Source organism: Stegodyphus dumicola, chromosome X2, assembly GCF_044657685.1.
Source record: "Stegodyphus dumicola isolate Sdum_Otavi_A_Nest chromosome X2, ASM4465768v1".
Taxonomy (NCBI): Eukaryota; Metazoa; Arthropoda; class Arachnida; order Araneae; family Eresidae; genus Stegodyphus; species Stegodyphus dumicola.
Window position 1 is genome coordinate 22,289,569 of NC_140781.1, and position 244,902 is coordinate 22,534,470.

The following is a 244,902-nucleotide window of genomic DNA, read 5'->3' on the forward strand; positions in this document are numbered from 1 at the left end:
AGTGTATAATAAATTGTTTTTCAGCCAAAAAAAGAGAAGGGGGAAAATAAATACAGTTTGATTCACTTAATTTTTAGTACGCGACTCAACATTGTTATTGTAAACTATACATTAGCCATACTTTAATAGTTGTCATCTCTGTATTTTTAGAACTTCGAAATTAGAATGTCAATTTTATCTGCCATTGTTATGGAGCTGTAGGATATCTAATGTTATTTCTTCAATGATAAAAAGAAATGAAATTTTTAATACCACATCTCATTCATATAACTTATTAACATAATTGAAAAACACTTTAATTCATTTCGTGTTATATCTGAAAATTAAAATTTGTAATACATTGACTAAAGATTCTTACAGGTCTTATTCCCATTTTCCTCCAGGAAAAAGATAATTGCTGTGTAAAATGCATAAATATTTTCACGAGACTTATAATAGTGGTATTAGAATTATTATAATGTTTATGTCATATAATGGATCTGTGAATTTCTTTTAAATAATTTTTATAATCACAAAATTTTATAAAATTAAGAAAGTAGTAAATTTTACAATTAAAATACGAATCCCACACTGCAGAAATACATACAAGAATAAAAACACTGTAATATTTGAAATGCATGATTTATTTTTTTAATAAATTAATAATTATATTTTGATTTTCTATGACAGCAGACTGATTTGCAACTGATTGCTTATACAAGTCACATATTTCACACAGTACATTAATATATTCTTCTGCGTTTTAATTATTTCCTTTTCTGCAGCTGTAATATCATCTCTCTTCCTTTTTTCTCTTCGGTCTCCTGCTTCGAATAGTTGAGCTTCTATCTGAGGGAAAATTTTAAAATATTCATTCAAATTCAAATATTCTTAATTTTTATATTTCATAATGTAAAACACTTTTTATAATTAATTAAACAATGAAACTTCTCTAAAAAGGAACAATTCATAATACTGATTTCTTTAACTTTCAATTTTTTTCCCTTTATAATTTTTAAGACTGTTTATAGATCAAGAGGATTTAATGATTATTATTTTAAATTCTTAAAATCTTGTTGTTAATAAAAGACACACTCTGTATATAATGTTCGCAATAAAGAATTGAAATAACTCTTTTGTATGAGAAATATTAATTTACATCTGTTATAATTAATTTATACCAGCGGTTCTCAGCCGGTGGTATGCAAAGAAACAAAATATTTTTAACTATGAAATTCAAAAATCTCATAAAGAAAAGAATAGTTAATAGAAATTTCCTTTGATCGAAATTGACTTGAAGATTTGGAAAATGACACACTTGTTGACTTTTGGCTGAACCGAAAAAAAGAATTTAAAGGCATTTCAAATAAAGCTATCAAATTTGTATTGTCTTTTCGCACAACCTGTTTGTGCGAAAAATGATTTTTTCCATGTTAAATTTGAAATATAAATACTCATCAAAATAAAAAGTGGATCCTAATTTACCATTAAATGAAATAAGAGCAGACATAAAGAAATTAAATATTAAAGTATTATAACTGAAATTTTGATAATCAAGTGAATAATTAATTTAATTAAATTTAATTTTGATAATTAAGTAATCTCAGTTTTTAATTTAATAGTTCTTTATGTGTACATATTTAATATAAAGAGTGTGCAAATGGCAATATATATATATATATATATATATATATTTGTTTTTAATATTTCTATTGAGGAATTGAAAAATAATCATTGTAAAATTAGTGGTAGTCTTAATGTTTTTCAGTTTTTGCTTAGATGGTACACTACAGTCAAAAGGTTGAAAACCGCGGATTTATACCATTAAAGTTTTTCTGTTGGGAGGAAAAGGAAAAGAAGAATGCAGAAAACATTAGATTTTATCTAATAGATACAAACTTGTCATTCCTAAATGCCATTGCAGATTTCCTCGTGATAAAGGTGTGGAATTTTCTAATGTAAAAAAGAAAAAAGCATAAAATAAGCACAATTTACTCAACAATCTTGACTGAAATATACATGCTTTCAGAGATAGCATAAAGCAAGAAAAGTTTACTCAACAATCTTGATTGAAATATACATGCTTTCAGAAATAATATACAAAGCATACTGCATAATCAAAGTTATGAGTTTATATACTATGAGATACTATACATGTTTATAATATACCACGTTCCTGTACACCTAACACCTCATCCACAATTTTCTATACAATTCATTAAAGATAGTTCCTGAAACATAACTGACTTAAGAGAAACATGCATACTTCTAATTTATGCACAACAATTTGACAAACATTAATTTCAGATAAAGAGCTACATGTATTATATCAAAGAAAGAATGAATAAGTGTAATTTGCCTTTATCCTACAAATACTTAAAAACATTTACATTAAAAAAATGAATTATACATAATGGTAGCAAATTTTTAATGAAAAATAAAACAACAGTTGAAAACTTAATGGAGTTTTTGTCAATATTTTACTCTCTTAAAATTTATATAAATGTATAGAAACTTGAAATGCATACCGCATTTGGCTGGAAAACTTGTGGTATTGTACTGCACTCTAGGGAAAGGGAAAAAGTATACAATGAAGCAATCATAAGAATAAAAGATATTTGCATATTATTGAAACCAGCTTAATAAAAGTTACCAAATTTTCAAAAATGTGCCAAACTCTGACAACGATTATGTATCAAAATTTTTCAGGTAGCATGCTCATGACAATTTTTCATTCAAGCAATGTCACCATTTTCATATGTGTTTCTTATGTTGTATTTCAAGTTCCAATGGATTTTAGATACAATGGATAGATTTAGTTGTTTTAGATTAATTTCAGATTTAAAATACTGCTTGTGGAGCTTACCATCAAAAGACGAAGCTGTGTTAAAAGTTCTGCAGGAATAGAACATTTTAGTACAAAAATTTCTAATGGGAACAACTATGAGATGAATTTGGTACATAGACAAGGCATGCAGTATCAAGTTTATGTAATTCTCTGATTTTTTTTTTTTTTAAGTGAAAACAGATCACTTGGCACAAGTGCTAAAAAATTATACAAAAAATTTGTGGAAAATGTATTTTTTTTAAAGTATCATATAATTTTTATTTAATAATTCAAATTAGTATTTTAAAATTTGTTAAATGTTTTTTCCTTTGATATGTTGATAACATTTTGCCAACTTAGATAAATATTGATAGTTTGGTTATGCTAAAAGCAAGCTGCAAAAACAACGTACTTCTCCTGATAAGTATTTTTCTCTTTTCATTTATAAAGACCACCAAACTGATCCAGGTGTTTGTGTTAATACGTTAAGTACCAAAAAATATTGAAGAATGCACGATGAAAGATGGCAACCAGTATGGTAAAAGATATAATTAATACATGCAATGAAAGAAATCTTATTAAAAGACGACTTTCATTATCAGCAGAGAAGCATGACACAGTTACAGTAAAGAAATTAAGCTTTTGTTTCTGCACTTGTAGCTTTTAATAGCCAAAAATTGTTTTTTGAAATTTTATGAAATAAATAAATCTGAGCATAACTGATATCAAATGAGAGTGGGTCCAAACTTTCACTTAAGAAGCAGAAAGTGTACTGTAAATGCACAATATAATGAGCAGAACACAAAGCATAATTTATAAATTAACTTTTACTCTGGATGTATATATTACATTAATATCACATTAGAATTATCAGGGTTTCATATAATTTTTTATTTATTGTATTACATTGAAATACCTTTAATTTCATTTTTATATTTTCCCAACGATGTACAATATAAATCTAAAAATTGCTCTTAACTGTTTCATCACATAATGAATGTCTAAGGGAAGGAATGCCTGAGTGGAAGACTAAGGAAAACTTAGTATTCATGTTATACATTGAAAAAATGAAGAAAACACTCATGCAGCCAGCTTTTTCATCTGGATTTAAAGAGAGACTGGGATAGCGGTGTTCAGCAGGCTTATCTGCTTGTAGATAGATGGGCTTATTAATTACTATATAATTCAAGAACTAGTTAATTTTCATATGGCAAACATGCCTACTGTCACTGAAGAATCATGCATCTGCATTAAACAATAAAAATATAACACAAATTTGAATTTTAAATTAAACTTACTATTAGAAGAATCAAAACCAAATGCTGTAATTTGAAAATGGGAAAAAAATCTGGTTTATATTTGAAAAAGCAAGGATTTTTGTATGAAAAGTAAAATATATTTTACACACACCTGTTGCTGTAGTTTACTTTCGAGGGAATTTTCTATAGGATAAAGTAAATAAAGTTGTACACATTAAATACATGTTGTACACATTAAAAGAAATATATTTCTTTCGTTTTCAGGACTGGAACAATTCGTTACACCACACTACAACGCAGTAAACACTTGACCATAAGCTCAGAGAAATCATGGGAACTGATGTTTTTTTGTTTACATCGACACGCAGTCTCATTGGATATTGATGTAGTTTATCGGACAAGCTCTCCTGGCACGAGAGCAAACCAGCTCCCCATTGCAATTTTGACGTCATCAGTTACCAGAGCGGTAAAGCGTTGCACTTGAATTCGATTTTAGCAGACGATAGCAGGAACGCCTCTTGCGAGCTAACATTTGCAATTTATCAGAGCGTTGCACTTGAATTCGCCCCATAGAGCTACTATAGAGATACCTATAGTATACATATAGCCTTACATAGGGGCTCAAGAGTTTTGGTTACTCCACTTTCTCAGGCCCCAGCATTCATGTAAATGACAGCATGCAGCTTATGATCCAGCTCTCATTACATCAAGCAATAATGTTCCCTCTGAATTAATGAAAAGGTTTTTTTATTAGATTCTTTGAAAATAAGTTTAAATATTTAACATATAAATTGGATTTCTAAAGTTTTAATTCACATGATTCAGTTGAAATTTAGTTTCTGAAACTCTCTCTATCTTAAATGTGCAGAGCCGCCTGAAAAAGCACTTCCGCCTACTTGCGGTTAAGAGACATACTCGCGAGAATAACATGTTTACAGTGAAATTGTGGTTATGTTTGAATTATGTGTTGGAAAGTAACAATTCTGGCTAATATTGTTATTTGTATGTGAGCGTTAATGAAAAGAATTGTATATTGTTGTTGGGCGAATCTTCTAGTAACATACGTTACCTTACATAGTCATTAAATAATTTATTTGTGTAGTTTTTAGAGTTCTTCAGAATATTATACGACGTAGATCTTTCGATATGCGAGCCAAGCAATAACCATTATTTTGAGCAAGTTCCTTGTATTGGATTGTTTTGGAGAATGTATAACCAAAGTTATTTTAAATGTAATCTGAAAAGTAATTTTTTTTATTCTTATACATTTTTTTCTTTTCAGAAAAAAAAATGACGAAAGCCAAGGTTTTTGAAAAGTTTTTTCGATTATTAAAATCTGAATTTTTGATCTTGGAAATTTTACTTTTTTTTTATATTTTAGTTTTCGGTTCCAGGACAGCATGCGCCAAATATAATTTTCGAGAAAGATATAAGCGCCAGTTTATACTTACAGAGATCAAATATATTTTGGCGCGCAACTCATTTCGAATGTAGTAAATTATTTCGAAACACAAGAAATATCTCTCTTAGGTTGTTTATTTCACTAAACAAAGAAAGAAATAGTAAGACTTCCTTTAAAAATACCTTTTTATTGACAGTGAAGATTTTTGATCACTAATGGAAAAATATGTTTAGGTGTAGCTGATTGCTCATTAAAAGAACTCCTGAAGATGGAATATTTTTTCCTGCAAATTATGTGTATGCTATGTATGTGAGTTCAAGTATTCAGATTGGGATTGCTGTAGACAACACACAACGGCATTTGAGGAATATTACCGAACAGCCATGTGTCAATATTGAGCATCTGTATGAATTTTATGGGTAAAAGTTTACAATTGGGTGCCCCTTGTTTTTTGATGATTCTTATTTGATGCCAAGATCGGAGCCAGGAAGGCACAATTTCAAGATGGCCACTACACAAAACCAAATTAAGAAGTCAAAGAATTGCACAAACTCTGTCTCCATGTAGACATCGACCTAATTTTACTTAAAAAAAATCAGGGAATTGCACAAACTAAACTGTGCACTGCCTTGTCCATGTACACATCAATCTGTTTTCATTTAGAAAAAATTAGGAATATAAAACAAAGTTAAAACTGTCATGGTAACCAGAAATGAGGTTTCATTGCTAAAATTTAACAGAATTTGTCGCTAATCGAAGGGGAACCCAACTGTACACTAGAGGATGTCCTGTATGTATTTGAAAAATAAGTAATTTGAAAGTGGCTCATTGTAAAAAACAGATTATCTTTAACCTTCCAGTCAGTCAAGGCTATGTCTAAAGGGTTAAAGTGAATTTCTGAGATGTGCTATCCAGTGATGTAATAAGGATATGCAAGGAATGACGTCGCGTATGAGCTCATGAATATCCTTCTGAACTTCATTTACTTTTTAAACGTAAAACATAGATTCTAATACACACACATATAATGAAGTCCATTTTCTTTTAAGTTTTTAATGGAACTTATCTTTAAAATGCAGATAGGTGACCCTTGGAAGCTCATGAAACAGATGAATTCAATGTTGCTTGCATCCAAACATCAACTGAAAGATAAACAAAAAAAGTTGCATGCTTTCGTTTTGATTCCTCTCTAGAGGACAGATTTCAAGTTATTAGTGATCACAAGTGCCAAGGTATTGCTCACCTATTTTGAGATTAAGTTCAGAATTTCTTAAGGTGAGTATATGCAATGATGCAGTGCAAGGTGTAAACGAGCTACGTAAATATTTTGAAATTCTTCAAAAATTTACATGTATTTCAGAGAAAGTTTTGAAAGATCGAGTTTACTTTCTTCAGGAGCCTCTACTGTCCAAAAAACTAAATCCTACAAGGTGAGCTGGGCTGTTATCATCTTAAAATAAGATAATTGGATATCTTGAAAGCATTAAATTAAATTATATTATATTGAATATTTTGAATTTTTATTCTTAACAATTTTTATGGAAAAAGTTTTATCTTATACTAATGTAGCATTTGAAGTATTAAAAAAAAAAATCAACTTAAATGAAGCTCATCAACATCTAAAAGATGTTTCTATCAGTATGTAAGATGTGAGAAACAAGATGAAGATATTTTGAAAGAAGCTGAGTTTATTGCAAATAAATGGGCACAGAAACTAAATTTGAAAACGAAAGAAAAATAAAGAAAAAATGATTTATGTAAGGATAACAGGTTTGAAAATTCCGAAATACCTTTTAAAGTAATTTTATTTATTTATTTATTTATTTATTTATTTTTTGCTTCTTTCGATATTTTAAATACTCAGTTAAAATATAGAATAACTGGATTGATAAAAATTGCAATGATGTTTTCCTTTTTGGAACATAAAACTCTGTCATCATTAACAAATATGGAAATTATTAATGTTTCAAAAATACAGAAAACATATAAAGAGAACTTTATTAATGTACTGGAAATACAATTGCTGTTATTTATAAATACTAAAAGAACAGAAATCTAAAATTTGAAATCCATTAAGGATTTAGTTAATTTAGCAATGGTAAATAAAATATTATGACATGGCAAGCAGTTAGTTGGAAGCCTGCAATTTATTTATATTATATTTATCATTACCTGTAACCACAGCCACGAGTGAGAGATCATTTTCAAAACTCAAAGTAATGAAAACGTACTTGAGAAACGCTATGACACTAGATCGGTTGTCGAACCAATCATTATTGAGCGCTGAAGCTGAGATGGCTGAGAAAAATATCAGGTATTGATAAATGATTTTGTGGAAACGAAGGTTAGGAGGCACACATTTTAATAAAGAACTTTTTTCTTTATGATGAATTTTGGCCACTAGTATTATATTTACACTTAATTATGAAAAGACGTTACAAAAGAAGAGCAGCATAGACTGAAAAAAAATTGAAAACGAAGGAAACATTTTACCATATGTATTTTTTATAAAAAATCATGTATTCAAGTAGTTTAGTGTACCAAATTTTTTTTAAAAAAGAGGAGGGGAAACGTTACCATACATATTTTCTACAAAAATGTATGTTTAAATAGTTTTCTTTATGAAATTTATGATAAATATGTTTTATATTTTAAAAATGTATCATTTACATTGTAAAATTCTTATTTATTATTTGTATTTTGCATAAGTCATGTTCATAAGCTGAGTAAATTACAGAGCACTATATATTAGTGTAATTTCTTTTTTGCACGTTTACCTGTCATGTTTCTGTCAGTTTATAAAATAACCAGTTATTTATTAGTTTGCTAAATTAAACGAAAAAATCTTGGATTGGCGCAGATTTTATATAAAAACTCAAAATATATTTGCATGTAAAACCTATTGGATTTTATTTAAAAATCTCCCCAAATCTAGACTTCCCACCCCCTATTTTTTAAGCATAGTAAATTTCAAATATTTACTTTTTTGATAGTTATGTACTATTTTGTTGGCTGTGAAACTGTCACCAAGTACCAAGACCTAGTGCCAGTTGTGGGTGGATAAATATGATCTCACAGCACCGTCATAATATTTTTGGGTTCATTTGATATAACCATGAATAAATAAGGGCAGTGTAACATGAAAAATTGTGACAAGAGACTATTTTTTTGAAAAGGGACAGGGTTTGAGGGCTGCAGAATCACATTTGTGACTGCAGTCTGGTGCATTTATAGCTGGTCAAGGGAATTACCAATTGTTCAGTGGGGAAAAGAACAGTAGTAGATTGGAACAGTTATTTACATGAAGTTTGTACTCATAGCTTTCTAAGTAAAGTTTCAGTTAAATCAAAAGCATAACAAAAGTCGATGAAAGCCTTTTTATGAGGTGCAAAATGAAGATAGTCAAATAAGTATTTGACCTCTTCATTTTGCCCACAGCGGTAGCAATTTGGTGGATTTTAGAGACTCTTGAATGTTTTATCATAAAATAATGCAGATAGACATATGGCTTATGAATCCCGTAGAAAGGAACGGTGCAACTTTACCGAAATCTCCGCCAACTTTCATGATCAGTGAGATAATACATAAGTATTTTTTTAACAGCTGAAATCTTTGAAGTAAAATTATTTAATTCAGATCATGTCTGATTCAAATTAAAAAATCAAGCCCAAAAATAAGAAATGAAAGTTCATAGTTTATACATGGCAACATATTATTTCATATGTAACATTGTTACAAATAATTTATTTCATTCTTAATGACTAAAAAAATATAACCTGAAATAAATGGGGATACTAAATGGAAGACATAAATTTACAAATATCTACTAGTAGGGCAGAAAGCAGTTTTACTTTTGGGTTGTGTGACACAGCATAAATTCTGCTTGATCAATTTATTAAAGGGGAGTGCATCTTTGACACTTGTTCTGCAATTTAGCACTATCCTAAAAATAATCAATAGAGTGGGTATAGCCATTTATGGGGTGAATTTATTGGGTGAATAAAATTAAATAAGTGATTCATGATTCATTGTGAAGTGATCGTATCTCGCAGCTTTCAACTGGGATGATTTGTAACATTTACAGCAGTCCAAGAATATTGCCATTTCATTTCGTGTATTATTCTCTGTCGTATCCATTTAATTCTGAGCAGTGTTATCTGAAATAGCTAATATGAAGTGTTCTCCCATTTCTTGACGAAGATCTCTGAAAGCTCCCTGTGGAAGTAATGTGTGACCTGCATTAAGTTTCCTTTTTTTGAACAAACTTCTGTCAATTTCTATAATTTTCTTAGTATCACCACCTTAGTTTTGGGAAGAGACATCAAAGGATTGCAGTTGTGATTTAATTGAAGCTGCCATTCACAGGAATCGGTTTAAGTCAGCACTTTGAACTACAAATAAATGAATCGTAGATTGGTAAGAAACATAATTCGTGAGTTTTTAAAGCACATTCCTTTTCAGATGCCTTTCTCGTTGCTGCATGACCAAACATAGCAGAATTATTTCGGTTTTGGCAAATGTTTGAATTTCATCGAAAGCTTATTTGAACAGTCTTTCTTTTTTATGAGACCTTTATCTTGAAAGAATGTAATTGTCGCTTGTTCGTTGCTCAGTGTATCCTAAATCCTCAAACTCATCGCAGTAAAATGCAAGAAATGAACACCTTAAACTAACGAACTTGAAAGAAATAGATTGTAGGGAAAAAGTAAATTGATAATTGGTTTTGTTCCAAGATGACACTATCATTTGGGCTTTGCATATGTTTGGCTTCTCTTTCACTCGCATCGAAAAGTGTGGCAGGTGCATAACAAAAAAAAAAAAAAAAAGCACTAACCTGAGATTTCACCATCAGAGTAGATCTGTTTACTATATTTCTTTATGCGAGCTTTTCCTCTGTCCACAAAAGCTTGAATAGAATTAAATAAACTGAATTTAAGTATGTGAATTGAGTCTTCAGTCTTTGATTACGACATTAATTTGCTAAATAGTTGGAAAATTTTGTTGTTAATAACAAGTTTGGTAAGCTATTTGTATAATAAAATTTGTGAAATTTGGAATGAATGTCACAAAATGATAGTAATAGGTAAATGCAGTGCAAAAGAGATTTTAAAGATATTTCCATAAAAAAATTAACTGTGGTTATGGAGAAATTATAAGTAGCTGAATTCAAATTTTAAGATTTTAATGTGTATAGAGATTGCAGTCTTTCTGAATTCCTGTTTTTCTCCCTTTCTGCTAAATTTTTGTGAATAGACTAAAAAGTAATACAGTATGAAGTCTGAAATCTGGATGTCAAATGTCCAGATCGATATAAAATCCTAAACTTCGGATCACTAGCAACCTCTTTTTGTTTTCAGAATTTTTTATGTGCTGTTACGCATGTGCTGTTGATATTTTTTTCCATAATAAAACATGTTGAGAATCCCCATTATTAATTTTACTCCAGCACTAAGTAAAATACTGTTGAAGAAACAATCAATTTAGTCACATAAATCTTTATGAGCAATAATTTGGGCTGTAGCCTTCTTTTTTTTTGTGTCATTCATCTCAAACCGAAACCTGAAAATCATCAGTCAGCTAATGGACAGCCAAATTCATAGTGTGATCCTAAATCCAGAAAATATTGCTACTGCTACTGAAGATAGTGGCAAAGAGGTTGTTGAGAATGAAAAAATTTAAATTTCCAATTTAGTGAGAAGTCTTGACTTTGAACAGTGAAATTTTTAACTCTTTTTTTTTTTTTTTTTTTTTTTTTTTTTTGTAATTTTCAGATCCCATAAGGTCATAAATCCTTCATTATTTTGTATACTATTTCATATTTTTTATTTTATAATTTCTACATGTCATCTTACTATATTTAAACTGATGATTTAATATCCAAAACAGTACCAAGTCTGGAATCACCAAAATTTTGATGATTCCAGATTTCAAACTTTGCACTGTAGATGTTTCTGCAATGATGGTGTGTTGTGACTTGTATGTCACAAAGGATTCATTGGCATGTCTAAGAGACTTAAAATGATGACACCATTATCCTTAAAAATAAGTGCAAGAACATCGGTTAAGGTGCATTCATGTTCAAAGTGCTGATACCATTTAAGCATGACAATATTGCATTTGCATTGTAAATTGCCAAACTATAATGATGAATGCAAATTAATTTGAGGTGCTTTGCTAGTTAAAACCATGCTGGGTTAGTCTATATTTTAGGGTCCCCCTTGGATTATCACCAAGTTGGTGTTTCATTTACTGCCAAGTTTTTGTTTCATTTATGGTAACCTGAGTAATTGAATGTTATGGAAACCCTGTTATGATGTGATTGGTTGCGTGATTGCGGTGAATTTATCTGATTTGAAAATATTTGTAAGAGCATATTTATGTGTTGGATGTTGGTTAGAAAGTATGTTGCTTATTTTGTGCTTTACAGTGTAAAATGTCTGCTGGTGGTATGATTAACCTGAAGTTTCTGTACACTTTAGAATGATTCAGAAAGAAAACATTGATTGACTGGTGTGTAAATGGAGATTTAAATGGCTTTGTTCACCTCTTAGTAAATTACGCAGTGATGTTTAAGGGTTTGAAAACTGGAGCTGATATCAACACTGTGGAAGGTATGTGGGATGTAATGAAAAGTGATTTTTTTTAAAGAAATGCCATTGACAATGAGGCAGTACGGAGAATATTTTTCATTTTTACTTTTGTGAATTTATGTGATGACAGCAGTACACAGATTCTAGTTTAGATAATTTTAAATAGTTTTTGGATGCTGTTAAGGAATTCTGTGTTTCTCACATACCAAAGAAATAGAAATTTTTAAATAATATTTCTTTTTTGCATTGAGTAGATTATATAACATGTATTTCCATTCTTATGTTATTTCCTTGTTTGATTTAAAATGCAGTTTATTGAGATTATGTATCTTTTAGTTTTAATTATTTTTTATTGCAATATGTTTTGGATGCCATTTTACTGGGGAGGGTGTTGGACATAAAACTCTTTTTTTCAATGCATGAGCTATTTGTAACACATTTCTGAGTTCCGGAGAAAGATGTATTGGAAGAATATATTTCAGGATACCCCTTGGTTAAAAATTGGCAAATTTTTGGCACCATTCCTGTTTACGTGCAACAACCGCCCAAGTAAACTGGCATCCAAAACATAATGCAATAAAACATAATTAAAACATAAAAAAATTATAATCTCGATAAATTGCATTTTAAATCAAAGTAAAACAAGGAAATAACTTAAAAATGGAAATACATGTTACCTAATCTGCGTAGTACAAAAAGGAAATATTGTCTTGCCTTATTTAGAAATTTCTGTGTCTTTGGTATGTGGCACACAGAATTCCTTAACAGGATCCAAAATTTGTTTAAAATTATCTGAACTAGAATTTGTTAACAAAAGTAAGAATAAAAAATATCCCCCGTAGTGCAGGACTGTCGGTGGCATTTCTTTCAAAAATCCCTTTTTATTACATCCCACGTACCTTCCATAGTATTCACATGAGCTCTAGTTTCCGAATCCTTAAATATCACTGCATAATTTACTTAAAGGTGAACCAAGCCATTTAAACCTTCATTTACACACCAGTTGATCCTATCATTTCAAATTGTACAGGAACTTAAGGTTAATATTACCATTGGCAACCATTTTATGGTATAAAGTACAAAATAAGCAACGCACTTCCTAATCGACATCCAACACAGAAACCCTAGAAATATTCTCACAAATATTCAAAATCAGCACAATCATGCATTACAACCAATCACATCATAATAGGGTTTCCAAAACATACATCATAAAATACTCAGATTACCATAAATGAAACAACAAATTGGCGATTATCCAAGCGGTGCCCGAAAATATACAGTACCCGCTATATCTTGGGTTTTCAATCTTTTCTGTGCACTAGTATTGTTGATCTAGAAACTGTGCATATAGGAATATCTTCTCCTCCCAGATGCTTGTTATATTATCATTGTAAATATAAGCATTGATTATTAAACATTTGAAGAAGCGGTGAAATTCAGCTGACAGAATTGCTTCCTTAAATATATTTTGCTAGCAAAAGTGATTAAAACTGAATTGTAATATTTATTTAGGCATTTTTTTTGTAATTAATATTGCCACTTATTTAGATAGCAAAGTAATTCTTATTCCCACCATTCATTTGAAGCATATTGTATGAACCATGGTTAAGATATTTGAATTATCTAATAGGTGGTATTACTTGGTTTTACAAACATTATTCTTGTTTATATATGTGATTATATGTTATATAATAATAAAAACAGTTGTTGATTTGGTTAAGGTTTTTTTGTTTAAGTACTCTGCAGTACGACTCTAGTACAGATTTTTTCCCCAATGCTTATAATAGCAAATTTAGTATTGCCTCACAATATAACAGTTGCATTATCATGCTAGGAATTTCTGTTTGTTCGTGCTTCTCATGGACCTAAAAGATGTGAATATCTGATGTAAGTGTGAACAATGCGGGCAATATATAGTCTGACCACTAGAGTCATGATCATGAATGCAAACATGTATGTGCCGTTCAGACCAATTTATTCACAAAATAGAGTGGGATAGACATGAATCCTGTAGTATGTATTTTTTCCCTGTTTATTTCCACAGTGTTCAAAGGACACAGATTTAAGGATGCTAAAAATTACTTTTAAATAATCTCAGCTGGTATTGTGATCATCATTTGTAATTAACTTTTTGATTACATTATGTTTAGTTTACGTTTATTTATTTAAAAAAAATGGTGTTTTTTCAAAATTTTGTTGTGCATAGACAATTTTATCATAAAGGTGTAATGAATAACTGTTGCATTATCATTGTTATTATAATTATTTAATTACAGTCAAAAGTCGTTAATTCGGACACCCATAATCCGGACCTCAAAGCTACAAATTTTCTGCGCATGCGTCAACTAGATATAAGACCTTTACCACTGCGAATTTGCGTGTGCGCGTGCGCAAAATACATTTACGAATGCGCGTTTAATGTATAACAGACGGGATAAGCTAAGCTAAAATTATTTAATTATCTATTTCAGTTAATGTTGCAGATTGCGTTGTTCCTTAATTTTCGAATTGGATCCGGATTATTACTTTTTGCAGACTGTTAGAGCAATTTTATAAAAGTAAGCTTAAACTTTCGATCATGTCAAATAGAATTTCCAATATATATTTACTAATATGTAAAGGATATACAAAGCGAAAGTATCTTTCGGAGTCCATTAAACAAAAAGTGGAATTGCTGCAAAAAATGGATAAAGGCATATCCTTTGTTTATCTAAACTTTAACGTTTGTTTATCTTTAACGCCGTGGCGGCTTGAATGAATTGGAAGTTGATCTGTCAGCACTATCCTTATCTTAAGGGCAGATGTTTTTATTTTATTTGGCTTATAATTGCTTACTCAATGTAGTATTTCATCTCGATGTACTTCGTCTTTGATATTATTTAAATCAAATGCCTTGTCAGTATAATTCACTTCCGATAGCGGAGAAAGTGACAGAGGTTATTGAAAATGAAAAAATTTCGATTGACAAATTAGTCGGTATTCTCGACACAGCAATTATAGGACTTAAACTGCGGAACTTTGTAACTGAACAAGAAATTATGTCTGTTTATAGAATTAAAGAGAATGTATTATCACATAAAAAATGAAGCAACTTAAACAACTTACATTGAAAGAAATGTTTAATAAAGTAAACAAATAAATATTAAGCTTTTTTTTGTAAATTTTGATACCCTTTAGATCATAATTGTTCTTTATTTCGTAAATTACGGTTTCATATTTTTAATTTTATAATTTTTGCATGCCATTTTACCAGATTTAAACTGATGATCTATAATCCGGAAAAGTCGATAATCCGGAATCGCCGAAGTCCCGACGAGGCCGGATTAACGACTTTTGACTGTATTATCTTTTATTGTGTAATTTTCATATTATATTGTCAATGCAATGAATTCTGAGTATATAAAAATAATTAATTATAATAATTACATGAATTATTTCTTTGCATTTTAACGTATTTACACATGTATTCCCCCACTTTTTATTAATTTATTAAAAAATTGAATTATTGAGAATTATGTGAGTATTTTAATTTTGAAAGGTTGCTGCTGCAGTAAGAACATGACAAATGAAAAGTATTCTGAATAAATTATTGGGGGTACTTCTTTGTTATAGCAGCCCCCGAGATTGAATTGTCAATCAACTGAGATATCTTGTCAAAATTTGGCTCTGTGTTCCTATTCTTTGCCACGTATCGTATATTAGCACCTTGTTGCATTTTTGCTGTTGCTGCATGTTCTTATTTTATTCATTTTTGATGAGGTTTTTGAATTTGCATTGTTTATTTAAAAATATATTCATTGCTTTTTTTATGAATATGATGTTTACAATTTTTGCCAAATAATTCGGTGGATGATCATATCGTTTTTACAAGAAAGAGGTCTTTTACCTGAGAAACGAATATGCGAAAATGGCCACAAGATGAAACTTTATGATGAAAACAGGGTTCGTACAGTCCTTAAGACTCCTTAAAAGTCCTTAGATTTTTTGGAATCTATTTTTGGTCCTTAAAAGTCTTTAATTTTAATCATCTGAAATTTCTATCTGTTTTTACGACTGCTATTTTGAGTGTGATTTTGCATTATTGAGGAATATTTTTGGCCATTCACCAACATATATGGTTATCTTTTGATTGCGTTCATGGGTTATAATTTGTTTCTATTTCTAATATAAATGATGGGATACTCGAGTTTCCAAGCAAGAAGTGAAACATAAGCATAGCGAAATTAATTTTTTCTAATAAAGAGCTCTTAAACAACTTTTCGCTTTTGGGGATATGAATTCTTTTAATAAACAGTTCTAAATTTGACGAATTATCAACATTGGCGATTTTAAGATCAGTTTCTATAGAAAAATTTTAATTTCGAGATCTGAGAATTTTTCGACAATTTTTTGAAAACATTGTAACATTGATAAATATCATTAAAATAATGGTAATATATTGAAATTATATTTAAAAATAACATTGGAATAAAACATTTTTATTTTTCGCTGTCATATTTTAAAGTTTAATTTTGGCAACTTATTATACAATATTTTGAATCTGAAAAATAAGCAAGGTATAATGCTATAAAGCACAATTTACGAAACAGCTCTTAGCAAAACAAAATTAGCAATTTAATTAATTAAAAATATCCTCTTTTTAATTTTTTCATAGTAAAAGTTTTTCCCGTGTAATTGTCACAGAATATACATCAGTTTTTCTCTATAAAATTAATTTTACGCTTTTTCCATCCCCCCTTTTTTCAAAAATATTTATGGCCTTTTGCTGTTACAGAATTGGTAGGGATAATTTTTCTTTAGGATTTTAGACATTGCAGCTTGGATAGTTTAGAAGGATTGTAATGGATGTATTTTACAGAAAGTTTGCAATGAATTTCTTACTTTTTGGAGAATGTCTGGAAGAACAATGAAAACATAATATTTGAATCTTTTACTTCTGATACTAGAATATTAACATGTTTATCTTCCCTTTATTTTCTCTACTTTTCACTAGAAACAAGCATGGAAAATATCAAAAACACTTCTAAACTTATCACATGAGCAGGCATTATACAAATGAATTTTTTTTATTAATAAAGAAATTGAAAACGTACAATTTAAAAGATTGCTCTAATATGTTTTAATGCACCACACACATAACTGGCACTAGGCATTTTCCCGCTTAATTCTGTGGATCCTGAATTCTGTTGCGTAGTGCCTTTCTAAATGCTCCCAATGCCAGCTCTAAATTCTAAAAGTTTTGCCATTTTTATATTTTATTGTTCGGTGTGTCATTAAATTCTAAAAATTCTGCCACATCAGCTCTGTAACCGGCCTTTACCATATATATTTCATATTTCTTCTGAATGTTCATATTACTAAAGAAATAAAAATTAGCCGCTTTTTCTGTGCATTCTAAATGCATTTAGTGTTTTTTTAGAATAACAGAAATCTAAAAAATTTTTACAAAAGTCTAAAGGGATAAGGAAATGTGTTGAAGAAAGAAACTGAATACATAAAGAAAATTATTCTTCAAAGTGCAGTTATTATTGAGTTATTCAAAGTGCAGTTATTATGTGCATTTATTATTATGTAAATTACCTAATTATTTATGATTTCAGCCTTTACTGTAATTTCCCATTTCTATTTCCTCATATGATAGAGTTACTGAGCCAGATTAAATTTTAATTAAATTGTATAATCTTTGACCACTAGTCCACATTTTTAGTTTGAATTTGACTGTTCTTGTTTAATTACATCACCATGAGCTGTAATTGCTTTTGTTAGCATCAGAACATGCCTTTATATGTTTCAAGTTCTTTTTGAATAAACCTTTGTCTGATATTGTAGTTACTTTGAGACATAACCATAATCTGCTTAACGTCTGTGGGGGGGGGGAGGTTGGAGTACTTAACTTTTACCAGATCAAGTAAACCTTCATAGGTACATCGTGGAGAGGTTAACAAGTTAGGAGATACAGCACACAGAAAGTAGCAAGAGCATTAGTTTGCATATTGAGACAAATCTCTAATTGTTAGAAAAGATGCTTAAGGAGAAGGAAAATCGTATAAACTAGCCAAAATGTCTGGGAAGGCTTCAAATTAAAATGAGAGATAAAATTTTGTTGAGTGGTAGTGTTTCAAAACATAAATTTTTGTAGCTTTTAATCTGTCATTATCCTAAAAGAATCAATGTCATAAATTACATGTATTTTAAACTGTGAAATTTTATTAGATTTTGATTTTAATAGGGCTTTTTTAACAAATAATGTTAAAAAATAAAATTTAATAGCGGTCATGTAAATCCATAATGACTAAGGTTATTAAACTACCTAATTTAATTATTGATAACTAACTGTTTACCCTTAAAAATTATCTCTACATAAAGCGAGGTATTGCCTTTCATTAATACTTACTGTGGTCACAAGATAAAATACAGAAATGTAAAAATTCAAGTAAAACTTGTTGTTTGCATCTAATGAGACTTAAAATAGTACAAAACAACTTATCACCACTGGTGCTTTAATGGCTTATTGGAACCTTAAAGTATATTAACTGGGTTACTACCTCTGGAACTCTACACGAAACTACGACACTAACTGCATCAAACAGAGCCTGACTGACTTTCAACACTTGCCAACCGTGCCAACATCAAGCCTTTCCGGTTTGTTCGAATCGGCAGGTTTCTCTTTAGACAAGCAGCAGCAGTGACAACATTCAGTCTTTTGTTATGAATCATGCTGATTATGATCCTACTTCTTATTTTAACTTATGCAGTTTGACATAAAATCTACCTGCTATTTACTAAACCTCTAGACTGACCAAGTATGTGACAAAATGAGACATAAAAAAAAATCAACACAAAGCTAACTGTTAGTAAAACGTAAATGTCCCTTATCTTCTTTCAAATATGTACAACTATTATAAATGTAAAATATTTAATGCTATTTGATCAATTGCATAAAGTTTATTCTCAAACTTATTAATAATTATGTTAATTAATTCATGTTTAGTAATAATGCATACTACGTAGGGATCTATTTTATTTTTAGGATGGTATTACAAAAGTGAAATTCAGGCATAGATAATATTTTTAATTGAATTTATTCAGTTCCCATTTGCTCATAGGTCCTTAATTTTGTTTCATTAATGGTCCTTAAAAGTACTTAATTTCCGTGTGCAGAAACATGTACGAACCCTGGAAAACATTTAGAGATGCACTGTTAAAAATTGCAAAACGAAAGCCCTTCGTAGTGGAAATTGGTCCAGCGGTTCCAGAATATCGTTCGTCCCTGCTATTAGATTTATGTATTCTTGAGCAGAGGAGTTGTTAGCAATGAAATAGTTAACAAACAGCTTAAAATGTGTGAAAGTGCAGCAGTTGATTGGAACATTTCCATGCTATAAAATAATAATGATAAGGATAAAGATTGTTAAAAATATTCTAAGAAAATGGCATGTGAGTATTGTTATTATTATTATTATATAGTATGTTTTTTATTTTTAAATTTGTGTTTTACGAGCTTGTTGAAATTATACCTGAGATCTTGGCACAAATCTAAAATCACCAAATATAGTTGGGGGCCACTATAACAAAGAAGTATCATTATTGGCAACTGTGTAATATTATTTATTTAAAAGGAACTGAAATTCTAATAAAATAAATAGTATTGTTAACATTTCAGTATCTGATAAGATATTTTCATTTCTGTTTCCCTGTATGTTGAATCTTGCCTACTGTTTTTGCTGTCCTCTGTTGCTACCGAGCCTTCTTATAATTTAGTGCTGCTGGAAATGCTACCTGTATCACCTGCTACAGCCAGCATACAATTGTTTCATCTGCTATAGTTAATGGAAGTTATTGCAGTCACTGTCTTCATCACTATTCAGTCTGCCTTTCTATGTGCAGTGATCTTCAAATCCATCATAAGCATTAGAAAACTCCATTTTCTTGAAGAGCTTCACTATTATTTCTTTACCAATCAGAGCTCATGTATCCAGAATCTATGAGTAAGACAAAAATAGTAGTTGCATGTACAAATCCATTTTAAAATTTAAGGAAGTTTTCTTTCTAAATGCTCAGAAATGTTCTCTTTCTAAATGCTCAGAAGAAGGAGAAAATTATGTGAATATGTGTATAATTGCTACACCATGAAGGCATTATGCAACAAGCGTCAAATTTGCGTGAAAGGTTTTGTGTAATGGGATATGTAAATGATTAGCTTTCCAGCGCATATGCACAAAGCAGTTGTGAATTATACTATCTACATTGTGTATAAATAGGAAGATAGCATAATTTCCTTCTTCATATACAGATCGCATTTGAATGTTAGTTGTTTGTGTAAGTGTCTTGACCATCACTTGTTGGAATTGGAAGGCTACGATTCTGCCTTGGTCCAATTCCTGTGGTTTATTGTTTCCTAACATTGCTGCAAGTTTTGGTCTGGATCACATAACTGTAAAGGAAATATGAAATTCAAAGGATGTAAGAATGCCATACTGAACACCATGCAGGATCTCATTAGTCCCAAGTCACTAACAGCAGAGAGGACTGACTGGTTGTCCTTTTGACTTTTCAGGATCATACCTGGTTCAGAAACTTGGTTCGTGTACAGGAGAAAAAGTTGCTGCATGGATAGTGCGATAATGTCTGCAGTGCCATGGACTGTCAGTATGGCAACCATTATTCCCTTGACTCTGCATGTAGAGAGATAGGTGTGCCTACAGTAGTGCAACTCATGGCATACTGGAGCAGCACTTCATCCTTCAAGAAGAATCCTGGTTCTGCATGCAACTTCACGATGGTTATATTTGTGTGTAGAGGCTCTGAGAAGAGCGAGCCTTGGCAGCTTGGATTCGTCATTCTTGTAAGGGCTCAACACGTAATGTGTGCTGGTTGGGGGTGTCATTGGGGCCACATCCCAACCTCTGTGCCAGTAATGTTCACAACTGTCTTTATATTTCTGAGGTGTTAAGGCCCATGGCTATGCCTTATCTTCGAGGCCTGCATAAAATCATCTTTCAACAAGATAATGGGCCCGCCAGCGGCTGAGCGGTAAAGACACTGAACACTGGTAGTTCGGTCCGAGGTTCTAATCCCGCAAATGGGCTGGCTGCATGGGCGTTTTCATGGTTTTCCCCATATGTAACATCAATCACGCTTAATCCATTCCAAAGAGCCAGTTTCCCTTAGAAAGTCCTCCACGAAGGCATCCTTCCCTTCAGGCAGATAGCCCTCATGTGTTTTGCCATAAATGAATAATCAATTCAACAAGATAATGAACAATGATATGGTGTCCATGCTGACCTGTCCTTTCTCATAAGAGATGGTATTTGACTATTGCCCTGGCCAGCGCATTCCTTAGCCAGCCGCTAAGAGAATGATGAACTCTGAATTAGAATTGAGGCCCCTTGGAATGCAATGTACCTATATGTATGATCCAAACTCAATCTGGCTTGATTATAGCCAGATTACAACCATTATTGTGGCCAGATGTAGCTGCTCTGTGTACTGAATTCTGCATGCTGTGTATCCTAAACCTGCAAATCTAATCATTTCTTCTTCCCATTATACTGTATGTGCATAACAAATAAGATACTGCTACAGTGGAACCTCACTTAATGACCATAATTTGTTTCCATTTTTACTTTTAATGCAAAAAACTTGTTAAATGAAACAATTTTTTTCCATAGGAAAGAATGTAAAATAGGATAATGCATTCTATTCTGAAAAATTACTCAAACTTATGATAATATAATTTATTTATAATATATTCTTCTGTACAAGAACGTTGTCTAAAGATATTTGTTTTTGCCTACTCTGAAGGCAAAGTGAGACACAGCATTGTCTTTAAATAAATTTGTAACTTGCGTATCTGCTGCCTTATTAAGGTCATGCTTCTCAATATATGGTGGAACAGTTTTTAGTGCTTTCAGCATCTCTGTTATGTCATTGGAAGGTTGTTGCTTTACTAAGGCTGTTACCTCCTCCTCCCCGGATTAAATCTCCTGTATTGTCTTTTGCTGTGATGCAGAATGTAGCCCCATAACCTCTTTGTTGGTGAGCTCCTGGTTATGTTCTTTCACTAGCTCATCGATGTCATTGCTGTCCACCTCTAACCCCATAATCTTAGCCAGAGATACAATCTCATCATTGATTACAGGCTCCATAGGCACTATTTAAAACCCCTTGGATTTCTTATCAACAGTATTGTCCAACTAAATCATCTCTCGTGCAAAAATAATGATTCTTTTGGTGACCATCTTCCATACCTTGTCAATTGTCCTGAGGCAAACAAAGATTTGAAATTGTTATTTCCAAAACTCTCTGAGCAGGAGATTGATTACTTCAATTTCCTCAAAACAATGCTTGAAGAACACTTTAGCATAGAACTTCTAAAAATTTAAAATGACATGTTGGTTCATGGGCTGCAGTGAAGGAGTGGTGTTGGGAGGTAGGAACTTGATTTTGCGAAATTCAGGGTCATCTTTTAGGTGTGGAGCAGGAGCTTTGTCCATAACAAGCAAGATATGGAATGGCAAATTCATCTCAGGCAGATATTCTTACAGACAGACCGAGCACTTCATTGATCCAAAAAGTTATATGTCACCCAAGCCTTTTTGCTGGACCCTCACGTAACATTTAGCTTGCTCTTCTGGATTTTACTTCTTGAAGGCTTACAGGTTGTCCATATGGTAAATGAGCAGTAGTTTAGTTTTCAAATCGCCTCTTGCATTTGCACAAAACAACAATACGATATAGTCTTTCTTTGGCTTGTGGCTCAGCAATACTTTCTGCTCTGCTAATATGTAAGTTCACTTTTGGCATCTTTTCCCAGAAGAGCTCTGTCTCATCTCAATTAAAAACCTGTACAAACTTCTTGAATATGTAGATGCAGTTACAGGGTGACAATTAGTAAACTATATGAAATAAAACTGTCATAACTTCTGAATGGTTTGCATGCTGAAGTTCTGACTTTCTGGTTAGCCTCAGGGCATGGTGGGAACTAGTATGCACATGAGCATGCAACTTATTATTGTCAGTCATTTTCAAGTGAAAATGTCACGGTACAGCGTTCCTGAATGTATAGTGCTTGTGAGGGCCTATTATGCAAGCAATAACAGCCCGATTGCTGCTCAAAGGAAATTTGTGACCAAGTACAAGTTCAAGATAACTGCAGAGTTGCCAACTCTCCCGATTCAGGCGGGAGACTCTCGATTTTCGACCGCTCTCCCGCCAACCCGATTTACAATATATTTCTCCCGACTTTTTCTTATTCTTAAAATTCCTCACGATTGTTATGGAACTAGGCTTAATATTTTGTTATATTATAAGGTATTTCTCCCGCTTTCTTAGCATCGCTCATGGTGTAGTGGTTCTGCATACTGGGCTGGTATTCCAGAGGTCCGTGGTTCGATTTCCAGCAAAGGCGTTTGCTATTTTTCATCTTGTCTGTTTTCAAAAAAATACCTAATGACTCTACAAGTGGCGCCTAAACTAAAAGGGTTGTGGATGATGATTCTCTGCACCCAGGATTTGGCAACTAGATCCCTTAAAAACCCTAGTCGCCCTTTAAAAAAGGGAGTATATAAGGTATTTCTCCCGCTTTCCTAGCGTACTTTGTGGTGTAGTGGTTCTGCACACTGGGCCGGTATTCCAGAGGTCCGTGGTTTGATTCCCGGCGAAGGCGATTGCTATTTTTCATCTTGTCTGCTTTCAAAAAAATACCTAATGACTCTACAATATGAACCAAAAAAAAAAAAGTAATTTTGGACATCTGAAAGCAATTGAATTTTCTCTAGATTATATCTAAAACAAAACCTTGCAAATCAGATAACTTCTGTTTTGTGAGTGAGAGCATATACATATCCAGAAACATCGTTCTCCAATTCTCCAATGGGTATTGAGCTCCACTGCGTGTCATGTGGCATATATTAGCCAATGAGGACAAAGCAAGTTGTTATTTGGATGTTCTTTAGTTATTTCGTTCATTTCGCCCTGAGTTGTGTGAGTACATGTGCCTTCGGGAAATAGTTTTAGAAATTATCATCTTTTGTTATGTCTGCGAGAAAGGTGAAATACCCGTGTACGTTTCAAAAATCGCACACAGTTAACTTTCCTTCCATTATTTCCTGAAGGAAATGTAATAAATTTGCGATGTGTACTGCCTGTTGTTTCGATTTTTCAATTTCGCATCGAGAAAGGGCGGATGTTCTCAAACATGTGCGTACACAAAAACACAAGGACAACATGAGTTGTTTTGAAAAGAAAATGAAAAATTAAATTTTTCTTCGGAAACAGAGGACCAAAAAGTTAATGCAGAATGTCTGTTCTCTGCTTTTTTACTGGAGCACAACCTGCCACTGAATGATCACACTGCAGCTTTATTTAGAAAAATGTTTCCTGATAGTGAAATCGCTAAGAAATACTCAAGTGCAAGAACCAAAACAGGTGCAATTGTTAAAGAAATGGGTTTGAAAAATAAATCTTCAGTTATCGATTGTATTAAAACAGCAATCGTTCTGCCTCTCTACGGATGGAAGCAATAATACCGATTCAAAACTGTATCCAATTGTTGCTTTTTTTTTTTTAATCCAGAGTCTTCAGAAATTGAGTGCAGGTTATTTTCTGTCTCCACTTTAGAAGAACATTTGACAGGCTTTAATATAGCACAGCTAATTATTAAAACTTTAAAAGAAAATGCAGTCCCTCTGGATAATTGCTTAGCACTTGGTGCCGATAATGCACCAGTATTGGTAGGCTGGGAAGACTGGTGCTGCAGGCATATTAAGAAAGGAAAATTTAGATTTGCAGACAGCTTCTTCACCAATAAATGTGAATGAACACATTGTTGATATTTATTATTATCTTGAAAGGAGTTCTAAAAGGAAAGAAAAATTGAAACAGTTCCAACAACTGCATAACAGCAGTTTACAATTAGAGAATTTGGATGAAGTTATAAAATCATCAACAGTTGCATAATAGGATTGACACCCAGTGGAGTTTAATTGGAAAAATTAAAGCTGCTGATGGAATTTTAAAACATGGTGAACTGTCTAGAATTATGTTGGCCATCTTGACAGTTCCACATAGTAATGCAGAGTGTGAGAGGGTTTTCAGTGTTGTTGCGAAAACGAGGACTAAATTTAGATCTAATATTAGCGATGACACATTATAAAAACTTTTATTAGCGAAAGCAGGCCTACATGGCAATTGCTATGAACAAAATTATGAAGTTTCTTTCTTAAAGAAAGCAAAATCTGCCACTGTTTATAACATTTGTACGAAAGCTGATTAAAGTATCTTTTTTTTTTTTTTTTTTTTTTTCCTTCTTTTCTTTTCTTTTCTTTTCTTTTTTTTTTTTTCTTTCTTAAACAATGCAAGTAATAAAAATGTTGTTTATGTATAAGATATTTTTGTTTTGCTTGCATTTAAGAATTAGTTACTATTTTAAGTTAATTCATTATTAAAAACTATATTTTTATCATTTAAAAAGTCTTTTTAACGTTGTGAAAAATCTCCTGATTTCTTAAAAAAATCTGATTTTTGAATGTCAAGGGTTGGCAAGTATTAAGAACAATGTATTAACTGGTTTAAGAATAACTAACAATGAAGAATTTTATTTGCAAGTTTAAAAGAACTGGTAGTATTTGTGATGACAGTGTTGGCAATCAGTGAGACAAGTGTAAAAAACGCTTAAAAACATCAAAAAGACGTGCTGTGTTTGAAACCAGCCCAATGAAATCGATCAGATGAGCTGCACAACAGGTGGTAATCAACTGGGAAACCCTGCGACAAATTGTTGTTGAAGCCCTGCTTCTCTTCCGATATAAAATTCAAACCCATCAGCCATTAAGGCCCATGGCCATGGAACAGCGATTGTGTTTGGCCAATACTATTGTCAAGATTTACATGAGTAAATACAGTAATTATTATTTTTTTAATTTCCTTGCACTTAAATTTATAATTATTGTAGTTTTCTAATTAAATATACTGTTATAAATAATTATTACATCTCTTTTTGATTCTTGATCTCAGCAGCCTTCTCTTTTTGAAAATCTATATGCATTTATGCATATAAAATTTCTTAGCAGCACTGAAAAGTGCTTTGTTTGATCAGTTAAACACATTTTAACTTAATGTTAAAAACAAGCTACAGTGAAACCTCATTTAATGAGTGATTTATATAAAGAACGAAACAAAATGTAAAAAATGATACCCTTAATGAGCAGACTTTCCCAGAATGAGTGATATGAGAACATGATGTCACATGCAGGAGCTGGCCTGCATCAAGGCCATCAGTCTGTGTTTAGCACTTGTTCAGCTAGCATCTTACTTACTTTATAAAGCAAACAATGAAATATGTTTTGTTCATTTATAAAATTCATACCTTGTGAAAAAATTTAATATTCTTGGTTTCCATATTGCAAATTAATACAGTCAAAAGTCGTTAATCTGAACCTCAAAGCTACAAACTTTCTGCGCATGCGTCAATGCACAATGCGTTCACGCATGCGCATAGGCGTTTTACGCATGCACATATGCGTGTGCACATGCGCATAATACGTTCACGCATGCACGTATAATGTAGAACGGGCAGTATAAGCTAAGCTAAAATTATCTAATTGTCTATTTCAGTTAATTTTGCAGATTGCATTGTTCTTTAATCTTCGAATTGGATCTGGCTTATTATTTTTTGCAGACTGTTAGAGCAATTTTATAAAAGTAAGCTTGAACTTTCTATTATATCAAATAGAATTTCCGATATATATTTACTAATATGTAAAGGATCTACAAAGCGAAAGTATGTTTCGATGTCCATCAAACAAAAAGTGGAATTGCTGCAAAAAATGTATAAAGGCATATCCTTTGTTTCTCTAATCATTCCGAAATCTGTTTATCATTTTCACGCTGCTCTGCGGGGGGGGGGGGGGCGTTGTGGCGCGCAATGAACTGGAAGTTGATCTGTCAGCGCTATCCATATCTTCAGGGCAGATGTTTTTATTTTATTCAGCTTATAATTCATTACTAAATGTAGTATTTCATCTCAATGTATTCCGTCTTTGATATGATTTAAATCAAATTCCTCGTCATTATAAATATCACGAGTATATATCAAATAGTTTTCTGGTTGCAATTTTCTAATTTCTACTATGTGTAATGTATGCTTTACGCATGCACACGTTGAAAGAAATGTATAATAAAGTAAACAAATATTAAGCTTTTTTTTTTGTAAATTTTGATACCCTTTAGATCATAATTGCTCTTTATTTCATAAATTATGGTTTCATATTTTTAATTTTATAATTTCTGCATGCCATCTTACCAGATTTAAACTGATGATCTATAATCCGGAAAAACCGATAATCCGGAATCGCCAAAGTCCCGACGAGTCCGGATTAAAGACTTTTGACTGTATCAGTCTTGATATTTATTTTTGCAAATATGAATCAAGGCATGAAATACAGTAGAATCTCACAAACTCAACCTATTATGGACTGAGTATGTGATGAGTTACCAAAAATTTCAAGTTAATGGAGTAAGGGATGGGTTTTTCACAACGCATTATATTTTATATAGCACTTAAAACCCATGACAATTTTGTTAATACAATTCTCTTTGTCCAGTCTCTTTAGCCATCCACTTTCATCTTCATTGTCATGTGAATTTGTTTTCTTTTCTTCTCATTTGACATTTTCTCTTGCACTGAGAAAACAAAACCTGTAAGCCTCATATAAACTGCAACACTCTACCTAGAATGAAATAACTATTTAATTTAGTAAAGGAAACAGCTGTGAACCTTCAGGCAATCCTGCTGCTGGCTAGCAACAGAAAGCAGTATAAGCAATAATCACATTGTAGTACCCTCTATGTTTCCTGTTCATCTTATCTTTATTTTTGTATGTTTTAATTTTTCATAAGGTGGCAACACGAAAAGACTGTTCGAAAGATAAACATTCTTTGAAATTTCATTTTTAAAAGGCCACTTGATATCCGTTCATATCCTGTTTTCTCAATAATAAAATTGTTTAAAGAAGTTTATTATTTATAGCATATTAATAATACAGTCAAAAGTCATTAATCCGGACTCGTCAGGACTTCGGCGATTCCGGATTATTGATTTTTCCGTATTATAGATCATCAGTTTAAATCTCGTAAAATGGCATGCAGAAATTATAAAATTAAAAATATGAAACCGTAATTTACGAAATAAAGAACAATTATGATCTAAAGGGTATCAAAATTTACAAAAAAAAAAAGCTTAATATTTATTTGTTTACTTTATTAAACATTTCTTTCAATGTAAGTTGTTTAAGTTGCTTCGTTTTTTATGTAATAATACATTCTCTTTAATTCTATAAACAGACATAATTTCTTGTTCAGTTACAAAGTTCCGCTGTTCAAGTCTTATAATTGCTGTGTCGAGAATACCGACTAATTTGTCAATCGAAATTTTTTCGTTTTCAATAACCTCTGTCACTTTCTTCGCTATCGGAAGTGAATTATAATGACGAGGCATTTGATTTAAATCATATCAAAGATGGAGTACATCGAAATGAAATACTACATTGAGTAAGCAATTATAAGCCAAATAAAATAAAAACATCTGCCCTTAAGATAAGGATAGTGCTGACAGATCAACTTCCAATTCATTGCACGCCACCGCGGCATTAAAGATAAACAAACCTTAAAGTTTAGATAAACAAAGGATATGCCTTTATCCATTTTTTGCAGCAATTCCACTTTTTGTTTAATGGACTCCGAAAGATACTTTCGCTTTGTATATCCTTTACATATTGGTAAATATATATCGGAAATTCTATTTGACATGATCGAAAGTTCAAACTTACTTTTATAAAATTGCTCTAACAGTCTGCAGAAAATAATAATCTGGATCCAATTCGAAGATTAAGGAACAACGTAATCTGCAACATTAACTGAAATAGATAATTAGATAATTTTAGCTTAGCTTATCCCGTCCGTTATACATTAAACGCGAATTCGTAAATGTATTTTGTGCATGCGGCAACGCGACGCATGCACAAATACATTTACGACTTTTGACTGTACTTCAGATCTTCTACAATGCACTTCACTGCTGACTGCCGGACATGTTAGTCAAGAATCGAGAACGAAAAACGAAGGCAAGAGTTAAGTTACAGAATGGTTAAATATTTTGAACTTGTAACTGAAATGTAAATATGAAAAAATTAAGCAAAATATGAGAAAATTTTCAAAGTTATGTTAATTATTTCAAAGTTAGATATTAGACTTCTCCTGATGTTGTTTAAAGAACGATATCTAACTCACTATATCAGCCAATTTTAATCATAGACAGATGTTCGTAATATGTGTGACACATTTTTAATCACATCTAATGTTTATTGTGGTAATCTCTTTATTCCCTCTAATTTTTATAAGTTTCTACTTGTTCTAAAAAAAAAAAAAAAAAAAAATGTAATGAAATATGATACAGCTGCTTTGCTTGTGTTAAAGTAAAAATACTCTCTGGATGTGGCATTCTTAATTTAAAAAAATGGCAAACGAAGGCAAAAACAAAAGCGACACTTCGCCAAGGTCGCATTAAAAAGCTAAAGTTTGCATTAAAGTCCCAGCGTTTTGGAAACCGGATATAAAGATATAGTTTCTCTGATTGGAAGCTCAATTACGACAGATAAAACGAAATATGATTATGTCGTTCCACTGACACTGAAATATTATCAGAAGTTTCAGACATTCTGATCAAACCCCCAAGACATGACAAGTGCAGAGCTATTAAAGACAGATTAATTTCCATATTTGCCGAAACCAAATGCAAAAGACTAAAAAATTATTAAATGAGGTAGAATTGGGTGATAGAAAACATTTTGCAGATGCCCTCTCCAGAATTAATATCATCTTCAATCGATTATGCAACTATTGCAGAATTTCAAGATGATGTAGAGTTCACAATTTAAAAAGAAAAACCTCCCAAGGCTGAGAATGGTTCAGATTCTCATTCCAGGCACCGACAAATCGATTTATTGTGAAGTCTCCACCAGCAGTAACCGTCCATTCATCCCCTCAAACGTAACGCAGTAACCCCTCAAATGTTCTCTGACAGATATTTTCTTCTGTTCATACCGTATCCCATCCAGTGATTAGAAGCACAAGAAAATTAATCACTATAAGATTCATATGGCCAAATATCAATAAAGATTGTCAGTTACAGTGTAGGGAATGCATGGTATGCCAACGATCTAAGGTTCAAATACATACAAAGTCAGCTCTTATAGACTTCAAGGTTTCATCTGAACGTTTCCAACTTCTTCACATTGATATTGTTGGACCCTTTCCTTCATGTCAAGGTTTCTGATACTAAAGATGATTGATCGTTTTTCAAGATGGGTTGAAGCTCTTCCTATGGTGGATCAGTCAGCATAAACAGTTGCAAAGGGGATGATCTCAACCTGGATTTCTCATTTTGGAATACCAATGGTGTATTGCATCTGATTAAGGACGTCAGTTTGAAAGTCAACTATTCTCATCTCTGAGCAAATAGTTCGGTTTTCAAAAATGCAGAACGGCAGCATACCATCCGCAATCGAACGGATTGATTGAGCGACAGCACACGATTAAGGCAAGCATGAAATATCATTTACAACAAAGAAAATCTGTTGTAGAGGCTTTACCTTTGGTTCTTCTCGAATTACGCTCTGAACTGAAAGAAGATATAAAATACTCTTCAGCTGAGCTTCTTTACGGATGTCCCCTCTGTTTACCTGGAGAATTCATCACTACGATGCACATACTCAGAGTTCGTGCAAAGGCTACAAAGTGTTGTCCGTAACATGAAACCTTCTGCAACTACTACCCATGGCAGTACAACCATATTCGTTTCCAAAGACCTTTTGAATTGCTCACATGTTTTCGTCTACAATAACGCGACCACTTCATCTTTGCAACCAGTTTATCTTGGGCCTTATATTGTCAAACACCCAGCACCAAAGTATTTTGACATTGAAATTAATGGAACTGTCAAAAGACAATGATGCACAGCCTCTTGAAACCCACAGGCACATGGGTTATCCAGATCTGCACACACAGTGCGAACATCGGGAACATTTCACAGCAGGTCTATTAGAACCATACCACACGCAGTGAAAGGACCGTCAGGTGTCTACCCCATTTAATGGATTATATCACCTAATAATTTTCATTGGGGAGTGTGTAACGCCCTCTATGTTTCCTCTTCATCTTATCTTTAATTTCTGTATGTTTTAATTTTTCGTAAAATGGCAACACGAAAAGACTGTTCGAAAGATAAACATTCATTGGAATTTCGTTTTAAAAAGGCCACTTGATATTCGTTCCTATCCTGTTTTCTCGTTGATAAAATTGTTTAAAGAAGTTTGTTCTTTATAGCATATTAATAACACTTCTGATCTTATGCAATGCACTTCACATAGACTACCGGCTACAGATTCTTTATAGTTTCTGTGAAAAATCCTTAAATGGTCTGAGCTAAGGAAAATATTGCGAAAGTTGTGGATTTTACAGAAAGGAGGTGAGGGAAATGGATGCAAAATGAAACCATCTTATTCATCCAGTAATTGGTTAAATGTTTGCGACATCATGTATCATGTGTTAAGTTGGTGGTCTCACTGGTTTTGAAGAGTAGCCGATTATAGATCTGTGAGTTCCAACTATTGATTTTTCCAATCAAGCACCCTGTAGTGAAGGGCCTATTTATTGTCCTTCAGTACAGGGTGATAAAGGATCCTGTTTGATTATAGGAAAACAGCACGTCCTTATTTACTGTCACTAGTGAACATTTAAAGCAAGTGTGAAGAAGATAACTCAGCTATATCCATATTCCAAGCTAGCTAGTTTCAACCAGGTGTCAGAATCAGATTTATTTTAATTGCCAGACTTGTATAAGCTTGTTGCATGAACAAAACTTGTTCATGAATTAGAAAAATTAATGGTACCTTCTGATTATCTGTTGCCCCTCCAGAGACATGGTTTCATTGGTGGCTTTGAAGAGCATTTATAAACTCACTGCTGACTTCGGAGAGAAATACTTGTGTTTCTGTGCATCTATTTCAATGATTGATCTATTGCCACCTATTTATTTATTATTTTTTTATAATCTTCTTTTCCCATATAACACACACTTCTTGGAGGTAATTACACCAATTGATAGTTGTGTTTGGCGCTAATCTCATTTCATTTTTGCAGAATTTTACTGATGTATGTTCCTTTGTCCAATAATAGATAAAGAAAACGGCTGTTTTCAAATTAGTTTGCAATCTGTGGTGTAAGACTTGCTTGCAGTTTTTCATTTTGCATTTCATAAAATTTGGTCTTTAAAAAAGTAAAACTTTATAGAATGTGGATTTGTCATTCTTTGTTGTTGAGTCCATTTGACTCACATTGAAGAAATGCAATGCTTTCCTTTTTTGTCAGCTGATAAACTCTGCAGTCTCATTAGAGTTCATTGCAATGAAAGCAACAGTGCTCAGTGCAAAAAAGAAATACCAATGATTAAAATAATCGTTGAATTTCAAAAGTGCAAATCCATATGTTCTCTAACACATGGCTGCCACACACATACCAGGGTTCAGGGCTGCTACATAAATAGGTATGTCGGCACAGTGCATTGCTTCATCAGAACTTTTTTGTGACTTTTCAGTAGAGCTGTGGATAATGGGAAAGAACCAAATCAACATGCAAGTTAATTTTTGGAAATTTTGAACAGTTTGGCCTTGACATTTTAAAGCATGTACATGCTTCATTAGTTTTATTGGCCATTATTTCTTGTGATACAATTGAGTGCATTACATACAACAGGACTTAAATTTACAAACCACTAATGTATGATTATAAAGCAAATAGGGCAATGCATTATGCCTCTTTTCCTTTTACAATAATTTTTAATTATTGGAAAAGTCAAACAACAAGAATCAGTGTAATATTTGTAAATTTTGCAGGACTAGTTTCGATGGTTTAACTACAGAATCATCGAAACTAGTCCTGCAAAATTTAAAAATATTATGCGGATTCTTGTTGATTGACTTCTCCAATAATCATTATTCAGCAGGTTATTTTAACCTAAATTACTTTCTAGTTATCTGCAAATCTTGAAACGAATTCATCAGCTAATGTGCTGTGTCATTGAGATGGGCAATCCTTAATGCTTCATAAAGGTATTTGTGTGGCAGACCAGGTATTCACATAAGTGCAGATTTTGACTTTTCAAACTTGAGTGTAATTTTCTGCTCAGTGTCCGTTCTGACAAATTTTTGACATGTTTGTATATCTTTCTCTTGGAAAGAATCATAATGGGACTAACGAATGTTAGCCAGCTGATGAAAAACATCACATTGTTTCAGAAGTATGGCATTTTGCCTTGCAGCAGATAATGCAGGAATTTGCATTTCATGAAGCTGTACTTTATAAATTATTAAATTTTTTCTCAGATGACACAGTTTGTGCAGTTCTTTGATTTTTTTAAAGCAAAAACTGATAATTGTATACATAGGAAAACAACAGTGTGTGTAATGCCAAATTTCTGCTTGTCTTCGGTAGTATATGCAGTGCCAAGTTTGTGCAATTTTCTGATGTATTGTAAATCGAAAATAATTATATTTTATATATTTTCACTTAAAATTACCATCACAGAATTGCACAAATTTGGCATCCATAAACTTCGGTGCTACACACCGTCCAAGCATGCATATCTGGTTTGCCCATGAACATTTTTTTGTGACATTGTGGGTTGCTACAGCTATTTCGATGACATACTATGGCTACAGCTCGATGGCTACAGCTATTTCGATGAATAAATTATCAAATTTTTTCTCAGATGTCACAGTTTGTGCAGTTCTGTGATTTTTTTAAAGCAAAAACTGAGAATTGTATACATGGGAAAACAACAGTATGTATAATGCCAAATTTCTGCTTGTCTTTGGTAGTATATGAAGTGCCAAGTTTGTGCAATTTTCTGATGTTTTCTAAATCTAAAATAGATCGCTGTGTACATAGGGAGAAGAGCACAAGGGGAAAAAAAGCATTTTATTATAAATGTTTCTTGCATTTTAATTTTTTTTAAAACTTGATTGTTATTTTATGTAATTTTTAGTATACTGTCATTTTTCAAGATGGCTGTTGTATTTTATGTCTCAGGTTGGCAAAAAAATTTTCACCAGCGATTGGTGATTTTTCAGGGTTGGCTGGATAGTCAAAAAGTACCTCTTTTACATTCATTGTCTGTTAAAAAATCACATGAAAACTCACTCTTTCATGTCTGTAATTAGGTTTGATTTCTAGGATTTTGATCTTGAATTACTGAATCTAAAAATCATTAACTGACATCAGGTTAGTTGGATTGATTTAGTTACTTAAACTGAATTCCATGGAAGGGTGTAAAGCATATAAAAAAGCCCTGGTACAGTGAGTTTTTAAGCAGCAGGTCAAGTGTTACTGGTAGGTCCCCCCAACAATTGAGAAAAATGTCAGCCATGCTGACTTTGGAAATTTAATTTGAACCCAGAAACTTACTTGCTATGCTTAAATTGTGAGACTAAACTTGTGCTCGTGATTCCAAAACAAGATGGGGATTTGTATTCTGCATTTAGTGAGCAGCACTATAGTAGACATTGCCTACATCACTAAGAAAGTATCCATCACATCTATTGTAACTCCTGATTCTAAATACGGTGCAGTTACCAAACTGATTGCCTTAAATTATTTTTAAAATTTTTTTTCAGTTTCCATATCATAAAATTTTGAATTCATTTCGTAGTACTTGGAATGTGTCATAACAACTTAGAGCATAATCTGTGCTGCTACAGCCATAAAAGGTGGCAAACAAATTTTTTTAGTAACATTTATATCTTCTTAATTGTTCTTTATTTTGAAATTCTTAATTTATAGCTTTGCTTTTTGGATATCACTGTTTCAAGTCAGTATTATCCTGACCAATTATGGAGCAATATTTTTTTTCTAATATGAAAGGAAGTTTATTATTAGATTATCAGATATTTGTACAGAACAGACCTTCACATCTGACTATGAGGTTTTTGAGGAGAATCTGGTGATACGACTTAGTTTTGGCATGATTGGTTATCTTTATACATGAAACACTGCAATATTTTGTTATAGGTCTACCTGAAGGTACCTTGTAGGTACTTTCTGATCATCTGCATCAATGAAAAGTATTCATAAGGGAAAGCTATATGTCATCAAAATAGTTGTAGCAACCCGCAATGTCACAAAAAATTTTTCGTGGCCAACCCAGGTATGCATGCTTGGACGGTGTGTAGCACCGAAGTTTATGGATGCCAAATTTGTGCAATTCTGTGATGGTATTTTTAAGTGAAAACAGATAGCTGAGTTCCTGGGGAGGAAAAATAGAAAAAAAAAAAAAAAAAAGAATTTATAAAAAATGTATTTGATTACTAGTGTTTCTTGCTTTTTTAAAATTTTATTTATTGATTGCTGTTTTATGTCGTCATTTTGAAAATGACTGTTGCTTTTCGTACATTAGCTTGGCAAAAACATACCTGCCAACAAATTCACGAATTTTCAGTGGGGATGCAATAAACAAAAATTATTGTTTCATATACACATCACTGATGACTATAAATGCTGAAGGAATGGTATCCTATGTCATGCATCAATGATCCCTACAGAAATCCTACCTTATACTTATTAATGATATCTTGTCCTCTTTATCCATCTTAGTGTTAAATAAGGTTTATTGTCATAGTCAGCAATTATAAGAAAGGTTACAGCTGAAGTACCATCTAATGGATGTAATTGCAATTAAAAATTTGCATAAAAAGTTATTAAAAATGAGCCATTTATGTTATGTGTTTATGTGCTAATTGTATTAGTACTTTTTTTTAAAGTCTTTGGAAATGTTTTTTGGCTTTTGAATCACCTCATGTATATTATATCAGTTTGATGATAGTAAAATGATAAACCATATAAGTGCCATGTAAGTGTTAATGTTCTAAAAATTTCCAGAATTTGTAAATTTGATGCATTTTATAAATATGAAAGAGGAATTTAATTTTTGTATTTGTTTTTTAGATGACTAGAGCAAAGGAATATTTTTGCCTTTGAAAGTTTCAGATATGTTCTCCATCATGCAGTTGACAACAAAAGACATTTCTTTAACAGCTTTCTCAAAATTATGCATCCTCATTCCAAATTTAAAAGTAGCTGTACTGCAGTGTCATTTGTTCTTTCCTTCCTGATATTTCATAATTCCATCTCTGTTCAATATAAATACTACACAAATATTAAGTGAGTACCTTTTTAATGTGTATATGTTTCTATTTACAAATAGTAAAATTTTAGTAATATTTATTTCAGTTGTGACATTGTTTACATTTTTGTAAAATCAGTCAAAAGTTAATCTGAAAGTTATGATACTTTATGTCTTAAGTTCAGTTGTTATTCTGATGCTTAAGTTTTAGCACAGCCATCTTGATGTGGTTTGGTGATTCTTTACTGAATTAAAAGAATGAGAAATTATGATTATTATGTATATGCCAGGGGTGGCGAAGCTCCTTGATAGTCCGAGCCGTTTTTCAAAATTTGAAATTTTTCGCGAGCCGCTATTAAATACGTATTTAAAGGGTATTAAAATTATTTTTTACAGAAATTATATTTACTTCTTATTATACCTTTTTGTAGATTCCATACTAACATTGTATATGCATATCAGTTTTTGGATCAATAAAGTTGTGTGTATGATTGATTGTTTCATGCATAAATCCAGTTTCATCTAGTTATTCAATTTTAAACTTGGACCATTAGCCACAATAGGTGATATTTGCTAATTTTTTCCCCTGCATTAATCTAGTTGCTGTTGTATTAAGGAAATTCATTTTGTTTCAAGGGAGATTATTTCCTGAATATATTGTGATGGTAAACAAAGTCCGGCAGTGTTCTTTCAGTTTTTAAACTGAATTTCATTTGTTTCAATGATTCGATTTTTTACTGCCATTTTCTTTCTTTAGTTTCTTTATTCAGAATGAAGATATTTTATATATCATTTATTTGATCTATTATTATCTTACTCTTTTTAGGTTAATTTAATGCTGATCAGATCGTTGCTACAGGGATACGTAAATCTAATTGTTATAGTGAAAGGCATACAACTATTGTCAAACCAATTACTGTCTCAAATCCAGATATATGAATTATAATTTTTCACATTGCATTTATGAAAAGTTTGTTTCTTGAAATATAAGTTCATCAAACATGAATTTAAACGTTGAGAATTTTGCTCCAAAATCCAAAATACCATATTCATGCAGATATTTCACCTTATTTTCTTTCATTTCAGGAAAATTTTGGAAGCATATAGTGTAAAATTTAATGTAAGCATTTAGAATTTATTGCAAACTATCATATTCCTGCAGGAATTTTACCTTTCTCCCCCTCCCATAGTTCAGGCAAATTTCACAAGCATCTATTTTGAAATTTAGTTTAACTAAAAAAATATTGTGATTTGTTTGCAACAACTATTAGAATGGAATGCAACAAAATGGTAACTTAACATATTAAAAATGAAAAATTGCTTATTAAATCGAAGTTATATAAAAATGTCATTTGGTGAAATAAAATAAAATATTTCAACACAAAATTTAGCTTGTTAATTTAGATAATCAGGTAATTTTGATGTATCTTGATTAATCATCTAATGACCAGGCGACGTCTTAAAATAAATCCTTTGCTGATATTTTTGTCAGGTATATAATTCAAAATTCCTCTTATCGCTTCCATAGTTTTATCTAAACATTTCATTTATTTGTCCAAATTACCTAAGGATTTGCAAAAGTGACTGCTAGCAGGCAACACCATAAAAAAATAACTGCTGTGTATTTGAAGGTGAAGCTCTGATGAATTAAGATTTTAAAACTGTTTTATTAAATATGCAGACTGCCTTTTTGTTCAGACCACTAATGCGTATGGCAGTCATCTTAAGCCTTATGACTTTTTTATGAAACTGTTTTTCCCCAAAACCTTCTCTATAGAAAAGAATAGTTAATGTTTTCTTTCTTTTACAGTTGGAGACTACTCTAAAAGCTATCGTAAGTAATTTATTTGTTTGTGTACCCACATTTCATCCATATACAGGGACATTTTTCAGAATTAGTAATATATTTCATGACTACCATTCTCCTAGATTTTTAGCACACCTTGTGGTCTCCAGGAAGAACTGAATCTCATGCTTTTTAATTTTTAGCCTTTACTACAAAAAGTGTTTTTCATCAATAAAATTAAAGTATGCAAATAAAATTACAGTTTAAGTTTCATTATTGATTTAATGAAATTTAAGTTGTGCAAATTTCATTCTCCCATTCCCCACGAACTTCAGCATAATATTTTTTATTAAATTTTACTTCGACAGAATATTCGTGATCTACTATAGACATTTATAGAACTTTATATGAAGATTATGTTTAATCAGTAATATTTGTATTTAATTTTTTTAATCAATATGTAGTGTCATTAAGTGTGTTTAGGAATAGGAAACTTGAAAAATATTCATTGCCTTCACTGGGATCTGAACTCTGGACCTCCTGATTGCTAGCAGGGTGTGTTTTCAGTTACACCACAAACGCAAAGGATGCTTTGAACCTAGTTGCCAGATCCTAGTGGTGACAGGTAGGAGGGAGAAAGTATCTTACAAATAATATGATGCATTACTAAGTTTATCCACACAAGAGTATGTGCTATAATTAATAATTTTATTTTTACTGTGTTTAAAAGTACTTACAAGTATAAACTGAAGCTTTTCTTTCCTTCTCAGTATTAAAGTTAAAGAAACAAAACAAAATTAGCCAAGAACATAAAAATTAAACTATGCAATAAACATATTTTACATGACAACCACAGTATAAATACTTGAATGAACTGAATCATGCATTATAAAATGAATTGAAATCAATTTTGAGCTCTTTTGAGATCATGCCACCACACAGCATGAAAATCTTCCAGAAACTCCCAGCTTTTGGCAGGTGAACCTCCCGGTTTTTCATTTACCGAGTTTCATAATCACCTGATTTGTTATCATATATGACAATTTGATATTCATGCATGTGAACTTCAAATACACTATTAAGGCATAAAAAAGTAATTCTCCAGCAGTTTCAAGGAATCGCAAGTCATAATAAAAATGATTTCTTTATATAAGTGGTGTGGTGTTTTTAATTATGGCAAAGCACACTAGGGCTATCTGCCTAAGGGGAGGGATGCCTTTCGTGGAGGACTTTCTAAGGGAAACTGGCTCGTATACACGTTACACATGGGGAAAACCACGAAAACACCCATGCAGCCAGCCCGTTCGCGGGATTCGAACCTCGGACCGATTTCTTTATATAAGAAGAAAGAAACATGCTTTAGTAGAACAAAAATAGTTTGAAAAAATCAGAAATGCTTAAAATGAATGAATAAGCTAAATGTTTAAAAGACAAAGTTTTTAATTCAGTCCTTTCAAACATAACTTTAGTTCTACCTTCTAGCTGTGCTTGCTACAGGAACATTTTGGAAGACAGATTAGTAGAACGGCAGGATGGCTCACAGGTGTCATATGCTGAAATCATCTCTCACTAATTTTATGCCATTTGGCAAATGTTTGATTAAGTTTTAGCACTCTGTTGTCCAAAAATACTATATTCTTCTTATAATGCTGCTGTTTGTCTAGTGAAACTTAAATTAATTGAAACTGATTCCTGCAAAACTGAAGTTTTGCTTTAGGAATTCATTTAGTCATGATATCCACAACCACAACCTGTTGAAAAATGGGAAATGTTCTTTGGTACTTATGTATTAGTCTGTAAACCATGAAACTGTTGCTTAGCGAAACAGTTTAGCACCAGTTATGAATAAGTGTGAAATTTGCATTTTCATTTTGTAACATTTTATTCATAACATTTGCACTTTTGACTGATTCTCGATAAACCACTTTTTGTTTTTCTAAACAAGGGTATAAATTATCTGTCATATCCCTATATTTTTCTTCTTGCATGAAAATGAGTTTGAGGGCTGAAGAGGCCAAAGAATGAGAACATGAAGGCTGAAGAATGAGGACATATGTTGAATGGTGAATAGAACAACTGAATATGGCTAACAAAGTAATGATAGATTGGAACAATCACGTGAGAGAAGTTAACTCACAGTATTCTAAACAGAGCTTCCAGAAGGTTTAATAAATTAATAGAAATCAACAAAACTGCTGGCACTAGTATTTGTTAATAAGTCTTTATGAAGTGCAGAAATGAAGTGTGTAGAATACTTCCGCAGTTAGTAGCTGTTTGGTACACTGTATCAAAAAACTGACAAATATTTTATTGTTGAAGTTGCAGTTAGACCAGCTCAGTATTCTGCAGGAACAATTGCTTCAACTTTAGCGGGATCTCTGAAAACTTTCGTTCTCCAGTGGTAGCCAACTTTTACGGCTGGTGGGATAATACTTCAGTACCTGCTCTTGTTATACAGACATATATAAAATTTTGTGTCTGTGTATTTTATATATGAACTGCACTTTTCAAATTCAGCAAATTTTATTGTTGATGTATTATCTTCAGAAATTTTCTCGGTAGAAGTTGAAGGTAGATAAAACCTTCCATTAGTTTTAATATCCTTAATAACTCTTCCATAGTTTGCAAAAGGCCAACGTATTCGGCTACTACTGAGGATAAAGAGAGAATTTTGTTTTAAACCATGAAAATCAATTGCTATGTAATAAAGTTACAGTCCCTGATATAGATTTTCTGTCTTAAATGTTTTGCTCCCAGTAAGCATCTGAGTAGATTATAAGACTTGGTTCTACACTTGAAGAAATATGCAGAGAAAGATTTTTTTTGGAGGGGGGGAGGTGTTTAAATACCTAATGATTCTTTTTGTAGTATCCCAGTCTTTTTGCTGGGGATTGTTACATCTTCAAGATGTGATTTGAATCTGCAATGCGTGATGTTACGATAGACAATATGTACAAAAGAATTTCATTGCAAAATTTATCATTTAAAGCAAGAAAATTTTGTTTGTTTTCTAAACTAGAAGGTTTTCTGAAGTCTACTAATAGGTTTTTGTGCTTCAAATTGAAATTGCTTGACAAGTTGGTTTATTTTTTATTTATTTAGCTAAGAGATAACTTTCATCTTTGTTTTGATTTATTTTCATGCCTAAGACTACATTCAGATGGTGTGATAAAGGGCATAGAGGCATAGTCATAAGGTCATAAAATATGGGAGTTCCGTTTACACCTGCGAGTTGGGGTCTAGGCTGTGGCCAATGAGAGAAGCTAAATTTGCACTTGCGTGTATGTGTGCATGCGCGCTGTTTTCCCACTCGATTGTTCTCCCGCGTTCACTCTGCTTGTTTTCATTATTTTGTATCGTGGCTTTTTCATCTCATCACAAAGTTTTATTTGCTCAACAGAATGCCCTTTTATCTGCCCTTCTTATTAGCCAATAGGCAACGGAAGAAGGTAAAAAATCAAAAAGAACAAAATGGTCTAGAGATATTTTTTTGGAAAGACCAATACTTGGTTGGCACATACTTCTGTTCAAAGTAGTATGGAATATTTCTGCATTGCAGTGTAGTACTCTCTATACTATAAACATGCACATGCATATTTATATATATAAAGCCTTCTTCAATTTTTATATGTAATTTCTCTTAGGAGAAGTATGATATTCTAAATATGCCTAATAAAAAAAAATTTGAGAATAAGTGACAGATAGCCTGTATATAATATTTTTCCATTTTTCAGGTGTGAAAGCAGTTAAGCGGAAAACAGTGCTTACCATCCATTATTTATTTTTTTTTTTTTAAATTTTCAATCAAAAGGAACATGTTTCTGTGTCTAGCACTCCTTATTCACTGTCACTGTCGATCACTACAGTAGTTGGCTGCACTACCAGTATCAATTATTACTAGTACTAGTATCCCACAACTGGTCACCATGACCAGCAACTATAACTAAACTTGTACAATACTATGAAACATTCACCCAACAATGTATTTTATGCTCAGTCATTAAATACATTTTGCTGTGTTGCCAGCTGTTTGTATGCATCTATTTCTAATCATTTGCATGTATAAGCCGCACCCCTGAATTTCATATGCTTTTTCTGAAAAAAAAAAGGGAGGGTTTACACTCGAGAGAATACAGTACAAAGTAAACACTAGATTTCAGGAATTTTTTCGGATAATTCTGCAAAGTGATTTGTTTATATCACAGGAGTAATTCAAATTAAACTCTGCTCTGCTTTGAGATGACATAGATGTAAGTTTCATCCACATCTGTTGTCAAAAGTAATTACTTTTAATTATTTTTCATTTGCTGACAGATTATGACAATTCTTTACTCTGGCAGACATGCATATTAAAGCAACAAAACGAGTTTAATTTCAACATATGCTGTCATTTCTATTTACGACCATTATCTCAAATTTACGAGAGAAATAGCATGAATTTAATGATCAAAATTCCATTCAAATGATATTAATAAAAGTGGATAGTAATAACAAATACTATTCATTAAATATGTGTGTTATTCAGTTTCATTAAAAGTAAATTCCTTTCATGAGAACGTAATTAAAAAACAGAACAGAACATCAACAGGAAACAAAACTCTCTAGACTGTTGACTGTCGTTTTAAAGATATTTCACTATATTTTTTCCTTTTTGGACTTTGTAAGAGCATTTTCTCAAAAGATTATTTTTTTATTACTTATACAAAGCTTGCACCATTCAATTGACTATTGTGACTATTCTTGAATAAGTGAAAATATATTTTTCTTTTTTTTTTTTTAAGAAATATTATTACTGTTCCCCCTTCCACCCCAAAACAGCAGATTCTTGATATTGATTTGATGTTTTTAGTAAAATTAATTCATGAAGTTTGTTTGGAAAGAAAATCAGCATTTGAAGCAAATAGCAATACAATATTTCCAGCTTTTTCAATAAATTTATTCTTAAATACAAAAATAATTAACAGGAAGAAAATGATAGTAATAATTTCTGCAAAAATAATAAACAGAAAGAAAGTAATAATAATGAATTACATGGAAAAAATAAAATTTTTGCAGGCATGCATTTTTTAAAGAATTTTCATAATAAAATGAAGAATAATGGATGGGTTCAATTATCTACAGAATCATACACAGCGTGCACGATCCTGAGCTGAATTTTCGCTTTACGACTTTCATCCATATTTCTCAATTTATTGTGCAAACTCATTAACAAATGCTGCCATCATCGTAGATTTCTTGTGAGATCAACTCATTATTTTGTTCGGGTACAATGTGCTCCATATTAAAAGTCGCCTTCGATGTGACAGCGAAATCGTGTGCAGAAAGCTGCTTCGTTTTAGCTTCGCTCTGATTGGTCAATGCTTATCCGAAACTCAGCGTAAAGTTGAAAACTTGGAACCTTACCCTACAAGCCCTAAACCATATTTTGTGACGTAGCACAGACTGGTTGTCTTGGCAATGGAGCTCGGCTTCAACCACTTATGCCCTTTATGCCTTAAGCAAAAAGTGGCACTTGGACTAGATGGATACATTTGAATGTGCTCCTCAAAACAGAATAATTACACTGCTTGAAAAAAAAAAATACATATTATTTAAAGGAAGGAGTGGAAAAATTGTTGTACTTTGCATTGTTAGATGTATGTTTATTTTACTGTAACTGCTTCATTTATTTTTCAGCAAATAATCTAAATTCACATTAAAAATTTTAAGTATTTTAATCATAAAATGAAACATTTCCTTTTGCTCTAATCATAGCAGATATTTCATTCATAAAAGAGTAGAGCATTGTTTGCATAAAAACTGTGGTAATAGGTGAGGGAGATAAACAAAATTGTTTGGAAACTTAATGCTTGAAATTTTGAATACTAGGTTTAGAGACCAGATTAACAGTAACACTGCTGATTATAAGAAAGTATTCATCCCATCATTAAGACTTAAAACTCTAGGGTAAGTGGGTTAACACAACGGGCTGCACAATTTGCAGAGGTGGGCAGGACAATGCAATGCAGGGAAATTTACTATATTAAATTACAATGGAACATTTTCCAGACCAGTTTTTCATTTGACCTCTTATCATCGCAGACAGAAATTTGTTTCATTGAGCTACTAGGTAGTGGGTTAGAAATTTGTTCTGTTCAAAAAAAAAAAAAAAAAAAAAAAAAGTTTATCTGGAAAAATAATTTAATAATTTAGAGCCATTAAATGACACTATAGGGTTTTTGGAGATGTATTTTGTACCTAAATGATAAAGTTCAACTGAATCACTATTAAGCCATTTACTTAAGTTTAACCTCTTAATGCAGTCAATCAAATTACCAAATTAACACAGGTATATCAAACTAAATTATTTTGGTTTACTTAGGTAAATACATTCAGGATTTGTTTTTCCAAATATGAATACAACAGAATTATCTGCTACAGTTTTTAATTAAAGAAAAGTTTGACTTAAAATAAAGAGTAAAAAAAAATTCCAGAAAAAAGTGTGTGTGATTATGGCAAAGCCTCGAGGGCTATCTGCCTAAGGGGAGGGATGCCTTCGTGGAGGACTTTCTAAGGGAAACTGGCTCGTATACACATTACACATGGGGAAAACCACGAAAACGCCCATGCAGCCAGCCCGTTCGCGGGATTCGAACCTCAGACCGAACTACCAGTGTTCAGCGACTTTATCGCTCGGCCGCTGGTGGGCCCAGAAAAAAGACCACTATCTGAATTTATATTGGTACATTAAGGGATTAAGGTGAAGTCTAACTTAAATGATGCCAAAAGTTTTATAATTGCATTCATTACTTTTACAGGATACTTTCCCTCCTTAGCATAGATTTCGTGTGTTTAAAAGTCTTGCTCATTGTTATATTATATGCACAGGTTATTGTTGTGACTCATATGACTCATATTGCATCATGGACAGCGATATTCATTCAGACAGCAGCTCAAGTTTAGATGACTCTGGAGACAGTGCTGATGAAAATGATCTTGGTGAAGCGTGCTCTTTTAAGAGAAGGGTTCTTCAACTGCCTGAATGCTTTTGTGCTGAAGTAGGATATTTTTTGTCTCTAAATTTTCAGTTGTTTGGAATGGTTTTTCTAAGGGGGGGGAGAATGCGGAAATTCATATAACTAACATTTTTTATCATGTAGCATTTTTGTATGTATATTTTTAAATAGCACCATACTTTTTTAACATGGTTGGGGGTTCTTCATAAATAATAGTAAAAAGAAGCATTTTCTAAGGAAAAAAATTGTATGAATAAAAGTTATAGGGCCGATATTTACTTTTTGACAGCCAGTGTACTAAAAATGGTAAACAAAAATGTACTTAAGCATAAAAAAATGATCAGTATGTTAATCCACATACTCATATGCAGGGCTTAATTGCTGTCACATATATGCTTGAAAATACACCAATACACTGCAGTTCTTTTGAATGTTAAAAACTGGGGCTGTAGATAATTAAAAAGTACCAAAATTCAAAGTATTAAAAAAGCTGTTAGAAGTATTAGGGGGATTAAAATAATGAAAAGCTATGAAACCCTTTCAGCAGAGCAATGAAATATATCTTATGATATTTCATGTTTAATAGTCCTCTTCAAAGTGCAGTTCAGTTGGTCATCTATTGTTGTCATCAAAGAAAGGAGAGCTTTCTTTGTGTTACGGGAGAACAATCAACAAACAATTCTGCATGGAAAGATATATGCACCAGTATTTCTGTTTGCGACTATTAACTTGTATTATTCTTGTCTTTTAATAGTATTCTTGTTTTAAGAGTATTATCTATAAAAAATTTTAAAGTGTGTCATTCTGTTTCATTCATTGCTGATTGAAATAACTAATCTGCAATTGTATATTTCTTATCTTTTAAAATTTTTTACTGCATTCTAAATAAGTTGCTGAAGAAAGTGCACTTTTTTCCTTTCTCTTTCCTCTGGGATGTAGCAAGTTTGTGCATCTAACTGTCTAAAGAAAATTGCTTGGTATGTGTGGAGAGATTTAAAAATAAAATCTTATGAAGTATTGAAATAAAAATTTTAGAAACCTTATCCCTGCTTCTATAATGCAATAAATGCAGACTTTGTCTTGGGGCAAGAATAAAAGAGAAAACTTATGTTTATATATATTGATAAAAATTTTAAGATGTAATGGCTATTGAAATGAAATGCTAAAAAGAACATACTTATAAAATTTCACAAGAATGGCATGTTTGATTTCGTTGCAAATAGCTCTTTGTAGCGAGAGAGAAAATAAAATTATTAAAAAGAGATTAATACTGAATTACAAATCTCAATGGGGGAGAAAGTAATGTTTCTTATAGTTGCTTATGGTAATGTTTCTTATAGTTCAAGTAGTGTGATATACAATAAAGAGAAATTCAGCTTCTAGTATCAAATTGGATTAATAATAATATAAAATTTGATAAGAAGTGGGCAGAGATTTTTGAAATGTTTTAAACAAAAATCTTACATTGCCAGTGTTTAAAAAAGTTACTGATTTGTTTTAAAACAATTTTTATTCAGATCAAAATTTTCTTTCTAGTAATATTTTGGCCATTTTATGTTTAAGAAACAAATACACAGACATAACTTTTGAAAGCTCAATTCATTTCTGAAAAATAGTGCTACTAACCATAGAAAATTAGACCTGATTAAACAACTTGAAAGTAAATGTTGATGAGATTTATGTTGACCTATATCATAGGTTCAACCTACTTCGTATTATTACTACTGAGTTTTTCCAGGCATTCCAAAGATTTCTTTGCACTCTGTCAAGTATGTCATTTAATTTGTCTTAGTACATTCCAAGCCATTGATTAGTGAATTAAAACCAAAGGCTTAAGTTTTGTATTTTCTGATCATTTAGTAAACGGATGCAAATAGAAGAACTGTGTTTGTAAGCTCACTATGATAATTCCTCATAGTTATTTATTATAAAAATAATAAATGGAAAGTTTCTCCATGCATTTAATTAATTCTCCTGTAGGAAGCTTTAGGAGAATGCTTCCTAGCAGCAATATGACCAGTCTCAGTTGTTAGTATCTATATTTCATCAACTGTGTGAATTTAAGAAAACTGGATAATTTCTAAACATTTGAGAATTCAATAGCATCAACTTAAGTGATATAATAGGGAAGGTTTCATGTGGCAGTTAAATATTAAGTGGCTATAATTGTTTATTAATGGTAATTTATTAAAATTGTTGGCTGTAGGTTTATTGTGTTATCATAGAGGCAATAAAGGAAAGTTTTTTGTTTTTAGAGAATTATGTTATTGTTTATCATATTTTATATGTTTGAAGTGTTGACTTCATTTTCAGATTTTGCCTCTCAATATTTTTTTTTTTTTTTTTTAATTTATTGGTATATTATATAGAACTTGTATAATTCCAGGAAGATGTTTTCAAGGAAGTTTTAAATCCAGCTACCTGGAAGAGTGTTTTGAATAGTAAACATGGTGAAAGATTAAAGGTATAAAATTATTCTTTTTTATTAATTAAGCAGATCTGAAGCATTAATTTCCCCCCTTGAGCAATGATGGTATTTTTATCAATCAGTAATTGCTCAGAATGACATATACAAACATGCATAGATTTTTATAATGGAAGGTTGTCTTAATTGACTTGAAATATTAAAAGCAGCACAAAAGGTCTTTTTAAAAGCTTTAATTTATTAGAAGTGTTAAATATTGATTATGTTAATTGTGGTTGTTTTAGTTTTAAAAATCTGTTAGCCAGTGTGATTACTTGAAATTTGGGTTATGTAGTCTGTTTTGTCATTTTTCCCCTTGTTTTGTCATTTTTCCCTTCTTATGTCATTTTTCCCTTCTTAAGGGTCATTTTAAGGGAAATCAGCTCGTATTCACATTGCATGTGGGAATGACCCCAAAAGTGCCAGTGCAGTTAGCCCATTTGCTAGGATGGTCCAAACTACATGTATTCATCATTTTTATCCATGCAACCACTGCTGTAGCTGTCCTTGAAGTGATGTGTTTTTTATTACAGACAGCAGTTAGATATATTTAATTTTCTTTCTTATGTCATTCACAACATTGACTAATAAAAGACTAGAGCTTTTGTCTCATGAGCGGACACAAAGACCCTACTGCAAGTTATCAATCATGTTTTGGAAGTGTAAGGAGGTTTGATCTGTTGGCAGTCATTTGCAGGGAAGAAACCAATTAGAATCTCTGTCTTCTTGTCTGCATGGAAATCTGCATGAATGAATACATGTGAAATAAATTTTAAAACGAAATCTTTGCTGACCAGTGTTATCACTTTATTTTCAGTTAATATTTATTTATTATTACAGTGAAGCACCATTTACCTGTTTGTCATTTATACATCTTTTTTACATTTATACATCATTTCATCTTACTTTTGATTCAGTCTTATTTATTTTAATAGTAAAACATTTCTTTTATATGTCACAGACTGCTATAGGAGTTAAAAAAAAAAAAAAAGTTCATGAGTAGAGGAGATTACAAAATGTCACAAAAGCAAAAAGCACTGTGGTTAAAATGCATAATTCAAATCTTAAAACAATCTGATGCGACTGCTGGTTTGAGAAAATCTAAATTTGCAAAGAACTGATATTCCTATGACAACACTAAAAATGGTTGTTTATGATAGGAAAAAAGTTGAAGAAAAAGCAGAAATTTGTGGACAGTCAGCTTCAAAGAAATTGTGTGTTCAACATGGAAAGTTTCCTGAGATTGAAACCATTTTGCTAAAATATTTCATTTAGTGTCATGCATTCAATATTCCAGTGAATGGCCCCATGGTAATGGAGACATTAAAAGAAGTAGGAATTCAACTGAATGTGAAGGAAGCTTGCTTTTTAACTGGATGGCTGCATAAATTTAATTTGCAGCATGGAATCTCATGTCATATAATAAATGAATTAATCGAAAATCATGCTTGCTGAGTTTTTTTAAGAGTCGTTCAAGACCTTCTGCACCAAAATAGATAGTTATGAATAAAAAGACATTAAATGTTGGTGAAACTGCTCTTTTCTGTAATCTCATGCCTGCAAAAACCTTAGTTTTTAAATGTAACCAATATCATGGAGCTAAGCATAGCAAAGGTCTCACCGTTTTGCTTTGTGCAAGTGCCAATGGTATGGAAAAAGCTACTCCTTTAGCTGTAGGAAAGTCACAAATAACCAGGTGCTTAAATTAACACATTAAAATTATGCCGTTAGAATATAAAGCAATGGATGACCACAGATATTTTTTACAAAATTGCTCAAATAGACAAAACTATGAGGAGATGAAACTGCAAAATTTTACTTTTTCTGGATCATTGTACTGTTCATCCTCAAGAGACACATTTCTTGCAAAATGTGAAAGTTGCTTTCTTCCTAGCAAATTGCACCAGTATAGTACAAACGTTGATATATAGTACAAACTAAAAGATTTCCATTAAGAATTTGAAAATGTTTTATAGATAAAGCTTGATTCAAATAGCCCTTCAAAATATAACTACAGAAAATACACAGAAAAATTTAAATATGGAGGCAATGAATATGTTTTCAATTGCTTGGACTCAAACCAAAAGCAATTAAAAATTCCGTCATTAAATAGGGATTTTCAAACCCAAACTCGAGTAAAAGTGTTGAGTATAACAATGATTAAACTGATTTTGAATCAAGAAGATTGGTTTGGTTTATGTGATTCTGGCAACTCCTTGAGGGCCTAAGGGCAAGGATGCCTTCGTGGAGGACATTCTATGTAAAAATGATTCATATACATGTTACACATTGGAAAAACCACAAAAAATACCCAAGAAGCCAGACATTTCAAAAAATGAATTCGATTCATAATGCTTTGCTTTAGATTCAGAATCAAAAGCCATGTCAGAGCTGCCGCTAGACTTTTAGCTGCCCCATGCAAACACTGCGAATCCAAAATTATCCTTCGCGATTCCTTCGTAAATTCTAACAATTCTGCTGCACTGAATGTACATGCTCTGGCGCCAGCCTTGCGTGTCAGACAACAGTTAAAGACTTTTCCATTAAAAGTTACATTTTTCTTTCAAATGCTCCTTACTCAAGATGGTAATTCAGATAAAGATATGACCCTTTTTTTCCCAGTGTTACATAACTACGTGCAGAAATTTGTTTCTTACGTTTTAAAAAATAAATCATTGATCAATTCATTAATATCATTATTAAAATATTAATTATATTGTTTAAAATATTAATATCAATTCAATATTTATTTAAAATAATTATTTTAAGTTTGTTTGAACATAGCTAATATCTAAAAAAATTTAAAGTATACTAAGAAAATTCTGCAGCTAATATATGTATATATATATATATTTACGAAAAAAATATTGATTATATTGTCTCCTAATATAAATTTAGTAGAATTTATCAAAAAAGAGTGAACCCATATGTAGGAAGTTTAATTCCGTAATAAAGTAACCTGAATGTAAATCATGAAAAAAAAAAAAAAAAAAAAAAAAGCTTTAAGGGGACTTGAATTTAAATCATGAATAACAAAATTTCAAACTTTGAAAAAGGAATTAAAAGTTAAAAGCAAGTAATTATTGATCGGATATTAGTTGACTTTTCCAGGGAACCAAACCAACTCCCGTTCAATGAACAATAATTAATAAATGCGAAGGTGTTTCGGCGTTTACTCAAATAAGAATGAGGATGCCAAACTGGCAAATTAAGTTGGGCCAAAATTGCAGTTCTATGAGGTGATGGGATTTATAACCAAAGTAGAGTACCAAAGAACTCACTCTGAATGAAGCATTTTCTCTAATACAAGATTCTTTAGAAATTTTGAGTGAAAAGCTAATTTATGTAGTAAAATTTACAAAATACTTGAGTAAATGAAGTACTTGAGTACTTCACTTTTATGCATGTTAATTCAAGACTATTTTTATAAAAATAAACATAATAAACAGTAGTAATCTTAATATGAATTATGGAAATTGAATTAAATATGAGAAAAATAAGAAACATACCAATGCTATCTTTGTAAAAACCAATCGATACTATTCGGTTTTGAGGGCTGTAAAAAATCGCCAAACTATTTTTGATGCCAGTGCTGCCAAAATAATTGCGGCAACCCTAACGCAAGAAAGGAAGTAGTAATAGTAAATAACTATCTAAGATTGATGTTTTAATTTAGATGAAAAGTTAATTTCATATAATACTTTTTTATTATTATAAAAAAAAGGCTAAACATGACTGAATGGAAGCATAAGAGCAAATAACTATTTCAGATCATTATTATAATTTATATAAAAATTGCTAAACATAACTAAATGGATGCCTGCATCGCTATTTCATTAATAAGTTATCGCTAAAGCATAATTTCATTTCGTTGGTTGTTCAAACATAATTTTCTATAATGAATGGTGCCCTTTCTTTGAAAATATTCCTAGTAAAGTGCAGATTTTCTTTTACTTATGAAGTGAAGATAGGTCGATGTGTACTTGGATTTCGAGTATGTGCAATTCTTAAAAATGCATCAAGCAGTGGGTGATTCTATATTTTACCCAAAATTTTATTGCAGACTTTTTGTCATGGGCAATTCCTAAATTGTTAAATCCATAGGATAACAAAAAGGGATTTAAAATCAAAAAAGGATTTAAAAATTAAACTAGTATTTCAATGCCATCTTAAGAAATATAGAACTGTATAAACTTACGCAATCTGAAATCAACGTGTACGCTAGATTTGGAGCGCTGTTAAATGGACGCTTTTGCACATACATTTTCGCTGCAATTTTTTTACGATCCTCAAAATGGAATAATACCAACAAATCAAATAAACGTTGAAAAATTTAAATATATAATAAATAAGAATAAATATTTCTTATTTATATATATAATAAATAAGAATAAATATTTCTATTAAATAAGAATTCTTATTTAAATAAATAAGAATGTGAAATGTACATGAAGATATAAAGGCCAGAAAATGCATTAATTAACTTACTTTCTTTTTAGTGGGATGTCGGTAAAGTGTTCTCTTCTGTGTCTTACTCAGAAGGGGTGTGTGTCCGAAATTCTGTCATACTTTGAATTATTACAGGCAGTGAAACTTTTGAGAAGCTATTTTTGGGACATGGGAAGGAGTAGGAATGTTTGAGGGGCATTTGTTGTGGAGTTCTTATGTAAGTGAAAACGCCTGTGGAAATTTTGAATGTACTAACTAGTAAATGGAAATTAATTAATTTCTTGCTAATTGTCATGTCAGAACGAGGAAAAAAAGAAGAAAGAGAAAAAGAGTAATTTTCACTGTCAACAAGCTATTTGACAGACTAAAGAGTATGAAATAGGCTCATTTTTTTAGTAACAGTCAGAAAACAATTATTTTTTACATTATATACAATTTTGTAATTACACTATGTACAAATCCTCCAACTGATAGTCATCCAACTTATACCGCCTTCTCAGGTTTAGGAACAAATTATTATATCCCTATCAGTTAAATGATTTAGAGTGAGTATTTAACGCCTGCCCTTTTAAGACAATGGTTAATAAATCGATTAGGTATTAGATTATTTTTGAGAATTTTAATAAGGAGCAAAATTTCACGTTGTAGATTTATCGTATCTGTGCAAATATTTTTAATATGTTGTATTTGATTTAATATTGTATTACTAATAACTTTTTGGACATGTTGGAAGTCCAATTTATTAATTTGTTAGTATTGAAATTGAAGTTTTTTATTTTGTCAAACAGTAAAATTTTTTGGTAGTTAACTATTTGAAGATCGAGATAATCGATGTTATTTTGCGAATGATTGTTTTTATTAAGTGTAAGGCATTCTGGATAAATTTCAGAGTATTCAATCTTATTAAAGTTATTAAATGTAATAAGATCATCTATATATCTGTAAGTGTGCATGTAGTAATTTTATTCTTGCTGTTGTAATTTTTTTTGGAAGGTAAATTCTTTGATAAATAAAAAGAGATTACAGATCGAAGTACTGGAATGTGTGCCCATTGGAAGTCCTCTGACTTGTTTAACCCTTCGAGCGTTACGGGTTTAGCCCTGATATTTTCTATATTTATATATAAAGTTGCTCAAAATGTCATGAACAAGTGGTATTTGTTAGAAATAAACTTTATTTTATTTTTATGGTGTTGTATCTGCTAAAGCAATGCTATAAAAATGCTATAAATATGTTCCTTAATATTCATGTGTAGCACTTTTTTTTTTTTTTTTTTTGCTGAATGACAATAGTTAGTCAAGTAAATAAACATGTAACGTACATTTTTGGTTTGCTTATTTTTTCTACTATATTTCAAAAATATATCTGCCATTTAAGTTATTTCTATCACGTTATCAGCACGATATGCTCTACAGAAGTTTGTTTGGCAGAAAGGAAGAAGAAATTTTGATTTCTCTTAAAGAAAAAGAAGCAACATCCACAGCGCCGGCAAAGCTAAGCCTAACACATTGAAAGCGAACCATCCGACGGAAGAAATTAAGATTCAGAAACTCAACGGAGATAATTACAACGTTTGGAAAATCCGAGAACGAGCTGTTTTAGTTAAAAAAAATTGGGAAGCAATTGATCCAGGTTATGGTGTTGAATTAAAGAATGACGAAAAGAAAATTAATGAGAAAGCCTTAAACTTACTGTTCTTAGTGGTTGAAGACCAGTTCTTAGATGACATCGCTGACTGTGAAAGAAACGTGGTATACTTTAAAAGACACCCATACAAAATTAGGACTCTTGCATTATCTCTCTTTTAAAGAAATTTTGTAATGTAACTTTAAAACCTGGAAAAATTGTCAGTTTTTATCCAAGTCGATTGATGGATCTTCACCGAAAGGTATCGTCTTGCGCACAGAGAAGTTGCCCTCGTTATGTTAATGGGTTTGCCCAAGGAATATGAAGGCCTTATCCATAATTTAGAACGTGAAGAAGATATGTTGTTAACCCAAATCGTAAAATCGCATCTCGTTGTTGAAGAGAAAAAATTACTATGCTACACAGAAGTGAAAGCAGAAGTTGCTACCAGTGAGGTCATAGAAGAAAAAGCCCTCAAAACTTGAGATAAGTACAGAACTAAAACTATGCAGCCATTAGAGAAACAGCATAAAAATACTGACAGAAAAACCCGTTGCTTTTCTTGTGGGGAGTGGGGTCATATTGCCAAAAATTGCTCTGCTGCTGAAACCCCACATGCAAAAATGGTATCTAATGAAGTATATCAAGCGCTGTTTGCTGATTCTTGCGGTGGGAAATCTGTTGTGATTTGTACCTCAGTAGCGGAGCCACTGAACATATGTGTTCTCAAGAGCAGAAATTTATGAATTTAGCTTCAGTGAAATCACAAGTTGAGATAGCCAGTTCTGAAAAAATTGAAGTTTCTGTCATGGGAGACATTGTTTTGAATCCTGTCAGAGAATGTGGGAAAAATGCTATTCTAGCAAATGATCTGTATGTCCCTAAGCTTAATGGTAACCTTCTTTCAGTGGGATAAAAGATACAAGGCAACAAGATAAGGTAATTCTCATTGCACATAGGTATGGAAGATTATACAAAATTGAAGATAAGCAAATGCACAAAATATACCTTTCCAGACATGAAGAAATTATGCATCGAAGATTAGGACATTTCCACCATGATGCAGTTATGAAAAGGTATGATTCGAATATGACGTGTGAAGAAATCCAAGAAAAGTGATCTGTTTGTTCGGTATGTGTTTTGGGGAAAATGAAGACTCCATTTCCCAAGGAAAAAGCCGAACCTTCAACTAGATTACTTCAGTTGATACATACTGATGTAATTGGACCTATCACACCCACATCAGAAGGTGGATCAAAATATGTTGTTATCTTTGTTGATGACTGCTCAAGGTATGCTGTGGTTAAAACTATGAAATCTAAAGTTCAAGGTCCTTGAAAAATTCATGGAATATCAAACAAATGTTGAAAATTTCCATGGACTCAAAATTACTACTCTACAAAGTGACAATGGAGATGAATATCTCAACAATGAATTTGATGATTTCCTTACTAAAAGTGGAAAAACAAGACAACTCACAGTTACCTGGACACCACAATGAAATGGAGTTGCAGAGAAAAGGAACCATACTCTATTTGATACTATGACTAGATGTTTTCTCCTAGATTCCAACATCCCACAAGAATTGTGGGTAGATGCTGTGACTACTGCCTGTTATTTGCGCAACAAGTGTCCATCAAAAGCTACCAAAGGACACATACCTGATGAACTCTGGACCAAGAAGCCTATGCGAACTAGTCACCTGAGAATATTTGGCTCTTGAGCTTTTGCTCAAATTGATAAAACTACAGAAAGGAAAGCTAGGGAAGTGTGCTCAAGAATGTGTCTTTATAGGATATCCCAAAAGCGTGAAAGGATACAAACTATGGAATGCAGAGGAAGATAAGTTTTTAGTGAGAAAGAATGTTAAATTTGATGAGACTGTTTTTCCATTGAGGAGGCACCAGACAGCTACTCAAGCAAAGAAAGAAAATGAAGTGACCTTTAACTTAAATCATGAGTACAATTCTGACAGTGAAGTAAATGTTGTTCCATTAGAAGTACCCTTCAGTTGCACCAATACAGGAGTCGAAGATGTTGAAACCCCATTAAATGACACAGCAGAAGAAATTGAAGACACAGAATCAGCATTCCTGGAAGATTCTGATAGTAGTAAGGAAGACCCTATTGGAATCAGGAAAAGCACTAGAGAAAGGAGACCTAAGACTTACTATGGAGATCCAGTGTTATAGAAAGCTGTTTGTGAAGAACAATCTGCCATCAAAATCTGTAAGAACCCAACAAATGTAAAAGAAGCCATGAAGGAAGAATTGTCTAATTTGTACGAAAACCAGACATGGGAATTGGTTCCAAAGCTAGCTGGCATCAAACCCATAGGATGCAAGTAGGTATTCAAAGAAAAACAAAATGAAGAAGGAGAAATAATCAAATTTAAAGCTTAATTAGTAGCTAAAGGCTACTCGCAAGTCCCTGGTAGAGATTTTTCAGATACTTTCTTCGCTGTTGTAAAGATAAAATCTATAAGAATCCTTGTAGCCCTTGCTGTCGAGTTACAAATGGAAATTCATCAAATGGACATTACTGCTGCCTATATAAATGGCTTACTCAAGAAAGACATATATATGGCACAACCTGAAGGATCTCAAGAGCAAGGTAAAGAGCATCTAGTGTGCCATTTAAAGAAAAACTTGTATGACTTAAAGCAATCAGGAAGACAATGGAATGAATGCTTTGATACTTTCTTGAAGAATTGTGAAGTGTCACGCTCAAATTGTGATCCAGACATTTATTACCATCTAAAGAAAGCATTAAATCTTGTTATCTATGTAGATGACATATTAATTGTTTGGACCCTAGAAGAAATAACTACATTTAAGCATAAGTTGTGCAAAGATTCAAAGCAAGAGACCTTGGTGAAGCAAATGAAATACTATTTATGAGGATCCAGAAGCATACTGATAGCACCTTAACATTAGATCAAACAGCTTACATAGAAGAAATTCTGGAAGAGTTCAAATTAGAATCAATCAGGGAAGCATGATAACCCATGGATCCCACTGTAAAACACCAAAAGCTAGATGACGAAGAGCGGAGAGGTATAAAAGCAGAAAGTGACCAAATTCCATACAGGCAAGCCATAGGTAGCCTATTATATCTTGCTTGCGGAACACATCCTGATATTGCATTTAGTGCAACCTATATGAGCCAGTTTAATGAGGGGCCATCTGAATTTCACTGGAGAAATGTTAAACATCTTTTCTGCTATTTTAAAGAGACCAAACATCTATCTCTTACATTCAGAAAGACAGGAAGAGCCCTTCAAACATTCTCTTATGCTGACTGGGGTGCTGACAAGGTCGACAGAAAGTCCTTCACTGGATATGTTCTGATCTTAGGTGGAGCTGCAATATCTTGGTGCAGTAAGGAGCAGTCTACTGTTGCCCTATCGTCGGCTGAAGCCGAATATGTGGCTGCTGGCCTTGCTACAAAGGAAGTTTTGTGGATAAGGGGGCTGTTGAAGGAACTGAGGATGTTGAAGTTTATCCCATTGCCCTCAGTTATAAAAGTAGACAACCAGGCAGCTATGTTCATCGCACACAACCAAACTACATCTGAATGCAGTAAGCACATGGACGTCAAGCATCACTTCATCTGTGACTATACTGAACAAGGTGTGATTAAATTGAAATATGTAAATTCTAAGGAAAACATAACATTGTTCAGTAATGAAGGGTTACTGCAAGCTTCTTTTTTAAATTCCTCATTTTTGAAGGTTGTATCTAATCAATTTATGTGAAAAAAATTTTTAAGGCATACTTTGCCAATGAGGAGATTTAGAAATAAACTTTATTTTATTTTTATGATGTATCTGCCAAAGCAATGCTATAAATATACACTCTATCTTCCTTAATATTCATGTGTAGCTCTTTTCGTTTTTTGCTGAATGGCAACAGTTCGTTAGTCAAGCAAATAAACATTTAACATACATTTGTGGTTTGCTTATTTCTTTCTACTATATTTCAAAAATATATCTTCCATTTAAGTGATTTCTATCAGTATTTTCTTGATTTAATTAAAAAATGACTCTCTCATCTTGTACCTTGATTCCTTCTCTTCCAATATACATCCAAACTGAAATCAGATACATTAAAAGCTAACAGAGATTTTCATGTATCATGAATATAAATGTCAGCCTTCTATACGGAATTTTCTGGCCTTAACGCTGAGAGAGTTAAAAAGTTGATTTTGAAATTTAATGTAGTTATGAAAAAGGTGCATTTTAGGTAAGTTTTCCATTTACTAATGTTCATAATCGTGAGCATAGCAGGGAAGAATTTAGGCAGATCTAGTAGACTAATATAGATTTCTTCTAAAGGAAGTGAAGTATACAAGTTTTCAAAGTCATAGCAGTTAATCTTTTGTATGTCGATTGTTTGAATGGCATTAATGACAGGAGTGTTATTATGAATGATCCAGCAATAGTTATGATTAATGTTACAATCGTTGAAAATAATTAAAAAATTTTTTTAAGCTGAATTGCAAAATGATAGTCTACATTTTTCTTGTAGTTATTAGTTCCATTTGCTATAACTCTGAATTTTAATGGTGTTTTATGGAATTGGGGAAGTGCATATAGGTTAGTAAATGTGTTGTATTTTGGATTTAAAGAGATATTTATTTTTTTAGGAAAAGTTTTAATTTTGTTAATTGTAGATGTTTGATGGTTTGCTAATTGATAAGTAGTTGTGTTGAAAAGTTCTTTATTAATAGTTGCTGCGTAGAATTATTTTCATATAATGCTTAAGTTATTATTTGCTTTATCTATTTTTGTAATAGTAAAAGGTTTTTTCATATCAGACAGTAGTTGTGACCAATTTAATGTACTTTGAAACTTGAGGTGATTAAATGTGATGAAGTATTTCATCTTTACATTTTAAAAAGGTATCTATAGGTAAATTCAGTTGATAGCTTGCTTTAACTATAAATTCGTTAATGCTGTTTTTGAAAGTCTTGTAACAGGAATTTTCACAGGTTTTGTCTCCCACCTTCTCGGTAGAAAATTTCTCTATAATGGAATCATCGTTGGAAACTTCAAGTGGGTACAATCTTTTGAATTGGTTTTATCAATTGTGCATTAGTTGTCGAGCATTCAGAATCCAAAATCTCTCTCGTAGAATATTTATCATAATTTCAGTACCAGTGTGTGCACTTTTCTCTTAATAATACTGCACTAATCTCTTGACAACCTCATGATTGGATGGAGGAATATTTGGCATTTTAAATTCTTCTGTATCCTCATGAAAGGTAAGTTTAGTTTTCAGTCTAAGGATTCCACTTACATCCTTGAATATTCATAAAGTTTTTAATTTCTCATCCTTTTCATTCACAAAACAGTCTTGAACCATTTTGATCAGTAACTTTTCAGCCTTAAATATTTCATCAAAATCAAAGTTTCCATGTTTCGTGTCAGTTTCTTCAGATCAACAATTCTAAGCGAGTCTTAGGATCCAGGCAATTAGATAAAACTATCTCTTTGTACTTGGAAAAATATCTGTAATACCAATCTCTCTTAGCAACCAAGCATGTAGAAACTAAACGTTTTGTTACAGATGAAACTATGCTATTTTTCTTTTCTCTAGCAATCTCCCTCTTATCTAAATTTAAGTCATCTTTTGGCCAATTTTCAGGCAAGTAAAGCCAACTTAGACTTAGCCACCAGTTAAATTTCAATAAACTTAGTGCTGAATAACCTCTGCTCGAGAGATCAGCCGGTTTCATGCATCCAGGAATATGTTTCCTCGAATTCTTATTTGTTAGTCTTCTTATTTCTTTCACTCTATTCTGGACAAAGACGTTCCAGGCTTCTTCTTTTGCTATCCATGCTAAAACAGTGGAAGAAACAGTCCAGAAGTAAATTCTTCACTCAATATCACAGATAAAATTAAGGACAAAATTTGTGATGCTATAGTAGCTGCAAGTAATTCCAATCTTGCGATAGTTTCTTCTTTTGCAATTGGTGCAACTCTACTCCTGGCTTGTATCAGTTGTACTTAAACAGAATCAAAAGTTTTTATTCAGATGAAGGTGACCACGGCATAAGCATACTTACTGGCATCACAGAAAATATGTACTGAAGTAGTGTCACTTGTAGTCCTTGAACCAAAATGGCTGGGAAAATGGATTTTTTCTAGATAGTCAATATCTTTCAGCCATTTTAAAAATGCTGTTTTCTTGTGCAGGTATCAACTCCTTCTTCCTATGTTATCTTCTGCTTTCACATTTCTTGAAGCAATAATTTAGGAATAAGGATAACAGGAGAACATATACCAAGATGATCAAACAGTCTATCAGCTGTAGATAAGATTAACCACTTAATTACTTTTCCAAAACTCTTAACTCTTTTATACTACCAGTACTTATTCGTAGAGTCTCAGATTGTTTATTCTATATTAAACCTAGCACATTCTTATCAGCAGAAGCATGATCATTAATGTCATTGAACTCCCACCCTCTAAGCTTAGGTTTTCTCTTAACACCACTTCAGTTGATACATTCATAAAAAGATTGAGTTCGTTTTCATTTTTGATACAACTGGCACAGTAGTCAACATTGAAACCATGCATAAGTTTTTGAATGATACTTTTGGGATATGAAGATTCACCAGTTTTTATTTTCTCTAAAACAGTTTGTAAGTGAAGCTGTATAGTAAAGTTTAGAATAAAAGGACTGCTTGCTACACCAAAAACTACACGACAGTGCCTGTACTCTCAGCTTAGCATCACTGTCAAGCCATAAGAACCTCAAAAAATCTCGATCAATGGGTGAAACACTTATTTGTAGAAAGGCTCTTTGTATATCAGCAGTAACACCTATCTCTTCTTTTTGAAATTATGTTAAAATACTCGGAATCTACTGTATTAGATTTGGACCTTTTTCTAAACAGTCATTAAGACTAGGAACCCCTTTACTTTGGCCAAAGCATCAAACACCAGTCTCTTTGCTAACTTCTCGATGAGGAAGGTGAAGAACTTTACCTTGATAGTTTTTAGCAACCTCTTCTAGCCATTCCTTAAAATCATTTTCATAAGCTTCATAATTGGACTCGGTTTTAAGACATTAAGCAGTTTTGTTCAGTCTCGTCTTGGCTAAATCAAAATAATCTGGCAGTGGTAGATGATTTTTTAACCAGGACAAATCAACCTCAAAACGATCTACTACAGACTGTATTACTTTACTTTGAATATTTGAAGCATTACGTCGGGAGTAGAAGATAAGTTGGAAAGTTTGATCCACTTCTGCACTAATCTCAGTTTTCTTTTCAACTTCGGGTGATTCTTCTTTTTTGGGCACAGTTATTTGGTGCATTTCTCTACATAAAAAAATATGGTGTTTTTTACCACAACACAAGCAACCAGCTTTCAAGTTACTGTCCTTCACTGAATGTCCAGATTTTGAGCATAAAAAAACACTTGTGAGATTGTTGAACAAGTGACTGAAACTGACTTAAAGGTATTTTTCTTGCTTTTAGACAATCTTCAGAATAATTTGTTTTAGAACAGAATACACAGTGTTTTGACACTTGAGATGAAGTTAGAAGATCTGTCTCACTAGGTACATTTGAAAACTTTCCTCTCTTAAATTTGTTATGTGTCACTTTTTTCTCATTGGGAAAATTACTATATTTTACTTCCACTTTTGACTTTGAAGTATTGATCTCTCAAAAGAGGCTAAAAAATGCATTCTTCAGCTTCAACTTCATCTTGTAAAAATTCTAAAATACATTCTAAATCACTTTTCTCAATTATAGTTTTACTTTGAATTGAATCATCTGGAATCACTTCTCGAACTCTACAATGTGCAGATCTATAGCGGTCCCAAGCAACAAGAGTTTCTTCAGGTAACAATGATTCAACTAGAGGAAATAACATGGCAGCATATTTTTCCCTAGTAACCCCTAATAGTTCAAATGAATGGAGTTTACTATCAAGTTAATCAATTTTCTTAATGAATTTTTAATTCTGTTTTTGAAGAACTAATGGTAATAAATCTCTGACTTATACTTAAATCAATATAAATTCTCTGCCAAAATGCATTTTTAGCTGTTTTAAAGCTTTTTCATAACTATCACCACCTGGGAGGGGGAACTTAATTTTTCGGCAGGACTATTGCTTTTTCCATTGCTTAAGATAAATGCGAAAATTTATCATAAAAATCAACATTAACCCTTTAACTGCCAAGTTATTTTGGAGATTTGAAAAACAGTCAATTTTTTTTGTTGCAAAAATCAAATTTTAGTACAAAACAGAATATACTTAGTAGTTAAAAATTGATATTTCAAATTGCATGCATAAAAATTTTAAGTTTTTGTAGCCACTGCATATTCGGTTGAGGCGGCTGCCACTCAGTGTGGTAATGGTAAAGTTTGCTTCTGTTGGGGCATTATTTTCTAAAAATTAAAAGAAATTAATTTAAAATAAATAAATAAATGAAAATAATAGCTGGAAACACTTTTCCAAGCACAATCCAACTCCACAATCAGGACACCAGAATCATGTTTCCTTCCATATCCTTTTCCCAGTTTCATCCTTTTTTGAACAACAAACTTTGCATTGTCTTGTAGGCTCACATTTCACAGGAGTAGGAGGAATATGGGATATAAAGTGTCGTTCAGTAAGATGGGCAGGGTTATCTATTGTAGGTGGTCTGCCAAGATTCTTTTGTCCAGAAGCTGCATGATCATATTTATGTAAAAGGTTTTCTACAAGTTGGATTCAAAATTCTAGAAATATATGTTTCCCAACTACATTTTATAGAGCAAAAATGAGTTCCAGATAGCCTTGTCTAATAAATGTAGAAATATCTTTTTATAATATTTTTTCTGACCTCTTTTTTTATTGTCGGATGAAAGGATATTTCTTGATCACAACGATCTACACCACCCATAGTTAGATTGTAGTCAGGAACAATCTTTGGCTTGAGTATATCTTCATTTTTATTTATTTATTATTTTTTTTTATTATTTTTGAGGCTGATCATGGAAGTATCATGAATACTGCTCATCAAGCACACATTCTTCTTATTTTTTCACCTTATATCTGAAATCTTACCTCTATGAAAAGCTATGATTTGACCTTTTTGTGACTTTCTTTTAGCAAATTCTGTAGGTAAATCTCATCGGTTTATCCTTACTGTGGCATAAATATCTGTTTTTTGAGCTATAAGTAAATCTGCAAGTTCGGGTGACATGTAATAGTTATCTACAATCAAACAATAACCATTTCCAAGAAAGCAATTCAATAGTGCATGACGACTTTTGTGGAAAGGACATAATTTGTATACCATAATTTGTTTACCAAGACAGTACTATTTCCTGTATAGATAATGAAGTCACAAATATACCCTATTTTAGCCTCACAAAGCATAAAAATTTAATTCCAAATCATGCACATTTGATTTGAGTATATTGTTACCAAGATAATCTTCCTTTATAAGGCATCAAGCTTTCATCTACAGGTACATCTCTTTCTGGTATATAAAATTTACAGCAAAACTTTTGCTGTAAATTTTGCATCACATTATGCAGCTTGCAAAGTTTTGGATTTAGAAAATCTTTTTCTTCAGCTTCAATATTGAAAAAGCAAAATAAAACGATTTACAGGGATTACTTTTGAGTAAACTGGAGTGTGCAAAACCCTTCGATGAGACCAGTACATAGCCTTATTTGGTTTCCATACAATACCTTGAAGAATTATTAGCCGAAAGAATAGCTTCATTTCTCCGTCATTTGTAGGGATCCATTTTATACTGTGGGAGCACCTTAATATCTTTGCTTCATTTGCTCTTCTTTCTTATTCTGCATAGTTGTTCGTTTCTTTGACAATTATATCCATTAGATTTGAATCCAGAAACATTTCTAATATATCTAGAAGAGTGTAGTTTATGTTTATAGGAAAAGTTACACTTGGAGTACCTGTAAAACCTGTAAAGGGAACCGAGGAGGCCCTCGGTTCCCTTTTACAGGTACACTTCTCACATTTCCTATATCATTATCATCATCACTATCGGCTGATTCACTCCTACATTCAATGTCACTCTCCTCAGTTTCACTCGCATCACTAGTTTTAATGCCTTCAAAATCTTCATCATCAATTGAAGAATTTAAATCATCTATATAACGTTTCAAAGAACTAAGTGCCAATTTGCAACAAAAAAATGCTGTACATTTTGAACATAAACCTCTATCCTTTGAAACCTTCAGTAAAGTGCTACCGTCTATTGAATTGAAGAAGTAAACTCCTCGCGATATTTATTCGAGCATAACAATAAGATGCACCCAAAAAAATACTCAGGCGTGACATTTTGGAACACCAGTACTGTGCCCGAGATTATTTCGGGCATAACAGTTAAAAGGTTAATATCTTCATCATTTTTTTCAAACTGCCCCCAAAAGTACAGCTAATTTCTTACATTACCGTCAAAAGAAGTTTTTTTTGGGGGGGGGGATAATGCAATAAAGTGTTCAGCTACGAAATAACATTTAAACTTCCATTCATAGAAGTTAATAATTTACCCACTAGTGTTTCTAGCTTCTGTTTTAAAGATCTCCAATAATCAATATATGTTTCCGACTCATCTACCACTTTCTCTATTTTGGTATCGGAAGTATTTTCAGAATATAACAGTTGTTTATATTTCTCTTCACATGCTATCATTACTAAAGCTTTTTCTTCATGTAGGTTTAATTTATTAATTTTTTTAACATAATTCAATTCAATTTCTTCCTTATTAAAAGAAATTACATGCTCAAGTAAACAACCTTCTAAGTTGTTTTCTATCTTTCAATACAGTTTCCATAATGAATAAAGAATAAAAAACAAAATATAAAAATATTTTTCACTCACTCGTAAAAACGTAGTCATATCCTATCCTCGGGTGCCATAATGTCACGTTTTGCCTTCGAACATCAGAAGTAGTAATGGAAATGAGTGTAATCAGTTATTCAATGAAACATCTCATTACAACACAGTTTATTTACAAATCTAATAAGTGACAACTGTAGTTTCAGCATCTCAAACAACACTCAAAATGTATAAATGGTGCAAGATAAATACTCATTAGTTATCAAAATACATGTGAAATGCAACTCGAAGCGATTTTTCTCTCTTTCTCATAAGAAGAACAAGCTCAAAACGTAAATATAAAAAATCTCCACTGTTGCCATATGTAATTCTCCAAATTACATAAACAGAGATAATATTAGGTAGAGGTTCAGCTTGACACAAGCAGTGGTATATCCACTGGCTGGGAAATTTGTATTTCCCAGCCAGTGGTGGGGCATATTTTAAGAAGCGAAAGTATGCACCCCTACCAAATTCAAAAAGTGCAATCTTTGGGACACAGATGTTTATCTCTGCCAGCCAGTCTTTGTGCAATGGATGCTTGGAATGAATAATAACGATCCACGATTTCCTGCATTAATATGATATAGTGATGTGGCAACATTCTGCAGAGAAGGCATTTTCAACGTCCACAATCAGGATGTTTGCTCTGACAACAATCCCCAATGCACTACCCCTCATAAACACCAGCAGAAATTTTCCATGAACGTCAGGTGCAGGTATCCTAGGTGATTACCTTGTAGGCCCTTGCATCATGCCTGACTGTTTGACCGGTGCAACATACCATATCTTCTTCGAACAAGTGTTTCCCAGTTTATTGCAGGTTGTTCCGCTCCCCATCCAAAGAGACATATAGTTTATGCACAATGGAGCCACAGCACATTATTCTGTCATGGTCCGTAACTTTTCGTATGCCACAGATCCTGCATAATGGATTGGACATGGCAGACTTGTGGCTTGGCCTTCTTGCTCACCAGACCTTAACCCACTGGACCACTCAACCACTAGTGATGATTTTATATGCATGGAAATAAAGACTGGAAATTCTTCAAGTTCGTGTTTTGTTATCTTCATCTGTAAGTCTCCAGCATAAGCCACAACGAGTTGATTCCTCTTCTATGCTTCAAAAATATTACATATATATATGTTTCACATCATAATTAAAATGTTGTTTATATGCCTTTCTCATTTATACATTGTTTATGAATGGCTCGTTGAAAGACATATAAATAGTGCTCCACTGTATTTTTACTTAAGATTTTTGATTTCAACTTATATTTTTTTTGCAATTGTCTTTGCAGAGTCTGTTGCCAGTATTTCCCGATGATGATGAAAAAGAAAAAAGTGATACTTTGAGGTGAGATTAATTTTTGTGAAATTATTTGAGAATTCTTTTAACATTATGTTTTGAAAATTTTTTCTTTATGAAAAAAATTATTACATTTTTTGCTGTAAGGTATTTGTAAAATTTCATGATATGTAATCATGATTGCTGTAAAGCATTTGGATTTTAAAATGAAAATTTAAATTTTGTTGGATTGATGCTAAAACTGTTTTGATTTATTTAATTTTTGGATCATGTACCTCAATTTTTCTGTTACTTTCTGTCCTGGTTATATGCATTTGTGTGAGCATATGTGATGTGTAGAGAAAATTCAAAGAAAAGTCTGTGTGCTTCCTTTTTGACGTGGAAGTAAATAATCCCAGATAACAGGCATTTAGATTGCTCCATCGAATAGAAACGATTGCTGCAATCCCTAGTGGAAAAGTTTTGAAAGTTATCAAACTCAGCTCTGTAGTGATGTGGTTTAGAACAAAGTAACTAATAATAAAGTTATAGTCTACCATTTAATTACTCTGATTTTGTCCATAAACATAGTAAACCTCATACACATTATTAGAAACCAGATTTTTGCCACCTCAGTGTTAACAAGGAAACTCAGTTTTTTAACTTTATGAAGACCAGCTGTGGTGACATTTGGTAGTACTGATGCAGTACATCAGTTTCCAAAAATGAGACTGAAATTAGCATAAAAAATAATAACAATAAAAAAGGATGATATTCAGATGATTTAATTTTCCAGAAATCATTAGATTTTTTTGAATATTGATTTCCAGATGTGACTAAAATTAAATGCAGAATAACCAATACACCTGGAGTGTGAACATTTATTCAGATTAATTAAAGCATTAGGAAAAAGAGGTAAACATTGAAGAGTATTGACAATTATCACTAATTAATAAAAGTATTTGTCATACAAAATGTAATGATGGTATGTATTTACTTGGATCATGTGCAGCTGCTTTGGCAGTTCAGAATTCTTAGCTCTCATGTGAAAAATGAAATAACCCTCACATAACTAAAATGGCATAATTTATGCTAAAAAAAGGATGATATTGCTAAAAACATTAACCGAAAATTTTTCGATATTATGTGATATTCCTGTAGCAATGTAATTTTGAACATGTTAAAAAGTTTGAAGTTACATGTTAAAAAGTTCTAGAATTCAGATAAATATATTGTATAGAGAAAATTGCTGTGAAAGAGCTATAGTGGTGTGTACAAACAGGTTTATATTTGTAAAAATAGAAGACGTTAGATGTTATTACTTCTATTAATGGATTTTTAGGAAAGAACAACTGATGGGATTGTCTAATAAAAACAAAAATTTTAAGTATAAATGCCCTAAAAACGTGATAGATATTTTATTAAAAAGTATTGTAATGGAGAGTAAATTTTGACAAAATTGCATGCATTATTTAAAGGTGAGAAAATATTGTGCTAATCATTAAAAATCTTTAAAAGTGCCTTTATTTTTAGTTCTGTTTTTAACAAGTTCTGTTCTTGTAAAAATTGAAATTGGAAAAACTGAAATCTTTAGAAACGTCTACATTTTCTTAAATATTCTGAATTATAAAAAACTTTTTTTTATTATCACTATTGCTATGAATGAACAGTCCTTCTACAAAGATGCTGTTGTGATGGGCAAAGCAAGCTTCAACTTAGAATTTCGTTCTACTATTAATTCAGCATATGAAGTACAAATGCACGCTGTGGTCCATTTGATAATGTCTAACAGGTTTCCTGTGAAACAGCAAAGAACTTTTAAGTGTAGTAAAGCTATAGAGGACTATTTTTTCCATGAGGTTTGATTAAAGAGACACGAGTAAAAGCCAAGCTTTCATAAATAAAATAAAAACCCATTTGACAGCAGCTTTGCCATATCATAGAAACACGTGCTTTGCAGTGAATCAACAGGAGTAATCCAAAAAGCTGGTAAATTCTTTATTGTGCAATTGTTTAAATTTTTAGAGGTTTTTAAATTTCTTGAATCTGAGATTTAAATCTCCTGAAATTTTTACTTTTAAAAGGTAAGCTGTATGTTAGATAAATTTAAAACAAATTGATTTTCTTAATACTTACCAAGATTAAAATTTTTTTTTTAAATTCCATAGTTTTTAAAACCTCGGAAAATTGCAGTTTAGAAACCCTAAAACTCCTTAAAATGCTATGAATAAATGATATTTCCTTAATTATAGTTTGAAAATGACCTTCTCACTTTGTACAACTCCTTTTTTTCCTAATATACATCCAACTCAAAATTAAATCTGTTGGGAGTTGGTTGAAATTTTCATGTCTGACAAATTGGAAAGCCATACTTCTATGCAGAATGTTAAGTCCATAATGCTTGGATGGTAAAAGTAAAGGGTTTCTACTGCGTACTGCAGTACTTCCCTCTAACCTAAAGTGATGACAAAAGTGGACCTTGTGACAGGGTTGCCACGCTACCTGGAAAACCGGAAAAAGTCAGGGAAATCGAAAATTTACCAAAAAATTCAGGGAATTTAAATATTTTAATCAAAATCTGGAAAAGTCTGGGAATTATATATGGTGATCCCCCCCCCCAAAAAAAAGCGAGTTTTGCCCCGGCATTGGAAACCATCACTTTATTCGCGAATTGGGTATCGCGTGAGCATCGTTGGGGCAGCTGGCATAGAGCCAATTTTCGCAGCTCCAATTAGATTGTCTTTTAGAAAGGCAAAGCAAGTGTCCAGTAACCTCGAGAATCGCATGTGCAGTGCATGTTGAACTAAACAAAATTCTTATTCTCGTATAAAACAAAATCGGTTTAATACTAATTAGAGGGAAACAGCTGCGCATGCACGAAACTGTCGTCAAAGCTTGAAGCCAGTGTCGAAGTTCGAAGGTCACGTTATCAAGAGTTTATAAAATGAATATCGTTTCAAATTTCTTTAAACTTTAAAACAAAAGAAAATATTTTTTCGTGCAAGTAAATTAATTATTGGATTAGTTAATTTGAGGGAAAAAAACTATGAAAATCCGTGTTTAAATAATTGTGAAATATCAAAGAAGAAACATTTTGTCAAAGAATGTTTCTTCTTAACATTGGTAGTTTAACTTGGGTTCAAATCATGGTGAACAGACTGGCTGCATAGGAGTTTTATCTTGGAATATTCTCTGGAGAAGCATCCATTCCTGTAGGCCGATAACCCCCAGGTGCTTTACCGAAATCTAAGCAACCCAGTCTGACCTTATAAACCTAGCTTCTTATAATTCAAAAGGCAATTGCATGTGTATAATTTGTGTAAAATTGTGGTTGTAATTATTTGTATTATAATATTAAAAAGCTAATAATTTTATTTCTATTTTTTGTAACTAATTTACTTTTAATAAAATCCTGCTTAAGTTTGATCCACCAAGATACCATAATGCGGCAATTACATTTGTATTTATTTACTTTTTTACTGTGTTTTATGTTCAATAAATACATTACATTTGTAACTCAGGTATCCAGATTTAAGTGTCTGGGATGAAATGTTTTTAAGCGAAGCTTTCTTGTTTTTATACTTGCATTGAGAGAAAAGTGTAAATAATATGGTATTCAAAATGAAAAACTTCACAGTTAAATAAATGACATCATAAAAATTGCAAGATTTTACTGGTTCTTGCATTTAAAGAAATACAGAGTTGCCAACTCTCCCAATTTAGGCGGGAGACTCCCGATTTTCGACCGCTCTCCCGCCAACCCGATTTACAATATATTTCTCCCGACTTTTTCTTATTCTTAATATTTCTCACGATTTTTATGGAACTTGGCTTAATACTTCGTTTTATGAACAAAAAAAATGTGATTTTGGACGTCTGAAAGCAACTGAATTTTCTCTAGATTATATCTAGAATGAAACCTTGCGAATCAGATGAGAATTTCTGCTTTGTGATTGACAGCATACGTATCCAGCAACGTCGTTCTCCAGTTGTCCAATGGGCATCGAGCTCCACTGCGTGTCATCTGGCATATATTAGCCAATGAGCACAAAGCAAGCTCAAGGCCGTTGGCCGTTCTTTGGATGTTCTTTCGCTATTTCGTTTATCTTGTCCTGAGTTGTGTGAGTACACATGCCTTTAGGAAATAGTTTTGGAAATTATCGTCTTTTGATATGTCTGCGAGAAAGGTGAAATACTCATGCACGTTTCAAAAATCGTACACAGTTGACTTTCCTTCCATTATTTCTTCAAGGAAATGTAATAAATTTGCGATGTGTACCATCTGTCGTTGCGATTTTTCGATTTCGCTTGGTGGAAGGGCAGATGTTCTCAAACATGTGCGTACACAAAAACACAAGGACAACATGAGTTGTTTTGAAAAAACGAAAAATTAAATTTTTCTTCGGAAACAAAAGACCAAAAAGTCATTAATGCAGAATGTCTGTTCTCTGCCTTTTTACTGGAGCACAACCTGCCACTGAATGCATCGGATCACGCTGCAGCTTTATTTAGAAAAATGTTTCCCGATAGTGAAATCGCTAAGAAATACTCAAGTGCAAGGACCAAAACAGGTGCAGTTGTTAAAGAAATGGGTTTGAAAAATAAATCTTCAGTTATTGATTGCATTAAAACAGCTCCGTTCTGCCTCTCTACGGATAGAAGCAATAATACCAATTCAAAACTGTATCCAATTGTTGTTTCTTTTTTTAATCCAGAGTCTTCAGAAATTGAGTGCAGTTTACTTTCTGACCCCACTTTAGAAGGACATTCGACAGGCTTTAATATAGCACAGCTAATTAACTTTAAAATAAAATGCAGTCTCTCTGGATAATTGCTTAGTGCTTGATGCCGATAATGCACCAGTAATGGTAGGCTTGAAGACTGGTGTTGCAGGCATCTTAAGAAAGGCAAATTCAGATTTGCAGATTATGAGGTGCACCTGTCACCTCTTAAATTTAGCAGCTGAAAAAAGGGCAGCTTCTTTACCATTAAATGTGGATGAACACATTGTTGATATTTATTATTATCTTGAAAGGAGTTCTAAAAGAAAGGAAAAATTGAAACAGTTCCAACAGCTGCATAATACTGAAATGAGAAAAATTTTGATTTTTTGTAATTTCTGCATCATTCAGCAATTCAACTGGCAGTTCTCAAAATAATACTGCAAAATATAAGTGTAAAGCTGATACAAATTTCTCTCAAAATAAAAAAAATAAAAAAAAAAAATTGCTCAACACACGAAACATTTTCCGATTACTGAAAGTTTATCTTGTGAAGAACGAATATTTATGGTTTTTTCTTCGGACCTTAACAAAGCTTTTTGCTTTTTTTTTTTACAATTCATTTTGCCATCATTCGATGTTCTGAACACAATTCTACAAAGCAGAATTCCATTAATTCATGTTTTGCAATCAATGATTTATGATCTGTTTAAAGACATTTTATCAAAGTTTGTAAAACCAGTCTGTGTTTTGTCTTGTAATTCTATATATGATGTGATTTATGGTGAAACAGAAAATCAGAAGGAAGATGAAGATTTAGTAATAGGAGCTGCAACTACAAAAGTAGTGGAAGAACTTTCAGAAGAAGACAAAAATAAGTTTTATCTTCATGTTAGAAGTTACTTCTGTCGAGTATGTGATTACATACTACATAAATTTCCAGTCAAAGATGAAGTGATTTTGCACGCTAAAGTTGCTGATGTTTCTGCTCTAGCAAATGCATCTTTTTTTTTATATAAGGTACTTTTTGAACAGATTTCCTGTGTTACTTCGTTTAGTCATGAAAGATGATGATATTGATGTTGCTACTGATATACTGCAGTCGCAATTTTGCAGTTTACAATTAGAAAACTTGGATGAAGTTGTAAAATCAGCTAGGATTGACACCCAGTGGAGGTTAATTGGAAAATTGAAAGGTGCTGATGGAATTTTAAAATATAGTGAACTCTCTAGAATTATGTTGGCCATCTTGACAGTTCCCCATAGTAATGCGGAGTGTGAGAGGATTTTCAGTGTTGTTGCGAAAACGAGGACTAATTTTAAACCTAATATTAGTGATGACACATTAGAAAAACTTTTATTAGCGAAAGCAGGCCTACGTGGCAATTGCTATGAACAAAATTATGAAATTTCTTTCTTAACGAGAGCAAAATCTGCCACTGTCCATAACATTTGTATGAAAACTGAATAAAGTGCCTTTTTTTTTTTTTTTTTTAATGATGAAAGTAATAAAAATGTTTTTTATGTCTGAGGTATTTTTGTTTTGCTTGCATTTAAGACTTAGTAACTATTTAAAGTTAATTCATTATTAAAAACTATATTTTTATCATTTAAAAAGTCTTTTTAACATTGTGAAAAATCTCCTGATTTCTTAAAAAAATCTCCTGATTTTTGAGTGTCATAGGTTGGCAAGTATGGAAATAGATGTTCTTTGAATGTAAAGCGAATTTCAGTTACTTAGATCTAACATATTGATATCTAATAGTTTATGTCATCCAATATTGCATCAAAAGTTGGTATGCATTATCCCTCGACCATGAAACGATCACCTAGCAGTGCAATTTAGCTATAGTTGTAGGTAAATGTCACATTTCAACACACTTATAACATCTGTGCTTTCGTTTGATGTATCCCTGATTGATTCACAATAAGCCACATTTTGTTTTTACAAACAAGGATACAAATTAACTGCTATTGCTGTATCTTTTCTTTTTGTTTTGAAAGAATGATTATAATTTGAGACTCAACTCCAGATAGTAAATTGGATTATTTTCAAAAAAGTTATGGGATGCTGCCATCAAAAAACGCGTGTATCAATAGACAAGTTAGGGTGAACTTAATATGGTTAATCAAACAGTAATATATTGGAACAATAACTACGGAAAATTTGTACTTGTACCTTTCTAAACGAAGTAAAAATCCAGTTCTAGTAAGATTGAAGACTGAGAAAATAGTAGAACTCTATGAAGTCATTTTTATGAAGTGGAATAATTAAGCAAGTTAAATACTAATTGTGTATTAAATAAAGAGGCTCCAAGTCCTTCAGAAAATTCTGTAAGAATTGTTGATGCAACTTTGGTGGGGTCTTTGCCACCATTCATAGTTGGATGGTAGATAACTTTACCCATCAAAATTATTTTGAGTAATATATCAGGTCAGGTAACTAGGTTGAGTGTTAAGAATCAATAAGCATTACAGTATCACAAATGAGAGTATAAGATTTATGTAATTGCCTTGGTTATTGCTTAATTCTTTACGGCAATAAGGATAATCTTAAGATTTATGTTTTCCGTAAAAAGAGTAAATTTTACCTTGTTATTTCTGTTCCATGTTTATAAGTAAGATTTGCTTTATTACTTTATTGTGTGTAGGAGAAGAAATAAAATGGCTGTGTAAGTTCACTAATAAATTTTGTTAAATGATATTTCATTATTTGTATTATTGCAACATTTGATAGTGCTCTCAATGGAAAATTACCTTTTACCTCTTTATAGGAAACTTGTTGAAGGTGAAAATTTTAAATTTGGAAGTCCGTTTAAACATTTCTTTCACAAACTTAAAGGTTTGTATATTCTCTTAGTTTTTTTGTATTATTCTAATTAATAATATGCGAGAAATAAATGTGTATCAAAATGTTTTGAATTGCAAGGTTTTAATTAAACGCACTGAAAACATTTTTAACAACACAATATTCTTTGTCTTTCGTGACAGAAAATAAAACTCTGTGATTTGTTTCATAACTCTACTGGGATGGTAACCGAATCTTAAGGGGCAACATAATGAAAATTTGTACATAAGAATTGATTCACTATAACTTCCTTTTGAAAAGTTTAATCGAAAATTGAAAAAACTGTCATTGTTAGTATTTGAATGATTTTATCTTTAGTCGGGTGTGAAAAAAATAGTGTAATGCCTTAAACTATATTATGTAAAAAGTTTCAGTTACCATTATTGATTTAATTATTATGTCTTGATTTATTTAATTTTGCAGCATATTTGCATCACTTGAACAATTAATAATCTTAATTTTGAAATTTCTAAACTTGTTAATTAATATATACATTATAGGATTCAAAAGTTTCTGGACAGAGTCTGAAATAAAAAAAAATTTTGCAGTAGTGCGACTACAAGGATGTTTTTGTGTTACTATGTTCGCCCCCTTTTCTAAAAGTGGTTTGTCCCAAATCACGTGTTCAAAAGCTCGTGGCGACAGCGTTTTTTGTAGCCAGGTGCATTTAGTTACCGGCAATAGAAAGAAATTGCATCAGTTGAGCAGAGAATCAATATCAGATTTTGTGTTCGTTTGGAGAAGAGTGTTACGGAGACTTTCAAAATGTTAAAGCATGAGTACGGAAGTGAAACATTATCGAGAGCGCAAGCTTTTGAGTAGCATCGTCATTTCTGGGAAGGCAGAAAAAGCGCCGAAGATGAAGAACGCTGTGGTCGTCCCATGACTTCGTGCACTGATAAAAACATCAAAAAGGTATCTGCGGCGGTATGTGTGAACAGGCAGCAAACAGTTTGCCAACTAGCAGAATCAGTTGGGATATCAGAGGCCATGAGTCGGTGTACACTGACTAAGGATGTTAACATGCATTGGGTGTGTCAACACATCATTCCTCGCATGTTAAAAGGGAATTCGAATGGAAGTGGCAGGAGACTTAATCTTGCCTGTTGACAAAGATCCTTCCCTACTTGGAAGAATTGCTACTAGAAATGAGAAATGGGTTTTTTGCAAACCAAGAGAGTATCGGCAACATGGGAATCATCACAATTTCCACAGAAGCAGAAATTCCGCAGAAATTACTGCGCAAAACAGAAGACAATTAACTGACATTTAGCGGCTATTCATATAAACTAGACTATGTATTCATTTCGCCAATAGCCGAGCTGAGGCACAGTGATCCATAGTTTGGACAAAATAACACTATAATACATGTATTCTTTTTTAAACATGGTATATATATATATATATATATATATATATAAATATATAAGAGAGAGATAAATATATCTAAGAACTTATTCATGAGTTTTTTATGTACCATATCCTAGAAAATAAGTTTGAGGAAACTTGATGAAAAGTTAATTAAAATTATATTGTAGTTAAATATACCAGTAGTATAATTAAAAGCTGGTAATAAAATTTTTTTAAATAAGAATTTAATTAAAAAAAGATAAAATGATAGTGCGGTAAAAACAAAGCAATTATTGTTATTAAATGGAAATTGACTTATCATAGGGAATAAACTAATGTCCTATATATTAACAATAAATATAAGTGAAAGTGTTTCTTTGGTTTTTCCGAAGTGAGAATCAAAATTGCAGGCAAGAACTAATTTGAAAAGTATTGGAAATAAACATTTAATAAGTTATTTTGTTTGGTTTAAATTACAAGCCAAGAACCAAACTGAATTTATGTTTAATGTAAAAAGCGGGAAGCTGTTAAGGAAAAACTATTCCCCGACACTTTGGCCACTCAGCATAGTAAAACTACATAAAAACAATTTGAAATAGTGAACTGAAACAGTGTACAAATAATACATTCTTATTTGACTTGACCACCCTCCCCCCAAAAAAAATACTCAAACTGGATGCATTTTGAAATATTGTAATGTCATTGCAAATAGCAAATGTGCATTTGTGAAATCTTCAAGAAAGTTGATTTGGTACAAACATAAACCAAGCTAAATAAGATAAAATTACACTTTTCATCAAAATTAAGGGATAATGGGAAAAATGTGGTCACTAAATTAATATTGCAAACAATGCCCAATAATCTAATTAGTTATATTAAGTAAATACAATTGAACATGAAATTGCACTTCTGTGCCTACGTTAGTGCTCGAAATATGCAATCATTGATTGACTATGTGGTATGCGATGGATGCATGTTGGAATTCCGATCTCTGGTGTTGTTTAAAGTGAATGTGGTTTCGGAGAACGATCAGTGTTCAGTAGTTATGAGTCATTTAAGTAGCTTAAGGCATCATTTAAATGAAGAATCAAGGTAGTCAAACACAAATTGAGGTCGCCCAAGATTTGAGTCTCCCTCAGAGCGTCATATTAAGAGTTTGGACCTGCTTTCTAAGCACGGGATCAATTGACAGACAATATGGTCAGAGGGGACCAAGAAGAACAACTGCATCAGGAGACCAGTTTCTGTCAATGTCAGCTCAAAGAAACCACAAAACGACTACAAAAGATTAGGTTTTATAACTTTAGGATGCCACTGGAACTCAAATTAGCTCTTCTACTGCAGTATGAAGTTGGACTGTATGCGAGGAAACCAATGATTTGTATCCCACTCACTCCAGCTTTAGAGATGCCTATTTAAACTGGTGCCGTCATCATGTTCGATGGAGCCAAGAATACTTGGCCTGAGTACTGTTTACTGACGAGTCAAGATATAGTCTGAAGAGTGATTCCAGGTGTGTTTTGATCTGAAGAGAGAGGAAGGAACATGCAACTTGCTTGAAATATCTAATTTAAATAGAGAAAACATCTAATTATTACCTTGTTATTAATTATTACCTTGAAATATCTAATTGCAGTGACCATGGTTAAATGTTTTGGGGAAGGGAATCGTGGCAAATGGCCACACTAACCTACATGTCTTTCAAGGAGATTCTGTAACCGCTCGTAGATATGTAGACAAGCTATTCTAACTCAAATTTAGGCTGTTTATATGTGCTGTTGACCCACAGTTTTTGCCAATCAATAACAATGTTTGCCATCATCGAACACATGTGGTGTCAGAATATTTACATGCAGAAGATATCACTTGAGTGGATTTGTCATCTCACTCACCTAACTTGAACCCGATTTATCATAGAGATGCTTCAGGGTGCCAAGTTTCAGCGTGCTAAATTCTTCTCTGGACCCTTCAAGAATTGAAAAGTGAACTTTTAGAAGAGTGGTGTGCAATTCCACAAGACTTGATCAATACTTAGGAAAGTCTATGAAATCAAGATGTTAGGTATGCATATCTGTTCAAGGTGACCATACACCATATTAGAGAAACATTTTTTGATTAAAAGGTGGCTTAATTTTTTCATCATTTTTCAGTTTCCAAAAATTTCATTTTAACCTCAATATTTTGCAAATAATTCAACTGTCAAATATTGTAATTGATGGTAACTAAAGCTTTTGTACAAATTTGTATTAATAATTTATCCTTTATTTATCCTTTAATTTTGATGACCAGTGTTTATTCAAGGCTATTGTATGCCTGTTTTCACTTCTAACTAACTTGCATGGTAAGATCACTTTATTAAAATTTTTACAGAGAATGCAAATTATATTTTGATTGTTAAAGAAAATTTTTTTAATTAGACTTGGCCTGTTTTCAATCATACTATTCTATTTTTTCCTGTTTTATAAAAAATACTTACTGACTAGTTTTTGAAGTTACTAAATTGTTTGTGATTTATTTATTTTACTGACTGTCTTTTAGTTACTTGTGCAGTTTTATACGAGATCAACCTTTTGATAGTTGGATCTAACACCCTGCCTATGTACTATTCTTTTATCTGACTTTGACTTAATTTAGTTAATTTGTCAGGAATGGTTAATGGTTTGATTAATTCTTTGATAATTTTTCACAACACCTCATTTATACTATATATGCGGCCCATAACAACTGTATTGATTGTGGTATGAAAAACGTGTTATTTGTATTGTAAAACTTATTGCTCTATCTTTGTGCATTAAACTTTTCACATTGGCTATAGAGATTAATTTTTTATGTGTTGAAGCTGTTCAGTTAATTATTTAATCCGAAAGGAACAGAAAAACAAATCAGTGGTCTGCCATTTCCTACTTCACATTAAGTAGCAAATTTTATATTTCAATAGCAAAAAGGTTGTTCCTCTAGCCTCCACTTCCTTTGTGGAATTTGCTGTACCATTCGGTTGATAATGACCTTTCTCAGCACTTGCAATTTAGATCGCTGGCTCCTTGACTGTTTTGTTTGTCCTTCACCCGCTCGCTGTATCTCATATATGGTCTTTTCTGCTGCTGCTTCTTATTGACTTACTCTTTTGTGCTAGCCTGGTTTTTTCATGCTGTTTCCTTTGGGTTCCATGCCTATATCTTTTGACTTCTGTTTCTTGCACTCTTGCTTCTTTCCTGGAATCACCATTTTGGATGTGGAAGGCCCATCTTTTGTCTTTTTTCTCATCATTTTCTTATCATTTTTCGAAGTGGTTTTTTTTCTACCCACTTCGAAAAATGATCGATAATAACAAGCAAATATGTGTTTTTTTTTTTACTTTCACTACATGGGTAGGGGTCTAATAAATGTGTTAATTCATTTGGGAAAGTAGTTCTTATGCTATTTATATACCCGGCCAGGCTATAGTTTACATTGTTAACTAATTGACATGTGTTGACATATTCATAACACATTTTTGTGAAGTTCTGAAAAAACAACTGCCTTATGTAGTCTCTGCACCGTTTTTCTAATGTCAGGTTGAGGTGCATCATGCAGTTCTTGTAAAAGACTGAGCCGTAAACTAGCTGTGATATAATCGGTCTTAATTCAGTATTCTCATTTGTTTTAACATGAAACAAGAGATTATCAGTTATGTCATAATTTGCTGCCGTATTTCTAATGACCACCACTCTATCTGGATGTTAAAACATTTCTGGATCTGTTAAATATGCATAGATATGACTAAACTCTGAATCAGTGTGTTATTCGGGCATAAGATTTTTGACATTAACATAGAACATTTTATTTCCATGCCCTTTTCATCTGATTTTGTTCATGATAAGGCATCGACCACAACATTGTCTTTTTCAAGCATATGATTAATTATTAAATTGTATTCTTGTAGTTTTAAGGCACATCTAATTAATCTTGGGGACAAACTTTTTCCCAAGTATAATCGACCCACAGCAGAATGATCTGAATGTACAATCACCGATGCTTTGCCCAAATATACTCTAAACTTCTGCACCGCTAAAAATACAGCTTATGTTTCTCTCTCTGTAGCCGAGTAATTATGCTGTAATTGGTTGAGAGTTTTGCTAAAATAAAAGCGGGCTTGCCACTTTGCCTCAAAATATCATCTGCAACTTAACCTGAGGCATCTGTTGAAATTTCAGGACTTTCATCCCCTTCAGAAAATTTTTAAACTGGTGCCCTATTAACACAGTTTTAACTTTTAAAACACCATATTAGCCTCAGCTGTCCAAGAAAACCATGCTTTCTTTTTTTTTAATTTTAACGGCAGTTCGGCTGTCTGTGCAAAATCCTTTATAAATGTTGAATAGTAAGAGAACATGCCCCAAAATGAGGCTAATTTCTTCTCTGTGTTTGGTGGCAGGTAGATAAAATAATAAGATTTTTTTAAATTACTACCATTATTTTAGAATCTCCGGTTTGTATAACACTTGAAGAAATTTTATAGCCTATATACGTAAACTCTTTTGCCGCAAATTTACATTGGGCCGAATTCACTTTTAAAGCATCTTTTCTTAATAATATGCAAATTTCATTTTAATCTTTAAGATGGTCAGTGAGATTTTTGGTAGTTAGTATTATGTTGTCAAGGTAAATAAAAGTCGACATTCCGAGCACAGGTGCATCCTGGAACACACAGGTACCCTGGAAGGTCACCGGAGCTCCACACAAGCCAAAATGCATTCTGAGTAAGGTGAAGTTCCTGATTTTGTTATGAATGTGGTTTTTTTTAACATCCTAGTGTTTCATAGCTATTTGAAAATAGCTTGAGGTGAGATCTAATATCGTCATGTATTTAGTGTATTTTAATTCCATATACAGTCGAATCCGGTTAATTGGACCAGCCGCTTTTTCGGGCTGAAACCAATCCTATGTATATAATCCTAATATTATTCACTTATTTGGACTAAAATTTCTGTTTAATCAGACCCAAAAACGTGAGAGCGATTAAGAAACAGGAGCCACAAGTCGGCTGCGTACTGTGATTGTACAGGTGGCCTGCGACATATGTGAGGATCTGTAGCTGCGCTCCCCAAGAGAATGCTTTATCAAAGGTCAGGAATTCCTTAAAGTGCATAACAAGAGCAAAACCAGTGAGAGGTGAACACGGGCACCATTTTCTTTGACCTTTCTTAAAACAGAGCCAACAGTAGCCGCCAGCGGGGTTATCGGTCCCACTGGTGTATCCGATTTTCGAGGAAAAGAACTAGAGTGTCCGGCTCCACCTGAAAGGAATTTCCGCCTGTCAATCATGATTAAATTTTACACGAGAAAGCTATCATTTCACCAACCTTTGGGATGATTTTTGTGCCAAAGCTTTGAATGGCGAGCATTTTGTCTCCCTCTTGACCTCAACATCTTGACCCCCGAAACAGCAAGTTTTCTTCAGACCACTTTAGTCAGGTAACTGTGCACGTGTCTTGTCTCCCTTGCCAAAAGACCACGACGGTACTTGACGTTAGCTGAAAAAATTGGTTTGCTGGATAAGATCAAGCAACAACCACGAAACACTAGTCAACATCGGATGGTGGAAATTATCGGATTGGCAAAGACTGCAATTTCGCACTTGATAAAACCAGAAAATGAGCTACGAGAAGAATGGGCACGATGTGAAGGACGACGAGGGGACTTCCAAAAACGGAAGCATGAATGCAATGATCCAGATGTCGATGAGGCCCTTAACACTAGAAGCGCCAGAGCAGTCATTTTGACTGTTTTCATCATTACACCTTGGATTCCTAAAAAACGCTTTAACTTGAGAAGTCACAAATTTTTGGATTTTCCTTAAAAACCTTGAAAATTATATGTGTACCAAATATGAATCGAATAAAATTAAAATTAACGAAAATATTATTTGTTATACCTAAAAGTGCCACGAGCAGTCATATTGACTGCTAGTAATACTGGATAGATTTATCGTGTTATCTCTCTCAGAAAACACTCTTTCTATGAAAAATGTCTGGCAGACGAATTCCTTTCATTCATTGATTATTTACAACAGGATATAGGTCCCTTCCGCTTAGATTATTTACAACCTTTCGTCGTGGACTATGACATCTACTTTAAAAACTAGAGCTGGGTTAATATGGAGCTCAAAATGTGCTAAGAGTTGCCGGGTCCAAAATTGTATGCATAAAGAAATTTCGGAGACAATACGCCAAATGTGTGGAGGTTGATTGGGGGTGAATCGATGTTACGCCATATTAAAAAGTGCACGGAAGCAGAAACAGTTTTGAACAATGAAGAAATTTTGACAATATCTTTAGAAAAGCTTCACGCTTTTATTGCTATTATTCATGCAAAAGAAGCACATGGTTGCAATGATACGGATTATGATTTTTTGTGAAATATTAAATTAGTTCCTCCTTTTTTTTTTTTTTTTTGAGAAACAATGTTTCGCAATCGTTAACAAGATATTATGAAATATCTAAGGTTTAACTTGAAATCAACTAGGATTCAGCATTTAGAAAGTGATAAGTTTGCATTGTTTTCAGATATTTGGAAAAACTTTATACAGAACTGCGAAATTTCCCATAAGCCAGGAAGAAATCTAATTGTGGATGAGCATTTCCATCCAAAGGCAGGTGTAAGTTTATATAGTATATATAGAATAAACCAAACAAATTGGGTATCAAATTTTGGATGCTAGTCGATGTACGCTCCAAGTTTATGTGCATGCTTTTCCATATCTTGGAAAAGATATATCGAGAAACCAAACTGAAAGTCATCCCGAAAATGTAGTAATACATCTTCTAAGCCGTTATCTGATTTCAGGAGTTAGAAATTTGACTGCGGACAATTATGCTCCTCACTATCATTAGCTAAACGATTTAAAATGGAAAACAGAAGTTTTGTGAGCAAAGTGAGAAGGCATCGAAAATAAATTCCCCATGAAGTAAGAAAATCAAATCGCTGCTATTTGAAATAGTTTTGCTAAAGAATGGTGAAACTGCACTGAATATCTATTAGGGAAAATGAATATAAATGTCCTACTATTAAGTACCTTACATTCGAGTGTAACTGTAGACTCACAAAATAAGAAGAAAGTTCCTGAAACAGTAGAGTTCTAGAACAAAAGCAAATGTGGAGTTGATATCCTTAATCAGATGACGCGTAAATATTCTCTTCGGGCAGCCTCACGTAGATGGCTTGTGCATGTCTCCCATACTATGCTGGAAAGAATGCCTACGATATCTACCATAAATTGAGTGATAAAAATATTACAAGGCACGACTTCCTATTTCAATCAGCAGAAAAGTTAAGAGAACTTTATTTAAACAGAAGATAAAGCACAAAATTGCCCTAGGAAATTTCCATCTCTAGCAATAGACTCTCGAGGAAAAGATGTTAGTGCCACATTGGACGTTGTAACAACAAAACAAAACCAGTGATGTGTGTAAAAATTTTCATATTATGTGTGTGGAAAATGCACTTTCAGTATTGAAAAAGTTTATTAAGTAATAATTGTGAAAAGCTACAATATGAGTTTTATTAAGGGTAAGTTGAAATTTATTATAAAATATCTATTTTTTATAAAAATAACCTGTTGTTATTTAAAGAAGTTCTTAAATAACTATAATATTCTTAAAACCATTATAAAGCATTTGCATTTTGATATATACATTTAATTTGCTTAGCAGTCAATTTGACTGCCGTTGGCGCTTCTAGGTAGGGAGAAAGCTCGGCGCTTATAGTGTTAATGAATGGTTACAGGACGAGCTGTGCGAGTACGCGGGCCCAGTGTTAAAATGCAAAGCAGAAGAACTCGCTAAAAAGCTGGGACATGATGACTTTAAAGCTACAGATGGTTGGTTGTCTCAAGGGAAATCTAGACATGACATAAAATTCAAGAAAACACATGGCGAGAAAGAAAGTGCTGATAGTGCAGATGCTGAAGGATGGAAATCATTAAACCTGCCCGAACTTCTTGAAAATTTTTCAGCAAATGGCATCTACCACGCTGATGAAACTGGGCTGTAGTATCGTGCTACACCATTCGGCTCGTTAAATTACAAACATGTTGCAATCTCTGGCTCCAAAAAGGCGATGGATTGCATAACTGTCTTGTGTTGCTCAAACATGTCATGAACGGATAAGAGGAAGCTGTTGGTTATAGGAAAAAGCACTAAGCCTCGTTGCTTTAAAGGAATTAGGATGGACAATTGACCAATTGTGTATTGTGCGAACAGAAATGCGTGGATAACCTCTAAACTTTTAAAAGAATGGCTGAGGGATTGAGACAGAGAGCTACACCACCAGTCGAAAAAAGTACTACTTCTTCTTGACAATTGTGCAGCATATCATCATTTAGATTGCTTGAAGAACATCCAACTGGAATTTCTACCTCCCAGGACCACAGCTTTGGTTCAACCAATTGACGAGGGCATCATAAAAAATTTGAAGACCCTTTATCGTGCAAGATTGATAAATTACATTTTTGAAGCAATTGAAGCACGTTTGCTGACCTGATCGTCAAAAGCTAGCGAAGTCAGTGCAAGGATCGACATCTGATAAGCAAATACATTTTTGGACGACAGCTGGTGAAAAGTGAGCAGTGAGACAATTCAGAACTGTATTTCTGACTGTGGTTTTGGAGATGGATGTGGACATGCTCATTGAAGGTAAAAATGATGACAGACATGTGGAACTTCAAGAGGTACAAAATTGCGATGAAAATGAAGATTATGACACTGCAATCGTTGCTTAAGTTGCAGCAAAACACATGACAGCATCGGAAGACCAAGAAACTGATGATGATGATGCTGCTAATAAATTGGTGCAAGTGATAACACAGGATGCGAGGAAATGCATTGAAACTTTGTGTGGTATTTCATGCAGGAGGGAAATGAAGCCAGCCCTCTTGCTGCGTTAGATGTTCGTGATGATTTCATTCACGTGCAATCCATCAAGAGAACCCATCAGATCACATTGACTTAAGTTCTTCAAATGTTGACTGTAACTTGGTAAGAGCTTGTTTTTATTGTGCTTCACATGCTGAGTATCGTGAAGATCATTTCTTAGAATTTTTTTTGAAATTAATTTTCTCATTGAAAAACGTTCAACTGCAGTTCTTGTTTGTGCATGTATGTTCGCCATATGTGTGCACAGCACAATAAAGGTAATACAGTACAGTCCTTAATTCGGACCCGTCGGGACTTCGGCGATTCCCGATTAGGGTTTTTTCCGTATTATAGATTATCAATTTAAATCTGGTAAGATGACATGCAGAAATTATACAATTAAAAATATGAAACCGTAATTTATGAAATAAAGAGCAATTATGATCTAAAGGGTATCAAAATTTACAAAAAAAAAAAAAAAAAAGCTTAATATTTATTTGTTTACTTTATTAAACATTTCTTTCAATGTAAGTTGTTTAAGTTGCTCCATTTTTTGTGCTAATACTTTCTTTTTAATTCTATAAACAGACATAATTTCTTGTTCAGTTACAAAGTCCTGTTACAAAGTACTGTTCAAGTCCTGTAATTGCTGTGTCGAGAATACTGACTAACTTGTCAATCAAAATTTTATCGTTTTCCAATAACCTCTCTGTCACTTTCTTAACTATCAGAAGTGCGCATGGGTAAACGTTTGTGGCTTTGAGGTCTGGATTATAGATTATTCCGGATAATGAACTTCTGGATTACGGACATTTTACTGCAATTACATTTTAGTGCATGATTTACATGAACATTTACTCTTCGATACTTATAGCACGTCCCGTATTACAACATAGGACATGTTTGTGTATTCGGACCAGCCGGTTATTAGGGCCAAAACGATCGCTTCCTGATGTGGTCCGATTAACTGGAATCGACTGTAATATCTTTGATTATAGCAAATAGTGTATAACTGTCTATAATAGTCATTATAGACTATTTGCTATTGACAGTTTTGTTAAATTATCGATAAGAAATAGTCGTTAGTCAATGGCAAATCCCCGAGCACTGTAATTCATGGTGGCAAATCATTCTTTTTCAAATAAACTGCTGATGGGAATAATTAATTTATTTTTTAAGATGTCTTCATCTTAAAAAACATTTAAACATTTTTTATTTATTTTTAGTTGTAAAAGTAAAAATCAAGCTATTGATTATAATGGAAAAAGAAAATTTATATAAAAGTTTGGTGGTATTTGGTATTGAATTTTAAAAAGAAAACGTATTTTTTAGATGGATTTTTGTCATCTGATGTCATAAAAGTGACTAATGCATTGAAACGAGCTAATTATCGAGAGTATCGAAATCAACAGCAACAATATTCTTATCATCTGTTTCAGGACATTCTAGTTTCACGAAAGGTAAGTGTATTGATGATAGCTTTCTGCCTGACAGCTTTTGATTGAAAGTTTTTGGTAGTTCATTTGTGCTTTCAGTCTTTTTCTTGTAATTTAACACTGCCCACATTTAAGATTGTTTTAATAATATATTCTTCCTTTTCAGAAATTTTATCAATTACCAAAAGGATGTCTGTAGATTTAATTATATTTTATAAAGGTTTAATAAATATATTCTACATAAAGAAATTTAAGTAAAATATGTACTTTCTTATTTAAGAAAACTTATAAATTGCCTGTTGAAAACATACATATAAATTCAGTTGTATCTTGTAAAGCTGTGATTTCTGACCAGTGGGTCACAGTGACTTTTTTGGGTATCACCAGTTCTCAATTTAAAAAATCAAACTTATATTTTGAATTTTAAAAGCAGGTGATAATGTGCATGCATTTTACTTATGGTTGGAAACATGCAATGATGTTGTTGTGAACATCATTGTGAGTTTAAGAGAAAATAATGAGCGGTTTGTTAAAATTTAGATTAGATGAAAGATCTTTTAATATATAGCATTTTAATACTATTTAGCACAGTGTAATAGGTTCATTTTACAATACGCAACATCCACAAAATGATCGTTACAACGCAGTTCGATCATCCATCTTTTTGAACAACAATCTTTCTCGTTGCCATTCCGTAACAGAGAAAATTACCTCTCATGCAGTTTGATCGTGGCACGACATTCTCCCCACCTTGAATTTGGGGATACAAACTCAAAACAGTAACATCATGATAATACATACATACAATTTCACATAACTATAACGTACAAATAATAATAGAAATATTTCAAAGTATTAGAATGCAAATTGAAATCATTATTTTAGAGTTCAAACACAGAAAGTTCAAAAGTTTGTTTAGAAGTTTATAAATCCAGTCTTTTAGCTGGTTTTATTTTTTGTCCTGAGCGAGACACGTGAACAGTTTCATTAGAGTCAGTATTAAGCTCAGGATTTTCAGCTACTTCTACCGGAACCTTCTGAGGTTCCGATATAACTTTCTCATAATTGGGTGTCAATTCCAAAGGGTACAGTCGTTGGATTGGTCTTAATATGTTTCCCTTTTCAGTTCACAGTTTTGCAAGTCTGATGATTCCATCTTTTCCTGGAAAGAGTTCCAGTACTCTCCCTAGCAGCCAATGGAGCCTTTTTTTTTTTTTATCATCTGTACCAATTAACACTATGTCACCTACATGTATTTTATCTTTTCTTTTGTTAACTGAAGAATGAAGGAAACCCAGATACTCCCTTTTAAACCTTCGTTTTAGATTTTCATGAACCTTTCGAATGTCTCCATCTCAAAACAATATCAGTCTTTTCAGTTTGATCTAAATCAGGAACATCATTTAATGGAATGTCCTGAAAAAACATTGAAGGGGTCAAGGTTTTCAGCTCTTGTTCCTTGGATAGGTAAGTTAACGGTCTGCTGTTCATGATAGATTCGCATTCACAGACAAGAGTCTGCAATTCCTCACAAGACAAACAGGAGTGTCCAAGATTTTTTCTCAAAAGATCTTTCAAAATCCCAATCAAGCGTTCCCAGAAGCCTTCCCACCATGGAGAGGAGGGTGGGTTAAACTTCCAACGAATTTCGTTGACTCTAAATTCACTTTCAATTGTAGTCCAATCTAATTGTTTCAGAGCATTATTTAGTCCTGTAAAATTAGCACCATTGTCTGAATACATCACAGAAATTTGTCCTCTTCTGGCTATAAACCTACGCGTAGCTTGGATGAAGTCATTGGTACTCAGTGAAGGTATTAGCTCAAGATGGACCGCTCTAAATACGGCGCAAGCAAAAGGTACTATCCACACCTTTTGTTTAGATTTAGTCAACAGAGGTCCAGCTGTATCTACACCCAATACTTGAAAAACTGCGCCTACTTCTGTTCGGTCTTTTGGAAGAGGCGGAAAAGGCACCTCAAGATGTTTTACCTTTTGCCTTTTATATGTTAAGCATTCTTTGATAACACTCCAGACAGTTCTTTTCCCTTTCACTATCCAAAATCTTTCCCGTAAAATAGTCAGTAGAGTTAATGTCCCAGCATGCTTGTTAGCAATATGTTCTTGGGCTATAAATCTTCTCACTGCCAAGTGTTTCAATGGTAGAATTATTGGATAAATAAAATCTTTCGATTCTTCCTCATTTATCAATCTGGACTTCAATCGTAAAATTCCTTCTTCATCTTCAAATATTAGAAGGCCTTTCAAATTTTTTCGCATTTCTTCATTACGGTATCATTCCTTTTGTATTACACGGAAAATAGTTTTTTGTGCATTTAACAATTCTTCATTTTCAAGTTCCGTACATTTTCTTAAGTCCTTGGCCTTTGGTTGAAAATGCAGTATCCAAGCCATAACCCTAATCATCTTTGAAAATCTAGAGAATCTTCTGGCTAACTGCAATGCAATTGACTCTAGCTCTGTGTTACTAGCAGAGGTGACTGACTTTCGTTTTGCTATCTCTACTTCTTTCTCGTTAATATTTACAGCTGACTTTGGCAACTGCTAACTAGTGAAAGTATTTTCCTTTTAGTTACCTTTTCTCTTTCACCAAATTTCAAAAATTCGGTGTCTATTTCTAAGGTATCTAAATCTTTGTCCCAAATCAGTCCTAATAACGGTGATGTTTTACTTTCTGAAAATGCAGAAATGCCAGAACTTTCCCATCCTCTGAGATCAAACATTCCTTCTTTCATTACATTAGTTGCAGATTCGATGAATATTTTTAGTTCGGCATTATTTTGTACACTAGTTACGCAATTTTCGACATAAAAACTATCTTGTAATTTTTTAAGAAGCTCTTCAGAATATTTTTCTTTCCACGATTCTTTGGATAAATGATGGTCAATAACCACCATCAGCAAAAATGGACTACAAGTAATGCCAAATACCACATGGGTGTGACGAAATGTCTTCACTCTACCATCATCTCCATACCAAAGAAATCGTAAAATATCTCGATCTCTTTCATTTAGAGATATCTGTAAAAAAGCTCTACTGATGTTTGAAATCACACCAATTTCATGTAAGCGAAATCTTGCTAAAATAGAGGGAATAGTTTCAATCAAATTAATTCCAGTCTCTAAACAGTCATTTAGAGATGGCTGATTAGGAAGCTTTTCCGAAGCATCAAAACGGGTTAAATTTTCATGGAAGATAGTGAAGTTGTTTCCTTAATGACTGGACGATGTGGGAGGTAATGAGCAACGGGTAAAGACAACCTTTTGTGGAATTTTTTCAATCACTCCTTCCTGCAGCCATTCATTAAACACTTCATGATACTTTTCACGATAACCGATTTTTTACAACTTCTTCGTAGTAGATTCAAGTCTTTTCAAAGATAGGTCATCATTGTCAGGTAAGACTGCATGCTCAATCTTCCAAGGCATATCAACCTCATATCTACCATTTTCTAATTGATGAACTGTTTCTTGGAAATGAACCATAATAGCTCTTCTTGACTCTTCGTTAGTTTTTTTTTCAACAGGATCTCGGATACCCAATAATTCTAAGTCCCATAGTGATGAAATAGGCAAGTCTTCTTGAGATAACATAGAAACTATAGTCATATTTACATTGTGCTGATGCTCGGATTGAGGCACTTTACCCATCAAAGTCCAACCCAATTTTGTTTCTATAGCCACTAAACCTGTTCTTAGTTCTTCTCGTTTGCCAGTAAATAACTTCCCTGCAACGTCTGCCCCTAACAGTACTTCAATAGGACCTGAATTCTTTTGGGTATCAGTTAAGCGTATTTCTTTCTTTCCTAATTCGCGAATCCAAGAACCGTATCTTATGCTTGAAATATCATTACAAATAACATCATGGTCTACAGCATCTAATTTACACGAATAATTACCATCAAGGCTACTCAAATAAATCTTGTAAAATTTATGTTTATAAATTTCAGTTTTTGTTCCACCAAATAAAGAGTGACTAAATTCTTCCTCCCACTGCAAGTCAAAACCCATTTTGTCTGTGGTAGACTTTAAAACATAACTTTTTGAGCTTCCTGTATCAATCATTAATCTAACTTTACGCCTCTTATTCTTACCCTCTATGTTTACAACCAGGGTCTGAAGGAAATGCAGAAAAGTCAGTTCTGCTCTCATGTCCTTTGTTTGTTCGGGGGTAAGGTTCTTTGTCACTCACCTGATACACAATTTCTCGAACAACAGGTGTTTCCTGATGATTTTATACACCACAGTTTGTAACATTTACGGGAAATGGCTACTGAGTTCCATAACTGTAAATTATGATTCTGCAGAATGCAATGCTGCACGTGCTTCAAAAGGCCGTCATTGATCAGTGATGGTCAGTCACAGCCAGTCGCATAGACATTTTGCCTATCTTCAAAAAGGAAGAAAAAACCTAGCATCAACGATGAACTGTCTGCTTACTCATCACATCCAGTCCATGCAATGAACACAGTTAACAATGGATTTTGATTGGTGCTACCATCTGCGCATTAAAGAACTTTATCATGGACTTCACCTTGTAGTCATCAGGAGAAGAAATATGACCTGACACATCTTTGCGCACGGCAATGATGGTAATGTAAACAATTGTTAAATTACAACTGTTGCATAATTGTATGCAACAGTTGTACACCTACAAACTATCTGGCAACAATAACCACACCCACAAACTATCTGGCTTTTACCTTTGCATTTCAATCCTTTTGCAGCACCATGTTTTGGTGATGTGGGAAACTTACTTTATGGTTGACCCTAGTATCAGTTGAAATGTTTGAGTATGGTGTTTTTTCATCAAATATGCAAAATGAGGCATGATGTTTATCATTCCTGAATGCAACAGAAGTAATGGTGGTGGTCTGGTGTTTCCCTCTGTAACCATTTTATGGTGTTGGATTTAATATTTTCCGTTCTCTGCCCTGTATGTATTTTAATCTCAATAACATTAGTTTTGAAGTTGAGTTTCATAAAAAAAAATATTTAATTTACTCTCAAGTACCTTTGATAATACTTTTATAGTACTTGTCTTACATTTTAAAATTTAATAAATATTTACAAACAATTTAATTTAATTTTGTTATGAGCTATGAGATCGTTGATATTTCTTTAAATAATAAATCCAGGTAAGCAGGAAGAAATGAACAACGTATTATGAAACATAGCACACACAAGTAGCTAGAAATAACTGAAGGAGAACATAGTAAGCAGTTCCTTGTTAGCACATGAAATGTCATGAAGTTCCTCAAGTCACTCTCAGGGTAAACCCTGATTCATAATTCATCTAACTGCTGAATTTCACAGCTGAATGTTCCTAGCTTTCCAACCGTTATTTATATACTATAGCTTGGGCTTTGGAAACTTCTCGAAGAGTTGGACATTGGACTTCGAAAGTATATCTTCCTAAAATCCGAAGTCACCAAGTTGATGAGAAATCCCCACATGTCGCCTGGTCACAAAAATTGTCATGAAGGTTCGTCAGGAACAAAATTCCCTTAATGTTGTCTTCCAATTGAACTGTTTTTGCAGCTCCAGCATTGTTGAAATCAGATATCTATTCTATGTAACAAATAAGCAATTCAATAAAAGTCATGTGTCTGCAAGTTAAACACTAGATAAACTCAAAAATTATCAACCTAAACATGGTAAATAAATAAAATAATGCAAAGCACCACATAACAGAAAAAAAAAAAAATTGCAATCAGGATCACCATGTTATAAAGAAATAATGAATAAAAATGGTTTGATTTATTTGATTATGGCAAAGCATTTTAGGGCTACTTATCTCAGAGAGGGGATGCCTTTGCAAAGGATTTTTAGGGGAAACTCACTCATTTGCACATTACAGATGGGGAAAACCCTATAAATGCACATTTGCATTGAATCAAACCCAGATTGGAACGAACAGTTTTCAGCGACATTACCGCTCGCCCGCTATTGGGCTCTAATGAATAAAATGAATAGCAGTTTTAAAATTTGCTAAAACTTCTTAGTTTCTAATTGTAATGCTACTGTGTGCTTAATTATGTAATTACTATTTTTCTAAATTTTGATTTGTTTGATGATGTCATAAGCATTCCTATATCTTAAATACAACAGAACCATATCCAGTTTTATAGGTTTTATTTTGAAATAAAATGATTTTTAGCTATTTAAATAATTTGGGGAGTTAGGGTTGTTACATACAAAAGTAAAATAAACTCTAAAATTTTGGCATTCTAAAAATAGCCTTCAGAATTTACTCAGATATTTAGTGCTATTGTGCAGTAAACCATATATCATACAAAGTCTGAGATCCAGACATCTAAAATACCCAGAATTATCTAAAATCCAGACTCAAGGCCACCACTAAATTTTTTTTAAAGATTTTTTTTTTTTTTTGTATGCTTTACACATGCACATTTCATTTTTCCTCCTATAACATAACATGTGGAGAGTCCCGATTCTTAATTTCACCTTGGCACTAAATAAAATATCTCATTATTGAAGAAGAATCATTTTAGCATAAATTTGTGTGATCATTAATTTGGCTGCATATCTGCTAGGAATACATCTCAAACTAAAATATTCTACATAGAAACATCGCTGATTTTACTTCCACTAATATTTTATATCCCTGATGCCAACCTGGTGAAACATTATTTATTATATTTTGCTTTCATTACTGCATGTTTACCAATACATTTGAGTAATGTTTCATGCAATGATACCTAAGTAATTTTTTTATATAAGTAATTGAATAACAAAGAGTATGTTGACATAGTAATCATCCCATATTGTGAACCAATTTGACATTTTTTTTAAAGTCCATTTTGTATCTTAAAGCAGAATTGATAATAAATTAGGAAATAATGCTAATTTTAGGATGACATTTACTCAGTTGCTTAATTTATTCTTTATTCAATCTTAATTGCTTAATTTAGTCATATAGATGATAATAAATAAATGGTGTGGCTGCATAGAAGTGGTTATAATTTTCAGAGGGTTAATGTAATTGATTTTGTAATAACTGATCAATTTTATTTTGAGTTTTGCTATTAAGTTTTCATTACTTTCGGATTATCCGCCTCTCTGCCAAAAAAGGTGAATTCTTTGCCGACTTTGAAGCGCATTTGTGAACTTGTTGCAGACTAATTTTTTGCTAATGTTAGCATAGAAACCAATAACTATTTTCAAAAGAGATGTGCGCTAAGTATTCAATATAAGAGCTATCAATCAATAAAATTTAAAAAGCAAGAAACATCAGTAATAACACAGCTAATTTATTTGAAAAATCCTTCTGTTTGTGTGTTGTTGTTCTCGCCTTTTACATAGGGCTGTTTTTATTTTTAAAAAAATCAGAGAATTGCACAAATTCTGCATCCTTAGAACTTTGTGTACCAGCTGAAAGTGACATGCTACATACATACCTGGGTTGCTGCACAAGTACTTTTTAGCAACGTGGTGAGTTACTTAACTATTTCTGTGACGTAGTCCTTTGTGTCATAAATATGTTTTTGTGATTTTTCACTCGAGGTATAGTTAATCAAAAAGTAACCCAGTTTTTCAGATTCTAGATCTATTTTTTATTTATGTCGAATGAAAAAATTGCTTTTTCCATTCCACAAACATTTTTGCTTTTTAACACTTTCTGTACGGCAGTTCAGTGTCCTAGCTTGTTGCTATGTGTCAAAGCACTGAGCTTCTGTGATGTCTCCATAGGAAGGAGGGTACCTAATTATTTACCCACGTACCCTAATTTTGCTAAAAAATTCGTCAAAGCACATTTTTATTCCAATTAATTCAGTTTTCTCAAATATACAGAAAATGAATATGCTTGATGAATTATAGAATTAAATACATATAACTTTTGCCGCTGTAATGATATACATAAACAATGAAAGAGGCATTTTAAAACAAAACATTCAGCATTTAATTTAGAATTCAAACAGCAAAAATCAGTGTTATATTTGCAAGTTTTCACAGAACTAGTTTTGATGGTTTTACCGAACCATCATCCTCATTAAAAAATGGAAAGCATTTATCAGAACTCATACAATCACAAAATGGCAAACGCACTAGATATTGCAATATGTTAAAAACTGTCTCTCTTGACATCATTAAGGATCAGGAGAATGTCAAGATGACCCACTGAAATGTGGATCTTGCTGTAGATCAAAGTATGCAAAATTATTTGTTTGTTCCAGTTTACACTACCTGGCATTGAAACGGCAACATCAAGAAGTGTCTCCGAAAATTATTCAAATTTCAGGGTAGATGCTGCACATCACCAAGTTATTCGAATGATGTGAAATGTGCAGCTTTCCAACGCACATTGAAGAAGCTATAAAGTAAGAAACATGCAGAATGTTAAATTTTCGTGCCGTTATTTCTGCTAGAAAAATCATCATAGAAAATTTTTTCTTATCTCCTATGACGTGTGTAATGGCAGATAATGCCAGGCCGTTATCAACAGAGGCAGTTCCAGCAGACAGATGAGTTTATGAAGGGCACAGTGATTGGACTGAGAAAGGCAGGTTGGTCCATACAGCAAAACTCAGTATGATGTGGAAACAGTTCCAATCTGACAGCAGTTGTGAAACGCCTCCCAAACGACAATGCGGCTTTATGGTTTGGGGCACAATTGTGAATGATTCCAGGTTCCTCTAGTTTGTATTCAGGCCCCAACAATAAAGGGATGATGTGTTGCTGCCGCTGACAGCAATGTCCTTTATCAACAGGATAACACCCGACCAGACATTGCTCGTGTCAGCGAACGTGCTGTGCAAGGTGTACAGATGCTTCCCTGCTCACCATTCTCTCCTGATCTCTCACCAGTTGAACACATTTGGGATGTGATTGGATGCCATTTGCAGATGCTGCCATTACCGCATTCTAAAGACTAATTGTGGTTGACATGGAATGGAAAGCCATTCCTGTTGACACCATCTGTAGTCTCATTAACTCTGTATGTAGATGTCTTGCTTCATGTATCACCGTCTAAGGTGGTCTTGAAACCTACTGAGTCGATGCTGTTCTCGCTCTGTATTATGCATATCATTTTGATATAAAGATCACTTATTGTTCATTGCTGTCGCTCTCTGTTTGCCAAATATCATCACTTTCTGGCCACTTCTTGGTGTTGCATTTTCAATGTCAAGCAGTGTATGATGTGATTTGTATTAAGATTGAAGCTCCAAGAGTAATATTGACTTCAGAACTTCCTGTAGCCTTATGGACCATATAGGGCATTCCCTAAAGATACTAATAAAATTAGAAAATAAGTAGAGGAATTATTATATGCAGGTGTCATGAAAGTGCTTGAGCAACACCAAGAGCTTGAGCATTTTCAGTGTCTGGTAGTGTATTAAATCATCATCGAAAAATATGCGAAAAAAATCTTTATCACCATCTATTATTGCATTATAATTAATACTAGATGTACTAATGTAAGCATGCAGCTATAAATCTTTTAGTGCATGAGAGCAGTTGTCATTTACAGATGGATCTGATGTTAAGGAAAAAGGGTGCAGTTCTGAATCTGATAAAATATCTATATCAGAATTGGATAATTTAATGTTAAAGCCACTGACATTTCGGCTCTTCTGATAAATATTGCTTTTGTTTTGACATCTTAATGCACACCCCTTACCACTCTAAAAAATTATATTTGCATAAAATAACACACTATTCTACATACAAAAATAAGAAACTAAATAAAAATTGCATTAATATAAGATACTCATCCTTCATAAAACCACTGAAAAGAAACATAAACAAAAACGTAGGTGCATAAAGACCCAGTACACTTCTTTGCTTTTCCGAATGCCGGTATCTACCCTTCAGAATAAAACGAAACAGTCCAATATGAAAATTCAAACATTTTAATTTCCATTTATCTTGGTACCATGGAAATAGGGTGCCATCTGTTAGAATTAAAAATGTTTACATTATGTTTCATGCAGTCTGGCTATGTTCTAGGTTCTAATGCTCTGAGATTGCAGATGTCACACCTGCCATAGATGAACCAAATACAGCCATTGCGTATATGGCACACCCGTCCAGAAAGGGTTAAACTCACAATTTATAAGTGAAGCATTTTCTTGTTCATCTCTGTTTGTGCATATTTATTTGTATTTGCTGTTTTTATTTTAGAAGCTCATTGATGCATCTTATACATTACCACCTGATCAAGCAGTTAAAATGCAGCAATTTACTGCTAAGCCTAAGGATGCTACTCTGTCTGAGAGAACAAGGTTGAGGTATTTTTCTGCTCTTCAAGACCTAAGAGATGAAACTGGAGAATTAGAAACCTCTTCAGAAGATGAAAATTACCCAGGTATATATTTGCTTTTAATAGCTATGTTGTTTCATTATTTTAATATTCTGTTTACTTCACATTTTTATTCATGCAATTAAAAACATATTTAAAATATGTTGCAAAAACTTAGACATTTTCCTGTATACACAAATTTTCACAGTGCAGTGTTTAAGTAGGTAGTTCTACATTTCTTGTGCTAATTAGTGGTATCTTTTTGTTTTTCATTTCAAGCAGCTGTTTCCAAGGGTAACACCAAGTCTTGTATAGTTGACTGTGGGGGTATTTTCTGCAACCTTCGTGTCAGCTTCTGGTAGAATTGCCAGTTTTTAGCCTATATTCAATTATATACACAACAAACAGTAAGTGACCTAATCTTGCCCATACAGCATATGTATTAGAATACACATGAATTTATGTGGTTTATATATCATGGTCATTTAGCTAAACAGTATGTATAGGCTGTATAAATGTAACTATACTTTTCTCTGATAAAAATTCTTGTTGGAGCAATACCTATGGCCAATTAACAATGTCGCCAATAACTTGAAGACTCTCAAAAGCTGTGGGCAATCAGAAAGCAGCATCAAATTTCTGTATGTTGTTTGATTGCAGTCTTATACTTAAAAAAGAGGAAAACTTTCAAAGTTTTAAAATGCATAAGATTCTTGACACAGTAATGAAATAGATAAGGCAGTATAGGAAACTGTGTGTGCAATGCTGTTACCAAGTAAAATCGACTAGTAGTGCAAGTGCCTCTATCCCCTTTTAAGTTTTCTCTGCCATAGGTAACACTAGCTTTGGTTATCTAAATACCAGAGTAATTTTTAAATTTAATTATTGAGGTCATGTGGATGCATTTGCTGTGTTAATTATAACAAAATTATCAGGGTTTGCTGTTTTTAAAATAATGTCTGGCAAATTACTTCGCTCTCCTTAACTTCAGGTAAAATATGCAAAAGGTAATTGATTTTGCTCAGCTAAAATTTCTTTTCATTTTCTGTGCCTTCCATTCTCAGTATGAGTTAACATTTGGATGACTATGGAATGTATATGATACAGATCATAATGGAGCCACTGAAAATTGGCATTGTAAACAAGAACCAATTAGCCTTCCTGGATAGAAAGTTTCATAGTGCCTGACTGATTGTTCAACAAACAATCTTAAATTAACATTATCAACAAAAAGTGTCTTATCTGCATTGAAAAAAAAAATTCTTTGACCTTTGACCTTATCACAGAAGCCATCCATTGACATTCTGTGAAAAAAAGTGCGATTTTTCAAGAGGATCGAGCAATGGACTTTAGAAAGTCATAAATTTATGCACTGTTATCAGTAAACCTGGAAGTTCATACAGGATATTGGAAAAAGGTATGAATAAGTATTTTAAGGGGAAACAATGAAAATATTTGCCTAAAATAGCCTCATATTTGTGTGGAAACTCAATTTCCCCCCAGATTCATCATTTTTAGGAACAGTGAGGACCATCTTGAACATCCAAATCCAGCAGCATAGGGCTAGGTGAAAATTCTGTTGTTCTTTTACTGAACTACTTTAACACATGAGAAAGTCGTAAGCTTTTTTGTTACTCTAAATCTTGCATAGTCTCAACAAAAAAGGATTCAACTATGTGGAAACAATAAACAGAGCAACATGCAAACTTTTAGAATCTTTTCAACAAACAAAAAAGGAACTGAATCCAACTATTTGTGTGAAGCACAGACACCATTCTGGTTACTTATCTGTGCAAGATTTTCCTTATCACATTTCATTCATCAACTGAAGCTTCTCAAAATGAAAGGCAAACTCTTGGACTTGAAAGTTTCAGGTAGCAAATGTTTGGATGAACAAAGCAATGTTCATTGACAAGAAAAGTTTTATTATTCTTTTCATTTTCTTTCAGAATAAGATTTCTCCTTAATGTACATATCAAAGTAACATCAGTTTGTAAGACAGAATGAAACTTTAATGTGTTTTACTATGATTTATTTGTACTTTTAGAACAATAGTTTTCATAAAATATTATTTTTAAATCTAGGAAATTAACAGTGATATTTGCCATTATTTTTATACAATTTGGTCCAGACCAATAGAAACAAGCATTAACTTGAGAATATCATTAAATAAAGTTTAAATAGTGTATATTTTTAATTACATATAAAATTGTAAATATAGTATAATTCTGATAGTCTGCACAGCTTTAGGCAATGTATTGCACAAATCAAGTGAGTATTATGGCTTATTGGTTATGTATTCTTTTGTTTGCATTTTCCCTTTTTCATTTTTAAAATTAAATTTGGATTGTTTGTGCATAAATAACTGCTTAAAACTCTCTCATATCTGCAGAATTATTACATCAAGATTATTTGAGTATCTTACTAGTATACTTTTTAAAAATTAATTTAGGTATAAAGCAAAAAATGTTAAATGCTGGTGCATAAGGGGAAATATTTTGAAGCGAGAGAGGGAATGCTTTTTCTAAAAATGCACCAAGGAATTTTAGGGAAAAAAAGTGTTTTTACAAGCAAAATTATTTTTAAGTAATTTTTATGCTCTTAATTGAGATGAAAATAGGTGCATAAATACATTATTTCCAGAAACTTCAGCAGCACAGTTTTCCTGAAATTGATTCCATTTGCTAATTCTGCCAGTTCCAGGCATATACAGCTGGATCAGTAACATTACTAACAGCTTATAAAAAGTACTAGAAAACTTTGATTTATTTAAAGATTATCTCAGTTTCTTAGTGCTTTATTATCGTGTTTTCCTTTTTAATTCCCAAAAATATGCCTATTTGCCACTGATGAAACGAGCTTATTGGAAGACTTCTCAACTGGCAAAATGCAACTATTTTGAGACAAAAGTTATAAGAGTATAACTTTTCTCAAAACAGATGTATACTCTGGATTCTTTTGCAGTTTAAAATAGACAGATTCTACATTATTTAAAACACATAAAATATAAATTAAATGCTTAATATTTTATGCATCTTTGATGAATCTTTTGTGACAGAGTGCTAGTTTGGTACACTTTATTTAAAAAATACTACACCATATTTCTTCAGCTGTTGCATGATGATTAAATACATGTCATTTAAAAAGAATAAGCAGTATTTTGCATTTTACTTAAAAAGTGTTTTTTAAATCATTAAAAAAAGTATTAAATTTTTAATTTATCCAATAATAAAGATTGTAAATTCTATCCTGCATAGTTTCAAAGAAATAGTTAAGGAAAACAACTGTGGAGAAATTAAAAAAAAAAATTTGAGAAAAACAAAAAAACATTTAAACACTAATAATTTATTAAAAAAATTATTTTCCTGCACCATAATCATCTTGAATTGACATTTATACATAAAGCTTTTCTTGTTTTATTAATTTATTTTTCTTTCCGGTCGTTTTAGAAAGCTTTTGGTAAGTAAGATGATTAGCCTCACGAATTCTCTCACAATCTATTTTTCACAAAGATTTCACAATATAAATTCCTAGTTGTATTTCTAATAGTTCTATTACATTATTGGGACTTTGAACACCATCATTAAAACATATTACCATATCTAATAAAACTAATTTTAACGTGATGACATTCACAAAAACAGTTTTTCGTATGTGTGTGTGCAGATGCAATTATTAAAATTGTTTTGAGTTCTTCCAAGACTACACTTTAAAGTAGTTTTTCTTGTTAGACTTCTAAACACACTTTTAACAGCTAATAAAACCAGGTTCTGACAAAAGAATGTTTACAAACATATTTTTTACTGCCTGATATAGCTTTACTTTTCCCACATCAAACATCTGTCCTTTTAAATTAGTAGGCATGCCAGTGCTTGTTTACATTTTTTAATGAACGATTTCAGTCTTTTAAAATTTCAAAACATACATAAATTGTATATTTCTGGAATTGTCTCAGTCTACTTTATTTTTTTAGCCCAAAATTGAAAATTTTTGTCATATGCTCCCTTGCGCTACAATGTAGTACATGAAAATTTTCAGTAAATCTTCATATATTTTAATTACACAAACTTGGGATTAAATTTGAAAATACATTAATGAGAAAATATACAATTAAAAATAACAATTTATTTAAAGTGAAAAATATACAGAAATTCATTATCCATATTGACACTTAAGAACAGTGTTTACAGTTAAGGGCAAAATGCTGAGTAGTTTCATTAACAAAATAAATTCCCTTTTTCATTCAAAATATGTTATAAGTTTTGTAATTCCTTTTTAAAATATGTGTTAACATATTTATATAAAAAATGTTACGTATGCTGAATTTTCTAAAAATTGAAATTTTATAAAATTTGCATCCAAAAATTAATGCAGATCAGCGGCACTTATGAATTAAACAGCTGCAGATTATCGCTATTCCACTGTACATTACATATTGATAATTAAATTTTCTAAGTTAAACCCAGTCTTCTGTCATTGAAGTATAATCGTGAATCAAATGCAGTTCATTTGTTAAGCCATTATCTAGAAGCAGGGAAACCATATGCAAAAGATGTATGCCAAGTGTGGTACTTGTGAATTAGCACAATCACTTTGTCTCAGTTTGGTAATTTTTTATTAAAAAAATGAATGATGACTTCTAATTTCGCACACAAAAAACATTAATACAAACTTTACCTTTTAATATGTATAGTATGTATACATATATATACAGTACAAAATCCAATATCCGGGCTCAGCGGGACCTCGGCGATCCCAGATTTGGGATTTTTTTGGATTTTGGATCATTAATTTAGACCTAGTAAGGAGCATGTACAAATTATAAAATTAAAAATATGAAGTCGTGATTTATGAAATAATGATGTAATGGGTACCAAAATTTTCAAAATAAAAAGAGCATAATGTTTATTTGTTTACTTTATTGAGCATTTCTTTCAATATAATTTGTTTAAGTTGCTTTACTTTTTGTGTTAATACTTTCTCTTTAATTCTACAGAGAGTTATGATCTCTTGTTCAGTTACAAAGTTCCATTTTTCAGGTCCTGTAATTGCTGTGTTGAGAATTCCAACTAATTTGTCAATTGAATTTTTTTTTTCCTATTTTCAATAACTTCTGTTTCACTTTCTTCACTACTGGTAGCAGTATTTTCTGGATTTAAAACCGTACTGCAGATTTGCCATCCGTTAAGTGATCGATGATTGGGGCATTTAAACTGTAATTAAAAACTTCTGTTACATCATCTTCATTTATTACCACTTCTCCACATTTCTTTATAACATGCATTAATTGGAAAATTTCACCTTAAGCTTGTGATATCCAAAAACCTTCGAATTCGCTGTTTTCTTCTTCATCATCCTCACCATGAAATATGGTAGCTGCCCATAAATTATGCCAAGTGTTTTTTAAAGTATCAGGAGACACATCCACGATCTTGCAATGCTCCTTTTACCCGCGAAGACACGCGCTACTTTTAGCTGCGTGAGGATGCGCATTGGGCTCCGTAGGCCCGAAGCGTTATTTCTTAACGAAACGAAAATAAAATTGCTTTTTCTAATTGAAGGAAAACATTTAAATAATAAAAACAGACTATATAAAATATAAAAATATACTTAATTCTAATAAAATTGTATTTTGAAACAATTTTAAGACTGAAATTATTTATCATTAACAGCAAAAATCAGACTGATTTCTTTTTGTGTGCAAATGAAATTTAGTACTAATTTATGTGATATTAAATTTTTACAGAAATAATTTCAAAATAAAGCTTAATTTCGCATATTTTTGTAAAAAATCGTGCTGTGTTTACTGCAAACATTTTTCTCACACTTAGCACAGCAAATTTGTGATTTTCAGTCCTTTACGCTAGGACATATATGGCACCTTTTCCTGGAGCACTTCTGTTTTTTTTTAGTGGGTGTCCTTCTCAGTCTTCCCTATACCTGCAATTTAATTTTTCACTCATTTCGCGTGGAAGATTTTGCTGCGAACTTCTTTCTTGAATGCGATCCTTCAAAAGTTCTAATGCAAGTTCTTTGATAAATCAACTTTGTTTCCTATTGTATTGTTGGCGTCTTAGCAGATAACAATAATATTATAGCATTTATAGCTGCAATGTTGAACATACTGAAGAATACTGTCATTGGCCATCTGTTGCTAATTCTAGTAGTAGTAGTGTAAGTGGATTTAATTCACTACATCTACAGCGCCCTTTGTTAAATCATAAAAAGTTATAATTTCTGGTTTTGTTTTATTCTTTTGTTTGCTTCTCCAGTCGAAACATTGATGGCACTATCATTATGCATGGTGGACTACAGAACAACACATTTATTTTTGTTTGATGTGTTGGAAACTAATGTCATATTTCTTTGAAATCCAAATAATGATGAATGTACTTCTCTTTTTATGCCACAAGTAAAATCTTTTGCTAGTTCTTTTTAATTTTTTCTGATAGTTCCCACGAGTGCAATTTTCTTTTCAAGGAGATCCTTTGCTATACCAGTTGTGCACGGTAAGGTTGTTCCCTGGATTCAAAATAGGCTCCACAAATCTGTTCACTACTTTATCAGGACCATTTTCTGAGCTGTACGGCCCTTTGGGTTGTGTTCCTGCATAAAGTTCAAGATTTGAAGTGTAAAATGTCCTTGCATCAAATACAGCAAAAGCTTTAATTCCATATTTTCCTGGTTTACTTGGAATGTATTGACGAAAGGATAATCTTACTATAAAGAATTCTAATTTTTCGTCAATTGTGACATATTCACTTTTTTGCATTTTCAACGAACTTTTCAAAAGCATTTCTTATCGGAGCCAGTTTAACCATTTCTCTTCTAGAAGGACGATCTTTTATGTCATCAAATCTCAAACATCTCATTAGAATTAAAAACCGTTTCTGAGATACTATTCGATGAAAAATGTCAAGTCATGTTCCGTCAGTCGCCCAAAGGTTGCAACATTTACGTTAGAAGTAATTTAAAACAAAATCCTCCAAAATAAAGAAGACCGATAAATGATCTGATTTCTGTAATATTTGTGTGTCGAGCTTAACCCTATCTTCCAGATTTGATGGCTATTTTTGCCAAGATATCAATTCACGGACACAGAAATACTGAATTCATTACTAGATTCATCGCTTGAGTCTAATGTCTCTTCAGAATTCGATTGGTGATCACTAACCTGTTCTTCATCAACCATTTCTTCATCTTCTTCATTAACTGAATCTTTATCAGTCGACACTTCGGATAATAGTTTCTGTAATCTTTTCATTTCATCGTCATAAATCAAATAGCGAGACACTTTTGCAACTGCCTGACATCTTTCACAATTTTAAATGGCAATGTGCGTGCACACTTCAGGCCTCGGAAGCCCGGCTACTCTGTTTCTGAGAAAAGATGGAGGGATAAATTTCTTAATTGCTTGTGAATGACACGTACATGACCTTAAACGCAGCTACTGAGAAGGTTGATAAATTTCACCAAAGGGTGAAATTTTTGTATTATGTTTTTGTAACGACCGGGCCTGGGAGGCCCGACGTGCGTCCTCAAGGGTTAAACAGATTCTATGGTAAAATATTTAAAAAACTTATGATAGTCTTGCCATTATTCAGAAAATTTAACGTCGACTTTAAAAATGCTGCTTTATGTTTGCATTTCAGCATGTGTACTATTCCGTTATCTTTAGGCTGAATGATGGACGTACAATTTGGAGGAAATAATAATACAGATACATTATCTTTCGCTAAAACTTGAAGTGAAGTAGTAGCCATGCACTTGTCTAGAATCAAGACAATTTTTGCTTCATCAGGTAAACCAACCGTATTAAAATATTCCTGAGCCTCACGAATGAAATGATTTTCAAACCAGCCATTCCTTTATGCTTATGTCATCCATTCTTTTTTATTTGCACTATATATAGTGGGGAAAATTGTTACTTTAAATGCTCAAGGTCATGTATTTTTTTCAATTACAAAAAGTTTACACTTGTCCGTCCTGCAGCATTTTCACAGGCTGAACTTGTTAGTCTTGCTTTGGAATCTATATTCAGAAAAGTCTCATCGGTGTTGTAAATATATTTTGGAGGCAGCTTTTCATTATTATCTCAATGAATTCATCTGCAAATAGTTCAGCAGCTTCAGTTTCAGTTGAAGCTTTTTCACCTGAAATTTTTAATTGCCTTATTTTTAAATTTAGTTAACCAACCTATCGGGTATGAGCACTCATTTTTTAAGTTCATTGTTCATGAAATATTTTAGCTTGAGCCATTAACGTTGGACTCGTCAATGGCACACCTTTGCTGCGACACTGTTTGGCCCATTCAATCATCACTTTATTATGATCATCGCTTTTAGTGCACTGAATAATTTTACTGTTATTTATTGTGAGTGCGGTGTTGGAATCCAAAGAAAAAAATTCAAAAAGCTTTTTTTCTGTTTTCTTATGTCATACACAGTTGACTTCCCAATGCCATAATCAAAAGTTCACTGTAATAACAGCCTTCAAAGAATAATAAGCTGGGTGAAATCAGAAAGATAAAGAACAGTACAATCTGCTATATAAACTGAAATTCCTTAAAATCAGTTGATAATATAAATATAATTTTAGCCTAGCTTAATAGCGTCTACTGCACTTTATTGGCTATGTATCATGAGATTGGCGGTAAAAGACAAGTTGTTCCGCTAAATGTCGTCTTGCTTCTATCATACACTGAGACAACTAAGCATGAATTGTATTAGTTTAGTTATTTATTATACTTATGTCTATTTCTTGCACATGCTTAAGGCTTATCTGAGTCTAAATAAATAAATTCTAACATACACTTAAGTCTTCTCGAGTGCTGGAGCTAGATATCTTACCTTCTGATGCAGTCTCTGCGGGTCCTAAATTCTGCTACCAAGTGCCTCCTTAACTTCTAAATTTTGTGTCCTAGCTTTCCCTAAATTCTAAAAGTTTCATCATCATTTAATTTTGTTGCTTGTTGCTTCTCTAAATTCTAAAAATTTTGTCTTCCCTAAATTTCTGCCAACCGGTGCAGTTATATGAGCTCTGGCACGTTGGGTTTATGTGAATAGCAAATCAATGATTCTTATTGATTTGCTTTGATACTAAATGTAATCTCTTAGCCTATGAGTATCATTAACAAAATACATTTTTAGCATATGTAAAGAAATTTTGGTTAAATTTTTCATCGTCGGCATTTCTTAGTGCATTTAACTTGATTCTGTAATCATCGCCATGTGTAATGTCAACAGAAAAAATTTCAATACTCTTTGTTATTCAGTTACTAATATAAAAATTTGTTTAGGCAACCCTGCATAAGTCATTACTCAAGTTGCCATATGTTAGATAAACATGTGATGAAAGCAAAATTAATAATGATTCGCCAGGTTAGTTTCAGGGATGTAAAATATTGGTAGGTGTAAAATCAGTGATGTATCTATGTAGAAAGTTTCAGTTTGAAATGTATGCCAAGCAAGTACACAGCTGTTGAGTTAAATTATTGATCACACAAATTTATACTAAAATGATTTCTTCTTCAAAATCGAGGTTATTTTATTTAGTGTTGAAATGAAATTAAGAATTGTGACTCTCCACATGCATTATTATGCAGGGGGATCAAATGTGCTTACGTAAAGCATATATATAAAAAAAAAAATTCCTTAAAAAAAAAGTTGATAGTGGCTTTGCGGTCCGGATTTTAGATCATTCTGCATACTGGACATCCAGATCTTGAACTTTCTTTGTACTTTATATATATACACATTACCAGCAATGTATGAAACACTTGCATTCTGTAGAATGCCTGTCATTGTTTTAGGCAAGGTGTGGAATATGAGAATTATTATTACTTTCCCTGGGCATTTTGTAGAATGACAAATGCTAATTAGGCAAATTATTATTCATGATAAGCCTGTTATTGAATAGACTTGCATTCCTTAAAACTGCAAATGTTATTTTGAAAAAATGATGATAGAGTGTCATAAAAGCTTCAAATAAATAAGTATTCAAAATAATACTTAAAGCTGGGCAAAAAATGTATGTCTTTGTTATTAAAGAAAACAAAATTTTCAAGTAAAAAATAAGAAATTAAATTTAACCTACTTATTGCAACATGGCTTGAATGACATTTTGAATTACACTTCACTGCTTTTTTCACACAAAGATATTTCATATTTTGGCACTTTGTTTTACACTTGCATGTGACAAATCCTTGGCCATCTCTGTTGAACTGAACAATTACAAATGACTGCAGATGAATTTCAAAGTCAGGAATATCTTCAATTTTAAGCAAGTTTTTAGAGCATAAAGTGGGTGATCTGGCATAAACGTTTTAAAATTTCTTTAGAAGTTCCAAGTCGGTAGAAACTATCCTAACCATTTGGGAATGTATCTCAAAAATGAATTGTTGATGTACTTCATTTCATACATGTAAAATGTATTCTTATATATAAGACAAATCAGTATAAAAAGAAATACACTCAACAGCCAAAACATTGTGACCAGCCCTACATTTTGCGATGAACGCACCTGGATGACGTGAAAGGCACATGATCATGTGGAAGTGGTTTGTAACTGCTGCTGGAGAGTCTGAAGAATTATTCTTTCACTTACTTCTGTGTGTGATGGGAAAGGCTGCGGATCTAAGTGACTTTGATAGAGGGCAGATTGTAATGGCTCGAATGCTCAGAACAAGTATTTCCGAAACTGCACGACTCATGGGTTGTTCGTGATCTACAGTTGTTAGTACGTATGAAAAGTAGATGAATGACGGTGAAACCAGTAGTAGACGACATGGTGTTGTACGTCCACATGCTATCAAAGAAAAAGGTCGCCGGAGACTGTCTCGCATGGTGAAACAAAACCGGAGCCAGACAGTGGCTCAGCTGACAGCTGAATACAATGCAGGGCCAAGTAGAAAAGTATCGGAGCACACTGTTGGATATGGGGCTACGCAGCAAACATCCCACTCGTGGGCCTTTGCTGACCAAGCGTCATCGCCAACTGCGCCTGCGCTGGGCCCAGGAACATCGCAATTGGTCCATGGATCAGTGGGAGAGAGTTGCCTGGTCAGATGAATCATGGTTTGTCATTCATCATGCCGATGGCCGTGTCAGGTAACGCCGTCTTCCAGGCGAACAGTTGCTCCCTCAATGCACAGTAGGTCATACACAGGCCAGTGGTAGTGGTATTATGCTTTGGGGGGGGGCGTTCTCTTGGGCGTCTCTGGGACCCGTGTTTGGGGTTGAGCAGACCATGAATGCTACAGGGTATCTGAACATCATTGCGAACCAGTTGCCCCCTTACATGGCCTCTGTTTTTCCAGCTGGAAATGGAATGTTCCAACAGGACAACGCCTCGTGTCAAAAGGCTACAATTGTGTTGGAGTGGTTCCAGGAACATGATGCTGATTTCCAGTTAATGTCCTGGCCGCCTAACTCACCGTATCTCAGTCCGCTAGAACACATTTGGGATGTCATGGGACAGCAGCTCAGAGGTCAAAGACCACCAATTCGCAATATTTCAGATTTCCGTGACCGTCGCTACAACATCTGGTACAATCTGTCTCCGGCCATCTATCAAGGACTTGTGGCATCCATGCCAAGGCGGGTTGAAACTGTGTTGCGCACCAAAAATGGCCCAACTCGTTATTGACAGGTAGTCATAATGTTTTGGCTCTTGAGTGTATAAAAATAGGCTAAAAATTCGAATTCTTTGTTTAATTGGATTAGGTTTGATATTGTATTAAGCCTCTTATACACGGTTGCAATTATTATTTTATAGAGGAATTGCCTTGCTTTTATCCCAATTTGCTAATTAATTTAGATGCTTAAAACAAATCAGTAATATATTTCTTACTTTACTGCCTCATTATTTGGTATTCTAGAATGACTAGAAAATATGTGAAATGTTAATCATTTCATATATTGCCAACAAATTTTTGGCATTCCGTAAAATGCCTAGATATTCTACAGAATGCTGGTAATATGAGGGCTGTAAATTAAGTAATGGCAACATAGGTATAAATCAATTTTTAATGAACTTACAAGTACAATTGCATTACATTCCTTCTATGTAATCACCAGCAGAGCTTATAACCTTTTGCCGAATGTCGGGAGCCGTTGTAGACCAGTAGCAAGGTGTTGATTGTTCATGCGAGTGACCGAGCACCCTACTGCATGGAGTACAGATGAAACGTCATGAAATCGGTGACCTCAGAGGGGTTCCTTCAACTTCGGAAACAGATCGAAGTCACAAGGACTCTTGTCGGGTGAGTAGGGGTTGTGTTCCAAGATTTCCCACTGCCACCATTACAAAAGGAGAGTGACATTGTTTGCGACATAGCAAAGAATATTGTCATTCAATACGATAGGGAGATTGTTGTGCAATAAACGTAGATGTTTGCGCCACATAGCCATACGCAAATGGTGCTGTAGGAATTGGAAATAGTAATCGCGTTGACAGTTTGTCCTTCAGGTTACAGCATGTGTAAGAATCACACCGTCCCATTCGTATGCCATAATCAGCATAACCTTCACCCAACTGGGTTCCTGTCAAAATTTCTGTAGATGTGGCGAACCTTGGTGATGCCATTTACTTGATTGACGCTTTAATTCAGGCTCACAGGCTAGTGCCCATGTCTCATCAATGGCAACAATGCAGAAATGCGTCTCCTTCATTGCGGTATCTCTCCAATTGGGTGCATACCGGTGCCATTTCTTTACTTCGGTTAGTCGATGTGGAACCCAGCGGGAAGCAATTTTCCTCATGTTCAGAAATTTCTTCATTATGCGCCACACCATTTGATGACTCAGACCAACCTCTAAGGATAATTCTCGGACGGTCCATCTGCGGTCTATGGTAAGAAGACCGCTCAGGATGTCAATCTGCTCTTGAGGAATGGAGGGCTGACTTGTGAGTTGCAAATCCCCAGTCTCATTCCGACCCGAACGAAATGTTTGAACCCATTGTGCTACTGTCCTATATGGTAAAGCATTTGTGCCTCAGGCTTCCACTAATCCTCGATAGCATTCTGTTGCATTTTTGCCACAGGCAATTTCGATTTTAAGCCACAACCGCTGAACACCTTTTGAAAACATGCTTTAGAGCAATGAAAACGAAACTCCTCACTTTAACGCCACACAACAACTACCCTTCTAAGCAGATAGAGTGTTTTTTTTTTCACTTTACACATCAACAACAGCGCCACCTCACCTCTCCCATATCCCATTTGCGCATGCCCGCCCTTCTGCGAGTTTCAAGGTTAAGTTGCTACTATTTAATTTACAACCCCCGTACATATATTGCCGTGCCTTGCTGGTAACATAGATATTATTATGATTACATGTTCGTTTAATATTATTATATACATATTTTACATTTTAATTAGGTATTTATATCAAATTATCAATCAATAAATCTCCTTCCAGGCTGGAGATTGTTTTCCACTTTGAAAAATTTCGTAGAGATCAGTGTAAAAATAGTTTCGTGTGAATAATTGTTCCCTTTAACTATTTTATGGTAAATTATTCTGAAATTCAGTTAATACTTGGCATTTGAATGGACACATTGGGAATTTGTTTGAGCATGCACGCTTATATTCTTGGTTTTGTTCATTTTTCATTGAAAATATCAAAATACAGCATTTCTGAGCATATATTCATTGTCAAGGCCTTCTATTCAAAGAGTAACAGCCCGATTGCGGCCCGAAGGAAATTTACAACCAAACACAAGCTGAAGCCAACTGATCCAAGTGTTATAATAATAAAAATGTGATAAAAAGTTCAAGAGAATTGGTAGTGTTTGTGTTGACAGTATTGGCAGTGTTGGTCATTAAAAAAGTGTGAAAACAACTGAAAATATTGAGAAAACATGAACTGTGTTTCAAAATAACCCAAGGACATCGATCAGACGAGCTTCACAACAGGCTAGAATCAACCAAGAGACTGTGACAAATTATTGTTCAAGGCCTGCTGTGCTTCCCATGCAAAATTCAAATTCATCAGCCATTGAACAGCATTTTGTTTCACCAGCAATATTGTTAATATGATTGGCAAACAAAATTTTGATGTGAATATGGTTTGGTTTAGCGGTGAAGCCCACTTTCATTTGGGTAGGTATGTCTATAAGTAGGAATTGCCGCATTTGGGGGACTGAAAGTCTCCATTTCATGATGAAGTTTCTCCACACCCAACTGGCAACTGTTTGTTTGTATTGTCAGGTCGTGGAATTCAAAGTCACTCAGATTTTGAAGAATTTTGAAGAGATGTGGTTCATGCATGACGGAGCATGACCCCATCAGACTGACAGAGTGTTTGAAGTCCTGGATAAGCACTCTGGAGTGTGCATGCTGGCTTTGGGGCACCCAAGGTAGCTGGAATAGGAATCACTTGGCCACCATATTCTCTTGATCTCAAGCCTCATTTTTATGGCACAATATTGAAAACAGGGTATGCAAATAGCAACAAAACCATCGCTGAGCTCAAAACAGTCTTTCAGGAGGTCATTGAAAGCATCTGTATTTTGAAACTTGAATTTTACTCTTCGCCTGTGCCATGTGATAACCACTAATGGCAAGCACATCGAACATGTCGTAAACTAAATCTGAATATCTGTAGTTACTTTTCCAATTTGAATAAAATTTTTGAAATCGGTGGTTTTGGAAAATTTGATTTTTTATTTCATATAGCTCAGTAATTGTCATCCTGTATTTGAATGTGGCAGTTACTTTTGACCTGCATTATATGTATACCTTTTGGTTGTGTATTATTTCAGAAAGCAGTCCACCTAAAGTGCCCAGAAAATATAAGAAGCAAATGCAATTGCATGAAGCAGCTTTAAGTTTTGAGATGACGCGAATTACACCTACAACTTCTTTTCCCCATGGCTATCCAGGTATTTCATTTTTATGTCACTAAAATGTATCTTTTTCTTGTGGACTGAAGTTACAGGTATGTTTATTCAGTATTTATATATTAACACAACAACTTTAGTGCAATTTGACAGTTTTGTGCAGATGAAGAGGTAGAAGTTACTTATAGGGTTTAAGTGGGTGATTTTCGTGCCTCCACCCTTTTTTTAAGAAAGATTCCCAAACTGATTTATCGTAAATCAGTAAATGTTATCAACATGTGAAAAGAAAACATACTCTAGGAATTCAAAATACAAATTTGAATTATTAAATTGGGATTACGTGTTACATTAAAAAAATAAAACACTTGAGATTTTTATGCATTTCTCTTCTCTCAAAGTACCTATTTTCACTTAAAAAACATCAGAGAATAGTAGAAACTCAGCTTTGCACAAATCTTGACAACAGTGCCTATTCAGAAAATTCATTGCCTTGTTTTTCTCTTTTGAAAATTTTTAGCAATATTGTGTATCCACCTGCTGAATTTTTCAAAAATTTTAGCACCAAAAAAAATTATTGCGATTTGGAATGCAACAAAAAAGAATGCTTATGAAAATGGTGGCATTGCGTACCAGAAGCACTGTTATAACTGAAGGACTGTTTTCCCAGAAGAATGTTTATGCATGGTTGCTAGAGTTTCGCACATTCTGAAAATGTGATTTCTACAAAGGTGATTGTATTATTATGTAAGTACCATTTATCCTGGATCAGAATCATCTGTTATTTGATAACTGAGATCATATGCTTATAAATGTGTTTATGCTAATCTGATTACCTGAAAATTTAATTATTAATTTTTAAGCATAAAATTTATGCTGAGAATAAATAGATATTTTGAAGTATTTCGTATATATTTTAAAAGATTTGAAGTTCTTGAAAAGTTTTTTTTTTTTTATTATTACCATTTGATGGCCAGTAGGGATATATAAAATAATAAGATTACATATTATTATGCACTCTAGCTAGCAAATTCATTTCTAGCCAAAGGGTTAGAAAATGAATCTACTCCCTTCTACTACTATTAAGCATAAACAAAGGAGGGGGATTTTTCGTGGAACATCTCTAATTCTAAAGATCAAAGCCTACTTCATTGAAAGTGAAGCATATGTTTCTGGAAGTGTTCAAATAAAAACACCAAATCTCATCTAACAACAATTTTTTATGTGCCATAATCATTGTTACTGAGTAAAATGCTTTAAGAAAATGATTGATTAATAGGTGCACTTTTTTATACGCAAATTTTTTTCTGCTTATATGCAGTAATAATAATAATCTGCAAATGTTTTTAAGTAAGTGAAAGAAGGAATAGCTGTTGTGCTGAAAAGATGCTTTAGCATTTCAGGGTTAAAATGATGCTTATTTTATTTGGTAAGTTAAGTTTAAGGAATTAAAATCAAACTAGTATTATTTCATTAATAATGTATATTAAATACCAGATCAGATTTCTGTAAATGTATGCTCTCACTTTTTCCTTTCTGTAAGAAATGAGGCTCAAAGTGTTGAGTAAAATGGAGTTTCTTTTGCACTATCAAAAGAGGTAATTTTCATTTAAGGTCTATAGTCTAGTCTTAAATTCAAACCTGCTCCAGGAACTATGAATTCCAGAACTAATTTTGAGTCACAGTGTCTGGGCTGTTGGGAAATTTTGTTTAATCCTAATATGGGATGAAACTTTTAGTTATGCCTGTCCCTTCATCATGCACTTGCCAGCTGCTGCAAGACAGGATGGAAAATTCGAACACCATGCAAACATTTTAGCATGTGTGCATACAAATCTAAAAAAAAAAAAAAAAAAAAAAATTCAGTAAAATGTTTAGACATCAAATAAAAGTTAAAGCATCTGAATTTTATGAACTTTGATAATTTTATCCTATATTCTTCTTTTTTTTTTTCTGTAAGTTGCTTTTGAAGGTAATTATAGTGATAATAATTATTACTGTATATTGCATTTGCTAAAGATAGTTCCACTGGTGTGCATTGATTGATGACGGGATTTATTGGTTTTCTTGTATTCAGATAATAAAAATGTTAAGCTCAGAAAGAGAATTTGAAAGGTAGCTTTAGTAAATTTATAAAGACATCGAAAAAGTTGATTTCCCCCCTGCAACTTTGTTATTGTGTAATTTTTACATAATGATGTAAAATAACCATAAAACACACATGTAGTCCACTGTTTCCTCCAGGCATTGAATGTGGTATAAAAACAGTTTACAGCTTGATGCAAATCTTGTTAAATTAATTGAGTCAGATGAACAGGGCAAGAGTGAATGTCTCAAAGCACTGACAGACTTTGAACTGTGTTCAAGCTGCAATGCAGCCTCATAGTTATGCTTTACAGGGAGAGGGGAGGTACTTCTGAAACCCTTAATAAAATTTCACTGAGGTCTTTATAAACACACTTTCTGTGCAGAATGTAAACAGTGTTGTGAAAAGTCGCCAAGTCCCGACTGCTGTTTATATTTCCATTGAGGTATCCTTACAATTTTAACAATAGTCCGTTCAAAATTAAGAGTTCTGTAAATAACATATAAAGGCACAATACAAATCCAAAACTTAAAGATAAATCAATAAATAAATGGATATGAAATTACCTTAGAAAATATACTAAAGAGGAAAAAAAAATAAAAATAAGTACATTACAGAATGAATATACTTGGAATCCAAACTGCAAATAAATTAATGCAAATATCTACAGTAATTTATATCATCATAGAAGAAAAAGATATCAAATTTGTTGCATGTAAAATGTTTGTGAAAATGCTTTCATTTTATGATTTCATTATTTGTAATCAAAGCTACAAAAGAAGCTATGTTCATTAAGTGTCTTTTAGGCATTCTTTGGGCCTTACTTGTAATAATGTTATGATTAACAACATTTTAAAACTTTATTAACTTCTAAGAAGCATCAAGTTGATTTCCGAATTTTCAAGAAACATATATTTTCTTGAAGCAAAACGTTCATATGGCACAATTTAGTGAATTTTCTTAGAAGTCATGAATAAATTGATATTTCAAGGAAAGTAATCTTCAGCAGAAATACAACTCGGAAATGCATCACCAGGTTTAAAAATTGAAATTATGCATGAAGCCATCCATGAATATCAGTATAAATTATCATTTTTATCATTCAAAATTACAGGCTTACTTTTAGTTTTGTTCTTTTGTGTTCTTTGTAATTTTGAACAAAATACAAGCCTTATTACATTTAGAAGATCCATAATGATAAGAATAATATTTATTATTCATATCCGTAACTAGTGTATTTTAGCAAAAGTAACATTTTAACAGCTGCTTAGGAAAAAGGAAGCAGAAAGAAAGTCTTATCCTACCCTATCTAAATTTTATACAGTATGACAAGGTAAAATTCTTATGCATGTAAACATTTCAGGTTTTATAGTTTAAAAGTTTAGCACCTAACAGAAGTTAATGAAAGGTTTAAAAATTGAAATTAAGCATGAAGCCATCCATGAATATCAGTATAAATTATCATTTTTATCATTCAAAATTACAGGCTTACTTTTAGTTTTGTTCTTTTGTGTTCTTTATAATTTTGAACAAAATACCAGCCTTATTACATTTAGAAGATACAAGCCTTATTACATTTAGAAGATACATAATGATAAGAATAATATTTATTATTCATATCCGTAACTAGTGTATTTTAGCAAAAGTAACATTTCAACAGCTGCTTAGGAAAAAGGAAGCAGAAAGAATGTCTTATCCTACCCAATCTAAATTTTATACAGTATGACAATGTAAAATTCTTATGCGTGTAAACATTTCAGGTTTTATAGTTTAAACTTTTAGCACCTAACAGAAGTTAATAAATTGAATTTTACTGAAACATGCATTATAAGAAATATAACATAATTTGTAAGAAATTGTAAGATACTCTGTAAATGTATTTATAATATAAACTATTTTAATTCCAATCATAATGCTGTATAGGTTCTGGACATTTCCTAAACCACAACATTGATATGTTTGAAGTATCAGAAGAGCGTTATCGTGAAATGCTTTTAACACATAAAGAAAGAATGTTCTTAGATCCAGTAAGTTTTAGATTAATACTTTTTTTGTTCTGCTATACAATATATTTTTATTTATACTATTCATATATACTGTTATGAATGTATATGTTTTCTAATAGAATTCTTTCTCTCATTTGTGCAATTTTTAATATGTTTTATTGCTGAAATGCTGTGCTAGATATCTTTTGAGTAGAATTCTAAATTTTGCTTTGCCAGTATGAATTATTGTATGGAATATTCTTTTCTTAATCTGTCAGTCATTTATTGATAGCTAAAACTTGTGATGCCACATTATTGCCTTCATGCAATAAAAAGTGCATATTCTAAGAAGTTTCTGTTCTCTGTAGGTGGGCATTCTGTTTCAGGCTGACGATAAAACTTTCTTGAGAAAAATTTCTGCCACTAAAATATTTATTTTATGCAGTTCCCATTGTGATCTCTTAAGTTTGTTTTTATACTTGGGAAATATTTAGACAGTTAATTTGAAATGTATATTAGGTAGACTCGGTACATATTTGTGGATATTCATATTATTGGTTATTTCTTATCCAGGTTTTTCAAAAGTATTTATGTAGCAACCCAGGTATGTGCACCCACATAGGTAAGCATGGATTTCCCCTTTCAGATTTAGCAGTCATTTTGATTAGTGTTACTTGGTGCACTGAGTATATTTTTTTCTTGCAAAAGAATCGTAATGGGCCTGTGGAATTTGTCGGGTGATTAAAAAAGAAAGCTTGCACCTTTTTTCAGAAATATGGTGTTTTGCCCAACAGTTGAGAATGTAAATTCACATTCCATGAATATTGTATTTATTAAACAATGGAATTTTATAAATTGAAGTTTGTGCACACTGCTAAATTTGTACAAATCTCTGATGATTGTTTAAGCATAAAAAGATCACTATGTAGACCAACTATTTGAAAGAGGTTCTGGATAGATAATCAGAAAGTACCATATTATTTCATACACATGTAACTGAAAGCTTTGCTATCTCATATGTTAAAGGTGTAGTTTTTTGTGTGTTTTGAGTAAGTTTTTTTACAGTTAAAAATCCACGGTTGATTTAACTTTATAAGTTAATTCTAATATTCAGAGAAGAAATAAATCGGTGGAATCTTTATACATTAAATGATTGTAATTAAGATGAGTATTGCAAATTGTGTAAGATTTAATGCTAAAAAATAGTGAAATAGTTAGGTAAATAGATAAGGAGGAGAAAGTAGGAACTGTTATATTTTAGTTATGTATTATTATATCCTTTTGGACAAAAGACTGAATTTAAGGAGGTTTTATTATTAATTCCTTAGCAAGAATGAACTCTGCAGAAAATGGAATTAACAATTTTGAACTTGAGATTTCATCAGTCACCTTCCTCCTCCAAGTAACTGAAGTTGTGCATATGATATTTCTATACCTGATAAATTTTTAGTTTTTCATCTTATAGCATTTGATATAAATTTGCTTGATTTTTTTAATTCAATTTTCAAAACTACAATAAAAAGATCTACAGTGTGTAACTATCCATTATATGAGGGTTTCATTAATAGATGTTTGTTTTTCAGAACCATCCAGAACTTGTTATATCTCACATTAAGTTGAAAGATGTCACAATACGATCTAATATGACTAAACGCCCTTCCAATAAAATGAGTAAGTGCTTTCTTTATTCATGGTTTCTTTCTTAAGAATTCAGGTATGTATTTGTGCTTAATATGTCAATTTATTGATAAAGATCTGTTTTACATCAGAGTCAGTCTGTTCATATTTGTCTCCAGATCCCTGCAGTGTGAAAGTGTGTATGAAAAACCTATTTATTCTTTAAATATTGCACATGAATATATATAAGGTATTTGATTTATGATACTACTATAAGAATACAATGTGGGCATAAAAAAGAGAGATCTATGTACACGTGTAAATAACATAATGGTATAACTGTATATTCATTTAAATAAAACGCTGTTAAAAGCTTTAAACTCTTTTTAACACGCAGTTCAGTGGAACTGGTTTTTGATTTGATTAGGTTATTTGAATATGGCAAAGCCACAATGGCTATCTGCCTAAGTGGAGGATGCCTTCACAGAAGACTTTCCTAGGGAAACTGGCTCATATTCATGTTACACATGAGGAAGACCACGAAATTTAACCATACAGCCAGCCTGTTCAGCTGGGTTTGAACCCAAGCCAGGATGAACTAGGAGTAGTGGTGTTAACCACTCCGCCACTAGTGGGCTCTGTTTTTTTTGGGGGGGAGGGATAGGGAGTTTAATTATATGCATTCTTTAGCATTTTAAAAATTCTTACTAAAGAAGGAGAAGGTCATACTTTTCATTTGCTATAAGTAATGAAAATTTATTAACATATTCATTTCTGCATTAAATTTATATGAGTATACAATTTTTAAAGACTGTCTTTATAGATGCTTTTCTTTATTTTTCTTATTTTGCATCCCTTCCTTTTTCTGGTAATCTTAGGTGAAAATCCATTGAAGAAAAAACTTAAAGTTTCAGAAAATTCTGATAAATCTGTTAATTCTGCTTACATCCATGACTATGAAGGGGATTCTTCTGCTTCGTTTGCAACCATCTTCAACAGAGAAGATTCATCATTCAGTACCAGTGGTCATGATACTAACTTTGATGTAATGCCTCCATCTGTCCAAGAAACTGAAGTACAAACAGATCCTTTAACAATACTGGATGAAGGTGAAGACTCTCAGATGTTTGACACTGCTCATCAGACTGCTAATAGGTAATGTAAATTATAATTTCATTTGAGTTCTATTTTCACATAATAATTGAGCTTAATTAGTAATATAAAGTGGTTCTAAAAATATGTTGCACATGGGAAAATTCAGAAATAAATTCATACAAATTTTGAAAAAAATTTTATATGCTAAAAAGAAAACATTTCTAAAATGGAATGAAAGCAGAATCTGAAAATTGTGAAAGTCGTATTATGGCTTTATTCAGGGTGTCCCAGCAAGACTGCTCAAACTCCGCACAACCAGATTCCTCTCTTGGAATACATTAAAAAAAAGTGTTCAGACAACTGTACCTGTACGACCCACAGTTTTTTGAGATAAATGCAAAAGAAAACTATGACATCATATCCATCGCTTTGCATATCATTCCAGCATGATGGAGCTCCATTGTATTTCAGCACTCCTGTCCACTATTTGATGGATATGAAATGCCCAAGCTGCTAGATTGGACATGAGGGTCCATTTCATGGCCATGATGATTTGCCAGATCTGATACCTTTGGGTTTTTTCCTCTAGCGCCATATGAAAGAGTTAGCCTATTGGTACCTAGTTACTGCAGAAAGTGACTTAGTTGCTTGTCTTCATGCTACATGTACTTTGGTAGACACCATGCTGCTTTATCATGTGCGGTCAGCCATTCTGTGGTGTGGGCATGCATGATGCAATATGCACTACATTTCCAATAGCTTTTTTTCCCCTTGCTCTGAATGCGACATCATAATTCTGTTTTTCATTTATTGCAAAAACATTGGGTTGTACAGGTACAGTTCTTTTTGCATTTTTTTATGTATTTCAAGTGAAGAATTCTGCTGTGCAGAATTTGGATAGTCTTCATGGGACACCCTATAGAATGCATGAAATGATTTGGCTGGGTTCTTTAGACTATTGATTCATATTTGTACTTTGATTGATAGTTAATAGGCAATATTCCCTAGTAGTTGTAGCACTAGATTTTCTAGTCCATGAATATTATTATAATTATAAAAATGCAGAAATGTGACAGGAACATTAACTCTTGAATATAAGAATCTGTAAAATGTAACGTTAGCCCAGAGTTCATTAGAAAATATTTTTCTCTTTCATTTCGTTAGGTCTTAAATACTCAGATAACAATCTAAGCATAGATTGAGTATGAAAGTAAGGTTTCTTTTATGGAAAACTTCTCACAGAGTGTATTACAATACAAAGTCGGAGATCCAGATGTCCAATATACGGAATGATCTAAAATCTGGATCCTAAAGCCACCACCAACTTTTTTTTTTTTTTTTTTTTTTTTTTTTTGTATGCTTTTTGCGCATGCGCATTTAATTTTTTCCCCATAATAAAACGTGGAGAGTTACGATTCTTAATTTCACTTCGGACTAATTATTTAGGAAACAATCATTTTAGCATACATTTGTACAATCAGAAATTTGGCTCCGTAGTTGCGGATCTGCTTGGCATACATCTCAAACCAATACATTAGCATTAATTTTACATTACTAATATTTTATAATCCTTACACCCAACCTGGCGAATCATTATTATATTTTGCTTTCATCACTGCATCTTTAACAACATATGTTAACTTGAGTAATGACTGATGCAGCAATGCCTAAATCATTTTATATATATATATAAGTAATTGAATCACAAAAAGTCTGATAACCCGTCATGTTGACATTGCATTTGGCGATCATTACAGATTTAAGATAAATGTACTAAGAGATGTAGACAAGGAAAAAGTTAACAAATTCTTTTTTACATATGCTAAAAACAGATTTTATTAATGATACTCATATACCAAAACATTGCATTTAGTGCTAATCGAATTACAAATAATTGATTTGTTATTCACAAGCAACGAGAATCAGTGCCAGAGCTCGTATATCTGCACCGGGGGCAGAATTTAGGAAAGACAAAATTTTTGTAATTTAGAGAAGCACTAGGCAGCAAAATTAAAGGATGAATAATTTTTTAGAATTTATGGAAAGCACTGGGACCTAAAATTTAGGGACGGCAGAAATTTAGAACTTGGGAAGGTGCTTGATAGCAGAGTTTAGGACCCCTAGAGATTGCATCAGGCTGTAAGATGACTAGCACCAGCCCTCAATAAGCATTAACGTATATGTGCAAATTTATTTATTCAGGACTTAGATAAGCTTTAAGGGCATGTGCAAAAAATAAGATGTAAGTATAATAAATAATCAAATTTATACAATTCAGACTTAACTGCTTCAGTGCATTATGGAAGCAAGACAAAATTTAGCAGAATAACTTGTCTTTTATCCCCAATATCATGATACATAGCCAATAATGTATTGCAGATGTTATTAAGCTAGGCTAACATTATACTTTACTGTTTCCAAGCAGTTTCACTTAATATATAGCAGATTGTTCTGTTCTTTAACTTTCTGATTTGATCCAGCTTATTATTTTTTGCAGGCTGTTATTATTACGGTAATTTTATGAAAATTAGAGTTTGAACTTTCGATTATGTCGAAGAGAGTTTCTAATTCTTTATATCCAAAAGGATTTACAAAGCGGAAGCATGTCCATTAAACAGAAAGTGGAATTGTTACAAAAAATGGATAAAGGTATATCTGTCTCGAAACTATGCGAGGAGTATGGCATTGGAAAGTCAACTGTATATGATATAAGAAAACAGAAAAACAAATTTTTTGATTCCGACACCCCATAACAGAAATATTTTTCTTTTTGCTAAAAGGGACGATTTAATGGGTCAGACAGAGTTGCAATGAGGGCATGTCATTGACAGATACTGTGCTAATTTCTCAAGCCAAAATATTTCATGAAGAAATGAACCTAAAAATTATTACTACACATATTCGACAGGTGGGTTAAGCAGATTTAAAAATCACTTCAGCATTTAAAAAGACAAACCTTCAAGTAATACTGAAGCTGCTAAACTATTTGAAGATGAATTCATTAATAGTGAAAAGTTATCTCCAGAACAAATTTACAATGCTACTGAAGCTGGTCGTTTTTGGCAATATGTACCACAAAATACATTGGCACCCTCTACCGAACAGGCTCCAATTGATGTCAAAGATTCCAAAGTGACACTAACAATTTTAGAATACACAAATGCTGCAGGAAACACAAGTGTGAACTTTTCGGAATTGGAAAAAATACCCGAGCTTGAGCATTTAAAGGAGTAAAGAATTTCCCTATTGTGTATTTTGAAAATAAAAGAGCATGTATGACACAAGCGTTATCGAATGATTGTTTTGAAAATCATTTTGTACTCGAGGCTCAGCAACATTTGAAATTGGTCGTTTACCTGATGATGCAAAAATTTTTCTTATTATAGACAACTGTTTGGCTTATAATTCCCTTAAAGTTTTAATGGCAAGACTGTTCAACATTAATAAACCTGCTGTGTGGAGTACCGCAAGATTTTGGGAGATGTAACTCCAGACAAAATGCACGGCCAACTAATTTCATATATAAAATGATCCATGAAATAATCCATGGAGGATAATGAAGATGATAGCCGCAAATTTGAAGGTTTTCGGTTATCACAAACCAAAGATTAAATTTTCCTATTAATGGATTTTGTAAGGAAATGTGGAGAAGCGGTAATAAATGAAGATTGTGTAACAGAAGTTTTTCATTGTGATGATAGTGCCCCAATCATCAATCATTTAACAGATGGCAAAATCTGTAGTATGGCTCTACATCCAGAAAAAACTGCTACCGATAGTGAAGAAAGTGACAGAGAGGTTACTGAAAATGAAAAAAAATTCAATTGACTAGTTAGTTGGAATTCACAACACAGAAATTACAGGACTTGAACAGTGGAACTTTATAACTGAACAAGAAAGTTTGTCTGTCTACAGAATTAAAGAAAAAGTATTAGACCAAAAATGAAGCAACTTAAACAACTTACATTGAAAGAAGTGCTTAATAATGTGAATAAATATATATGAAGTCCCCCCCCTTTTGTTTTGTAAATTTTGATACTCTTTAGATCATGTAGGCTTCATTATTTCATAAATCATGGTTTCGTATTCTTGATTTTTTTATCTTTTCTACATGCCATCTTACTAGATTTTAAACTGATGATCTATTATTTGGAAAAATCCGAAATTGCTGAAATCCCAATGAGTTCAGATCTTGGATTTTGTACTGTATTTACTTATTTACACATTTTGTTTTAAACACCTTATCACTTGCTGTGTCTTACTTTAGAGGAAATTTATGTTTATAACGTTCGCTCTTTTTTAAAGAACTTACTTCTTCCTGTATAGCTTTGAACTTTTTTTGGACATGTTTAATGTTTTTTTAAATAATTCTACATAATTATTTTATAATGATATAATCAAGTTAATGTGTATAAGTAAGTCAATCTGGTGGAATAGTTTAGTTGTTCTACTCCAGGGTTTGTACAACTTTAAAGTCCTTAAGTTTTTTTAAACAAACTTTGGTCCCAAAGGTCCATAATTTTGCTCATGTGACATTTCCATCCCCTTTTCTTTCATGCCATTCTGAGTGTGAATTATTTGAACATAGAATTCGAATGAAGTGTTTTGTAATGGAGCCATCATAAACTGATGTTTCATTACAAACCACTTCATCGGAATCACAAAACGATGTGCAGTGAGCTACTGTGTACCCAAAATTTCAAGTTTCTTAAACATTTGTTTATTTGCCCAACATTTCAAAATCATTGTTATTGACAAGCGTACCATTAGTCATAACACTTGGCTTGCGGGCAGCGTATTTTTACGTTTTCTGCAGTCTGTCACTGGAGCGTGGGTCATGTAAAAATACGTATGGCCTGTGGGTTATGTATTTTTACATTTTTTGCAGTCTGTCACTGGAGCGTGGGTCACGTAAAAATACGTATTTAGTAGATTTGTGGTGGATACCCGCTAACCACCACAAATCTAGACATTATATGGGTGTTGTCTGCGTTGCTAGGCAATACTTTGCATTTTTTCTTTCAACAAATTACGATTGGTCGAGTTACTTGGTCTTTTGTTGAGTTATTTCGTCTTTAATCGAATTCTTAGCTCCAGAACATACAAGTTGTGTTTTGTCAATTTGAAGCTTGGTTTTTTATTATTGATTAAATAAATTGATAAAATGAACCTTTGTGACAAAGATAGTGATGAAGAAATATGCGCTGACAGATTATCGGACTTTTCGTATGAAAGTGATTCTGAAAGTCAAGATATCGAAGAAAAAAAACGATGATGGAATTATTCCACGTTCTCAAGTGTTCGTCCAAAGAAGAATTTCTAGTAGTTCTGAAACAACTTCTGATGAAGAAACAGATGAATGGTCATTGATTGACAATCCTCCAGACCTTGAAGAGTTTTTGGGTCATCCTGGGATAACTAACATGGCTATGGCTAATGTTCCTGAATCCACAGCTGATGCAGTAAAGTTATTTATAGGCGATGACTTTTTTGCATATTTAGTCGTGGAATCAAACAGGTATTATTATCAAAATATGAATCTGCTCAAAATATCTCCCAAAAGCATGAAATGGAGAGATATTACGATTCTGGAGATGAAATTTTTGGGGCTTATTATTTTCATGGGACAAGATCGTAAAGACGCCCGAGACAATTATTGGTCAACTGATGTCTGCACAAGTACACCGTTTTTTTTTTTTTTTTTTCAAAAACTATGTCAAGGGATAGATTTTGCCAAATATGGAAGGCTTGGCATTTCAATAACAATGAAGACATCACGAACTATTCTGATCGATTATTCAAATTCAGGCCTATACTAAATTATGTTGTTGAAAAATTCAGTAACATTTACAAACCGAAACAACAAGTATCGTTAGATGAGGACATAATACCGTGGAGAGGACGACTGTCTTTTAGAGTTTACAATGCTAGAAAAATTATAAAATATGCCATACTCATACAAATATTGTCTGAAAGTGACACTGGTTATATTTTCAAATTTGAAGTTTATGCAGCTCAAGGATTACGTTTGATCGAAACGATATTCGCAGTAGTTTTGCCATATACTGATGTCTGGCACCATTTGTACTCAGACAATTACAACAACAGCGTCGATAATACGGAAGCCCTTTTACAAAAAAAAAAAAAAAAAAAAATATGAATTTGCAGAACAATTAAAAAGAATAGAGGTCTACCAAAGTGCCTGAAAAAAACTAATTTGAAAAAAGGAGAAACAATCTTTCGAAGAAAAAATTATATATTGGTACAAGTTTGGCAATCCAAGAAAGAAGTTAGTATCATCTCTTCAATCCATTCCATGGAAATGAAAGAAAGTATTAATGTTGATCATATCAAGAGACAAGAAATTATAAAGCCAAATCCTTTGATTGACTACAACAAGTACATGAAAGGAGTAGATCGGGCCGATCAGTATTTGTCCTACTATAGTATTTTGCATAAAACAGTGAAGTGGACAAAGCGCTTAGCTATATATATGATGAATTGGCATTTTCAATGCATATGTAGTATACAATTAGACAAAGACGCAAAAAATAAAATACAAGAAATTTTTGCACGACGTTGGGTTACTGATGAACTACCTGAAATCAGCACTGAAGAATCAGAGCAAATGATATCAAAACACGACCCTTCTGGAAGATTGTCCATGGATATGCGTAAACACGTATTGGAGAAAATTGTTGCTGCCGAGAAGAAGAAAAATCCACAATGACAATATTGCGTGTGCGCAGTCGAAAAAGTGCGAAGTGAAATGTGTTTCATATGTAGCTTCTGCCGTGTTCCTCTTCATATAGGAAAATGCTTTCAATGGTACCATACTGTAAAGAATTATTAACGTGTTATCAGTTCTATTTGTACTTGTTATGAAAAAATATTTTTGAATACATTGTAAAATTTTAAAAATCGTTTATTTTTGTAATTTCATATATATATTTTGTTAAATAATCATACAGTATATATATAAGTGTAAAATAAAAAAAAAGTTTCGTTCATAAAAATGAAGTAGTTTTTGATTTACTGCGATTATCCTGAATAACCATACATAGGCAAATGAGGGGCAAATGCACCTTCACGCTCAAAATCTGAACTTCAAATAATGGAAAGCAACCACTAACGGATTTTTATACCCTCTGGTAGTACCAAACGCGAGGAGGTAACGCCATCTATCAGCAAAATAACTGAATTAAGAAAGTAGAATTTTAAAGGCATTAGGAAGAACTGGATTGGACTTTAAATCATTAACTAAACCTGCTAAATCTTTGTGAATGTGAAAAGCCTGAAGAAAATCCAATTCACCTATGGAAGAAGAAGCCTTTTGGATAATTTTTGCAGACCCAAAGTCAAAATTATGGTTAAATGTCCAACTATGATACGCTATTTAAGACTTGTTAATTTTGCCTTTTCTGACATAAGATTCATGTTCCTTGATACGAAACTTCAACGCTCTTTTTGTTTGGCCAATATATCTTAAACCACACTGACACGATATACTATAAATTCCCCAAGAATTCAAGACAGTAACGCAATCTTTTAGAATCAAAGGGTGAATTTTATTAATAGGGGAAAAACCGACTTGAAAATTGAATTTCTGGAGAATCCGTGCAATTTTATAGCTAACAGAAGGATAAAATGGAAGCACGACAAGGTCATTAATAAATACTATTTCTAACAGTGGAATGTCTTCTTTGATCGGAATCTGAAAATTTTTTAACGGCTTTATCAATAATCACGGGAGAAAATCCACGGTCAATCGCAACTGCTCTCAAATAATTAAGTTCATTGGTAAGCAAAGATTCAGAGGAACAAACTTTAAGCGTGCGGAATACATAATAGTATAAAGAAGCCATTTTTTGCTTAACAGGGTGGCATGACTTGGCATGGGGTGGTAAACAAACTGCAAAGGGTTTACGGTACACAGTGGTGCTAAAATCAGTGTCATTGCGGATTATAAGAATATTAAGGAAGTACATTTATATGCACTATTTTGAGATGAAATTATTTGATAAACTATCTTTTCGTCTTTGGATTTGGTATGTTGACGACACTTTCACACTTTCTGCCGGTTATAAAGAGGATTTATCCGAGATTCTATCTATTATGAATTCAATTGATCCAGCCATCCAATTCACTCTTGAAATTGAATCCAACAATTCCCTCCCCTTCCTTGATATTCTTATAATCCGCAATGAATGTCTTTGGTTATTTAAAGTGCAAAAATATATAGCAAACTTTTTTCCCCTTAATTTTAATTTATGTGTTTTTGGGGGGGAAGAGAAGAGGATTTCATGGATGAAATCAATCAAAATCAAGGAGGAAATTATTAGCAATGGAAATTTGGTAAAAAGGGGAGAAAAGCTTGAAAGTTTTAGACGTTTCGGAAAATGTGCCAATGTGGCACTGAAAATATGTTTTATAGTTTTAATGGAAAAGTACCATCTGGGGTGGTCTGCAGCTGCTCAGACAGGATAGTGGTTAATAACACTGAGTGCCTTACTTAAGTTACTGGGTTCGAATCTCAGAGAAAGCATTGACATTTGTAAGCACATGCAGTACCTGCCACTTAATCTCACTGGTTAATTAAAATCAGCCTCTTATTACAATCAAATTTTAGCCCCTTCGAGCCGGGTAGCGAAAACGCGCGCTTATCGAGGAGGCCGGCAGTGTGTTCCGCGAGCGTCTCTCCAGGGCCGGGGGCTTTTTTTGATACTAAGCCTAAATCCATGAAATTTCCTAAGTATCAACGCATTGTTTAATAATTGTTATTATCAACGCATTGTTTAATAATTGTTATTATCAGCGCATTGTTTAATTCCTAAGTATCAACGCATTGTTTAATAATTGTCAGTTCATGTCAGTCAGAAATTTCATGGATTTAGGCTTAGTAGCAAAAAAAGCCCCCGGCCCTGGAGAGACGGCTTATGCTTTATAAATATTTTTATATATATACTTAATTTACCTTATTTCTTGTTTAAATGCATATTTCTTGTTTAAATGCATATTTTACACATTTTATTTTAATTACTCACCATTTTATGACTTTTAACATTATACATCTGAAAACTAAATATATTACTTAAAATTCTCTTTTCGTATGAAAAATTTGAAAACAGGGATCTACACACAGTCCTACGTTACATTCCTTGAACTCTTAATAACTCATTTGCCATTTTGGAGGATTTTTACGGGAATGTGAACAAACGAAGCATCGTCATCTCATTTTCTTATTAGTCTCTTCTGAACAAAGTTTTGGAAAATGTCTTTCAGTTAATCTTTCAGAATCAATATCAGAATTTCAGAATCAATATCTGAAATATTTTGCATCATTTCTGCTATTTCATGCTCTGTTAAACATTTTTGACGCTTCGTCATTGCAACGGTAAAAACAGAAAGAATTCACGTCTAACGAGATCTAATTATTTTCTAAAAACTGAACTGTAAACCGAAATACCCAACGCTTTAGCGCATATAAAACTTCTACTTACAATAAACAACTACCACGTACGAATAAAGTGCGATTTAAAGAGCCATCATAAATCACGCCATTCGGAAACATTTAGTTCCCCATTTGTTTATATAATCAAAAACATATGTATGTGAGTCAGGCTTCTCTCATTTCGAGTAGAAGGTCTAATGTACATGTATCTGAAACCATATGGACATACAGTGCCATCTTGTGGCAGAAATTATAGTTTCTAAATCGTTCCAGGGTACTGGCACAAATACGTGGTAGTAAACGGGAAAATGCTCTGGCACGCGTGTGTGTTGACCGGTAGGTGAATGTGTTCGTTGCTGGCACGTAGACGTGACAGTCGGCACGAAGGGGTTAAGGAACCAAAACTTTGGCCAGGACCAAGACCTTTGTAAATTTTTATAATTTTTTTCAAGTTTCAAAATGGCATAAATAAGTTTAAAAATTGCATAATTTTAATAGTAATTTTTAATTATTATTTTTGGTATTAATTACTAGTTACTATCTTTCTAGGTTTGTTTAAAACTCACTTCGCAATTTGCATTACTCAGACTGTCATCTATTAAACTCAACTGCTTTATGAACTCAAGTAGGTTTGGAATGAAAGTGATTTTAGTAAGTGATGGGTACTGTAGTGTCTGTGCAGCAAGAGGGGGCACTCAAAATGCACGCCGAGCTGAAGAAGGGTGAGAAACATAGGACCATTCCCCTGAAGTGTGTGTTTTTCCTGAAAATTGGGGTGGAAACTTAACAGCTAGAAAGGTGTGATGAGTTTGTTAAATCATGTTGCACCTAGTATGGTGGCACAGAAGCATGATACCTGCTTGCGTAATTGGTAAGCACATAGTGCCTTCCATGCTTTGACCTCCCCTGACCTAGGAAGGGCTTTCTTCAGAGAGCTCAAATGCTTCAGTGCTGCATAAAGCGATGATGAAGGAAATGACAAGTCAAATAAAGAGAGGAAGTATTTTTTTATATATATATAAAAGAAAATCCGATAGTGATGATTAGCTGTTTAGGCAATTTTTCCGTTGGGCTGTAAGTTCTAGCACAAATTATAGACCCTTGATATCTGACTTTTAAAATGTTACATGCAAAATTAACTTTTTTCACATTTTGTAGTTTTTGGAAAAGCATTTTTGTAATTTTCAAATCGTGTAATTTTTAGCTTTTTATCCCAACTGTGTCTCTCTTGATACATTCTCGGCCCACCAGCGTCCGAGCGGTAAAGTCGCTGAACACTGGTAGTTCGGTCCGAGGTTCGAATCCCGCGAATGGGCTGGCTGCATGGGTGTTTTCGTGGTTTTCCCCATGTGTAGTGTGTATATGAGCCAGTTTCCCTTAGAAAGTCCTCCACGAAGGCATCCCTCTCCTTAGGCAGATAGCCCTAGTGTGCTTTGCCATAATAAAATACACACCACCTTGATACATTCTCTTTCTTGTATTTTCTGTGTATGGAAAATTGCAAAAATGATTCTATTCTTGTCATGTGGACAAGCATCTGGAGAAAGGAATTTCTTTGTAAATAAGGATATTGAGAACTGACAATTTGAAAGATTCATTTTATATATTTGAGCATGGATTATATTACCTCATAAAGGTTTTTTTTTTTTTTTTTTTTCCCAGTTATTCTGGGTATAGAAATTTCTAGATAAATAAGATTGGTAACTTTTGTTGCACTTGCTAAATACATGGAGTTTATTAAAACAAAAAAAAAAAAATTATAGTTAAATATAAAAATTCAAACAGGAAGAGAAAAATTATTGATTACTTAAAACGAGGAATGTTTCCATCAAAGACATATTTTTGGAGCTGTGAACAAATTAGCAGATGCTTTAGAAGATGATGTAGAATATAGCTGAAGCACTGACTTTTTTATTGAAGCAAATGAACTTAGAAAAGTAGTGTAACAGATGTAAAATTTATGTGTTTGAAGAAATTATGTTAATTTAATATTAGCTGTTTGAAAACTTTTAAAGGTTGGTTTTGTTCCCAAACTTCCTTTTATTAAACTTGCTTTATGTGAAGTATTAGATCATGTTTGATGATACTACTTGCATCTGTTTTATGCTTAGATTATCAGTGCAAGAATGCAGATGGATATATAGATAATTGCTTTTTACATGAAGGTAATTGCTTATTCAGTTCTATTTGTTAATAGGTCCTTCATATTCTCTGTTTATGGCCCTTAAATGTCCTGAATTTTTACTTCAGGAAATGAGTATAAATCCTGTACCAGATACTCTTAGTTGTATGCTTTATGATTGGGAAGCATTGTTATATGCTTATAATTTAATGATCTGGGCAATGAAATGTGTTATTATGAATTGAAAAAAAAAAAAAATGAGTTCTTAGTCAGTGTTGAGCGAACCAGTTTTGGATTTTTTACCTGAACACAAAAAACTATTAAATTTACTTCAGACATAACAATAAATACTTGCAAAGAACTGATAATGAAAAATATTTGGGCTCTTGATGTGAATTCAAACTGGATAGGTTTCTAAAATAATTAAGAATACTTCAAATCATCCATCTCTACTGAAGAGACTTGCTAGAATAAAGTGGAGAACAACATAAAGCTCTAATTACAAACTTTAATTTCTTGATATGTCCAGTTTTTTATTATAGAGCTGAACTTCTTATCAGTGCCTCTAAAAGTACATCATATTGTTGAAAACTAAGCCGTATATCTTGACTTGTATTGCTCAAGAATAATATATACGTGGATGGTAATTCTGTTTTATATTTCTTGCAATATCTCAAAATGTACATTTATGAAATTGAATAACTTATGACCGCCATGGAGCCATTTCACACAGTTTCTCTCATTTGTTGAGAGCAGTGACTCTGAAGTATACAAAAGCGAACTTACAGGTATGGTTGTGCAAATAGGTTACTGGTGTTGCAGTGTCTACACCCAGCCCACTGTGAAATTACAAACTGGTACTGATTGTTTTAGGAATAATAAAATTTATGTAACATTGCATCTTATATGATTGACACTTGTAATGTGTGAAAAATTTTTGGCTTAACTATTGTCTGAACAATTTAAGGATAAAGACTAAACATGCTTTCTTATCTCAGTTCTGAAAGTGAATGAAATCATGAATATTCCCAAATACAGAAATTTATATTTCAGGTCTAAATATACAGGGTGATTATAATTAAAGTTTAAGTTTCAAAACGCTATAAAAAAAGAACCACTCATGAAAATGACGTCAAATTTGAAAGGAATGTTATTGAAGAAGGCGGAAAGCGTATGGCAGAAGAAAAAATTTAGTTTCAAAAGTTAGCAACAGATGGCGCTGCAAGCGGAAGAAGACGTAAATTAAAATGTTAGTTAAATTTCAGTGTTATAAAGTCGTCAGGTACCAGGCTGTTCCTCATTTTGCGTCTCAGACGTTCGCCATGGGTGTTTCACTGCAGGACCGCGCTCTGCTGCTAAAGCTGTATTACAAGAATGATGATTGTGCAAGAGTAGCTCTGCAAAAATTCAGGACACTGAAGGGTATAAAAGAAGGCATTGGTCCAATGAGTGTCGTAGGTCTAAAGAAAATGATGCAAAAATTCGAAACGACAGGTTCGTTTGATGTGCAATCTGGTAGAAGGAGAAAACGAGTGCATTCGACGGTAGTTGAAGAAGTGGCCCCAGCATTACAGGAGGGGTCGGCCGGTGGTGTGCAACCGTGCAGTGCACGAGGAATTGCCCGAACATTGGACAGGCCTACGAGCACGGTGCTGAAAATTGTACGAAACATCCTGCAATGCTATCCGTACAAAATTGGCTATGTGCAGGAGTTGCTTCCGTCTGACCTGACAGCTAGGGAGACGTTTGCGTTAGAATTCCTGGCTCGCATGGAAGTGGATAATGAATGGCCGTGGAAAATTTTGTGGACAGATGAAGCCCATTTCTATCTGACAGGATACGTGAATACCCAGAATTGTCGAATACGGGCAACAGAAAATCCATTGGCAACGCACCCCGTACCACTTCATCCTGAAAAGGTCACTGTATGGTGTGGCTTTATGGCATCATTCATCCTACAACCATATTTTTTCGAGCAGACGGGTGCTTCCGATCCTGTTACCGGAACCGTCACTGGTCAGAGGTATGCGTCTCTTTTGCGCAACCACGTGATTCCAGCTCTGCAACAGCATGGATGTGTGGATGAAATCATTTTTATGCAAGATGGCGCTCCTCCGCACATTGCACATCCCGTGAAGCAGGTGCTGAGGCGCCATTTCGGAAATGCTCGAATTATCAGCCGTCATTTCCCTACAGCCTGGCCGTCCCGATCGCCTGATCTTACTCCGTGTGATTTCTGGCTGTGGGGATATCTGACGGATGTTGTGTTCCGTGCTCCAATTGCAAATTAGCGGAATTAAAGGCACGCATTTCACAACACATTCTGAACATCACCCCGGAGACACTGCGATCCGTTGTGGAACATGCTGTTTGTCGCTTTCAACTTGTTGCACACAATGGTGGACACCATATTGAACATGTTTTGCGCCAGTCTCGTGACAGTTCCGAACTTCTTTGATGAATGGTTCTTATGCGGTACGTCGCCACAAAACTCTTGAAACCGATTTGTCCCTTTCGATGTGATATGTACAGTCATGCAAATAAAATTATTCAACAATTCTAATTTGTCAGTACGTTTTAATGTGTAACTTCCACCTTAGCCGTTGTTTTACGAATCATTTCTCGTCGTGATTCTGCCGCTTACAGCGCCATCTGTGGCTAACTTTCAAAACTAAATTTTTTCTTCTGCCATACGCTTTCCGCCTTCTTCAATAACATTCCTTTCAAATTTCACATCATTTTCATCAGTGGTTCTTTTTTTATAGCGTTTTTAAACTTAAACTTTAATTATAATCACCCTGTATATCCAGGCATAATAAAATATGCAATTGCAAAACTTGACGATGTTCTTTGGTTAATAAAAATACATCTTCACAAGTTTAAATTTATCACTCTTGCTGTTGGGTATGCTGTTGATGACTAAACAGATGTCTATACAGATGGCTGTCCCCCCAAAAAAAATTAATAAATGAGCTGTTGAAGGTATTTTGTGTAAATTTTTCCAACTTTTGAGTTTGGGTTCAGATAATGTTGTTGGAAAAATCTGTTCAACCTGTCTGACATTTTGAAAAATCCTTAACCTTTCGAGCATTGCAGGTTTTTCATGAAATTTTAACTTTCCAAAATGTCATGAAAGCGGGGTATTTCTTGATGCGAATTTGAAACTCATCCTCTCATTCTTCCTATAAACATCCAACACAAAATTAGATGCTTCAGTAGCTGGCAGAAATTATTATGTGTAACAAATTGAAAAGCTATTCATCTGTGCATAATTTCATGTCCGTAACCCTCGGAGGGTTAAAATTACCGAACAAAAATTTGTCCTCTTGATATATCATCAAGTTGCAATCCAAACTAGTGCATAATTACAGTTTGCATCTTTCAGCCACAGCATATGATTGTAAAGTAATCATTGACAGTGTCTTATTTTGTGGTTGAGGTGTAGTCTTCCAATGGATTACTAATCATTGTAGTTTGTCTGGATATGAAAATACTGACAAGCTTGCAAGAAAGTATCTTTGGGGGTGCCCTCTTCATTCATCTGCTCAGTTAAACAAAAAATGCAAAACACTGGAATTACGGTGGTCTTCGTATTCCTAGAATTAAGGTGGGTGTCATTTTGACCCCTTGATAAGATATCTGCATATTTCTGTTTATGATATAATATATTTGTGAAAAAGAAATTCAAATAAAGCAAATTAGAACAACTACAGTTTATTTTAAAGAATATAGAGACTTTACAGGTATGTAGTCAAGTAATGAACAAGCATTTAAATATTTCCATTGGAAAATGTAATCCCCCCCCCATTTTCGATAGCTTACATTTCAGAAACACAGAACATAAAATGTCTAAATATTTACGCAAATTTTTTCAAAAAAAGTGGTTTTTTAATCCAAATATTAAAGTATTTTAAAATAAACTTTTTGCTATAAAGAGTACATAAAAATATATAGAAATATTTTATTTACAGATAATATATTAGACAGCGCAGCAATTAGCACACACACTTATTTTTCTGATTTTTTGTGTACAATATCCGCATACATATTTATTACAGTTGTCGCAAATATTAGAAGTTTTGTTACCTTTGCATTTCCTTACTTGATATTTCTTCCCCCCCTTTTTTTAATTCTGTTGAATCATGTCCATCCACAAAGCCACTTGAAGAGAGAACAAAATTCTTTTTACTAGATATATATTCTTCTCTTAGTTCTTCTGCCAAATGCAATAGAAAAATCCCTTCTGCCGATATTTTCTTTTGTAACTTCCTTATACAAAATCCACACATTTATGCCTGCTAAGTCCAAAATATTGTAGAATACATGTACTGGCCAATGGTGTTATGGTGCTTTCACGGAGTACTTACTTGCCATTTGATCCAAAACATCTACCCCGAATATTGTAGAATTGTAAAACTGTATTACATCAGGAACCTTCTTTTCATTAGATTCAAATTCAACTGATGAATGGAGTGTACTTAACAAAATTACGTTTTTGTTGCTTTTACCTTGATATGATGTAAGTGTAATATAGTCGTGTTTCATCACAACTGAAGAAAAAAGTTCGTCTCTTAGGTTTTTTAAAATAGACGGAATTTCTCTTTTTGCGCGATTTACTGTTCCAACATGACTCACTCCTTTTGATTTTAGGGATTTTGCAAGTTTCACTGATGTTAAGAAACTGTCTGTAGTTATATTTCAGCCAATATTTTGTAAGGATCAACTAAACGATTTACTATGTTCTCTCCTAAACTTTGATCAGTTGGTCTCATTTCATCTTTTCCTTAATATGGAAATCCGTTTAATAAGTATTTTGTCCTAACGTCTACTGCTAGCCAAAATTTTATTCCGAATTTATCCGGCTTGTTTGGCATATACTGCAAAAAACGGCATCTTGTTTTTGTAAGGAATAACTGTTCATCAATCATAATGTTTTCATTTGGTTTGTAGCAAAGCTTACAGTTTTCTATAAAAGTATTCCATACCTCGGATATTAGTGCAAATTTATCACACTGCAAACGTGAAGACCTTGTTAGTGTATTATCAAAACAAAGAAATTTCATTATTTCCAGAAACCTATCTCTACTCATAGATTCATGAAATAACTTTGGTCCCAAGTCTTGGACCACAAACTAAGAATTGGTAAGCTCTTGGCGGCTAATGCCTTCCTTATGTACAACAACGCTATGAATGCTTCCAGTTCTGCTAATAAAATAGTGAAAGAGTCATTATGAAGTTTATGCTTGGCTTCAGCATCAGTACACTCCTTTATGATGCATAAAATATTTTCATTTATTATTAACTTCCACGCACTAAGAGCTTTACCAGAACAAATGTGGTGTTTAGCATAGGATGTCAGTCCTGCATTTTCTCTCAAAATATTTGGCAAGGGTCGCCGACCAGAAGTATTTGAAGTATTTTCTACTTTCCACACAGTTCCATCACTAGCAATTTCTTTACAAGTGTTAGTCTGAATTACGTTGAATTTCATATTCCCTTTTGAGCATCTACTAGTTCCCGCTTTGGCATTCTTAGGTACGGCAGAGTTTGAACTCATAGAAACAAATCCATTTCTACTTTCACTTGAGCTAGAGGATGATATTGCCTCTCAGAATCACAAGATGTTTCATCTCCATCTTTATCTGTAGAATTATTTTCGATTTCAGAACCGGAATGGGCATCAGATAGTTCTTGCATCAGTTTCACAATTTCTTCATGCGTTAGTCTTTTCTACGCGCCATTAGTACATCACTATAATAAATTCATGTAAATAGAATAAAATTTTCCACTAAAACTTGTTATGAATAATAAACAAAATATCTACGAAAAATCTACAAACGTTCAGCTCGTAATAATCTCTTTTCTCTGTTTTCTTTCCACAAAGAAAAGTATTGCACATATTTCAAATCATGTGAATGGCAGATACGAAACTACATAGATCCATCATATTCTTTTCCTTTGTTTGTATTTTGTGTAGCAGGTGCAAATAAAAATAGTGTACAGAAGTAACAGTTTTCAGATAATACAATTGAATGCATTCACGTTTCTTTTCTCTCAAAGGGGTCAAAATGACACCTGCCGTATTTCTAGGTATAATCATTTGTTAGGGCTAAAATAAAAATACAATTTTCTTGAAATCTTTAATATTTCTTAAATCACAATGATTTAGGAAAAGTCGAGGAAAGATTAAGATATTTGCGAAAAAAAGAAGAGCTGCCAGAGATAAAAGTTCGCTAGGTGTCAAAATGACCCCTTCCGTAATTCTAGTGTTAAACAAAATATCTATAAAAAGTAAGCAGTTATGTCCAAGAAGACAACTGTTGCAAGTTATGGGAAGGTTTCTTGGGTACTTGCTTTTGGTGAGACCTACATTGAGCTCTTAAAATCTCATCTTTCTTATCTGTTAACTGGTCATGATTACATGCAAGCTAATTTATATCATATGGGTCTCTCTGGATCTCCACGTTGCGTTTTACGTTGTAAAATTTTCCATTTAAAACAATTCCATATGTTTAATGAAATTCTGTAATATCCAAACCTTCTTTAATGAAAAGTTACTCAATTTTAAACATCCAGATTAAATAATTATCATCCCAGTTTATTGAGATTAAGGTGATACCTTTAGAATAGATGTTGTTATTTAGAATCATCAGTATGAAAACACTTTCATAATAGCACTCTGTTCAATATATTCACCAAAGATGCTTGTAATTCTATTTTAATTGGAATGTAAAGAAGTTGTTATCTAGTCACTTTTGATGCAAGACCTCTTAATACTAACATATGTTTCAGTACTTCTGCCTATCTTTGAAGCATTGAGAGACTGATTTTTCTGGTATCTGTCATAGATTAGGTACTGCATTGTCTTGGTTATGTTAAACTGGTGCAAAACTTTGACCCATCATGATAAGAGAATACAACCAGAAGTTGCAGGATGCGTTATGTGACAAGTAAAATAGTTGCAGGATGCGTTATGTGACAAGTAAAATAGTTGCAGCATAATGAGAAGTTGGTTTCTGCATAAAGAATTTCTTAACTGTGGTATGGAGAGAAGAGTAACTATAGGCAAAGGAAGGTGTATATGCATGTTGGATACTTCTGGCTGTTTAAATGTCGTAAAAGATGAGTTGGCATGAGAATGTTGAAGTTTCTTTGCATAAAAATCAGATTTTTGTGTTCGTTTTGAGAAATATTTTCTAATTTTAATTTTTCATCGTGAAACAAATATAAGCTATATCATCCTTCAATATTTGATAATTATGTCATATGTATTTTGTCTATGTTATTGAAACATACAAGTTCAATCAACATTCTTCAAATCCTTTAGCTTTTTAATATCGAAGTTTATGACAATAAAAAATCGTTTTTATAATGCCAAATGCTTGCAAATTATATTTTCTTATTTGTATATAGTGCTTACTCAAAATTTTGGGATTTTCATCAAATCCTAGCAATAATATAGAGTGCAGTTTCATTATCAAAGGTAGCATTTTGTAAGCATTTTGGATGTTTAAAAATATAACAGGAATTAAAAACCATTCTAATTGTTTTTTTACAAAAGCACTCTGTGATAAGATATAAAACACTAGAATAAATATAGTTTGAAAGAAAAGAAGTTAATTTTCTCCCTTCAAATCTCAAATTTTTTATGCCTCTTGTTTGAAAGTTTTGTAAATGCCTTGTGTATGATGAAACTATGCATTTTTAAAACTGTAAGTTTGGTTTACTCATTTATGTGTTGTCTTTAATCTATAAGACCAAAAAAGATTTTCAGTGTTTTTTATTCCCATTCCTCATTTTTTTTACTACTATTACTTACAGAAATATTTTTAATTTACTCAATTTAATGTCTCATAATCGTTATAAATTCTGATTTTGTCGTGTAGAAAGTAAAAATTTCGTATGAGTTTAAAATTCTAATGAATGTGAAATATACTTGATTTGGTATTCATGAATGAATTTTACTTATTGCAATATATTTTTTTAATTAGATTGCCATCTCCTCATCCTGAAATTCATCAGTATCCTACTTGTTTTTTTGCTCTGTTGCGAGATATATTTTGTGAATCAGTTGAGCAAAAGTTGTCTGCTATAAAGGTTGGTAACTATTTTTCTTCCTACTCCCCTCTCTGTTGTAAGATATATTTTTTGAATCACTTGAACAAAAGCTTTCTGTTATTAACATTGGCAATTGCATAAAATATTTCTGTTAAAATGTTAAAGTAATGAGTTTTGTGGGTAGCAGTATAGCTGTGATATAAAATTCCCATCACTGCCATGAGCAGAAATAATTAACATTGATAATATATTTAGCTCTTTTTTTATTTAATAATCCCTGTATTACCTGCTGCCACTATATGCATTGAATCTGACAGATGATGCAAATATGTTATTAAAAAATCATTACTTATTTTTTATTTTAATTGTATGCTTATTTTCCATTAATGCTTGAAACAAGCAAAATACTGGGAAGAGACTGCTATATATTTTCTATAAATGTTTCTCCTTTCCATACCAAAAAAGATCTGAAGTTCTAAATTTTTTTTCAGATATCCAAATTAACATGAGAGACCAAAGTAAAATGTATTTATATGCTATCTTAAAAAGTAGTTTTACTGTATTTAACTGTACTATGGAAATTCAGTGCACTACAACTATGTTTTAAGTGTGTGTGCAGCTAACTAGACCGTATACTTAAAACGTGAAGGTCTGCAAAATGTAAACTATTACATGTATATCAAATAAAGCACTCGATCATACAGTAATTTATTCATTCAACAGTCAAATTTTGAGCCAGTTCAACAAAATTGAATGTTTGGAGGATTCTGAATGAAAGAATTTAGCTTTCATATTTCAGATTAAGAGAGGAAAAAATTCTGCCAGCTGTGCATATTTACATCCAAAATTTTATTTGTGGAGAAGGTCAACAAACCTGTTTTATTTTTCAATTCCTTCATATTTGCAGAGTTTGGGCCAAAACTGAACATCAGAATTTCTTTTAGTTCTAATTAAAATTAAAATATAAGAGTTTATGAGGAATTTTTGCTCAAGTTGTCACTGCTAATATTAAATAAAAACACACAAATTTAATGTAAAATTATGATACTTTATTTGTACCTTCAATCTGGTAGAATGCAAATTGAATAGATTTCCATTTCTTCTACTGCTTGCAGGGTGGGACCAAGTTATTTAAAATCTTAATACAAAGTTTTTTTTTCCCCCTATTTAAATTGAAGCAAGTCATGGGCTTTCACTGCTTCTAGTTTAAAGCTGTGATTCTCACTAGCTTTAAAATGCTTAAAAGATACAAAAATTTTCTTCAAAATTTGTCAGCCTAAAGGCATTTTCAAATTCAGACCTTCAGCTTGCGAGCAGCAAGCTAATAGACAAAACTGGCCTGCCATAATTGCTAATTCTACACTCTCTTTAAAGCCATCTTAAAAGCATTTTCTATTAAATTGTATTTTCTGGTAAAGACGGAGAAAATGAAAGAGGTTAGAAATAAACAAAACTGTTTAGTTAACATTCCTGTTGTATGTGGTTTCTGTATTGCATTCATTTAGTCTGTTGCTGTTTGTAAACCCATTTAATTTTTTAAAACAAATGAAATTTAAATTTAATTTTAAATGTTCATAAGGGTACTGTTTCAAATTTATAGAATTTTTATGTGTAAAGTTTCAATTTAAATGACAACTAGTTAGGTATGTGGTCTTTTAGTATTTTGCATGTCTTTTTACTATTTTGATAGACTGCAAATGAAATAAACTCTAGACTTGCAGTATATAGAAGGAAAAAGTTGAAATTCAGTAATAGTTGCTCATCGTTCTCACTGCATAATTTGTTGTAAATATTTTGTTTTCCTATTTAGGCTTGAAATAATATTTTTGAGTTAGCCCAACTGTTAGTCTCAAAACGGGATTTTGCAATGATTCACTTAAAAGCCATGTATCACTTCAAATTGTTAACCAATTGTTTCAAACCAAGTATTATCACCCTGTATTATACTAAAAAGAACTGAGTTCCCCTCCCCCTTAAAGATCTGTTTAGCCTGACTAAAAATTCAGAATTAGGTAGCTGCTTGGGCATTTTCATTGCTTCCTCTGTATTTAACATTCATGCATGCTGGTGTAAATGTTAAGGGTAGAGAATGTTTTCTGCAGAAGATCCTTTGTGAAAATGTGCTTTTCAGGGCTTTGGAGCAGGCTATAATTAACAAAATCTTAAGATTAATTCTGTCTGAATCTCCCAAAAAAAAAAAAAAATTGGCCATTAAGCAGAATCATAATTGGTGTGGAATTTCAAAGACAAGGTGTACCAAATTAATATATACACTTTAAAACTCAATAATTCACTAAGTTTGCCATCCTTTTAACCAGTTTGGAATACTGAATTCACTTAGATTAAGATTTGAACTGAAAATATTCATCCTAATGTACTATTGGCAGCTTCAAAGTGTATTTAAAATGCAAAGACAGTTTAGGAGAGTTTCAAAGAGATTCATGTATATGGCTCACCATGCTTTGAATCGGAGGTAAGGTTGAAGAAGACGGAACTGTTTAGTGTGTCCACAGGATTATTCTGGAAGATCATGAATATCATTTCGCCCATCATGGCAAAAAAGAAAAGGAAAAAAAGAAGAGAAAGAATGAAAAAAACATGTCAGGAAAGGAGGCTACCAGAGATGAATTTCTAAATAATGTCCATTTGATTGAAGCTGTCATTGGTAATGTTACATGACAAGAATAATTCATGCTTTCAGTGAAGATACTCTAGACTGACGATTGCAGTTTTAAAGTGATACTTTTCTAGATATGTGGAGGATGCACTGTTTTCAGAAAAGAATGTTTGGAGCAATGTTGTATTTAAAAATAGGAATTCTGACAAGAAAACTACCTATTTTTATGAAATTTTTTTAATTTTGAAAATAAACGGTATGTTAGGGATCATTCAAAGTAAGAACACATTTTAAGGGCCCATGTACATGTGGGTTAAAATATTTTCAAATACCTATTGTACATTTTTATGTCCTATTTTTCAGCTTGAAGAAAAAGTACGAAATTGGCAAGGTGGTCCAACTGCTGCTTTGTTTGAATGGCTGAATTTTCAAGAATCATGGTCTGACCTGGTGTCTTCTGCTTTAAAATTTCTTGCTGGGGATTTGATCAGTATGTAAAAATATAGTATTCATAATTTAAAGCCAATGTAAATTATCAAAGTTTTATAAAAGTACTAATGTGTTTTAAGCATAGCTGAGTTTCTATTCATATTTTATCATTTTTATACCAGACATATCACTTTAGTCATTTGACGTATTGAATGTGCTGTCAGCACACCTTTTATTCATTTTTAAAACAATCCTGTAGTAAAATAATGAAGTTTATCTAATAAAAATTTAAGACCCATTAATTAGAAATAATAATCACTTGCCTGATATATTTATAAATAATATGAGGACTTGATTCCTCCTCTAATAAATTTAATTTTTCATGCAAACTTCGTTGCATAAAATACTTCATGCAAGCTTCATTGCTTATAGCTGTTTAAATTTTTATAAATATGTACATATCTTCAATAGTGCATGAGGTTAGTTGCCCGTAATTCATAAATAAAGCTAATGCAATTATAGTTAGTTGTGTTTCAGTAATGGTTCATAGCTAAGTTCTAATGCATTTTTTTTTTTTTTTTTTTTTTTTCCAAATTAAAAAGCATTTCTAGTTTAATGATTTTTTTAAAATAATTATTAGATTATGATTTTAAAGTAATAAAACTTCATGTTAATATTAATAATGTATTTATAGCATTTGAAAGCATAAATTGTTTGAAATTTCTTTTAACATATCGCTTGTAACCAAATTATAAATTAAGGAATGCTACATGCTAGAAACTAACAAAAGTGTAGCATTGTCAAGGAAAGCTGAAAATGACATTAAACATCCCAAATTTTGAAATATTTTTCCTTAGTTTTTGTCATATTAGAGTCAAAATGTTTATTCCTAATTTATAATTTTTATGAAATTGATTTTTTAAAAATTAAAAATGTTCAAACATGAGTATTTGCATCATTTGAAATATTTTTATTTTTGATGTACGTATCTAAGAACAACAGTTTCAAAATATAAAGGCCAGATTTGAAGTGCCTCACCCTTTTTACTTCCTTGCAAGAAGTAAAGGAAGTAGCGTAGTCTCGAAAAATTTTGAGTATCATATTTTAACGAAAATATCCATTTTTATCTCTCTTGAATGCATTTGAATGATGATTTTGCCTGATATCTGTACATATGGAAAAAAAACCTTTTTTCCAAAATGGATTTAAAATTGATGCAGAACAGATATTTCCGTGACTTCTGTATGTATATACATGCTTATCTCTCATAACTCAAAAACAAGTAGGTGTAGAACATTGAAATTTGTATACAGGACTGCTATAACATCCAGTTGTGCACCTCTCTTTTTCGTTGCAATCGGACACACCAATTGTTATATGTATGCACCCATTCTGTCACATGGTTTAATGAGTTTTGATATTCTTAAATGTTGATAAATTTTGCGTTTTTGTTGTTGTTGTTGTAAAAAGGCTTGAATTATGTTGTTCTTATGTTCTGCTTAAGGTTTTTATGCCTCTAATGTTTTTTTTCTTTTCAGGTATATTACCTGATACGTTTGTTCCATTTCTGGATTACAAAGAAAAGCAACAGCAATGGCAATGGATTGGATCTGGCAGAGATTCAGATGAGCAGATGTATGGTTTGTGTCAGCAGTGGCTGGAAAGTAAAGATGATATATCATGGGATATTCTGGAAACATCTCAGGGTTCTCCCCCTCCACCTAGAGTGTATGTTATTCATTCATAGAAAAAAATTGCAGTGTTTTCCTACACCAGCATTTAACTACAGTTTATACTTATGGGACTTTTATAACTATACTTTTAAATTTTTCCATTAACTGCTTGTAACAAATTTCCACTAGTTAGAACTGCTGGTTTCTTGGAGGGCATAATTTTAAGGATTTCTTGAACTCCAAGAAAGGAAATCTGTAATAATATAGAAAAAAAGTTATATTCATTATTATAATTGTTCAATGTTTTCGATTTGAATAGGGAAAAGAATTAATTATGAGTTATCTTTTTATTAGTGCCAAATTTTTAGTTAAGTATAGTTCCCAGCAGTTAAAAATTTTTCTTCTTATAAGAAAAAACATTCTTTTGTTACAATCTGTAATTTGGTTGTTATTCCTTTCTTTCCCACTGTCAGCTACAAAATTGTGTGTATTATCCACAAATTTAACTGTGGTTTCCCTCCTCAATCTGTGAATAAAATGTATGATTTGTTTCCTAAAATCTCAGTTCTCGGCACATTATAGATTAGTCTGGCTCATGAATTGCCATTTTTAAAGTGCTTATCAGCTAATTGAGGTAATTTTAAAAGTGAATTGCAATCGGTAGTTATCCGAAGGTTGTTGTTTTAATGATTTTTCTTCTCTATAATGATAATATGAGACAGTTTCCATCAAAATGTGTTCAACTTTTAACTGGTTTTTACGACAAAATAGACAAAATACCTGATCAGCAAAAAAATTATAACCACCTTTACAATATGACAGTGTGCTTGTTGGAATGGCATTGATGAAACATGGCAAATTGTGAAAGTTATTTTATTGCTGCTAGGTATGAGGCTTCATTTTGTTGATTGTTGAAGTGATTTTTGCCATTTGAAGGAAAGAGACTTGCTTTAGAGCATTGTGTTGGGAAATTTATAAACAAAATATCGTTATCATTTAGTACAAGGTGTCTGAAATGGAACTATCATGCTACCAGATTAGAACCATAATGTACTTCCAGTTGTGTTGCAAAAAGTCAGCTATAGAACATGACCAAATCATGTGTATAACTTTAGGTATTAATGTTGTATCATATGACAATGAGAAGGTTTGGTACTAAAAGTTAAAAAATAAGGACTATGACATTCAAGAAGCATAGTGCTCTGGCCGGTCTACTGATGTTGATGAGTTCCACTTGTGAAAGATCAGTATGCAACGACTCGAAAGCATGCTAAGCAGTTAGATGTTAGTGCCATGTCTGTTACTCATGCTGTACAGTGCATAAACTTAACGTACAAGTTCAGTTGCTAGGTTTTACATGAGCTGACTCAAGCAGATAAGGACAGATGTGTTCAGGCCTGCACTAATCTGCTCAGGTATCAATGCAAGGACAAAATTCTGGACTGGATCATCACTTGTGATGAAAACTGAATTTACTTCAACAACACAGGCTGGAAAGGGGTTGGTCTGCAGCTGGCGAGCGTATCGGGAACTTTGCAAAGTACAGTTTGACTAACAAAAACGTCATGCTTTGTACCTCATGGGATTGCTGTGGTATTGTCCATTAATCCTGAGCGTTACAGGTTTAGCTATGAAATTTTGAAGTTCCTCAAAATGACATGAATAAGTGGTATTTTCTTAATTTTAATTTAAAAAAAGCCACTCTCTCATTTTGTACCTTGATTCCTTTTCTTCCAATATACATCCAAACTGAAATCGGATACATTAAAAGCTAGCAGGAATTTTCATCTGTAATTAACAAAGAAGCCAGCCTTCTGTATGGAATTTTCTAGCCATAATGCTGATAGGGTTAAGAGTGTCTGGAGAAAGGTTAAACCCTCAATAGTAAGGTGTACAGCGAGATGCTAGTTCGTGTTGACACTGTTATCAAGGGAAAATGTTGAACTGAGTTCTGGTGTAAAAAAGGTAATGTTCCATCAAGATAATGCAAGACCACATGTGTCTGTATTTGCCGGCTGGACTCTGTACGGCCATGAATGTGATCTTTTGCCACACCCACCATATTGCCTCGACATCGCTCCTTCGGACTTCTACCTTTTTTCACACCGACAGGTACATCTTGAGGTGCTATCTTCATTCTGTGCAGAACATCCGAAATGAGGTTGATCTGTTTTTGAACTTGTGGCTACCAAGTTTGTGGGCTGAAGGCTTTGAAAAATTACGAAAACTTTGGCAAAAAAACATAGATTTGGGTGGTGATTAATACCCACAATAAGGGTGCTGCTTTGATGTTTTTATTCCTAACTTTATTAAGAACATTTTTTGGCTGAAAACTTTTGTTACAACCAGATATTTTGTCTGACTAGTATGAATACCTATTTTTTTCATAATATCCTAATATTTTCCATACGCATTTGATAGTGTAATGTGTGGGTCGCTGGAAGGAATGTAATATATCTGTTGTTTTGCAGTTATTTCGGTCTATCTGGAATTATGTGAAATTAAATATTGGTATTGCTTATTGTTGTTTAATTTTTAATGGTAGTTGATAAGAAATATAAATGCAGCATGCCTAAGTTGAATGTTGTTACTTATATAATTATTTCAGAACTACTGGTTGGATTGTCAGACCCACAGCAGAAGAGGAGAAACAAGTTTATCGAGAGCAGGTAATTTCATGATAATTTTTCTTTGAAGAAACTTCTGACTAATTTGTTTGTAATTTTATTTATTTCCCTCTCCCCTTGCTAGACTTACTTGCTTTCTATTCTGGATATGTTACTCACAGCTTTTTAACATTACCTTTGAAATGTTTCTAATTTTGTTAATTTGAAGTTTTTATTCCTCATTTTCCTCTAAAATGTAAAGAATTTGGAGTACAAAAATTGCTAGTTTGATTGTATAATTGCAAGATATGGAACCTTTGGGACTTCAGTGATTTCAAATTGTGGAAAGTCTTGGATTTTAGGTCACAAATTTAAAACTATTAAAATTACCTCTAGAAATTGAAAAATTAAAATTATGAAATGTTTGTTTTTGAAGTAATGAAGGATAAGAGTAACCAAAATTTACAAAAAAGGTTAGTGTTTATTTTGTTTTATTACACATTTCTTTCAATAGAACTTGTTTAAGCAGTTTAATTTTAGTTTTTAATACTTTGTGTAGATAAATATAATTCCTTGTTTGGTTGCAGAGTTCTTTTTCCAAATCTTGTAACTGCTGTATTTGGTAATAAATGATCAGTTGAAATCATTTCATTTTCAGAAACCTCTATATCACTTTTTTCAGTGTCAGTGATGGTATTTTCTGTATTTAAAACTATACTACTTATTTCAATAACCATTGATTGATTCACTGATGATCAGGACATTATTGTCACAATGAGGACTTTAGTTATAACATCTTCATAAACCTTATTTTTTTCATAATCCATTAATCGGAAAATATTACATCTGTTTTTCATTAAAGCTACTTGACACCATATCAGTGTTTGGAATACATTGGCATATTTTCTTGGTGCCAATATAACCAGTTTGGGTTGGCATCTTTGCTGTTGCAACCACATTTTTAATCTAATCATGGTTCCACTTTACCACCCTTACTGAAACGGATTTGCTGAAAGATGAACAAGCTGTTAACCCATTTCTTAATAAAGAAGTATTTTGCATAAAGAAAGCTAGTGTTTTACTAACCATTTGGGAAGTTAAAATGTGACTGAAAGGGTTTCACCTCTCGGCAAAATTTTCTAGATTTAAAACCATGGTACAGGTTTCACCATTCTGTTAACTGATTGATGATTGAGTCATTACCATTGCTTTGGAATACTTCAGTTTGAATAAGTTCTTCATGTATTCCATTAATCAGAAAATTTCACTTTTTACTTGTGATACCTGAAAACCTTCAAAGTTTTTGCTGTCATCATTATGAAATTTGATAGCTGCCTAGAAAATATGCTAAGCATTTAAAAATGTATCTCTAAGCACATCCTCTCATGGCCTTGCAGTGCTCTGCACAGCAGATTTTATGAAATAGTTTAAACCCTTTGTGGTGCAGAGTCAACCTCTGAAACCACCTGGTAAGAAATTTTTTCTGAGTTGTGCAGTGGTTTTTACTGTGTTAATACGTTTTTAACACTCAAAAGAACCAACATATGGCAGCACAAAAAATAGCCTTTTTCTGTGTTGATTTATACGTGCTTAAACTTCAAACAAAGATAAAAAATTTCAATTTTTCTCGCTAACTCCAGAAAAAATGCATCTAGTTACCCAAGTAAAATTTATGAATTTTTTATTTACATACTCTTTTATTTGTAAAAACCCTAATATCGAGAGAAATCAACAATAAATTTTGCATATTTTTTATAATTAAACATGTGGTTTTCTAATGAAACCACAGCCATCTTAAAGCTAAAACGTTCCTATGTATCTTCTGTCTGCTAAAGTGGAATGTGGTCTTAGGGCTAAAACATTTCTATATATTTTCTGATTGCTAGGGTGTAATGTGATCTGTAATATGATCTTAAAGCTAGAACTTTAATATGTGTTTTCTAATTTCTAGAGTGTAATGTGATCTAGACTGTGATTTCTGTGTTACGCAAGAGAGGGAGTTTGGTATAATTTTGGGGAGAAGAAAAATAAATAAAATATCAAGCAGGAACTTTTCATTCTTTTATCTTCTTTTTCTAAAGATAGCTGTATCTTTTTACTTTGTACTGTCATTTAATAATCAGAAAGGTATCACATGCTTTCAAAAGTTTCATAATTTGAAAGTTATGTGAATGTGAGAGTAATGACATGTATTTTATATAACTTCTACATACTATTTTTGATGAAAATACAAAGATGGAATGTTATAAATTTGACATTTTTAGCATTTACTAAGTATATTTATATATTTAGAATAACATTATATGAAATTTCCTTCTGAAATAAGATAAAAATAAATAGTATTATTTGTGCTATATTTTTAAATTATGGAGTTAATTCTCAAAAATTCTATTTTTATTAATATTTGACAAAAAAGACCTCAACTAATTATACTTAAGTGCATTATTTTGCTAAAAAAATCAATGTTGCAAAAGTTTACAGATTTCATGCTCTACATAGGTGGTGGTTTCAAACCACCACCCACCTCCCTTCCAAGGTGTGCAACATTTTCTTTTTCTTGATACATTTAACATATACGAAGCTCAAGGGTACTAGTTATCAATTAATTTCATTAAAGACCGAAAAACGTTCAATATGCTCCTCAAAGGGTTAAAATTATTTTATGGTCATACTGCTACATTTATTTTGAAAAGATTAATTTACATTAATCAGATTTTCAATGCATGCAAAATTTCAATATCTTTAGGCTGAATGATAAGTGATAAGCGTAAAATGAAGATGTTATTGTTTACTAAATCTTTTAAAATGCTGAAATTTATAATATTAGATTGTAAGCAAAATAATAAGCTGCTTCAAATCAAAAAGTTAAGAAAGAGTGGAATTTGCAGTGCTAGCTAAGCTTAAACTCGGTAGAGTTTTTTTTCCCCTTCTTCCTTGCTAAGCCAAGAAAAGGAAACCAATATGTGCAATACTCCATTCCAAACATGCCTCTTCAGGCTTCACTTATTGTGTACAGTTGTGTACAGGGCTAGCTAAAAGAGGAAAAGCTGCCCTCCCTTCCAGTCAATGATTTGCGGGACAAACATGAAGATGCGGTTCCCTATCACACAGGTGTTTGAAGGCAATTCAGTATGCAGGAGTATTCAACACAGATTCAAGTATTAATGTTTCTTGGTAAGAATAATCTCAGCTAATGAAGAGAAAGTAAGAAATCAACAACTCTTGCTTTTCCCTGAATATCGTTCTTTGTATCTACAGTGCATCTGGAAACAAATTTCTGAAAAAATTGTGTGGGACATCCGGGTAATAGATTATTCCAGTTTTTGGACATCTAGATTTCAAACTTTGTACTATTTTCTTATAAAAATGTTCTTTTTAATTTTTTTATATTAATCATCATTTTTGCAGCACTAAATTTGATAACCGTGTTCAGAATATACAAGAATCAGAAATTGATCCAGAACACCGAACTGTCTGCTTCTCCAGTTTAGCTGTAAAGATGCTGAAGTGCAAAAGTTTCACTTCCATACAACTGAAATTAACTGAGATGTTTCATTTCAAAATTTGTAATTTTTGACCTAATTTTCACTCTGCATTGAGGCATCGGTTAATAAATGAATTAGAACAATTTGAGGTTGATTTTGCATGCCTGAAATACCATTAAGTGATATCCATTTGCAGTTATATTGCCTGGCTTTGGTAAATCTGAATTGATGTATCAGGCATTAATCAATAAATGTCACATTACATCCCCATTCGGCGGGCATACAATTTCAAATATAACAACTGTTGCTTTATCAGCAATATATAGCCAGATTTTAATAGGAAAGTTGACTATAATTTATTTATATATTTTGACTAAAGATACTGTAAATTTATGGAAGTGTTTGTATTTGTGTATTTTGTATAATTAGTAATTCATAGGTAGTAACTGGGTTGCTTATTATTTTGTCCTGTTTTTAATTTTGGGAAAATAGCCCAGGTGAAAAAAAGAGAGAGCCATGTTAAAGTCTATAGCCTAGGTATTAATTTCATTTGAAGTTGTCTAATTCTTCCCATTTTAGTATCATTTAGATGAGAATATAAATACATTCAAGAGATTTATGGGTGAGAACACAAATGCATGCTAAAGCCCCTGCACTGAGAAATCTTTTGAGCAGCAACTAGTCTGCTTCTGCACTGGAAATTCATTAGGGTTAAAGTGAATTTAGCTTTAAGCTATGAGAGACTCTGCAATTCAAGGAATTATTTTGTGTGTTAAACAGAAGAGTAGTTATGTTGCCTTTCTACTTGTGTTGCCTGCAGCTTTCTCTCTTCCTTTGTAAAATTTATCACTTGGCCTTGTAGTAAAAGCTGAAGTTTATCTCTTCCCCTTTCATATTTAGTCATGTCATAGAATTTAGTTTCCTTCGTTTCCATTTAAAAAATTTTGAAGTGATAGTTAATAACGGGTATTATTACTGCCAGCCAAAGAAAAGAAATTGAGAATGCTGCTGAAAAGATAATATTTATTGCTACTAATATGGTATATTTGAAAGAAGAAATGAAAGTGACTTCTTGCTGTCTCTGAAATAAGGGAAAAAAATACAAAATAAGAAATGTAGTTACCTGTATTGGAATTAAAGGGAAAGGTAAAAGAGGAAATCAGTAAATTAAAAAAAAAAAAAAAAAGATTGAATAACACATTGAACGAAGAAATGTACTGAGTTCAAAAGATATTCAGATATTAGAACAGAAATCTCTGAAACCTGCCCTTGTGATTAGTATAAGCTATGTCCTTGCTCTTCTCAACTGATTATTGAACTTTAGATATGTGATGGAAAATTGGAGTGGATATGAAATTAATGTGAAATTAAATTGCATACAGACAAATGGGCAGAATCTCTAGTATCTTATATTTGGCAGCATTGCTATAAGGTGAAGCTGTGGATAGACTGAAATTCTTCCAACAAAGAGAGCAGCTGCTTTGGTGAATACTTTAGAAATCTATAAATGAACTTCTAAAATACAGTTGTGAGCTTTATGTGAAAAATATGGAAAAAAGGGGCTTTGTAATTCATTTTAAAAGCTTGTAATAAATGCAAAACAACCATGTTCCACCCCTGAAATCAGAGGTATTGTCTTCAGTATTATTTGAACATCATTAGATGTATAGAGTAATTCATTCCTCTAATAGTGGAACATTATTATAGATATAGAATGTCGTTCTGTATAATATAACTAATAAAAATCTAAATTGTGCTGTTGTAAAATTATGAAAGTGCAAATGTCCCAGAATATTAGTAGGAGAGCTGACTAATATGTAAGATACGTAAATAGTTTAAGACCCAGTGCTTAAAATGTTAACAGAAAAGAAAACTATGATTTCTTTGTAAGTGCAAAGAAGCAAAACTACTATTAAATTAAAATGGTAAACTGCACCAGAAAGAAACATTTACAAAAGTATCATCCTATTGATAAAGACATGAAACATTTTAAGTGACAAAATTTATGAATGGAATTAATAGTATGACAGCAAGCAAGTCTTCACTTGCTATCAAACAGTTTCATTTCTCAGTGGAGATTATGGACTACATATGAAATGTGAAACAAACTATTTCTCTTGCCTCGTATTAACACAAGGCATCTTGTTTAACTTTTCTAATGATTATTTTGTTGTCTGATGTAGTGTGATACATGAAGAGGTACTAGTTGTATATGGGTGCATATTTTTCTTAGAGCTGAGAAAGGTTGTGGAGCTCACATAATTGTTCCCCCTAAAGCATAATATGATGCCAGTGGCTGAACAGAAATATATGAACCTAAGCCTAATTTTAGCAAAATGTCCTAATTACAACAAGGATTGTGGAGCTCGCATAACTGTTCCCACTGAAGCATAATATGACTTATGTATATTTAATGACTAAACTTAAATAAATGAATCTAAGCTCAATTTTAACGGAATGTTCTAGTTATGGCACATTTTTTTGGGAAAGATAATAAATATAAGCCCTGGAGTTAATTTAGTAATTTAGTCTCTCTGTAGACTGAAGTTCTCTTAAGTACTCTATGATTTTATAGTCATTTCTCTGTGAATCATTTGATAATTCACAGAATTCGTTCCTGCACTAAACAGAGTAAAGCATGGGTGAACTGTTTTGAGCTATTTGTCTTCATGTGTAAAACTTATCTCCTGGAGTTTCAATTAAAATTCACTTTTTGTGGGAACTTTCATATGCAATATGGATATCAGCCTAGTTTCTCTTAGAAAGCCCACCACAAGGCGTCCATCTCCTAAGGCCCCATGTATGATATCAGATTCGACTGGTGGTGAAAACAGATTCTTCTAGTGGATCTCGTTCACATGGTGCAGAGGCATTAAACTTTTTGCGATGGCAGAACTAGTCATCAGTGCATCATTAATACGTTGCTCAAAACAATCGGGATATTATGAATTTGGATATCAACTGCAGATAAGGAAGTGTTTTGGTGACTGATATATGATATGTAGGTCTTGTGAGATATGAGAAAAGAAAAAGAAGCAATGAACAAGGGATAGTTAAATTTTATTGACTATATTTATCGGAAAACAAAAAATGCACAGTTTGTGCATATTATACAAAACAAAAAATGTGATTTCTTGAATACAAATGAGTTTAATAAGGTGTTTTGACTTGAAATCTAACTTCATTTTATATCCAATTTATTTCACTTTATGAACACATACAGATTAATGCGTCTATTTACATGAAGAGTTTAGTATAATGATCAAATGTTCTGTGCATCTTCATGATGAAAAACATTCAGAATTTCTGTAACTTAACTGCTGCTTACTTAGAATGGGAATTTCCCAATCACAACATTCAAAAACAAAACTGGTTTCCATTTCATACATCAAATAAAATTACAAAACAAATGATTGAATAATAAAAAACAGGAAATGCTAAATTCAATACTAGTGGCAACATCCTCCTACCCTTTGCATTGCAGGCAAGTTTGTCTTAAAGTAATGCAAAATGGAGCAATGAAAATGTATACATATATAATAGACATAAATTTTAACACATGAGATGAAATTGAACTAATAACTATAAATGTGTGAATTTAACATTAAAGAACAATAAACACAAATGTCATTATGAATATCAAAGTCTAGGAAAAAGTCAATAGCAGTTCATTACATTTTCTGGAATCTTGTTATCACAAGGTTCTGATTCTAGGATAGTCTCGGGTTTCTGGGATACTTCAATGAAGTTGTTGGCAGAAGTAAGCTCCAAAAGATAAAGTCATTGAAGGGGCTGTATAATTTCACCATTGGCTACACGTTGGCTTGCAACACATTCAGTATTGTCTTTGCCAGGCCAATTTATCCTGTTTGGATTCTTTGACTCAACTAGGACAATTTCTCCTGGAGAAATCATTTTTCTCCGTGAATATGATTTAGGACTTCTTAGTAACTTTTCAAAATATTTTTTATAGAAACGTTTTCTTAGATTTAGCCGTAAAGTATAACATGATGTGTACATCATGACGTAAGTGCTGAGAGTCAATTATATCCAAATCAATGGTTTTGCGTTCTTCTAAATCTTGAATAAAGTAAGCGTGCATAAGTGGTTTCAATTCACTAGGGTCATCTGACAAATATGTCAATGGTAGTACATTTATAATGGCCTCACAAACAGTGAACAAAATCAACATTTCTTCGTATGTGACACAGAATTTTCCCAAGCACTTTTGAAGAAGTTCCTTGATACAACGAGCCATTCTTTCCCAAAACCTGCTATACCATGGTTCAGATGGAGGGCTGAATATCCGCTTGATTACAGCACATTTTCTTTGAATGAAATCACAATCCAGAGATTTCAAAGCATTTGCAGCTCCTGTGAAGTTGGTACCATTATCAGTATAAAGAGTAGAACATCTTCCTCTCCTTGCCCAAAATCTGTGTAATTGCAAAAATGCTTCAGTGGACAGGGAGGATACTAGCTGCAGATGAATTGCTCAACAGACAGCACACGTCAAAAGCGATATCCATGCTTTGCTTCCTCCGCGTAGGAAAAGGCGGTTCAGCCAGATCTGCACCAATTACTTGAAATGCTGCAACACGTTGTATTCTGTTAGGATGCAAAGGTGCTGAATCTGGGTTAACGTTTCTTGAAGTTAGGTTCTTGCATTGTATATATTGTCGTAAAACTCTTCATCCTTTCGAAATCCAAAATCTTTCTATTAATTGTGTTAGTGTCGTTAATACTCCAGTATGCATCAAAGAGATGTGGGTGTGTAATATCAATCTCTCTAGAATAGGATGGTCTGGAAAACTAAAGGATGTGTAAAATCTCTGGATCTTGACTAAGAATGAGTCTTCGGAATTCCATTTTCTGTGTAAAATTGTATGGTATTATTATATTTCTCACGTATTTCAGAAGGCCATTCAGACTGGATGATTTTTATCAGAGTATTTTCTGCCCTTTCAATCTTTTCCCATGAAATCTCATTTCTCAGCTTCATAGAGTTTGCCTTGATGATGTTACAAAATCTCAAAACATAAACAGTCATGCGGAGAATTCTTTTGTAGCTTGAAAAGTACAGAAATCTTTCGCTAAATTTCCTTTCCTTCTCAGTAACTAAATTTGTGACAACTGTTTTGCGTCTCTACCGAAGTGCTTCCCTGGAACAGATAGTTTCAATATTGACCAAGACTCTTCTCTTCCATACACAAGTTGCTCCTTGCCACCATTGACTCTGCAGAAGATCTGACCAGTCACAAGTTTGGGTAGGTAAGTCTCCTGGGTTGACGTCTCCAATCATCTATATTGGTCAGTTTCTTGATTTCTTTCGTAAGCTTCAGAATTTTTTTTTGTTTAACAAACATTTTGCTACTGCGCAAAGTCGCAATTCAGCTATACCGTACTTATCACAAAAAGCAGGATACCCAGCTAGCCACTGTTAGAACCCAGCCTCAGTTGTTATTTTTCCTTTCATAGTTTGTCACTGTAAGAATGGCAACCATCTCATCTTTGTTGTAGTTCTACGGATTTTGAAACTAAAATTGATGCTTTGGAACTTTATATGTAAAGTTATTTTATTTTAAGTTTATTTGGAGAAAGGAGAACGGGTAGTTCTTGTAAATCTCGAACAATTTTGGTGACGGCGGAAGTGATAGGTAAAACAAGTCAAGGTAATTTTATTGGTTTTATCGAATTTAATTCTATTTGACTTTATTGAATTTATTTTTATTGAGATGGAATCGTTAATTGAGAAACGAAAACCTGTCAGAGCATCTTTTACGAGAACAATTAATGCAATTTTGCAGGAATTAGAAAAGGAAATTCCTGATGAAGAATTTATAAAAACGAAACTTGTTACTTTAGAACGTTTATCTGTTGAACTTAATGCATTTGATACTCAAATATTAAATTCAGAATTTTCTTCAAATGATCAGTTTGAAAATGAATGGGCGAAAATTGAAGAATACAAAGAAAAATTAGATTTAATACAAGTAAAAACGGAATTATTCTTCAATCGCCAAATGATACAATCTACTAGCAGTATTTCGCCGAATTCGAACAAACGGAAACTGAAATTACCTAAAATAGAGTTAAAGCATTTCGGTGGCGAAATTAAAGATTGGTTACCATTTTGGGGACAATTTCGCCGAATACATGAAGATAAAGAAATTCAAAGGGAGGATAAGATGCATTATCTCGTTCAAGCGACCGTACCCGCTACGAGACCACGGGATATTGTAAACAGCTTCCCTGCAACTGCCAAAAATTATGAAAAAGTTATAGAAAGCTTAAAAAATAGGTTTGGCAGGGAAGAATTGTTGGTAGAATTCTTTATTCGGGAATTATTAGGTTTGATTATTAAAAATGTTACTGATCAAAAGAGAAAATGCAGTACATCAGAATTGTATGACAAGTTAGAGTCGTATTTACGTTCGTTGGAGTCAATAGGAATGACAAGTGATAAATACGCTGCAATGCTGTTTCCGCTCGTGGAATCTTGCATTCCCGAGGAAATTTTACGAGTTTGGATTAGAAATTATGCATCAATAATTACAGCAGAAAATTCTCTGAGAAATTGAAACTTTAAAGAATGAAGTGGAAGGAGAGCAGAGAATTTCTTTGGCAAAAGCTGGATTTAAAGTAATTGATTCGGATGCCAAGAAAGAAAGTAGAAAAGATAAAAAGTACCAGAGTGAACATTTCGTGCCTACAGCAAATGATTTATTCTCAGGCTAAAATAAAGCAACCAATTATAGTGAGAAGAATTCTTGCATATTTTGTGAAAAATTTCATTAAAGTCGAGATTGCTTTGTTGCTCAGAAGATGCCTCTGAGTCAAAAGAATGATGAAATTAAGAAAAAGAAGGGTTGCTTCTTCTGCCTCAAAATTGGACACAGGGCCAAGCAATGTAAGACAAATGTACGATGTTTGATATGCTCGAAAAGATATTGGGGTGTCATGTGTCCGGATTTGCCCACCAATCAAAAGAGCAATGATGTTGAAAAGAATAAAGAAGAGGAAACACAAAATGTATCGCTTGCGAGCACTAATTTCCTAGATGAAGTGTCCTAGTGGATCGCAACATTCATACATATTAAAAGAGACTGCTGTAGACATAGGGTGCCACGCAATTGGATCTGAATCTTTAATCCATGCACTTTTTGGAGGAATAACAACAAAGAGAGAAATTCACAAACGCTATGAAGTAAACGTTAGAAGCCTAAGAGGTGATTTTTCTAGACGACTAATCTTGTTGGAACAGTCGAAGATTTGTGGACCAGTAGTCAGTTTACAGCCTGGACCATGGTTAGAAGAACTGAGACAGAAGAATATCCATGCATCTGATGTAGGAAAAAAGGATTTAAAAATAGAAGTTCTTATTGGAGCTGATATCGCAGGTGCTCTGTTAACCAGAAGAATTCAGAAATTAGAAAATGGGCTGACTGCTGTGGAATCACTACTTGGATGGACAATCACGGGAAAGATAAAAGATAATGTTTAAGAAAGAAACTCCTTGTCCATGTCTTCAACCATAATGTCGATGTTGACTCACAGTAGTGACATAGAAAACTTGTGGAAGCTAGAAGCACTGGGAATTACAGATGCCAAAGAAAGTAAAACTGACTCAGAGTTAGAAGAAGCAGTGTAGGATCACTTTCACAAGACTCTGAAGAGGGTGGATGATCGCTATGAAGTCAGTTTACCTTGGATCAACGATAAAGAAGCTTTACCAAGTAACAGAGAAGTTGCTGAAAAGCGATTAATTTCCACGACAAAGAAGCTGATGTTGAAAGATAAATTTGAAACATACAATGCAGTGTTCGAAGAATGGCTCGAATCTGGAGTAATAGAAGTAACAGAAGAAGAGGAACGAGTTAACAGTCATTATCTTTCCCACAGACCGATCTTCAAAGATAACTGTACAACAGCAGTAAGACTTGTATTTGACGCTTCGTGCAAGCAAAAGGATTTCATGTCACTTAATGACAGTTTAGCAAAAGGTCAAAATTTAATTGAATTAATACCTAGACTGCTTCTTGAATATAGGCAAGGGAAAATAGGGATTATCTCAGATATTAAAAGAGCTTTTCTTCAAATATCTGTTCAAAGATCTGATCGTGATTTCCTAAGATTCCTATGGTGGAAAAACTCAGAACAAAAGGAAATAAGAAAATTTCGCCATTGCAGAGTTGTCTTCGGACTAAAATGCAGTCTGTTTCTTTAAGGAGCAGTGATCAACTCTCATTTAGACCAATGTGAACCTTCTTTGAAGGAAGTGGCTACAAAATTGAAAAATTCCTTCTATGTTGACAACTGTGTCACTTCACTGAATTCTAATGAAGAAGAAGAATACTTTATTGCAAAATCAACTCAGTTAATGGCAAGTGCTAACTTTGACTTAAGAGGGTGGGAGCAAACAGAACTGAACAGTGGAAAATCTACAATGAGCGAACCATTGAAAGTACTTGGTCTTCTGTGGGATAAATATGAAGATTCTTTGTTTTGTAACATCCCTAATATCAATTTGACTGATCTCTCAGTGACAAGACGAAACATACTATCAATTGTACAGAGAGTTTTTGACCCAATAGGTTTCACATGCCCTTTTACTCTTCTTCCAAAGTTACACTTGCAAAAGAGCTGGGATGCAGAGCTACCTGAAGATATTAAAAGAAAATTCTTGAAGTGGGTCAAAGAATTTCCCTTGTTATCCTCTGTGAAGATTCCCAGACTACTTTCATTGACAGAAGGATAATCTTTTAGTTTGCATACGTTTGCCGATGCTTCACAGGGATCTTATGCAACTGCAGTATATTTGAGAAGTCAAAATAAAGAAGTCAAAGTGACCCTAGTGCAAGCCAAAGCACGAGTGGCTCCCTTGAAAAAAATAAGTATACCATGACTTGAATTGCTTGCTTGTCTTATTGGGGGTGTGATTAGCATCATTTGTCAAGAAGAACCTTAAGGTCAAAATTTCAAAGGAATATTACTGGACCGATTCGTCGACAGCACTGTTCTGGATAAAGAACGTAGAAGTTTGAAGCACTTTTGTGAATAACGGAGTTTCAGAAATTAGAATCCTATTGGATCGTGAAAATTGGCATCATGTACCAGGTGTGGAAAACCCAGCCGATATGCCATCAAGAGGATGCTCTGTGAAGAAACTCATTGAATCAAGATGGTGGGAGGGCCCACCTTGGTTGGCACTGCCGGAAGAAGAATGGCCTCGTTCTATCCCAATCGATGATAAAGAAGAGGTTAATACTGAAAAACGTAAAGCAGTTATAGTTTCGTTAAGCAATGTTAGCGATATGTCTTCACAATTCTTTGGCTATTTTTCAAAGCATAAGAAAATACTTAGAATGATTGGGTGGATACACAGGTTCATAGGAAATACCCGAAAGAAGAAAGAGAATCAGGAGAGTTAAAAGTTTATGAATTGATAAGGGCTGAGAAATCTATCGTGAAGATTATTTAACATGATTCTTTTTCATCTGATGATATTAAGAAGCTGAAGTCAGTGTGTTCAAAGATGACGAAGGCATTTTACGTGTCAGGTCTAGGTTGACTGAAAGGAAAGACCATGAAAATTTTATTTATCCGATATTACTTGCGAAGAATCATAAGATTGTGGAGAAATTGATAATTGATAAACATCTCTCTATGTCTCATGCAGGAATTCACGTACTGATGTCAACACTTAGAGAGACGTTTTGGATCCTGAAAAGAAGAGCTACGATTCGAAAAGCTTTATATGCATGTCTCAGGTGCAGGAGACATAGAGGTAAACGACTACAGACTGTGCCTGCTATTCTACCAGAAAACAGAGTTAGAGAGGCTAGTGTTTTCGAGATTGTCGGCATTGATTTAGCTGGCCCATTAATTTTGAAGCATAAAAGAAAATCTTGGATTTTACTTTCCACATGTGCTATTTTCAGGGCGGTCCATTTGGAACTGATTTTGTCCCTTTCAACTCAAGGATTTTTACTTGGTCTTATAAGATTTATTGCCCGTAGAGGGAGGCCATCGATAATTTATAGCGATAAGGGAAACAATTTTGTCGGATCCAATAATCTCTTGAGATCGATTAATTGAAATACCATTGAGATAGAAGCCGTCACAAACAAGATCGACTGGAAGTTCAGTCCACCCGCAGCACCATGGTGGCTTTTGAGAACAACTTGTTCAAATGATTAAGAAGCTTTTGCGTCGAGTCCTAGGCCAGCCATGTCGTAATTATGAAGAACTGATGAGTGTGCTGTGCGACTGCGAAGCAACTGTGAATGCCAGACCACTCACTTACGTGTCAGAGGACTCTGATGATCTCATCCCTTTGACATCGTCCTTGTTTTTAGGTGAAATTCCAGTCTTTGGAGTTCCTGACTTGGATCATCTTGATAAAGTTGATTTCAACAAGAGACTGAGACATTTACAGAATTTACGAGAGCTCTTGAGAAAGAGATTTAGAAATGAATATCTCGGCCTGCTAGTGAGACGTCGATCTACAGTGCCGATTTCTCAACAGATAAAAATCGGGGATATAGTTCTTATCGAATGTGATGACAAACGCAAGGTGTTGTGGCCTCTAGCAAAAGTAATTGAACTATATCCCGGAAAGGACGGCAACATTCGAGTAGTTCGTGTCAAAACCATGTCTGGAGAATTAGTTCGACCAATCCAGAGAATATTCCCTCTCAAAATACCTTCATCTTTGGAGTCAGATGAGGCAAATGAAACTGAGATGCAGGGTGAAGACAGTTTAATCTTAAAATTACCAAAGAATAATTTAGCTGCAGATTTATCAAAGGACATTAAGACTGTTGTGACTAGAAGTGGACGACAAATTAAAATTCCATCTAGATTTCTAACCTGAACACTACTTGAGTTATTTTAGAGTAGAAATTTAAGAACTTAACTTTTTCTTTTGTTTATTATTTAGCCTTAATATTTGTGTGGACAGTATTTTTTATTATATTTTGTTTTGATTGATTAAGTATATGTCATCAATCAAAAGGTGGGAGTATTGTTAGAACCCAGCCTCAGTTGTTATTTTTCCTTTCATAGTCTGTAACTGTAAGAATGGCAACCATCTCATCTTTGTTGTAGTTTGTTATAGTTCTACGGATTTTGAAACTAAAATTGACGCTTTGGAACTTTATATTTAAAGTTATTTTATTTTAAGTTTATTAGGAGAAAGGAGAACGGGTAGGGTAGTTCTTGCAAATCTCGAACAAAGCTACGTCATTACATCCATCTTCACATACTCTTACGGTTTTCTTGAAATAGATCACTCTTCTCTTTCATACACAAGTTGCCACCATTGACTCTGCAGAAGATCCGACCAGTCACAAGTTTGGGTAGGTAAGTCTCCTGGGTTGACGTCTCCAGCAATGTGTCTCCAATCATCTATATTGGTCAGTTTCTTGATTTCTTTCACTTGATTTCCAATGAAGGTGTTCCCTGGTTCTGTGTTTGTAATCCGTGCCAAGATGATCATCGAGTCCATCCAAAAATATGTCTTCAAAGGAAAATTCAAAACTTCTGATATTGTTGAACCAATTCTAGCTCCCATGACAGCTCGTAAAAGTTCCAGTCACAGAATTGTCTGTCTCTTAATCGGAGCTGTTCTAGCTTTTGCCAAAAATCATTGAAACTTTCACTTCTTCCCTTTCTTCACAGCATAGAAATGCACAGCAAATATATCCTTGAGATGAATCATCAGTAAATATGTGTAAGCTGGCCATTTTGAAAGTTCTATGTAATATCCTTCGAGGGATTCCACATTTCTGAACAAGATCTAAATGTTTAGCCCATCTTCAATAGTGTAATTAATTACAAATCGGATGGCAACTCTTTGTCCCAGTCTAATTTATTTCAGCAGGCTTCTTGGAGTAGTAACTTAGGCAATAGTGTCACAGGTGAGGTAATGTCTATGGGATCATATATGCTGTTAACAACAGAAAGTAACATTTTGTTCGTAACAACTTCACTAAATTTCATGTCAGCTTGAGAACCAACGCAGTAAAGTTCATCGGTTTCTGTATCCCACTTAAAACCAAGTGCACGTTAACTTTCCTGACGCTGAATTCCAGTGTGAGTCCAACATCTCAGTTCAAATGACACTTCATTCATTACTTGCATAACTTGAGATTTCAGTGTCTCCAGTTCTTTTACATCACTCACGCTTGTGACTAGGTTGTCAACATAAAACCCTTCTCTCAATTTATCAATAGTATTTTGAAGGTTTTCTCTTTAGAATTTCTGCAATTCTAAACGATATTTTATTGTGGCATTCAGAAGAAAAGGACTGGAAGTGATGCCAAAAACCACTTGGCAGTGTCTATAAATCTTAAGCTTGGTGCATTCAGCATCATTCCACCACAAGAACCTCAGTACATCTCTGTCTTTGTCCCTTAAATGTATTTGCAGAAAAGCCTGCTTTGTATCAGCAACTACTCCCAAGGACCCTAAACAGAATCTTAACAGTAGTAGCTGTATCGTATGGGGTATCAGATTCGGTCCAACACTCAAACACTTGTTCAAAGAAGCATATCCAAGCCGACTGAAAGAAGTGTAGAACACTGGGCGAACTTTCGTAGTACTGCTGGATGGCTTGATAACAGGGCCTATGAGGGAGATAATGACTGAGCTTAAACAGCTGCTCCATTGGAACTGTTTTTATGATGCCTTCTAATTTCCACTGGTGGAGTATAACATCGTAAGCTTCATAATTATTTTCATTTAACAAATATTTTGCTACCGTGCAAAGTCGCAATTCAGCTATACCGTACTTATCACAAAAAGCATGATACCCAGCTGGCCACAGCAAAGTTACATCATTACGTCCATCTTCACATACTCTTACGGTTTTCTTGAAATGGATCAAAGTTTCTTTTTCAAGAAAGATCTTATTTTTTCTTCCTACAAGATCTGTAATTCCTAAAACTTCTAAATCCTATATCTTCAGCAACTTAAAATTTTGAAGATTTAACGTGACCAAATTAATCACTTGCTTTTTCATGCCTAGTCCAAAAATTGTCCAACCTAGTTATGCCTCTACAGCTGAAACTCCAGATGTAAGTACCTAAATTCTCCCAGTCAAAATGTTTTGAAGTACATCGGCTGCTAAAAGAACTCGTATAGGTAGCGTATCTCTTCCAGCATCTCTCAGTTTTATCCCTCGAGACGCAAGCTCAACAAGCAATGTTTCATCATGTATTCTGGGTAGTGTTGAACAAATTTTCTGTTGATCAAGCAGAGACATTGAAGTAGAATATTTTTGATCGAAACTTTCAGTAGTTACTGTATATCTACTATGCTCAGCAGCTGGAGAAATTCCTCCACCAAACAGTCCTTGAGATAAGACTTCCTTTCTGGAAGGAAACAGATTTAACTCAGCAGCTAAGCTCTTTTCAATGTAGGTATGATGTGATCAATCATCCAGTGTGATTCATCATAACACTCGAACGCATATTTCTTTGCTCCTATGCTGTAATCTGATCGTGTATGTTTTCAGATATATTTCACGTTCTGAAAGAAGATTTGTCAATAGAGTCTAAAATTTTGCTTTGAATTTGCTATTCTGTCCCTTGATGAGGAATTAATATAGTTACGCAAATCTGGCCAAAGTAACGCATAATGCCTCAGTGCATAAATCAAACATTTCACACTACTGAGACACTTTTTTGCCTTATGACCAGGCTTAAGACAAACAAAGTAGCATTTCTGCTGCATAACTTGGGATTTTCTGTCATCATAACTCAATGTTGATCATTTTTGACAATCCTGACTGGATGAGAACATTCACAGAATATACAACTAATTTTCCTTGCGTAATTTTAGTAAGTTTGTGCCCAGAAGGCAGAAGTTTGGGATGCCTTTTGTTTTGATCAAAGTCTGCATTTTGTAAATGTTTACCTACACCTCATTCTTAACCAAAAATGGGTTCAGTTTACTTAATTTACTATTCATACTATTTTTGTTCATCTTTAAACAAGAAATTTCTTCACAAAAGTCATTCCTTTGCACTAATCTTACCAATGCATCTGAAGCTTGGTTCAATTCTTTTACACTTAACTTATCCTTTTTGGGTTCCCTGGAATGTTTCATGTCATGGAAAAACCTGAAAATAAAGTTCAATATTCGAGAAAATTTAGTGAAATTATTACTTAATGATAAAACGTTATCACTAAAGTCACAGTTTGAATTAATTGATAAAATTGGTAAGCTAGAAGGTTTTAATTCTTTTTGAAAGTTCTTATCCACTAGTGTTGCACAAGTACCTGGCACTGGAAGGTCAAGTCATCCAAGGGGGACACTCCACCATAAGGAATTGCTCAACAGTTCTGTAGCTGAGGTACCTCTGGAAGTCATTCTCCAGGATTATCGTTTGTTTGAACGTGCCTCCAGTCAAAGTTTGGGCACAAAAAATTTATCAGCTGAACCCGATTAGACACAAAGGTTTTTAATCTTTCAGGAAATGTCTTGATCCAAGCTAAAGTAATCGTTGAATCACTCCATAGATAAATGTGGTTGAATTGGATTTGAAGAATTACAAGCACCTTTGCCACAAGAGCAGCACAGCACAGCTCCAATCATGGAATGGTTAGAGCTTTAATTGGGCAAACTCTTGATTTGGTGCATAGTAGATTTGCTTTCACAGCTTTTCTGGCCTCCGAGATGATATAAATTTTTGCACCGAAAGCTTTCTCGGATGCATCGCAGAATCCATGAAGATCAATAATGGTATAAGAATGAATCTCGTAATTGCTAATTGATTGATTTCTGGTAGCTCCTTTAGAAATTTAAACCAAACCTTTAACTCTTACTTGATAGAATGGAATTGTTTCAATTGAGTTTGTTCTTCTCCATTTCTTGAAGAAATATTTTAGCCTTGGTGATAACTAGACCAACAAAACCCAATAAATCAGAGTCGAGTTATGGTTAAAAGGACTTCATGTTTCGTATAACTGTTGGACAACTGTTCAGATACTTTAAAATTAAAATAATCTGACAAAGGTCACCATAATAAATCTAAGAGTCTTAATTTAGGTTGGTCTGATGAGAATGTGTATTCTTTGGTTGTACTGTCATTTAACAACTTAGGATGGTTCGAAACCCATTTATGTAACTCCATAGCTCCTGCAGGTAAGAGGTTTTTTAAATCAGTCTGCAAGTTCTTTGCTTCTTCGAAGTTATTAGATCCAGATAACATGTCATCAACGTATGTATCATTGATTAATAAATTTGATGCCTCATAAAATTTCCCTTGTTCATCTTTTGCTAATGCTTGCAGTGTTCTATTTCCTAAAAATGGAGCACATGATGTTCCATAAGTTACTGTTTTCAATCTATATGTCTCCACAGGAGCAAACAGACTAGACTTCCACAATATCCATTGTAAATCTCTGTCAGCTCCATCCACTAGTATTTGACGATACATTTTCTTGATGTCTTTCTTTAATTCAAGAATTGTTTGTTGAAACTAAGGCAGCAGCCATAGAATATCTTTGTTTCTGCTGTTAATTCTCGAATTACCTGTTGTTTTGCCATTAAAGGAAAATTTTTCTTTTGTCATTAAAAGAACCTTTTCTAAGTTTTAATCTTTCCTCACCTTCTTCTTCTATTTTTAAAGATTTCAATAACTCGCATAAACAATCATCAGGATTTTTAGGCGAATCCTTTTTAGTTACCCAGTGTCTTTCTCAGATCTTAAAAATGTTTTCTGGAATAACTGACTCAACTAACGGGAAAAGCATTGCTGCATACCTTTCTTTAGTTACGCTTAAAGATTCTAAAGCACGTAACTGCGTTTCTAGTTTGTCATAAAGTTGCGAAATTGGAATATTTTGCCCTTTTAGTAGAACTAGAGACGATAATTCACAAACTTAGAATTCTATTAAAAATTCTTCCTTCCCTTATCTGGATTTTAAAAGCTCTATAGCTTTCTCATAATTTTCTTTTGACGGTGAGAAACCTTCAATTAATTTTTGCTCTGATGACCCAGGTTTCATACGAAGTCTCAAATTTTCAAATTTATCTTCATCTGATAAAGAATGATCATTATAAATTTTTTGTCAACTGTCCCTGTTAATCAATCCAGTTTCTTAAATCTCAAATTTTGTTAATTCTATCTTAGGTAATTTTATCTGAGTTTTGAAGCCATCCTGAGATATAGCTTCCACATCTGAAAATATTGTTTCAGTAAAAATTGTTTCTTTAATCTTAAGAAATCTTAATTCATACTCACTGCATTTCACCGAAGAGCCCATCTTTCCATAATCTTAATACGCAGTTTTGAATCGGAAATGAAACTTAACACCGTAGTTCAATTAATGACTTTATTTATTTATTTATTTATTATTACGAATATGAATATGAAACCGTAGTTAGACCAGACTCACATCTTATTTAACATTTTTTAAACTCAACTGCCAGATAGGATATTCTAAGTAAACAATATAATTTTTGTTGCCATTCCAAAAAGGTAAATATAAAATGATATAACTGTATTCATTTCCAACAGTTTATTATTATCATCAGTTAAAGAAATCAGTTGCTGTTTAAAGCTACTAAAGTCTTCATAATTTCCTGTAAATAGTGGCAGTGGAATTTCAGGTAATTTTACATTACAGAAAGTTTCACTTTCATTATGCATTGATACACCACCGTCTTTAACGTTTGCAGCATTATTTAATTTAATCATTGCTCCACATTATCCAGGTATGAATCCAGCTCTTTCATATTTTTTAAGCTTTCATCAAAGATCTAGCTTTTAGTCAATGCTGCACTACTCATTGTGGAGATGAGTCATGCCAACTTTTAGTTCCTTGACGTCTTCTAATTTTACTCCTAATTAAACTGGACTTCCTTCAGATTCCTTGAAGGACCACTCTTTATGGACTGTATTCCACTAATGAATAATTTTATTCCCCCAAGTATATTCCAAAAATGCGGCTAGAGGGCTGAGGTAGGTAATGAACAGAAAATTTCCTGCCTTCCTCAAATAATAGGTAAGATTTCAGATTAAAAATCCTATCCTGAATCTTATTATAAATTGCATATCGTAAATAACAAATGAAAGAAGCCAGAAATAGGCAGGAGCTTAGTGAATAAGGAAGCAAAGCATTGAGTCAAGCAGAGCTACGAGCAACCGATCTTCTGATAAGACGTCATGCTCTCGTGCTCAAGCCTTGTAACTATCTAGAAGGCTGAGCATTGTCGTGTTGGGTGGCATCTTGATATGAGCCCAGTTCTGGGCAATTTACTTTAATTTATGGTTTTGAAACTGCTATTTTAGAACAGTATTTTACCCAGTTTGTGTAATTTTGTGACAAAATTTTATAGTACACAATTCTTTTACAGTCCCACCTTACACAAAGCATTACTTTGTTGGGATGCAGCCCTCTTTCCTCTGGATATGACTTAAAGGAGGTTCTTTTGTCGTACCTCATTTGTTTTTTCTTGTAATATTATTGTGTGGTATCCACTTCTCACCATTTGACAAAACTTTAATAAGCATGTTAAAGTATCCATACATCCTGGCAGTTTACATACTCACTCTTCTTCAAATAATCGTAATGTGTTTTCTGAAATATTTAGTCTAATAGTTTTTGAACAGCGAAACAAAGTATTTCAGTGATAGCTTCTAACAATATGTCCTTGTTTACAGAGAATAGTTGTCCAAAAGACTTGTAAGTCTTCGACGCTGAAATTTCCATGCTTAATTCTTGCAAAGTGTTTTATCAGAAACTGCCCTTTTTCCATATGTAGCAAAAGTTTTTGCAAGCAGTCTAGCTAATGTGTTTCCCATTTCTAAAATGAAAAAAGATACTGTAATCAAGGCCAGAGCAAGGGTGAGGTAGATGAAACACTGTGTCCCAGGTGAACAAATAGAAAGGGTGCCAAATTAGCTACAAAAATTAATTCAGAAATTTATTTGCAAAAGGAAATATTGTTTTGAACTATTCATTTTGAAATATATTAAAAAATATCAAAAGAATTTTGTCTTATAAAACAATCTAGCTGAAAAACAAAATTAATGGTAATAATTTACTTTAAAAAAAGATGGGCTCAGTAGTGTATATATTATTTTCTGAATTTAAAATTTATTATTGAAATTAACATTATGAACCTAATTTACACTTTGTGTGATCAGTTGTATAGACTAAACTTAGAAAATATAATACTGCCAACATTAGTAATTTGTCTCTGTTTGACACTAATTTGAACTAAGCGCATAAGTGCTCCTACTTCGTCTTGACAAGCCTCTCAAAGTCCATTAACTGAGCATAGATGGTGACATAATTATTGAGTTTTGCAATTGCATAAATGCCTTTGGGAATAGCGTCTGAAGAATAAACAAGAGTGACTAAAACTGAAATGTGCTATATTATTATTTATTGCTCCAGTTTTTGGGGGGTTTAAAATTTTCCATATAATGAGGTGCATGAATTGAAGTTTTTTTCCACATTCAGTTTTCACTAGAGTGGTGTATTTACTTTCATTTACAGTTATTTCTAATGCAGATGCATAATGTGCAAGGATTAAGCAAATTGGCTCATTAGTTTTTCTCATTCATTGTCAACTGGAATGTAAATATATAACGTATGATGTAATTTTTTTACTTACTTTATTGTTTGTCGTGAAACTGTAAAATAAATCTTTTGATTTTAAGGAAATAAGAAAGAAGTTTTAAAATTTTAAGTATTTTGTTGAAGATTTAGGAAAAACTGTTCTGGCTACTTCTAATATAGTTAATTGATTTTTACATAAAAAAAGTATCTTTTAAAAAGTTTAGTTTTGTTCCATTGAGTCTAATGTGATCGATATAAAAATATGCTTTTTACTAAAGAAATTTCAAGAAATGCATGTGATGAATTTTTGATTACAAAATTATATATATAATGGAAGAAAGGCAAACTAACTAAACTTAAAAGGACCTGTGAGGTCAAGAATTTTGCGCATTGAGCTGCAAAATTTGAAATAATATTAAAAAGTAAATTCTTCAAGCTATTGCCTATGAGCTAAAGTGCTACTGCGGTTCCTTTGCAAAGTAGTTAAAAAAGTAAAGATCCAATTGTAATTCATAAAGTAAAAACACAATATGTATGAAATACTAATAAAGAAAATTAGAAAAAGGTGAAAGCTTAACCACTTGTGCCGCGACTAAACTTCACGGTTGCGGTGCTGTGCGCTACAATATAACAAACGGTAAAGTGTCTCATTTATGCCGCTCCGCGTCTGCGAGTGCAATCCAGAGCTGTAACTCGAGGAATAAACAATCTCATCGTTAGGCAACGTGTGCACCACATTATTTTCATTTTTGCGATAAATGCCTACCGATGTGGTGTTCACGTCGCTCATGGTTTGAAGACAAAATCATCTCGATGTGCGTGGCACGTCTTTTTAGCGGAAGTGGTTAACTTGATTCAAATTTAAAAGTTAAAATACATGTAGAATAAAGTTTAAACTATCACAAAACATATTAGAAAAAATACTACAAAAACATCATGTTAAAAAATAATAACAAAGCAGCGGTAATTGGAAAATTAGCCTAATTCGAAGATCATCATTGACTTTTCAAGGGAAATGCATGGTGAGCTTCGAACTCTACTAATTCCAGAACGCGTTTCGTCAAACAGGAAGCAAATTGAGATTGATTGCTAAAAATATTAAAAAGATCCAAATATTAATTAAAACCAAATCTCAATTTCTCTGTTTCGTTTCCCGACACGTCTGCTGTTAACAAGTACATGAGAAATACTTAACTTGTGTAAGAAAAACTATTCAAGCAAGTCTGGTAAGGCAAATTTACAGAATTAAAATAAATAGCGAACTGCTATTAGTCAACATATTCACAATTTTTTTATGGGTGAACCTTCTTAGTCTGAAGTGTTTTATAACATTAAAAAGGAGGTAACAGCAATTTTTTTAATAAAGATAATAAATGATTCAAATTGGTTCAGTTTATGACCAAAATTAGAACAACGAAAAGAGGAAATTTAAAAACATACCTTAATTCATAACTTCTTTCTGCAAGAAGCTATTTACAAAAAATGGCAGAAAGAGGTAGTTGTAAGAAGCAAGAGTAAAGAGTGAAAAATATAAGAATTATATATATATATAATATGTAAAAGTAAACATCAGAATTAATTAGACTAGGGGGCCGAAATCTCTTCATTGCTGTGAACAAAAATTACTGCTAAAATCATAAACACCTGTCACATTCACAAAATTTAACACATCGAAATCTCCTGAGCTGACTGGTTAGGTGAAATAAAAGTAAAGATGAAATATGACATGTCATTAAATCTTGTTAATTTTAAAATTATACTTGTATTGTCGAGATAGCACGCTAAAAAAATATTATCTGACACCCGAATTATTATTTAAATTAGAATTAGATGGCATATAAATTTCTGCACAAGTTTAAATAAGCTTTTTGAGGAGAGAATTCATAAAAATTATTTAACTTATAAAAAGATCTGTGAATATTAAAGACTGATTTCATTTATTAATCACTTATATTGAAGCTCAGAACACTATATAATTTAGAAGTGATGCTTTCGTGAAGGATTTTCTGATAGAACTGTCTCATATTCAAGCTACAGAAGACTATATGCAGCCAATCTGGTCATCAAAAACTGTTCAAACAAGCTCCCCTTGTTACCCCTCGAACTTTTCTGAGCATGAACATTAATGGAAAGACCAGAAGCCTGGAACGTAGTAGTTGCCAAGAAGAATTTTCATGATCAGAACTATCTCTCTTTAAATGAAAGTCGCAAGTTTTACTTAACATTTTAAAGGGCATTATTCGTGAAACTGCATTAAAGTTAAAAAGAAAAAATTGTAAAATTTACTGCACCTGAGAGAATTTCCGCCAAAGACGGAAAAATGTTCGAATAATTTTAGAAAAGCAGATTGCTTCAGTACAGCAACCATGCTCAGTTTTTTTATTAATGTTACAGTGTACATAGGATTAGTAATCTAAATTAAGAATTATGGATTTTTGTCATATTTATAATATAAATGTGGCAAAATAGGATTTCAAACTTTATGCAACGAAACCTCATATTGAAGAATGTGTTATTTATAATAATATAAATAATTTCTTAATAAAAACATGCAAATATCAAATTTTTCACAAATGACAAAAAAAAAAAAGGAAAAAACAGTGGTGCTGAATACAAAAGAAGAAAAAAATTGTGAAATGAAGTGCTTTACTGATGCAAGGATGGCTGACAAAATGTGGCAATTCAAATTCAATAAATGATTCATCAAAAAAAGGTATTAAGTAGCTCAAAAGAAAATGGGGTGTATATTGGAGAATTTAGCAACTTTGATTCAAATACAAACAGAAAACTACTTGAAATTTCTGGAAGTGAGGAGGATAAAGTAACCATTTGTAATGTTCCTCCCTTTTATCTTATTAAACTAAGTGTTGAGGAACATAGTGAACTACTAAGTGAACAATCGCTCAAGTCCAAGAAGAGAAACGTAAACTCAAGAAGTGTTAATTACCCTTATAAGATATTTCTCCCACCTTCTTAATATGCCTTCATAATGTAGTGGTCAGCACGCTCGATGCAAATTCAAGTGGCCCATGGTTCAAGTCCCAGTGAAGGCATTGCTCATTTTTCATCTCTCAAGCTTCTGAAATAACCTCATGTCTGTACAGTGGTCCCCGAACTAAAAGGTGGTGAATGATGATTCTTCACCACCAGGATTTGGCGATTCGGTCCTGTAAAACCCCAGTCGCCCTTTGAAAGGGGGAGTATATAAGGTATTTCTCCCACCTTCGTAGCATGCCTTCGTGGTGTAGTGCTCAGCACGCTTGATGTGAATTCAAGAGGCCCGTGGTTCGAGTCCCGGTGAAGGTGTTGCTCTTTTTTCATCTCCGCTGCTTCCGAAATAGCCTAATATCTCTACACCCTTTATTGCTCAAAATAAAAATTCACAGATGAGCCCTTTCTCAGAGCATACAACAAACCCCCACTTAGGTACTAAAATGTAAGAAATAAGAACTAAGTAATGACTAACTAAAGAGATTTAGCTGAAGCTAACACTAATTCTAAACTAGTTTGCCCATTCTATTAAATTAGCTAGCGAAGCCATCTTAAAGGAACATAATATGGCCAAGCATAGTAACAGTTAGAGAGACTTAGCCAAAAGGCAAACACACGCTACTCAGGAATCCTAACTCTCTCTCTCGAAGTCAGTGAAATTTGACTTAAATACTCTCTACTTCTCATTTGCATTTAAGTGATTCTAAAAACACATTCTGGTAAGAAATTGGAAACTGAAACTAGAAGAGATAGGAAAGTGGTATAAACTTAAAATATCTGTTATAAAATCAGGATACACCTTACACATTAATTTGGTTAATTTCAATGATCCTTCTCCATGGTCGATTATTTCAGACAAAATAAAATTTTTCTTAAATGGTCGATTATTTCAGACAAAATAAAATTTTTCTTAATAGAATATGGATCAAGCACAGAATGTTAAATACAGGTATATTACTACTTCAGAAGATGGCAAATGATTTTCCAGAAAATGTTTTTTTAAGAAGTGTTCTAATGGGAAGGTAACACATTGCAACTGGGTTATTTATTCAAAAATAACTCTGGCCATATTCTGTTTTCAATGCATTTTGTTTAACTAAAAGTAAGACAAATTCTACCATTTCCTATCCAGAAAGACTAGAAAAACTTAAATTAAATTCCCGATCATGAAAGTTCTATGTTTCATCAAGATGCTTATCTTCACAGGAAATGCTTTGAAAAAAAAAATTAAAAGAGATGGTTTCATAGATGTTTCCCTGCATAAAGCAGTAGAATCAGAGAAAGAAGAATGGTGATATACCTTATGCATTATATTAGACGTCGTTTTGTTTTATGCAAAACAGAATTTACCTCTTAGAGATATGCATGAAACTATTGGAAATTCAAGTGCAGGAATGTTCTAAACTTACTTGAATTGTGTCATTATGATAGAAATATTGCCTGTTATCTGGCTAATCACTGAAAGGGATCTAATTCTTATCTGTCTAATTAAGTACAAGGGGAATTTATTGTACTAAGATTTAAAAAAGTTAATTTTTTTTTTTTTTTTTTTTTATTTATATTTGATTGTGCACTAGATATTTCTCATTGTGTCAGATTATTAGATATGTGTACATGAAAGACAAATTCGAGTTTATTGAAGAAAGCTTTATAGATTTAATAAAAACAAAAACAAAAACTGTTAGTGGTTTAGCAAATGGGGGAAATTATTTACAAGATAGAAATGATATTCAGAATGTTTGAAGTCAAGGTTAGGGTAATGGGGCTAATATAACTGGATTATACAAAGCAAGCCATTATTTGTCAAAGAAATTATCAAGCTGTGTACATTCCTTTTTCGTTTAAAGTAAGAATGCAAAAATGCTGCATCTACAAATGCAAGCATATTAATATTCTTTTGGAAATGTACAGAGGGCTTTCCCCCCTCCTTTTTTTAAAATCTTCAGTGAATAGATGGATGCAAGTATGTCCATTTTAAAAACAATATTAAACGATCACATGGATATGCGATGGGCATCAAGAGCAAATACTGTAAAAGAAATAGATTTGCAATTGACTAAGTACATCGATTATTAAAAGATATGGCATTAAATGGCAAATCTTTGTAGTCTGCTGAAAATAACAGAACCAACCAGTTTAACCAAACAGTCTGATCTGTTTTAAATTTTTATATTTGTTATTTGCATGGAATTTAATACTGCAAGAAATTGAAAAAGTAACTAAAGCCTTGCATTCAAAAACTATTAACTGTCTATATAGCCACACACATAATAGAGGGATTATGTCTTTCATTACAGGATGTGAAAGAAAATATTTCTCAACATATTTTTTAAAAATGTAAAACTTCACTTTTAAAGGTGAATATATCATCAGAATTTGAGCAGACATGAAAAGTTAATAAATCAAATTATGAAGAATCAATTGATGCAAACTGTAGTTTTTCAGAAAAAAATATTTTTGTAGAAATTTAAATAGTGTAAGATGTTTTAATCTCAAGTGGCAAAACAAAAAAGTAATTGAAATTTGTTCCAGTTTTTAGTTAGTGAGCAGTTATTGCCATTAGATTTAAGTAATTTAAGAGTAGTAGCTTATAACATTGCACTTCAATATCTGAATGATATGAATGCTGGAGAAATTCCATCTAGAATATCTAGTTTTAAAACCCATGCTATTTCAATAATTCCTGATACCTAAAGCAGATCTTCTTAAAAAATTCATGGTTATATTTTAGTTCAATCACATTCAAATTTTGAGGCAGAATTAAGAATTTTTTTAATGTTGCAAGTTACGGTCATCTGGAGAAAGAAGCTTTAGTAAATTTAGAATTTTGTAAGATCTTCACTGGGCCAAGAAAAACTTTCAAGCATGGCCATTTCTTCTATAGAACATAAATTGAGTAATTAAATAGATTTTGAAAAAAAGTTATTGATGATTTTACCTCTTTTGAAAGCAAGAACAATTAAATTATGAATATGCGTGAAAGGTTTATGCCAAACATAAACATTTTTTAGCAGAAGCATTACTATTTACACTACTTAAAATGTTGGTATTGAGACTTAAAATAATAGAGGGACATACATTTAAGCTGCGTTCACACTGGTGCGTTGGGGCAAAAAGCGGCAACATGGAAAAAACGCTTTCCACGTACGTCAGTTCATATCAGCACGGCAACTTTCGCTTTAAAAGTTGTCATATGTTCACACTGGATGGCACTTCATATCAGAAACTTAAGTGAAAAACGTGAAATTTTTGTTGGTATTTTGACTTTTTACGATTACATTTTTTTAATTAAAATGGATTTTATTTCTGCTATATTAAAACTTATTTTATTTCTTGCTTTGCGTAAAAGAAGCAGAATGCAGTGGTTTATATTAATATGTGAGAGATGACTGCAGCAAGGAGATGTAAATAATTTAATTGAGGGCGCTTGAATGAAACGAAATTTCTTTTAATTACTTTTGCATGACACCTCATCAATTCGATGAATTTCTAGCCCTCATTGAAGTATTTATTCAAAGGCAGAACACTAATTTTTGTCAGAATATCACTGAAAAGAATCGTTTGGAAGATAGGAATAGAATACTCCAGAAAAGGATCGTTGAATTGCATGATTCTATTTTGGAGAGTAAATTTTTCATGGGGTAGAATACTATAAATGTTTTTGCATGATGGATGAACTTCCCTTAAATGCTTCCTTAAGCCTGGAATTGAGAAGCCTACGTACAAAGTACGCCAATGGCATCTTTTGGGCTGTTACTTTTAGACAACCCCTTTCTGAGGTTCCTTCCTTCCTCTACCCTCCTAGAAACATTCCATGAGTGCAACGCATCTGTTATTTCTGGTCAGTCTGGTTTCCGCCTTCCCTCCGAAAGCAGTTATTGTGAGCATGTCGTGAAGGCAAACGCAGTACGCCGCTCCTCCAAGTATGTACAGAAAGAATATTGTACCTCCTGAAGATTATTTGCACATTTTAGAAGAAGTCTCAGTTGATGAGGACTGTGATGTCGATGAATCGGAAGTCATTGAATACTTTATCCATTCATTCTGATCATGAAAGTGACACAGAAATTGAGGGAAATGTTTCTAACCATCCTCATTTTCTTTCCTCAAATGATGTTTCCCCAACAAATGACAATTTTAGTGATGTTGAAAATGACATAATTGATTTAAAATATGAGGACTTTTTTGTAAAAACAATTTACAAAAAAAAGTTTTCTAAGTTGGAGGAAAGATTCTGAAAGAGGAAAAGGAAACTTATAAGTGGAGTAAAGTTCCCCTTAAGAGCAAATTCGCCAGAAAGCCTCGAAAAAATTTGATGAAAAAAATATTCCCAAGTGCCAAAATTTGTGATGATATAAATGATGAGCTTTTTGCTTTCCAGAAAATCATAAATACAGATATGATTGATGCTATCGTACAATATACAAATATTTATCTCAAATGTAACAGGAGCGCAGATGATCTCCAAAACATCTCAAAGAGAAACATGTATGATATTAATAGAGCAGAAGAAGGAATTTTTAGGAATTTTATTCTTATTAGTGTGCAAAAAAAATGTCAAAACTCATTTGGAGATAGCATGTGCAAAAGACACTACTGGAATTAAACTTTTGCAAGGGGTCATGGGTCTCAAGTGATTCAGAAACCTGTATGCTACTATTAGATTCGACAATAAAGGCACAAGGTATGTGCGAAGAAAAACTGATAAGCTTGCTGTACTAAGAGAATTTTTTGAATCTTTATATCAGAACTGTCAAAATTTTTATACACCAGGTCACGAACCCGCAATCAGTGAAACGTTGGAACCCTTTCACGGGAGATGCACTTTTATTCAGTTCATCCCCAACAAGCCCACAAAGTACGATCTGAAAAATTTTGCAATTGTTGACTCACAAACATTTTATGCATTGAAGATTGAAATTTATTGTGGCAATTAACTCCTATTACAAGGCTTCCAATTCAAGTATTGTCATTATCAAAAGGCTAATTGGTGCATACGAAGGTTCCAACCGTAACCTGACGACCAATAATTGGTACACAAGCTACCCGCTAGCTCAGTATCTTCGTACCAAAGGTATAACACTTGTGGGCATGCTGAAAAAAATAAAAAAGAAATTCCAAATGAATTCTAACCATCAAAAACAAAATAAGTCGCCAGCTCACTGTTTGGTTTTTCAATAGGATAAGACAATTGTTTCATGCAGCGAAAACAAATAAGTGTGTAATACTGCTCAGTACTTTACATGATGATCAAAATTGATCAGGAAATGAATAAACCTCACATAAACCTGGATTATAACAAATGTAAAGGTGGAGTTGACACCGTAGACCAACTTTTTAGTAATTTCACTGTCGCATGAAAAACCAGGAGGTGGGCAATGCCAGTATTTTTTGCACTGGCTAAACGTAGCGGGCATAAATTCCCAAGTGCTCTTGAACCTCGCCAAACCTGATGCAACCACCAAGTTCGGAAGATATTTTTTTAAAACTCTAGCTACATCTTTGGTGAAACCACATCTTCAGAATCATCTAAAAATGCCATTTCTCCCGTCACATTCGAAAGCTATTATTAAAAGATTGGTAACAACAGAGCTGACAAGACGGTTGAAAAGGACGAGGAACCACCTGCAAAAAATATCAAAGGACGTTGCGCTGAGTGTGGTAGAATGAAAAATAATTACACTACCATAAAATGTTCTGAGTGTTCTAAGTTTGCCTGCAAAAATCATCTGGGCAAGACAGTACAACTTTGCAAACCCTGCTGCAGTGAACAGGGACAATCTGAAGAGAATTAAAGTAGCAAAAGGTTTTAATTTTTTCATTTGTGAAATTTATTACTTACTGAACTTTTCTCTACGGAATATTTATAATTTGTAAATTTGGTTTATGATCTTATAATTTTCATACAGAAAATAACATAGCATACTGCATAACTTTAAATTACATTTCCAGTGCCTTTCATTTTTTGTATTAATTAAAAATTCATAATTTCCACATTTACTGCTTTTTTTCTGTTATTCTTTTTTTATATCCTTTTTACTATGACGAATTACCTTATTAATACAATGTATAAGATTAAATAGTTTCAAATACGAAGCAGAGGCTCAAAAAACGACCTGGCGTACTTCATACACCGCACCTCTAAAATTGTACCATAAGCCAACCCCTCCAGCTGAGGGTTAAATGAACTCCTTTTAATTGGTTTAAATAATGCAATAAAAAGGTATATTTTGTTTAAATATATGTAGGATTTACAGCATTACTAAGTTAAATATCACGCTTAAAAAAGCAGTTATTTCTGAATTAATAAACAACAGCAATAAATGTAACAATAATTACTTCATATATTATTAAGTCATTCATCTATTAATGAACAGCCACTAACTAAAGGTTTATTTTATAAGGTCACTTTTATCTAAAACTTGCTGAAGTAACTGTATTTTATATAATACTTCTTTTTCTGCATTAAATATTGAATTCCACAGTTAGCAAATTTGCTAATGCTCATGCAAAAGTTCTTTAAATTAATGAAAAATTATCATCACGATTAAACCTTTCGAAAAGTGGTCATGCATGTTAAGAAAAGCAAACATGAAGCTATTAAAATGCATAAAAGTATTCCATAAAATCAGCTACATACCAACGAGCTTCTTTTCTGTATAAATAACAGTTTTCTTATTTTTTTTAAACAAATGGTTTAACTCGTCACCACTCATTTAAAATTTAGAACTCACTAAATTTTTTAATTAGATGAAACAGCAACTTTATATTAATACCAGTATGGCTTTTGCTAGTCTCGTGTCAGCCGAAACAGAATCAGATTATAGTAGTCAGATCTTCATATGAATTATAAAGAAGGGTAATGCGCACAATACCGAGCGAACATTAGGTTTATATGAATGATGAATAAAATAAAATGAAAATAAGTGCAAGCTTCTTGTGTCCCCCCCTAAATAAAAAAGGCTGCGGTAGATTAAAGAAATAGTGTATTCATAACATCATCAGAAGTAGGAAAAAGCAAGACCCGAACCTGCGATACAAGCCCCTAGTAAAAGCTGAAGTTCCTACTTGAGCGCATTACCTCCGCGCTAAGGTATCTTACAGGTAAGCATGGTTTTCGCAATTCACCTGCAGGAAACTGAAGAAGCATCTGAGCCACTCTGAAACTCGCGATAATAATTTCTGTAAATATTATTTTTAAAAATACCAACTCCATTACAACACCACTAACAAGAGCAACCTTAAATTGATGTAGATATATTTTAAGAAAAATCCAAAATCTGGGATTTCGGAATTCATCTCTATTTTCTCGCAACAATCTATTGCTTTAGTTTATGCTGTAAAAATTATCAACCATATATAATTTATGGTGATTACTAAGGCTTATTACTGCTTATAAACTTGAGAATTTTCCTTTAAATAATTTATAAAGCTAGCATAATCAGTATTTTTTTTATTATTATCTGAAATTTTTATTAATATTAGTACATTTGCCTTTTTTTTTTTCATAAATTTCATCAATCATCAAGAATTTTTAAAAGTCCAATCATTTAAAAACCTTGGTATAAACTGGATATTTGAAACGAAATGCCTGAAACTGATGCATTAAGCATTAAAAAGTTGAAGTTAAGTCAACCCACGCGATCTCCGGCCGGCCGGCAAATGCTGCCTCTGAACTCGCTTCTGATTGATTAACGTGTGACCAGGTTGGTGTGAACACAGCTTTACTGCTTTGCCTCAGGTGAGAAAAGTATGTCTAATTATGACACAAATGTACTCTTATGTTCTCCAGCCTTAGCACTGCATTGTAACAAAAATTGTGTTGCAACATTTGCTAGAATTACACAGTGTGTACAAAAAAGACCATATTTAAACATTCTCTTCAACCAAGGTCACTTTTATCAGCAATAACAAAATAATTAGAAGAAAATGTGTCAGTTTGAAAAGCTTCAGAACTTTCCAGATAACTCAATAAAGTATTTTCAAGTAAGATTTTGAACACATTAATTATAAATTTTATCCTTAAAGTGCAGTTAGTTTTCCTGTATAGATAGTATTTTTTCTATGTAATCGTAAAACTGGACAGAAATGCACTACTAACCTTTAGTCTGTTCCCAGAGTTATATGGGCACCCTGATTGGTATAGTGGTTAATGACGTAAGCTGTCGTATTGTTGGGCTTGGGTTTGAATTCCACAGAAAGTATGGATGTTTGTAAGTGTGTGTGCATAGCATGGGGCCACTTAGAACATTACTGGGGCAAATGTACTTTCCAGTGGTTTGGTGGTGGCAAAAGAGGGGTGGAAGACACTCAGATCTATGTTGGTCAGGGTGTTCTTTGTATCAAAATTGGATAGTGCAACCAGTGGTTAAATTCCCCTTCTACCTGTACGTGTCATGGTAATATATGTATTATTGGTTTTATCCTTGCAATTTAAATGAATCCATTTTCTCTCCATATTTTAATATGTGAAGCTAGTTAATGTATTGAAGGATTTTTGTCCTTTAACCCTCTGAGTGGCATGACTGCCTGTATCCGGTCATGAGATAGTTTTGTCTCTTGGTATATATCAGCTTATAATTTAGAGTATTTTGCATTCTTAGTTTCTTTAATGATGTAAATACTATCTTAATGAATGGAAGTTTGTGAAAATAGAGTCTAGAATTATTAATTGTATAGATTTAGAATATAAATGCTGTTTAAATACAGATCTTCGTGTGCAGGTTCAAAAAGCTGTGCTGTTCAGAGGGATAAATAATAATTCTAATTTCATATTTCATACAAAAGTGATGTTACATTTTGAAAGAATTTTCTGTGTCTTTTAATAGGAATGTATACGATACCAGAATCCTCATAAAGCTTTTACATTTAAAGTTCATGGATATGAAGCTGTCGTTGGTCCTGTTAAAGGAGTTTATGGAAAGGAAAGTGGCATAAATAAAGCTAGAGAGCATTCATTATTAACTTCTGATAGGCCACCATTTGTTACCATCCTTTCATTAGGTAAGAATTCTTTTGAGCGTTTTCTAAAGGTCTAGATGCAGTAGCAACATGCACACACTTACATTTAAGTATTTTCCTCCTTACTTACTGAATGAATGGTGTTAAAAAATGTGGACGGTGTTTAGGTCATAGCTGAAATGTATCGAAGGTTGTTTAATGCAAGAGAAACCATTACTTTACAGAATCATCTTCAAAAGTTAAAGGAGACCATTTATAGAGTCTTGTTCTTTTGGGGAGCATAAAATGTAGATCCTACTGAAGACGAGATAGCGAATTCTCGCTTTGCCTTGAAAAACAGATGACTGCCGACGAATGTTATAACAACCATTCTATTTTAACAAACCTGAACAGAACATGCACCCACTCGGTGCTCACAAACTTACCACCACGTGTGGCTAAGTAACATGAACACAAAGTAATATGTACAATCAGAATGAAACACATTTCAAATGCATAACTGGCTCCTACTTTAATCTACATCAGATTTATAGGCTGCACACTGCAAAGCCGAGTCTAAAATACTAATATAAAGTAAGTGGATAGCACAAATATTCAGCTGCAGAGCTACTTCCAAACACATGGCATAAATCTTGTTTGCAGCATAAACTTGTTCTCTGCATAAACCGCTCTACACGTAACTAACTCTTCTATTGCAAACTCTTCAATTTTCCCACTTAAAATGCTATTTCCGAACTCATTGAGATTTTGCATATATGTCATTTAAATTTGCACTCTGGCAGGAAACTGAAATCGGAAGGAAAAGGAAAGTTTAAAAAAATTTATTAATACAGAATTAGGTCTTTGCGCAACATCTTAAAATACAATGCACAGCATCCTTGCAACTGAGATAACTCGCAATGGCTGCATTCAAACTGATGTGCTAAAAAATGACCACCTGTTATAGTTAGAATCTGGGACATTGCTGTAAATGAATTCTCAGTTAAAACACTCAGTTTAAAAAAAAAATTAAATATAGATGATATTATATGAACTCCGAGCTTCTCTACTTCGAGTATCCAAACTTGGCATGCTGTCATAACTGTTTCAGCACATAAAACACTGAACATTTGTCATGGTGTAATCTTGGAAATTGACTTCCTGTTTGTCTCTGAGCTAACTAACCAAAATGTCTGTGCTGCCAGGTAGATCAAGGTGTGAAAGGAGGGGTCAGTTGATAGACACAAAACGTGATCATGACCTTCAACTCACCTGATGTGCTGAGGAGTATAAAGGCTGGATACTTGAACTGCCAAGGAAGACCATATATTCTGAACCTCATGCGATGTTTCCAATGCCAGCATTTTGGTCATTCAAAGAACTCATGCCATTGCAATCTGACATACCCACAGTGTTCAATGGTTGGCCACAATAGCAAAAACTGCACTGTATAAATTGCAAGGGTTTGCATATGGCTTTTTATCGCTCCTGCCCAAGATGCAAATAAGAAAAGGAAGTGCATACTGTTAAAGTTACTAGGAATATCTCGTACTCAGAAGCCAGAAGGGTCATTGAAAACCCACAGTTTGGGCTAAACATATATTTTGCTAATACTCTAAAATCTCAGTCAAATGCTACCCAAACGTCAGCACCAGTTAAAAATGAACAGGAAACAGACTACAAAAAAGAATGAGAAACCTACTCATATAGCACTAAAAAAAAGAAATAGCAGTTCAAAATAAACAAAAACCAATAAAAAATTAACAGAAGTAGAAGCCATAGCTCACTTGATGATATGATTTCTGAGTCTCAAGATTCAGATGACATGGAACTTGAGAAAGGTCTAGAGATTCCTCAATATCTTCTTCCCCATAAAATAAAAAAAAAGGAAAAAAAAAAAGCATCGGAACAATAAACATTAAGCATAATGGTCACTCTGGTATTATGGAACTGTTGCTGATTCCAAAATCTCATTAACATCAAACATATGATCGATGTATGTCATCCTGTGTCCAGGAAAGCAATTGTTATCCCCATCGCTAAACCAGGGAAAGACCCGAAGAATCCCTCCAACTGCTGGCCAATTTGCAAATTATTTGAAAAAATGGTAAACCACTGCCTAGTCTATTACTTAGAAAATACAAAATAATCTCACCATATCGGAGTGGTTTTCGCAAAGGTAGAATAACTATGGATAATATGCTTCTTTTGGAAACCTTCATCTCTAAAGCCTTTGTCAAAAGGAACCATTTTTAGTTTCAATATTTTTCGGCAAGCCACTGGGCTTGTGTGGCAATCTGCCAGTTTTCATAAGGAATTTTTTGAAGGCTAGGTTTTTTTTAAATTGGCTCAGTGTTATCAGATGTTTTCTGTCAATAAGAGGGTACGCCTAAAGGCTGTCTTCTCTGTGTTACTCTTTTTAAGGACAAACTCTGTTTTAAAAAATTTCCACCTTCTATTTTAGGTGTGCAGTACGTTGATGACTTGCAGATAAGTTGTCAAGGTGGAGATATGAGGTAAGTGGAGAGACAGTTGCAGATTTCTGTGCACAGGATTCGAAATTGGTCAAATAGGGCTTTATATTTTCAAAAGAGAAGACCGTTTGCCTGCATTTTTGTAAAACGATCAATCTTCATCCTCAGCCTGAACTTCATCCTCAAGGCTCATTGATTCCAGTTCTCCCTGAAGTGAAGTTAGGAGTGATGTTCGACCGTAAGCTTACTTTTCTTCCTCATGTCTTATATTTAAAGAAGAAATGTTTCATAATATTGAATCTGCTAAAAGGGCTGTCAACCACACCCTGCCATACAGAACATTTCTCTTTACTTCAAATTTACAGATCACTTGTACACTCCAAATTGGACTGCGGCTCAGCTGTGCATGGATCTGCACTGCCTTTTATTTTATTAAAACTTGATCCGTACATCATCACGTTCTGAGAGTTTGTTCCAGAGTGTTCAGAACATCTCCTGTCAAGAGCCTGTATGTTGATTGTTATGAACCCTTGCTTCAACCATGAAAAATTGTCTCTCTATCAGTATTTCAATATTATGTCACAATCTAATCATCGTCTCCACATCTGTAGGCTTGATGACTGTCACAAACTTTTATTATCTGCATGACCTCTTAATGTGCTTCCTTTCTTAGAAAGAGCAGAATCCTTAATAGAAAAATATAACTTGTCTGATATGAAGTTCCAAGCAGTGAAGAATCTAGGTATCCCACCTTAGGATAATCCGAAAATTCACGTTCTGGATATGTTTCAGCACCTTGATAAGAGAAACACTAAAGAAATACAGTATTTCTTGAGCACAGAGATGGAGATAACCCATATATATAGATGATTCAAAATCAGCTGGTCATGTAGGTGCATCCTTTGTGACTCAGGATCATATCAAAAGTAAACGGCTGCATGACACATTCTTTGTATCTATCGCTCAATTGACTGCTCTGTATAGTGCTTTTACCTTCATCTCTAAGCAGTTCCAGAAAAGATTTCTAATTTACAGATTCTTTAAGAACTCTAAAAGCTTTAGATAATTTTTCTGACATTCGAAATCCTCTACTAATTGACGTTCTAAGATTACATGAAAAATTAAAGAGCCATGGTTTTGCTGCTGGGTCTCTGGATACATAGGTATAGTGGGTAACAAGCTGGCAGGCACAGTAGCGAAGTCTGCAATAGCTTATTCAAATACACTTGTTCCTTACAATGATATTAAAATGATCATCAGACAGAGAATCTTAAGTAAATAACAAGTATTGTGGGATGATCAGTTCTTAAATAAATTGAGAAGAATGAAACCTAATGTAGAGAACTGGGAGACAACTAGAAACCAAAGAGAAGAAGTCTTGTTGACATGTCTCAGAATTGGTCATTCTCGAGTCACGCACACAATTGCCTTTTGAGGGCCGAGAGTGAATCTGTATGTTCAAATTGTAATCGTGTTCTATGTGTACATCACTTTTTAATTGAATGTACAAATCTTAACAAACTATGACTGAAATATTTTAATGATACTGACTTGCCTCTTGACTGTGTAATTGGAAGAGGCCAATGCAAATTTATTTCACTACCTGAAAGGGATGGGTCTTTAACATTTAATTTGATTTTGTCTTGATGTTACATCCCTGTGTTTTGATTCTGTTTATTTTATCTCATGTTTTAGAATTTTACATCTGTTTCATATTTAATATTATCATTTGAATTATAAGTAACTCCATCTCAGCATTCATCATTTTATCAGTTCTTTAGATTTTTATGTTTTTCCCGTAGTTTTAATCTTGTCTGTTATTTGTTTATGTCTGCTTATTTATCACTTGTGTTTTAAACTGCCTGATATGTGTTTTGACACATATAACCTTTAAGGTTTTGCACCAGGAAACCCACTACCAACTGTTTATTATTAAAAGACCCACCAGACTGCATGGTAGGTGCATAATGGAAAGTACTGCCTTAAGTATATGCAAGACCCACCAGAGGTCGAGTAGTAATGTTGCTGAGCACTGGTTGTTCGCCCTGGGATCTAATCTCGGCAAATGGGCTGGCTGCATAGTTGAGCCATTTTCCCTTAAAAAGTCCTCCCCCTATAAGCAGATAGCCTTGGAGTTGCTTTGCTCTAATCAATTAACCTAGCCTAACCTAATGTATATATTAGAGTTTATTTTATCAGGACTTGGATAAGCCTTAAGCATATACGAGAAACAAACAGAAGTATAGCTAATATAATAGTGAAACTAATATAAGTCAGGTTTAATTTTCTCAGCACACAATAGGAGCTAGATAATTTCTAGAGGAACGATACGTCTTAAACCGCCAGTATCATGATACTATCCAGTAGCGTATGGCAGAATGCTTGCTATCCTTTATGACAGTTGTGAATTTGAAAGTTTCATGGATATCAAACAAAACGTGAAATTTTCCAATTCATGCATTTTGTAAAGAAGTGCTAGTTAATAAAGATGATGTAACAGAAGTATTCCATTGCAGTGACAATGCCCTAGTGATCTGTTAACAGACAGTTAAAAATCTGTGGTATGGCTCTGAATCCATAAATTTTCAATCCAGAAAAATACCAATAGTGAAGTAAGTGATAAAGAGGTCATTGAGAGCAAGAAAAATTTGATTGACAGTTTAATGAGGTTTCTTAGTACAGTAATTTCAGAACTTGAACTTCGTAGCAAAGCACAAAATTATGTCTATCTGTAAAATTAATAGGAAAGTATTAGCCCCAAAAAAAGCAATTTACACTGAAAGAAATATTTAATAAAGATATAGAACTAGAGATATAGAACTAGATTTGTGCAGTTTACATTACTAAGTTTATCCATATGTATGTACATTAATTTTATTTTCATCATATTAAAGTAAATTGATAAATAAAAGCAGTTCTGAGCATAAAAGTATAAGGTTAGAAAATGAAAGAATATCTAATTAAATGTTACTATGCTTTATATGAAAATCATATTCCAAATTTTTAAGTGATCTGAATTTTGCATTCTTTTGTTAAGTGAATTTAAATGAGTTTGAAGTTCTTTTGAAATCGTGTTGCCATGCAAAATGAAAACATCTTGGAAACTTCTTCATATTTCAGGGTTGGTAACTATGAAAACCTTGTGAGGAAGCTTTATGCTAAGAATAGCTTGAGCCCCTTAAATGGTACCTCAACAAAATGAATTTCATTGTGCAGTGGTGAGAAGTAATGAGAAAAACTGGTCTTACAAATTTTTGTTGTCTGGTTCAAATGTAGTTAGTTTTTGTGCTTGATGCTGCTTTCCCCCTCTCTGTGAAGTAGAAGCCTGTTGTATTAATCCACATACTCTGCAGTATGAACACCCAATTCTTCTAAAGCATCACATTTACTGCTGAGGCTGGTACAAATGGAACAAAAAAAAAACTTGTTTTTTAGTCTAAGTACACATGTACACTGCTAGCAATCACTTTGATGGGGGGAAGGAAAATATGCTTTGCAGTGAAAACTGAAGGTATCCATTTCTTCAGCTCAGGCAAATCACTATGTGATAGTTTTCTCATCCTGAGTTAATGCGGACAAGTCAGGGAGAAGTTAAGTCATTCCTTAAAATCAGCACAGAATACCTTTCTAATGGTCAGTTTCTTCATAATTCCTTTTTTACTGAGGAAAAATTGTTAAAATGAGAATATTCTTTGATATTTTATTCAAGGATTTCTTCAGTTTGGTATTCAAGGAATTGTATAGTTTAGTACAGTACAAAGTCCGTAATCCGAAATGATGTATAATCCGGACCTCAAAGCCACAAACTTTTTTTTTTGTATGCTTTATGCATGTGCGTTTAATGTATAACAGACAATATAAGCTAGGCTAAAATTATCTATTATCTGTAACTGTTCATCCCTTCATAGAGGCAATGATATCCACCCATTAAGTGCTTCCATGATGAAATGGCCACCAATTCCGACCCTTGCATGCAGTGGTGCAAGGGTAATTATTATTAAATAAAACGTCCAGCTATTAAAAAAATATTGCACACATAATATATTGGAATTGGGTCATTAACTAGAACACAAAGTTTTTTTAATGTGAAACACCTCTAGGAAATCTAGGGTAATTGTTATTAAATAAAATGCCCGGCCATTAAAAAAATATTGCGTACATACTTATATTGGAATTGGGCCATTAACTAGAACAGAAAGTTTTTTTGAATGTGAAATACCTCTCTAGAAAATCTAGGTCCAGTCCATCTTTACCCTCAGCCTTTAAGGAAATTATGTTTTAAGTTTTTTTGTTTGAGACTATAGCTGGCACCTGGAAAGACATGCTTTTAAAAACAGAATACATTGTAAATCATACCAAATATATATTACCTTGTGTAAAGAAATTACTGTTTCACTAAGACCTAAGTGATTTCATGGGCACTTGTGTGTAGAACAAGCCTAGCTCCCATTCTTCATTTACTGCAGAGGTATCATTCTTTATCAATTTTTAGGATGGAATGAAGTCAGATATCATCTATATCTTACATTGTATTCTTTTAAATTTTGCTCACTAATATGTGGTGTTATCTCGAATGTGAAGCACTGGAGAAGTTGAAGCTACAAGTAGATGAATAACTTATTTAAATACACATCAGAAGTCATGTTTAAACAATTAATTTAGTCATAATGCATTTATATATTGCCTTATACCCTTGCTTTACATACTCATACCACAGAAATTTTGGTAATGTTGTGAAAATATGTTTTACTGATTTTCAGCAACTTAATACACATAGGATTCTATCAAATATCACATCAGGAAATCTTGCCTGTAGTAAGACTTCTGGTCAAATAGCTTTCAAGGTCAAATAGCTTCATAGCTTTCAAGGCGAACCTATTAATCAAGGTGAATGTTTCTCTTTCAGCAGAAATATACATAAATGGTATAGCAGTTTGAGAATTTGAATCTTTAACAAATGGTATTAGGACTGTTAAATATGCAAATAAAAATAATATCATTTTTAATTATCTTTCTAAATATCACATCAAAGTAGCCTGCTAGCTTATCTGAAGACCATCGACATGCAAGGGCCTTCTAACCTGGAATTTATTTGGAAGCAAAAATGTGTAATATTCAACGTATGTTACTCTTCTTTCATGAATATATCAAATAATAGATATCCTGCCTTTGCTTGAAATAGTTTGGTCTCCTAAACTTCTGTGGGAAAGATGATTGCTCATTGCACAGATAATCTTAATTTCTGTCCCCATGTCTTGCATGTTTTTTTCATATCAAAACTGATAAAAAGTAATTGGTTTCTCTATGAGAAATCATTTTAATGCAATGCATGATCATTTTCTCCTCGATCTAGGGATTATAGGTTTTGCATTGCAGCATTTGTAAGTGTGTGTGTAATTGAAATGTGACTAATTGCTGCCATTAGACACCAGAGAGAATGCAGTAATATATATAAAAGTTTAATGAATTTTGCTATGATTCTTGAAAAAACTATTAATAGAAATATATGTAATAAAGTTGTGTTTAAATGTTTGTTTAAAAATGTGTATGGGATGAACTGTTTCAAGTACATTCTTATTATTGCACATTTCTCCTCAGTACTCCTAGAACTGCTGAGCACTCATACTGGAAATCATTGGTCTAACTGTTATTTACCCCTTGAAACATTCAAGTAACGTCAGGGATGCCTAAACTTTCTATAGCCACAGTGAGGATTAAATATTTGTTTACAAAAATGTTTCTTCATTTTAAGCTTTAGTTTTCTTTGTTTTTCTATGAACTCTTGAAGAGTTTTAAAAGATTCCGCAGTCATTTTGCAATAAAATATGTTTCTTGCTTTCTTCTTTAATTGTAACTATGATTATCAGGAAATAATTAAATTTGAAAGCACTAAGAACAAGATTCTTTTAGTAGGTGTTCTAGGTTTGAGGTATTAAAGATGCAGTTTTTCAATAAATCAGTAGTACAAAACTGATGTGATAAAAATTAGTGGAACAAAACTGATGTGATTTTGCATTTATTATATATGTGTCTGGAATGAAAAATATCTATATTTAATTGTTAAATATAATTTTTGAATTTATTTTTATTCCAGTAACTTGTATTTTTAAATTTTGTCATGTTTTGGCTGTAGATGATATTTTCTGCAGTAATTTTCTCTGCAGTGCTCATTGGCCCAAAAAAAGATTTATTTTTATATATTTCTTCAGTACGTGACTCTGCTGCAAGACTGCCTAATGGAGAAGGTACTCGGGCAGATATATGTGAATTATTGAAAGATTCTCAGTATCTTGCGCCAGCTAGCGATCAGCAGGTATTTTTCAAATTATGTGATTATTAGCTTTAAATTTTTCTACTTTAAGCTTTGTGAAATAAAAATGCAGTTCTTGGAGTTAATGCCATATATTTCATTGTATTTGCTCTGATTTAAAAGTGTAGCTTATCTTAATCAATAAAATGCATATTTGTTTTTGTTTTCTATCAGATTCATACTGTAGTAAGTGGTGCTCTTGATCGATTGCACTATGAAAAGGACCCTTGTGTCAAATATGATGTAAATAGAAAATTGTGGATTTATTTGCATCGTCATCGTACAGAAGAAGAATTTGGTAAATGTTATCCATTTAATATTAAGTACACCAAACTGTTTGTATTTTTAAGTGATTTAGTGATAGCTTAATAGGTAATGAGTATTTGGATATAAGTTGTATTTTTTTCTTATGAGAGTCAAGCATCAATGAAACTTCCTGTTAATGTGCTTTCTTTTCTATTCTTTTTTTCATTTAATTTAAATTCCATAGATAAGTTTTTTAAGCGTATTTATATAATTGCAGAACGAATTCATCAAGCTCAGGCTGCTGCTGCTAAAGCTAGGAAAGCTGTGCAGAAAAGTAAATTGCCTAAATTTGTAAGTTCACTTTCTTTTTGGAATACATATTTTTCTGCAATAAGAGATGATATTATTGAATAATCGCAACAAGTATAAATAAATGTAAATTATTATCAAAAGTTTTTTTTTTTTGTGGGGGGGGTTAAAGAGCATCTAGACTTTGAAAATTTAGGGATTGTATGAGGGGCTGTAGTATGGTAACTTTATAATAGGAATGTATGGTCTTGAAAATAATTCAGAGTTAATAATTATCTTTAGAATATAACCTTTTTCACATTAGTGTAATTATATAAAAAAGTAAGGATGTGGAAGAAGTTTCTTTCCACAAAGAGACTTTAAACTGATTATATTACAAGTTAACTGGAATTTTCGATTGGTTCTCATATAACTTTCACATAATTTTATGTATGCTTGTGGCTTATGAACACAGGAGGTACCAAATCAATTGAAAGTTGCCTCACCATGCACTGCTGTTTCTTCCATATTGTAATTGCTTTATATAACTACATTGCCCTGCAAATATTTTGTTCAGAGGGTTCTGCTGATTGACATTAATGAATGAACTTTATTTCCATTGCAAAAATATCCTTAAGCTTTTGTTTATATAATTACACTAATTTGTAAAACGTTATATTCTAAAGACTCTATTAACTCTGGATTATTTTCAAGACCATATGTTCCTATTAAATTCTTACATTTAGATTTAATCTGTGCATACACGGAACTTTTGATTATCCCTTCATTGCTATAAAGAAATGAAAAAAATTTCAATTCTAATTGTTATGACCTCTTCTCATTCATCCTATCTTGGTTAAGAAAAAGGGATGAAAAAATTGTAATTCTCATTAATTTATTTCCTGTCAATGCCAAATTAAGCTTCTAGTGAACAGTAAGCAAAATTTAAATTGGAAACCTATTTATTTAAATTGCTTCCATCGAAAACTTCAATAATGTCAATTAAAATTATTATTAATAACAGCAAATACAAACAATAATACTATAATAATTAAATAATGAAAAATATAATCAGAATGTAATCAATAATATCTTGGCAGTCTAGTCATCTAAAAGTATCTTTCTCTATAGCAAACATTCCTGAAGACCTCAGCCTGTCCCGTCCTGTGGAATTTTTTAATTAATATATCTTTTAAAGCAGAGAATGTTCTCTTTCATTACTCATGTTACTCTTCATGCATTACTCACGTTCATAGTTAAATATATTTTTTAAATATTTCAGCATCAGAAAAAGACGTAATGTTGTAATTTTTTATGAACTGTTATATATAGGTCGGGCTTTGCAAATTTTACTACCCCCATTACAATAAATTGCCAGTTTGTTTAGTTCTTCGATGTCACTGAGATAAATATTTATTATTTCACTTTTTTGATCTGATACAATTTTTTTTGAAAAAAATCATCACTTTTTTTTTTTTTTTTTTTTCTTATTAAATACAACGAAACAAATCAAAATATGTAGGTTTTAAGTTAAATTTTCAATTTTTTGAAGGTGTAAAAGCATTTAGTTTTAATGTTAGTTTACTATCCCGAGATATCTCGGGCAATTCAAAAAAATTTAAATATTAGTCTTTGTATGATAGTTTTTTAAACAAGGGACAACACAAAGTGATACCCGACATTCTGTACTTGTATCAGGTCTCTTTTCTTACTGGCTTACTCCTGGAATCTCTTTTATGGGAGCACAGAGTACACTGTCTCATTGGATTTGATTTTTTTCTTTTTAAATTTTTTACCCACCTCTTCATAATCACTATCTGAAAAATCATCACTTTTGCTATCTTGCATCATCACCATTATTTTATTTTTTTTCAACGCATGTATCCTTTATTATACATTAGAAATCCACAAGCCGCAATATACTATACGATAGGGAAACACGTGACCAGTCCCTCCAAAAGAACTGCGCAACCAGCAAAATTTGGCAAACTGTCAATCAAAGCTGAATATTTCTTTTCATTTCCTCCAGGGCGAGTAAAACCATGATAAAACAAATCGTATTAACAAATTCTGCTTCGCCTGAGTTTTCATGAGATAATAATTAACTGCAATGTATACTAACCTGAGATAACTCGGGATAATCAGGCAAGTGGTTAAATTAATTTATTGTTATAAATGCAAACATTTTCTTCCATTAAGACACCTTTTACTAATGGCTATTTTTTCACTTTTTTTTATCTGATACAATCTTTTAATCTTCAAATTGTGTTAAACAGATTTAAAATATTTTGTTAATTTCTTTATACTTTGTGTATTTGGTGTCAGCTTGCCACACATTTTCTCACAATAGTATAAAATAAATTTATTTACATTTTGCTTGACCAGTTAAATAGATACCTTCCATTGCTACTGCCTCATTTTTTATTTCATTATATTTACTCCATATATCATATATGAATTGTGATAAACTTTCTAGATGACTTATACAAGTTGCAAAATTATTACTAGGACCTTGTATAAATTTGCATTATATCAAGTGTGAAATAAGTAACTGCAGTATGGTACTTTGATTTCTTAACTTCGCTTTTAAAAATATTCATAATTTTTTCTGCTAATAATTTCTATTAGTTGACCACATACATCGATGATAAATAATTTAAGTTTCCTTTTCCTCTTGAGCTGTATTTTTGTATATGAGATTATTAAAAAATTCATTATATTCAGCTAGAAACTGCCATAATCTAATGTAGTTTCCACTAGATCCTGTTCATAATTCAAAATGTTCATTATAGCCATAAAATGAAAGTAATGTTTCTTTGAAAATTTTGTAATTGTGTGTACTCTCTGAAGCATCTTTCTTCAATATATTTGTCCTCCAAGTAAAGGGTTGCAATATTTGTATCAGTACAACCTTGTATTGAGATTCTTGCTATGAATTTTGTTATGAAGTTCTTGTGTTCCATTGAAGATTCCTGTTGTTTAGCTCTTATTTTAATTTTTTCAATCTTCGTAGCCATTAGTAAAAGGTGTCTTAATGGAAGAAACTGTTTGCATTTGGAACAATAAATTAATTTATATTATAACATACATTTGGCAGTGTTTTCTTTTAATTATGAAATCTTGCATAATGGAAGTAAAATACCAACTGATTTATGTTATTTCTTTTCATTACAAGCATCTTATGTAGCTGCAAACAAAAGCATCTAAAAGCAGGGTGTAACGTACATCAATTTCACATTCTATTTTTCTAATAAAGTTCCCCATTAAACAAGGTATGATTCTCATTCCATATATAATTAGAGTGTATTAGGTTTACATTTGCATATATAATTTGCTTTTAAAGTATACAGTTGGTTGCATTTGCAATTATTACTGGGAAAATTATTGTGGAAGGTTTAGTTAATCAGCACACTAATTTCATTTTTTGTTAAGACTCAAATTAAGAGAGACAAGGTAGAGAAATAGAAGAATGTAATACCTTTTGTTGTTATCAATATTTTAATAAAAATAATTACTCCAAAATTAAATGCAAAATTTGAGATATTTTAACCGTCCAAGCATTATAGGTTTGGCTTTGAAATTTCAGTTTTTCTAAAATGTCATGAATAAATTTCTTGGATTATAATTCCAAAAATATCCTCTCACTTCATACTTCAACCCAGTAAACACCCGACTTGAAATCAAATATGTTAGAAGCTGGCAGAAATTTTTGTGTATAATGAATTCAAAAGCTATCCTTTTATGTAGAATTTTACCTTCCATAATCCTTAGAGGGTTAAGCACCCTAATCAGTACTCGGTGATTTAAATCTGTTTTGTAAGACAGATCTTTACTATAGTTCTAATCATGATGTAAAGCATGAAATATCATTAAATCATATTATATGAAAATGTAATTTTAAAATATTTATCTTGCAGTACCAACCAAAAGGTTTCCAGGGTCACTTGCACATTGATTAGCATTGCTATGTGTAAACTAGTCTTAGCTTGCATGCAGAGTTCTGTGTAAACTCAAATAAACCTTTTTTCATATAGAAATTAGGAATTCTTTATCAGGAATCGAGAGTGAACAACGACTCTCGATTCATAGCATTCCTTTATGCTGAGTGAACTGTCACTCTGGATTCATCAAGAATCAAGAGTGAACAATTTTAAATAATAAATGACTTGCAAACATCAGTGGTTAGTTAACACATTAATTTCCAAAGCAAAAGCTTGTAAGAATTATCTGCTTAATGATGAATGCATCATGTAATACTTTTTAAAAGGAACTAGGTCATGTTCATATTTCACATGAGGAAAATTCAGCCAGCTTGTATGCAGCAAAATGAATGTGGGATAAGCTACAAATGCTCACTAGTCTTACTCACCTGACCACAAAAATGTCATATGTTAACAGGGAAGACCAGAAAGTAGAACTTACTATGTAGTTCCTAAAAAGAGCTTTCAAATGCAAGAATCCATCTAGAAGAATTTATTTAGATATTGCAAAATGTGCTAAGAAAGGCTATCTCAGTGAAGGGACAGTTTTGGATTTTATTTAACTTGCATATGAAAAAAAAAAAAAAAATGTAAAAACACGAACTGAGAAGCCTGTTTCCTGGTATCTAATTCTGTAATAAACTCCCATTGTTCTTGAGATTAAAAAATACTTGACATAAAGGACAGCTTGTTCTATGGTATACATAAAAATGTGGTTTGTTAGTTACTGGAATGTGGCAAAGCACACAAGGGCTATCTCCCTAAGGGGAGGGAGGGATGCTCTCTTTCAGTACTTTTTAATAGAAATAAATATTCATGTTGCACACAGCCATGAAGAAATGGAAAACACAAAATTGTAAGTGTACACTACTAAGTCCAAAATCCAGGCATGTAATTATCTGGCAACTAGCATTTTTTCCCCCCTTTGCAAAATCTGTGAATGACCAATATAATACTCAAGAAAAAAGTGTGTTGTAAAAGTAGATTTACCTCTGAATAACTGGTTCCTATATGTCACTTTAAGATGCTGGCTAAAGAATCACACTGTAACTACTAACAATACAGCAGTTGACATTAGCCATGAATGCACTTTAAGCCCTTTGGTGGTTGTGGGGGTAGCATATTTCTGTTTGACCAAAACAGTAAGTAAAGCTCCAAGACATAATTAACATAACTGTCATCCGTTCCTAAGACCAAAATTAGCACAGTACTTTTTTTTAAATTATTTGCATTTACACTTTAAAGTTATTATGAATGTGTGCTAATTTAACAAAATTACCAAAAATGCCTATTTAATATTTTTCATTTTAAAATTTAATTCTTTTACATATTACTTTTCTGCATATGGTTATAAGTTATCATTAAATATTATTTTTACATTAAAAGTGTTAAGATTTAAGATATTTATATTTGTTAATACAAAAATATATAGTTTTACATCACTTACCTTGCATAAAAAGGGCACACAATTACCATCTTGTCTCAAGGTGAAAAATACTTTGGTTCAGCTTTGCTCATTAACCTGTTCATGATGGGCCCCTCAGTTACCAAACCACTCTCTCAAGATGATGCACTGTCTTGTGGGGATGGGCAGTTAATGCTGCTAAGCCTAACTTTAGAAAAAATTCACAAAAATTAAATTTGTGGTCCATTTATTCCAATTTTTAGTACATTATGAAATAAGCACTCATGTAGTTATTAGATTTAATTTTAAAACTTTATCATTATAGTTTCATTAAAAATGTTAAAAAAATTATCAGTTCTAGAGTAATATAACTTTTGACTTATTTCAAATAAATATTTATGGGAAAAATGACCATACAATCACCGATTTTTTTAACACAACTCATTTCTAAAAATAAAAATTATTAAAAAGTCTTTCTTTAAAAAAAAAAATGTGTGAAAAAACGAAAAGGGAGTGTTATTTCTGAAAGGAGACAGAGCATGATATTCTTTGAAACATGGGTGTACGCAAAGTCCTATGTTATATATGTCACAAGAATAGAATGTCTTCTGCTATCTACGATTTAAAAAAAAAAGATTAAAAATATGACCTCCCTAATCATATGATAAAAAAAGCTACAATAAAAAAAATCCTCAATCCTAGAAGAAATCTAAGAGCAATAAACAAATATGTATTGCAAAGTATTGAGAGCACATGCATTTGTTCATGATGCAGTTAAAAAGCCAGCTGTTTATATATATTGCTCATAGCTTACGAATTTTGAAACAAAATACCAAAATGTAATATTGCGAAGAATTGAAGGTCAGCATACTTAACTTTTGATAAATTACACTATAACAGACACACAGCTACATCTAGAAGCAACAAAAAATACTAATTAAACATTCTGTCTAAAAAGTCATGTGATATGCCTTCCACAGAGTGCATTTAAATGGGGATTCATATATGACATGCCCAGCTGTGAGATAACATTTGCTGCTGATGCACGTATGATAACCTGTTACAAACGGGTTAAGATCTAATTTCTAGAATAGGGGTTCTCAAACTTTTTATGCCACATGAACTTCTTTTTGCACTGCTAGAGGTTTATCCCTGCCTCCTTTCCAAAACATGAAAAATATGCATGCATTTATTTCTTAACATGTTTAATTAACTAAGCAGCAGAAAGTATTAAAAAAGTTGATAAATACGAAAACTTGAATAGAAGTAATTTTTGTTTATGGGCTAAAACTATAAATACTGAACAGCTAAATAAAACTTTGAACACATTACTCCATTTGAAAGTATGAAATTCCTCCAAGGGGGAAATTCTCTCCTAGTTGAGAACCCGTGCTCTAGAATAAAGAAGAAAAGTATTCAGGTTATTTCTAAAAACAGCAGTTGTAGCTGCGGATGGATGAACAGTGAACATATATGTACAGTACACAGAGTATAATGAAGTAGGTGAAGCTGCCTACTAGAAAAATGGGTCCAAAAATGTTGCGATCACTCAATGGTGCTGCTGTTGCATCTGAGCAGTTCCAAATGTAAACATTTATCGAGTCGACAGGTGGCTATGCTTCTTAATGGATGAAGGAATGTTTATTTTTTTATGCGATGGATTGCATTATTATTAACGTTATAATATTCTGCTCACTAATGATTGTATTTTGTTTCTCAAATTATAAAATTAATTTACAGCTTTCGTGCTGTAAGGCTTGTAGTACTTTTTATGAATTATTAATCTGAAGATATTTTTCAGTCACCTCCCTTAGAAAAATAATCATATTACTAGTAATAATACGTACTGTATATATGTTAAATTTAATAAGAATATGTTCTTCGCATCTCTCATTTTGTAAAATGCTTAGATACACAGCTTGATATAAACTGTGGCGAAATTTTAGTGAATTAGAATTTTTTGCTTCAGTCAGTAAATTTTCTTTACTGTCATAATGAATTATTCTTTTTTATAAATCAGATGTCAGTTTTGATTTTGATATTTTTATTGTTTCCTCTTTAAAAATTTCCATATCTTTGCTATTTAAGAAGATCTGAATTATGTTTCAAATTGATTTGACAAGATTTTTAAATAGAATTCAGATTTGGTTCAGTTAAGTATTCTGAACACGTGCTTATTATTCATAATTAAATATAAAGAGTAAAAAATATATTGAAACTAATTCAATCTATCTTTAATTTTGTCCTGCTTGAACTAACTTCTAACCAATAAATGCAGTATTTTGACTAAAAAATAATGCAGATCTTTTGTATTTTAAAAGTACATGTGCCAAACTCTTTTCCTCCAAAGGATATGTATGCAGACATTAAGCTAATTATATATTACCTACAATATTGGGGTTCTCTCCCTCTTCCCCGAAATTAAGTGTAGTTAATAAGTTTTCAAAGTAAATCATTCTATCCCATTCAATAGCCTAAAAGATGAATTATGTTTAGAAAAATTTTATCCCAGTTATAATGAGATGATATTTTCGCGCTGTTAAGTTTCAAATTGGTTCATGTAGCTTTTTTGATAAAAATGTTTTTTATGTGTTATCCTTTACTGGAAAAGATCCCCAATTTTTATTTTCATTTATTGAACTGATTATTTACTAATAGAGTCTAATTACATTTGTTGCAAAACTACCAGTTTAATATCTGAATACCTAATGTATACTTGCTGCGGTATTTAAAAAAATATCATTACCTATGTAAAACTAAAGTCCGTTTTATCTTGCAGTAATTACTTAACTTTCTTATTCTCAATTTAATATCTTTTTTCATTGATTAAAGACCCGCAGTGAAAGAAACAAGTTCAAATAAATAACAAAAATTTAATAAAAATGTAACAGTAATTATATAAATAATCCTGAAACGATCTTAACAGTATTGTTTTATATTGTTACACACAGGGGTGAGCTATAGAAGAGTAGCTAGAGTGACTCCTTTGTTAAATCTGTCTTCAATTTGCAAGCGCCTTGTTCTTTCCCACAAGCAGCTGAGCAGCAAAAGTCATTGAATGCTGCCAGTTCGGTCCTAGGTTTGAATCCCGGCAACAGGCTAGCTGCATGGCCATTTTCCTCGTTTTCCCATGTGAAACATATATACAAGCTAGTTTCCCTTAGAAATGAAGGAATCATGCCCTTTGGCAGATAGCATGCTAGTTGTTTGGTGTAATTAAATAAAGCAAACCAAACCCTTTCTTTTTGTTTATGGCTTAGAAAGTACTGCTGCTGAATGTGTACATGTCTATATAATTATATAATGGTTCAGACTCATTAGGAAAACTATTTAAAAAAACCCAGTTAATTGCAATTTACTCTGAATTTTTTTACATGATGCAAATTTAATATTTAATGATTAAAATTTAATTCTACACATGCACTGTACCAAGCATGCATCTACACATGCACTGTTCTCACCCTGCACTGTACCAAGATTTAAATCTTAATTTTTAATAGCCATTCATTTATGTGATTAGGTGGCATGATTATGATTAATATGAATAACTTATTTAATATGCTGAATTTATCTCATGGAAAATCAATTTTTCATTACACGTATCTGTTTGTTATGTTTTCACTCAACCATGCAAGTAAAGTTAATTTTAAGCAGCATAGTGTTCATTTACATGTATTATAAAAACCTAAAATAAAATAGAAATAAATGAAATAAAAAGGCAAATTCTCTATCATTCCTGTATAATTTCAGAAATATATTTAACTCTAAAATTTCACAATTGCCTGCTTTCATGCACGAAATGCAGATGCACATAAGTTAGGCAAAATATTTAACTAATTTCTAATTTATTGCTTTTTAAATATCCTTTTATTTACTAACAATCCAGGCATTCTGTAAAGTTATATACATTCATCTGACTGTGATGAGGCATGATATAAATGTTGCTTACCTTTGGAACTCTAAATCTACTTGGATTTTTCATTCCCAAGCTTTTATTCTTTTGCATAACAGTTCTATAACCAGTGTTGCATCCAGGGACGAAACAGGTTGTATTATAAGACTTATTCATAATGGAAATTATATCAAATCAATATTTTCGATATTGCTGCTTATGTCAAATACTACGACAAGACAAACCACTGGTGATTGCAGCACCCTCTATAAATAATGCGACACGAAGTGGACCACTTTTGGGAAAAATGGTAATACCAGTTTCACCTCCTTCATTAGACTCCGTAATACAGTATATATCAGGGGTGGCTGAACTTCCGCATGCTGGGAAGCCACATTTCATGATTCAGAGAATTTTCAGAGCTGCATCTATATTTTTCAAGAACCATAATTCCATATTTACATCCTTTTGTTAAGTAATGGAGCAGATTCTCATGGAAGGAAATGTTTGAAGAAAATTAATGATAATTTTTGCATTTTCCATGTAATTAATACATTTTGATGGAAAAGCAAAGTTTAAAGTTATAGAAAACATTTAGCAGAAATAAATATCGCAATAGAAACACCCTAAGATTATGTACTGTGCAGACATAGATGACAAAAGTTTTAAACTTAACCAAATTATTAACAATATATATAAAAAATAAAATTACAATAAATAATTTTGATCAATACCAGAAACTTAAAGTTAAGAGTGTAACATAATCATTGTCAAAAATTACACTTAGTTAACTATTCATTAAACTCCAAGGGTTTTTCCTTTAAAGAATAATACACTATTAATGATACAATAAATACATTACCTGTTCTATGAATACTGGCATTCAGTAACTCGTGAAAAACATAACACAGAACAAAACTACATGATTAATTTGAATTTCACATGACTAAATAGATCTGTGCTTTTGGCCAAGAAGGCACCTGAAAAATTAAACCTTGAATGTACTTGAATTTGTAAATACCGCTCACTGCAGTTGCTCACGAGAAATCACAGCTTGGAAAAACATGTGGTTGCTTGCTAAGTTCTTTTTATAATAATTTAAATAGCAAAATCAAAAAGCAAGAATCAGTATTTTCCATATATAACATCTTTATTATTCTTTGTAACCCTCACTAACTCCTTACTGATTTTATGGCATGACAACCTTCTGAAACTAAACTGAAACTAAAGGTGAAGTGAAAGTAGTAGTCATTATTTAGTAGATGTAGTTGTAGTTATTATGACCAATAATAATTGTTGCCTACATCACTCCCCTACCAGTAACAAAGTTACGTTACTCTGAAAACATGGTGGGAGAGAAGATACAAATATCTATACAAATAACACTGATACAAATATATAAACTGAAATTATGTACACAAAAAAACCATAATTAAGTTTTAAATTAATATGAAAGAGTTATAAGTTCAAGAAGAGTCAATAACGTCATTGAAACGAACTGGAAGTTTTACTTGTCTTCCACATTGTGTTAATTTTTTAGGTTGTTCTAGTTGCTGACTTGGCACTGATGTTTGCTGACTTGGCACAGATGTATGATCACTTTTTGAAGTTGGAGACTAAAGTTCTGTAACACATAAGCTGGTTTTAACCTATCCACAGAGATACTAACTTGTTTATTTTTAATTGATAGAAGAAAATATTTCGGGGTTCTTTGCAGTACCAAAAAGGGCTCCAAAGGTTTTTTTACTCTGTCAACCCGCAGAAACACGTGCGAGCATGTGTACAAATCTTTTGGGATGAAAATCTTTTGTTTACATTTGGATTTGGATTGATAAGGCTTTAAAAGGGCCATCTGATTTCGAAGATTACTTACAAAATTATCATTAGATATTGGCATGTTTGATTCTTCAAAGAATTCGCCAGGTAATTTAATAGTTTTGCCATAAACCATTTCAGCTATTGTATACTTACAGTCCTCATGTAGAGCAGCTCGCAAACCCATAAGAACTGTTGGTAATGTTTCTGTCCAATGAAGAGAATTATGACATCTAATAGCTGCTTTTAAAGTATGGTGTAGACGTTCAATTTTCCCATTACTCTGAGGATGGTAAGAAGTTGTGTGGTTTACTTTTACTCCACATAGCGAAGCCAAATTTCGAAACAGTTCCGAAATGAATGGAGTTCCTCTGTCGGTAATAACACAAGAAGGTACACCAAATCGTGTTATCCAATGTTCATAAAAGGCTCTTGCTATATTTTCTGCTGTGATATTTGATAACGGTACCACTTCCATCCAATCCATCCAAGAGGTAAACCGATCAATACACGTCAAACAGTAAGTGTATCCATTAGAAGGTGAATAAGGCCCAATTAAATCAATGTGGTCTAATGAATCAGTAAGGACTTCAATGTGGACACTAAATCTTTCATCTGGTGCTTGATATTGAGAATATTCTGATTTTGTATGTTTAGTTAGTTTATTTTTCTGACAATTGATACAAGTTTGAGCCCACTGTTTAACATCTTTTTATATATCCGGCCAAATGAATCTTTTAGTAATTTCTTTTACAGTACTTCGGATTCCAGGGTGAGCTAAACCATGAATTGCATTAAATATTTTCATCCGAAAAGTTTGAGGTATGAATGGTCTGATATTAGAAGTAGAGGTATCGCAATATAAGAGTTTTCCTGATGGTAATTGGTGCTGTTTAATGTGCAATGATTTGGAATGTAATTTCAATTGTTGCAGTTCATCATCATTAATTTGTGCATCTGCTATCATGTCAAAATCAACAACAGGTGAATCGATGTCCTCAATACTAGATAGGCTGTCTGCAACCACATTGTTTTGACCACTTATATGGCATAGGTTAGTAGAGAATTGTGAGATATATTGTAACTGTCTGAGTTGTCTGGGAGATGCTTTGTTATGATTCTGCTTAAAAGCAAACGTTAAGGGCTTATGATCCGTATAAATAGTAAAATCGCGGCCTTCAAGTAAATGTTTAAAGTGTTTAACGGATAAATATGTACCCAAAAGCTCGCGATCGTAAGCGCTATAATTTTTCTGGGCATCATTAAGCTTTTTTGAAAAAAATGCAATAGGTTTCCATCCATTTGGTTCTTTTTGTTGAATAACTGACCCAATAGCCAAATCGGATGCATCTGTGAGAAGTGCCAGAGGGTAATCCGAATTAGGGTAGGCCATCAACGCTACTTGAGCAATATCTTGTTTACATTTTTCAAAACTTTTTCTGGTTTCATTGGTCCCTCTAAATATGAATAAAATGCTTTGTTTATCCTGTTTTGTATTCAGGAAATTTTGTTCCTATGATGCAAATTTGAAACTTTTGTTTAATGCAACTGAGTCCCCCCCCAGACAGAATGTGTCCAGTCTTTCCCTTTATAGTTATTGATTGGTTTTAGAAGTAAACTAAAATCGAAATAAGTAATCATAATAATCTTCACTAGTACAGTAAGAAGAATTTTATTTGAGTGATAAATAAAACTGTAATTTTAAAAATAGATCTGGAGACTAGATGTTTCAGTCTGGAGGGAACAAAGCATATTTAATAAACCTGAAAACATCCAAGAAAGGTTTCAGTACAATGATCACAAAATCATGGTATGAGCAGGCATCATTTTGAATGACCACATTAACTTTCACATTTTTACAAAGCAAGTATGCTTGCTGAAATTTATAAAGATAATGTTCAGGATCCTTATGTCAAGTTGTTTAGGGATGTAATTGGTAATAATAATTTTCTCTCAATGCTAATCTCCATTGTCGTGTGCTAGTAACTGAATATTTTGAAGGTGAATGAATCCATTAGATGAAGTGACTCATATTTTCTCCAGATTTAAATCTGCTAGAACATGCAGCACATATTAGGATGCTGACTGATATCAGTCCAACCTCATCTAACATTCTGTAGGAACATCAAGATGCTATTCATTGTTACTGCAGAAATACCTGGACAGTCTAATACACAGCACGGAAATCACTCTAAAGCTTACATTTCATTAATGGTGACCACATGCATTAATTTTCTCTGTGCATTTCTAAAATGTTGTAACACCAACCATTCCTTCATATCACATTTCTTACGTTGTTATTTAAATTTATTTTTTGCTGAAATTGGCAATTATGCATCTTAAAGATTTGTCAGGAATGACAAAGGTCTTGTGCAAGATCCATGTTCTTAACCTTGAAATCTTTCAAAAATGTAAGTTTTTGTTTCTAGTATATTTTGACTATACTACAGATTATTGGCACTTCATTTTCCTTTCAAAGCTTGCCAAAAATCACTTTTTGTCATTCTGAACCATGAATTTTGAATCAGCAAATGCGAAATATGACTTTAATTTCATCTGACTTTCAAATTTTGTATTATGTTTTGGAAATTGCATCGTCCAAAAGTAATGTTGCTTTACTCTCCATTACTAATAACAAAGAATAAGGGAAAAGGAAAGCTGTTACTTATATTCTAACATGTCAGTTGAAGAAATACTTTTGAAGCCAATCATGAAGTCATTTAGGCTTCTTGTAATAAGTAACCAGTTTTGTTCATTTTATTGTTTTCAGAACTTGGATCATATATTTTCCTTCTTGGCATTTTTACTTCTTAGACAATGAGGTGTCACACTTATATTGATATATGATAATGGCTACACATGTGCCATTACCATTTTTTGAAGTCCATCATATTTTTGATGGCTTGGATAAATGGTGTGACATGAAATTAGTTTTAAGGCCATGATAAATTTGCTACTCTAAATATTTGTTTCACGTTTCTGCTTTCAAGCACCTAACAGTATGATCACTGAGGCAATTATCAACAATATGTTCAACTAGCAAAATCACACCAAACATGTATTTAAAGCTACGATGACCAGTAAGATATGCATCTGCCCCTTGCAAGTAAGTCAGCTATGGAGGCCTTACAAATTAGATGGAGTCCTCAATATTGGACAAATGGTACATGGTTATGTTAGGTTATGTAATAAAATCAAAGACATGAGGGCTGCCTATCTAAGGGAAGGGGTGCTACACAGAGAAGTTTATAAAGAAACTGCCTCATATTCTCAGTATGCATTTAGAACACCAACCATGCAGCCAACCATTCAACCTGACTTCAAATCCAGGTCAAACTACCAGCATTCAACGGCTTTCGTTTGACCAAGAGAGTGCTACATCTGTGGGTTAAAACTTTGGCCTGAAGACTTGTTAACCTCACTCAGTTCTGGGCAAGCTGTTTCTCACAAACTTTGCAGGATTTAGAGGATATTTGATGTCAATAAAATGTAACTTATCCATTATACTGCCAACCCAGAAAGACGACAAATAGGAACTTAATTTATGTATTCTGTGTCCCAGAATCAAGACTGTAAGAGTACATATCTCATTATGATTCCATGGGTAGAGCTAGGTAATAAAATAGTAGCTGTGCCAATGGCATAAAATTGTGATATTTTAAAGTTGCTAAGAATTAGATTTTTCATAAACCACCCACATGGAACGAATTAGATTTTTCATAAAACACCCACTGCAAAATACACCAGCTGTTTTAGACATTGCATCTCACGACTGTGATTTCAAAAACAATTCGTGTCATCTGCAGAATTTTGTAATTGGAAAAGTGCTTGATAGTTTTCCTAATTAAAATTGTAAATCAGTATTTTGTTTTTATTTGTAAAAGTAACTGAGGCCATATTAAATATTCAGTTACTGATTGTTGGTCAAAAGCTATAAACCAGAGTTTGGAATCGATAATAGCTTTTGAAATATTTGTGAGCAAAGTGAACATTTAACATATTTTTTCAAGAGTTGCACTCTTGTAATTTGGCTTTAGATACTACGTCAGTGGGCTGGTCTCATGAGCATATTTTTGTTTTTCCCCCTTGTGTAACATGACTGTGGTCTCCACAACAATATCCCTTTCCTTGGGTAGATAGTTTTCGTATGCTTCACTATAATTCATTGAACAAGCATTCTTCATAACAGTTTAACATATTATCATATGTTTTCAGCATTTTCTGTGTAGAATTTCTGTTATTAAATTACTTTTTAATGCATTATTAAAAACCTATGAACATATTGTAACATGATTTTATGTCACAATTCTTTTTGTTTAATATAGAAAAGCAAAGAAATTACACGTGCTCTGACATCAGCACATGCTACATCAAGTGCAGATAATGCTGCTCTCCTAAATGTTGATATACCACCAGTCATAACTTCTGGAACATCTGTCCAAAGTCCTCGTGGTGGATCAAGTCCAAGAACACAGGTAATGATACTCATGCTTTCTTTATTTCATTTGCTTTGATGCTGGTCAAAATATAAAGATCAGAGAAAGAATTTAGTTGTATGGTTATTCCAACTGTACTAATAGTATTGAGAAGCTTTGAATATACTATCATTTAAAAATTAGTTTGATGCTTGGAAGAAGCTAAAAGGTATTCTCAAGGAATGAATTATATTGCTAAAATACATAATGTTTATGCCATTAGAAGCATCTTTTTTTTTTAATTATTGGTTTGGTTTTAGGGGCTTGGAACATACAACTTATAGGATTTCAGAGATGTGTGGCTAATAAGATGCCCTGATATCTGTAAAGAAAATGTGCAAGTTCCAAAATGTGAAATTTCTGCAAATACCAATGAGATTTAGTGTGGGGAGTATAAAGAATACAACATGAATCTAAAGAGTGGTCAACACTTTGCAGGGTGATAGAACGCAGCTATATGAGCAATATTCATCATACGAAGTCTGGGCAGAACGCGAAAGGCGAGCCTCTAGGTCATGTTGTAAATGGTATAAAAAGGTTCAGTTTTATATCCAACAGTCAATCACACCCAAAGATTTTTTTTTCATGAATTGTGAGATGATGGCTGGTTATACAAACCACAAAATTTCCATGACGATGGATTTGTCAAGGTGGTCCCATGGCTTGGCCACCAAGATCACTGGATCTCTTTATTTGGACTTTTTCGTGTGGGGCCATACGAAAAGCCTAATCTATGATTGCCCTATTGAAACCAATGTGGATCTAGTCGCCAGGATTGCCATTGTTGCCGGCAATAGTTGGAAAATGCCTAGTGTCTTTGCAAATGTGCGTCAGTCCCTGTCGTGCAGGTGTGAAGCCTGCATTACAGTGGCAGAATGTCTTTCAAGCAATTTCTTTGAGCATCTGCATCAATTACATTCCTGCTAGTAAAATGTTTTCTGAAGTATCTCCTCTCATATGTCTGTTAATTCTTTAAATGTGACAGTGAAAATCTACCTTTTAGCTTTTCACTGCGTCCGTTCCAACTATACGTTCTGTGACGAATGTTGCCGCATAACTGCATTGTATCGCTTTGTAAAGTTTTGCCCACTTTTTCAGATTCACCCTCTTTGTGGCAAGTGGTGCTTGCAAAACCTCAAGCTGGGTTTAGGTAATGCTATTAATTTCCTTGCCAGTAACAAATTAATATTATATAATATGAAATTTCCTGGGCATAGCATAGTTGTACATATCAATACTAGTGTAACTGAAATCATTTGATTTCAATTTCTGTTCCTCAGATTTAAGAACTTACAGTTTAAGAAGTAGGGAGAGATGAGTTAAGATTTAGAAACATGAATAGAGGTAGGAGGGATGTGAAACATCTATATCAGCATATAATCATATCAGTAATATGCCTTTTATAGTTCAACAAAGATTAACCATAGATTAAAAATATTGATGGTCATGGTCTTAGAGCAAAACCTGTCGTGTCAGAATGATACTTGTTATAGAGAGTAGTACATCTTGTCTTCTCTTTGTTCTTCAAATGAATTTAAATGTCTTCAAGGAAAGTTAACCCCGCTAGATTGTTGTAAGTTTGAGGGAAAATCTTGACCAGTAAAGTCTAAAGTTAGAAATAAAAAAAAAAGCATAGAATAAGCAAATTGGAATGGGAGAAAGAAAGATATTCTGTAATGTGTAGAAACCATACCATGTTGAGCTTTGAAAAATTTCTGTATCTACATACTATTGAGTATAAGCTTTAGTTCAAAGGCTTTTTGCCTTTGAAAGGCAGCTATTTCATTCAGCAGCTGTTTTTTGACTAAAAAATTAGTTGTCTGGTTTTTTTAGAACATTGCAATGGCTAGGAATTCATTGGCAAGTAATCTTCCAACCAGAAGTTTGAGTTTTCACTCCTTCCACTTGAAAGAAATCATTACTGCATGGGAGTTATGAGCCAAGATTGTAGCCTGCAAACCGGCAAAAGAGATAACTTTTTTGAAGATCAGGTTTAAATTAAACAGATTTCAAATGTATATTTATTAGCTTTAATTTCTGCATCAAAACATTTAATATTTAAGCCTAAAAACTGAAAAAAATCTTTGGCATAAAATGTGTGTTTTATAGATACAAAAATGAAAAATACAAAAACTTGTTGTTGTTGTTGTTGCTAAAGATGTGAAAAAATGCAAAGTTTTTAGAATAAAAATGATATAAAAATATATATTTTTAAAATGACGGATAAACATGACTCAAATTTCAATTATACATTTTAAGATTCTTTTACTAATTCAGACCAATATTCTGCATCAGTCCTACCTTTACAGTTGAATATGTAATTTCCCTTATTAATTTTCTTGATTGCATAGTCAGAAAGTTTTCCATGACTTCTTTTAAAAAAATGCTCTTTTTCTTCATCATTTTATTCTGTTTTTGCAATAAATAAATCTCCATATTTAGTTTCAGTTTTTCTCAATAAGGTCAGATTATATCTCCCAGGCTCTAAATCTTTCAGTTTTAGGATAATACATGAGACTATTGATTTCATCCATTTATTGGGAAACATTTTTTCAAGGCAAAGCATTTCTGCTAGAGGCTTTTATAAAATGATAATTCCACCAACATATATTGGGATTTAACGAAAGTTTCCTGCCTCTGCAATTATTGTCTGCGCAAACAGTTTGAGTTGCCATGTTTAATCATGTTATGTCAAGTGATATTTGGCAATTGAAAGAAAGATACTTGCTTTAGAACACTGTGTTGTGAAATTTGTAAAAACATATTGTCATCATTAAGTACAAGGTGTCTGAAACGGAACTATCACGCTATCAGATTAGAATTTTCATTTACTTCCAGTTTTGTTACAAAAAGTCAGCTTTAGGTACTAATGTTGTAGCATATAACACTGTGAAGGTTTTGCACCGAATGTTCAAAAACAAGGACAGTGATATTCAAGAAGCAGAGCGCTCTGGCCAGCCTACTGATGTTGATGAGGCTTGCCTGTGAGACCTTGTGGAAAAAGATAAGTATGCAACCACTCAAGAGCTTTTTATGGAGTTAGACATTAGTGTCATGTCCGTTGGTTGCAATATTCATCGCATAAACTTGGCATGCAAGTTCAGTAACTGTGTGTCACATGAGTTGACTAGAGCAGATGAGGACAGAGCTGTTCGGGCCTGTGCTAATCTGCTCCAATATCAATGCAAGGCCAAAATTCTGGACTGGATCATCACTTATGATGAAAAGTGGATTTACTTCAACAACACACGCCAAAAAGGGGATTGGTCTGCACCCAGTGGGCCTGTCGGCAGCGTCGCAAAGCGCAATTTGGCAACAAAAAAGATCATACTTTGTATCTGATGGGATTGCTCTGGTATTATCCATTAAGAGTATCTGGAGAAAGGTAAAACCCTCGATAGTAAGGTGTACAATGAGATGCTAGTCCACCTTGACACTGCTATCAAGGAAAAAGATTGAACTGAGTTCTAGTGCAAAAAGGTAATGTTCCATCAATGTAGTGCAAAACTACATGTGTCTGCTTTTATCGGCTGGATTCTGTACAGACTTGAATGGGATCTGTTGCCACACCCTCTGTATAACCCTGGACATTGCTCCTTCAGACTTCTACCTTTTTTCACACCTGCAGCTACATCTTGCTGGTGCTATCTTCCATTCTGCACAGGACTCCGAAATGAGGTTGATCTGTTTCTGGACTCGTGGCCATCAAGTTTCTGGGCTTTCTGGCTTTGAAAAACTATCAAAACATTGGCAGAAAATCATAGATTTGGTCAGTGATTATTCCTTTCACTAACGGTAGTACTTCCAGGTTTCCCCTCCCAAAACTTTATTAAGAATGCTTTTGGCAGAAAACTTTTGCTGCAACCACTTAAATTCTTTCGAATATAATATAAAATCCCTAACTGTTTCAGTTTAATATCTTCATTTTCTTCCCTTTTAATTAATTCAATAATTCCTTGAAATTTTTCTCCTAATCCTTTTTCAGAAGCATCTGAATTAAATTTTTCATATAAAATTTCTTTAAAAAGATAGTAAATTTTTTCACTATTTTTAAAATTCAAAGCTCTTATATCATTTAAGGATTCTTCCATTTACTTAAAGTTATTTTTTAGAAAACCAAAAGAATATCCCAAAGGTACAATTTCCTTAAACTTTTCAATTTAACTTGAAATTTTTCCGTAAATTCATCTAATAGATCTTGATATCTAGAAATACATTTCCAGTCAAATTTATATTGACATTTTTCAATAAATTCTGTTAATTCTTAATATCTGAAAATAAATTTCTTGAAATTTTTCAATAAAATTTTCTGGTAATTTTCGTATTTTAGAAGTATCATCGCAATAAACCTTATCTTGAAGCTTTTCAATAAATTCTTATAATTTTTGATATTTTGAAATAAAAATCCAATCAACCTTATCTTGAGATTTTTCAATAAATTCTTCTGATAATTTCTGATACCTAGATATTAATTCCTAATGAACTTTATCTTGAAATGATTCTAAAAGTGTTTATGGTAAGTTACAATATCCAAATAGAGATACCCAATTAATGTCCATTTATTTACAGTTATTTTTTAAAAACATTTTTGTAATGATGTAATGCTTGTGTATGAATTCCATCTTCTAATATAAATATTTTGTCAGCTTTTTTGATATAAAGCTAATTTATTTACTTGTTGAATATAAATCACATTTCTTATTTCTAGTAGGATTCATGGTTCTGTATTGCTCATTTTTATTGAATAAACAGCTCTTATAATCTTTGAATGTAATTCTAGTTTCAACTACACATTTCCTGATCCCTTTAATTATTTCATATTCAGTTTTATTAGCATACATTTTTTATCTTAATCCAGTAAATTGAATAAATATTTTACCCTTGTTTTCATCTTTCATTTTACCCAATATTTTTTTTTTTTTTTAATTTTTAAAGATATATCTATTTTCTTTAGGATAATTTGATGTATCAAAATAATTAAGCATACCTTTTATATCTTCACAAAAATTATCTGTTTTAATATATATATAAAACTACCCACATCTATATAAAGTAATGAAGGGTCTTTAGATTTTATGACAATATAATGAAAAATCATACATTAATTATTTTGGTACGTCACACATACATGTAACATACATACATGATTCATGAATTGGTTTATTAAATTTTACTTCTGTTTTATTCATACGAGCAGCTACTAGGGTTTCACTAAACATTATTCTACCTTTAAAATTTGGTTTAGCAATTAATTTTTCAACTTGATCATAACTGGTACATAATTTTATATCCATTCTGTTTCTGGCATTTTCAGTAGATTTTCCATATGGTGCATTATTCATTAATTTCTCAAAATCATTAACAGCTTCTTTCCTCATTTTAGTATTTAAATCTCTATATTTTTTAACCAGTCTGATTATCTAATATTTTTATGTACTTTTTTAAAATTTTAATTCCATATCTAAATACTGTTCTGAATTTTCATAATGTATAACATGGGGTGTTTTGAAACTCATGGGCAAAAATTTAAGGAGCGATAGAAAACATCTAAACAAACAATTTTCATAATACAATATTAGGGCGCAGAGCATGAGGTGAACCGCTAGACGGCGCTGTAATGGAAAACATAAAGCATGCGTTTTCTTACACATCATCATTTCTAATGTGCATTTCAGAAGGCATGTTGATGTACAGTAATCAGGAAAATGCGGGCATACATTTTATATATGGTCTTGTAAATGGGAATACTCTAGAAGCCGAAAGAGTATACAGGCAGTGTTCTCGTGAAGGCACGAGCTAGACCAAAAAATGTTTGAGCAATTGCATCGGTGCCTCTCGCCAGCTCTCATGATACAGGGCTTGGCAGGAGGGTACAAGTTGTAGAAAACATTCTGCAAAGAGTGGAAGATAGTCTGAATATTACCATGCAAGAGGTTTGCTATGCCAGAAGCGTTCCACACTCAGTTGTTTGTCGAGTATTACAGGACAAAGGACTACACCCCTGCCATGTACAGAAAATGCAAGCCTTGATACCAGCAGATTACGCACCACGTGTCAAGTTTGGGCATTGGTTTTTGCAGCAGCTAGCAGCAGAGCCTGATTTCAGTGCACATGTGTTATTCACAGATGAATACACCTTTACTCGTGAAGGCATGTCTAATATGCATCTTTATCACCCCTTAAATGTTTGCCCATGAGTTTCGAAACACTCTGTATAATTCGTTTTATCTTATAAAGTTGTTAATTTTTCTTCTTCAGAACCATCGGGAATTTTCTTGTCTGTTTCTAAAGGTGAATTTGAATAATAATCATGTAATTCTTTTGGATATTCTAAATCATCTAAATCAATATTTAGTATATATCCTTTTATTGGATTTTTATCCATATTTTCTAATATACAGGGTGGTTATAGTTAAAGTTCCACTTTAAAATGGTGTTAAAATGAAAACTACTGGACCAAATGTTATCAAACTTGGTAATTCAAAGAAGGTCATGGGAATTTACTTTCCACAGGAAAAAAATTTCAAAAACTCACCACCAAGGAGGGAAAGTGATCCTGTATGCAATATGTTGGTTACACTGTTTTAACATGTTGTATACCTTTAAGAAACATTGACCTAAACAAAATTACTATTTGAAGGCAATAAAAGTCAAGTGTGCCATCACTGTCCATGAAAACCGCAAATTCGCGATTAGAAAATTGGAGATCGCAAATCACTTGCAAAAGTGTGCCTATTCTTTAAATTGTTTTCTTACAAATCGCTAATATATGATTTTTGAAGCCTGGATTCAGCCCTAAAGGAAGATATCGGTTGAAAATGTTTTTAATTACTAAAACGAAACTGTTTGTGGGGTTATGCAAAACCGCAATGGCTTGTTATTGGCTTATGACATGAAGAAGCAAATGATTTGTGCAAATAATCTAATAATTAGCAGAATTCAAAGATGCAATACATCAACATGTCCATAATGTTTCTCCTAATATACTAAGAACTGCTGTTGAGAATGCTGTGATATGATTTAACGTGCTTTCAGAAAATGGTGGAAGTCACATTGAACATGCTTTGTAGCACATTTCAGAAATCATTAAACACATTTTAAACTGATATCTTCATGTCTTATTTCGTTTAGCAATACTGCATACATTTTCCCCCTGGTGGTGAGTTTTTGCAAATTTTTTTTTTCCAGAAAATAAATTCCCATGACCTCCTTTACATGATTACCAAGTTTGATAACATTTGGTTCAGTAGTTTACCTTTTATGACAATTTCAAAGTGGAACTTTAATTATAACCCATTTAAATCCACCGTAAGCTTAATATTGAATCCGTAACCCAGCCATATAAACTATTAGCATCTAAATACATTAAATAGTTATATTCTTTATTATAATCTTTCATATATTTATTATTTCCTTTTGCATATCTATTATAACATTGTGATACTCCACCTTTTATTCCCTTTTCTATGATTAAAACCATATTAATACTCTGTCGGGCGCAATATGTTTCGGAACAAGTTTGAACGCATTGAACCTGAGAGGTACTTCTTGATTTACTAAACCTTTTTATACATAAAAAGTTTTTTCTTACAAAAATCAAATGCTATCCATTATTATTAAAGTTCCACAAGTTATAAAAATAATTAAGGGATTGTAAAACAATTTTTATAGTCTTAAAAGCAAACGTATATTTATATTAAACAAATTTTGTAAAACAACTTTTATAAATATGTTGTACAAGACTAATTATAGATTTAAATTTAGTTAAAACTAGAATATAGGTATAATCTCGCATTTTTACGATTCATTAGAAGATATCTGTCCTTCTACTTCTCTCTTATAGCAGGGAGAACTCATGGAAACAGCAGGAGAGGCAGATTGCTGTGTGACACTTTTTGCACTCATATTAGCTTAATCTTCTCTTATGAGTCTCCAAATAGCATGTTTCACATTTAAGTCTTTTTACAGGTATCTGTGGCTTATTGTAATTTTCAGGTTGTTTTTGTTTAGAAGCACATCACTTAAATTTTTGTTGCAAGTGCACTGCCATGCCAGTTGTCTTCAGACTTCATTGAGCAAGTTGTCCAAGCGCAAGTTCATTAGACAGTTGTTTTATGAACAACCTGCTTTTAAGAGCTGTGTACCTATTACTTACATATATGATAAGATTGATTTATAATGAATCTGAACCTTTAAAAGTAATAGGACTGTTGTGGAATAAACAGCAAGATCTTCTACAGTACAAAGTGTGAAATGCAGACGTCCATTATCTGGATTGATCTAAAATCCGGACCTCAAAACCACTAACAATGTTCTCTTGTAGACTTTGTGCATGCGTATTTTATTCCCCCCTCCACGCATACTAAAACATCTGGGGAGTCTTGATTCTTAATTTAACTTCTGCACTAAATAAAATATCTTGTTATTGAAGAAACAATCATTTTAGCATAAATTTGTACGATCAGTAATTTGGCTCCATTGCTGCGTATCTGCTTGGGCACACATCTCAAGCCGAAATATTCCACATAGATACATCGTTGATCTGACGCCAACCTGGTGAATCATTATTTTTTATACTTTCCTTTCATCACCGCATGTTTATCAAAACATGACAACTTGAGTAATGACTCATGCAGCGATGCCTAAACAATTTTTTTTGTGTGTGTTAGTAATTGAATAATAAAGGAGTATGCTAACCTTTTATGTTGACGTTGCACCTGGTGCTGATTACGTATTTAAGTTTTACCAAAAGTTTCTTTCCATATGCTAAAAATAGATTTTATTGATGATACTCATAGACCCAAAGATTATATTAAGGGCTATTTGAATTAAGAATAACTGATTTGTTAGTCACATAAACCCAGGACCAGCACCAGGGCTCATATGGTCGCACCGAGTTGCAGAATTTAGGACCCACAGAGACTGCATCACGCAATAAGATATCTAGTGTCAGCCCTCAATAATGCTTAAGTATATGTGGGAATTTATTTATTCAGAACTCTGATAAGCCTTAAGCATGTGCAAGAAATAGACATAAGTATAAAAAATAACTAAGCTAATACAATTCAGGCTTAAAATTGTCTCAGTGCACAATAGAAGCAAGATAAAATTTAACAAAACAACTTGTCATTACTCACCAAGCTCATGCTGCATAGCCAAATATGTATAGTAAAGGATAGCTAAATTTGATGATGATAGCCGCTAATTTTAAAGGTTTTTTTGGATATCACAAAACAAAGGTGAAATTTTCCAATTAACGGATTTTGAACGGAAATGTGGAGAAGCGGTAATAAATTAAGATTATATAAAAGAAGTTTTTCATTATGATGACAATGCTTTTCAATCATCAATCAGTTAATGAATGTAGTATGATTCCAGATCCACAAAATGCCGCTACCGATAGTGAAGAAAGTGACAAAGAAGTTATTGAAAACGAGAAAATTTCGATTGACAAGTTAGTCGGAATTCTTGAAACAGCAGTTGCAGGACTTCAACAATGTAACTGAACAAGAGATTAGGTCTGTCTTCAGAATTAAAGAGAACGTATTAGCCCAAAAAATGAAGCAACTGTAACAACTTACGTTGAAAAAATGTTTAACCCTTTATGGTGCACTATACTTTAAAGTCGGTATTTCAACAAGAAAATTTGTATGCAGTCTATCTAGGCCTAAAAGAGTATACAGGTACAATTTTGTAAAAATTGCACTTACCTTATCAATTCTGTGGGTGTTCCATGATGTGGAATACTGCGCCGCCAGAGCTCTTAAAAGTGCAACTAAGCGAGCATTGCAGTGAAGCACGGAAATGAGCAGAATCTTATGTATAGTAATGAAAAAACACTGTATTATAGCTTTATACGTGGTTTTCTGCATATACACGACTTTCTTGAATATATATATGTATGTATAATGAGATAAATATATGTATGTACACAAGTCCTATATACAAAAATATATACAAAAATATTTACAAATTTTTTGATTTCATAGCTTCGTGAAATTTTCAAATCATGTCACATCTTTTTGATAGAAGCACAAACCAACTGTGCAGACTTTGAACATAAATATTGTTTTGTGTGGCTTCTGTTCCGTGCAGCAATATGTTTAGAATCCCAAGTAAAAACTTTAAGCTGTGTAGAGGGGCTTGGGTGAGATGGATTGTCAACCTTCTCATCAAGTAAATGAGTTTCATCTGACATATCATCATCGGATTACACAAGTGTTTCAGGAACGTATATCTCAGTATTGCTCTATCTTCATGCTCTAATTCAGAATCAGAGGGTAATTCATGAAGCAATTTTAGCGCTTCGGAAAGAGTTAGACCTCTCCTTGCCATTTATGGAAAATTAATAATAAAAAATTAACTGCAATTAATATTAAAAATAAAGAAAAATAAGCTATGATATACATACACAAAAAATATCTACACATTTATTGTAAATAAACGCGAATGAGGTTAAAAAGCGACAGGAAAAAATTCGCGCAGCTTCCCTAAATAAAGATGACTCAAACTACTGATAAAATTCCTACCTGAAAACTACTCACAAAAGTTTCAACATACCCATATTAGGGCTTTCATAACGCAAATCACACCTCACCCCTCTAACTGCTTTGTTTGAATTCATTCCCCTCCAAAACAACGGAAATAGAAAACATATACAACAGATGTTTTCTCCTAAGACAGATGTTCTAATGCGTAACAGCATGAGATCGCTAAAGGCACAGTGTTCCCGCTAATGGAACACCCCGTTTTATTCAATGATTCTGCACATGCTTTTTGTATGTAAAATGTAAAAAAATATATAACAAACAATATAGAGTACAGCCATCAAAATTATACGGAAATTTTTTTGCGAAAACAAATTTTTTTGTATCACAAAAAAAAAAAAATATAGAAACTTACTAGAAAAAAAGTGGATTTTAATAACACATCATAAATGAAAATTCTGGATCTCTTTGTGATATACTGCTATCTAATATTTAAAAAGAGTTCGAAGTATATTATAAAGGCATTTTTATCCATTTATGGTTGAATTTAACAGTTTCAGAAGCGATTCAAGTTGGGTGTTCCATGTAGTGGAACACTGAACCACAAAGGGTTATTAAAGTAAACAAATAAATATTAAGCTTTTTTTTGTAAATTTTGATACCCTTTAGATCATAAATACTTCATTATTTCATAAATCATGATTTCATACTTTTAATTTTATAATTTCTACATGCCATCTTACTAGATTTGAACTGATGATCTCATATCCAGAAAATCCGGAATCGTCGAAGTGTCTACGATTCCGGATTTCAGACTTTGTACTGTACGTTGGGATGTTCGAAATATAGGATTAGAAGAATTCCCAGTCACCAGGTTGAATTTGCTATCTGTTGTACATAAGGTTTTTGATCCAATAAGATGTTCTGCCAACAAATAGAATACAAATGGTGGGAGGGATCACGTTGGTTGGTAGTGGCTGAAGATAAGTGGGCTCCTTCAAATTCAATTGAAAATGAAAAGGAAATAACTGCTGAAAAGAAATTCAAGTTAAAACAGCTTATGGAGAGGTAGTATGACCTATTATGAAAATTTTTGTCCTGGAGATATCTTCATCATCAGTTGAATCTTCAGATCAACATAATAAGATATAATCAGATCTCTTCCACTTCATCAGTTGAAGAGGATCCAAAAGAAGAATGAAAACTTTCTTTCCCTGAACCATCACTTTCTGCCTTGCCAATGAAACAAAAAACTGTTGTGACAAGAAGCAGAAGGACTATTATGTTACTTTCGAGATTTCTGGAATAAACTTTTAAACTGAATTATTATTTTGGCTTGAGAACTTCATTGCATGTTTTGATTATTAGTTGTATATTATTAACCCTTTCGCCGTTCTCTACTGTCGGTGAAAATTCCCCCCCCCCCAGCGGCCATCTGCTTTTTGTAGCGTGTAATTTTTTTTTTTTTTCCTCTGTACGTCATAACTTTCCATATATGACTTTCGTAGTGGATGACTGTCAATGAATATTAAGTAAAATTATAAGGAAATAAAGCATAATGGGAAAATAATAATATCTCTGCTTATTTCTAACGGCAGGATAATTTGATAACATCTGATTCAGGCGGTCCACTTCTCCCATTTCGTTGTTATAATCTTTTACAATTATTGGTTTTTTTTTTACAGTTCTCTTCCGTGTTCCAACATCAATCATCGAGTTATTAACCTTACTCATCAAACGTATATCCTTCTTCTCTTTCCAATTCACAATCTCATTTTTTCTCTTTTTCTGCTGAGTAGACGTTGAAGCCATCTCTCACTGTCTTGTATCTTATGTAAGATGGCACAAATATTCATAAAACCCGGGGCAAATTCAATTAGAAATAGAATGTCTGATTAGTGCTACCCTCTAGGAGGTATTAGAACAAACAAAATAAAAAACTCAAACAAGTAAACATTTAGAAAGCATTTTAAACATTTAAAAGTTTTAAAATGTAGAAGAAAGCTTGAGGCGTGTTACGACCACCCTGCGGAAGTTTCACTTGAACGCGCTCATGGAAGTAGGAAGTAAGATGGAGTGGCCCTAAACAGGTTTCTCCCGTTCCCTGCTCTGAAGCACTGGCGATCCCTACGTGGTGAGCAAAACATTGGGTCATTTACCATTAAGTTCAATGGGTTTTGACGCAATCGGATGTAAATATTTTGTAATTACGTCATAAATATACATATAAATGTATATATTTTCTTTTTCTACTACACTTCCGAGTCCTAAGTATATGAAAACAACATATTTTTAAACAACATTTCATTCTGAATAGAATTAAATGCTATACTTTTCACAGAACAGTTTTCTCAGAATGGTTTAATTTGAATTAAATATTTTCACAAGTTTTCGTTAATTACGTTAGAAAAAAAAAAGGTAATTCGATTTCTTTCTGTTAAGGTACAAAAATTAAGATCAAAGTTTATTGTATTATTAATATTAAAATTATGCATTATTTGTTTTCTATTTATAGAGCTTCTTCCTAAAATACTTTCTTAAATATGACATGATTTTTTGGCTTCTGTGGCATTTTTTAAATCGAAAAATATAAGTCAATTTATAATTAATGCTCTATTCGGTTCATTTTAAATTAGAGAATTATTAGAAATTAGCGTAATACTTTAAATAGTACTTAACTTTCTCTGAACATTTCTGAAAGGGAATAAAATAAGGATTTTATTTTTAATTAACCCAAATAAGTAAAACGTGTAAGCCCAAAGTGATTATTTTTCAGATATATAAAATTAAAACGATGAGTTCAAAATGAGCAGCAGTAAAGCCTCTCCTCTAAAAAATTTTAAAAGGTACATGTTACAATAGTATATGGATGTGAAAAAATGTTATTTTATTTAAAACATTTTAGCATTTGGAACATTAAATAAAAGTAGCGAATACTCTATCAAGGGTATTGAAAGACGTATACAATTTTAAAGGTACTGTAAGGTATTTTTCATTCTTTAAGCATAACATTTTTGTTAAAATCTATATTTTTGTAGTTCAACAGCTTTGAATTTTATAAAACAAATTCATAATCAAAATCGCTGTTGTTAGTTATCGAAAAATAACCAAGGTGTGATTTTTGCGTAAATGACACTAAACTATACAAATCCATCACACCATGAATGTTTCGTTCATGCAAAAGTGTCCCTTTTTCGATTTGTATGGAACTGTTGTGTGTCGAAATACTATCAGAACACTGTCAAGCAAGCTTCTGAATGTAAACAAAGAACACCCCATCTGGTGACCGAAGCTTCAAAGCAGTGCTTCACTTCTAGTGCTGGTTGGCCACTCCTTCCTTTCTTACCTCCATGAACGTGCTAGATGCTTTACGGACGACAAAGAGATTAATCAAAAAGTGGAAGGATTGTCACATAATTACTATACCTTCAGGTAGCCACAAAGGAAATCTGGTAACAGATGTAACAAAATAATTTTCTTGAGTTTTAGAAGAATAAGTGCGTAATAAAATTCTAAGGAGAAAGTAGATTGGTAATTTATCCATTCTCAACACTCAAAGCTCAACGTATTATACCGTCCACATGTGATCACCAGTAAAGGTTTCTCTTAAGGGTTACACGCAAATTTTTAAAATTTTCAGTAGTTGGGATTAAATGCCTTTTGTAAAAAAAGTCATGCCAGGAAGAGTTTGTGGGTGATTGAAGAAGATTCAACGTCTTATCAAGATTTACTTTCTTGTTGTTTAATTGGGTCCAGCTTTCTATGGTTATTAGCGCTTTATTCAGAATTTAGTTGATACTATACTCAGCAGTGTTTTGGGGTGACACTGTCCACATGACCAGATCATCCAAGGAGGTTAGAATAGAAGGAGGGAAGGTTCAACAAATGGTGAAGCTTGGCGGCCATGTTACTATTATCGCTATGATGTGTGCAAGGAATTGCAACCTTTTATTCTGTTCTTTCTGAAGCAAGTCAGCTTGCGTTGCATATGGAAGCACAAATAGATTTTCGATAAAGATTCCTGGGATTACTTTTCATACGTAAGTAATGATTTTCTTTTTTTATGTAATTTGGTAACTATGTTAAAAATATCACAATGTCATATTGTTTTCTTTCCAGATGTGAAAAAAAGGACTTGATAATAATCAAAATATGTTAAATATATTTTAATGTTTCTGTTTATAGCTGGCATCTTCGTTCCTTAATATACAATGATATAGGCTAGGATTTAAACTGTATAATTTGAACGTTTTAGGTAATTTGTTTTGTGTTTCATGAAAAATAAGAAATCAATTGTTACTATTTTTATGAACTGTAAAGGTGTTAAATAAAGCAATGCTTTTCTTTATGTATTAATTATTGTTCATTTTTAAGTTTTGTGAACTGTTATGAATATAATTTCTGCATTTGATGAAGATAAACTGTTCTGTTGTTAAAATTTTTTTGCATAAACTCACAAATTTTTGGTAGTATAGCAATAAAAGTAAGTAAAATATTTACACAATTGAACATGTTGAAAGATGTATGCAAAAATTTATATAGGTATATTTCTGTAATTCAGCTTAATTCAAGACAATTTCTTTGAGATTCATAAATATAAAATATGAAGATATTTTTTCCACTGTTGCATTTTTTATTTAATATCAGACAAGACATTTTTCCATTATGCGTAGAAATTTTCTGATCAGGAAAGTATTAGAAATAAGTCAGAATATAATTTTTAAATAATAATTTATAAATAAGTTTTTAATTTTAACTTGGAGATGCACTGAGTTGAGCAACCATTTAAATCCACCATCCCTTAATGAGCTGTCGCTTTTGACATGTATATGCAAATCTATTTGCTGTTTATTTTTATCTCTACTTGTTTAGCATTTTAAATTTTCTAATTCCATGAAGTTATTTCATATACTGTAGTTTAATCAAAATTAACACTTTTCTCCGGTTTCCACAAAAACAATCTTCCCCTACCCTAAAATACTTCTAAAAACTGATAAATGGATAAAAGTTACAATGTATTTTTAATTGAAATTAGGAATTATTTAAATTATTTAATTTCATGCCAATAAATGCTTTAAAAAATGAAATACTATTTGCATCAAGTACAAGTCTCCTGAAATTAGCTATTACAACAACTGCTATAGCCAATAAAAATAATATTTGAATTTCTGTTTTAGTGTATTACAACTTAAAGCTGAAGTATTTAAGCATACTAAAATAACTTTCTTTCCTATCTCTTAAATTTTGTATATGAAATAATTCTTTAATTAATTATGATAATATTGTGAATAAATCAGAAATATCACCTCTTAAAAGAAAAATTGGAAAGTACTCCCAACAGGTCGCTAATAAAACCTAAACAAAATCGTGAAATATGCAGAAACATCATTTTTAATGTCTTTAATGTTATGCACATGCATTTAGATTTCGAACTATTTCTTAATGATTTTCTGTATATAGTAAATTACGAATATCATCTTTATAACTTTAAAACAAAAAACTAACAATAGCAAAGCATTTCATTATAAATTTAACATATTTTTACTGAAAAATACATGCACGGAACAGCTTAGAAGCACATACGTTTCACTACCGTAATGCAATGTTTTGAAGTTGCAAACATGGACGCCGCTTGTTCGGTAGAGTTTCATTCCCCGACAGTAGAGGAAACCATGAACCCTCCCTCCTTCTATTCTAACCTCCTTGAGATCATCAGCATGAAGAAGACATTTAATGTCATTAACTGATTTCAGTTCATTTGCCAGATTATTAATATAAATATTAAACAGAAAGCAGTTAGAGACTGCTCCCTGTAGAAGACCTGTTTTCAGAGCTCTGTATTTTGAATCGTAATTGCTGTACCTAACCCTGGAAAGCTGATTATTCAGAAGACCATACTACCATTGAAGCATGTTAGAATGAATGCCGATATCTGGGAGCTTCAAAAGAATATTTTCCTTCCGCACAATGTCGTAAACTGACAAAGTCAACCAATAAAATTTATCTTTTATATCCGTTGCATCTATAATGGACTGGCTGAATAATGTTATATGTGGTTACGTGATCTAAACCTTCTAAAGCCGGCTTGTTCTACCTCAAGGACCTTACTTGTTTCTAGATACCAACTGATCTCCTAAAAATGATTCTTTTCATGGTCATATGCGACGTGCTAGTTAAGGAAATTGGTCTGTAATTTGATATATAAGACTCAGATCTTTATCCTTTTCATGGATCCTAATAATCGTATATTTGCACCTTAAAAAAGGGAATGTTCTGGAGGTCCAGATAAAATTAAACCTTTTTAACTTTTCCTTCTCAGTGGTGCAAATCTATAACAGAACCCACAGAGTTATAATGAAATTTTTGAGAAAAATATCATTAGCTCTTCATATCAGATGCTCATTATGTTCATTTATTACGGAATTTGATTTTTTTTCACCAAAACTCCCACTGACAAGATGGATTACATTTAATGATAATGCATCATACTTACAAATTTATTTTATTCCTAGAATACTAATAATTAAATGAATTCAGATTTACATCATTGATTTAGTTTGTTCAATTATACAAATGAAGCAGTAAAAAAGCATAAAAAAGTTTCATTAAATCATAGTAGCACAATTTTGTTCAATGAATTTTACCACAGCAACTAGAAAATCTTTTTTTTTTTTTTTTTTTTTTTTTTTTTTTTAAATCATTAGATTTATTCGTAAAGAAGTTACTGAGGTGCTCTTTTGTAGTCTCTTAAAAAGTTAACTCCTGACCATTTGGAGAATGGGTTTGTTAGGGTTAAATGTTTACTTAGTTATGAAGTGCATTAGTTTCATTATGAAGAAGCTTTCTTATTTTGCCTCAGAGTGTTAATATGAATTCATCAATATATGCTATTGATATTAATTGTGCTAGAACATTTTATTGCATTGTTCATTTTGCAAAAGTTTATTAGTGGAGAGCAATAATAATTTGTTGTTGTAATCTATTTACTCATGTATTTTCCCCCATTTTCCTAATTTTACTACTTGAAAATGAGAAGAGAAGAACTACAGGGAGTACACTGTTTCTAAAGAGACGGCGTAAAAAATACTCATAGCATACTAAAAAGTGTGCATAAAGGCACACTAGTATTACTATATTTTGAAGTGCTTATCAATTTCAGTAACATTCCTTTTAATTACACAAAGTAATTTCATATTTGTATAAACAGTTTTCAAAATTTACATCATAATTTACAGTTTACATCATATGCTAAAAAACTATGGGGAAGTACCCAAGGGGAAGAAATATGCAGGTAAATTCAGTATTTAAAATTAGGTACCTTAGGTTTGTGTAAATTTTGAATTTGCTTAATTTTAAACTGTTTCCTTTCCAGTTTGACTTTCAAGTACTAGTTAATTAATTTTAAAAGTAGTCTGAAGTAGTAATTAACTAATATTTGATGCCAATATCATGCTTTAAATATATTTTATTTTTTTACTGTCTTGTCTTTTTTTTTTTTTTTTTTTTTTTTTTTTTTTTACATATTGTATGGAATGGATTTTCTAAATTGATGCTGTATTTCAGGGAAGTCCTAAAGCTGGTCATACCTCAAACCGCTACATTATGCATGCTGTGAATAACACTCCAGCCCAAGCAGAAGTCAAATGTACTATGTTAGGCATTGATAACCAAAGTAAAATTCCAGAATTTGTTCAGAATGATCTTCAGACTTCATCAGTTACAAGTACTGTGGATACTATGCAAAAGACATTATCTTCAACTGCCCCAACAAATGTTCCAGATATTAGCAGTTCTCGGCAATCATCATTAGGCTCAGCCTTATCTCTGTCAAATACGAAGAATGTAGTTGGAAGCCTGAGTGCCTCCCAAATTGTCAGTGTTACACCTGTTCATATTAAGTCAGAACAAGTAAGAGCTGTAGGTAATCTCTCTTCACATGTTCATGATGTTCTTAATGTTGACTTAAAGCCATCTTCTCCATCTTTTGTTGGACAGCCTCCAGTTCTTCAGCCAATTTTAAGTCACCAAAGTATTGAAACTGCTAATTCTCTCAGCACTATAACAACATCCATTTCTCCTGCATTGATATCCTCAAACTCTGTAACAAAAGCAAAAGTTAATTGTGCTAGCTTATCAGGTTTACAAAGTTCAGCTATTACTGGATTTCAAACTATTGTTATAAAACAGGAACCAGGAATAAGGTCTTGTAACGGTGTGTCTACAATTCCTTTATTATCAATTGAAGAGAGATTACCTTCTACAAATCCCTCAGCAATAAATTCTGGTCCTGTTGTAGCGAGATTAGTTCACGGATCACAGTACCTGTCTTTCAGTAACATTGTAGCAAGTTCAACTACATGCTCAACATCTAAACCTATTACTGGAGCTGTGCAAAATTTTAGAGTTCAGGGTGGAAATATTTGTCAGCAAGTACTCTCAACATCTACAATTAAAGTTATGCATACAACTCCGGTTTCAACTATCACTGATTCAAGGTAATTTTCTTTTTTTTTTTTTTTTTTTTTTTTTTTTTGTGTGTGTGTGTGTGTGTGTGTGTGTGTGCATGCATGTGATTATTACAGTTTATTTAACTCGATACATATCTGTCCTTGGTATTCTTTCTTTTTCTATATATCAGTTATTTGAAATTATGAATTTTGAGCTTTTTTAATTAAAATGTATTTTACCTACAAGCCATATATTATGTTAATTTTTTTGACACATTTTGTGATTGTTCTTGTTTTATCATTTAGACTACCAGTGATAGCATTGAAAAATCCATTAGGAGCTGCTAAAGATATATCTGTGATATCTCAACCTTCAAATTCATTAAGTGTTTGTGGTCGACTTTATCAAATGGCAAATGTGAAAAATGCTGTAATTTCTTCAGATACATCTGAAACAAAGCTGTCTGAAATAACATCTACACAAGAGGGTTATGAAACTCATGACAAAGATACTAAAGACTTGACTATTCCAGCACTAGCGATTTCAACAACGCATAGTGCCTCTTTGCCTGTCTCACTTAGAAATACACAGGCTGTAATAAAAGGTATCTTTTAGCTCTAATTAACAAATTATATGAAATATTTATATTTGTATTTAGAAATGTTCTAACAGAATTAGTTATATAGTATTGCTTGCATACAGGTTTGTGATGGATTGAATGTACACAGAACAAATGACAGGTTGATAAATTTAATTTTTCCTAAGGAAATACTAAACGGTTCTGAAACTTTCCACAAAATTATTTCTACAATTCTTCTAAGTATGACAGAGTGCAGTCAGTAGTTACCACTTCAAACTGCTGTGAAGTCAACTCTGAACTGAGAACTGATGCTTTCGCTGATCTTATATAGTTTCCTCCCAGCCACTGAGAAACTTTCAGTACCTTCCATTTCTTAAAATTGGTGGGAGGCATATACATAAAAGGGCCCAGATACGGTTACAAACTACATATAGGGATTAATTACTTATTTTATAACTGTACCAGTTATACAGGGACAAAACCAAAATGTCGTCAATTTTGACAACATTTGGCGATTTCATGCTGCCCAAACCATTGTCAGTTTGTTGCTATCTCGCATTGACAAGGTAGCCATTTACTTCAATGCTAAATGGACTTGCCCCTGCAACTTAATTTTTACGGCAAGGCCTCTTGAAGCCTTTCACATTATATTGTACAAGAAATACTATAATTTTAAACTTAATTTTATTATGTATGCACAAAATTCGTAACAATAATTTTTAATATTAATTTTTGTTTTCTCCTTCTCTCCTGTGACATAATTTTCTTACCTTTTTCTTTGTGACTGTTTCCTGGATCTAATTGTTTTATAGAAGCTGTTCCTTCTGTAAACTTGAACTCTGACTAGTTACTTTTCTGATTTGGTAGATTTTCTTTGACACCCTCAGCAATTTGGTATGTTTCTGGGTTTAAATAATCTTCATTGCACGCCTGGCAGGGTTTTTCCCCTTGTTTGTAGGTGTTTTGTTGCTTTACATCTTGGGGTGTCTTAATACCTTATTCCGCAAACCAGTAATCTTATTTTTATTCTATTATTCATCTAACTTTAGGGTAGCAGTTAGTTCCCCTTCCGCCCCCCCAAAAAAGTACATTTGAATCTACTCATCAGTGAAATCTTACTGTCAGTAAAATGTCAAATACATGCTAATATTAACAAATACAATAATAATAACAAACTGTTAAATATGAGAGTTGATAGTCAAATGCATAATGAAATTTTCCAAAATTTCCAATATAATGTTGCATTGCTAGATATGTATATTTCCAACTTCCTTTTCTTACTTTGATTTAGAAGTTAACGTTTTTAAGCATTATGTGCATCTATTTATAGTTGTTTTGTGTTTAGCTGTATTCCCAAAAATTTCTGTTTTATCGAACACACTTCCTCAGTTTCTCAGTAAAATTACAATCTGCACTTATGGAAATTTAACAGATTGGATGGGGGAGTGAGTATTCTATTCATGGACACATCTGTGACCATGAAAGGCATTGTTACAAAGGTGGTGGAGAAGGCATCGTTTTGAATGGTGACACTGATCTACACATTTTTACCACTATAACTATGAATACATACTGAAATAAGTTTCTTGGTACTTTTGTTTAAGTGTGCAATTGGTTAAAACTTCTTTCTATAAATGCTAATGCTTATCCCCTTTGTGTTGTACTAGTTACCAATAATCTTGAGGGTGAAAGAATTCAGCAGATGGAGGAGCCCACATATTCTCCAGGTTTAAATCTGACAGAACATGAATGGAGCATACTAGGTCAACAATTTGTATCAATTCAGCTGACACCTAGCACTTTCCAGGAGCTACTCATCATAAATGCACTTTGTTGATAGAAAAACTTTTGGACAATCTAATACACAGCGTGGAAAACTGCTGCAAAGCTTTCATTTTGGTCAGGAATGACCACATGCTTTATTCTGTGAACCTCTAAAAGTTGTAATGCAAATGTTTTCCTACTCTACTGTGTATGACATTTTTGCAGAAAGAGAAGATGTGCCAGCCTTGACAAAATAACAATCTTGTTAAAGTTCCATGTTCTTAGCTGCAAATCATTCAAGTCACATAAGTGTTTTTTTTTTTTTTTTTTTTTTTTTTTTTTAAATAAAGTTGTTTGTTTAATTTTTCCTGCCAGTGTATTAACATTCCAACAGTCCTGTTAGCTTTCATCCATTTGCCTAATATTTTGGTGAAAGTTCTTCCGTTTGCTTATTTTACAAAATTTCCTAGCCCCTCAAAAAAATTTGACTTTAAAATGCAAATATTTTGACAACTGTCCAATGACTAAAATGTCATTGAGCTGTACAGAGGTTTGAATTTTTGTTGCTTATTTTGAATTGTGGCCTAGTAATCAGTATCTTTAATGCTAACTAAAAATTTTTCTAATGACATCTTTTGGACTAGCTGGAAATTTGTTTTCAAGTTTGTTTGTGATGCATTTTTTATCAGTTTCATTTAACATTAGTTATTTTATGCTAAGCACAATTAAAACTTCTCATAAGCTTCTAACATTTAAAGGAACTTTTCACAAAAGTTTTGAAAGCACTTTTCACATTTTGGTAATGCCTCCATGAATTGTTGCTCACGATACTTAGTTTCATGAGAAAATAAGATTAAAAAAAAAAAAAAAACTTCTCTGCTAACAAGGCCTTAAAGTTTGAAGAATTTTTCTTAGTGGCTAGTGTTTTTTCTGAAAATGTTTTTTGTTGTATTATCTCATTTGCATATGAAAAAAAAAAGAAAGTGTAACCAAACTACTGGCAAAGAAGTAAACTCAGTATTCAAGGCATTCCCAATCATATAGTCATTTCCATTATGCCTTGCATGTAGGTAGATTTTATTTTATGAGTTCAGTGAGGTATACAGAAAAGTTAGAATGGTTACAGAGGCATGCTTGTGTTTTCATATGCAGAATAATTTTAAGGTTTGTTTGTTAATAGTCAATAAAAGGGTAAAAACATTACAAAGTTAATAATTTATAAATTAGTAATAAATCTTTAATCTGTTATATATGCATTCAGTTTTATTCATCAAAAAAAAATTTTTTTTATTAATTTAAATTGTCCCACTATGTGATGAAAAATAAATGCACTTTTGAATATAAAAAGATATGTTAAATTATTTTAAAGCCATTTTGGAATTCAGCATCCAAATTACATTAACATTTACTCTCTAAATGCCACATTGTTTTCATATTAACCCTCCGAGCACATTGGCCAACTTTATCCGGTCATGACATTTTTAGTTACTTGGCATATATGGCTTTATGTTTGCTTTCTTACTTTCATTAATAAATGTCGTTTTAATGAATGTAAGTTTATGAAAATAGAGACTAAAATAGGTAAATATACAAATTTAACTAATAAAGGCTCTTTAGATATAGGTCTCCGTTACAGATCCAAAAACCTGGGCCGCTCAGAGGGTTAATTCCTGGAATGAAGAATTATGATCAGTATCACACAATGAGCAGTTGCTTAGGATAGAGCTGTAGGTTTCCATGCCCTTCTGTGTTTAAAAATTCATCAGCTATGTTGACAAAATATGTGAATCATGCCATGTTATTGTGCATGTATGTCTGTTATTAGACAGATATAAAATCACTATCTAGTAACCTCATGTCCTGCCATCACCCGTACTTATAACTGAATCTGATATAAAACCTTTAATAATCACTTATTTATGTGTTTCTCTTGTTTCAAACATTCCTTGAAAATTTGTTAGTGTATTTGTACATACTTGTTATAATTGATGATGAGAGATACGTCTTTGCATAAATTTCTTCTTCTAGTAAAATATAATCACAAATTACTTTATATAACAATATCATGCCAGTCTGATGATAGTAATTTTTCTTATTGTTCTCATTACACTAGACTTTTGCTTACTATGCAAGTGTGCACTTATAATTTAGTTCTACTTTAAAGTAATTTAACTGACATTTAAAGAACTAACTAAAATATTTATTTTATGAAATATTTTGTTTTCAATCACAGTTTCACCAAAGTAAAGGGAAATTTCTTATGAAAAGGAATCACTGAACAGAAGATAATGGATTTGTGTTGTATATTTCAAGACAACTTTTGATGCAGTATATGATTTCTTCTGCAAATAATGTGTAATTTTTTTTTAATGTAATACAGTACAAAGTCTGAAATCCAGGCATCCACTACCTGGACCTCAGTGCCACCAGAAAAAAAAATCTCCCTTACAAAGTTTTGAAATGGAGACTCTAATGTTCAAGAAAAGCAGGTGTGCCATAAAAGCATGATTAACTGTGATTCCTATATGTCACTTTCAAACACCTGCTGCCTAGTGACCAAAGCAATTCATCAAATGACATTGTACTGTTGTTAGCCACAAACCTTGAGTGGCTATGGTTAGTAGCATTTTTCCGTCTAACCTAAACAATAAATGAAGCCCCAACACATACTTTTTAGAATGGGATGTTGCTCATACTGTTTTTATTTTGTTGGCATAACGGGGAAAGGAGAAAGACTTAGGGTCTGAAGAATCAAAATGCAGTTAACATAGCAAAGTCACTCTTCCTTATTTGGTTTGAAGCACTTATTATTTCGATTGATCTGTTGTGCATCATATCAAAATTAGTTTTTATAAATGAGAACTTCTCTATTTTCCTTTTTTCCCGAAACTATACATCCGTCAATCAACAAGTGGAAGTCGGAAATTTGCACACTATGAAATCCAGATGTAAAGTAACTTTTTAGAAACTGATGCAGTACTAAGACAATTTAAGAGTTCTGGAAATAATTTAATATACATATTTTAATATAAAATCTGATTATCAGAAATGAGAGGACATGTCTGCAGATATTTTTAAAAATGTAGCCAGCCCAATATACAGCCAGCTACTAAATTTCATGATTATAATGAAAGCTGAAAATTTTGTGGTATAACAAGTAAACAGCAGTTTTCCAGTTGATGGAATATGAGAAATTCTAAATGATAATATATATGAAGTTTTAGATTGTGATGGCAATGCATTAATGACATGTTATTTAATAGAATGGCTAATATGTATAGAATGGTTTTAAATCCAAAAAAATATCTCCATTTCAGCTTTGAGTCACAGTTTAATATCACATTTTGGTAATTCAGGAAAAGTCTTTCTTTATGCAAAATACTTCTTTAAAGAAATATCAGCAAATAATATTTTTAATTTTCTGATTGCTTTGTCTTAGTGGATTTAAACTGATGATCTAAATTCCAAAACTGTTTCCGAAGTCCAGAGTTGTTGGCAGTTCTAGATTTTGGACTTTGTACTGTAATTTCTTTTTGACATGTTTTTAATTCTGAATTATAAATATATTGCATGTGTTAATTTATTTTAATACTGTAATCATTTTGAATTGATCAAAAATTGATGATTGAATATTGAAATATTGTTATAAACTTTAATTCATATTACAGTCAAAAGTCTTTAATCCGGAATGATCTATAATCCAGACCTCAAAGCTACAAAGTTTCTGTGCCTGTGTCAACGCATAATCCATTAGCGTGTGCGCATAATACAGTTACGCATGCACGTTTAATGTATAACGGACGGTATAAGCTAAGCTAAAATTATCTAATCTATTTCAGTTAATGTTGCAGATTGCATAGTTCCTTAATCTTCTAATTGGATCCGCCTTATTATTTTTTGCAGACTGTTAGAGCAATTTTATAAAAGTAAGCTTGAACTTTCGATTATATCAAAAAGAATTTCTGATTCTGGAGCTACCAAAGGATCTACAAAGCGAAAGCATGTTTCGATGTCCATCAAACAAAAAGTGAAATTGCTGCAAAAAAAAAAAAAGGCATGTCCTTTGATTCTCGAAGAATTTCGAAATATGTTTATGAATTTCACGCTGCTCCGCAGGGGGCGGGGGACGACGCGGTGCACAATGAACTAGAAGTTGATCTGTCAACACTATCTTTATCTTCAGGGCAGATGTTTTTATTTTATTAGGCTTATAATTCCTTACTAAATGTAGTATTTCATCTCGATGTACTCTGTCTTTGATATGATTTAAATCAAAGTCCTCGTCATTATAAATATCACGAATACACATCAAATAGTTTTATGGTTGTAGTTTTCTAGTTTCGACTATGCGTAATGTATGCTTTATGCAAGCACATGTTGAAAGAAATGTTTAATAAAGTAAACAAATAAATATTCATAATAAACCTGATCATAATTGCTCTTTATTTCATAAATTACGGTTTCATATTTTTAATTTTATAATTTCTGCATGCCATCTTACCAGATTTGAACTGATGATCTATAATCCGGAATCGCCGATGTCCCGACAAGTCCGGATTAAAGACTTTTGACTGTAGTTTCCTCTTCATAAAATAATGTATAAATATTGCATTTCACCCTCCCCCATCCCCTACATTACAATATCTTTTCTGTTTCAGTTCAAACCAAAATAATGTCAAAGAGAGAACCTTCATTTAAAGAAATCCAAACAAATGTGTAATTATGCTTTTATAAAATGCTGTGATAATATCCCACATGTTTAGGGAAGGAAGAGAAATTTACTCTATATGATACATAATAATTTTTTTTCTTTAAAGTTCTTTGGCATTATGTAACCAAAACATGTCATGACACAGAACAACTTGTGTAAAATGGAGGGTAAGCTGTATTGATTTATTTTTATGCAATTTAATTATGCTGAAAACTAGTAGTAGTAAAATACAGTTTACATTGAAAAGCTTTGAATCTTTAGAAAGTGTTGAAACTTTTTCATTACTGGATTGTCATCGTTCTTGAATTTTGAACTGTCTACATTTGAAGTTGATTGATTTCATTTTGTTGAGGTTATTAATAACAGAATTTTCTGTATAACTATATTTCACTTTGAAGCATTCGTTAATAATATTTTTTATCTTGATTATCCAATTATGGTTGGAACTCAGCATTTTTAGAAGCTTCCTTTGATGATGTTTTCTAATTTTGATTTTATGTCTTAATACCCAATTATAATTAGCTAGTGTTGCTTCTTTGAGTATTGATTGTGAACCTAAATCCTTGTGGAGAAAAAAGTTTCATCTCGTTTATTTGCCCAGAATGCCTGTTTGGATTTCTAATTATGTATTTCAGAGTATTTGAGCAAATATTTCAATATATTATAACTTTTCACATTTTAACTGCTATTAAAGTTGCAACTAAGCAGATACATACTAAAGTTTTAGACAATAAGCATATAATGAACCATCCTATGAAATTTTAGTAATGCATTAGTCTATAAAATTTGGAATCATTATTTTAATGTGACATTTGCTCTTCAAGACATGAAACATAGTTTTTAATATTGTATTATAAATTCTTTTAATCAAAATTTTATATGTAATATAATTTTGAATGTTACTGGCATTTCTTGGCAAAAGTTACACTTTTCTCTAAAGCCGAAATATAGATGTTATGCAGTTTTTTATAATATATATCTGTGTGTGCAAGATAAAAAAATATGTAAATCAGCTTTATAATTTAATTTAGTAGTAGCCTCTTAATTCCTCATTTTTAATTTGGGTATTTCCTCTCTGTATTCTAAAAGTAGTAATAACTTTTCTGGACTATGCATATTCTAGGTTAATCTAGTCACATGTTTTGTGGAACGCTCATGATATAGCTAATTCGGAACTTGAACTCAAAATTTTGAGAACTTAAACCCTTCTAACCTAAACCAAAACCTTCTCTTGGCAAGCTTTCGTATTGGAAAATTGCACACTTTAGCTTCTGCCTCTCCTCTGATTAAAAAGCTATTTTTTTTTTCTCTCTCTCTCTTCCTATCGCAGCAATACTAAAAAAATGTAAATGTTCTTGAATAGGCACGATAAGAGTGCTAAGTAAATTGTGGCTACAAATGCCAATTGAAATAAAAATGAAGATTTAAACTGCCTCGACTATCAAGTTTTTTTGATCATTTCAGATTCAGCATTTTAGCATTCTATACAATCAGAATTCGTCATTAGGCTATCTATGTGCTGTGCCATGACTATTTCTGTGTTTGTAAGTCTCAGTGTTTCTACATCAGATCTTATAAATCTGTTTTTGTTACATATGTATATACATGTAATAATAGTGATTGCAATTGTCTTGATTAGGCAACAGCTGTGACAATTTTGTGCAGTTGTTTCGCTGCATAGTCTGAATAATGTATAATGAAGAAGAGACGTGGCCGAATTGAATGTAATTTTTATTGCTGGACAACGAACTAATTACTGAAACATAGTCTTCTTCACACATTATCATAGGTGCAATATGCACCCCCACAGTTTTAGATAACAGCAAAACAATGCAAAGACAATGGCGGACCAAACAGCGGCCAGGAAGAGGAGTTAAAAAAGTGTATAGGTAGATTGCTATGGTATTTATAGTAAGAGTTTTCGTTAATCTAATTGGCTAAGAACTATATGCGGTGCAGGAGGTTAAGATGGCATTATGCAGAATTGGTTTTCAGATATGACGCCGTTTCAAAAAGGTTATTGCCGCTTTGAGTAGAGAAGAGGAAGGGTCCTATCCAGAAGGTGGAATTAAGGGGCTACTGTTAATTTAAGGTATAATTCAGAGTTTTTATCTTACACACACATATATATATATATAATTTTTCAATTGATCAAGAGTTTTGAGTCCATGTAACAAATTCTCATTATAGATTTCGCTTAAATTGAATATAGTTTCTATTTTGTTACTATAGCTTCTAGTTTTCAGCTGATAAACATCTTTGGGTCTTGTAAATATCTTTAGGTATATAAATAATGATGTCGGTTTTATGCAAAATGCTACTAAATTTACAAGGTTTCAAGGAGTGACTCCCCTTTTCTTCAAGGCACAAAAGTATTCTGCAAAAAGGAATCCTAAGGTTGATACATGCCTAATTTTCTACTTGACACACTGGCATATGTCTCTTCTTGTATGTGTGAATAATTTGATATTTTAATGTGATGGCTGTGTTTGCTATGACTAGAGATTAAGCATTTTGTGCTGTAAGAGAATTTGATTTTTCTTAAGAAAGCATATTATTTTAATCTTAATTTTACATTTCCTCAGGCATTAATAGTTCTTTATTAAAAGATTGTAGATAAAGTTCTATAAAATAAATATGCAATTATATTAATGTGAACATTATTTTTTACTGTTTTTTCAAAGTTTCCAATGCAGTATTTTCGTACAGAATCATATTAGTAATTCTTTATGAAAATATTGTGTGAGATATTTAGAAAACGTATATGTGTTATTTATTATATTATATGACAGTTCTTTATTGTAAACCAATTTGTATGAAGACTTATGTATGATTATATTTAATTATATATTAGTTTAGTTGAATGGTTGTATTTCAACTGATCAGACATCAAAGATTCTCTATTAAAATAATTTCTGTTACCTGAGAGAAGTTGAATATCTTTCTTTAATATTATGGTTTTCAGCTTTTCATATGTTTATCATTCTTTTGTGATATCAGTATGTACAATAACCAATATGTAATTATTAATGTAAGGATATTATTTTTGACTACTTGAAGGATGATACTCTGTAATGATGTTAATCATCTTTGTAAAATTTGAATATGTAATTTATTATTTTAATATGACAGTTGTTTTTCAACAATATGAGATACTAAAGAAAATTTTTATCCTGATTAAGTATTTTATTATTTCAATATATTCAGTTCTACATGGTGAAACAGTATTTTACATCCAAGCAACAGCAAATCTGTGAAACATATATTTAAAAATTCTATAAAAATTTTAAATGTATTAACTATTTTTTTAATATCGTTATTCCTCAGCTCATCAAATATTGATGGCTTTCCATCATATTTTGCTGTTGTTTTAATCCAAATTATTTGAAACAGTATTTTCTGCATAAGTTGTAGTAGTTATGTAATGTTTATACTTGGTTGAAACAGGTAAAATTTTTGTCTTGGGCAATAAGGAAAGCTAAGCAGTTGAGGAAAAAAATATTTTAGTGTTGCCTTTGATCTGTAATCTAGTTTCTCAGCAAATACATAATTAATAAAATTAATTGTAACACCACAAAAGAAAATCCATAGAATTATGGATCATTCTCCGTAGAAATCAATGAGACATACAAACGATCACAAAATGAGCATGTGGTGATTAGAAAAAAATGCATTTGTTCGATAACGAGTATCTACACTACAATTGGTGAATTGATATTTATGTTATTTGGGATGTACTTAACTGCATCATCTTGAATTTGTAGAATTTTCAGATTAATTTTGGGATATCCAGATTACAAATATCCAGCAAGATGTATGCTGCATTGATTATGCATGTGGGGATGTGGTCAGACATGGCTACCTCATTCTGTTTCTTCATTGTAACATAAGGTATATGTGTTTGCATATTATCCATTTTGAATACGGTCATAACTACTATTTAACTATATTATTTTTCCAATGTCAGATTGTGAACAATTACAAATATAACCCAATCCATTAATCTATACAAGGTCGGATGTGATGGGCTCTTTATTATTGCCTTTCCTATGAAGGGACGGACAGTTACAACCATTTCTTTTCCGGGATTCGAACCCAGGCCCTTCGGCATCGTAGTCAGCTTCCTTGACCACTATACCGACTGGGCGGCCTATTTAACTATATAGCAGTAACTATAGGAATCTCTAATCAAATTGATTTGTTGTGCTCTCAAATTGTCTAAAACGTGTTCTAGAAATATTTTTTGACTACATGAAATGTTACTTCACTCCATTGTTTGTCTACTGTTAACTCAATTATCACAACCCTATTGTAGTGTCGCCTTGTACATTTATTAACTATTCTTTCATCATTATTTTCACAGAAAAGCAGGACTTGTCAGTAAACTACTCTTGCCTTCGTTCAAATGTCTGTTTTTTCTGTATCTGTTATCAGTAATATAATTTATTGCTGGTCATTGGGCACAATGTCCCGTTTCAGGCAGGCAACATATGGCTCTCCACCAGAAGTCATCATGATGATTTTTATGGACATATTTTTGTCCAGTGATTGCCAAAGCTAATCTTCAGTTTGATTTGTGCATGCAAAGTGATCTTGAGCATTCAAGCGAAAATAATATTAATTTCTTTTAGTACTCTCGTTGAATTTTGTTAATGATGATATTGATCTTGTTATAATAAAGAGGAGTGCACAGGTATTTTTTCTTCCCAATGACTCATAATTGTGCATGTTGACAAGCAGGTAACTTAATGGTTCTTTGTACTTCTCTGTTTCTGTTCTGATGGTAATGTGACTTGTCATGCATTATATATGGCATGATCTGAGTGTTTTAGTTTAATTAAAAATCTTATAATTAGTTTTAAAATCCAATTAGTGTGGATACATAGTTTCCATCTTTATGAAATAAATGCAAAGTTTGCTAGTATTAATGATTAAGTGCAAAATATTGTTTGTGAACATTTTGAACAAAAATTGGTTTGAAAACAGATTTTAAAAAAAGTGAGGGGTAATAGAAACTCATGAGAGAGAAAAATCATTTGGAATGATGTAACAGCGTACTGTGTTGCTTTTCTCGAAGTATTATAAACCCTGTAGCAGATATTATGTTATTAATGAATCATTATTATAATTTCATTAATGTTATTAATGAATGGTGGGGGAGAGGAAACTTTTCCTCATTATTTATGCATGAATAAGTTAAAGGTAACAGTTGCATGCCAGAATCATTTTAAACCCAAATAAAAGCACAGAAGCTTTCACAGATGACCCGTCTGCTTTGTCAGTTGGAACTGGAAATAGATGGAATTTGTCTGCTAGAATTCGAGCTCCAGCTGACAAAGCCAAGATTTCTTTGAACTGGAACTAGACTTTAGGTTGGCTATGGTAATGAATTGTGTTCTTGGCCATGTTTATATGCCATGTGAGAGACAGAGATAAATCATCAGGAAAAACTCTTGTAGGAAGCTTCTATCACCAAATTGTTCATTTTTAGTAAATATTTGTTTTTTATCACGTGTGACATTTGATATGATACATCTATGGTGATAATTGGATCGAAAGAAATGGCCACCCCTTAATCATTGAATGCCTGAGTGGCCATGCATACAGGAAATATGCTGATGAAAGCCATCGGTTTGGTATTTGGAATGGTTCTGACGCTTTGTTTTACAGTTTCAAAAACTCATAGAATTTCCCATAATTTCCATGGCGAGGTTTTCCTTCAATTTTCCCAACATTTCGACGGTCAAGGCATGAAAACGTAACATCAGCGATTCCAGTTCCGATTGAGCCATTAGGTCCGAGACACTCGTTTGTAAACTAACGGCCGGAATACTGTGACTGTATCCACCAAATACTTTATAAATTATTTGGGAGACTACTTTTCCCATTACGAGTATTGACTTGTATGTGGTTATAATTAATTGATCGCGATTAAAAGACCTGCCAGCACGGCCAGTATGTGTTGAGATTTTTGTACGGATTTCGCATGGTAGGGACGATGATCGAAGAAAATACGCTCTGGGGTGCAGTGAATATGTTTCAGGAGCTAATTTCCAGATCTGGCATATAAAATAACCTCTTTCGTGGTTTCGAGTTTCTCGTTAAAGCTGTGATATGGAAGACCCATATTCGAACTGCAAAACAGGAAGGTGCTGACAATAATGTCGCGATCAGGTCAATAATTTTACCATTGATTCTTTCCATAGCATCTAGCAATTTGTGCGATTCCATTAACGTATACAAATGGAAAGTGATGGTAATGTGATGACATGTGAAGATGCTGACCTGGTGCATAAAATACCATTAGAAATTAATACAGTGCAAAGTCCGAAATCCGGACGTCCAATATCCGGAAGGATCTAAAATCCGGACCTCAAAGCCAACACCAACTTTTTTAAATCTTACTTATTTTTTTGTATGTTTTACGCATGCACATTTGATCCCCCCTCTCTAAACAATGAAATGATCTGTCGATAACAGAAATAAGAATTTCCACCAACCCATGATATATTTGTATGGAAATAGGATGCTATCCACTGACAAAGACCCTATTGAAAAAGGAAGGCCTTTGATAAAAAAAATCTTTCTGCAAATGTTCGGCTGATTCGTTTATTATTGCTTATGCTCACTTGTCTGACGAAGTCAGCCCAAGCCCACGAATTTGCTCGTGGCAAGATTACGCCAGACGTTGGCAACAGCCTTGAGCACCATTCGGGTGACAGGGCGATTTAGGTCAGTTCTGCCTCAAATTTTGATGGAGAATACTCTGGGAGGACCGGTCCGAGAGTCTCCCACACCTCTTCCCTTCAACCAAACTACACGAGAGGACTTTCGGCCCGCTGCATATTTAGAGTGCCACCATGCCGCACCGACACTACACATTTACATACATCCATGCCTTCTCCGGGATTCGAACCCGTGCCCTTCGGTACGGCAGTCAGAGACGCTAACCACTATACCGGTTGGGTGGCTGATTCGTTTGTAAAAGATATATTCGAAACAATAGGAAAATAAGCATGTAACAGTTGGGAGGAAAATACATAACGAGGTGTGTCTTAATCAATAAGGTAAAGAGATAAGTTTTTTTTTTTTTTTTTTTTTTTTTTTTTTTTTTTTAATTTCTCTGTGAGATTTTCTATGAACTCTGAGATATTTCTTCTGCCAACTCGAAAAAAAATAAACCCTCTTTTCCAACTTTAGGAAAAGACGCATGTTAGAGAAAAAACTTAAACAGGATGTTGGGGTATTTAATTTCTGAATTTAAGAGTTAAAAATACTTTGTTTCTTTGCATACCACCAATTGAGAATCGCTGATCTAAAGATATCGCAATTAGAATTTGTTATAATTCGAGAGTTCCACGCCTGCATAGCCACTGATACTTTATAGCGAAAGATATTAGAATAATCACGTATCTTGAAGTATTTTTGAATCATTAAAAAAAATTATGTTTCTTCCTATCCGTTTTTCATCAACGGCGATCAGTTGGTCGGAAAAGAATATTCCGCCCGAATGGAATTTCATGGAAGACAAATCGAGTTAGCACATTTCTTGAAGACTGATGATCTCACCTGAGAGATTGAAAAGGTCTCTATATGGAAAAGTCTCGAAATGACAAAGATGATTTATAGGAGGGGGAATTTATCTTTTTTTTACATATCTTAAAGATAGTGGCGAAAAAATAAAATGTTTACATTTATGCTTTTTTGATATTTGGAGTCTGAATTGGGCCGAACACACCATGTTGTATTGAATCCATCTTCTTGAACAGTATGCAGTGATATGATGTGGAACGAGGAAATCGTAAATATATAAAGATGAGCTCATTCTCAAAAAAAATTTTGAATGAGCCAGCTTAAATTTTCTCAGAGTAACATAAATAGAGTAAGATACAAATAGATGTGCCTTCTTTCACAAACTTGGAAAGGAGGAGATAATTTTTTGAGTTGCCGGGAAAAATGTTTCAGGCCTCAGAGAAAAATCTCAAAAAGATACTTAAAAGAAAATGTATATATACCTCATCTTTCTACCTTTTTTTGATTAAAACACCTCATTTTGTCTTTCTATGTCTTACCCATTGAATGTTCTACAATGTTACACTGCTGGCCATTAAAATTGCAACACCATGAAGGAAAGCAAATACAAAAAAAAAAATATTTATTGCAGGTAAACAGTATGGCATTAAGACAAAATGATTAAATTTGTAAGCATTTTGTAGGTTTACAGGAGTGCGAAATTAGTAGAATGGCATACCTGGCAGCTAAAACAGCCCTTACCCCATTAGGCATGAAATCAAACTGGGCTTGGATGACAGAAATGAGCAACTCATTCCATGCTGCCTCAAGTCTATGCCACACTTCATCAACCGTATTAGCTGGAGAGGGGTGGCGGGCCAGTCTCTCAGACACCCATGAACAGATGTTTTCAATGGGTGACAGATCTGGAGACCGTGCAGGCCAGGGCAGAAATCGAATAACATGAGTGTCGAGGAAGATCAGAACACGACTTGCAACATGTGGTCTTGCATTATCTTGTTGGAACATGGCATTTGAGGGCTTCGAAGGTACAGTACAACTACTACTGGACGTAAGATGTCAGACATCTACCGATCTGCGTTCAAATTACCGCCGATCCCAACTAGAGATGTACGTGTCGTGTACCCAATGGCTGCCCAATCTATCATACCAGGTGCAGGGCCCCTATGCCGTTATCGAATACAAGCAGGCGACGTGCGGTCTCCTCGGACACTCCAGACACGCATAAGGCCATCAGAATATTGCATGTAGAACCGAGACTCGTTTGAGAAGGCGACATTGTGCCACTCCGGTACCAAGCTTTGTCGTTTGGCGCACCAGAGTTACCGTCTCGCTCTATGCTGCATTGTCAAGAGAAGCCGAAGTAATGGTCAAATTACTGATACTAGACGTACCTTACGAGCTGATACTGGGTGTGCTGCAAACATGCCCTTTTCCTGATTAATGGTCCGTGATGTGGTTTGTATGGTTTTGCAGGACTGACCTCACAATATACCTGTCCTCTCGGGCGTTAGTCATGGGATGGCGTTGAGATCCTGCATGCCGTTCAGGATGACTCTCAGCTATCCATTGATTCCATATTCTCATGACAGTGGTTGGATGTTGACCAGTGCGACCGGCGATGTCACAGAACGATAATCTACGCTTTCGATAGGTAACGATCCTGCCTCTAACGAATTTCGAAACTTGCTGCTAAGCCTTTCTTCTTATTATTCGAGGCATAACACGACATTCTGAGAAAGCTCCAACCTTACAAAGCACTTTCCGAATAAGAAATCTACTATACAACTTTTCTTTTATGCAGTGCTTCAGATGTCGTTTCTCCCTCCTGTGGCGTCTAAATGTGCTGAAATACTAATTATTTGCATATCCCAACTTCTACTTTTCATGTGATTTTGACGTTCGTCAGTTTACTCCTTCCTGGAGTTGCAATTTTAATAGCCAGCAGTGTATTTATACAAAGGTCCATGAAAGGTTAGATTATTGAACAATGAACAATGTTATGATTGAACAATGAATGAACCTCATTGAACAATGTTATGAGATTAGATCTGGTATAAATAACATCGTAACAGACTCAATCAGTAAGACACGGAGAGATATAATTAGGTATGTCTTAATAAAAAAAAGTATAACGATAGAGATGAAGTGTATATATTATATATATATATATATATTGAGAGAGAGGTTTGCTCCAAATATATATGAGATTTTTTTCTGAGCTCTGAGATATTTCTCCAGCCAACTCAAAAATTACCCTTTCCTTTCCAACTTTGTGAAAAAGACACATCTATTAGTGTCTCCTCATTGAACAATGTTATGAACTATTGTTTTCATGATTTGAGGATAAATTGAAAGAGTTTCCACCTCGTGGGAAAGATTTGACAAGGTCCTCGCTAAATCTATTTACTCCTAAAACGTTTCCGCTGATGGGAGACATGAGAGGTCAATATAGAAAGCGGGCAACTTTCTATATTGACCTATTGCAAATACGTATTTGAGAAGGTCGTGGAAAAGAAAATTATTTTTTGATAAAATTTGTGTCAAAGCTATTAACCATTCTGGTACTTCGTTGGAAAAAATATTAACAGTTTTAGTATTGGAATAGAATCTAAAGTCTTGAATATTCTTAATGGAAATTTTTAAAAGGTAGCCAATCAACTGGCGAAAGTATTCTAATATTTCTGGTATCGGAATATAATTTAAGACATGGGTATTCTTAATGAAAATCTCCACTGAACTGATATTAAGAATCTTCTGGCGTCTTTGAAATTATTATAAGTTCGACTATTATATGAAAGCCAAAGCTATTAGAATCAGCGCTTAATTTCTAAAATCAGAAGTGCCGGAGACCTATGGAACACTGTAAGGAAGGAAAAATTAATTAATAAATAAAATATCTAAAAATGAAAAAAATTGTTAATAAAAAAATCTGAAAATTTCAGATTTACAAAATATGAAATAAATAATAAAACAAATTCCAAATTTGGGCTTCCAGATGCCCATATTCCGACGGAAACGTACGTTATTCAAAACTGGATGGCTCTAGGTCAAGTTGTTTTAACGCAATGCGAGAAACATACATACATTTATGCAGCTTCTTCATTATTTAATTTCTTTAAATATAATACAGGGCTCTAATATTTGGTGGCAACAATTTGAAAAGTGATGCAGCCTTTTAAAGTTTTCAATGCAATATGCCAAAACGAAAATTATAGTATAGTCCTTCAAGAAAATTGTCCCTTTGGACTAATAATTAAACCAAAATTAAAAGAAATATAAAAAGATAAATAGAAATTTAATAAATTACTAAATTAATTATAAATAGTTTCTAAGGATCTTAATTTTTATTAACGTTTATTTTAAAACTTTACTATCCTCTCTTACTTTCCACTTCCGGACAGAATAAACGCGTGAATATGTTTATGTAAATTGTACTTGCTAACGCTTAAGTATTTAAGTTGTGGCTTTTCGCCAAGAACAGAGTTAGCTGGGGAGAGAAAGTGAGTCTCGTTGCCACTGTATTCCAAGCGAGCTTTCAATCAGTTGCTGTCCACCTTTAAGGCCAGAGGTTTAGTTCTCTCAATATTAAACACGTATTGTAGATTTCCGCAGTTAGCGTACTACATACGTAATAATATAAAAGGCCAGTGTTAGTGTTAGTCATCTGTGTAAAGTGTTCAAAGTTTAGCTCTTATTTAAATTTAGTTAGTTAGTAGTTCTTGTATTTTTACGTTCGGACCACAGGTGGTTGGTCTTTGTATCCCGACGTGCGGGAGCCCCTGTAATATCGTGGAGAATAAAGGATAATTAAACCCTTCGCATCTGTGGAATTGTAAAATAGTCATCTATTTTACAATTCCACAGAATATAGCTTCCAGTAAGCTCACTGCTCCCATTCAGGACACTTCATGTTCACCAAGCAGATAAGGAGAAATACAAGTCCTGATAAGTTAAATAAAAAATAAATGATCGGACCTCATTTTATTTAAGGCTCCGGCTGGAATTACAATTCTACTCAGAAGCTAACAAGTAGTTCAACTGATCTCCGTCTGAATTTAAGCCCTGGTTATTCGTATAATGTGCTATTTCAAGGGATGATAGATACAAAAACTATTCTTTTTTGCAGCACACCACTGAAAAAAAAGGTGAAACAATTAAAGCTGCATTAAGGAGAATAGTGAAATTTATAGAAATAGTATGAGGATATGGAAGGAAATTTTAAAGGGAAAATGTAGCTCTAACAGCTTTAATCAGTTAATATCCATTAACAACGTGAGAATAAACATGACTCCTCTTTACAAGTGACGCTAATGGACCCTTGCGTTTGGTCACATCGTTCAAGTTTACTGGAGATCTGCGGTAGGAAGTCATTAGCGTGGCATGTGCACGACCAGGGTATCACTTTCAGTATTTTCAGGAACGAAAAATCTACTCGCTCTCATAAATCATTGCACTTCCTGGAGAATAAGCCATGTGAACGAGGGCTTTTCTTTCCTTAAAAGTCTCAACCTCTGTCCAAGGTTTGTGTCCGAGGGAAAGACAGGTTTGCATTCAGAAGTTAGTATATATTTGTAAGCCTTAATTGTTATTAAAATAAAATTTGTCTGAGAAATTGGGGTTCGCTTGTAGAAGAGGAGTGTCGGAGCTCTTTCATTTAGGGCTCCGGTGCGCTGCAGCTAAAATTATGATTTATTTCAAAAACTGAGAAATACGGAAACCATGCTCCGGCGCAATTTAAGCTCTGATTAGAATGATTACGTATCGTAGATTTTTTTTTTAGAAACACAATTACTGCTATCATCAACCGCGTCGGAAAGAATTTTCCGCATTCCTTAAATCTTTTAGCGAATCGAATGAACAGAGATTTTTAAAAGGACAATTGAAAGATTCGAAATGCAAGGACTGTTTTTAGAATTACAATTTAATCTTTTACATACCTTAATATTGTGACGAAGAAAAGGAGGCTTTCCTAATATTCGGAGAGCTTCTTCCGAATTGGATGAACGAGTTGGAGGATTTCACATTCTTGACCATGTTGTATTGGATCCATCTTCTTCAACAGCACGCAGTGATCTGAAGTGGAACGAGGATTGCATATGTAGATAAATATGAGTTCATTCTCGAAAAATGTGTGATCCCGAAACGAGACAGTTGAAATTTTTTCAGAGAGAAATTTCAGGGAGATATTTAAAAAGAACTTACCTTTTGTTTCTTTATAAATGAAGTACTTTGTGAATAATGCCCTAAAGGACATCATTCATAAAGGAACAAAAAGTAAGTTTTTTTTTCATTCCTCATGAGATTTACCCTGAGAATATTTCTGGCTGACTCCCATATGATACCCCCTCTTTTCAAACTTTGTGAAAAGGCACATCTATTTGTGTCTTTCCATTGAACAGTGTTATGATCTATAGTTTTCATGATTTGAGGATAAATTGAAAGACTTTCTACCTCAATGGTAAAGTTTGACAAGGTCCTCGCCGAATCTATTTTTTCTGAAAGGTTTTCAGTGAATGTTGGATTAGACGTGAGAGATTAATATGTAAAGCAGGCAACTCATACACCCATGCTTGAAAAGGTTTACTTGGGAAAAAAATTATTTTTAGAAAAAAAAAATTAAACCCTGTACAAATATACGTCAACGTATACTGGAGAAAGTTTTTCTACAATTACAGTAGTTTTAAAAAAAATTCTTTAAATAAAAAAAATAACTCTATACATAGAATCCACGTTGGGAGAAGGTTTTACTGTTGTTACAGTAGTAAGAAAAAATTATTGTTACAAAATTTTAAAAAAATCAAACTCTGCACAAATATACGTAACACTTCATTGGACCAAAAGGTATGTCAAAACGTTTTTTAGGATTCGTCAAAAAGATCCGCATCCGTTTTGTCAGTAATGGTGCTATGAAAAGTGATGGCGTTAGATTTTATTTCTCAACATAACGTAGTTTACATGAAAGAGTATCATGAGAAGTAAAATATATTCAAACTGTAGAGTAATCCATGTTTGAGAAGGTCACATCATAGCTACAGGTATATTATAGAGAAAGATATTAGAATTACTACGTATCTTAAACTGTTTCTAAGAAATCATTAAAAACGTTATTTTATTTTCTATCCGTTTCTCATCAACGGCTCTTCGGACTGAATAGATTCGAGTTCTCTCGGAGCCTCACCTGAGAGACTGGAAATAACTCTATATGAAAGAGTCCTATCGAAATGAAGAGGAAATTAATCTTTTAGCATATCTTTATATAGTGACAAAAAAGGGTCATTTAGGCTTTCTTGTTATTTAGAGAGATTTTGTGCATTGGAGCAGACATATTAACATTTGAAGGATCGTGTTGTATAGGAGACAGAATCCATCATCTTGGGCAGTACCCAGAGATTTGAAGTGCAACAAGGAATGCTTGTATAGATAAAGATGAGCTTATTTTCCGAAAAATCATGATATTGAACGAACCAGCTGAGATTTTCTTAGAGAGAAGAAAATAAGGTGAGACACAAATAGATGTGTCTTCTTTCACAACGTTGGAAAGGAGCGTATATCTTTCGAGTTGGTTGCAGAAATATCTCAGAGTTCAGAGAAAATCTCACAGAGAGATTTAAAATAAAATGCATATATACCTTATCTTTCTACCTTTATACATTTTTTATTATGACACACCTCATTATGTCTTTCTGTGTTTTAGCCATTGACTCTTTTACAATTTTGTTTATGCAAGACGCCATGGGAGGCTGGAGAAGTGAGATCTGGTAAAAATAACATTGTAGGAGACTCAATAGGTAAGACACAGAAAGACGTAATGAGGCGTGTCTTAATCAAAAAAGGTATAAAGCTAAAGACATGAGGTTTTGTTTTTGTATCTCTGTGAAATTTTTCCTGAGAAATACACTGACTACCAATAAGTATTTGGACACCTATGCAAATGACGATATCTGCGGTTCTAATGTACGTCACGGAATCCGCTGGTATATATCGTGTAGGAAACAGCATCGGCTTTAGTCGCATGGAAGATGCCTCGCAGTTCGGAGCTCTCTGATTTCGAGAAAGGTATAATTTTCGGGTATCACAAATGTGGTCGATCCTTAAGGGACATATCTAGCGATCTGAAGTACCCAAAATCGACAGTGGCCTATGAGATTAAGAAGTGGAAGGTGAGCGGTGATTGTCGGAATGTGCCCCGAGTTGGCAGACCAACGAAACTGGGAGATAGAGACCGACGAGTGCTGTCCAGAGAAATTCGGAAGAACCGCACCCAACTGATGGCCCTCATCCGCGAGGAGTTTCAACAGGCATCCGGGAGTATTGTTTCAATAAATACCATAAGTAAAGAAGCACATCTGCTTGGTTTTCATGGTCGTGCTGCTGCCCATAAGCTTTTGATCACAAACTCCAATCGCGCTGCTCGGGTAATGTGGTGCAAAGCACATCGAAATTGTACTGTAGATCAGTGGAAACGGGTTCTTTGGAGTGATGAATCAAGGTTCACCCTTTACCGTTCGGATGGCAGGGTCTGGGTCTGGAGTCTACCTGGAGAACGTCTCCTGCCAGAATGCATTGTGGCAACAGTCAAGTTCGGCGGAGGTGGAATTATGGTCTGGGCGTGTTTCTCCTGGTATGGGCTGCGACCCTTGGTCCCCATTCATGGTAAGCTCAACTCCGATGCCTACTGCACTATTTTGGATGACAATGTGCTTCCTACGTTGTGGCAGTTTTACGGGTTGAAACCCTGTTACTTTCAGGACGACAATGCCAGTTGTCATGTTTCGACGTTAACCAAGGCTTGGTATGGTGCCCATGGAGTTCATCGAATGGACTGGCCTGCCCAGAGTCCAGACCTGAACCCTATCGAGAACCTCTGGGACGAGTTGCATCGCCGAATTCAGGGGTGCACTATCCGTGTAAAACGGTGAAGGAACTTCTATGTCTTCTCCAAGCCGAGTAGAAGAAAATACCACTAGCTGTCATACAAAGACTTGTGGAAAGTATGCCCCGGAGGGTCCACGCTATAATTACCTCTGGTGGAGGCTCTACCAACTATTGATTTTGAATAAAGTTAGTTTTTCTTTTCTATCACAGGTGTCCAAATAGTTATTGTTAGTCAGTGTATATCTAGCCGACTCGAGTCGGGAATTACCCCCTCCTTTCCAACTTTGTTATACATCTATTTGTGTCTTATCCAATATTGTTATATATATATATATATATATATATATATATGTGTGTGTGTAAGATAAAAATGTATGAATCAAAATTATAGAGTAAACTATAAACATTAATTCTTCCTCTCTATTCTAAAATCGTAATAACTTCTTTGCATTGCGTCATTTCTAGATCACTCTATGATCGGCGCAACTCTGATGACGTAATAATTAAGAACTGAAACTGTCGTTGTAAACCAAAACTTTTCTCTTCACGTGCTTCTTATCCTTCATAACTACGCACTTCAGCTTTTGCTCTGTGCTGTGCTAAGATGTAATTTCGCTGGCTTGCTTTCTATCCCAACAATATCAAAAATGTAAATCTTCTGTGGAAAGGCACGACTAGAGTGCCAAGTGATTGTGGCCACAAATATCAATTGGAAATAAAAATGGAATTAAAACTGCCTCGACTGCCAAG

The 244,902-nt window shown here is 32.8% G+C and overlaps 1 protein-coding gene and 1 long non-coding RNA gene across 5 annotated transcripts; one reads left to right on the forward strand and one right to left on the reverse strand.

Annotated features, from left to right (window-relative positions):
* Positions 1–605: 605 nt before the first annotated feature.
* LOC118192192 (uncharacterized) lies at positions 606–4,471 on the reverse strand. Of its 2 annotated transcripts, XR_004758728.2 has the most exons (4): positions 4,217–4,471; positions 2,508–2,545; positions 1,879–1,932; positions 606–828 (listed from the first exon to the last, which is right to left on the reverse strand). It is a non-coding gene; the product is annotated as an uncharacterized LOC118192192 (long non-coding RNA). The 2 variants fall into 2 exon arrangements; XR_015038911.1 differs by lacking the exons at positions 2,508–2,545; positions 4,217–4,471 and having other exon boundaries at positions 1,879–2,501.
* A 527-nt stretch (positions 4,472–4,998) lies between these two features.
* On the forward strand, positions 4,999–231,918 carry LOC118192193 (nuclear factor related to kappa-B-binding protein). Of its 3 annotated transcripts, none has more exons than XM_035363095.2 (24): positions 4,999–6,897; positions 36,118–36,333; positions 44,949–45,118; positions 47,463–47,540; positions 65,776–65,831; positions 73,258–73,325; positions 84,905–85,032; positions 95,175–95,358; positions 110,059–110,178; positions 114,143–114,246; positions 115,788–115,875; positions 116,700–116,976; positions 136,481–136,586; positions 139,528–139,654; positions 141,132–141,321; positions 143,875–143,935; positions 177,755–177,929; positions 186,550–186,653; positions 186,825–186,948; positions 187,174–187,247; positions 202,602–202,751; positions 220,802–221,733; positions 221,992–222,290; positions 226,264–231,918. In XM_035363095.2, exons 3-24 carry the CDS (start codon positions 44,984–44,986, stop codon positions 226,275–226,277), a joined length of 3,594 nt encoding a protein of 1,197 aa, XP_035218986.2. In that variant the 5' UTR covers positions 4,999–6,897; positions 36,118–36,333; positions 44,949–44,983; the 3' UTR covers positions 226,278–231,918. The 3 variants fall into 3 exon arrangements, with proteins under 3 accessions (XP_035218986.2, XP_035218985.2, XP_085665833.1); XM_035363094.2 differs by having other exon boundaries at positions 4,999–5,297; XM_085809707.1 differs by lacking the exons at positions 220,802–221,733; positions 221,992–222,290; positions 226,264–231,918 and adding an exon at positions 203,012–203,899 and having other exon boundaries at positions 4,999–5,297.
* The last annotated feature ends 12,984 nt before the right edge of the window (positions 231,919–244,902 follow it).

Coding starts and splice junctions, on each gene's coding strand:
- LOC118192193 (XM_035363095.2), top strand. CDS start 44,984: ATGGACAGCGATATTCATTCAGACAGCAGCTCAAGTTTAGATGACTCT. Junction 85,033..95,174: donor ACATTCTAGTTTCACGAAAG/GTAAGTGTATTG, acceptor TTTTTATTTTAG/AAGCTCATTGATGCATCTTA. Junction 139,655..141,131: donor TCTTGCTGGGGATTTGATCA/GTATGTAAAAAT, acceptor TTTTCTTTTCAG/GTATATTACCTGATACGTTT.